The 250,637-nt window shown below is 48.8% G+C and overlaps 14 protein-coding genes across 26 annotated transcripts in view; 5 read left to right on the top strand and 9 right to left on the bottom strand.

Moving 5' to 3' along the window:
- Positions 1 to 24,909: 24,909 nt before the first annotated feature.
- SMPD4 (sphingomyelin phosphodiesterase 4) lies at positions 24,910 to 44,399 on the top strand. Of its 3 annotated transcripts, XM_033174380.1 has the most exons (20): positions 24,910 to 25,012; positions 26,545 to 26,628; positions 26,901 to 26,987; positions 27,446 to 27,588; positions 27,696 to 27,771; positions 28,158 to 28,266; positions 29,703 to 29,755; positions 30,411 to 30,565; positions 30,908 to 31,040; positions 31,703 to 31,774; positions 35,158 to 35,247; positions 37,744 to 37,889; positions 38,222 to 38,312; positions 39,004 to 39,107; positions 39,851 to 40,014; positions 40,504 to 40,712; positions 41,063 to 41,296; positions 42,291 to 42,422; positions 42,899 to 43,027; positions 43,836 to 44,399. In XM_033174380.1, exons 2-20 carry the CDS (start codon positions 26,554 to 26,556, stop codon positions 44,160 to 44,162), a joined length of 2,529 nt encoding a protein of 842 aa, XP_033030271.1. In that variant the 5' UTR covers positions 24,910 to 25,012; positions 26,545 to 26,553; the 3' UTR covers positions 44,163 to 44,399. The 3 variants fall into 3 exon arrangements, with proteins under 3 accessions (XP_033030271.1, XP_033030272.1, XP_033030273.1); XM_033174381.1 differs by lacking the exon at positions 35,158 to 35,247; XM_033174382.1 differs by lacking the exon at positions 42,899 to 43,027.
- A 3,553-nt stretch (positions 44,400 to 47,952) lies between these two features.
- On the top strand, positions 47,953 to 54,031 carry LOC117038969 (coiled-coil domain-containing protein 74B-like). Of its 2 annotated transcripts, none has more exons than XM_033135979.1 (8): positions 47,953 to 48,529; positions 48,935 to 48,979; positions 49,996 to 50,112; positions 50,233 to 50,398; positions 51,113 to 51,320; positions 51,416 to 51,498; positions 52,365 to 52,415; positions 53,422 to 54,031. In XM_033135979.1, exons 1-8 carry the CDS (start codon positions 48,223 to 48,225, stop codon positions 53,558 to 53,560), a joined length of 1,116 nt encoding a protein of 371 aa, XP_032991870.1. In that variant the 5' UTR covers positions 47,953 to 48,222; the 3' UTR covers positions 53,561 to 54,031. The 2 variants fall into 2 exon arrangements, with proteins under 2 accessions (XP_032991870.1, XP_032991869.1); XM_033135978.1 differs by having other exon boundaries at positions 48,155 to 48,529; positions 53,425 to 54,031.
- MED15 (mediator complex subunit 15) lies at positions 53,991 to 83,998 on the bottom strand. 2 transcript variants are annotated; one of them, XM_033135976.1, is made up of 18 exons: positions 83,888 to 83,996; positions 78,390 to 78,477; positions 75,998 to 76,049; positions 74,515 to 74,544; positions 73,217 to 73,423; positions 71,557 to 71,831; positions 70,359 to 70,676; positions 69,392 to 69,571; positions 65,000 to 65,119; positions 60,529 to 60,665; positions 60,291 to 60,418; positions 59,729 to 59,863; positions 58,324 to 58,387; positions 57,813 to 57,879; positions 56,412 to 56,572; positions 55,952 to 56,118; positions 55,599 to 55,697; positions 53,991 to 55,018 (listed from the first exon to the last, which is right to left on the bottom strand). In XM_033135976.1, the coding sequence occupies exons 1-18, from the start codon at positions 83,941 to 83,943 to the stop codon at positions 54,882 to 54,884; spliced, it is 2,421 nt and encodes an 806-aa protein (XP_032991867.1). In that variant the 5' UTR covers positions 83,944 to 83,996; the 3' UTR covers positions 53,991 to 54,881. The 2 variants fall into 2 exon arrangements, with proteins under 2 accessions (XP_032991867.1, XP_032991868.1); XM_033135977.1 differs by lacking the exon at positions 65,000 to 65,119 and having other exon boundaries at positions 83,888 to 83,998.
- An 822-nt stretch (positions 83,999 to 84,820) lies between these two features.
- On the top strand, positions 84,821 to 91,329 carry KLHL22 (kelch like family member 22). 2 transcript variants are annotated; one of them, XM_033174626.1, is made up of 6 exons: positions 84,821 to 85,097; positions 86,413 to 86,578; positions 87,674 to 88,392; positions 89,039 to 89,231; positions 90,257 to 90,490; positions 90,807 to 91,329. In XM_033174626.1, the coding sequence occupies exons 1-6, from the start codon at positions 84,871 to 84,873 to the stop codon at positions 91,182 to 91,184; spliced, it is 1,917 nt and encodes a 638-aa protein (XP_033030517.1). In that variant the 5' UTR covers positions 84,821 to 84,870; the 3' UTR covers positions 91,185 to 91,329. The 2 variants fall into 2 exon arrangements, with proteins under 2 accessions (XP_033030517.1, XP_033030518.1); XM_033174627.1 differs by lacking the exon at positions 86,413 to 86,578 and having other exon boundaries at positions 84,946 to 85,097.
- A 3,972-nt stretch (positions 91,330 to 95,301) lies between these two features.
- Positions 95,302 to 105,822, top strand: CRKL (CRK like proto-oncogene, adaptor protein). The gene is made up of 3 exons (XM_033174225.1): positions 95,302 to 95,807; positions 97,169 to 97,631; positions 104,280 to 105,822. The coding sequence occupies exons 1-3, from the start codon at positions 95,473 to 95,475 to the stop codon at positions 104,412 to 104,414; spliced, it is 933 nt and encodes a 310-aa protein (XP_033030116.1). The 5' UTR covers positions 95,302 to 95,472; the 3' UTR covers positions 104,415 to 105,822.
- A 2,269-nt stretch (positions 105,823 to 108,091) lies between these two features.
- LOC117061716 (T-box-containing protein TBX6L-like) lies at positions 108,092 to 120,161 on the bottom strand. Its single transcript, XM_033174658.1, has 9 exons — positions 120,120 to 120,161; positions 116,691 to 116,823; positions 115,128 to 115,230; positions 113,770 to 113,934; positions 112,542 to 112,688; positions 111,821 to 111,891; positions 111,425 to 111,510; positions 109,217 to 109,439; positions 108,092 to 108,587 (listed from the first exon to the last, which is right to left on the bottom strand). Exons 1-9 carry the CDS (start codon positions 120,133 to 120,135, stop codon positions 108,167 to 108,169), a joined length of 1,365 nt encoding a protein of 454 aa, XP_033030549.1. The 5' UTR covers positions 120,136 to 120,161; the 3' UTR covers positions 108,092 to 108,166.
- An 8,682-nt stretch (positions 120,162 to 128,843) lies between these two features.
- On the bottom strand, positions 128,844 to 188,439 carry CABIN1 (calcineurin binding protein 1). 5 transcript variants are annotated; one of them, XM_033174653.1, is made up of 37 exons: positions 188,079 to 188,439; positions 187,569 to 187,661; positions 187,365 to 187,478; positions 186,286 to 186,420; positions 185,829 to 186,009; positions 184,801 to 184,930; positions 184,263 to 184,412; positions 183,745 to 184,022; positions 183,048 to 183,216; positions 182,442 to 182,578; positions 181,978 to 182,195; positions 179,050 to 179,128; positions 178,431 to 178,621; positions 177,986 to 178,132; positions 177,323 to 177,517; positions 176,188 to 176,424; positions 174,877 to 175,042; positions 173,745 to 173,866; positions 173,381 to 173,542; positions 172,531 to 172,737; positions 171,732 to 171,877; positions 170,883 to 171,144; positions 170,516 to 170,776; positions 169,487 to 169,638; positions 169,006 to 169,184; positions 159,834 to 160,022; positions 159,041 to 159,357; positions 157,095 to 157,208; positions 150,232 to 150,395; positions 143,930 to 144,026; positions 143,178 to 143,840; positions 142,156 to 142,230; positions 136,710 to 137,007; positions 135,035 to 135,039; positions 132,785 to 132,974; positions 131,464 to 131,687; positions 128,844 to 129,832 (listed from the first exon to the last, which is right to left on the bottom strand). In XM_033174653.1, exons 1-37 carry the CDS (start codon positions 188,079 to 188,081, stop codon positions 129,689 to 129,691), a joined length of 6,594 nt encoding a protein of 2,197 aa, XP_033030544.1. In that variant the 5' UTR covers positions 188,082 to 188,439; the 3' UTR covers positions 128,844 to 129,688. The 5 variants fall into 5 exon arrangements, with proteins under 5 accessions (XP_033030544.1, XP_033030547.1, XP_033030546.1 ...); XM_033174656.1 differs by having other exon boundaries at positions 169,093 to 169,184; positions 188,079 to 188,140; XM_033174655.1 differs by having other exon boundaries at positions 173,745 to 173,863; positions 188,079 to 188,140.
- A 1,899-nt stretch (positions 188,440 to 190,338) lies between these two features.
- Positions 190,339 to 191,874, top strand: DDT (D-dopachrome tautomerase). The gene is made up of 3 exons (XM_033136067.1): positions 190,339 to 190,479; positions 190,572 to 190,747; positions 191,536 to 191,874. The coding sequence occupies exons 1-3, from the start codon at positions 190,372 to 190,374 to the stop codon at positions 191,606 to 191,608; spliced, it is 357 nt and encodes a 118-aa protein (XP_032991958.1). The 5' UTR covers positions 190,339 to 190,371; the 3' UTR covers positions 191,609 to 191,874.
- Positions 191,875 to 194,053: 2,179 nt separating this feature from the next.
- On the bottom strand, positions 194,054 to 197,271 carry LOC117039221 (glutathione S-transferase theta-1-like). Its single transcript, XM_033136308.1, has 5 exons — positions 196,919 to 197,271; positions 195,535 to 195,622; positions 194,982 to 195,132; positions 194,421 to 194,597; positions 194,054 to 194,275 (listed from the first exon to the last, which is right to left on the bottom strand). The coding sequence occupies exons 1-5, from the start codon at positions 197,028 to 197,030 to the stop codon at positions 194,075 to 194,077; spliced, it is 729 nt and encodes a 242-aa protein (XP_032992199.1). The 5' UTR covers positions 197,031 to 197,271; the 3' UTR covers positions 194,054 to 194,074.
- A 2,230-nt stretch (positions 197,272 to 199,501) lies between these two features.
- On the bottom strand, positions 199,502 to 208,471 carry LOC117038924 (glutathione S-transferase theta-1-like). Its single transcript, XM_033135910.1, has 6 exons — positions 208,181 to 208,471; positions 206,873 to 206,932; positions 204,319 to 204,391; positions 202,870 to 203,020; positions 200,508 to 200,684; positions 199,502 to 199,722 (listed from the first exon to the last, which is right to left on the bottom strand). The coding sequence occupies exons 1-6, from the start codon at positions 208,290 to 208,292 to the stop codon at positions 199,522 to 199,524; spliced, it is 774 nt and encodes a 257-aa protein (XP_032991801.1). The 5' UTR covers positions 208,293 to 208,471; the 3' UTR covers positions 199,502 to 199,521.
- Positions 208,472 to 216,279: 7,808 nt separating this feature from the next.
- LOC117038864 (glutathione S-transferase theta-1-like) lies at positions 216,280 to 222,221 on the bottom strand. Its single transcript, XM_033135818.1, has 5 exons — positions 221,983 to 222,221; positions 220,927 to 221,014; positions 219,688 to 219,838; positions 219,249 to 219,425; positions 216,280 to 216,533 (listed from the first exon to the last, which is right to left on the bottom strand). Exons 1-5 carry the CDS (start codon positions 222,092 to 222,094, stop codon positions 216,333 to 216,335), a joined length of 729 nt encoding a protein of 242 aa, XP_032991709.1. The 5' UTR covers positions 222,095 to 222,221; the 3' UTR covers positions 216,280 to 216,332.
- A 780-nt stretch (positions 222,222 to 223,001) lies between these two features.
- DDX51 (DEAD-box helicase 51) lies at positions 223,002 to 235,864 on the bottom strand. 2 transcript variants are annotated; one of them, XM_033174912.1, is made up of 16 exons: positions 235,812 to 235,864; positions 233,783 to 234,168; positions 232,539 to 232,741; positions 231,770 to 231,920; positions 230,418 to 230,554; positions 230,048 to 230,119; positions 229,157 to 229,263; positions 228,840 to 228,948; positions 227,213 to 227,361; positions 226,696 to 226,867; positions 225,778 to 225,893; positions 225,422 to 225,538; positions 224,943 to 225,044; positions 224,753 to 224,816; positions 223,603 to 223,737; positions 223,002 to 223,452 (listed from the first exon to the last, which is right to left on the bottom strand). In XM_033174912.1, the coding sequence occupies exons 1-16, from the start codon at positions 235,832 to 235,834 to the stop codon at positions 223,426 to 223,428; spliced, it is 2,070 nt and encodes a 689-aa protein (XP_033030803.1). In that variant the 5' UTR covers positions 235,835 to 235,864; the 3' UTR covers positions 223,002 to 223,425. The 2 variants fall into 2 exon arrangements, with proteins under 2 accessions (XP_033030803.1, XP_033030804.1); XM_033174913.1 differs by having other exon boundaries at positions 233,795 to 234,168.
- A 1,643-nt stretch (positions 235,865 to 237,507) lies between these two features.
- On the bottom strand, positions 237,508 to 239,866 carry MIF (macrophage migration inhibitory factor). The gene is made up of 3 exons (XM_033136032.1): positions 239,709 to 239,866; positions 239,015 to 239,187; positions 237,508 to 237,746 (listed from the first exon to the last, which is right to left on the bottom strand). The coding sequence occupies exons 1-3, from the start codon at positions 239,814 to 239,816 to the stop codon at positions 237,680 to 237,682; spliced, it is 348 nt and encodes a 115-aa protein (XP_032991923.1). The 5' UTR covers positions 239,817 to 239,866; the 3' UTR covers positions 237,508 to 237,679.
- A 4,509-nt stretch (positions 239,867 to 244,375) lies between these two features.
- The window catches only part of LOC117038966 (solute carrier family 2, facilitated glucose transporter member 11-like), a 15,651-nt gene continuing 9,389 nt past the window's right edge, over positions 244,376 to 250,637 (bottom strand). For 2 of the 3 annotated variants that reach the window (XM_033135972.1, XM_033135970.1), the window contains 7 exons: positions 250,088 to 250,236; positions 249,289 to 249,476; positions 247,969 to 248,079; positions 247,747 to 247,848; positions 246,775 to 246,850; positions 245,574 to 245,701; positions 244,376 to 245,270 (listed from right to left, as the gene is read on the bottom strand). In XM_033135972.1, the coding sequence (XP_032991863.1) occupies positions 245,064 to 245,270; positions 245,574 to 245,701; positions 246,775 to 246,850; positions 247,747 to 247,848; positions 247,969 to 248,079; positions 249,289 to 249,476; positions 250,088 to 250,236 (961 nt within the window). In that variant the 3' untranslated portion in view covers positions 244,376 to 245,063. Of the gene's footprint in view, positions 245,271 to 245,573; positions 245,722 to 246,774; positions 246,851 to 247,746; positions 247,849 to 247,968; positions 248,080 to 249,288; positions 249,477 to 250,087; positions 250,237 to 250,637 lie in introns of those variants that run through there. The other variant, XM_033135973.1, reaches the window with a different exon arrangement.

Here is a 250,637-nt window from a genome sequence, read left to right as displayed (position 1 = left end):
AAGCCCTTTCTTCCCATCCCACTAGGAGGGCATTCCTTCCACCCACAGCTGGGTGAGCTGACTTTTAGCATGGCTTTGGAACCTCTCTGCCTTTCGGCACCTACTGAAGACTTTCCTCTTAAACAAGGCTTCTAGGTGATTTTTATCCCAGACTTCTTGGATTTGAACACATATGCACACACAGAGAGAGATGGTTTGCTTTGAAATATGCAGCTTTTTATATACAGTATGCTTTTATAGTATTCTGAAGTTGCTTTGAGATGCTTCCTAGGAAGCAATTAATTAAAAACAGTAAAAATAGTAGTAGTAATAATAGACAAGCAGCTGTATAAGAACATAAGAAGAGTCTGCTGGATCAGGCCAATGGCCCATCCAGTCCAGCATGCTGTTCTCACGGTGGCCAACCAGATGCACCAATGGGAAGCCAGCCAGTGGCGTAGCGTGGGTTTCCAGTGCCCAGGACCATGCAGATGGAGGAAAACATACAGAGCATGCATGGGAAACAGTGCATCACCCAGAAGATCCAAGTTGCAGAGATAAGAAAAAAAAGAGTCGTTCCATTGTCTGGAGAGGTCACTTCCTGGTTTGCATGGAGAAGCTGTTTTCAACGGAGCACAGCGACAAAAGCACACAGCTGTATCAAGGTGGCACCGGGTATTGAAATTTTGCACTCTCTAACAATTTTGGGCCCAGGGCAGTTTTGGGCCCGGGGCAAACGCCCCTAGGCCCCCCTCATGTTAGATTCAAGCACAATAGAAACTCTCCCTGTCTGAAGTTTCCAGCAACTGGTACTTACAAGCCTGCTTCAGACTGAGCCCTTGTCATCAGATCTTTTAAGCAGCTTAAACCCAACTGCAGAAAGTTGAAAGTCACCCTGTCCTCCTCACAGGACTCTTGCCTGCTTCTTGGCTGGGCACTGTGCTCCTTCCTTCCTTCTCTCCTCATCCCGCATCCAGACGTGGTTCTCTGCTGCCAACTCTTCCTGATTCTGCTGTTTCCCACTGTGATTTATTCATCAGCATTGCTAATGCCTTCCTCACGGGACATGGCCCTCAAAGATTCCCGGAAATTCTGCTGGCCTCGCTGCCTTCTTTATGCTGCTGCTGGTGCTTCCCACCGACTCAGCCCCTCGTCATCTCCTTCCTGCCGGCTTGCCTCATTCTGGAATACCATCCCACGTAGGTTTGGGGAGGGGGCTTCAAAAGCTTCCGCCTGCCAGGCCTCTTGTGTGTCTCTCCAAAAGGGATGGAACAAGATGTGGCCAGCTGGAATCTCTGCACAGATGCTGGAGTGTTTACAAACCCAGCTCAGCACACTCAGATCCTAGCAAGAATGAATAAATGGATTTGCCACAGCTTCAGTGCATCATAAACAGACCTGAGAAGCAGGGCCGTCTTAAGTATATCTGGCGCCGTGGCACAAAGATCCCTGCGGCGCCCCTCACACTCTGGCGGGCAGAGCCAGGTGCAGCAGGCAGCCAGAGGGTGTGGTGTTGTGGGTGGGGATGCCGAACTGACGCTCCACCAGACAGGGCCAGGCATAATAGGCAGCCGGAGGGTGCGGAGGGGTGGATGGGGATGCTGCCAGCTGTGTTACACCTCCACTTGCTTGGTTGAAGCGGCAGCACGGCGCTGCCGTCCAGGGAGCCCTGGCTGCCGCGCCGACGGAAGGCTCGCCGACGGCCTCCCCGCATCTGCAGCCTGAGAAGAGGTGGGCAAGAGCGGCACTGCCGGCAGGGCTGGAGGACAGAGGTGCCCTCCAGGCCATGGCACCGTGGCACCTTGCGCCAGTAGCCTCAATGGCTAAGACGCCCCTGCTGAGAAGCCACCCAGTCCTTAGTTTTGCAACCAGGAGCTTAAAGTGCCTGTTATAAAAGGACATCTTCACTCTGTGGTAGAGCACCTGCTTGGCTTGCAGAAGGTCCTAAATTCAATCCCCAATGGCAGCATCTCCGGAGAGGGCTGGGAATGTCCCCTGCCTGGAGATCCACTGCTGCCAGTCAGTGTGAAGAGTGCTGAGCTAGAAGGCATCTTCCTATCTTCCCCGCCCATAGGATGCAGAAGGAAGGAGAAGGAGCAATGGTTTTTAATCTATTTTGCAGTTCTGCCAACAAAGCTTTTGGAGGTAGCCTGGCTGGGTGGCAGCAGTTGCTGCTGCTTCTGCTTCTATGTTGGTCTTCCTCCAGGCATATTCCGAACCATTCAGGAAACAAAACTGCCTGGATGTTCAGAGAAGGGATGGAGGGAAGGACGTCACATTCGGGTCTTGCTTGGTTGCAGGGGGGGGGGCACAGACCTGATCCTGCTTCCAGGCTCTTCTGATGCTTTTAAGGAGGGTATTGGAAGGAACCTTGGGAGACAATGGGGGAAGGATTGGGGATTTTGATGGTGTGTGGGCCAAGAGATTTAGGGTTGACATATTTTGAAGAGCAAAAAAGCTATGACACTATGACAACTCTCATTTTAAATACCCCTGCTATATGTAGGCTATAGAAGCTGTGATATATTGCTGAGGGGGGGCAGGAGAAGAGGAAAGCGAGTCTTCAACCACCAGTTCAGAAAGTATAGCCAGATACATTCTGGCAAATTTAAAACAATCTACCAGGACAGAATTTTTTGCCCCTGAAAAAGAGGATGTGTCCTGGGAAAAGAGGGCACATGGCAACCCTAGAAAGCATGCACGAGAACCTCTGACCTCTTGGTCTAATTCTGCCACCTCCCACTCTTCCTAGGCCCCTCAACTTCCCTCTACCTGTCCTGTTCTACAGGGAGCTGTGCACGCAGCCAAGAAAATATCTCCTTTTCCTTTTTAAAAATATGTCTATTTTATTTAAAATTTTCAGCAGAGTGAAAAAGGTAAATTGAAAAAACAAAAGAAGGAAAGTGTTTGTGACACAATACAATATGTGGGTATATAAAGTACAGCGGTACCTTGGTACTCAAACTCCTTGGTTCCCAAACGCTGAAAACCCAGAAGTCAGTGTTCTAGTTTTCGAATGTTTTTCGGAAGCTGAATGTCCGATGCAGCTGTCGGCTATTGTTTCCAGGGCACCTGCACCAATCAGAAGCTGCGCCTTGGTTTTCAAACATCTTCCCCACCCATAGGATGCAGAAGGAACAGACTTCCGGAACGGATTAAGTTTGACGCTTTTGTTTTTGCTATTTATTTTGCATTTTTGTTTTTGAGGCTTTTTTCGGTTAATTTGTTTTTCTGACTGTATGGAACCCAGTTCAGCTACTGATCGATTGATTGTTTTGACTGTGGAAATGGATAAAAAGACCCCCATACAAAAAATGACTACCATCAGTGCAGGTAAGAAAAAAAAATATTAATTTTTATCACCTACAATACTGTCTTATTTATTTTATAGCGATTGATTATTGCTTTCATTTTATGGATCCATGGCCTCGTTAGATCATAAAATTCATGTTAAATTGCTGTTTTAGGGGTTGTTTTTAAAATTCTGGAATGGATTAATCCGTTTTGCATTACTTTCTATGGGAAAGCGCGCCTTGGTTTTGGAACGCTTTGGTTTTGGAATGGACTTCCGGAACGGATTAAGTTTGAGAACCAAGGTACTACTATGATTATTCTAACAGGTGGAAATCATTATTAACAAGTCATTGTGCTTTTTATAAATGCATATATCAGTTTATTCATCCACTCACAATCCATGTCTAAAAGCAATCCGCTTGTATGGTGCAAGAGGTGTTATATATTGTGCCGCCCCCCCTTTCTCTGTACACACAGTGGATGTTCCAAACTGGGAAAGGTTTTGTGTGTTTGAGAATGGGAGAGAGATTCCTATTTATAGAATCATAGAATCATAGAGTTGGAAGAGACCACAAGGGCCATCCAGTCGAACCCCCTGCCAAGCAGGAAACACCATCAAAGCATTCCTGACAGATGGCTGTCAAGCCTCTGCTTAATGACCTCCAAAGAAGGAGACTCCACCACACTCCTTTGTAGCAAATTCCACTGCCAAACAGCTCTCACTGTCAGGAAGTTCTTCCTAATGTTTAGGTGGAATCTTCTTTCTTGTAGTTTGAATCCATTGCCCCGTGTCCGCTTCTCTGGAGCAGCAGAAAACAACCTTTCACCCTCCTCTATATGACATCTTTTTATATATTTGAACATGGCTATCATATCATCCCTTAACCTTCTCTTCTCCAGGCTAAACATACCCAGCTCCCTAAGCCGTTCCTCATAAGGCATTGTTTCCAGGCCTTTGACCATTTTGGTTGCCCTCATCTGGACACGTTCCAGCTTGTCAGTATCCTTCTTGAACTGTGGTGCCCAGAACTGGACACAGTATTCCAGGTGAGGTCTGACCAGAGCAGAATATAGTGGTACTATTACCTCCCTTGATCTAAACGCTATACTCCTATTGATGCAGCCCAGAATTGCATTGGCTTTTTTAGCTGCTGCATCACACTGTTGACTCATGTCAAGTTTGTGGTCTACCAAGACTCCTAGATCCTTTTCACACGTACTGCTCTCAAGCCAGGTGTCACCCATCCTGTATTTGTGCCTTTCATTTTTTTGCCCAAGTGTAGTACTTTACATTTCTCCTTGTTAAAATTCATCTTGTTTGCTTTGGCCCAGTTGTCCAATCTGTTATTTAAACCAACCCTTTATTCAGAACTGGGAGAGGCCTAGGATTAACTTTAGGGGGTAATGCAATAAATCAGCTGCTTTGCACAAAGAAATTCCTAGGTTTGATTCCAAGTGGCATCACCGGGCAGGTTGGGGAATATCCCTTGTCTGGTACCCTGGAGAGCTGCTGCCAGCCAGGGTTGGCAAAATAGACCACTGGTCTGCCTCTGTATAAAGACAGCTTCCTTTTTTATAATGATTTTTATATGGTTTTACAAATTCATTTACACTCAAAATAACAAATAATAAAAATTACACAAGATTCTTCCGAATCTCTAGACTTCCCTCCTCCCATCCGTGGGTTCTTTAATTAACCTTTTCAACTGCAATGCTCCAATTTTTTCAGTCCTCTATTGTATCCAAAGTCTGTGTAACATTACAAGAGTTATTTAAGACCTGCCAAAGAGTTCAAATGTTTACAGTGGTCTGTCGAATATAATTTAATTTTCTCCCATTCTTTGTTGAAGTTTTGATCCTCCTGGTTTCTGATTTTCCCAGTCATTCTTGCCATCTCTGCATAGTCCAATTGTTTAATCTGCCAGTCTACTCTGGTAGGGGCCTTGTCGTCTTTCCAATTCTGGGAAGCAACATCCTTGCAGCTGTTGTAGCATACATAAACAGTCTTTTTTAGTTCCTTCGGTATCTCTGCACCTACAATTCCTAACAAAAAGGCTTCTGGTTTTTAAACAAACGTTATTTTAAACATCCCCCCTCCCTATTCATTATATATCATTTCCCAGAATCCCTTTATTACTTTACAGTTCCACCACATATGGTAAAGGGTGCCTTCCTTTTCTTTACATTTCCAGCAAATATTTGAACTTGTCCTATACTTTTTTGCTAATTTACTCGGTGATGCCACTTGGAATTTCTTTGTGCAAAGCAGCTGATTTATTGCATTATCCCCTAAAGATAATCCTAGGCCTCTCCCAGTTCTGAATAAAGGGTTGGTTTAAACTCTCCCATTATTCAGAACTGGGCTGGGCTAGTTTCTGGATTTGCTCAAGGGCTGCCAGTCTTATCCCCCACCCAAGATTGCTTAAACCCAGTGCTTTTTTTCTGGAGGGACGCAGGGGGGCGTATACCCCTAAACATTTTGTGAATCTAAGTTTGGCCTCATTGAGGGGCAGTATTTCAATATGAGTAGGAAAATAAGAGTACCCCTAAACATATATTTTTAGGGGGGGAAAGCGCTGCTTAAACCATTTGTCTTAGGCTAGTGCTTGGGATGTGGGTGGCGCCGTGGTCTAAACCACAGAGCCTAGGGCTTGCCGATCAGAAGGTCAGTGGTTCGAATCCCCACAGTGGGGTGAGCTCCCGTTGCTCGTTCCCGGTTCAAAAGCACGTCAAAGTGCAAGTAGATAAATAGCTACCGCTTTGGCGGGAAGGTAAACAGCGTTTCCGTGCGCTGCTCTGGTTCGCCAGAAGCGGCTTAGTCATGCTGGCAACATGACCCGCGCAACCCCGCCTTTACCTTTGCCTTTTACTGCTTAGTCAAGGACCTCAGAGACAGAGACAGAGAGGGAGGGAGAGGGAGATACTATTCACAGGCACCCATGCAGACCCCTGCATGGGTAAGTGTGTTTGGGTTTGGTAGGAGAAGATGGGCTGAAGTTGCCCAGCAAGATACTTGAAAATGCATCTGCTTGTTTCCTCCCCCCAGCTGTGTCTGTACAGGGCTGTGGGGAGTCTAGGGGAAAGGCTTTTTGGAGAGGAGGAGACACTCTCTCCCCCGCCTCTGTGCCTGGCTAAGTAATGAAAAGCTTTGAGGTGTGTGTGGGATTCTTTACATTTCTCTCTCCCATAAAACCCTTTACCACAACCCCCTTCTAACATTAATCCCCACCTCACCCTTTCCGGCTGGGAGTTAAAACTGTGTTTTTTTGTTTCAAATCAATTCAGTCCTTCAAACTGCTTGCATACATGTAATTGGTTTTACTGCATTGTGCAATCGCTCCAACATTCTTCGAGGGAAGAGATCCACTCGTTTAGCAAACATTAATTGATGCTCTTCAGAGCAACCCTCATTTTAAAAACGGCAGTTCTTAAAAATGCAAAAACAGTTTGAGCACCATGGAGGCTGTCCTTCTCCAACCTGGTGCCCTCCAGATGTGGTAGGCTACAACTCCCATCAGCCCCGGCCAGCATGGGCACTGTAGTCCAAAAATTCAGCTCTTGCAGGGGTGGGTGGGTGGGTGGGTGGGGAGATCCACTTACTGGATGTAAGGACCCCAACCCAACCAAACATGTAGTTATAGTAATCTGCTGGTAGCAGCTGATAACTCTTTTTCCAAGAATACTTCAGTGTGGTGTGTCTCTTGGTTTACTGAATCTTATTGCATCCTGAAACTTGCTGGTGTCTAAATATGCCCCCCTGGAGCTTGTTTTTCCTCCTCGGTGCTCAGCCCCAGGCTGAGGGCCCAGGCTGAGATTGAGTAGTATTTCTGGTAGGGGGTGTTGCTTCCCCCACCCGCGACCGTCAAGGCTGTCTTGCCTCTCAGCAAACAGTGTCAAAGAGTCCAAGTATTTCCAGGACGTTTGCCAAGCCTGAAGCCTGAAGATCATCATCTTAATGTGTTGCATGTTCTCTTTCCTCTCTCCCCCCCCCCCCGTGTTCCTCCTGCCTTGAACATTGTTGTAAGTCAGCTGGCCAGATCTCTTGCTTTTCCTTTTAATTAAGGGAGAGTGGGAAAGCTGGGCTGCTCTGAAACAATGTGCCTCTGTGGCAGTGCCCCTGGAGCCAGAGACCTTTCACGGCCCTTTCACAGAGCGGGGAAGGAACAGAGGCCCGTGGTGGAAGAAAGCCAGCCGTCCCCAATGGGGTGCCCTCCAGGTGTCACCGGGGGGAAGACTGCAAGGGGGCAGAGGGGACAGAGCTCCGTGCCAGAGCAGAAAAGTCCTGGCTCCAGTCCCCCAGCACCTCCACGGAGGAGTTCGGCGAAGACCCCCGTCTAAAACCCAGGAGAGCCACCGCTGCCAATCAGGGCACATGATCCTGAGCTAAGGAGACCAATGGCACAACTCAGTAGCAGGGGGTTGGACTAGATGACCCTTAGGGTCCCTTCCAACTCTAGAATTCTCTTTTTCCAATTATATTAAGTTCCAACATTTTTAACGTTTACAATCTAATCACAATTTCATCTTTTCTCTTACTTTTATCGACTTCCCATCCCGTTTTCCATGGAGTTGTTGTTTCTCCCCTTCTGCCATACCCTATATTTTAAATCATAACCACAGTAGCCTATTATAAACTAATTAATTCTGTTGCTCATAGCTCAAATCCTGCTTGCGTGTTCAACATACTATAATATTTCTTTATATAGCCCAGAAAAGGCATCCATTCTTCCATAAAACACACATCATTAGATTCTGGTTGCAGGTGGGTAGCCGTGTTGGTCTGCCATAGTCGAAACAAAATAGGAAATTCTTTCCAGTAGCACCTTAGAGACCAACTGAGTTTGTTCTTGGTATGAGCTTTCGTGTGCATGCACACTTCTTCAGAGTGCATGCACACTTCTCTGAAAAGTGTGCATGCACACGAAAGCTCATACCAAGAACAAACTCAGTTGGTCTCTAAGGTGCTACTGGAAAGAATTTCCTATTTTGTTTCGATCATTAGATTCTGTTAATTTTGCCAGTTCTGCATAGTCCATTAATCTTACTTATTATCCATTCTTTTTTGGTCGGAACTTCTTCTTCCTTCCATTGCTGCGCATATAGAATCATAGCTGCTGTTGCTACATGCACACATAAAGTTGCATGCTACATGCAACTTTAACATTTCGAGGGAGGGGGATTTTTGCCCTTATAATTCCTCCAACTCTACAATTCCATGAAATGCCTGTGATGTATTACCTTAAAGCAGGGGTCAGCAAACTTTTTCAGCAGTGGGCCGGTCCACTGTCCCTCAGACCTTGTGGGGGGCCGGACTATATGGGGGGTGGGGGGTGGGAGTGAACAAATTCCTATGCCCCACAAATAACCCAGAGATGCATTTTAAATAAAAGCACACATTCTACTCATGTAAAAACACCAGGCAGGCCCCACAAATAACCCAGAGATGCATTTTAAATAAAAGCACACATTCTACTCATGTAAAAACACCAGGCAGGCCCCACAAATAACCCAGAGATGCATTTAAAATAAAAAGGACACATTCTACTCATGTAAAAACACACTGATTCCTGGATGGTCCGCAGGCCAGATTTAGAAGGCGAATGGGCTGGATCTGGCCCCTGGGCCTTAGTTTGCCTACCCATGCCAAAGTGTATATGTGTGTGTGTGTGTGTGTGAGAGAGAGAGAGAGAGAGAGAGAGGGCAGAGCTCCCCCACTCGCCTCAGCCCTCGTCCTGAAGGGGGGGGGGTCCTGCAGATTAACCCCCCGCCGGATGTTAAGGGGGCTGCAGTGAGATGGTGTTGACTTTGGACTCCAGAAGACTCCCAGTTGGCCTAAATCAACAATGCTTTTCATAACAGTGTTTATATTCACATCCCAAGGAACGTTATTTCAGAGGGCCAGTTCTTTCCTCCGTTTAACTAAGTTTAAGAAATGGCACGGTTCACGTGGGGATAACAACGAAGAAGCTCAGCTCTGCGAAGCTGAACTAATGTTTTCGATCAACTATTTATTTATTCTTTTTTTTAAAAAAGGTTTATTGTATTAATTTGTTGGCTGCATGTTCGCAGGTGATCTCTCCCTAGCTATAGCTCCGTTACTGTAAGATGTGAAAACCATGTGGCATGGGTTACGTTCACCTGGGTGCAAGCAGAGTCAAAGTCAGCTTTCCTGCAGCATGACCATAAAGAGCCCAGCCAGGTGAACAGCAGGTGAGCAAGAGCCCACCCACAGCCATGTCTCTATTCCTGGCATCAGACTGGGTTTATGTGCTGGTCCCAGGGGTTTGTCCGTGAAGCGAGGTCCAAGTCCAGTCCTGGGTCTAGGGGTCCAAAGGAGGTCAGTCCAGTGGGGAGCGAGGCAGGGAGCAGGTCAAGGTCCAAGGCAGGTGCAAGCACGAGGTTGCAGGTCAAGCACACGTTTGCAACTAAGTTGCTCACGCAACTTGGGCTGGGTCTGGCTGGCTTTTATCTGGCCCTATGCTTAGGGCGGCCCCGATCCTCTGGAGACTTGCCTCTCCTCTGGGCCTGGAGGCGAGCACTCCTCCTGAAAGCACTTAGCTCTCTTCGCCTCTCTGTCCTGAGCCTCTGTAGCTCAGGAGAGGCTGGTGGGTTACTGGACCCAGGGGCTTCCTCAGCTTCCTCTGAAGAGGCTGGGAGTGGAGCACCTGCAGGCAATGGGTCCTCCCTCCCATCAGGAGCCAGAGCAGACTCTGCTGATGCCTGCACCTGGGGATCCAGCACAGGTGGGGGTCCTTCAGGCTCAAGCCCTGGCCCTGGCTCAGCTGGTTCTGGAGGCGGGGAATCCTGTGCAGGCTGCGATCCCTCAGGTTCAGCATCAGAGTCTGACTCCCAGGCCATCACAGTTTAATTCTTTGCAAGGTGGGGGGTTGTGCTCACCCCAACTTCTCCCCGTTGCTTTCACACCAGCCCCTTTCTCCAGAATTGTTCGTTGTTATTATATTGTCATGAATTGCTGGGGGGGGGGGGAACCACACCCTAGAAATTAATAAATTATTTTGATTATTGGGGATCTGAAGGGAGAAACACAAGCTGCAGAGGAATTTTTGGACAAGCCTGTGCAAAAGGACCTAGCCAAGCCTGCGCCATTAAAAAAAAAAAAAAAACCAACACAGGGCCACTGAGAGCCACTGGCAGTGCAAGAGAAGTGTCCTCCCCCCCCAACCCCTTGCCCTGAGGTGTGAACAAAGACTGGAAATTTGGAAGGTATGGGGTGACAGGAAAAGAGTTTTTAGCAGGGTGTTCTGGGAAGAAAGACTGGGGTCCATCTTGGGCAGGCTGGCTGAAGGCTGGCTGCTCTGCTGTAGGAGAGAAGCCCCTCTTGAAAGGACCATGCTGTAAGAGCTGAACTCCTTCCATGCAGACTGAAGGTGTGAAAAGGTGAATAAACCCTATTGCTTAAAACTAGCAACGGTCTTCGCAGTGTCTCAATTTTCCAAAGGACCACAGACTGTGGGAGAGTGCCAGGAACCCTATGGGCAATTGCCACTGCTCAGCAGAGGGAGGGGCGGGCACACAACTCTTGTAAGACTATTGACATAAAGAACTTAAGAAGAGCCTGCTGGATCAGGCCAAAGGGGGTTCAGCCTCCTGTTCTCACAGTGGCCAAGCAGATGCCTCAATGGGAAACCCGCCAGCAGGACCTGAGTTCAAGAGCAAGTTCCATAGTTTAACTCAGTGCTGCATAAAGAAGTCCTTCCTTTAGTCTGCCCTGAATCTTCCAACGTCCAGCTTCCTTGGATGTACAAAGCGTTACTTTGCCATCAGAATCGTAGAACTGTAGTGCTGGTAGGGACCCCAAGGATCATCTGGTCTAAAAAACACACACACACACACACACACACACACACACCCCACAATGCAGCAATATGCAGTTGTCCCATATGGGGATCGAGCCTGCAACCTTGGCATTATCAGCACCACGCTCTAACCAACTGAGCTATCCAGTCAGCTAATGCTGAACTGGTCCAAAGGTGGGCTCAAGGAGAACTCCCGCTAACCCCTGCAGGATGGAGTGTGCCAGCATGTTCCTCGCACCAGAGCTGGAAACAGCCCATTGTGGAAACCGATCAGTGATCAGTTAAAGCCGCCAGGCTCCTAAAAGGCTGCTTAGTGGCAGAAGAGGAAGTTTTGCAACACTTCTGGGAAATGAGCAGAATTGCCTCTAGCCAATCTTTCTAATAGGGAAAAGATCCTTTGGAAGTGTCTGTGAAACATCACCATCACTACAAGTGCCTAGATTGCCGCTGCTGTTTTAATGGGAGGACTGAGATATCTGCAAGCCAACAAATTCTTTCTTTCATCCCAAGGGAGATTCACACTGATCTCAGGCGACCCTGTCTTCCCCGTACATCTCCTTTTACAGACACATACCCTGAATTTACAGACACGTACCCTGATGAGATGGTTGGGCAGTGTTCTCGAAGCTACTAACATGAATTTGGCCAAACTGCGAGAGGCAGTGAAGGATAGGCGTGCCTGGCGTGCTCTGGTCCATGGGGTCACGAAGAGTCGGACACGACTGAACGACTGAACAACAACAACAACCCTGAATTTGGGTATGAATGTATGGGAACTGGTGCAAGACCATTGAGAAGAAGACTTAGGCTGCGCACACATTCTTGTTCACTCTGGTTCCCACTGCTAGTTTAGAAAGCACAACCCAGAGCGGTGCTGTTGTGTCTTGTGAAATGCTACATTTTGGTGTGCTTTCCCCCCCAACGTAATTTTGATCCGAATTGAGAGTGACCTAGCTTTATTGTAAGCCAGTAATTTGAACAGAAAGAAGCCCAACTATGTGGAAAGATGCTGCGTTGACCGGGAGTGCGGGGCGAAAGAGTGAGATTCTGCGGAGCGGGGGACAAAATAGTTTCCAAATTTGACTCTAGGCCCAAATCAAAGTGTTCACATTAATGCTGAAAGCTCTAAGCAACTTGGGCTCCAAATATATAGTACTGTCTCCATTCCTGTTGAACTTCTCTGGTACTGAAAAGACCCTCCTGACAGTTCTGCTGCCCTCAGAACTGTGGAGGTTGGGGGTCTGGGAGAAGCAGCTCCTAAACTGTGGGGCTCCCTCCCCACAGAGCTGCAGCTACCACCTTCACTGTACATGTTTGCTAGAGGCTCACCTTTTCAACCTGGGCTTTTGACAGCTCAAGTATTTCTGTTTTAATGCACCCATCCCCCCACCCTTCTCCTGTGAAATGTTAAGCTCTTCTGGCTTGAACGGTTTTGCTCCTTTATACAAATGTACCCGCTTTCTCTGTTTTTACAGGCGCATACAACGTTGTTGTAACCTGCCCTGCATCCTGGTGGCAAGTGGGTGAGGCAGTAGGAAATCTTACACATCAAAGAAAAGCAGCGGAGTGCAGGGTCAGGGCTAGGAAATAACCAGTTTCTTTGCAACAAGTCAGAGCTGGACCCCTTTGAGCTCTCAGTTCAGAAGGCAAGGAAAGTGGAGCCCAGCTGAGGGCACTTGGGGCAACCTGAAGTCCCATCTCCTTCCTTGGTACCATCACTTGACCAGGTGGACCGCTTCTCAAGAAAGGGGTACCGGGTGGAAGCAGGGTGGGGCCTCCCCATTCCAAGGCAAATGCTGCCTCTTCCTGGGCTATGTTCAGCACTGCAGAGAAGATGTTTTGAAATGGAAAATTCTTTCCAGTAGCACCTTAGAGACCAACTAAGTTTGTTCTTGGTATGAGCTTTCGTGTGCTACTGGAAATAATTTTTTATTTTGTTTTGACTATGGCAGACCAACACGGCTACCCACCTGTTTTGAAATGGGACAGGGTGATGGGAAGAAGGGGGGCTTTGAAGTGTAGGTGGGTTCCCACAAGGCAAGACAGCAAGAATCTTTACTAAACTACATCACTGGGAAACAGGGGCAAAGCAACTGCTTATATACATTCTTGAAAGCCTGAGCCACTCCCACTCCTAACGTGATTGGCTGTCTAAATTTCCAAACTGCAAATCACGGCTCACGAGTTCAAGGGCCAATGGCAGAGGCCCGAATCCTGAAATGTTCTGTGATTGGACAACATGTATCAAATCAGAACACAGGAGCTCAGACTCAAGCTCAGGCAAACACAGACCACTGAATATAGAACAGGCTTCATCTCCCATTGACTTGCCTTCCTCTGTGCCTTAGTATGACTTGATTCCCTACTTCCTGGGCTTGCAGTTGAGCCGTCTGGTTGGCCACTGTAAGGACAGGATGCTGGACTAGATTGGACTTAAATATTCCTTGTGGCTTTAGAGGGCCAGACTACAGTGAACCCTGAAGCTGAGGGTGCTTCTCTTTGCTGGAGAGGAGGAGGAAGGGAGCCTCTTGAAGGGACAGCTGTGGTCAGAGACCTCCACTGCACTTTGGACAGGCCGGTGCTGTGATGTCGCCTGCAGAGATCTTGTAGTGTAACTGTGGAATGCAAGAGGCTTAGCAATGCTATCATCTGGGACCTCCCTAAAACAGGGTGAGGGGGGACTATTAGGAGGCAGTTCCGGACCAGACGGGGGTAGTGGCGCTAGTAGTGTGAGAAAGCAACCCCAGCAACCCCGAAAATCTCACACATTTCCAAAGTAAAACCACTGGGAGAAATGGAGCAAGGCTTGGCTTGCAACATCCATCTGTTCCTTGGGAACGCAAACCTCAGCATTCCAAGTTTGCAAAAAAGGGAGAAGATTCAAAGAGGGGTTTTTGCAAGAAAATCGGAGCCAAAGGTACATCTCTCTCCCCCACCCCCTCTGAATGGGGGTGGGGGTGAGGGTGGGAATTTCCAAAGAGCAGAGGAAGTTAGAAGGCAAGAACACAAAAACCACACACACACACACACACTCCTTGGGAAGATGCCAAGGACTCCTGGGATTCTTGAGACGGTTAGACTGTTTTGTGTTTTTCAGCCAGGGCTCATTAGAAGCTCAACAAGGCCAGAAAACTTTCATTAGGGGGGTTATTTTGCTGGGAATCGTGAGATGCCAGAACAGAAAATTATGGCTATGAACGATCCCCACAAGCTACATGGGGCCACTGCCGATGTATTGATGTCCACATGTACATTTCAGATCAAAGGAATGTGGAAAGATCATCAACCCACCAGTAGGGGGCAGGGTAGTCTCTCAATGTCAGAACACCTGCCTTGTGTGTAGAAGGCTCCAGGTTCGATCCCCAATGGTAGCATCTCCAGGTCTGGCTGAAAGAGGCCCCCGCCTGAAACCCTGGATAGCCACTGCCAGGCAGTGTACACCGTACTTTCTCAAGCTTGAGTCCTAGATGTTGCTGGGCTACAATTCCCATCATCCCTAGCTAGTAGGACCAGTGGTTAGGGATGATGGGAGTTGTAGTCCAACAACACCTGGAGGCCCAAGGTTGGAAAAGGTGTAGACAATACATTTAAAGCACATGGCTTAGTCTCTCAAAGAATCCTGGGTACTGGAATCTGTTAAGGGTGCTGGGAATTGTAGCTCTGTGTGGGGTAAACTACAGTTCCCAGAATTTTTTTTTTTTTGGGGGGGGTCTGAGCCACGTGCTTTAAATGTATAGTATGGATGTGGCCCTGATAATTGACTGCTGACTTTCCTATCTGGGAAGTCTGATGGCTTGAGGCAGTTTCTTCCTGGGGCTGCTTTGGGTGCCTTGTGCTCAGGAGAAAAACAAATGAAAAGGAGAACAGGATGTATATAAAACTTTAATGAAATTAAGATTCTGCTCGTCTTCAGCCAAAAATGCTTCTAAAGCAGCATTGGAAAAATAATTTTAAAACAGAAAGGGGGTGGGGGGGAATGTCCCAAATGGAAAACGATGAAGCAGATAAAACTCCAGAGGTTTTTTGTTTTTTTTAAATAATTGAATTTATTTACAACACATAAACATACACTCATCAAGCTAAACATAGAAATAATAATACAAAATCAGAAGATAAACAGACAACAATATACCACAAAACACAAACTAAAAATAACGCCAATAATACCAGTAGTACATAACAACGTATGAGAACTTATATAAGACAACCGATCAATTATTTTATACACACCCACACCTACACATACATACATTTGAATTCTTCTTTACTTCTTAACTTAAACCTAAATTATAAGCATAAAGTAAACCTTAGTTTAATACTTAAATAAACACACAACATGTAGACTTCCTGTCTTTCCTGATAAGCGTTCATTTTCTACTTGTGAAAGTACTTAACATTTTCATTTGTCCTTTATTTAATTCCAAAACCTTCTACAAACCCAAACACAGCTTCATTTTCTGACATACAATATTTTCCTCCAGGATCATTCAAAAGCCGCCACAGACTTTATACCATTTTTGATGCCTTGCAGGTACTTTCTGTATCTCTCCCATTTTTTCACAAATACCTGTCTATTGTTTCCTCTCAAACTAATAGTTAGCTGGGCCATCTCAACATAAAACTCCAGAGTTAAGCAACGTCAGAATGGATAAATCTCCAAGGCTTGTGCAGATGAAAAAGTATCCATCTACCGGTAGGAGTCTTAGTAGACGACCAGCTTAACATGAGCTTAACATGAGCCAACAATGTGATGCGCTCTATTCTGCTTTGGCCAGACCACACCTGGAATAATGTGTCTGGTTCAATCTGGGCAGCACAATTTAAGAAGGATATTAACAAGCTAGAAGGTGTGCTGAGGAGGGCAACCAAGATGACCAAGGGTCTGGAAGCCAAGCCTTATGAGGCAACTTTGAGGGAGGTGGGTATGTTTAGGCTGGGAAAGAGGAGACTGAGAGGAGATATGACAGCCGTCTTCAAAAAATCTCAAGGGCTGTCACACGGAAGATGGAGCAAGCTTGGACACCCTCAGGAGGTGGTGGACTCTCCTTCATTGGAAGTTTCGAAGCAGAGGTTGGATGGCCATCTGTCATGGATGCTTTAGTTGAGATTGCTGCATTGCAGGGGTTTGGACTAGATGACCCATGGGGTCCCTTCCAACTCCACGATTCTATGATTCCATCTGGTGTTGAACAGAACAAGTCACACTCAGCACCAGACAAGACCTTCCCCGCCGCCCTCAACCTCTGATCCAGAGTTGAGGGACTGCAACCCCGAAGACTTCCTCTCTGATCACTGCTGGTGAGAATCACAAAGTCGAAGGGCACCTCAAAGGTCATTGAGATTAACCCCTTCCTGCTGATGCAGGACCCTCCATTGCTACACCATCTCTGAGAGGTGGGCTGCCCCTCTCAGGAAGGAGAGGAACCTCTGAGGATGAACTGAGTGCTTGGACGGGTCCATCTGGGAGAAGGTAGTCTGCAAGGCCCCTAGGTTTCAGGCTAAAGCCAGCATTAAAGGACTGGGAGCTGAAGGGAGCAGCTGTTTTAAAACTGGCAAGGCAGACTCTGTCCCCTCCAAATCCCAGCCAGCAATGCCTACTGCATTTTGGAAGACCTCTTGTGCTTTGTACAGTCTTCAAAGGCAGCCCCAGGCATGACAACTGTAGTAGTGCAGACAAGATGGCACCAAATCATGGCCAGGTTCTCTCTCTCCAGGAAGGAGCTGTAGTGTGAAGAGAGCCAGTGTGGTGTAGTGGTTAAGAGCGGTAGACTCGTTATCTGGGGAACCGGGTTCGCGTCTCCACTCCTCCACATGCAGCTGCTGGGTGACCTAGGGCTAGCCATCCCCTTGATAATTCTGCTTGCCCTATTCTGAGCTCCCCTCAGTGTGGCCAGTGTGGTGTAGTGGTTGACTCGTAATCTGGGGAACCGGGTTCGTGTCTCCGCTCCTCCACATGCAGCTGCTGGGTGACCTTGGGCTAGTCACACTTCTTTGAAGTCTCTCAGCCTCACTCACCTCACAGAGTGTTTGTTGTGGGGGAGGAAGGGAAAGGAGAATGTTAGCCGCTTTGAGACTCCTTCGGGTAGTGAAAAGCGGGATATCAAATCCAAACTCTTCTTCTTCTTCTTCTTCTTCTTCTTCTTCTTCTTCTTCTTCTTCTTCTTCTTCTTCTTCTTCTTCTTCTTCTTCATCCTCAGTGTGACACAAGGCCTTGAAATAAGATACAGTGGTACCTCGGGTTACGGACACTTTAGGTTACAGATGCTTCAGGTGACAGACTCCGCTAACCCAGAAATAGTACCCCGGGTTAAGAACTTTGCTTCAGGATGAGAACAGAAATCGCGCTGTGGCAGCGGGAGGCCCCATTAGCTAAAGTGGTACCTCAGGTTAAGAACGGTTTCAGGTTAAGAACAGACCCCCAGAACGAATTAAGTTCTTAACCCGAGGTACCACTGTACCTTTAAAGATAGCTTCATGCAGGGCTGGGAAGTCTGGGTGTGTCTCTCTGTGTGTGTCCCTCCAGAAATTGTCAGACCATGGCTCCCCCCTTCTCTCCCCTTTGCTCTTTTGAAGAAGAAGGCCAGAGCTGTGTGGTATTGGGGGGACAACAAGAAAGGAGAGTCAAACGTGGCCCCACAGGTTTGCAAATGGATCAGTCATAAAACTGGAAGGAAGGAAATGGAGAAATAGAAGAGAAAGTGTTTTAAAATGAAAGCACACAAAATCAGAGAGGGGCCTCTAATTAAATCCGAAGATGGGATTAACGGAATTATGCAATGTTCTGCATGCATAAACAGCTGAGTCTTGAGGCACTTTCTGAAGAGAGGGAAAGTCAGGCATGATCTGTTAATATTTTGGAGGGGGAAGGGGGAAGGCTACGAAAGGATATGAAGAGTGGTTTGGAAATGCAACAGGACTCTGAATTCACAGACCCTTGAAAGGAGAGGGGAAAGGAAGTCTTCGTGGAAATACGAAAGGGCTCCGCAATCTGTGTGTCTCCATCCTTAAGGCTTTACGAATGACATTTTAAAGATTTATCTAATTCTTAATACTATGGACCTTTTTGCCATCTCACCCATTATGCAAGGTGAGGCAATCGCTTCAGAAGGCCGGATCAACAGGGGCAGCAGATCCTAATGTAAATCTTTATTCCCTTTCTTCTCTGGTGGGGAGGAGGGACGCCATTTTGAGGTCCACCTCAGCCAGATGCCAAAATGTCTTGGGCCGACCCTGGCATATGGACACTTTTCTATCTACTATATGTTTTGGAAAGCGGTTTGTGTGTCTGTCCGTCCATCCATCTGTTCTAGAATGGATTCAGACTCTTCTCAAGATATCGTATCCAAGCTTGTAAAACCAGGCAGGGGCAAACGTCCTCATTGGCATTCGGATGATGGGCACCATTTTGAATCAAGATGACAGACCAAAACAAGACTTTGGTATGACTTTGCCTCATTTTTGGTTGGATGGAGCCAAACTCATCAATTATGAGATCCATTTAAAAACCACAATTATTATTATTATTTTGGTTTCTGCAAATTCCTGGGCACTCCCTGCTAATCTATATACCGTGTTTCTCCTAAAATAAGACACCGTCTTATATTTTTTTTCACTCAACAAAACACAGTATGGCTTATTTTCAGGGGATGTCTTATTTTAATCGCGTCACATCGGTACGCTGCATAGCCACGCCTCTCCAGGCTGTTTTAATGGGAGGTACCACGTCACTGTGGCTTATTTTCGGGGTATGGCTTATTTTTGGGGAACGGCTTATATTTCGCAAATGCATAGAAATCCTGCTATGGCTTATTTTATGGCTATGTCTTATTTTAGGAGAAACAGGGTAGGAGAAATGTACACCTGCTACCTTAGGAAAGGGCTGCAGTGATAAGAGCAGCTGCTTTATGAGGTTCAGTCCCTGACATCATCTCTAGGTAAGGCTGAGGAAAGAGTCTCTGCCTGAAACCCTAGAGAGCTGCTGCCGATCAGTGAAGACAGTATTGAGCTAGATGGACCAGTGGTCTGACTCCATATAAGGCAGCTGCCAATATTGTTACTATCAACTACTAGTACTACTGCTGATTGTGATGACAAGAAGCTCCGCATGAATAATGGGTGACTGTAGACCCCTGGACTCAGTGGGAGCTTTGCCATGGACTTCTCGGCAGAGAAAAATCCTCTCCAAAGCCTTGCAGGCATGTCCTGGGTTAAGTCCCAGAGTTGCTTCAGCAGATAAATATTTGATTTCTATTCTCATTCAGGCTGCTTTCCTTGGTGTCGATCCAGTCTCTGGTAACAGTTAAGAGGTCCTCTTCACTCCACCCCCCTCTCCTCGAACTCAGAAATGTGAAAGAGTTCATTGATATCTGGGGAAAATACATGACACACGCTGCTGGTTTATAACTATGCATCATGGTGTGATTACTAGCAAGGCCACTGCAAGATACTATCGAGTCATTTTTTGAACCTCATTTGGTGGGGTGGTTCTCATATTTCAATGGGGCAATTGCGTGACAAGATTATTATTTTTAAAAACGTACTCTTACGAGGATTTTGAGTATTTTGACTTGGGCAGGATTATCAGTTTATGAGTTAAGTGCATATCCCCCCCCCCCCCGTTAAAAAACAACAACCTCGTTCTGCTTTCCTAACACCTCCCCCCAAAAAACAAAAGCTTCTAGCACACCAGAAGGAGCTTTGTTTTGTGTTGTTATTTTCACCTCGCTGTTTCTTTATCCATAAATTTTTACGAGGCAGTAGAATATTGAGAGAGAGAGAGAAAAAACCTCATATACTTAGAAGAGCCCTGAAGCAGAAGCAGCAGGATCAGGCCAAAGGTGGCCCATCTAGTCCAGCTTCCTCTCCACCAAATGGCCAGTCCACAGGCAGGACCTGAACACCATTATTATTATTATTATTATTATTATTATTATTATTATTATTATTGGCATCTAATTTGAATTTAACACTGAAGACTTTCAGGAGACATCAAGAAAACACATTAACAAAGATTTATTTCACCGTTTCTTTATTTGCCTCACATTGTACACACAATATCATTCTCCCTCTCAGTGAATCCTGGGAATTGTAGTTCGTTAAGGGTGCTGGTAAATGTAGTTCCACAAGGGGAAACTACCATTCCATCATTTTCTCTCTCTATATTTTGGTGTGTGCGTGTACTTTAAAAGTATAGCATACACGCAGATGTCGCCACAACTTACAGGATGTCAAAAACAGAGATTCAAAACACATGCAAACATACTCCTCCTGGCGTCCTTGAGGTGTCAACCTTGGCCTTTGGCCTTAGCCACTGGCATACATGCATGGTGTGTGCTGTGCTTTAAAAGAGAGTTAGGCAAATCTGCGGAGGAAAAGGCTATCGGTGGCTACTAGCCATGATGGCTACTCTCTGCCTCCACAGTCGGGAGGCAGTAAATACTTCTGGATTCCAGTTGCTGGAAACCACAGGAAGAGAGATTGCTCTTGTGCTTGGATCCTGCTTGCGGTTTTCTCACTGCGGCATCTTGCTGGCTACTGTGAGAAGAGGATTCTGGACTAGATGGGCAATTGGGCATCTAACAGGCTATTCTGGGCTGCATCAATAGGAGTATAGCGTCTAGATCAAGGGAAGTAATAGTACCACTATATTCTGCTCTGGTCAGACCTCACCTGGAATACTGTGTCCAGTTCTGGGCACCACAGTTCAAGAAGCATACTGACAAGCTGGAACATGTCCAGAAGAGGGCAAACAAAGTGGTCAAAGGCCTGGAAACGATGCCTTATGAGGAACGGCTTAGGGAGCTGGCTATGTTTAGCCTGGAGAAGAGAAGGTTAGGGGGTGATATGATAGCCATGTTCAAATATATCAAAGGGTGTCATATAGAGGAGGGTGAAAGGTTGTTTTCTGCTGCTCCAGAGAAGCGGACACGGGGCAATGGATTCAAACTACAAGAAAGAAGATTCCACCTAAACATTAGGAAGAACTTCCTGACAGTGAGAGCTGTTTGGCAGTGGAATTTGCTGCCAAGGAGTGTGGTGGAGTCTCCTTCTTTGGAGGTCTTTAAGTGGAGGCTTGACAGCCATCTGTCAGGAATGCTTTGATGGTGTTTCCTGCTTGGCAGGGGGTTGGACTGGATGGCCCTTGTGGTCTCTTCCAACTCTATGATTCTATGAGTAGGGCTGGGCAATATATCAGCCAAAACTGGTTTGGAGTCCATATCGGGATATCGGTTTCGTAATTTTGGACCTATCACTGTATCATGAATGATTCTTTCTCTCTGTGTGTGTGTGTCTGTGTGCTATGCAAAAAAAATCACACTGTGGGGAAAACCATGAAGCCGGCTAATGCTTCTCTTGATTCCTGCAGCCCCTATTAATTCCGCCAGCTCAGCTCCCCACTACCTCTTGTAGGGGGCAGCAAATCACAATAGCAGGAGCCAGAAAGAAAAGAAAAAAATCATGATCCGGGCAAAACCATGACACCAGCCAATGCCTTTACATAGCTCCATCCTTATTTCAGACATCACGATATATCAGTATGTCATGATGTTTTGCTGGTGATAAATCGGTGTGTTGAAATATCGCCCAGCCCTACTTCCGATGTTCTTATGCATAAAAGGTAGTAGAGGGGAGGTCAGTTGGCCCATGGAGAGTGTCGCTGTGTTTTCATGGATTTTTGTTGTTCAGTCGTTCAGTCGTGTCCGACTCTTCGTGACCCCATGGACCAGAGCACGCCAGGCACCCCTATCCTCCACTGCCTCCTGCAGTTTGGCCAAACTCATGCCAGTCTAAAAGCCTGGGTGTGATGTATCATTGGTATGGAGTGAGGTCCCAAGTCTGAATCTCTGCTCAGCCCTGAAGCGTTGGGAGAGGCATCCCATAAATCACTGGCTCCTAAGAATATGAGAGCATAAGAAGCGCTTGCTGGATCAGGCCAATGGCCCATCTAGTCCAGCATCCTGTTCCCACAGTGGTACTAGGACAACTACAACTCTCTCCCTCCTGAGGTTTCCAGCAAATGACATTTGGAAGCATTTACTGACTCTGACTGTGAAGGCAGAGCATGGCCCTCATGGCTAATAGCCGTTGATAGCCTTCCCCTCCATCAATTTGTCTAATCCTCTTTTAAAGTCTCTGTAGGTTGGTAGCCATCACTCCCCACGGCAGGCAGTTAATATATGCAGAGCTTTATTTTCACTGTCCTCCATCTTCCAACTCTTGTCTTCCAGCTCTCAGCTCAGATGGCCTCCCCTGACCTGGGCTCCTTGATGGAAGGGCAGCAAAACAACAAAGGCTAATCTTTGACTGGAGACGAGTTGGCCGCAAGTGAAGGGCTGGTCCCTGCCTGCCTGTTGGGCACAACCAAAGAGTCTTTGGCAGTGGCCCAAACCCATGGCCCTTGGAGGAACATCCCCTCACTTGTCGGCCGAAGTCATCTTCAAGCAAGTTGACTTTGCCATCATTCCACTCTGCTTTCCACACTCCAGGCAAAGAGAGGCCCGGACTGGAACCCAACCTCGTGTTTGGTTTCAGCTAAATTTTTGCAGTTTACTGGAAAAGTTATGTCATAATCAATGAGGCAGAAGGCCTTCCTGGAATCGGAGCTGCTTCCGCCTTCTTTTTGCATTTGGTGTGCTGCTGTTGGGGTTCACTTGCAAAGCAGGAGGTTTATGCAGCCTTCCCCAAGCAGGTGCCCTCCAGATGTTGTTGAACTACAACTTCCACCAGCCCCAGTGTCATGGGGATGTGCCCTGGCTGGAGCTGATGTTGTACAGTGGTACCTCGGGTTACACACGCTTCAGGTTACATACTCTGCTAACCCAGAAATAACGCTTCAGGTTAAGAACTTTGCTTCATGATAAGAACAGAAATCGTGCTCTGGCGGCGCAGCGGGAGGTCCCACTAGCTAAAGTGGTACTTCAGGTTAAGAACAGTTTCAGGTTGAGAACGGACCTCCGGATCGAATTAAGTATGTAACCAGAGGTACCACAGTAATGGGCTACAAGGGTGTCTGGAAGGCATCAGGTTGGGGGAATGTTATGTACTGAACTGATTGGCCTACAGGAGCAGCCAATCAGGATTCCAGATGAAGTGAATCAGCAACTGGATTGGCCTGCAGGAGCAGCCAATCAGGCTCCTGGATGAAGTGAATCCGCAACCTGATTGGCCTACAGGAGCAGCCCGTAATTAACCAATCAGGCGGGGCCCATTGTGTATATATAGCAGGCGTTTTGGGGAAAAGTTTCAGTCACTGTTCACTGTTCTACAAGCTGCAATAAAGAGCATGAAACCACTACAGGACTCTTGAGTATATTTCAGGGAAGCTGCTGTAACCTCTTTCGCTCCAACAACGGGTCTAATTTGCAAAGGCAAAAGCAGAGCTAATTGGTTAAATCAGGCAGCCTCCTGAGCTTAGCGCAAGGAAAGAGGGATGAGTGTTGATTGGAGGAGCCTGGAAACTCCATAGCTCAGTAGCAGAGGACCTGTGCTCTGCAGGCAGAAATCCCAGTGGCACCTTAATGAGAAACTTAGTCTCAGGGTTGTGGATTCGGGCCCCATGTTGAACAAAAAGATTCATGCATTGGAGGGGGTTGGACTAGATGACCCTTGTGGAATGGTCCCTTCCAACTCTGCAATTCTTATGTTTTTATTTCCAGGCTGGGCTGGGGGAAAACTCCCTTTCTGAAACCCTGGATAGTCACTGCCTATCAGTATATACAAAGCTAGATGGAGCAATGGCCTGACTCAGGATATAGCAGTTTCCTATGGTGTTTTTTTATGAGTCAGTCCACGATGCAGCCCCTTTGGCACCTGCGGAGCAGCAGCAATCCTACAGGATCGCTGGACCCAACTGGGAAAAAAGCCACCCGTCTTCAGGCCTGGAATCGAATATTGCGGTCAGTGCCAGCAAACAGCCCCCGAGGGGAGGAAAGCTGCCTAGGCCGGGATGGGGGAGCTTTGCCGGGACAGAGAAGGCAGGGAGCAGGTTGCTCCTGAAGCAGCTGCCGACCATCCTTTCCCTCCCCACCTGGCGGAGAAAGGCGAGAACTGCCAGGCTTTTCAAAAGTCCAGTGAACAGTCCATGCCGGAGCTGCGTCCTCTTTGGGACTGGCCTAGGGAGGTCCAGTGCGGGGCGTCCCTACCCTCCGCCCCGATCAGCCAGCAAGAGAGAAGAGACCTGATCCAAGCGCAGGAGTGCCCCGTCCTTCTCACCCCGCCTCGCGGGGGTTTCTCACGGACGTACCTTTCTCAATGCCGGTGCCAGGTTATTTTGCGCCCTGGGCAAGACTGTTTGCACAAATTGCTAACTTCCATTTTCATAAGCGAGTCTACTGTAGAAGTTTCGTGTACTGCACACAACTTGAAACTGCCAAATTTATTTTCGACTGCAAGGATAAAGTAACAGGACGATCGTTCTCAAATACAAAAGAAAATGTCGTAGCGCACAAATAATTTTGAACCATCTTGCGAATTGGGGATGTTAAAATTTTAAGTCTGATGTTAAAATTTTAAATCTCTTACAAGGTTCAGTTTCAGAATCTTTTTCTTCCTTTGCAAATGTTGCCACCTATTCCTTCAGGCTACGTGCTGATGCTTGGGCGCGTTCAATCGAACTAGTTGCCTCTTAGGCTGCCCGTGTGAAACTGATAAGAAGAGGAGAGCGAAAAGAGACGGGGCTGGGGGGCGGGAACTGTTCCGACCCGGAAACTAGGCGTTGCGCATGCCACTCTACCCTGTAAGAAGTCTAGGAGCTCGTTCCCGGCGCGCGGGTCTGTCGCGCTGCGTCACTTTAGTGCACCCGCGGCGGTAGTCCCTAAGGGGAGGGGCGTGCTGGAGCGTTGGTGACGCGTTTGACCTGCGCCCTGCCTGAGGACCGACGGAGCGGAGAGGCGGTGGGATTGAAATGCCGGAGGCGGAAGGAGGTGAGCGACGGCGGTGGGTGGCCTCGCTGGGGAGGCGGAGGAGAGGCCCGGCACGTTGTCACAAAAGCCATGCGAGGCAGGCCCTGAGCTGCCTCTTCTTCTGGTTAGGGTTACTCGGGAGAAAGTCCCGCCGTGGCCCAGAGGGGCTCAAGTCCCTTCGGTCGGCGCAGGCTGAGCAGCCACACCGCCTCCCTCCTGGCGGGCTTGGAGCCCTGGAGGCCTCTCCGCGCCTAAGGCGGCGGCTAAACGGCAGACAGTCTTTCCAAAGTGTTGTTTGTTTACTTGAGGCATTTATATGCTGCTGTTTGAATTTCTTGGCTTAAGGGCTGGGACATAAATGCCATCAGAGCAGCTTACAAAAATCAGTATTAAGAAGCTGCTTGCTGGCAATATATATCTTGTTATATATTTTAAAAAAGCGCATAGACATTCCGTTGTTGTGCCCGTAACGTAGGTTTAAGGTGCCGTTTAGCTCCTAGCTCTCATATCTCAGTTTCTAACCCTGGAGGCGGGGTGCTCTTTAGTGAAAGCAAGGCAGTCTGAAACACCACTGGTGGTGGCTGCAGTTTTTAAAACCTTGTGCTTGAGCTTCCTTCTCCCCCCTTCTCCCTCCTTTTCCTTTTCCCTTGTATCTATGTCTGGGGTGTGTGTGTGTGTGTGTGTGTGTGTGTGTATATCAGTATTAAGAAGCTGCTTGCTGTCTGGCAATACACAAACACCAGTGGTGTTTCAGGCTGTCTTGCTTTCACTAAAGAGCAGCCGCTCTTGTGAAGCACCCTGCCTCCAGGGTTAGAAGCTGAGATATGAGAGCTAGGGGCTGAACGGCACCTTAAACCTACGTTACGGGCGCAACAACGGAATGTCTAGGTGCTTTTTTAATATATAACAAGAATACAAAGCTGAAAATGAATGAACTGCAGCTGAAGTCTTATGTTCATTTTTCACATGGTCTAGTCCTCATCTGAAGACTGCAAAAAAAAAAGCCACAAAGCCATGCTTCCCCTGCCCCCACCCACCCAATATTATTAAGAGGATCTTTTCTCCAATCTTCAGAGAGTGGCTGGAAGTGGGGAGGCAGAGAAAAGTCTTCCTTTCCTTCCACTCTGCGGTTTTAATCTGAAATCATAGGTGCAGCACTGCGCCCAGACATCGGAAGCTGCTCGTGCTAATGAAATTCCATGCCACAAAACGCACCTAGAACAATGGGAGTTTTGAACGCTGCCCACCTTGTCAGATCCAGGTGCAGGTGGCAACATCCAGGGCAGTGCCTGCCACACAATTTTCCTTTCAGACAGCGTAATTTTATGGCAGTGAGAATCCTCACAGGAGAGGCTTTGATGGCATCACTGTTTGAGCCACCCTAGAGTGCTCTTCTCTCTTACACACACCCAGTTACATCCAGGAGCAGAGCTGGTGATAACATTCAGGTCAGGAGGCTGAGGCATCTCCAGCTATGCAGCATATAATAAATGGTATCAACCAACAAGACTGAGGTCCCAGTTTGAGGCCTTCCTTTTTCTCCCTCTTGGCAGCTTGCTGAAATGACACCACCATTTGGCCACATCCGAGGCTCGGAGATGACTGCCCATCACTTTCCTCAGCACAGTTACCTCTTGGTAAGTAAGGGGGGTTTCACAGCAGTTGATCTTTGTGCTGTTTTGCATGAGTTTCAGAGCTGTGTTTACATATTGGAAGGGTGGAGACCTGGAAAGGGGCTCCTCCTGCTGGTTCTTGGTAAACCCATATCAATATTGTGGGTAGACCAGGGCTTGGGTTCCTCACATCTCAATTTTGTCAGGTTGGGAATGACCTGCTCACAAGTGACTGATCAAGGGTTCTTTGCTGTGTCTGGAAGAGGTGGATTTATTTTCTCTTCTGTTTAAAACAGGATAGCTTAAAGGCTGACTGTCTGAACAAGCCTTTCGCCCAGAGGTGCCATGATCTTGTGACTGTCATTGAAGATTTTCCTGCCAAGGTAGAAGGCTCATTACTTGTTCAGGCCTATAATATTTTTGTTGTTGTTCTGCTTTGGTGTGTATTGACCTTCTCTGATAAAATATATATGTTGTCAGGGTAGGGCAGACTGCCCTGTTCACTCCTGCCTAATGTAGAGAAAACATGAAAGAACCCAGAGCAACCTCACGTGTAAATACAGACGCAACTACAAATCAAACTGACAAACTGAAATAGAGAGGAACTGACTAGAGGAATTCACCTTCATTTTGCTGATGTCTGCTTGTCAGGTTTTGTCCAGCATTTCCACTAGCTGTCAGTCTTGGGTCTCCTGGGAGTAGTAAATTTGGCACAGATTGGTTTCTAGACAGAAAATGCCTTCTGTGGTTTGGAGCACCTGGGAAGTCTTTGAGTCAAACAATGTGTATCTTTGTTTGGAGGTGACCCATAATAGCTTTTCTGTTTCTCTTCCCTTGGAAGGAACTTCATGCCATCTTTCCCTGGCTGGTGGAAAGCATCTTTGGCAGCTTAGATGGCATCATTTTAGGTTGGAACCTCCGTTGTTTACAAGGAAGGGCAAACCCTACTGAGTACAACATTGCCTTGGACTTTCTTGATGCTGGGTAAACCTCTTTATTCAGGAGGGTGGTGGGAAGAGCTCTGATGTGGTTCCAAGGGTTACCCCCTGTCCTTCTGAATGTTTTCTCTCTTGCTGCCTTTTTTTTGGTAGAGGCCCAATGATGAAGTTGGTTTACAAGCTCCAAGCTGAAGAGTACAGATACGATTTCTCTGTCTCCTACCTTCCTGTAAGTATCTGGGAAAGGAGGTGATAAGATCCACACTACCACTTTGAATCCAGGATAAAATAGGCAGTTTTAAGTTCCTAATGCTTTATGCGGAAGTCCCACTGATTTCATATGAACGTGTTGAGATTTAAATGGGAAGTTTGAAACCTTTTCTGCTCTCTGTGGCACACAGATTCTGCCTGTTCCTCAGCTCGCTGAGCAGTGGGAGCTGAAGCCTTAAGCTCTTGGACTGCAACAGAGCAGAAGGAGAAGGTTTAGGGCTCCAGAAGTGGCTGTTGGCTTTCCACACCCCAGATCTCGGGGGGGGGGGATGTTTGTACACCTTAAGGGCTGTTTCAGTCATAAGGTCTGTATTTTGTGTTTAATCATGTCAATGTTCTTTTCAGGGCCCAGTGAAAGCCTCAATACAAGAGCGGATTTTACCAGAATGTTCTTTGTACCACAACAAAGTCCAGTTTCCTCCATCTGGAGGCCTGAGCTTAAACTTGGCCCTTAGTATCCTTTGGGCAATAAGCCCAGAATCGTTTCTGTTCACATTGTGTGTATGTTTGGGGCGGGGCACAAATCATTCAGTAGTTCAGTGATGCCAAACAGTCGGTGGTGAGAGGGAGACCAGCCTGATTCTTGTAGCTTTCCAGCATGATATTTTGCCCTCCGCTTAGCAAGGCCTTGGATGGAAGTTGTGTTCCCTCTCCCAAAACACATGAGAAGGGGCCAGCGGCTGCACATTCCACTCAAACTTTTCAAAACTGCTTGCCACACAAGCTGCTCCAAGGCGATTGCATATGAGTGGCTCTTCCAGGTGAAGATAAATTGCATGGAAAGCCCATGGTTTGCCAGCTCTTAGAAGCCTGGGGAACAAGCGGGTTACACCCCACCAGTTTCCCCACCATTGTAGAGGGCAGTCATTTTGGTTCTTTGCAGGGCTGCAGCCTGCAAACTGTGATCTTTCTCAGCGTCTGTCTTGGATTTCTCACTTAGATGCTTTTCCTTCTGTTTTAGCTGCATTTTTAAGTGTCTTACCATGTTGATAAAGTGCTTAACAAGAAGGGGCACTCCCACCTTCACACCCAAATCCTGAGAATAGAATAAAACACTGAAAATAATTTGGTACTAAATACCCAAAAGACAGTAGAAATGGTAATTGATTTCAGAAGGCACTCTTCGGTTCTGCCACCACTTTCCATTCTTGGTAACATGGTTCTAGTAGTAGAGTCCTTTAAGTTCCTGGGCTCTATAATTTCTGATAACTTAAATTGGTCAAGCAACATCAATAGTATTATTAAAAAGGTCCACCAGAGGCTGTATTTCCTGCGTCAACTAAGGAAATTTAAATTGTCCCAGGAAGTGTTGACCCAATTCTACAGAGGCATCATTGAAACTGTTCTCTGTAATTCCATAACAGCTTGGTACGGTACAGCCTCCAAGAGAGACAAGAAAAGGCTCCAACGAGCTGTAAGGATTGCAGAAAGGGTAATTGGTGTTAGCTTGCCTTCAATAGAGACAATTTATGCTACCCGAGTTAGGAAGAGAGCAGAGAGAATTGTAGCAGATCCTTTACATCCCGGTCATCATCTGCTTGATTTACTTCCATCTGGACGTCGCTACAGGACTTCATATACAAAATCAGCCAGGCACAAGAATAGTTTTTTCCCTTGTGCCATTAAATTGTTAAATTCATAGTTGTATAGCTTAAGGGGAGGTAAAATATGGGTGGGGTTTCTTTGCTTCTTTGTATTGTGAGAGGAACAGTGTCTGTATGTTTACATTGCAATGTAGCCGAAACAAATTCCAAGTATGTTGGAAAATGTACTTGGCCAATAATAAATTATTCCTATTCCTATTGACACTTTGTTGGATGGTCTTGAATAGCCAAGACTTGATGCTTCTTCATGTTTTCTGTTGGACTTTATCCTTGACTCTGCTGCCAGATCCCTTTGAATATTACATGTTCTACTTTGCATTAAGCCTGATTACACCGAAGGTAAACAAAAAGGCAGCTGCTTCTTCCACTGCATGGCCTACTGTATGCTGTGCAAATGAGATGAGAAGTTGCAGCATAGTTTTGTGCCACTTGCAGATTATACATTGTTGACACACCTCTCCCTTCCCCTCCACACTTGCCATGATGTTTGGTGGTGTAAAGTCAATATTTGTGTAAATAGCTTCTTAAAGTGCTTTAAATACTCTTTGCCTGTCGGCCTTTCCCTTGGCACTAAAGTGTGCTTAACTGTTTCAGCTTGTCACCTGAATGCTTTGCACTAAGAAGAGAGTGGCAGGAGTGTAGGGTTGCTAAAGAAGTGGGGAGAGGGGGACTGAGCCCTGCAGAATTGCCGCTTCCTAGCAGGTCCTCACTGCCTCTGTTGTTGAACTCTCACTGTAGCACGTGTACCAGGCTCGTTTCTCACAAAACAGCAGAGAGGGTGGTAAAATCTGGGCATGGACCATGCCAGGCTGTTGGTGGGAGCTACTGTCGTAGAGGAATGCTCCTCCAGAGGAAAACAGAAGAGGAGCCAGGCATAGTGTGATAGAAAATTATGCTTTTGAGCAGCTTGAATTTTTTAGGCTTACCCATAAAGTTCTCTATTTGAGTTGATACCATAAGAGGAATGACTAGGGATTCTCTTTATATGTTTCAGAACATCTCCACAGCCTATCATATCAGCATGTCCAACAGTGCTTACTTTGTCCTAGTGGATCGGTACTTGAAGTGGTTCCTGCCCACAGAAGGGATTGTCCTTCCACCCCCCTCTTCTTCCGATGCAGGAGGGGCTGTCCCATCACCTGCTCCCCGGTGAGTACTTGTCCTAGTTTTCCAGATTACAGGTTCACGGTGTAGAAAGATGGTAGCAGGAGTCATCTCTGTATCCTGGCCAACAGTATAGCTCTGCTCTTGCAATGAAGCTTTCAGTAGTTGAATTCTAAATTTCCATCCAAAATGGAGACTAAACCCAATTTTTTCTTGGGGGGGGGGATAAAAAAATGCTGTTGTACACTGATGGAGGCCATAGTGCAGACTTTTCCCGGCTCCACTTTGTCCTTATGCCCAACCCTGACTACTCCCTCTACTATCCTGTTTGGGTGACCCTTTCTGGGTTTTTTTAATCTTGTGTCTTTTCTTTCTCCTCCCCTCTAGATCTCCTGCAATGTCGTTCAGCTCCTATGGGATGCACCCAACAAGCCTTCTGAAAAGACATGTTGCTCACCAGACTTCGGTGAATGCTGACCCTGCTTCCCAGGAGATCTGGAGATCGGAAACCATGCTTCAGGTGTGCCCGGGAGGGAAGGAGGCTGTGGTGCAGCGGCTGCTCTGTCTGGCTGTTGCTGCAAGTTCTTCAGGGATATTGCATTAGCTCAGCAGGGTGGGGGACAGGCAATTGTGGAATGCCAGGCCTACTTCTGGGCGGGGCCTGGGCAACTGGAGAAACACACCTTTAAGAAAAAGAAGAGTTTGCTTTGCCTGTAGGAGAGGGGGATCCTGCCTCCCTCCCAAGTGTTGCTGGGTTACAACTCCCCATCGCCATCACCTTTGGACATGTGGGCTGCTGGGAGTTAGACTCCAACAATATCTGGAAGGTTACAGAGGTGTATCTGATTAAATGTTTTTTTTCTGAGGGGTTCAAGGAACCAAAAAGTGTTTTAGGGGTAGGCCTGCCTTTTAGTGCCTTTCTCCTGTTTCCCTGCCCTTGCCCCAGAATCCCAAGCTCTGTAGATCCCTAATCTGGGGGGAAAAAACAAGTCAGCTAGCACAAATGTACCTGACCACTTGGTTTCTTGAATTTGCCACGTCCAACACTGATTGAGCTACGTCTTGAAACAGCTTCAGACCAGACCCCAGGAGCAGAAATCACTCCAAAGGCTGACTCTGGCTACTGCTGTAGTAGGTTCTTTGGTTCTATTTAGGCAGGTGAACAAGTTCTTCTCTTCCTAGGTTTTTGTTGAAATGTGGCTTCATCATTACTCCCTGGACATGTACCAGAAAATGCAATCCCCTCACATCAAGGTAAGGGGCTGAGCTTGGGCATCTCTTGCTTGCTGGCCTCCCAGTTTGAGGGGCTGCAGGGAAACACAACTGCCGCCGCCTAGCTCTGTTCTCTGCTTAATGACAAGAGCTGCACAGTGAGGAGAGGCTGTTGGCACTTAAATAAAAGCAAGTTAGGGTTGAAGTGGGTTTCTTTGATACATCAGCACTCGAGAGAGGAGTTCCAGTTAATGGAGAAAGGCTTTGCTTTATGTCAAAGCTGAGGGAAGCTCGATTCCCGCAGATGCCGGTATGCAGGCTGTGAGAAATAGTTAAAACTGCCTGAGAGGAAAGTCATGAATTTGGTAGGCAGTTTTTGGCAGGCCCTAATTATGACGCTAGGGAAAGTTCTCGGCAAACATTGCTCTCCAGTGCAACTTTTTATTGAATTTTTGTTGTTTACAAAAACATGTAGACACTGGAAAAACAGATAAGTAACAAAGAAAAAAGAGGGGGAAAGCAATACAGAGTTGCAGAATGAAATAACAACAGCAAACCAGTATACCAAATGACAATCATACTTCACTGAATATCAGATGGTATTTAAACATTGGTGGACCTCTGTGGGTGAAGGTTCTTTGCCTGCAGGCTGGGAGCTGTAAAGGGTCATCCCTAAACCTTAGCTTTTTTTGCTTGAGGGATTTATGTTGAACTTGATAATGTTTACTGTTGTTGCTGCAAGAACTCAGTACAGTGGTACCTCGGGTTGCGGATACGATCCGTTCCGGGGTACCATTCGCACCCCGAAAAGTCTGCAACCCGAGCGGCGATGTTGCGCTTCTGCGCATGTCGAAACCTGGAAGAAAACACTTCCGGGTTTGCTGCATTCGTAACCCACGCCATTCGCAACCCGCAGCGAACGCAGCACGAGGTACGGCTGTAGGTTTAGTATTACTCTAATGCTAACCTGGAGTCTCTTGCATGGAGAACCCAGGGCAGATTGGGGATTCTGCTGGTACACCACCCACCCACCTCCCTGCCTGAGTTGATAGAGACCACCTCTGATTTCGTGTTGGGATAGTTTCAACTTCCATGGTAGTTCAGGACTTCATAGCAGCCATGGGGACTACCCCAGCATATCTTCGCCCCAACATGGATATCAGCAGGACACACCCTTGATCAGGCAGAAGGATGGTAGTCTTGAGTGTAAGAGAATCAACATCTTTCCTCTTGTTGTGGTTGGATCATTTCCCATTGAGGTGTGGACATTTGGCAACCTTTCCGCTCTGCAAGTGTGGGGAGACCTGGAGGTGAATTGATTCATATTCCAGAGGCCTTAGGTAGATATTTCTGCTGGTGTGTCTGGATCTCAGGAAAGCCTGGCTGTGGGATGCTGAGCTGCTCTTCTCCCAGGTGGCCAAAATGGGGATGCAGGTGGTTATGCAAAAAGGGCCGCTATGATGGTGGCTCTTCAGTTATGGAATGCTCTCCTGGGAAAGAGATGATCACATGTCCCCTGAAATACAGTCTTGTCAGAACTAGGTGAAGAACTTTCTGTTTTCCCAGGATTTCCAGTTTCCTTTTTAAACCCAAGTTTTAGTGCTTTGTAGATACTTGGTTTCTTTATCGCAGGTTTTATTCTGGTAGTGTTTTAAAATTTGTTTCTGATTTTATATGCTGTGCTTTACATTTTCCTTTCTGTGTTTCATCCAGAGAACTTTTTCTTCCATTGGTGGTGTAAAAATGTTGCAAGTAAATAAAAACACGCTTGTATTGCCAGCGGTGGGGGGGGGGGAGGGTTGAGGGCTTGCTTTAGTTAGGATTTGAACTGAAAACGTTACACTTTCCTTTCTGAGTGCGGTGGCATCAGCTCTTTCTTAATTTTACTAGATTTCTTGATGCACACATACACACATCCTTCACCCTAAAATCTTGGGAATGTATGTGAGTAAAATCACTTAAAAAGTAAAGCCACCAGCCCCAAACAGTCATATGTTAATCAACTGCACCTGTCATCTACTGGAAGCCCATATGCTTGGCAGTTCTCAGCAAAGTATTTCTGAGTGCGCATGACATTGTATACAGTTAACTCCACTTCTTCTTTCCTCGAAAATGCCTCTTTTCTTTCCTCCCCAAGTCTCATGATCACTTGCCATCCTGTTTGTGTTTCTCCACATGCTGTTGCAGGGAGGGAGGTGTGTGGCATTACTGTTGGTTGTGTGTATTCTGTTTGCATGCCACATTTTAATATCTGTAACAGTTTCTAGTGCCAGCTGCTACTGCGCTGCGTTTCTAAATTTGAGAGTCCAGGGCCAGAGATCCAGGAAAAGCAGGGCCTGGGGATTGGCCTCCTTAGATCCAGATTTGCCAAGAGAGTGGTCTTGGGGTTGTATACATACACTTTGTTTTGGCTTTCACTCTCTTGTGGCAAAAACGGCATTCCCTCTCTCCACCCTCCCCCAACCGATCAGCTTTGGAGGCTGACTTGAATATTTTCTCTTAATATTTTCATAGGGAATCATGAGTTCCAGGCCCAAAGTTTCATATTTAGCAGTGCAAGCAGTGCAATGCAGTTTGCATTGGAGCCTTTGCTCCCAGTGGCTTGAAATCCTTGGTGTTTGTTTACCAGGCTACGTACCCTTGATTCGTTGCATCCTCACCTGCAGCTGCTTTGCTGCCTCTTTTACCTGGCCTGGTGTACACTTGGATCAGATTAGTGCACACCCAGCACAAGGTGCAGGTGCAGGACTCCTTGTGTGGCTGCTTTGCCAGGGCCCAGTGGCCCTTGATTGTGGACACACGCAGAAGGCCGCAAACACTATGCAAAAGCTGATTGGAAAAGTCCTGGTAAATCTTGAGACTCGTAACTGTGACTTGGGTTTCCTAGAATCCATTTGTTGACGTTAAATTCTGACTGTTGCTGCAAAGTCTCGAACCACCTCCACAGTTCCAGGAGCCAAAATGTGTGTAAGAACTGCCTTGCTGGGTAGAGAAAAGTCCCAGCTTCTCTCCAGTTTTGCCATTTTGTGCCAAACACTTCTGATAAGCCCACAATCCAGGAGCCCCCAGCCCTTACTGCCTAATACCTCTCTGCTGTCCCTCGCTGCCAAAACATATTGGCGTTTGGGTTCCAGAGAAGAGCTTGCAGCCTGAAAATGTTTGCGCAACATGAGAAAAGGGGGGGATAGACTTTGCTTGAGGCTGTTTTGCGCCAAGGATGTGTTGCTGCTGTTGTGTGTCCCTCTTCACATTGGTTGCATTTGTCATTCATTTGTGACTCATTCTTGGGTTTTGCTTTTTGTTTTTTTCCTTGCCCCCCCTTCTTCCTGGGCTCATTCTCACTGGTTGTTTCCCCCCATTTCTTTCCATTTTTGTGTTTGCCTCTTCTACCCCTCCTGCCCCCCCCTTTGTGTTGTGTCTCTCAGTTGGAGGTTCTCCAATACCGGCTCAGTATCTCCAGTGCCCACCGCAGTAATCCTGCCCAATCCAGCTTCCAGGCCCTCCACACATACCAAGTATTTTGAGTTTTCTTTTCTTTCTTTCTTTCTCCTTCCCCCCATTTCATTTTATTTGTCTAAAAATTAAAAAGAAAAGATCCTTCCTACAGTTTGCAGTGTGGTGTGGGCAGACATTGGGGGTGTGGAAAAGTACATTCTGTGGGGCTGCTCCTGTGGGCCTATTATTTCCCAGGGAGCACAGAAAACAATGCCAAGTCCAGGTGATGGATTTTCCCAAAGGTCGCTCATTCTCCCACTTCCTTACTCTAGGCAGCAACAACCTCCTGCGATGCTCCACCCACATAAGGAGGGGGAAATGTATCGGGCTTCTCCTTTCTATGGAGTTGCCAGAGTCTGGTGACTTTGAGTATGTCAGAAGCTGCCACAGCATTGCTAGGAAAGGAGCATGTCCAGTTAGATCAGCTTGAGCGCAAAAGCCATTTAGCTAGCAGCTTCTCCTCTCTAACTCCTGAAATGTGCCAGTGGGTGATGACTGTAGAGAAGAGATGAAGCCTTTTAAGGCCCAGCCTAGCTTAGAACAGGTGGGGAACCTGTGGAGAACCTCCAGACTACCTACCAGGTCCCATCATCCCTCACTATTGACCACATGGACTGCTGGGAATCTCGGCAATATCTGGAGGGTTACAGATGCTGCCCATCCCTGGATTAGGAAGAGCACCGGGGTCTGCTTGCAAGTCTTGATGAAAGGAGAGGTTTGGAGCACCCCTTTGCCACAGACGTTTGCTTTGCTAACTGGGCTGCGTGCCGCTTTCTCACCCTGCTCCTGTCGATGAAAGAGGAGCTTGGGGACAGCACAAGTCCTGCCTTGATTAAGTGTGTATGTGGGTGTCTTTTTAATAAAAAACACTTGCATACATAATAATCCGCTTCCAGTTAAGAGCAGCTGCACAGGGCTAAAAACCCCATAGACAGCTTGAAAAGACTCATTTGGGGGATTGCATGTTTGCAGATCGTAACGAAAATGTGCATGCACAGATCATGGCTGCTGGGATTGGTTCTCGGTTTTCCTTCATCCCTTCAATTCCTTGGTGGTGACGGGGGCCAGTCAAAAAGGCACTGTGTGTGGTGTTCAGTCATGAAGATCCTGCCTTTATATTATTTTCAAGAGCAGCTTTCTAGTCTTCATGATTTAAAAAGTGGTTACAGCATCATCTTAGATGCTGGGAATTATTAGGAGTTTGCTGTGTTAGGATCACCTCGTGAATCTCCTCCCCAAAGGTGAGATTTTTGGTGCATTAACTCCCATCCCACTGCCTCCTATAAAATGGGCCTCTTCACTGGAATTGTGGTGGGCCCCAGAAAGGAGCAACCAGAAAAAAGGGTTCTGCACCTCAGGGTTTAAGGTAATAATAATAAGGTAATAAAGACTAGGAAGGTGACCTAGGTGGTAATGCATGGCTACACCTTTTCCACAGTCATACCAAATATTTTGAGAGGGGAGAAAAATCTTGATCAGCTGGGATTCTCAGTTTAAGCATAGCAAAGCAGTTTTCCCCTCACTGCAGGAGGGGGGAAACATTTAGCCTTCGCAATATCGCTGCCCTGCAACTCCCGTCGTTTGTGACTGGGGCTGATGGCAGGGCTGTTCCAAGGCATTTTGCTGCCTAAGGTGAAGCAGCAAAGGGGAAGTGCATAGTATGTCACTGCCAGTTCAGACTTTTAGAGCTTATTGGTGGAATTGGGGTGTGGGTTTTGGGTTTTTTTTTAACCCCGATATGTGCATCACTTAATGCTGCTTACATTGAATTGCACTTGTCATCCAACTGCCCATTCACCAAGTTTGGAGATATCATTTTGGAGCTCCTCACGATTCCTTTTTGTTTTAACCACCCTGAACAATTAGGTATCGTTAACCAACCTTGCTTCCTTACTGCTTACCCCTAAACTCCATAGATGTTTTATGAACAAGTTAAAAAGTACCTGTCCTCTTTTGGGGACCCTGTTTCTTTCATTCTGCCATTGGGAGAACTGTCTTAATTCGTTCCCAGTCTCTGCTTCCTGTTCCTTAACCTTTCCTCGGTCCACAAGGGGGTCCTCTCTCTTATCCCGTGATTGCAAAGCTTCATTGGCAACATTTGGCTGGTGGGCGGATGTTGTGCTTGCGCTTTCTGCGGGGTGGGTGGTGGCAGCGGATGCCCTGAGTATGGTCAGGAAGGCAAAGTAGTTTGAGCCACTTTGTGAACATCCCTGGGCAACTTATTCAGAACTCTACTGGAATGAGTTGCTCACTCCCTTCTCAGCAGTAGGTGAAATTACCTTCCTACACTCAGGATGGAAGTGTGGGACACACTTCGCTTCTGCGATTTGGTTGGCCAGGAACTAAACTAAAGGGTCTGCGGACACCTCTTTGCTCTGCTCTGTAGCGCTTCAGCTCTCTTCGCCCTTTCTCTCCACCCCCTCCTCCCTCCTGGCCTTCCTTTCTGGCAGGGAGAGGACTTACTCCTTTTTCCTCTTCTCCTACTCCTCTTCCTCTTGCTTTTGCTTCCGATCCAGGAGTCATTTAAGCCGACGGAGGAGCACGTCTTGGTCATCCGGCTACTCGTGAAGCACCTTCATGCTTTCAGCAACAGCCTGAAGCCGGATCCAGTTTCTCCTTCTGGGCATTCCCACACTGCCAGCCCGCTGGAGGAATTCAAGAGGTAGGTTTGTTCTAGGCTTGTTCAGGTCAGCACCCTGTGCATCAGGGAGTAAATGTGCAGGAGAGGGCCAGCTCTCATGAATTTTCTGTTCCATGAATCCTATCTCTGTTCCCTGAAGAAGAGAATGGAATAAAAAATCACAGATTCCCTCTCTGGCATAAACCAAGAAACTAAGCACATTTCACAGCCTCCTTTTAAAAACACAAGCATGCATAAAGTGGACACCTCCTGTATGGTCCATTGAGCTGAAGAAGCCTCTCTGTTTCCATACCCAAATGTTATTCTTGCCTCCTGCTTTGCTTATCTTGGGGGGACCTCTCATGTGTTTGCAGGATTGTGATTCCCCGGTTTGTTCAGCAAAAACTCTACATATTTCTGCAGCACTGCTTTGGTCACTGGCCCTTGGATGCTTCATTCAGAGCTGTAAGTACCTTCGTTGAACGTTCTGTTTTGTGTGGACTGTGCTGAACAGAGGAGAGTGTTAGGGCCAATTTTGTCCAGCATGCAGATTTATATATTTTTTCCCATTCAATGTGATAATCAAACGTGTGAGTGCAGCATGATTTGCAGATTGTGACCTCTGATGCAGAGCTTATTCTTGTAAATTTTGGGAATGTGGCCTTTTTTAAAAAAGCGGGATCAAGTTGCTAGTCCTCATAAAGCAAAGGAAAAAGCATGAAAATGTCACGATCCTTTTGCCAAAGGCTTAGAAAGCAAATAGGTGTCTGGGCTAGCATCCCAGTGGATAAGCATCACCTGGAATTTGTCTGTTGTTGCTTTTATAAAAAGGCCAACCCTGGTTTTCAAAACAGTTTTGCACCTGCACCTCATCACAAGTGCTAAGGGCTGCATGGATAGCATAGGTAGGTCGGCACAGATTGACAAGGAAGCTTTTTTGTGCTAGCCGAAAGACCCGCTCACCACCACCACCACCACCACCAAGTTTCCACTTCTGACTCTGTCATTTCTCTGTGTGTTGAGTGGGTGGGAAAGCCAGTAGGACAAGGCTGCTGATCCAAATCTTCACAAAGTCCACAAGTTCAGGGGAACTAGTTGCTGAACACAACTGTTCAGTAAAACCATTTGTAATGAAAAACTAAACTTCTTGTCCCAGGTACTGGAGATGTGGCTGAGCTACTTGCAGCCTTGGAGATATGCACCTGAAAAGCCCCTTTCGAGTGCCGAGTCATCCCTGCCTCGCAGCGTGCCAGAGAAATGGTGAGTGTTAGGATGGTCTGAGTCATTGCAGATGGAGGGGAAACTCACCAGTTCCTGCAGTAAGCAGGTTGAGAGTTGTGTATGATGGTTCCAGGCCAGCCTTCCCCAATCTGGTGCCCCTCCAAATGCTTTGGAATACAAAAGGTCTGATCTGGGCAGTGACCCTTTGCCACTGGTGGCCACTTGTGTCCTTGTTTTGACTTCCGGGTGACTGCAGTGGTTGTGGGTGCCCACGTGGAGAAACTTTGCTGTATCAGACTTGTCCCCGATTCCTGCTCTGCCCGTTAGTGAAGGTCATTGTCATGGAAGTAAGAAGAGAACTTGTCACCAAAGTGAGGAGGCTGAGAGCCAGTGTGGTTTAGTGGTTAAGAGCGGTAGACTCGTAATCTGGGGAACCGGGTTCGCGTCTCCGCTCCTCCACTTGCAGCTGCTGGGTGACCTTGGGCTAGTCACACTTCTCTGAAGTCTCTCAGCCCCACCCACCTCACAGAGTGTTTGTTGGGGAGGAAGGGAAAGGAGATTGTTAACCGCTTTGAGACTCCTTCGGGTAGTGAAAAGCGGGATATCAAATCCAAAACTCTTCTTCACTCTTCTTCTTCTTAAACTCTTCCCTGCTTGGAATGCACATTCTCCCAATTTGGAGGTACTCACAGCATAATCTTGCAGGCCCACCTCACTCAGTGGCAGGGAAAGGGCAGTCCTCTTGTGGCTACATAATATGTCCCTTTGTGTTCTCTTAAAAGGGCCTCTTTTGTTCAGGAGAACTTGTTGATGTACACCAAGCTCTTTGTCAGCTTCCTGAACCGAGCTCTCCGCACCGATTTGGTCAGCCCCAAGAATGCCCTGATGGTCTTCAGGGTGGCCAAAGTTTTCGCTCAGCCCAACCTTGCTGAAATGATCCAGAAAGGTAAAACAGAGAGTATGAGAAACCTGCCCCCTTTCTGTCTGCCTCAGCAACCTGTTGGTTGCTTTTCCCTTTGGCAAATAGGAAAAGCCATCAGGGTGGACGAGGCGAGAAATCTGGCTGGCTTGGTTGCTTGTCTAAATTCCTTCTGAAAAGCTCCTGGTGTGAGAGCCACTGTCACTGACCCAGTGAGAATAGAAGCTTAGAGTCTCCCAAGCCCAAATCTTGCATTGTAACCTTCCTGGAGTGCTCTGCATAGTTTAGACTCCAGCCCCAGCGCTATACAATCGCAGTGTACAATGGGGCTGCGGAAGACTGCTTTATCGCATCATGGCGGCTGACACCTTTGCCTCCTGAGGGCAGCTGATCAGTGGTCATAACAGCCCATCCTTTGGGGCTGCCAGTTCAAGGTGCTAGCAGTAAGGCTACCTTGCAGCAGATTACATAGGGGCAATCATGTAAAAGGTGTTGCTTCCCGCCATCCCTTTGCAGGAGAGCAGCTCTTTCTGGAAACAGACCTTGCCCTTCCTCACCGCCAGCACCGCCTCTTCATTAGCCCTTCGTCTCTCGGAGGGAGCTTCCTGTCATCCCGAGCTCCGACCATCACAGATGCTTCATTTAAGGTGAAGAGCCATGTCTACGGGCTTGAAGGACAGGACTTCCAGTACAAGCAGATGTTTGGGCCAGAAGTCAGGAGCCTGGTAAGCTGCCACTTGTGGTTATTGTGACATTTGGGAGGTGTGCCTTGGTAGCCTTGGCAGGTGCCAAGTCTAACATGTTGCTTAATTGGGATGTTTGAAAGAGTGGAGATTCTTCCTGACAGGACCTCTGCAAATTGAGCCTTCCCTTACTGCACCGTAGCAACTTCCAGTGATTTGCAAACCAGAAGTCTAGAACCACCGGCACTTATTCTGAGGTGTGGTTTGTCTCAGATCTCTTAAGACTCTTTGTTTCCCACAATGCTTTCTCTGCCACTTGCTTGCTTGGTCAGGGCAAGCTTTATATTCCTGGGACTTCTGCCTTAGTTGCTTGCCTTGCTGTCTTTCATCAGGTGCTACGATTGTCCCAGCTCATCGGCCAGGCCCAGCAGACTGCCAAATCCATATCAGACCACTCTGTGGAGGCCACAACTAGCCAATCCTTTCTTTCCTGGTTACGCTTTGGTTCAGCTGACTTGAATGGCTCCTACACAGGCAATGACTTGGACGAAATGGGGCAAGACAGTATTAAAAAGACAGATGAATACTTGGAGAAGGCCCTGGAATACTTTTGTCTGATATTTCGGGTATGGCAACAAAATATATCCCAAATATGTTTATTTGCAATGCAGGGTGGTCTGATTAATTTGTGGATGGGTGACCTTTGCAGGGTCAAGGGCTGTATTCCCTCATGAGAATGGGATTGGGGGAGGGGAACCAAAGTCAAGTCTTTTCATTCTCCCTCCATTTATATTGATATATACACACAGTGCACCCTGAACCTTCAGGCTATGCCGAGGAGCAACAGGAAGTAAGTCAGCCTGGCACAATACATACATGACACAATCTTTACCATTCTGGGCATCATGTCATGGTGGCTGGGTCACATATGTGTCTGGTTGCCTAAGACCCAGTCATAGAAGGATATTAGAAGTAAGATTTCAGCACTGTGGTTTTGGGTAGCTCCCTCCTGCTGCCTCTCCCGTTTCTTAGTGAGTAGGGTTGCCCAGGAGACAGCAGATGACCTAAGGATTTCCCTTTTGTACATTTTGCTTTTTTCCTGTGTAGCAACTGCAAATTACTTGAGGGGCAAGCTTTTGAGAAAGTGAGTGATCACAGAGCAGCCCTTCTTTGAAAATGATGAAAGTATTTTTTTTGTGATGGCCTTCACTTCGAGGCATCGTCTTCATGCCTGGAGGGCTCACAGCTCTCTCTACTTCTGAGAGTTGCCTGCTTCGCTGCCCTAAGAAGTGGTTGGGGCAACCAGATAATAAAATTATTATTAAACTTCAAACGGATCAGAGAGAAAGTGAGGGGCAGAATTTGATCCCTCCCTGTGGTGCAAGTCCCCAGCCTGCCCATCTCTGCACAGCCTTATCACTGGTATGCCACTTTCTGGCCTCAAGTGTTTGAAGTGGCTTAGATGGAATAAGAGAGAAAATGGAAACAGGTTTGCGCTGTATGAAGAGATTTCAGCACTTGCTGCTGTGTGTTTGGGCTACTTAGCTGCCAAGATGTGTCAGCTTGCCTTTTTGGTGTGTAGTAATTATATAAACTCATTTTCAAATGGATGTTTTCCAGTTGAACGAAGCCCAGTTGAGCCAGCTGATGTTGAACTGGGGGGCAGCTCAGGATAAGAATGGGAAGAAGCAGCTTCCAGACTGCATTGAGAGTGAAGACGGGCTGATTCTCACACCTCTTGGCAGGTACCAGGTAAGAGGGTGGCTGGCCTGGCCAGTTTTGCTAGGTTGCAGTCGACATTAATTTTTCAGTAATCTTGTGAGTAGCTGAAGATTTGAGTCCAGATTAAGGGCCAAAACAACCTTTGTTCAACACTCATTGGAAAGGTTTTAGAGGCTTAGGCCAACCCCCAGGTAGTGTTAGAGAGTTTTTGTGTTCTTTAATAGAATTCCTCTAAGAGGTACTGTATAAATACATCTTTGATTATTAACTTCAAAAAGAAAAACTGATAAAGAGTTGGATCTAATGGGGTTGAAAAGCAGGCCAATCTCGGTCTGCTGCTGTAACCTTGCCTGAATTCTGCCTGTAGCACCTTTATGACTTAAATGAGTCTGCAATGGCCTAGCCTGTATAGCTGCTAAAACTTTGAAGAGCTGCTGCCTTGTAAAAAAGTATTGAAGCTCAAAGCCTTGTAAGGTTACAACTTAAAAGTGCAACTGTTCTCCTAGATCATCAATGGCCTACGCAGGTTTGAGGTGGAGTACCAGGGAGATCCTGAGCTTCAGCCCATCCGAAGTTACGAAAGCACCACTCTTGTGAGGCTGCTGTTTCGGCTGTCCTCAGCCATTAATGAACGAGTAAGTGCTGTGCAAAATCTCCTTGCTGCTCTTCTGAGTCCATATGTCCAAAACTCTACACTCTGGGTGTTCTTTCCACAATGCTTGCCCTGCTCCTTTCTGTTAAGAAGATTGACACCTTTCGTTTCAATCTGTTGCTTTTCAAGGCAGTTTACAAGGAACACACTGTAATCATATACCACCATAAACCCTGACACACACACCCAGCAACAGCCCTTCATCTTCTGGGTGTTGCCAGACTCTCCCTCCTTTCAGTCAAAGACCTAACAGCAATTGGAGCTGAGGCTTTTTCCTGGTAGTAAAGGAGGAAGCAAGCTGCTTTGGCCCATGAATGGGGCCAAGCTGGTCCTCTCCTTTGTGTGATCATCTTCTTGGAAGATTTAGGATGAAGCCTCCCAGTGGATCTCCTGGTCCAGTGGCAAAGGCTGGAGAATGAATTTCACCCCTTAATGGCATCGGACCCTAGATGTGCTCTGCCCCCAAAGGTATCAGTCCTACTTCAAGAAAGCCAACATTCTCTGCTTGGGGAATTGTTGGTGCTCTTGGCAGCTTTAAACATATATGACATATGTTATTCTCTACCTTTGGCTTTCCTGAACAGCTGCATTAAAGGGAGCTCCTTTTGACTGCATTCCTGAAGCTGAAAGTGGGCTTGTGTGTTGGGCAGAATAGACTGATTCAGGTCCTTTCCCAGAAGAACTCTTAACAAAACCTATCAAGAAGTTGGTCCTTAATTTCTCATCATTCAGACATAAGTTTTTACCAAACATTCCTTATTTGCATTGACTTTTTTCCCCTCCGTGCTTAGTTTGCAGACCAAATGGAGAGACTCTGTGCCAAAGAGAACTTCCTTGGCAGCTTCTGCCGCTACCATCTCACCAACCCCTCCCTTGTGGAAAAGGCCAGGCACAGCCCACTGAGCCAGCAGAGGCTGGGGCAGATTCAACAGCCGAGAGTCAGTCTTCGGTTTCTGGCAAGCTACAGGACTCTCCTTTCTTTACTGATGGTATACTTCATTGCCTCGTGGTTCTGCATCAGTCCAGTGACCTGTACCTTCCTCCTCCTCCTGGGATATCTTTTGTATGCCACAGTTATGACTCTCCTGACTGAAAAGAGAAAGCCTCATCAACACTAACATTTTACTTTCCTTCATTTATTCAGACTGCTATAGAAATCCCCTCCCCTAAGGTCAGGGGCTCAGAAAGTAGGTTTTGGCTAATTAAGCCACAGGACTTTGATTTGAGCATCTTTTCTTGGGTTTGAAAACTTTAAATATTTTTAATGAAGTGGAACAGATTTGTGAACAGAAGGCTCTACTTTTCTAAAAGCTATGTCAATCTGTAAATTGTGTTTTGATAAACTTTTTAAAAAAACAAACCACAGGCTCTATAGTGAAGGTTTTGGCGGGGGATGGGGTAATGGTACAGCAGTGGGATTTGTGAGAATGAATCTGAAACAAGCAGCTTGGCTTAGCAGAAAAAAGTCAAGTGAATGGCAGCTTTTGAGCATCTCACACAAACAAGCTGGCACACTTTTTACTCCCCATCATTGTAATGGGGCTTAGGCAGAGCATGTACACAATGGGGCTGTGCCCTTTCACTTGAAAGCATGTGCTCAGTGAGGTAGATAACCATGTGTCTACCCATTGCTTGGATTTTCATAAGTTACTTAAGAACAACCTGGTCAACAATCTCCCTTCCTGTAGTTTTGGGGCCTACAAGTCCAAATAATATTACAAAGATATTGTGCCTTGAAAGTGGATCTCTGTAGCGATGCAAATGCTTTGCCAAACATCTGGTTCCAGTTCAACCCAAACTTTACCATCAACAATTCTGCTGCAAGGTGGGTGAAGCAGCAACAAATCATGGAAAGCAGGGGGATTTCTCGAACTCACGGCATGTAAAATTTAAGGTGCTGGTATTTAGATTTCCTAGGAAGCTGAGAGCTTTGAGAGAATCTAGGCGAGTGGAGGAACTGGTGAGTGATCTGAATGTAAGAAGAGCCTGTCAACTAGATCCAACCAAGGCATTTAGTCCAGCATTGTGTTCCCACGGTGACCAACCAGAAGCCTCTGAACATAACAGCCCTATAATCCCCACCAGCTGGTCTGCAGAGTGGTAGCCTACCTCAGACCAAATGGAGACTGTGCCAAACTGGAAGCAGTACATAGCCACCATCCCTAGGAGCTGTTATCCTTCCTGAATTTGTGTAATCTCTTTTTAAAGTTGTTGCAATGTGCTGCCAGTGCTACATCTTGTGAGAGTGAGTCCCATCGTTTCTGTGCACTGTTTTGAATATATTGGTGCCATTTAGTATAATTAGATGACCCCGTTGGGTTTTAATATTAAGGGGGCGGGGGGCGGAATAACTACTCTCGTCTAGGAGCTATTGCCAGCCTTAGCCACCATGAATTTGTGGTAAAACAGTCCCTAATTCCAGAGCCAAGTCCAAAAACACTGTCCCTCCCCCAGCCTATAGAGAGTCAGTGGGTTGAAAGGTAAAAGGTTTATTCTAAGCCGCAGCATTAGAGGCATCGGCAGGATAATTTCAGATAGGAGCAAGTGTGGAACAAAGGATGCACAAAGCATTTATACAACTGTTGCAAACACATTCTACTTGGTCACAGAGCAGTTACTTCTTCACCCTTGTCTCAGGCCAGGTGTCACTGGTCTTGTAGTTGCAACTCAGCAAGCGGAAGTCTGGCATTATTGCACCTCAGGAGTTATGGCTCCCGAGTTATAGCACTCGGGTATCCTAAATACGTACTGCGTAAGCAGAGCATGGGAGGGTGTGCGAGCCTATTTGTGTGCTGTGCTGTGTTTCCCCTGTGGGTTCTTAATACCCTGCAGGGGCGTCTTTCCTATTGGGCTGAGTGGCGCCCTGCGCCACGGCGCCTGCCCAGCAGGGGTGCATCAAGGAGGCACACAGAGCCGCCCGCGCGCCCACCTCGCCTGCTTCGCTCCTTTCCCAGAAGAAGAGTTTGGATTTGATATCCCGTTTTTCACTACCCGAAGGAGTCTCAAAGCGGCTAACATTCTCCTTTCCCTTCCTCCCCCACAACAAACACTCTGTGAGATGAGTGGGGCTGAGAGACTTCAGAGAACTGTGACCAGCCCAAGGTCACCCAGCAGCTGCATGTGGAGGAGCGGAGACGCAAACCCGGTTCACCAGATTATGAGTCTACCACTCTTAACCACTACACCACACTGGCTCACCACCCTGGCTCTATCTGTCCTCTCTTTATGTCAATTTGCCTTCTGTATAATGTACTGTACAGAAAATAAATCTGAAAATGTTTCAGCATTCTCAGAACTTAACAGAGGCCACAGCAGTTGTTTGCTGTTGTCATAAACCCACTTAATTTGAAGTAAGTCCCATGGGCAAATGGTAGACAGGCAAGTGGAGAGGGTAGGCAAGTAGATGTGTCAATGTGTAAAGCAAGTGTTATTTACACAGAAGAAAACCCTACTGAATTCAAGTGGGTTTACTCTCAAATAAATGGGATTAGGTTTGCACTCTTGCTCCTGAATGAACAAAAGAACTGTTTGAAATGCTGCAATAGGCCTATACACTCAATGAGACTTACTCTTGAGTAAACCCACACAATCCTAAGCGCACATATACTTACAAGCAAAGCCTCATGGTTGACCCCAAGAAGACTTGCTCCCAACATATATTGGAAGGATCTAGGGAACATTTACTTGGGTGTAAGCACCACCATTACAGAACTGAAGCTGCTTCACTGAGTAAACCTGTTCTGACTGCACAGTTGCAGCAATGGCAGCCAGATTCATGCTATTAACCTGGGTAGGAGTGGGGAATATAAAACCCTCAAGGAGAGGGAACCATTCTGCTTCGGCTTCTTGGTCACCCTTTCCCCCAATGTGACTGCAACTCCTAGTGACTGAGTGGCAGCGCAAAGGAAGAACTGATCTGATGAACTTTACATCACACACACAAAAAGTAGGGTTGCCATACGTCCAGGATTTCCCAGACATGTCCTCTTTTGGGGGCCAGCATGCCCATCTAGGCAGATTTTTGCATTTTACATGAAGTGTCTGGGTTTGGGGTTTTTTAACCTTTTAATTTTGGGGTCCCTCCAGCCCTGCAAAACTGCCGAAACACGGGGAGTCGGGGCGCCGGAGGGATCTTTGAAGGGGGGGGGGCGCCGGAGGGATCTTTGAAGGGGGGGCGCCGGAGGGATCTTTGAACCACGGCGCCGGATATCCTTAAGACAGCCCTGACACCCTCCCTGGATCATGGCATCCAGCAAAGGTCCCAAATCATGGCACCCAGGTATCATTCCAAGTTGCTGGGCCAACTTTGGGGTCACTTGGGTCCTGCAGGATGGTCTTCAATCCAGCCCCATGCTCTGGGCAATTTGGAGACTGCAGTGCAGGGTGGGTGGGTTGGAGAGCATAGGAACCAATCAGCATAGGACCTTTGTCCCACCGCCCAATATTTAAAGCGTTTGATGGACATCGCCATTCAAATACTGTAGTGCGAGCGCGCCGTAACATGCGATTGATCATGTGGGGGCGGGGCTTCCCTTCCCCATCCCCCCATTTATTTATTTTTCTGGTGTGGATTTAGCGAGGGGGCCGCCCCCTGACCCTTTATCGTCTTTGAGGCCGAGAAGCCTCTTTTTAGTTATTGCCCCTTCATGGCTCCCCCTCCCCGCCATTCCCCTCACGGCGCCTTTTCCCTTATGACGAGTCGAGACTAACACCCGCCCCTCACCGCGCTAGATGGGCGGGGCTCCTCCTCCTCCTCCTGGGGCTTCGCGCCTCTTTCGCTCCTCCGGCCACTGTGGTGCGAGCGAGCGAGCGCCCGTCGCCATGGCGACAGAGGCGGCTGCGGGGGCGGGGAGCGGCGCGAGGCTCGTCGGAGGAGGCGGCGGGAAGGGACGCAGAGCCGCCGCCTAATTCTCCTCAGGCGGCGGCGCTTCGGCCCTTCAGGTTTCCCGCCCGGGTAGGAGGAGAAGCGAAAGGGCCAACGACCTCCCGCTCCTGAGGCGGAATGGGCAGCGCCTCCGCCTCAGAGTGAAAGCTATTCTGAAGAGGAGGCGGCGCCGGCGGCGGCAGAAATGCACCTTAGGCCCGGCCCGGCTGCTTCTCGCACCCGAGCTGGTTGAGTGTGAGGCCTCTGCGCACCCGGTTCTTCCGTCGCTTTCCTTCCCGTCTCCGGCCTCAGCCATGCAGAGCTCCGGTTTCCCTCCGCTGGGCCGTGCCCAGCAGCACAACCTCCACCTGCCTCCCTGGTCGCGCTTCGGCGGGCAGCAGCCTCCGCACCAGGAAAGGGCCGCGTCCCCGGCTCAGCCGCCGCCTTCGCACCCCGCTTCTCAACCTCACCCTCCTCGGCCCCCTCGGACTCCCAGCGCCGACGGCTGGAGGAGGGCGGCCACCGACCTGGAGCGCAGCCTCAAGTTCCTGCAGGCGCAGCACGCCGAGACCCTCCAGAAGCTCCACGAGGAGATCGATGTCCTCAAGAGGCAGAACAAGGGTGGGCAGCCGAGCCGGAAGGATACCCCACCCCACCCCACCCCCCCAACTAGGAGTCAACTCCTAGGGGACGAGGGAGATCCGGCTCCCCCGATAAAATATGCGAAGGGGTTTGGCAGCCCCAGAGTGGATTGGCATTGCCATCCAAATAGCACCGCCTCGTGGTCAATTATCTGGGGCTTGCTTACCTGCCCCCCTAATATTCAAGTTGGCACCCCTTCCTGAAAAAGAGGTGGTTGCAGCAGCAGCAGCACTCCAGAGCCAAGCGTAGAGTGACCCCGTTGGCCGCCCCCTCAAGTCTCTCCCTCTCCATCCCCAAGTAAAAGAATGGGGAGATCCCTGGATGTGAACAGTTAAAGGAGGGATGGGCTGGCCACAATAACACGGCCTTTTCTCTTTCTTGCAGATCTTCATTATAAGCTCATCATGCACCCAATACTTCAGAGGAAAGGTACAGCCTTGCACTACCTATATTTCAGAGATATAAAGTGAAACTAGTCACTTGCCCACACAAGGCTCAGGAATGGATAAGATGGTTTCTGACACAGCTGCTTCACCTAAACCAGGGCTGGGGAACCTTTTGGGCTCCATGGGCCAGATCCTGATCAGGTTCAGCAACCCACTGAATTTGACAGCTGTGTTTGAGGGTGTCATTAATGTCACCACAATTGACAGGTGGATGCCCCACCTACCTGTCCAAATCCTTTGTACAGTGGTGCCTCGCAAGACGAAATTAATTCGTTCCACAAGTGTTGTCATATACCAGAAATTTCATCTTGCGAAGCACGGTTGGAGGAAGCGCGGTCTTACAAAAAAAATTGCAAAACGTTTTTGTTTTGCGAGTCACGCCCATAGGAAAATTCATCTTGCGAGTCACCCTTTCATTAGCGAATGCCTTTCATCTAGCGCGTTTTTCATCTAGCGAGGCATTCGTCTTGCGAGGTACCACTGTACTTAGAAATCACAAAGCAAGAGAACTTGACAGCCCCATGTTTGGAAGCTCTTAGAATAGAGTTGGTAATGAGGGGATAGGTTGTTACCCAAGGGGATGAGTGAGTAAGCACATACACAGGCTGACATGGAGCGGGTGAAGGTCCAACTGAGCGCCTCCCAGCTCTTGATAGGCAAGGAGTTGATGCCAAGCCTGGGAGATCCAGGATCATGTCCCTCTTAGAATATTTCAGCTGCCAGGATGCCAAGACAGAAAAGGGTCCCTTCTGAAACTGTCCTGCTAGGCCTTCCCTATGGTTATGTACGCCGGCTCCCTCGGCCAGTAAAGCAAGATGAGCGCCGCAACCCCAGTGTCATCTGCGACTGGACCTAATGCTCAGGGGTCCCTTTACCCTTTTACTTTTACCTTTATGGTTATGCACTCTCACATGGGGACTGACGCTAGCCCTTCAAGGGAGTATGCACCTCTCTGCCAGATTATTCAACTAGTTCCTTTATTTCCTTCTGTTTTTGTAGATCATTCTTTCAGCAACTTGCCTACCAAGTCACAGCCAGCAAGCAGTGCACCAGGGAAGACAAGTGCCGGCTTAAAGGTGGTGGTGCCAACAGCAAAAGAAGAGCACAGAGAACAAGGTACACACACAGTCTAAGATGAAAAGATAGCATTAACAGTGGCCACAATGCCTCTGATGCCATGGCTGTATGGTGTTTTGAGTGTATTAGCAATGGAGCCTTTTCCTAAACATCTTGTAGGTTCTGAGGAGCTGGAAAAGAAGCCAGTAAGTGGCGAGTTCATGATGGACGAGACGAGAGCAGAAGAGGAAATTATAGAAAGGGAGGTAGACAGAGTAATGTGGAAGGAATTTGAGGACTTCAGGCCAGAGCAGGAGACTGTTCCAGAAGAGGCAGCTCATCCCAGGTTTGACAACACCCACTGAGGTAGCAGTAACTTCTAAATCGAAGCAGCAAGTTTCACATTGTTGTTATTACTGATGATTAAAAGTTCTGCTTACTATTTATCAAGGTGGTGTACACACATCCCCTCTCCATTCTATCCTCAACAGTCCTGTGAGTGAACTTGTGCTGTGAGGCTGTGACTGGCTCAAGGTAACCTGGGAGGCTTCATAGCTGAGTGGGGATTTGAACCTTGGTCTCCTAAGTCTTAGTCCAACACTCTAACCACTACACCACACTGTAGTGTGCAGAACTGCAGAATTCTCAGGCTTACTTGGGCCTTGCTAGACTAAGTGTGGTTACTCTCAGATAGGTAAATAGCTTCTTTTGTACAACAGACTGATACAGCTACTGTTCAGCAAGTGAAAGCAATTCCTTTCTGATATTAGTGACCAGCACACACTGTTAAAGCCCACCAGTGATATGACAGCTGGGAGAAACCCGTCATTGTCATATTTTTTAAAATGTAACATATAACTGCTTTGAAGCTATATAAAAAGGGAGAAAATATTCTTAAAGCCAAGAGAAATGGGAAGGAAACTAAAACTGATGGAATAGGGCAGTTGGATAGCCTGTGTGTTGGGGCTACTTGAAAAGAGTGCCAGTCAGGCCGTAGGTTGCCCACTGTACTTAACTGAAATAACTGTTCCTTGCTCACACTTTAACTGTGTTGTTACAGAGACGCAGATGTTTGTGACAGGATGACATCCCCCATCCCTTTTTCATCTGGTCAAAGCAGGGCAGGGGACATGAAAATCCCTGCTGCTTCTTCCAACCCCTTCTTGGTGACAGTGCTCCCTTCCTACATGCGGAAGCCACCAACGCTGGAGGAGTGCGAAGTGGTCATTCGGCAGTTGTGGAACATCAACCATATGCAGATGCAGGAGGTGAGGCTGCTTGCTGTCCTGGGTCCCACAAAGGCAGGAAGCTGACATTACAGGAGGAGCAGAAAAGTCACACTCTCTCCTCCTTTCTTCTTCAGCTGATGTATTTGAGATCGTGCTTGGAAGACATCCACAAGACCAAAAGAATTCCTGAGGACTACATGCTAGCTGGTCATGTCGGGTAAGGTGGTTTTTAACAGAAAGAGGAAGGGTGGCGCCTCTGAATATCTCTTTCTAGTCACAGCAGCGTCTCCAAAGTACCACAGTTGATATGATTAGGTTATCACTGGAACTAATGTGGTTCAGCCATGGCTTTTAGCTACTTCTCACAAAGCTATTTGTGAGCACATAATTTGAGATAGCTCAAATTTTTGCCAGGGAACCTTCTGTGATCTCTGCAGTTCTTTAGAGATCCCATGTATTCCTGTACCACCCTATCTCCTTGAGTGAGGAGAAAATAGCAGCTGAAAGCAACTGTCCAAATTAACTCCATAAAATGCATTGAGACTATTACTTTGTCCGCCTCCCTCTGCAGACTATTGATGCTGGCTATTGATTCCCACCTCCCAATACAGTTAGCCTGCTTGTTCACTTCATGTAGGATTAAATTTCACTCCTCCCAGCAATTTAACCTCACTGTAATTTTTCTTTGTAGCTGTGCTTAAATTTAATTGAAGCAGGAAGTGGTTATGCATGGATAGCCTACCTTTGTGGAGAGAGCATGGGAATGCTTACTGCATGCTTACTAAACTGCTGGATCTCACCCACTAGGAACTTTGATGGCAACTGCTTGAGAGCAGGTGTGTTGGGGCATTCCCATGTGAGCTGAGAAAGCAGGCTGCAGTGGTATTTTGCTACTTAAGATGCTCCTGTGAGTCTCAAAAGTGTTATTTCTATGCCCTATGGAAGGGCATAATGCATGAAAGGGCAAGAGACAAGAATTATTTTCCCAGTGCCCAATTGTTGGTGCCAGAATAAGTACTCTGTGACCTAGTATGAAGTAGCACTTACCTATAAATATATATGCTAATTAATGTTTTCCTTCAGGAACCAAGAGGTCACACGGTTGCCCAAGGTGAAAAATGGTCCTAAGAAATGGTAAGCAGGCATCTTAACACAGGCTAGAGATGACTTAAGGGGAGCACAATCGGTTAGGTCACACTGGGCGCTTAGTCTTTGGGGCACTGCAAGGACCCCACAATTATGATTTAGGCATGAGAAGGGGGGACAACTAAATCTGGGTATCACAGAAATTTAAGATCCTGAGGTACACCACAGCACAGGCCACTTACAACTTTTTATTAAAGTTTTGCAATTAAAAGTCTCCCAACAGGCTTCCCAAATTAGAAAAAGTATTTTGTGGTCAGGATCTAATTGAAATGTAAACATTTTTCAAACTGGACTTCCCCACTTTCCCAAACTTACTTTTTTATTTAAATGCCATTACATACTGCTCCTTTGGGTCCCCTCATTGGTGTCCTGATGCCAAAATGTTTTGTGGCCCTTTTAAAGCACTTCCAAAATTGGTCTGTTGTTTTTTTTAAAAAAAGTTTACTGATTGCCCTTGTGGTGATGCCAAAAGTTTATGACCCCCCTTCCCACCAAGACCTTGCAAATTTTGTTTTTTTTTTAAAAACAAATAGAATTTCATTTTTACAAATTTAATCTTGAATGATGATATAAAGGTGTTGAATCAGTTGATGGGAAAAGCCTTTTTGGAAGAAGTGCAGTTCTTGCTTCAGGCCTCCCCCCAGGGGTTGACTCTTTGTCAGTGCTGCCCTTGGGCTCACCTCTCTGCTCCAAGGTGAAAGGGGTGTTGAAGTGCAAGCAAATTCTACTGTAACGCCTGCTTACACTTGTCACTTGTGCAGGTGGAGAAATGTTCCCATTTGCTCCAGAGGACTAGTTTAGTACATACGAAACATCAACATCAGACAGTTTTTGGCTGTGAATTACCAGAGCAAGCTCTTGGCTAGAAGCCAAGACTCCAGAAAAAAATATTCTTTGGGTGTGAGGGCAGACACTAAACTTGGACACTGTCTTCCTCAAACACCCTATTATTTAAATGCAGACTTCAATTTGACAGGCCCACTTTGTTCTCCAGTAGGATCCTCACACCACTGCCTGCTGCTGAAAGGGCTGTGCTGCCAGCACTGAAGCAAACACTAGGAAATGCTTTTGCAGAGAGACAGAAGAGAACACAGGCTGTTCAGAGGAACAGGCTCCACCGGACAGCACTTTAGCAAGTATGGTTCAATTGGCCTCTTTTTGTAATGTGTCTCCTTGCCCTAAAGTGGTTTGAAAGTCAGCTAAACCATTTCCGAGCGTGTGCGCTGTATTTTCAACAAATTGTTTCTGGTGTGCACCACTTAATTTTTAAAGCTTCATAATTAATCATCCTTTTTTGTCCACATAGTTACAGAAGATCATAGTGACCTTACTTCTCCCTAGAAACTGTTCTACCTTCAGTAGTAATTAAGTTTACTTTTTTAACTACAAAATTGGGGGCTTTTAGATGCAAAATACACAGAAGCCTCCTTAGACAACCCCAGGTCAAGGGGGTATCAAAGTGACTTTGCCTTTTAGCAAACAATATTCTGTGCCCTTGTGCTCAGGCTGCGGTGGAGCCAAAGAAGTTTGGGGGGTTGCAAGAGAAAATAAGTGAGTGTTAAACACTGGAACAATACATTTATTACAATAAAACAAATGCCTTAGTTCATGTATGAAATAATTGATACTTTGTACTGCAATCAGAGCTTCTTAAGTACATTTTTAAAAATGTCCTCAAATTGACACAGCAATCACACATTTACAGATAGCACAGCAATTGGATGCCGTGTTGAAGAGTGCAAGCCAGTATTCGGCGACTGCTGCAAAGGTGACAGCAGAAGTATGTAAAAACAGCAATACTTCCACAAAGATCAAGAGAGTTGTGCATGGGAGGTAGGAGAAAGCAAAACCAGGGCTGAGTGAAGCAGCCTCAGTCTCACCCTATGCCCAAGCAGGCTCCTCCCGTGAGGCACAAGTTGATGAATGACACTTGACCCATGGCTTGCCAGAGCCACATCAGTCTAATAGCTGGCTGCCTCATAGTTGGGAAGACACAAACCGCTCACCTGTTTCAGTCAGTCTCTCTGCACACAGCTATCAAAGAACAGCTTGTGTGGTGGGTGTGCAGGCAGCCTCTTCTTGGGCTGGTATCCAACCAAGCATACATATATACATACATACTGGCACTGGACGAGGTCTGAAGGACGCTGTCCCTTTTCTTATAGTAGGGAGACTCCGTGACAGAAGTCTACACACACTCTTCTCTAAGAAGACATTTAAAAAAGTCATTAACACGTCTGCCATAAGAACCGTGAAAATCCACCCCCTGCATCAAGTTATGGGCAGGTCTACAAAGGCAGAAGAAGCACAAGCACTAAACCTAACGCCAGGCTCTTTACAAAGCCGGGCTCCTAGTAAACAAAAACAATTTAAAGCTTCTGCTTCACACGTTCCTGCCCTGCTTGGCTGTGATTTTTTTCCAGCTCAGGCCCAGCAAGAGGAGATGACGAGACATTAAGCAGCAGACAAGCAGGCCTGGCGGATGCTCTGCGCCCAGGTGTTAAGGAGTGCTGTGACAGAGTGCTTGTCAGGAAGCTGCAGCAATTTTGACATCATGTAGCGATACACTGACTGCAAGAAAGGGTTTGCTTCTGGAAAGAAAAAAGCAGAAAGAGTTTGTTATTAAAAATAAATAAATAAAGTACACCATCCAGATGGCAGCTTGTGTGTGGGCGGTTTTGTGACTCATACTGATGGGTTATCAAAGCTGGGGATTTGGAGCTGCAGAACTGAGAAAAATGAGTCATTGGCTTTTCTTTTCTTCACCTCACCATTGGAAGCAGTAGCAGTGTCTTGTTACATATCCGAAGCTTCCAAAATTCAATCTGGATACTGGAATTCTGAGCTTCCAAAGCTTAAAAGTGTGAGGGCAGTTTTCCTGTAAAAACTTAGTAAGAGTGTGTGTGTTTATAAGTAAAATGTAGTTGGTTCTCTTCTTCCCACTTGGCCTCTAGCAGTGTCCCTCAAAAAAACCGAAATCACAATCAAACTTTACCACATCTCTTCCTGCAGCACAAATAAATCCACACTCAAAAGACAGGATGGGAGTCTTAATATGAAGTGGTCAAATGGATCACAAAGGCTAAACTCACCAGTGCCAAGGCTTAATGTAGACCCTATACCCCATCACCCACCCAAATGTCATTTTCCACCCGCCTTGTTCTTTCATACCGTACTGCTGAGGGTTATCAATCCATAGGGGGCTCTGATGTGGGTAATCGGCTGGGACGCTCAGTTGCAATGGTGGGACATTTGGAAGGTTCTTGTCATCTGGAATCAGACACATTTTGCATTACTTTCTCAACCTTCTCCAAGAGACACCTAAAGTTGCTTATCAGGCAGCCTCTGTAGGAACTCAGAAACAACCTCTCTGTAGGATCCTGTTACCTTTTCTCTCTTGGGCAAGTTTTGGACCTTAACCAGGCCCAGTCAACCTCTACTGCTACTGCCGCCGCCACCACTGCAGGCTTTTGGCCTGCAAGTGTCAAGAGTATATTTGAAGCTAGAGCTGCCTTGCCACTCACCTAGCTTGCATATGAGGTGGACGGTGCCATTGTTGCTGCAATGGGAGGGATCCAGGTTCACCAAGAACTTTGGGTTTAATCTTGCAACCTCCCCTTGTAATACATTTGGTATAGTCTGCCTTTCGTCCTCTTCATATTTCCGCTTCCGAGGGGAAGTCACAGGGGTCCTATGATAGGGCAGCCAACTTCAGTTTCAATTCTCATTTCTAATTAATTTTGCATGCAAAAAGATAAGGTAGCCACCAACAACTGGTCTAACTAAAATATCAAAGCAAGATAAAATAACTTCAGAAATAGCCAGAATAATATATATGCACAAATATCTGACAAATTCCAGAAGGGTGCTCTTGCAATAGTCTTTGGACATCTTATTCCTTCCAGGCCTGGGGTCTGAGCTTTCCTAACTCTCACAATTCCTTAGCCATCTATCAGCAGATACTAGAACAATGAATATACATACGTGATGGGTGGACCATGGATGGCAGTCATTGCTGGCATAAAAGTTCGGTAGAGGGAATGATTGAAGACTGGTGAGCGGATATTGGCCAAGACAGCATCCAACAAGGGTTGGCACAAGTACTGCTGCTTTGTGGGAGGCACTGTAGGAGGTGGGGGGGTGGGCTGACATACAAGAGACACATGGATTTAGGGAAGGTGCAGTTCTGTCAGTAGGTGTTGCTGGATTCTCAGGAAACAACAGTTTTAAGAATAACTTGAGATTTCAGGCCCTCTGCTCAGATGCCAGCTTACAAATCTGTTCATTCAATCTCAGACAATTCCATGTAGAGACAAAGGACTTCATGAGACATCCACCCTCCTACCAGGTTCACCTCCCACGAGCAGCTCCAACTCACCCACTCTGCTTGGACTTGGGGCTGGCCAACTGTCAAGATGCCTTTCTTTCTTTCCTTATCCACCATCTACTGGGGGGGTTCTCAGATCCCATCAGACAATTGCTCCTTACTCAGCTTTGGACACACTGGAGTTTGCTTGTATGGTCGACTCGCAACTTACGTGCATGTAACCTGCGTGAGCTCAACTTTATGTGCCTGGCTGATTTTTTTTTTAAAAGAGGCAGTCATCAAGGGGGAGAATTGGAAGAAGACGGGGACATTGGCAATTGCGCCCACCATCACACTCACCTTGGGAGAGCATTTGGATGTGCAGTTAAGAGAGTGAAAGCGGCCTTGGGAGCATTCGGAGGTGCATGGAAGTCTTCAGTGGTTTTTACAGGACATTTTCCAGTTTTTAAAGCATTGACTATATGTGATTTTGGCTTTACGTGCTACCTCTGGAACTTAACTCTTGTGTAAGTTGCGAGTCTTTTGTTCTTGTAAAAGCAGAATAGCATTGTAGCTCTGTCAGCGCCAAGGCTCATCTAGTCTGGCATCCTGTTCTCATATTGGCTATCGGATGTCTCTGGGAAGAAGCCCAGAAGCAGGACCAGAGTGCAACAGTTGCACTCTCCCTATCTGTGATTTCTTGCAACTGCTATTCAAGGGCATGTGGCTAATAGCTGTTGACAGCTTCATCCTCCATGCATTTGTCTAATCCTCTCTTAAAACCATGCATAATTTTATACTCTGTCTCCTCTTACCTGCCTTTTCTCAAAACTTACAAAGTCCCAAATACTGTAACCTTTCCACATAGAGAATTTGATCTGGCCCCTTTTGGTTATCCCTTTTTAAATCTACAATATCCTTTTTGTGGTGTGGTGACCAGACTTTTATGCTATACTGTGGGCCAACTTCTTTGCCTAGATTTTCCTTCTTTTGTTCCTAACGTGCAGAATCATTGAAAAGAGAAAGCCCCCTGCTAATGTGGATTAGGGGGAACAGAGATACACACAGAGAGAACTTACCACAGCCATGTCATTCTTGAGCTTCTCCAGAGCAATTTCACATTTCTGCAGTGTCTTCAGAGGACAGCTAGGAATGAAGAAAGTCAGTCTCAGAACAGGCACTTTTCTACTTCAGAGAAAAGTATAATCGCCTCCTCGTTCCCCAGATGGACATTGCAAGCCACCAACAAACAGCACTCTCCCTCCCCACAACTGCTGCTACACACAGTGGCTAGGAAGAACAAAGCCACCTACTGGAACCTGGCCCTGCTGCTGTGTGGGGCTGCTTCTTGTGCCTTTCTTCCTACAGAGAAGACACTTTCTGCCTGTTACACTTGGCAAGCACAAACCAAGAACAAGGCAAGCTAGAGCACTGAGCTGCTTTTTGCTCAACTAACACAAAGCCGAATTTCGCCTGTGAACACAACTAGCTCTAATTATCTCTTGCCGCTTACAAAGACAACTCCTCTAGATGTTCAAAGGGAGGAGAGCAAGAAGAGATGATGTGTCAAAAATGAGCACACAAGTTTACCGTTTGGAAGGATCGGTCAGAATATCCAGCAGGCTTTTCATCTTACTGAGGTCCTTCTTCCTGTCTGAATTGATAAGAAAGACTCCTGAAAGAGGCAGTTATGCTAGAACTATCTTGCAGGACAGAGAGAAAGGAGACTGTTTATACTCTTCTGTGTTTTGTCCTTTATTTAGAACATTTCTATATGACTTCGTTTCCCCTAGGGAACTCTTAAGTGGTTAGCAGCATAGAAATTTGAAAATAACCAAAGCAATTAAATAAAACACAATAATAATAAAAAATCAACTTGAACAGGTAACAGTCAAAACAATCCTGCTCATCAACGGTTAAAACATCTCTTGGTTTGAACACCCTAAAAAGACTCTTTGGTGTTAGTAGGCATTCAGCAGGGCTGGCTAACCTGTGGCCCTCCAGATGTTGATCTTGCAGATGTTAAACTTGCATTGGATTGAGTCCAACAATCTGTGAACCACCCTGAGATCTTTTGATGAATGGTGGTATATAAATTTATTTGAAAAAATACAAAAAAACCTTCTGGAGGGTCACAGGCATAGAGTGGCGAGACCCAACTGACCTCCTTTTTATGGTTCACTGGCTAATCATTGCATGTTTTCAGTTTATACTTTCTTTTCCTTAGGAGCTGCAGCCTAGTTTCACAGTTGCATCAAAATACAGTATGTGGTTGTGGAGGAGGGAAGTTGGGAAAAAGAATATTAAGACAGGATTGTGGAGTGAGGGACTTGGGGGAGAGGAGAACACGGGTGAATACACAACTGCAATGATATAAATGTGGTATTAATAATAGTAGGAGACTGTATAATGAAGGAAGGTGGCATTACAACAGTGACCCTGAAGGGAAGCAGCAGCAGATCTCTTTTGACAGGTGAAGGAGGTCTGTACCTCTTCAGGTTCAAGCTTCCCTGCCAAAGACAACCACTCAGAAAGAGGTCATAGGGTGCAGCATGGCCTCTCTGTCACATCCTTGTGAGGACAGCAGCAGATGGCACAAACTGATAGTGTGTCCATCCCTTCTGCTTTTCAGAGGGTGCAAAAGCGCAACATGCCTCAGGCAGCCTTCCATATGGCCCTTGGTGTGCCATGCCCAAACATGGTTCAGCCACAGAATGTAACTCTAGGCAGAGCCAAAGAATTCATTGCCACCCAGTTTCTCTCTACTTCCTGCAGAGATAGAACATGGTTTATTCATGACTGCACATGACTAGACTATATTTACAGGTAACCCGGCAGCAAGTAGGAAGTAACATGGCTGATCTGGACTACCAAGCCCAGACCTAGGAGAAAGCCTCTTGGTATCACCTGCTGCAAGGGGAAAGGCTATCAAGGCTGGGCACCGACAACCCCAAGCACACCACAGGGAGGGGGGGGGATGATAACACACACTTACCTTCATTCTTATCTATCTTGTTGATCATCCTCCGCAGAGGCTCAATGTACTTGGAGAGCTGCTTGAGTTTTTCCAGGTACTGCTGCTCCTCAGATTGGCTGGAGCTTGCTGGGCTCATGACAGAGTTGGGATTGCCTTCCAGGCAGAAAAGAGAACAGGTTAGACCCATGGAGTAAAGGCACTGAACAGGCGGAGGGGGAGATGGCTGCACCCAGCACAGTTTGCCTTCCATCTGCTTTACTGCATGCTCCCCCTCTGCCACCATCACCAAGCTGTTCTGGGGATTCTGGGGTTCTGTGGGACATGCTGCCTTTGTCCTGTTGTTGGGCTGCCTGCAATACAACTTCTGCCAGGGAAGCAAAGGGTCACAGTCTGTATGCAAATTATGTTCACCCACCACATCACTCATAGTTAAAATTATCAAAAATCCTCTCAAATGCCAGCACTGGGTCCCCACAATTAACCCCATTTATGCAAAAAAAAAAATGCATTACAGACACAGACTTGGAAGTAAAAAGAGGGGCAACCTGGTTTTGCTCACTCAAAGCCCTGCACAAATTACCTGGAGTATTTAGTGGCCCCGGAGATGGGACACTGAAGTTCTGTGGCGTTCGTGCAGCTGCTGGACTTTGAGAAGGCTGAGGAGATGGACTGGGGAGGAAGCTGCTGGGAGATGGGGCTGGACCAGAGCTGAAAGAGGAGGAAGATATTTCCCATTGAGGTCTGGGGATGAAGCAGCTATTATTGACCCTAAAAAGTGAAACCATCTGAAGCCTGCTTACTCCTATATCCAGGCTCACCTGACATTAGAGTTGGGCTGGGAAGTTGGCTGCCCTGGCTGGGGAGAGGGCTGAGGTGGCGGAGGCATCGGTTGAGGGGTCTGGGCTTGCTGGGCTGGTGAAGGAGAAGACATCATGGTGATGCTGCTCTGGCTGACCTAGAACAAAGGAACCGTCACTGGCAAGAGGAGCGTTTCCAAAAAGCCACGGGCACCAGGACAAGAGCAGCAGCCAGGGATCCTATTGAAAGGCAGCATATTTGACCTGCTGAGGAGCCTTGGGCTTGCCACTCTCTCCTGGGCTGTAAAATGAGGATTGTAATGAACACGGCAGGAAGCTCAAAAACTCTTCAAAGTACAAGTGTGAAAAAACAAGCCCAACTCAGCAGCATTTCACTGCAAGCCTCCTGTGACTTCACCACATGCAGAATTCTTCCCTGGCTTGCTAAGGACAGAGAGAGAACTTGGAGAGTCCTCAGTTCCATCTACATTTACTAGACCAAACATCTGTCTGAAAAATGCCAGCCTCAACTAGTACCATGGGAGACTTACCTTCATTGTGGCCCAGTGCACCAAACTCCTGTTCCTTTAAGTTCTGACAATGATTTCCAAGTAATAATCCACAACAGACTGAGATGGTCCAAGGTGTTTTATGTGTGTTGCATGCATGACAGACAAAGGCTAGCTTGGCAGAAGAATGCTCCAGCCCCACAGAGAACAGAGCCAGAGTAAAACATGGAATTACTTGGAGCAGCAGCAGCAGCTCATCATACAAAACACGTGTGTGTTTTGGGAAGCAGAGGAGGTGCGTGCCACAGTCCACAAGCTGCCCAAGTTGGCAGACTGCTTCCCTCTTTTGCTCCATTTCCACTGAGCATTAGAAGATCAGACAGACAAAACTTCCCGTTCCTCTTTCGGGGGACTCTTTAGAAACTACAGCCAGCTGCATGAAATCTAGCTGAACAAACCCATCGTACCCTAGTCCCTGTCCCCTCCACCAGGGCCAATGGAGGCCTCGTATTTAGGCACTTAATAAGTTTTGCAGCTTTAAAAAAAATGCACATCAGACCAAAATATGACACCCACCCTCTCAACTTAAAGCTGCAAATTAAGCAAATGAGACCACTTTTTGAATTAACAAATATGGACTTTGTCATTTTAAAGAGTTGAAAAATTCATAAATATTGCTAAAAATATACCGTTTCTGATGACACAGGATTAGACGTTGATGAGCATGTCCTCCCCGATCTGCTGCTTATGTTGTATGAACCAACAGCTCACTCTTCAGAGTCTTATTTTGCTTTGCTCTGCCGTCATTTTTAATCTTTATTATGGCTAGGGGCCTCTCTGGCCTGTTCCCCCACCCCCTTCAAATTCCAGCTAAATGTGTGTGCAGTTTGCAGCATAATTAATTGTTCTAGGAATCTGAAGCAGAGTGAAGGCCGAGATTCCGTGTTCTCAACCTCTAATCTTCACAGCTGGCTCCCTCTAAAGGAGCAGCTTTTTTATTAAAAAAATGGACAGATACTGATCAAAGCAAAAGGCCCATAGATAAGCAACACCTGTTCTTTTGCTTACTCTAGCTGCACAGCAGGCTTGACTGCCCACAGAACGTTAAGTGAATGCCTTGGATCCAAAGCTTTATTCTTTTTAGGATTCTACCTTATTTGAACTGCTCTCAATGCAAATTGTTTTCCGAAAACATTGGTGCCACTCAACTTCAAGAGAGTCCTTCAACTGTTTTTATCTGACAGCCTGATGCTGAATTTCTACAAGGCATAATTGAGAGGGGAAAGTGTTCCGTGACTGGCAAGTGCTGCAAAGCCAGAACACCTTACCTAGAAAGCAAACTCCTATTTAAACTCAGTGTGAATCATAGGTAAGGGCCTGCCAGTGTGCAAATGGGTTGCTCATCCACTGAGAAGCCACAACAGTTCGGTGTCAAGCCTGCCATGTGGAAGGGAGGCTGGACATGGGTGCCACACGGCTCATCTGTCAAACCTGTAGGGACTAGATCAGAGATTTTGAGAAGCCTGCTAATTTAGGGGATACAGATACCGGCTTTGGTAGTAGTGCTACAACACAGATAAGGGAACAGCCAGCAAATTACTAGATCATTTTTTTGTGTCCAGCTGATGAAAAGCAGGTTAGAACAGAAGTGCTTGTGAAGCAGGGACTGAAGGATATGTTAAGTGACTGTGGATATTTCTATGCACCCAGAACTACTTGCTGTTGATAACATTTAAGGCCATTCACAGGGGTCGTCCGTGTCAATCTGCTTCCTATGAATGCAGTGCAGGGTGAGTCAGATTAGAGGTCAACGTCTGGGTTTCTTTCTCAGGTGGCGTTTGTATGAAGCAGCTTTACGAACCTTCTACCAACCAAAGCTGGTCTACAGAGGATATTGGTTCTCCTTCCCGGGACTTGTGTGGCTGCAGCTGTGACTGTATTCCACCAGGCCCAGATTCATTATGGCAGAGAAAACCTACATTCCCGCCATCAGCTAAGCTGTGCAATCTGCCAGTTGACCTTGGTCAAAGCACTCACTTTCAGCCTTGGGAAGAACAGGAAGAACTGTCTCTCAAGACATTATTGTTTCCTGGCCAGCGAGATAAGGGTTGGAAACTAGGCATGCCAAACAGACCACAGAAGGTGGGAGTCAGTGAGAGAAGCAGCTCAGTGGAACAAGCCAAGCTCACAAGAGCCTTGCTGCGGTGTGAGTCAACACAAACCCTGGGATGTAACTGCCTCACAACAAAGCAGAGCAGTGGGGCTGCCAGCAGTTCTACTCTTGGAGAGTTAATGCTGCTTGAGCCCCATGATGCACCCCAGCAATTCCTCTTCTGGGGGGAACCTAATGGTGCAACATACTGAAAAGAACAGCACACAAGGCTGGGTGGGGAGGTCATCTCAAGATCAGTGGGCCAACCGAGCAGGTGGGTATCCGTTGATGGAGTTCCTCAGCAAGGGTGCTTGGGGGGCACAAGTGGAGTATTTCACAGGTGTGGAAACAGCCAAGCAGACCTGATAAAGACTGTACAGAGCACCTTCTCCTGGAGTTTAATTGCCCTGACATGCTGTAGTCATTAACAAGCCAAATGTTGGTGCAGAAACCACCCCGGGTGCAAATCCACAAAGTCACTTTGTGTGGATCTTGGGCGGTTAGCCATTATTCCATGTGCATATGGCTTTTGTGAAGATGACAAATTGGGACTGTATAGCAGAAGGACTAGGTAAAGGTAAAGGGACCCCTGACCATTAGGTCCAGTCACGGACGACTCTGGGGTCGCGCCGTTCATCTCGCTTTACTGGCCGAGGGAGCCGACGTACTGCTTCCGGGTCATGTGGCCAGCATGACTGAGCCACTTCTGGCGAACCAGAGCAGCGCACGGAAACGCCCACATGTTGGAGGGATTCTGAATAACCTTCCCCAACATTGTGAGGATGGACCTACGTGTCTGATAGACATTTGCTATACCATCTTCATCATCATATTGAACATTATATGGCACTTTGTATTTTTGCACTTGGTAAATTGCACTTTGTACTAGCACTTTGATGATTTAAAGCATATATAGGTTTGCCTCTGATGAAATATTTATAAATGCCCTTTGCATTATGATATTGTCAGTTTAGTTTCATATTTATGCAATTTTTCCAGTGATATACACGGTTTTGTATTTTTTCTGAGGCTAGGTAGGCAGGAGCAGGGACCGAGCAACGGGAGCTCACCCCGTCACGGGGATTCGAACCACCGACCTTCTGATCGGCAAGCCCTAGGCTCTGTGGTTTAACCCATAGCGCCACCCGCATCCCTTAACAGAAGGACTACAGAAGTGATAAACAGGAGCTCCAGCAGTCTAAGCACCAGCAATCTGAAGGTGGTTTGACGTCTCTCTCCCTGCTGATTAAACAGACTGCCAGACAACCCACTTGAGTGAGATCTTGGCAGGATGGGTGGGGTGAAATCCCAGAAAGACCCACAAGGTTTCCTTCAGGGGAGCAGGAGGGAAGAATCTCTGTTCAGTTGCCTTTGACTGGGCTGCACAAATGGCTGGAAACCTCTACCAGCCTCTTAGGAGGCAAAGGAAAGAAAAAGAGCAGCAGCAGCTACAATATGTAACGGGGAGAGCACATCTACCCCTCAAGGGTCTTTGTAAGCTTGCTCCTCCCTTGGAGTGCAGGCATGGGTTCAACACATGTCTTAGCAGCTAAATCATCATTCCTGCGATCTGTTCCTATGAACTATGCCGAGCATTGTGGAGGCGAGGGAGACTTGGAGCAATGCCTCTCCTGGACTTCCCTGCTCCCAGAAGCTAATCTGCGGTCCTGTCCCCCACCATTCTATGGGCTGCCTTCATTGGGGTGCCCATGTTTGCTGTTAAGTGTGCACACCAGTAGTTGAACAGAACTCACGACAAGGGAGGTGGCCCCTTGTGCAACACCCACCCCACCAGCCCCCTGGCACAACACACATCAGCTCCAGTAAATACCTGAGGCATTTGCTGTCCACCCAAAGGAATGGTGCTTGGAGGCGTGGCAGAGACAGCGGTGGTAGGCGGGAACCGTGGTCTTATTTGCATCCCACCTCGGGCCATAGTTGCGGTGATCATCTTGGGAGGACAGAGGGACAGACAAAAGTAATCGCAACACAAGAAACGCAGCACGCCGGCAGGATGAGAAGCACATGCAGCCTCCCAAGGAGGAGGTGGAAGTGAAGCGAACTAGTCTTAGGAAGGCAACCCTGCAGCAGTCGCTGGCTTGGGAGACACAACACTTGCACTCCTGACTGGCTCTGTCAGAGAACTCTGGGGTGAGTGGGTGGATGTGGGGAGCTAGAGTCGAATTAAAAGGGGGGGGGGTTCAGCTGCACATCAGCTGTATCAAGGCCCTCGAATGGGATGCCAAACCTAGAAGAGGAAATTGACATCTCCACTGACCCCCCCTGGACACACAGCACCAGTCCGTATTAAGCTCTGATTTCAGGTCCAGGTGTGACATGGGCAGGTTTGACCAGAGTTTTATCATCTGCAGACTATATGGCTCAGCCAGAACCAGCCAAGCCAGTGGAAGAGGCTTTCGTCCCATCTCCTGCCCAATTCCTGACCCTCAGGGGAGTCCTTAAGACTAGCTCAGACCTTGGGGGATGGGGGAGAATGATGACAGGCAACTGCTTTTAGTGCTTCGTGTAAATGAACCTGCAGCAGCCACAGCAACAATGTGTCTTGGGGGAAAAAGTCATAGAGCTCAAAGTTGCTAACAAAAAAGTTAGGAACACAAACACACACATGAAACAAGGAGAAAGGAAATCACAACTCAAGAACAGCAAAACTTTGCACAGCTGTTAGTTCATGGCAGAGCAATCAAGCCCCCTTCCCCTCCCCCAGCCTGGGGCAGTGACGGATGGTCAAAGAGGCTTTTCGGAAGAGAAAGGAATGAGGGGAGGCCACACAAACCACATGCGCATGTCCAACACACACAGCATGCAAAAGCCGCCACAGCAGGGGAGGGCAAGGCCAAGCACCACACAACAGCAGAAGCAGCTTCCTAACAGAGGCGGATGCGCCACAGAGAATGGAGGGTGAGCCATGGCGGGCATGGGTGGTGGTGGTGGTGGCGACAGCAGCAGCAAGACCGGGGGTGGGCAGCTGACAAAACGTGCTCCTCCTCCAGGCATTCCTCCACATTCAGAGCCACACAGGCGCCAGCAGGCTCAACCGAGGACCACCGTGGGCCGGGGCCTCCTGCCACACCACCAAAGGGAAGACTGTTGGATCCACGGCCTCCAAAGGCTCCTCCTAAGACCCAGCAGGAGAGTCGAACTGACTGCAAAGGCAGCACCATGACTTCAGTAAGCTGAACTTGCCAAGAACTCCAGACTGTAGGACCCACGCCCCGCCCCCAAGGCAAAAGCGGTTTGTGGAGATGGGAGAGGCTGAGAAAGAGCTACTCTGGCACAGTAAAGGTGTTAGAACTATAGAGTTGGAAGAGTCCACAAGGGTCAACTAGTCCAACCTCCTGCAATGCAGGAGTCTTTTGCCCAACATGGAGGTTGTACCCACAACCCTAATATTACGAGTCTTATGCTCTACTAACTTTTTTGGGTTTTTTCCCTCTAGGATGTGCCTCTTGTATTTCAAATGAGAGAGTACACAGGCATCACCAGCGCAGAGCTCCCGAATTCCCAGGAACAACTCGTAGGGAGGATTTTCTCCCCCACCTCTTGAGGACTTCTTAAACTTATGGAAGAAGTTTAAATTGTACACAGGTTCAATTTCCTGGACAGCTAATTTGCGTATATCCCTCCTCCTACAAATTCAGTCCCCCATTCCCCCTCCCCCAGCAAAAAAATCTAGAAAATGGAAGTATCAACTGCTAACCTCTCACTCCTAGCGGGTTTTGAGACATGAAGCTATGACCAAGATGTGGATCCAGACAGCATCTTGCCCCAGCAAAAAGTGTGAGAGTGGAGTGGAATTCAGCTCCAGAAGCCGCTGGATGTGGATGACCGTCCCTGAGGTTCGATGCTCACATCCCCACCACACACTGAAAGGGCCTGAACTGGAGGGCTGGCTCCAGCAATCAAGAGGAGAAAGTCTGCGTAGAAGAGCCGCCTCATGCGATTGGCTGCCCTTCGTTCAAGGCTTCCTCCCACACAGCACCACCAGGAGGGCTCATTGAATGACGATAAGGGAAGGGTTCGGGGAAGTAGTATGGTAAATAAATCCTAACTGCATTACTAGGAGAAAGGGCAGGCAAGCAGCAGTTGCCTTCCGATCCCAAGGGGAGATGAAGCTCCACTCCAAGAAGTAAGAACCCCCCCTTGCCAGGCATCAACAAGCAACACGCTGGAGAGACTACCAGAAAAGTCAGGAAGAGATTAGATTTGAAAACCACAGAAAGACACGCATAAAGGCCAGAGAAAAGGTCCACAGCAAGGCATTTCCTTGGTTAAAGCAGGTCGCTTGTTGTATTAGAGACAAGTCTGACTGATCCAACCTCCACAAGGTCCAGATTGCCATCAGCCTCTCTCTAGGTGTCTTAATGTGCATGACATCTCCTTGGCAGGCTGGAGAAGCTAACCCTAGTTTGGGCATGGCCAACAGCCACAATAACCAATTATGCCCCCCTAAATCAGTTGTGGGGTATCTGTGGCCCTTGAGATGTTGGTGAACTACAATTCCCATAATCTCTGGCCAACGACCATGCTTGCTAGCTGGGTCAATAGTTCCCCACACCTGCCTTGGACAATGCCATTGAGGCTGGCCCCCTAGGCCTTTTCACCCTGGAGCAACTGGTAGCAGCCACCATTTGTCAGAATGGTGCGTGCCAGCCAGAAAGAGAACCCCAACTCCCACCATAGATAACCATTCCCAAAGGCATTAGCTGACCATATCCTCAGCACACAATCAAGGACTTCCTCTTAGTCTTTGCGACTGCCAGTGCCACAGTATTAACTGGCCAGAGGCCACATCAGTTGGGAAATGTTGGTTTGTTGCGTTTGGAAAGCTGCTTTGTGCAAGCCCAGTTGCTTTCACACAAGCTTAGCTCACTCCCATCCTCTAGCCCATCAATTCCCAACTAGCGAAAGATGAGGTGAGCCAGAGAGGGACTCAGGGGGGGGGGGGGCTGTCTAAGTTATGACAAATGGGTGGAAGCACATGGACCTTGTGACAGGGCAGCCAGAAAGAGGTCTATTGTGGACATGGAAGTGCATCCCAGGACTTTGCACTCTTTACCCCACCGAACCTTTGAAGAGGCAACTCTGCTTCCAGTCCATTAAAGCCCATCTGGCTTTAGGTAAGCTTCATAGATGTTCACAGCTGACACCTCCTGAGGGCCCCCCCCCCACCGCTAGTGCCTCCCACAGCCCCTCAAGCCTCCTTGGAACCCTTTCCTCTAGGCCTCTCTTGCCCTGCCCACTTGAAGTACCTGTCGATCCTACCCCAATGGAGTGTTGGTGCTTGGACAGCAACGATGGGGCTCTCCAGGACTATCAGGACAGACCCATATTGTACAACAGGGAGAGTGGTGAGCCGTTTTTGCAGTCCTATCAAGCAGAGCAGCGACAAGCAGATCCGACATTCACAAGCCTAGGAAGAGCCCTGGTCTGAAGCCTGATGGCAACATCGTGGCTGGCTCCTGGATTTCTGAGCTGGGGGTGCACAGATGCCAGGGCCCCGTCTCTATGTGTCCCCAACCTAAAACCTCATTGGTGCCTGATTGGTTTACATGGGAACTGGTTCCCGTTTCACTACTTCTGCCTCTCTGTTTGCACAGCCATCTCTGTGACTTACCTGGTGGAAAGTGAAGTGTTTCAGGAACCACAGAAGCCCCTGGAGATGGGAGAGTCCCCAAGCCCACCCTGGTCTTGAGCCCCTCTCCCAGCATGCAATCAGACTTCAGGCTTCCTGCATGCCAGAGAACAAGTTTCCATGGCCTCTCATGTGCACATGCAGCTTCCTCTGAGCCAGCTCTCATCCAAACAAGGCAGCTCCTTAAAGCTCATGTTGATAAGGACAGAAAAGAGAGAAAACGGGACTCCATCAGTGGGCCCCCAAACCAAGGCTACTCAGACTGTTAAAACGAGGGAGAGAGAAACTGAACAGATAGGAGACTCCAGGACTACTAAAGCATCAAGAGTTAGACCCACAGATATCAGGCCCCGTCACCCCGGGCAGGAGCCCCCTGACTTTGGCAGTCCAGGCATGCTCAAAAGGGGTGAAGAAATATTGCCTCCAACTCAAGACAAAGGGGTGGCAGTAGGGGAAGAGTGTTCAGAAAGCCAACTGGGGCACCACCACCCAGCTCCCACTGCTTCATGCTCCAACTCTGCAGGCAACTTGCTACTGGCTGGCTCTGGGAGGGGAAGGGGGGTGGCTTACCGGTCCTGAAGCACCCATCTGAGCAGCCTGAGCTTGAGCTGCGGCTGCCTGTTGTTGTTGTTGGTGTTGTTGTTGTTGTTGCTGCTGCTGCTGCTGTTGTTGCTGCTGCTGTTGTTGTTGTTGTTGTTGCTGCTGTTGTTGTTGCTGCTGCTGCTGCTGCTGTTGGTGCAAAGCTCTCGCCTTGGGAAACAAAACAAAGAAGGGAATTCTGCAGAGATCTGGGTTGAATCAATCACACTTAAAAGTTTATCTTAAAATTGGACACACACCCCTCTGGACACACACTTGCTCCCTTGGCTCCTACACCTCTGTGGCTTAGTGCCAGGCTTATGACCTCTGTATGGCAAATAAATAAATAAATAAGAATGATTGAATGTTTACAAATGCTGGAGGGCCAAAGGAGCTGCATTTCACTCTATAACACTCTTAGCCTGAAACGTAAGCCAGCTCTTAAAACACTGATATAAATATCCATAAATTAATTGAAGTATAATAAATTTTGCAAGAACTGAGAAAACTTATGAGGGACATTGCAATATTCTGGATCATTTCTGCACATATAAGGAGGGCTAGGAACTTTTTCTTTTTTCTAAAAAAGAAAAAGAAAAAGGAGGAAACAGAACAGATTCTCAAGGCTCTTGTAAGAATTTGCATCCTGTACCGCTGACTGAAGAGACCCCATCCAACTGCTACTGCTGTACAACTTGGCACTAAAGAACACAAGCTAAAAAGCAGCAGCACAGAAGCCAGCCGGGGGGGGGGAGCAGCATCTGCAAAGCAAGCCCTGCAACTGAACTGCACCCCTCTTGGCCAAAGGTGGGCTGGAGGGGAAGGAGCTGGTGCCAGACACCATGAGCTCCCTCCACCCAGCTTGGTCTGCTCCTCTTTGGCAGAGAGCCCTCCCCAAGATCCCCTGAGCCCACGTGAGCTGCCTCCTGTGCACCTGGCCCATTCTTGTTCTACTTACCTGCATGACTTTAATCTGCTGGGCTGTGAGCATGACCTGACCAGGGATCTGCCCTGGGATTGTCTGTGCCTGAGACACTACTGGCTGCGGCGCCTGAGCTTGTGCAGCCTGTTGCTGCTGCATCTGTTGCAGCTGCTGCTGCATGACCTGCTGCGATGGGGGTGGCTGTTGTTGTTGTTGTTGTTGTTGTTGTTGTTGTTGCTGCTGCTGCTGCTGCTGTTGTTGCTGCTGCTGCTGCTGCTGCTGCTGGGCCTGTATAGCCTGAACTTGCAACTGTTGCATTTGGGCAATCCGCTGCAGTTGCTGCTGCTGCTGCATCTAAAACCAGGAAAGGGTTGGAAGACATTTGAACCTACACAACGAAAACAGGTAAGGCTAGCCAAGAAAGGAAACAGGTGGGCTGAGTGAAAAGGCCACAGGCAGACAGCTGACGAGAATGGATGTCCATCTCTCTCTGCCTCCACCTTTGCTCTTCCTTCACACACACAGACAACAATCACGTCCAAGCAACCTCAATTCATTCAGACCCTTTGGTCTACAACAGGAATGTGGAGCCTTCCATTTTCTAGGCCTCCCCAAAGAAAACGAAGCAAACCGGCTGCACGGGACGCAGGAAGTGTTCTTGGCTGGTGGAATTTCCTTGCTGCACACAGCAAACTGAAAAGGTCTCTTTCTCAGCATGCAGCGAAGAAGCCGAGGGAGGGAAGATGCCATGTAGAAGGTGGGTGGGGTTTGGGCATATTTTCAGATATCTACCCTCCGGATAATTTGACCCTTTGTTTGTGTGGCAGGCAGAAGATCCTCCCTCCCAATCCCAGTCTACAATACCCAGCCACATTCATGGACAGACGGTGGTCAATGTCTCTCTCTTCAAAGGAGGGGTCCATTCCATTCCAACCCATGCCCTCCTCTGCCTCCTTAGTCTCAGTTAAACTCCTCTCTGGGTTCACCTGTGAAGTGGCATGTGTTAATGAGGCCTGCTCCCCACATCCCTTCCTTCCACAAAGCAAGCCCTTGGCTACATGCAGGTCCTCATAGCAATGAATGGGCTGCCAAAGCTTCGCTGCACTGTACGTATCTGCCCTGCATCCCTGGAGAAGGGTAACCACTGCAGACCACCAGGTGCCCCACAGAAAGACGCTGCAGCTCTAAAGCATCCAGCCTTCGGAAGCCACAGGCCACCTCTCTCTCTCTTTACCTGCTGCTGGTTCTGCTGGTGCAGTTTCAGCATGTGCTGCTGCTGGGCTGCCTGCATCTGCTGCTGCTGCTGTTGCTGCTGCTGTGCCACAGCTGCTGCCTGCTGCTGCTGCACCGCCTGGAATTGCTGCTGGATGGCCGTCTGCTGGGCCTGGAACTGCTGCTGCTGCAGCGCTGCCTGCTGTTGCTGCTGTGCCTGTGCCTGTGCCTGCTGCTGCTGGAACTGCTGCTGCTGTTGCTGCTGCTGCTGGGCCATCTGTTGCAGCTGGAGCTGGGCTGTGGGGCAAAGGAAGGGGAAGGGAGGAGCCATGGGTGTACGGCAGGAGGCTGGCAGGGCCCTCAGAGAGGGGGCAGTCAGCAGCTGGGGCTTTTTCTGGGCAAGGTCACCTATGAGAGTCCAAATCCAACCGTCAGGCTCAGCCTGACTTCAGATTTGCAACGTTAAGATTTGGATTTTGCAGTAACTGCAATCTGGAAAGCAGAAAACAGGATGAGAAGAAAGCCACTCTCACTCAATGTACAGGAGGCAAGAAACAAAGAAAATGGGCCTGAGCCTGTTTAGCAGATTTAGTTGAACACTTTCGCACAGCCAACAGTGACTTCTGCAGTTAACTGGCAAGGGTGGATCGATCCCTGTGGCTGCCTGAAAAGGCCCACATACATGGAGGGTACGAGTCTAATCTGCCTGTACAGGAGTTGCCAGGCAGAGCAGCCAGGAAGGACAAGAGCATGGGTGGAGAACCTCTGGCCTGCAGGCCAATCTTTTACTGCAAGCCATGCCCATCAGCTAATGGGTAGGACAGGGCTGAATCCTGCACTGGACTGTGCAGCCTAGGTGGCAGGGTTAAAGCCTTTTCCATTCTCCTTTAAGTGGGCTGTGGTGGTGCCCAACTGCCGTCACCTGTCTACTTAAAGGAGGAGAGGATGCTTCAGCCCTGTCACAATGGCACCATTGATAAGGATCTTGATAAGGACCTTGGCTGTGGAGCCAAAAGGGTTCCCCACTCCTAGGCTAAATAGACAAGGGGTGTCTCTGATGGACGATTCCTCTGCTGCAGCTAAGACCTGCGAGTCTCTACGCCAGGCTCTGTAACCCAGCAGCATGAAAGGATAGTTGTGAAACAGCACTGGCTCTGCCTGCTTTCGCCTGCCTCTCCAGCTCAGAAAGGGATAGTGGAAGCAGGTGAAGTGAACAGACGCTTCCTTAACTTGTCACATGCCACTTGGAGAAAGAAGATGAGACAGGGCTAGATGCGGAGAATCAGCCTGTCCTGGGAACAAAGCATATTTGTCCAAGCCAGAGAGCAAACTTTCTGCCATCTGCTCCTATTTTTATCCAACGGTGGCTGAAGGGATTCTTCCCAAGGGAAATCCCTCAGCATGCTTAAAGACAGGAAAATCCCCCCCCCCCACCTTGTGCGAACCTGTCAGCTTCCATTTTGGTCTTTGGGGAGGGTCCCAGTCCCAGGGCCAAACCGCTTGACACCCAGTGAAGAGCCAAGGCTCCAAACCAGGCATAGGCAAACTTGGCCCTCCAGGTGTTTTGGGACTACAACTCCCATGATCCCTAGCTAACAGGACCAGTGGTCATGGATGATGGGAATTGTAGTCCCAAAACATATGGAGGGCCAGGTTTGCCTATGCCTGCTCCAAACACTTACTTGGCTGGGAAGCTGCTGAGATGCCTGGAATGCCATGGGGGGCCATCCCAGCTGCCCCTGGTGCCGCCTGCTGCCCTGGAAGGCTCATCTGCTGCCCCATGGGGGGCCCAAGCACACCCATCCCTCCCTGGGGGCGAGATGCCATGCCCATGCCCGCTGTTCCTGCAGGTGGCCCGCCCGTCAGGGTCTGCAAGGCGTTCATGGGATCTGTGGAAAAAAGAAGGATCCCTGAGAAAGCCCCATGGAGATAGGCAGCAATGCGCCGAAGGGAACTAGCCGCTGGGCTCAGCTGTTCACAACACCACTAGTCCCAGCAGCCACACAATGACGTCAGCCCCATCCAGCAAGTTGGGCAGAGGGGGAGGAGTCAACTTTTTTTTTTGCAGAAAGCCTTGAAAAACTTTCAGGCTTACTCCCTGGTTTCAGCTTCTCTCCGTTTTCTTTTTTAACCTTTTCTTTTTTATACATATATTTTTTAAATAAAATTTTCTATTTAAAGTACTCCTTTTTGCATCCTTGAGATATCATTGATATCTTAAAGATGTAAAAATGAGTACTTTAAAACAGAAAAACTAATAAAATATATATAAAAAGAGAGATATCAATGACTTCCTTTCTTCTCTTTCCATGGTTCATTTTACATATCATAAATCCCTGCATATTTTACAAAAAAATATACCATTCGGTATTCCATTATTACATTCATCAAAACTTATTTGCACTGTCGAATTTATCTAAAAATGCTGCCAGCGTTTTCAGCTGTACACACTTATTTTCCATATATTCAATAAACTTTTTCCAATCTTCTCTAAACGTATGTTCTTTTTGTTCTCTTATTCAATGTTAAGTCTGCATATATTCTGTCAATTTAAGTTGCCAATTCTTCTTTGGTTAGGACCTTGCTTGTTTTCCATTTTGAGGCTAACAAAACACGGGCTGCAGTAGTGGCATACATAAATAACCTTTTCTGACACCTGGGAATTTTAGTCTGAATTATCCCGAACAGAAAGGACACGGTTTTGGGGGGGGGGGGCGGACGGGAAGTACTTTTAAACTTTTTTTTTTTACCTTTTCTGTCACTGCATTGATCAGATAGAACAGAACCTGGGCCTGTCTGTGTGTCACATTTGCTTGCGACTGAGCTCTGGAAGGAAATCCAGCACAACGAGGAGACATGCCCCTGACACACCCATCCACACCCACAGAACAGGAGTCAGAGTCCTCGGAAAGAGTTCTTAAGGAAGTAGTTAAGACATATTTTTTTTAAAAAAGGAAGGCGATGAAGGAGCCATTCTTACCACTGACGGAGGCCTGGGACTTCTTGTTGTCTAGGAAAGAAAACAACAACTGAAAAATTGTGCAGGCACATTTAGGCAAGAAAAATATTAGTCTAATTGGAATAAACAGCAGATTGGAGGGGGGGTTGGGGGGGAGACTCAAATGAAAGAGTTACAAACCGGACAAGTGGGTAAATAAAGCAGAGGGAGGGGTTTGGGGATAGCTTTGTTGTTGTTGCTTTACAAATACAGTGGAACCTTGCTTTACGAACTTAATCCGTTCCGAAAGTCCGTTCTTAAACTGAAACTGTTCTTAAACCGAGGTGCGCTTTCCCTAATGAGGCCTACCGCTGCCGGTGCCCTTCCACCGTTCGGATTCCATTCTTAGACCGAGGTAAAGTTATCAAACCGGGACACTATTTCCGCTTTTGTGGAGTTTGTAAACCGAATCGTTCTTAAACCGGACTGTTCTTAAACCGAGGTAAGTGTTTATCTTATAAGGGTTGTATTAACTTAAATCCTACTCAGAGCTGACACACTTGAATAAATGCACCAGTTAATTCAGTCCATTAGTTTCAGTGAATCTCCTCTGAGCATGACTAACATTATTGCCTCATTTCCCCCCCCCCCAGCTTTTTGAGGTCTTTATTATTTAAACTTATATACTGCTTGAATGTAGTAAAGTCACCAAGCAGTTTACAATAAACCCTTTTCATCCCCTCATCCTATGTAGTTTTAGAACTGTTAGTATTTTATCTGAGAAGAATAAACCAGGTTTTTTTTTTAAAAAAAACAGCAACCTTGGGGAAAAGAACTCCCCCACCCCCGAGGTGTCTGCAAACAAAGTGGTAGCGCACACAAATCAGAACGGGATTACTTTCACTTGCGTTCTACGGTAGTAGAAAGTATTTGTCTGTTATATTTAAAAGGGCTTTATCTTCGTGAACTTGAGAGTGTTTCAACATCAAACGCTTAGAAAAGCCTGATATAAAAATAATATTTGGACCAGTGTCATATTCAGGCAATCAAGAATTTCGTGATTGCAGTTCCTCAAGATGAGCCACTGAAACCAACCCCTCCATTTTGTCCTCTTTCCTTGGCTAAAGCTTTTTTTTTTAATCCCACTCTTCCTCACCCTACACAGCACGCACACACACACACTGGCCCCAAACCCCACAGGAGGCTTTGCAGCGGAGCTCAGATTTGGACCTGGCTCTCTCTTTTCTGGTGCCAACGGGGACAGCACCAGACTCTTGCTCCCAAGGTTTGTGTCCTCATTCAGGATCGTTTCTCCACCAGAAACCCAAAGGTTATAGCGGAAACAGCCCCTGTGTTTCTTCAAGGCGGGGTCTTGAGTCAACAGCTGAAGCGGCAAAATTATTTTGCCAGGGCTGACGGGCTCTGCCCTGAAGAAGACGACTTCCCTGCCCCGGCGGTCCCCCCTCATCTCAGAGATTCAAATGGCCAACAAGCACTCTCCACAAACAAGCATGAGAGTACTCACGGATATCCCGAAAGTGGATGATGAGTCTTGCCACGAGGGAAAGATACTCCTCCTAAAAGTTAAGAGAAATGAAAGTGCATTTTAGAAGCCAGGGAGGGAGAGTTGGAGGGCAGGGTGCCTCTGACTCATTTCCTCCTCCTCCTCCTCCTCCTCTCCCTCTAGAAGAGCAAGAGAGCCCTCGCGCTGGCAGAACTGAAAGGGCAGGGTGCGGCCTGCATAAAAAGGTCACTGTATTCAACTGCAGAAAGGGGATGCTTAACTGGGCAGCATGTAAACATCAAAAATAAAACAAAAATGGAATAACTGTGCCAGGCAGAAAGCCAAAATGCAGAAGGGGTAAGGCACGAATCCCTTGAAAGGACCTGGCTCGAATTTTAACATGCCATCGAGGCGGGGGTGGGGGAGGGTCCCTGGTGGGACCAACACCTATCAAGGCAAGGCTCAACTTTCCCAGCTCGCCAGACACAGAAAAGCATCACCTGGACCCATATGCCCATTGCTGCGGTAGTCATTCAACCTACACAGCAGCAAATCAGAGATGGGGCCAGGGTGTGTGTGTGCGCGCGCACGTGTTTGCAAGCAAGGTGTACACATGATGCACGTGGAGTGATGGGGGGGAGGACAGATGGACAAAGGAAGATGTGAGCAAACTTCCCACTACAGTCATACCTTGGTTTTCGAACAGCTTACCGTATTTTTCGTGCTATAGGGCGCACCGGACCATAGGGCGCACCTCGTTTTTAGAGGAGGAAACAAGGGGGGGGGGGAAATATTTTTCTGGTTTTCCTCCTCTAAAAGCCCTGTTTTTTTGAGGATCAGCTAAAAGTTTTGCAGCTTTTTTTGCAAATGGAAAAGCCCTGTTTTTCTGAGGATCATCTAAAGTTTTGCAGCTTTTTTGCAACGGGAAAAGCCCTGGTTTTTTAAAGGATCAGCTAAAAGTTTTGTAGCTTTTTTTGCAAAGGGAAAAGCCCTGGTTTTGGGGGTTTTTTTGAGGATCAGCTAAGAGTTTTGCAGCTTTTTTGCAAAGGGAGAAAAGCAAAGGTCCTTTTGCAAAGGGGGAAAAGCAAAGAGGAAAAGCCCCATTTTTATGGGGTTCAACTCACTTTCTGCAGCTTCTGAAGGAAAGGGAGCCATTTCTACAGTTTCCAGATAGATAATCTAATCAGCCAGTCACATGTCGCTGGGGAAACAAACAACCTCCCTCTGCAGCACATTCAACAATGGAGGGCGGGGCTGAAAGGGAGTCAGACTCTTATCTCTCTCCCGATCTCTTGCTGATCAGCTGCTGAGCAGGGTCCTTTCAACACCCCTTTTTCTCTTTGTAAAATAAAAAGCACTATCTGCTTTTGGCCCCTGGGCAATTCGGCTCCAGGGACCACCATTCACTACATAAGACGCACAGATATTTCCCCTTAATTTTTAGGAGGAAAAAGTGCGTCTTATGGAGCGAAAAATACGGTAGTTCTCAAACGTTTTGGCTCCCGAATGCCGCAAACCCAGACGTGACTGTTCCGGTTTGTGAGCTAGTTTTGGAAGTTGGAATGGACTTCCGGAACGGATTCCGTTCAACTTCCAAGGCACGACTGTTCCTCACTTCCCACTATCTCACTGGTGAAACACAGAGGGAATCTCTGCACCGACTCCAGAACCAGCCACAGCGAAAAAGATGCCTCTCCCCCACCAGCAAGCTGTTTTGCAGGGAACACCCTGCCCTCCAAGAAAGGTAGAAGAAAGAACGGGAAATGGCTGGAGCTCCCTTGTAGAGCATCTCCTATGCATGCAGAAGGTTGCAAGCAGGGCTGGGGAGGAACCCTGCCTGAAAACCTACACAGCTGCTGCCAGTCAGTGTAGATGATACTGAGTCAGGTGGACCAAGGCAGTTTCTGTGCTTGCCCCTGTGGGAAAGATTTGGGACTGGAAGTGGACATGGTGTCTTCCACTTGGGGAGAGCTGCAAAGCTTATGAGGAAGGGAGGGACTAACCAAGGAAACTGCGACTGTTCTTAGGTGGACAACTGGCAGAAGACAGGATGTCCACCAGGGAAGTGAAACCAGCTGCTCTGACAGTCACCTGCCCAGCCAGATTCGGGGGTTTCCCACTTTCCCTCTTTCCCCCCGCAGTGGGAAGGGCAGGAGCTCAGGGGGTTGCATGCAGCAGGTGCCAGATTCAAACCTTGGAAGCATCTCCAGGAAGGGCTGGGAAAGCGAGCTTGCCTGAAACCCCAGAGAGCAGTTGCTGCCGACCAGTGTCGTCAGTCCTGAGCTAGATGGACCAAGGGTCGGACTCCTCGGAAGAGGGCAACTGGTGCTTCAACCCCAATTGCGCTAGAGCCTGGGCCTTCTCTCTCTCTCCTGCCCGCCCTTCACTTTCACCCTTGGCTCCTTCTCCTTACCCGTGATTTGGCCTTCATGAAAACGTGGTTCTCCATGTCTTTGCTGCTCTTATTGTGAGCCACTCCAGCCTTCCTCATGGCATCTTCACTGCAAGAAGGAAAAGGCAGAGAACAGCTGAAGCACCAGAATCACAACTGCACAGAAAGGGGGCACCTTGAAAACCGGGCCCAACCCCACAGGCTATTTCTGCTCAGCCCTTCTGCACCTTTCTTTTGAAAGGCGGAGGCCCCAGCCCCATTTCAGAAGAAATCATACAAGTGCATCAACCCCACGACACCCGCTGACACACAAGAAACCCACAAACACACTTCCCCTCCTGCCCCAACAGGACTTTAGCTTTGTCACCTCCCTCTTCTGGGCACAGGTTCCCTCTTTTCCTGTAGGTAGCACGAATTAAATATTCTAATAATTTTTAGTTATTGATGATCTTTCTATGCCGCTTAATATCCAGAATCCCCAAGCAGTTACATAAAACACAACAACTGGGGGTTGTTTCCAGTGACATGGTTCCATTCCCACAAGCAAGTTTCCCCTTCTTGGGGGACCCTCTCTATCAGATTTTGCAGGCACCAAGGGAGAGGAGAGGAAATCCAGGAGGCCCCTCCCCACACAACATCATAGGCACCTCCAAAAGCCAACCTTTAAATACCTGTGTGACAAAAGGCACAGTAAAATATCAAGTAAAAGTTCTGGGAAACGAAAGCAGTGCCAGAATAGCCTTGACACCTATGCTGTCACAACAGGCATGGCACCACTGTTCTGATGAACCAAAAGCAAGAGTCTCTATCCTCACCTGCAGCGCCTACTCACAGCAAGAGAGAGGCCCAAGCTCTGCCCCAGCACCACGAACCCCTCCCCTATGTTTGGGCCCAGCCATGCCACAGGAACATCATACAGGATGGAACCTGGGGAATGCGAGACGACAGAGCAGTTGTGGGCTGGAGAGAGACAAGCAGCAGCTAGGGCTCCCCTTCCCAGAACACCTGCATCCTGGTCACCACCCACAGGCTGAACTGTTTTTTTTTCTCTTCACTTCTGTACAAGGAAGGGTGCACCGCCACCCTTCAGAATTCAAGCCCACTCCTTCCCCTAAGATGCAACAGCTCAGGCTAGGTCTGTCTTCTTGCTGGGAGCCACCAGAAAACTTCCCAGAAAAAACCCCTAACCCATTTCCACCCCCACCCCATTAAAAAAAAACTTCTCAACCCTCCACCTAACCACTCAGGACACAGCTGTTTGCATAAAGAGGAGCCATGCATAGGGGCAGAGATTATTTAATATTATTGTTCTGTATAAAAGGGGGGGAAAGAGGAGCCACACCTGAGCGGTGCCCACAACTAATCAAGTACTGTGACTGCTGACTCTCTAAATACAGACCCTTGAAAACAGCAGCAGTGAGCACTTTGCCCTTGTGGAGAGCTCCCAAAAGCAGGCAACTTTCACTGAACCCCTGTACTCCAGGTACCCTTCCTTCCCTTCTTTGAAAGTCCATTAGATACAGATAACCTGTCTTTTACTCCCCAATAAACATTCTGAAGTTACCTCTCTTTTGTGGGCTAACTGGTCAGAGAAGACTGGTTGGGGGAGAAAAGGTGTGAGGGGAACCCTCTCTTGTGAGACACAGGGTCTCAGCCAGCAAGCTTTAAGGCAATGGCTTGGAATAAAAGCAAAGCCTTGATCAGGAGAAGAGTGACATCCTTATTCTATGCATAAGGAAAATCCAATAATGATCCAATACTAAATCAAGTTTACTTGAAAAGCAGCCTAAGGAAAACAAGCTCAAATGAAATATACAATAAGGTGAAATATGCATAAAGGGGATATAATTAATGTAGAATAAATAATGTGCTCTATTAAGAAAAGTTTTATCAACTAATTATTAGAAGACATTTACATCTGTTTTATGTGGTTCTTTAGGAAAGGGGTGATGGGGACTTATGGATTCCATCGTTCTTGACCATTGACCAAGCAACATTTGGTGGTCCACAGGTCAGCCTCCCCACTCATATAATGAGAAGATTTTCACATCAATATTTGCAAGAAGGCTAAATGGATTTTTTTCCATTTACAGTGGTACCTTGGTTTGCAACCGTTTTGGATTACAACCGTTTTGGATTACAACCACGTCAAACCTGGAAGTGTGTGTCCCCTTTTTTGGATTACAGCCTTTCCCCCCCCCCCCATTACAACCCCCCTCCCTTTTTAGGAGGCCCCATTGGCGAAAGCACGCCTTGGGTTACAGCTTGTTTTGGTTTACAACCAGACCTCCGGAATGGATTATGGCTGTAAACCAAGATACCACTGTATATACCACTTCTTTTCGAGGTTCTAAAGACATTTAACATTGGAAATAATTTTCATTCCTGTGCTTTTGTACAATGAGTTAAACCAATGAGTTAAAGGTATAATGCATCACTCTAAAGCAGAGCTTTCCAAACTTTTCATGTTGGCGACACACTTTTTAGACATGCATCATTTCATGACACAGTAATTCTATTTTACTAGCAAACCTGAGGTTAAATCCTTTTCAGCCCCGGAAGGAGCATGGGGAGCATATGCGCGGCACACATACACACCTCAGCCGACACACTAACATGTTGTGGCGCGACACAGTTGGGAAAGCTCTGCTCTAAAGGCATGAAAGGCAAGGGCTCCCTCTCAGCCTGTCTCCCTGGAATAGCCTAATATGGAGCCCAAGGATACTCCAGAACATCTCTTCTGCAAGAAGCTTCGCACTTGCTCTGCAGCCAAGACTTTGTCCAGAAAAAGAACATATGGCCAGCTAAGATATACTGACTTTTTTTTTGTTTTGTTGTACAGTGGTACCTCAGGTTACGTACTTAATTGGTTCCGGGGTGCCGTTCGTAACCCGAAAAGTATGTAAGCCAAATGGCGACAGCGTGCTTTGCACATGCGCAGAACGCACGCATGGCAGAAAACACTTCCGGGTTACAGGAGTACGTAACCCGAAGTACGACTGTAAATCTGTTTGACTGACTGTTGCTTCATTTTCCCTTTTGAATACTTAGACGTTTGGCTTCGCTGGCTTAAAAAGATACTTCTTGCTAAAAACACCTTATCACTATGTGTTTAACAGGAACTTTCCACCTCATGCAAAAGTGGAACAAAAGGCACCCAACACAACTTGCCCCAGACTGAATATTTCTTCTATTGTCGTGAAAAATAAATGATAAAATAGCCTTCCCAAGATGACTTCCACCCTGTCTACATCACACCAGAGTGTTGGATATGGTGAAAACTGGTACCCCAATCAGAGCACACCAATAGTGTGTTAATGCCAATCTGATGACAGTGCAGGACATAGAGCTTCCTCTCTGTCCTCAGGTTCCATATACTCAGAGCTCACACAGAAGATATCTGCTGATGAAAACTATAGCAGAGAAACACACATGGGGTTGCGGCGCTCATCTCATTTTTAGGCTGAGGGAGACAGAGTTTGTCCACAAACAGCTTTCCGGGTCATGTGGCCAGCATGACTAAACCGCTTCTGGCGCAATGGGGCTCAGTGACGAGTGCCAGAGTGCACGGAAACGCCGTTTACCTTCCTGCCGCAGTGGTACCTATTTGCACTAGTATGCTTTCAGACCTCTAGGTTGGCAGAAGCTGGAACATAGCAACAGGAGCTCACCCCATCATGCGGATTCAAACCACCGACCTTCTGAACAGCAAGCCCAAGAGCTTAGTGGTTTAGACGACAGCGCGGCCCACATCCCTTTACCTTTATAGCTAGCATGCCTCTTCTAAGAGCCTCACGTGCACCTCATATCCAGACAAAAACATCCAATCCCCTACCCCAGGCCAGAATGGGGTCAGGAAGGCAGACCACCCCAGACAAGCAGCTAAGAGGGAGGGTCAACCATGCCACAATACCTAAGAAGTGATGCAAATCTCTCTCTAGCCCCTTTGCAATTTGTGAATAATGGGGCTTTCTGTTTTGTTCTTTCACTCTTCCCCCCCAAAAGTGGGGTGTGCTGATCCCACATAGGAAAACACTCCCTCCAACACGTAGGCAAGTTCTCTCTTCACAAAGGCCAGGAAAACACATGGAAGCTTGTGCCTTGCAGGCCCCCAGCCTGGATGCAAGGAGCAGAAGTAGGTGTCCCTGCTCAGAGTGCCATCGCCATTTCTGGGGAGAAGGGGAGAGGACAATCAATCACAGCAGCCTCCCTTTTCCGCATGATGGCAGGGCGACTGAAGCAGAGCACTTGAAGCAGAGCACTTGTGGCAACCCAAACACTTTCAACGCCTCCAGGCTCAGGGACCCTGTGCTCCTGCTGCTGAGCATGGCTTCCCTCAGGTTCTCTAGATTGGCAAGCAACCAGGCCAGTTTCTGCCGCCACCTGAGATTTTGAAGCAGCTATTTGGGAGAAGCGCAGATGACAAACCTTCCAGCAGGGTTTGCCTACCAAGCGAACTAGCAAGCGAGATTTCTAACATGGATTGCTAGCGGGAGGAAGAAAGAGGCAGACTAGCACCCACAGGCACTGGGCTAATTGACCCACCCATCTTTTGGGGGGGGGCTGTCCCTTGGATGTCAGGACGCACACACCCTGATTGTTCTGGTGACCATCTGCTTTATGGAGGGTGCTGGAGACGTGGTTGCCATCTTGGGATTTCTTTTCTCCCTCCCTTCTTTGGTCGAGAAGGGCAAGGCACAGCGACCTACTGCAGGACCCAAACCAGAAAAAAAAACCAACTATGTCTAAAATAGCAGGCTTTCCAAAGGAAAAGATCCCACCCGTAGAGCCTCCACCTGCCAAGGCATCAGAACACACACTTCCTCGGGATCTCTTCCCTTCCAGGCAACTCTCTCCTTCGTGGGTCAGTGTGGCGCCTGGAATGCCTGCCCAACGCATACCATGCTGCGGCTGCGGAGGGCGCCTGGCCCCCCCTGCACAACGCGCCCTTCCTCAGGGAGGACGGAACGTGATGGGGGCCAAAGTCTGGCGGACTACGGGCGATGGTAGGCAGGGCAATTAACCTTGCAGGTGGGCCACCACTCAGCCAACTGAAACGGGGCCATGGAGCCAAAATCCCTGTCCCTCCAACGGGCCCTTTTCGAAGAAGACTGCGTCCAGAAATTGGCGAAGGGGGCGAGCGGGGAGGACGGGACGCCGCCGCTTCCTTCCCCCACCCCAACCCCGGCGAGGTTCGTTTCAGCATCCCTCCTCACACCCTCGCTCTCGTAACATCAGGCGGGGAAGTCTCGAGTTGCGCCATCCCGGGACCCGATTTAGGGCTTCTGCGCGCCACTCACAGCCTCCAGGAGGGCCTCGAAACGGGCAGAACCGGATCCATCACCCGGCCCGTATCGCCGGCCAAACGAGGCCAGAGGCTTCCTGCTGCTGCTTCCGCTGCCGCCGCTACTGATACCGGGGCTGCCCGTGAGGCGCGCGAGCCGAGGAGCCGGCCGGAGCTGGTTCCCTGGGCCGCCCCGGGCCTCCCCTTCCCTTTCCCCCTCCCTCCGCGGACTCACATTTGGCTGACGAGCTTCTGCCTGAAGTTGGCGCTGCGCCAGTCGTTCTCCTCCATTCCGAGGCCGCCCGCCGCCTCCGCCACCGATCCGAGGGCCGAGCAAGCTGAGGAGCGACTGACTTAAGTGAGCGGCGGGCGCAGCGACGCTTCTTCCGGCCACCGGAAGTCGCTCGACGAAGCGCGCCACCCCCGGAGCACGACGGGATAGGTAGTTCGCGGGCGCTCAAAGCGCGTTTCCGAGGCAGCGGGGGCTTCTGGGAAGCAGGCGGCTCTGAGGCGGAGGGCTTCCGGGCGTAGGACATTTCCTTGCCCCCCGAGGCTGATTTGCGCGTGCCCAGCCACGCCCCTTAAGAGGCAGGTCCTCCTGTGCGCGGGGAGGGCGGCGGCGGCGGCGGATGTGGGAAGGAACCGACGTTCTGGCCGAGCCGCCCGTTTCTATGGTTCCCGGCAGTTGAAACCGGAAGGAGGTGGAGACGCGCTCAGGTCAGGGGAGGAGGGCGGTGGCAGCGGCCTCAGAGGGGTCTGCGCCTTCCCGCTTGGCTCCGTCTGCGGGCGTCTCTTGAGCATGTGCAGAGCACAAGTTGACCCCGAGCTCAGGCCGTGGAGGAGCCCGAGGCAGGGCTTCTCCGCAGTCTTCGTACTCAGAGAGATCCTTGTTTTGCTTCCGCGTCAGACTTGGCCTCCTCACCCTCTTGCCCTCCTGACCTCAGAGTCCAGCTCCTCGCCCGGTTCCTCGGAGAGTCCTTTATCTCTCTCTCCCTCCCTCTCGGATGTCTTCACTCATACCCCTCTCTGAGCCAATTTTATTTTTATTTTTTTGATGTGGACTCCCCTATATATATAACATATTGGACTCAGAGGGAAGGAGGGTGGGATGATTAATAAATAAGGTTTCGAGTCAGAAAAACCAACATTTTTCTCTGCAAATTGCAATACAGGAAACCCCCAAGCTGCTTTCCTTGTTTCCCTGGAGTCTGGCCTGGAATGGCAGAAGATCAGGAGCTGGCCAAGCCAGCCAAGACTTTCCCGGAGCCCTTGGCCAAGGGGGGCTCCGGCAACACCTACCGTAGTGCGCAACACTCCCAGGCTTTACTGAATGGCTTGGTGGCTCTCCGGGACAGCGGCATCCTCTTTGACGTTACCCTGCGTGTGGAGGGGAAGCCGATTGAGGCTCATCGGATCCTCCTGGCTGCATCATGCGATTACTTCAGGTCTGTCTGGAATAGAACCGAAACGGTATTATGCATGAACTGGAAATGTTTACGTTTAGTTCTGAAATTTATGCACAAATTGGTTGTGGAGTAAATCTTAGCACATTGTGGAGGCTGAACATCTGTGCCTCACAGTGGTCACCCAGATGCCCTAGGGAAGCCCACAAACAGGGTGTGAATGTCACAGCAACACTCTCCCCTCCTGTGGTTTCCAGCTACTGATATTAAGAAGCATGACTGCTTCCAACTGATGAGATTTAATGGGAAATCGGTGCAGAGTAGAAATAAAATAAACGTCAACATTAGGGTGGTGCAGAGTAGAAAGCTAGGCAATAACCTGTGGAAAGAAGGGCCAATAGAGCAAGACCAAAAATTGCTCCCACATCAACTGAGTCATGGCATTGCTCATAGAATTATAGAGTTGGAAGGAACCCAAAGGTCATCTAGTCCAACCCCCTGCAATGCAGGAGTCTCAGCTAAGATGCCCTCATTCCCTAGTTAGGATCTCTCCTCATATAGTTGCACCCCAACTCCCATAGGCTCCTGCCTCATTGCCAGTGGCTGGGGAAGATGAGTGTTGTAGTCCAAAATGCTTAGAGGGCACCGAGTTGCAGAAGGCTGGCATATATATCGGTCTTCAGTAATGGTGGTGATATGGAACCCACAAACATTTCCCTTATGCAGCTGAAGTGAACCTCCATGAACAGAAGAGCAGGTCCCACGCATTCACAGCTGTCCCAGCAGCTCTTGCCTAACAAATCTGTGCCTATACCAGTCCACTTTTAAACCAGCCAGCTAGTGGGATGAGTAAGGCTGAAATGTACCAAGCGGGTCTGATGACCCACAGTCCATACAGCGACACAGGCACCCAGTGGGCCTCCTCCAGAGGGGCACATGACCATTTTGCCCCAAGCCTCAGTACATAGGAAGCTGCCTTCTATGAGCCAGACCATTTGTCTGGGTGGCAGAGGTCAGGGTTTCAAGCAGGGGATCTCCCCTAGTCCTGCCTGGAGATGCTGCTCGGGGTTGAACCTGGGACCTTCTGCATGCAGAACAGATGCTCCAACACTGAGCCACGGCTGTTCCCCAGTCATTGACATTGGTCCAGCCACCGGGAGCTGATCCCTGCCAGCCTCTTAGCCTGACCTGCTTCTTGTGTGGCTGCTATGAAGTCTAAGTGGAGTATCTCTGTACAAGGTGCAGGAAGGAGTACAGCATAGAAATGGGATCGGTAATTGCCCCCATATGCAGCCTGGAAGCCCTGAGCAGGTTCCTTTCTGGAAGCATGACTGAAAGCAGCTCTTTCCTTTAATAGGGGGATGTTTGCTGGCGGACTAAGAGAAATGGAACAGGAAGAGGTCCACATTCAGGGTGTGTCTTATAACGCCATGTGTCAAATCCTGAACTTCATATATACTTCGGAACTGGAGCTTGGCCTCAGCAATGTGCAGGAAATACTGACTGCCGCCTGCCAGCTTCAGGTGAGAGAGTTGGCAGCTCTGAAAGGCTTGTCGGGGAAGGAACATGGCAAAGCCCAGGTGCCTACTTGATGGGCAGCCACTTTATGCCACAGTCCAAAGTTCCTTTATGTGGGTGACGGTGGTGGATTGGTCAGAAGTGCCTCTCCACCCAGCTCTTTGGGCCTCTGCTGGTGGCAGCCCATGCAAAACCCCACAACAGCACATGCCGGGAATGGGGGAAGGCTGAACTGGTACTACTGCCCTCACTGGAGCATCACAGGGCCTAATCTGGGTCTGGCTGCTGCACCTGCTTTAAGCTACCACAGCCTTTTACCTTCCATCTTGGCTAGTATGAGCAGTAGGGCTGCAGATCGGTCCTGGCTCTGCTGCTCTGTTAAGCACCACCACTGCCCAGATGGGGATTGGACTGGAGCCCAGCCCTTTGAACTTATTAATTAGTAGGAGCATTGGTACCCCACTCTTCATCCAAAAGGGCTCTCAAGAGTGTCTTACATACAGTCAAAACCCCCTAAAGAAACACAGAACACAAGGGGGAAAGGACAGGGAGGGAAGAGGAGAATAAAAACAAAAACTCAGGCACCAATTTATAAGCAGTTCTTCCTATATTGACCACTGGCACAGTTCAGGGGCAGGATGTGCCTGGTGGAGGTGGGCCTCCAGCAAATCTGATGAAATGAGCCCTGTTTCCAGTGGAGTGAGCTCTGCTTCCCAGTTTTCCCACTTCTGCTCTTGCAGCCAGCAGTGCCACAGAGGCTCCCAGCTATGAGGGTTTGCTTGACCCTGTTGCTATAGCTGCCCTTTGATCTAAAGATTGGTTTGCTCTCCTTTTCCTACACGGATGTGCCATGACTCTGGCTCAGCCTCCATCACCTTGGAATTTAAAAAATGTTTCCACTCGCAGTGCCATTTACCAGTTCAGTAGATTTTGACCTGATTTCTGTGCTTCATTAGCAAAATATGAACACGGGATTTGGACTTGGTTTGTATGATGCAAAATTTTGCATGCTGTGGGTGGCTTTCAATCCTGTTGGGGGGTAGGGTTGGAGACCCTCACAGCTCCATATCAGAGGGGCTCTTTTGCTTTCTCCTTTGCAGATCCCGGAGGTTATCAAGTTCTGCTGCGACTTCCTCATGTCCTGGGTGGACGAGGAGAACGTCTTGGATGTGTACAAGCTGGCTGACCTTTTCCACCTGAGCCACCTGAGCGAGCAGCTGGACTCCTACGTCCTGAAAAACTTTGTCACTCTCTCCAGGACAGAAATGTACCGCCAGCTTCCCCTGGAAAAGGTCTACGCCCTCCTCAGCAGCAACACCTTGGAGGTCAGCTCTGAGAATGAGGTTTACGAGGGGGCCCTGCTCTACCATTACACTCCAGAGCAAGTGGAAACGGATCAGGTCTCCTTGATGGAACCCCCAAAGCTGCTGGAGACGGTCCGCTTCCCCTTGATGGACTTTCCTGTCCTGCAGAGGCTTCATGACAAGCTCAGCCCGTGTCCTTTGAAGGAGACAGTGGCGAGTGCTCTGATGTACCACAAGAACGAGTGCCTGCAGCCCATGATGCAGAGCCCCCACACTCAGCTGAGGTCTGAGTTTTGCTGTGTGGTGGGCTTTGGGGGGATCCACTCCACCCCTTCCACAGTCGTCAGCGACCAGGCCAGGTATCTGAACCCGCTGCTGGGAGAGTGGAGGCACTTCACAGCAGCCTTGTCCCCCAGGATGTCAAACCAGGGAATTGCAGTCCTCAACAATTTTGTCTACTTGGTTGGGGGAGATAACAACATTCATGGTTTTCGAGCAGAAAACAGGTGTTGGAGGTAAGAGCAGCTATTTGTGATGCTACCTTTCTAAGCGACTGGCAAGTGGTGTCGTCCAGTTAGATTTCAGTCCTCAACACCCTTAAGCATTGAACACGGTGAGACGTGCATCAGATTGCCCTGTTAATCAGGAAGCTGCTTTCTTGGCATCCTCAGAGAAGGGGAACAACCCAAGCAACTTCCTGGTCCCTCATATAGGGCAGTGTTTTTCAACCTTTTTTGGGCAAAGGCACACTTGTTTCATGAAAAAAATCACGAGGCACACCACCATTAGAAAGTGTTAAAAAAAAATAACTCTGTGCCTATATTGACTATATATAAAGTAATTTTTCAATTTTTCCCACGGCACACCAGGCAACATCTCGCGGCACACTAGTTGAAAAACACTGATATAGGGCATTGACAAAGAATAAAACCACACCTGGCTGGGTGTGAAGGGAGGTGTTTTTATTTATCTCCTCTTCTGACGCTATCCAAGAATGTCCCCTCAATGTTTTCTGAGCTCTGTAAACAAGGCGCTTCATGCCTTACTGTGATTTATTGTTGCCTGAGGCAGGAACAGCAGTTAGAGCCTATGGGCACCATCCATCCCTGGCACTTGTGCTAGGAGAGCTGTGCAGGTTGGCCATCCTCTTTCCTTTGCAAGGTACGACCCACGCCACAACCGGTGGTTCCAGATCCAGTCTCTCCAGCGAGAGCATGCGGACCTCTGCGTCTGTGTGGTGGGAGAGTACGTCTACGCTGTGGGAGGACGGGACTACCACGAAGAACTGCGGGAAGTGGAAAGATACGACCCCAAAACCAACACCTGGGAATACGTGGCCCCTCTCAGGAAGGAGGTAAGGAGAGGAGAAGGCAGGAGTTGGGCAAGTGGCCAGGGAAAGCAGGAGCTTTTCCAACATCACAGGGGCACCTGGGAGATCCGAAGCATGGCGCCAGCTAGGCTGAACCCTTGAGTGGGCCAGCAACCACCAGTGAGGTTTGGGCCAGGGTGTTTTCCATAAATTTTGCTAATGCCATAACTGGGGGTGCAGGGGGCACTGCTTGTGGGCTTTCCCATTAGGGCATCTCATTGGCCACAGTGAGAACAGGATGGGCCATTGGCCTGATCCAGCCGAACTGTTCTTGTGATCAGCATTCACTTTCCTAAACTTCATACTTTGAGGAGGTGGGTGTAGCGTCTGGCCCTTGGGGTTGCAGAAATGTGGAAATAAGTGATAGTTGAGGTACAGAGCAAAGTTGGGGTTGATGCGGAATTTCGTAGAATAAGGAAGGCTACGCAGTTATTAATGGCACAGAAATTTGACAGCAGAATTTAGTGCAGAATTTATGGGATGTCACAAGTGTTGGGGCAGGCGGTGGACAAGGTGTCATGAAGGTTTCTGCATCACCTGGCAAATGAAAAGGGTTATGATATGTCCTCAAAGCGACTTCCTGGGAGCGGTGCCCAAATTTCTGTTTGGTGTTTGATCCAAGGCAGACATAAAAGAGGAACGGTCCCCTATTGCCCTCACCCACCGGCCCAAAGGTGGGCTCATGGGAGTGATTTGGCACAGGGATATCAAAGGAGTATGTCAAAAATGCCAGAGTGATCAATTCTAGTGCATTATTATAAGAAAGAGCATGCTCCTTTGGAGAGGGAGGTGTATAAATTGGGAGAGGGGTGAGGAGAGGGGTGATTTACACCAGAAAGCCAGGCTCGAGCTATCAATCATTTGGAGGGCAAGCTCTGAGAATTGCCTCCAATTCCAGTCCTGGGAATTTCGGCTAAATATCTCCGCGTGGCCTCATTTGCTGAGAGAGGAGGTGGGTGGGTAAGCTTTGCTGGCAGCACCTGACTCCTCCCTCTCTTCTGTTGACGCAGGTTTACGCACACGCCGGAGCCGAGTTGGACGGGCGGATGTACGTCACTTGCGGGAGGCGAGGCGAGGACTACCTGAAGGAGCTGCACTGCTATGACCCTGTAGACAATCGGTGGGACAGCCTGGCCGACGGCCCTGTCCGGAGAGCCTGGCATGGGATGGCAGCCCTGCTGGGCAGACTGTACGTGATTGGAGGGAGTAACAATGACTCTGGCTACAGGCGGGACGTTCACCAGGTGAGGAGGCAGCTGCGCTCTGCCCAGGGGCTGTATCCAATGCAGAGTAGGCCCACGGCAATCTAGAGACTGGATTCAGTGGGCCTCCTCTGAGTATGATTTAGCTGGCGACAAGCCATGAACACCCAGGGCTGGTTTTGTTCTGTCTGCCTGACTGTTAACTTAAAACACCAGAAGGTTTGGCAGCCTCTCCTCCAACTTCTGTGGGGCAGCTGCAGGGGGAGAGGAGCCGCAAGCCCTTGCTCGGACTCCCTGGTGGGGGGACTTGTTCTCCATCATGACCAGAGACCTCCTGTTGCTTTTGCCTCCCTCCCAGGTGGCCTGCTATTCCCCCAGCACTGCTCAGTGGACCACTGTGTGCCCTTTGCCTGCAGGGCACGGCGAACCCGGCATTGCTGTCCTGGATCACATGATCTACGTTTTAGGGGGCAGATCCCACAACCGGGGGATTCGCATGCATTACGTCCACGTTTATGATGCTGACAGAGACTGCTGGGAGAGAGGCCCTCGGCTAGAGGACAACATCTCTGGGATGGCCGCCTGCGTCCTCACCCTGCCCAGGGCCGTTATCACGAATGCCGAGAGGTGGACCCCTGAAAGGCAGCAAAACAGGCTCCAGAGCCACCGAGACATTTCTTCAGAGGTCATGAGCATGTTAGATTGGGAGGAATTTGACCATCTGAGTGACAACTGAGCAGCAGTTTGAAGTTCCAGCTGCTCGGCTTCGCCATTGTGCTCTTTGACTTGCAAGCGGTGGCTCAGCTTGTTGGTCAGCTCGTCATTGGCCATCACAGACGAGAAGCAAGCAGGAGATGAGCTGATCCAGCCAAAGCACGCCTCCTCCAGCTTGCTCCCCGCCGGCTCTGCCCCAGACCCACTGACTGGGCACACCATGGCGCAGATGGGCGGCCACCCGACGATGGCTGCGCATTTCTTTTCTTTTCTTTCTTTCTTTCTTTCTTTCTTTCTTTCTTTCTTTCTTTCTTTCTTGTGTCCCCATATTCATTGAAATAAATCTGGTAACCTTATTCTAAGAGGCCTTCAACGAGTTTTCCAGCAGAGCAAATGCAACCAACAGTTTCATTCTAGTAGCTGCAAAAGCCAAATAACTCCGCAAAGAAGCCGAGGTCTCCCCCACCACGCCATTGCTTCTCTGCTTGTGGGGGTTGCTGCCAGTCCTGCCAGCTGTATTTCCCACTGGTTTCCATTACTGCAGAGGGAAGTAGCTAGTTGTAATAGGTGGAAAGAGGTCTCCGGTATTCTGTTAGCGTTTTTGGTACATTTATTCAAAAAGGTTTGTGCCTGTCTGGGGTTCAAGCATCAAGCTGGAGTGCCTGTCCACAAGTGGATTATCGTTTTGCTTTCCCCCTGGCAAATTCTCTGTCGCTAAACATAGAGCAGATCAGGGATGACAATACAAAAAACCTCAGGGGCAGAAGACAATGAAATGAAACCAGCCATAGAAGCACATGGGCAGGCGTGCCCGCATAGCTGGTGGATGGGTTGAAAGCTGTCTTCGGGCAGGACGTTTTGCAACAGCTTAAAAATAGCTGTGACTGAACTGAATGAGGCTCCCTGCCAGGAGTCAGTTATGTAAAAATTCTTAGCTGTTTTGTGTGTGTATATATATATGTATTTATGTATGTATACATATAAAACCCAGAAGTTCCCAATAACATTGTCATGTTTAATTGCTTGGCTGTTTTCCTGCTATTTACTGCACAGTTTCCCCAGAGGATACAGATTCTGTTGGGCAGAACATTTACAGCTAACTGACTTGTTTTCCATTCAGGAGCAGCCTGGCAGCTGCCCCAGGAGGGAAGAGCTGCAGGTCAGGGAGAGAGGGGGCCTCAACTTCAGTCCATGGCATCTGCAAATACGAGTGGAGAGACTCCTGCTCAAAATCACTCCCCATTGGGTTACATGATACTGAGCTGGGTGAGCCAAAGGCTTGGCTTGGTACATGGAAGTTTTCTGCCTTCCTTATTGTTTGTACCAGAAAGGGTGGGAGGTGGGAAGAGAGGCAGAGATGAACCCCTTGATGCAGCTGTCCAGATGGGCACTTAGGTAGGTGACTGTGAGGAAGCAGCCTTCAACAAGCAACAGAGTGGGAGGAGATTTGATCTGATCTACAGGGCATAACCCACCCTAGAACAGAGGTTTTCAATCTTTTTCAGTCCATGGCTCCCTTAACCAACTACATTCTTTCTGCGACACCCCTGTGGGGCTCAGGAGCAGAGTTATGTCACTTCTTGCCTGCAGAACTGGCAGCCTCTAACCCTTTTTCAAACACCCTCCCTTGTGGAGTGTTCCCTCAGCTTCCTCTCCTTGGGAGTCCTCCGGGCAGCTGCTGCCGCCATTCCTGGTCTCTGAGCTGCCCTCTCCACCCCTCCAGAGGCACAATTCACCTATGCAGTTTATAGTCAGGCCTGCTGCAAGCCTTTGGAAGGCAGAGACATGAGGACATCAGAGAGGGAGAGAAGTAAAGAGGGGCAGAGGCCAGTGTTGCCTGTGGCACCCGTGACCATCACTCAAGGCACCCTGGTTGAAAACCACTGCCCTAGAAAATGAAATGTTTATTTCAATGGCAGGGGATGATGGGAGTTTTCTACCCCTATTCCTGAGCTATGTGGACCAATGACCTTGCCTGAGACAAGGCAGCTTTTTGAAGTTACTGAAGCAGAGCTCAAATGATATGACCTTCCTTGGGGTATCATTGAGCTCTTTCAGTGTCCTATTCTAAAATGGAGTGAGACTTTAAAGTTTGCCTAAAGAACCGCTGAGGTGCTGCAAAGGTTCTAGAGCAGGGGGGGGCATAATTTTTTCTCTTGGAGGGTGGAACCAACCAGTGATAAAAGGGTTAATGAAAGAGTTAATGAATCCAGATTAAAAACTGGCCTGCTTCAATTTTCACTAGGTCAGAATTTCCAATCTTAAGCATGTCTACTAAAAAGCTTCACTGGGTGTGATGAGGTCAGTGCTTTTTCTGGGGGGGATGCAGGGGTACGCATACTCGTAAACATTTTGTGAAACTTTGTACTTTTGTAAATTTACTGTATTTAATTTTCCCGGTTTGACCTATAAAATGGTGGTTTTCTTGAGTCAAAATGAGAGTACCCCTAAACATTTTTTAAAGAAAAAAAGCACTGGATGAGGTTACTCTCAAGTAGGCATATGGAGGATTTTGCACTGTGTGTGTAGACATACATCCCAACACACCCACACCCACATATATATATGGGGGTGTAAAAAATAAACACACAGCCTGGAAAAAAAGATTTTTTTAAAAACCACACAAATTATTTCTTAATGAATTAAAGTGATGCCACTCTCATTTGTTCTGAAACTACGCTGAAAAAGTGGGAAACACTTTTAAGAAGCCAGATAAAATAAGCAGGAAGTAAGGAACTCTGATGGAAGAACGGGGCAGTTTCAGGTTGCGTGGTTGGGGCTGGGGCTGTGCACTTAAAACAGGGTGGGTGCATGTGTCACCCACTGTGTACCAGAGGGGAGAAAGGGATAGGAGGTTTAACAGCAGAAGCCTCTTAAACCAGCTGTCACCGCAACATGATGGCAGCCAAGGCAGACAACTTTAAAAGGCAGTTAGATAAATTCTAACTGGAGATAAATGGAGGATGAAACTATTGTGATGGCTCGGCTCTGGGCTCTAAAGAACAGCCACTGGGAAAGGCCCCCTCATTATGGACTTCCTGGGAACATCAGGAATTGCTGCAGGAGATTGTCTAATCAAAACATTAATATTATACAATCCCATGCGGGTGTGGGTGTAAACCTCTGAGTTTTGCATGAATCAAGCATTAGCATGAGACCTCCAGGTATAGGGCGGCATATAAATTCAAAAAATAAATAAAAATGACTGTGAACAGTGGAAAGATCTCCCAGGGAAAGAAGTGGAGTTTTAAAAGCAGCATAGAATTTATTCATAGCACCCATGGTATTAAATAGGAAGGGGAGGAAGGAAGTCAGAAATAAAAGTGTGTCAGTTGCATAACAGCGCAAGCTTCTTACAAACTTGGCCACTACTGCACTTGGCGGCAGAAAACAAGCCATTAAAAATTAGAACTGATTTTTAATTTAAAGTGTATGTGTGCGTGTCAGCACAGCATGATGCTCGTCGGGACCAGCCTTTGCTTCCCCAACAACTCGCACGCCTCCCAGCTGTTTTCGACTACAACTCCCATCAGACCCCTCGGCAGCATGAGGACGGGGGGGCCGATGGGAGTTGTAGTCCAAAACAGCTGGAAGGCGCGCGAGTTGTGGCGGAAGCAAAGAAGAGCCTAACCCCAACGGCCCGACCCTAAAAGGCTTCCAGTGGGCGACATGCGGCTGGGCTGGGCTCCGGTCTCTCACAGATCATCCGTCCACAGTATGTTTGCGTGCGGTATGGAGGAGAAGGATTTGAGCGGGGTCGCCTGCTCTGGAATGACAAGGTTTTTGCATCTCACGAGAAGCTTTCGGGCCTCGGGACGGACGTCGCTAGGAAACGGCCGGAAGCTGCCGCTCTAGGAGTTACCTTTTCCCCATACTCGCTATCTCTGGGAGGAGGAGCGGCGGGGCTCTCTCCGCGCCTGCGCAACGACCAAATGCGGCAGGTGGGTAAAAATAAAAAATTTGAAGCTCGGGAGCCCAGCCCCTTTTGACGCCCGGCGTCTCCCTCGCGCCCTTCCTTCCCTTCCGCGCCTGCGCGTCGGGCGTGGCTTCGGGCGCCCCTTTCCCTCCCGCTCCGGCCTGGGCGGCCATTTTGGCGCTGCGCTCTGGCGGACGGAGGATCCGAGAGCGGCTGAGGCGAGCTTGGCGGGCAGGGCCTTGAAAGAGCCGGCCGCTCCTCCCGAGGGGCGAAGGGCGAGCGGGATGCGCCGCCTGAGCTGAGCAGGAGGAGCAGGAGGCCCGCCGCAGCCTCGCCCCTCTGCCAGCCTTCGCTTCCCCCGGCCCCGCGGCCTTCCTTCCTTCCCTCCCTCGCCATGTCTTCGTCGTCCTCGTCGGTGGCGTCGGCAGCGCGCTTCGACCCGTCGGACCGCTCGTCGTGGTACGCGGGCCCGCTGTCACGGCAGGAGGCCCAGGGGCGCCTGCAGGGGCAGCGCCACGGGACCTTCCTGGTGCGGGACTCGGCCACCTGCCCCGGCGACTACGTCCTGTCCGTCTCGGAGAACTCGCGCGTCTCTCACTACATCATCAACTCGCTGCCCGGGAGGCGCTTCAAGATCGGCGACCAGGAGTTCGAGCACCTGCCGGCTCTCCTCGACTTCTACAAGATCCACTACCTGGACACCACCACCCTCATCGAGCCCGCGCCCAGGTCAGGAAGGAGGCACGGAGGCTCCTCGCATGCATACACCCCCCACAGCCAGCCACTGGCATCCCGAGGCAGCAGCAGGAGCTCTCCTGAAGCCCCGCCAGGTGCCACGACTAAGTGGCCCATGATGGCCTTTGGGGTGCTTGCTCTCCTCCTTGTGCCACAGTACAGGGCTAGCTCAGGGCTACTGCAGCTCCTGCGTCTGTAGGAGGTCACAGGGTGGCCATGGGGAATCTGTATATGTGTGCATGCAAAAAGGCCCATGGAGCCACCTCTGATAGGCGCATATGTCTTCATCTTCTCATGCTGCTGAGATGCGGCAGGTGTTTCCCCAGATGTTCCTACTCCATGTGAGGGCTGTTGTATCCCTTAATCTCATACTGGATGTGGGCATCCCAAATTGATGGGTATGGCTGTCAACTTGCTTTTCTCTCTACTTGTGAGAAGAGGAAACATGTGCGGTTGCCTTGTGCACGTGTCACAATTTACACTTGGATGTTCTGAAAAACAAGTTAAACAACCTTGAAGTTATAAGTAAATAAATAATATTTTTTCACCCTGCCTTGTCATCAAACCTGCCCCCCCCCCATATCATTGCCCATTGCTTTCCTTGCCCACCATTGCCCTGGTCACATCAGGAAGTGCAGCTGCGGGGTGCTACTCCTGTCTTCAGTCATGCTGCATTTCACAGCTTCCCCTCACTTTAACTAGGTTGTAGCTAGCCATGCCCCTCTTCACAATCTGTGAACTATTCTGGTTGCTGGAAACCTTAAGCATTTGGAATCTGTTTCCTGATTTGGGTAACGGCACCTCATCATAACGTATGAAATTTCTTCTCGCTTCTGCTTGTCTCTCCAAATAGGGAGATGACAAGTTCTCATAAAATGTTACATGAGGTGGCTTAGTGGTCAGGTAAGGAAGAAGCCAACCAGCAGGATAGGACATCTTCTGGATTTGGCAAGACAATTGGTTGAATGACGTAGACATGGGTGCTTCAAAACCAAACAGCCTGTATTTTATGAAAGTAGCTGTTCCCTAAAGCTGTGTTACACTTCTAAATAGCTGTTCTGTTGGTAGAAAGGGGCATAGCTGTGCACTGCCCTGTCACTTCTGAGATTATTGTTTCCATCCGTACCCCCCCCCCCCCCCGCAAAAAAACGGACACTGAGCTCTAGCCTCTCCTGCTTCAGTAGTAGTTGCTGCTGTGTTCAACAGGGCCAATGAATATGATTCACGTATGTTTTCCCCCCAGGGAGACTTCTATTGAGTATGACTTGTACACTAGCCACAAAGAATTCCCTCAAACATTTCAACCCTAATTTAAGAGATCAGATATCTGCTACTAACCCTCCTGTCTTCTTTAGGTATCCAGCTGCACTGATGGGATCTGGATCAGCCCCCATCATGACTGCTGCGGAAGATAACGTGGAATACGTCCGGACTCTTTATGACTTTGCTGGAAACGATGCAGAGGATCTGCCATTTAAAAAGGGGGAGATCCTGGTCATTGTAGAGAAGCCTGAAGAACAGTGGTGGAGTGCCAGAAACAAAGATGGCCGTGTTGGGATGATTCCTGTTCCTTATGTCGAGAAGCTTGTCAGATCTTCCCCACACGGAAACAGGAACAGGAATTCCAACAGCTACGGGATTCCTGAGCCTGCCCATGCTTATGCTCAGCCTCAGACGGCCAGCCCTCTTCCCAACATAGCCAATACGCCTGGGGCAGTCATCACTCCCCTTCCATCCACACAGAATGGACCAGTCTTTGCCAAAGCGATTCAAAAGAGAGTTCCATGTGCTTACGACAAGACTGCCTTGGCGCTAGAGGTAAGCTTTTCAGTTGGCTGGACGTGAGGCTTGGCTATCCTATCTAAAGGGAGTGTCTGCAGTCTTTCCATTATGGGGGTTTTATGCTATTTTTGCATTCGCGTATAGTTGCATATGGGCCTGTGACCAGGAGGGTGCCTGCTTTCCATGTTGACTCTGGCATCTCCAGAATTCAGCTTCAGGAATCTTGGCTAGCAGGTGCCAGGGAGGGTTCACAGGGCTGCAACCCTAGGTCAAACATTGGATTGGCAGTGGGGAGAAAGCAGCCTCACACGTCATTATCGCATCATCATTATTTTTATATCCTGCCCATCTGGCTGGGTATCCCCAGCAACACTGAACAGCTCTCAACAGAATATTGAAAACACGATAAAACATCAAACATTAAAAACTTCCCTAAACAGGGCTGCCTTCAGATGTCTTCTAAAAGTCAGATAGTTGTTTATTTCCTTGACATCTGATCAGAGGGCATTCCACAGGTGGGCACCACCACCGAGAAGGCCCTCTGCCTGGTTCCCTGTAACTTCGCTTCTCACAGGGAGGGAACCGCCAGAAGGCCCTCGGAGCTGGACCTCCATGTCCAGGCTGAATGATGGGGATGGAGACACACCTTCAGGTATACAGGGCTGAGGCCATTTAGGGCTTTAAAGGTCAGCAAACACTTTGAATTGTGCTCAGAAACCTACTAGGAGCCAGTGAAGATCCTTTAGGACCGGTGTTATATGGTCCCAGCAGCCACTTCTAGTCACCAGTCTAGCAGCCACATTCTGGATTAGTTGTAGTTTCCAAGTCTGGTGTAGTGTCCTGGTTAAGTTCACTCCCTACAAATCCTGGCCTAAAACAGAGCCAGCCACTTTGGTCACTTGAGTGAAATGCAGTAGGAAACAAGTCGTGGCTGCTCATGAGTCTGGGTTGTTGCTGGTACTGTAGTTTGTTGCAGAAATCAGCCTTGGCTGCAGGTCTGCCCACCTCATCTGCTGCTCAGTTTTGGTCAGTGAAATTCATGTGTGTGTATTCACAGGTGGGGTGTCCTAAAGGACCTTGTCTAGTCTAGCTCTCTGTTCCATACAGGAAATTCAGAACACATGGTTGCCCAGCCTCTGCTCAAAGCCTCCCCATCAGGTAGAGCTCAGCATCACCACTCCTCTCTGTCATTGACTGCATTACTGAATTACTCTCACTGTTAAGAAGTTCCTCCTCATGTTCAACTAAAATCCAGCTTTCTGTGACTTAAAGTCCATTAGATCTCGTCCTTCCCTACAGCCTCACCAAGCTCAGGTTTCAGCAGTCCCTTCAGCCTTTCCTCATAGGACTTGCCCGGCATCCCCCTGACTATCTTTACTGACCTTCTGAATCTCTTCCAGTTTCTCTTGGCAGCCGCCTTACACTGCAGCAGCCACAGTTTGAGGATGAGTTCTGACTAGTCCAGAATCAAAGGAGAACTGCTATTAACCAGCCCATAGTAATAAACCTTACTGCACGTAGCCTTTGCAAACTTCCCATCAGTTCATACCACAGACTAATAGTTAAAATAATAAAATGTACATTGATACCGTACATTAAAATATGTCGTCAATAAAATCCATATCCACCATATTTACTGCACATAAAACTTGGTTCAGTTCTTTAACAAAGTTCATTTAAAAAGTGTGCATGTAATTTCTCGGCATCTAGGGCAAATAACAGTGCAATATATAAGTAACAGGAAATTGGTCTATAATGGCATTTCTTGAAGGGTTGTACTCAGATACAGTAAAATAATAAATAGTGAGATATATCTTCTGTAGACTTAAACTGTTTCTGAATTTGTATTTTTAAGTTCCTCTAACTCAGTGTTTTTCAACCTTTTTTGGGCAAAGGCACACTTGTTTCATGAAAAAAATCACGAGGCACACCACCATTAGAAAATGTTAAAAAATTTAACTCTGTGCCTATATTGACTATATATAAAGTAATTCTCTTGAATTTTTCAATTTTTCCCACGGCACACCGGGCAACATCTCGCGGCACACTAGTGTGCCGCGGAACAGTGGTTGAAAAACACTGCTCTAACTTGCCCTGGACAGTGAAGGACAGATAAGAAATCAAAAGAATAAGAATAGTTTAATGTATTGGTCACTTTCCTCAAAGAGTCCCAAACTGACTGACAGAAATAAGTAGGTTGCTGAGATGTTTGCTTAATGCTTTTGCGAAGACAGTAAAGATGGTCAGCAGTTTTATCTTAAGCACACATCTCGGAAGATGAAGCTGTTGCCCATCTTTACTGTCAGTGCAAAATGTGAGCACATCAAATGGTCAGTGGCAGATTTCAACTACGTATATAAGATTTTTGCAGTGAAGCAATACAACCTTTCACTTTAGTTATAGCAGTGGCTTCTAAAGCTTCTCCTGGCCTTACTGCAATTATATTGTGGGGAAAACAATGAAACTTGTAATCCTTTTAAGTAGAGCAAAATATGCCTAGATTGCAGCACCTCCAAGGAGTTCTTGACTTCTCTCTGATCTCAGAGTCACTTAATGACTGTTTCCTGCCTGCCTTGTGGAGGAAACTGAGCCTGGACCTTTTGCAAGAGACTCATTACTAGGTTTTGAAATAGTTTATTTTATTTTCATTTCAAACTTGCTAGCTAAGTGTTCAGAATTGGCTCCGTTTTCTGTCCATTTCATTGATTGTGCAGGTGCCCTTTTCTTCCTCCCTTGGTTTTCCCCTCCAGTGCTTTCCTTCTCTCCCTCGTTTCCCTTCTTCTCCCCCCTCAAAAAAAATGTTTTACAAATAATGGAAATATGATATTTTAAATTATGGTAGGGGGAACTATAGTGAACCCACCCACCCACCCCACCCAGTGAGGCTGGACTAAAACTCATCATCCTTACCCTTTGCCATGTTAAGTGGGGTGGGGGCTGATGGGAGTTGGAGTCCGACAGCAGCTGGAGGCTACCCACAGATGCTGGCCAGCACTGTTAAACTCAACTTCTTTGGCACATTTTCATTTCATGTCATCCTTATCTGTGAGTTCTTCAGAAAGTGTGTTGTTCCTCTTTAGCTGTGGCCATTGTGGCCATGGACTGTTAACATCCAAGTGTTTAAGTGGGTTGCTTAACTTAAATGTGGAAATACTTTGCTGCGGCTGATAGCTGCTAAGTGATGACTTCAGCCTTGTAAGGATTTGGGGCTGGTATTTCCTTGTTGGTGGTTTCCATCTGCTTGTTGCTAATTTCCGGGGTAAAACCTGCGAGGACAAAGGAGGATTAAGTGACTTGGGGCAGAATCCAGCCAGACCTTCTTGGCAAGGTCCACTGGAATGAATGGGGCATAAGCATTAGTTGTGGGGCTTGTGCTGACTGACACTTGTGGCTTGAACAGTATTGGAACTTAGCTGCAGGCTTAGCAGTGAGTCAGAGGAAATTATGCGCCTGAGGTGCCTCTTTTCCTTTTTTATCCCTGTGTCTCTCAGCTCAAAGGAGGAGCATGGCAGGCGTGAGTAAGCTTGTAGTGACTTGCCCGTTCCAAAGTCTCTATAGTCTACATGGTCTGGGGCACGTGATACAAGATTTCCCTAAAATACATCCAGGCTTCCTCATTTGGAGGGGCCAACCCGCTTCCCAAATGCCGGTGTCCACCCCAGTTTCTGTCTTCCAAATAGAAGTGAAGTGACAACCTGTTTTCTTGACATTGAAATAATTCATTATGACTCTCTTTCCCAAACCTCACGGGACCCACCTTATTTAAATATCTGAAAGGTCACTCAGGCAGTTCCAATTAAAGGAAATTATTAGTCTTTCAGCACAAACACATCTGACCATAATGCCAACACAGTGCTCAGCAGAGAAGCAGAGTTGTAATAATGCCAGTTTTGTTTAGGAGGAGGATGCCCGGTGGCCACTTGGCCATAGCTGGCCTTCTGCTGGCTCTGAGGTTCTCAACCTGTGAGGAGGAATCTTTCTGATACGGCTTTGGGCTTGCCACTCTGTTTTCCCCTTTGGGAGGAGGTGGACAGAAAGGAAGCATCACATGAGAGCTCTGATGTCTCACAAATGCAGCAGAGCTTCTCCTCGTGGCTCACTTTTGACATCCATGTTCTCAAGGGGGCTTTGTCAGCTGCCTCAAGAAGCCCAAGGTCGGTCTGTCTTTTGACTTGGTTGTGTTGCTCACTACCTAGGACCAGGTACATTTCTTTACATAAGGGAGCAAGTAAAAATGTGGACCTTCTGCCATCTCATTCTTTTGTGCATGCCTTGAGACCATTCCTGCTGCATCCTGATAGTCACTGTTTATTTATTTAAAATATTTATAGCTCAGCCCTCATCTTCTAGCAAGCAGTGGCAAACCTTTAAGCAAGAGCAATGCATGCAGTGTTGGTTATTGCTGCTGCTGCTGTTGCGGCCACAACCTTTGAGCAGCTCTTGGGTGCTTGGTTGAGCCTTCTCTGTGGCAGCATCCAAGCCAGGGGTAGGCAACCTAAGGCCCATGGGCCACAAGCAGCCCACAGGGGTTGTTTAACCGGCTCATGAGCTGCCCCCGAATTGAGCCTCCCGCTCTCTCGGCGAGTCCACGCGCAGATGCCGGAAATTGCGGGTGCACGCGCGATCCAGCCCACGGAGGGATCTCCGCTGGAGTGAACTGCCTTGCCGACCCCTGATCTAAGCTGTGGAATTGCCTCCCTGCTGATATGCCTCTACTTCTTTATCCTAGCCTTTGATACAGGAAATACCCACCTATTCTTCTGATTGTAAACTGTTTTAACTGATTTTAATACTGCATTTTTGCTTTGTTGTAACCCGCCCTGGGACCTGATGGCAAAGAGGTCCAATTAATAAGAACAAGGTGTAATAATAAGTGGTGGTAGTAATTATCAATGTAGTCATTTGTACACCTTTCCTACTGAAGTCTGCCCATTGCTGCTTGTCATGGAAATTATTAAACATATATTTAGCCTACACTTTAAGGCGTCTGCCTTCCTATCCCAAGGCAGATTGCAATGTGTCAGTTATTCTACAATATTAAAATTCCAACATTTAAAAATAAACTGATCAAAAATAAACTGATCAATAAAGAAACATTGTTAAAAAAATAAAAATAAAAATAAACTGATCAGTGATAAAACCACCCGAATGTAGATCAGAATAACAAATTCTTCAGGGCTTTCCTGAAGGCTAATGGAGGGGGGCACTACATATTTCCTTGAGGTGTGTGTTCCAGAAATATGGGGTGGTGGGAACCTGTGAACTGGTGAGCCAGGTCTTGGTTGCTGATTTCTACCTGAGTACAGGCTGTTCTGTATCCTGCCCCTCTGTTGAAATTGAATTCCCAAGCACTGCCAAACTTTATGGTGTCTATAATTATGGCTTTGTGATCCAAGTTGAAAGTTTGCAGAAGATGCCATCCAGGCAGAGGCTGCCCCGTCCTTTCCTGCCTCCTGCCTAGTTCAGCTTCCCCCCTCCTGCACATCACGGATTTCTGCTTTCTGCTCTGGGATCGAGTTTTATTTTGTCTTAAGAAGTTCCTAGTATTATTATGTGTCCTACTTTTGTCTGATCTTTTTTAATTATTGCAAGCTACTCTGGGTGTGTAAAAAGTTATAAAATGAAGTAGCTCAGAGACTCCCAAGAGGGGCTTCTTTTCTTTCAGTTTTGGCCTTAAATTAACTATGTTAATGACCAAAATCAAAACCTTGTTATACTAACCACTCAATATTCTCAGTGGAGAGGGTACATTAAGTAGTATGTTTAAACGTTGAATGTGTAAGTTTTATGTGTAGGGTCAGTGGATAAAACAAACAGCATTCCATGTACTGCTGGATAAGTGTTAAATAGCTCTTGTATTTGTTTAAAAAAACAATTTAAAATTGTTAAAATTAAAATAAAGTGCAAACATTCTGAAATGGCATCTAATGCTCCTGCCAGCCATTATAACCCTTCGACCCACTAATACTTTTAGGTCATCCAGAAGAACAAGCACTCCTCTCAACTTATAATTGCCCCAATCTTCATAACAGAGTAAAAGAAAGAACTGGCATTATAGGAAACCTACACAGATTTTCTTGGGATTGCAGCTGGGCCTGTTTAAACTCCTTACTCAGCTTCACTTGGCAATTTGAGGGCAGCCACTGCAGGAAACAGGTGGGCTCTTGTTTTGGTCCAGCGTAGCTTTTCTCACTTGGTTGCTGTGGGAAGAAGGTGCTGCTTCTTAGTTGCTGTTAGTTTAAGAGTTGTAGGTTTTCACCTCTATGAAATGCCTCCTCATGTCTTGTGCTATTTTACCTTATGTTAATTTTACCCTTTCAATGGTTTCTGGACCTTCCTTCCCCAAAGAAGAAACAGAACTGGGGCTTTTAGTGTCATTCATATCTCATTTTCTCAAATGACATTGGGGTGCTTTTTTCCAAGCCTGGGGGCTGGACTGGACTGGAGGGGGGGGGGAACAGGCCAGTTTCCACGGGCTGCTCTTCCCAGGGTGGCTTTTGTGACCACCAGCCACTGCCACCTTGTAGCAGGCCATGAATGATACTTCCTGTGGTTAAGCTTCATTTTTCTCAGAACCAAGAAACCTCAGAAATGTTCTCTGAGGTATAGTACCTGTACATTGAAATAATTTGACTGTTTCCAGCCATGTCCTAAGGTGTTCCCCTCCCCCTTTCAACTTTGCAGGTTGGTGACATCGTGAAGGTCACAAGGATGAATATCAATGGTCAATGGGAAGGAGAAGTTCATGGTAGAAAAGGGCTCTTTCCTTTCACACACGTCAAAATAATTGACCCTCAGAATCCTGATGAAAACGAATGATTCCTGTTGGCCCATTTCTCTGTTGCTGCTTCATTTTCCTGGCTATCATGAGCATCATCGGAAGTGCAATGATGACTGTTAATGGCGCCTTGTAAGCATTGTCCATTTTTTCCAGCTTGCTGCAATTTGACAGCCCTGTAGTATCTGTTTGGAATGCATACAGCTGAAGTTGCTTGTGGGCCCTCGTGCAGCAATGACGTCATCCAAAACTTAAAAGTATCACCTGGAAGGATCTTGGACCTTAAGCTCCAGAAGATTGGTGATGTCACCCAGGCAGAAGAACAGGGGGTGGAACTTCAGCTGACCTGGCCAAGGTTTCTGTCCATGGGCAACATTCTACTCAGGAGGAGAATTCTAAGCAACTTTGTCCAGAACCTAATTTTATTTTTCCTTCCAGGGCAGGGAACACTTGATTTGAGAGGAAATAATCTGTTTAAGCAGTTAGAATAATAGTGTCTTTAGGCTATAATTGATGCTTGTGTATTATTAGCAAGACAGTTCTGTGAGTTTGTCGTTGACCTAGAAACAAGTTTTGGGATGGCAGCAAAATGTCATTTTAAGGAATTGCATTGAGCAGGTTCTTCTATTTATAACCGTGACACATAACTGGTCTGTTTTGCCATACACTTGTCTAAAATTTTGCTGTTTTGTTTGCAGAACCATGGCAGTTGTTTTTTTTTAAGCTGAATCTGACAGTCACTAGACGCAAGATTTTAAAAGATAGTCTTTCACAAGCTTGGTTGAAATTGGCACTTTCTGCCTCTTTTAAAAAGCAAAACCACCAACCATTGATAATCTCCAACGGGAATATAGACGTAATGAAAAGTTTTTGCCATTTAAACCTTTTAACTCTCCTGTGCCCTTCTGTACAAATGTCTCTGTTAGATTCTAACTATCATAACGAGGAATGGTAAACGCAGAAACTTGAATGTGGGTTTTGTCTTGAAGAACTGACTCCCTAGATTATTATTTTTAAAAGTTTAGTTGGCACGTGTTGTCTCTTGAGGATTTTGGACTTCTGAGGAGCCTCATGTTCAAGTCAGTATTAAAGTGCCTTAATTTGGGATGAAAGTTGCTGAGGGGGATGCCATTTCAGCTTTGAGGTCTGCAGAGAAGCAGTTCAGTTCACTGATCCTTAAAACCCTGTAGTGACTGTTGATGGTCTGAAGCAGCACGATTTTACTGCCAAACATACTGTGAATTAGGCTAGCCTTGATACTCCCAGAATGCATTTTCCCACCTTAGGTGCTAAGACCCTCCGTGATGGACGGCAGCACAGCTGTCCTAGAGAATAGCCAGGCAGGTGCCCCTCTTGATCTGTCTTGAGTTACGGTGGAGTAGTACTACTGAGCTTTGTGTTTAGGAATATTTAAGCTGCAATAAATGTCAGTCTGCCATAATAAGATAATCCTACTACATAGAGGCCCTCACTCTCCTGAGCTGTCCTTAAATGACAGCTTATAGATATAGACTGTGTGCAACTTCTGCCTTGAAAAGCTGCAGAAGCAGCACTGTGTGTGTGTGTGTGTGTGTGTGCATGATGGGATGCTTTTTATTTACCCTGCTCTCAGCAGGTGTCTGATGTTGGAGCCAAGGAGCTGTTGCTTCCTTGACTCGATCTTCAGACTCTATGCTGCCTGGTAAACTAATGTTAGGATTGCAAATAAGAATCTCTGTACATGAGTGTCTGTTTTTAACCAGGACCACAAGCAAGACTAGCTGCTGGCTTCTGAGGCAGGTGAGAGCTTTTCAGTCCACCTGAAGCCAAAGAGTGGCTTCTGTCATGGCTAACGAGTGCAGCTCAAGTGTAGCACACTAAGTTGATTTTGATGGTAAAACTTGCATCAGAATGTTTGCTATTTTGATAAAAATATTTTCGTACTTAAAAACCCCCTCCCAACCAATCATGTTTAATCTGTCTGTAAATGTCACCAGTTTTTCCTCTTGGCTTCTGGCTGGGCTGTGTCTCGGAGAAGCTGCTGTCCCTTCCTGGGGCTAGTTTCTGGTTAATTGCAAGACCTCATCAATCTATGCATTACGATGTAAGGTGCCAAAAAGCCTTGCAGTGCATTCCTTGGCATGTTTACTCAGAAGTAAGTCCCATTTATCTCAGTAAGACTTGCTCCCTCAGTGAGTGTGCATAGGGTTGGGTTTCAGATTAGTAATTGGTTGAAATGTCTGCTGTCAAAACCATCTTGGGAAGGTTTTCCCTTATCCTGCTGTACAGATGAATGGATCCCTGATCGAGGGGGGGGGGACTGGCAAAAGTGCCGATAGAAATCATGATTGTTTACAAATCAGGCAGGAATGCATCAAAGGGAATCTCCTGTTTGGTTGGGCCTCTTGGGGGGCCCCCGACCATTATTTTTTGTAAAGGGACAGAAAGCATTCGCTGTGCCATTTCATGTGCCTGCAATAACTTTTTGTATTGTATAATGAACATTCTGGAATTGGGTTGGCTGTCCTGTGTGTGTACTGATTTACTCTGATGTCTCCAGCAGAACGCGACACTTGACTGCTCGCTTCCCTTGTGGGACCAGTAGAAGCGTTCTGGGGAGCTGTAAATGTTCCTCTTGACCTAGTTTGGGTGGTTATAAATGCAAACATATCCAGACCCATTTTTTTGCAGAGGGTGGAAAAAGGTGGCCTTGTACTTAAAAGACAGTCTTCACTGTGCATACATTTTTACATAATTGAAGTATCATTTGAATTTCAGGCAATAATGTGTTATGCTTTAAGCCTTATTGTGGGATCATCATAGCTTGTTTTTATTTTATTTTGTGCTACAGAATTAACAGTATTAAATATATTCTTAGAACACACAGAGTGTCTTTTGTTAAAATTAATGCCTTTTTTGTTTTCTTAGTTTACTTCACTGGAGGTCCCACACCCAGTCATTGCCCAGTTTGCGTACTCTCAATAAAACATGCATCCAACTTGCAGCAATAGTTGTCATCTATGCCTTGAATGTTCGCTGGCTGCCAACATCAGGCTTTCCTGCGATAGCAGAAGATACTCTGTGCAAGAGGATCTCATTCCCTTCCCCAGTGCTCTTGTGGCTGCAAGAGAACGGGTATCTTACCCTGCATGTCACTGGTTCCTAGCATTTAGAAAAGAACACTCTCTGAATATGCTTAAAGCAACATTTCCTTTATCGCTCCTGGAACTGAGAAACTTGCAGTTTCTTCTGAGAAGTGGTAGGGAGTATGCACAGCTCTAGCAGTGATCCACGCCCTAACAGTTGTCCCATCCTAGGATTTGGGGCAAGGCACAAGAGAGAAAGGGGGCACTGTTACTGTTTTACCTGCAGCAAATGGATGGATTAGAGGCCTTTCGGCTGATTAATACTTTTCCATAAGGCCTCCTTTCTCTTGCTGGAGATTTGTGCCTTTGTAGGTAGTTCTGTGTCTCCTTGTCAGGTGGAAAAAGAGAGAGAAGAGATCTGCCCAGAGCACTGTGTGTGTGTGTGTGTGTGTGTGTGTGTGTGTGTGTGTGTGTGTGTGAATGGGCTTCAAAAACCAATGAAATATTCTGCCATTTTATTAAAGGAGATTGGGGTGGCAGGAGTGGGTGTGGTATGGTATTTCCAAGCCAGCGTCTTGGCACATGCTCCAAACAAGCTTTCCAGGGTTTAGAATGGCTGCTGTTTAGTGGAGAAATGCATAGGGGACGGGTAAGAAGCCTTTCTTTGCAAGAAGTGTAAGGCAGATCTCACCAAGTCTCCCCTACCCTCAAGTCTTCCTCCTAGCCCTCTACCAGCAGGCATAGGGGAACAAGGAATATTGGCTCCAGTCTGCCATGGCGCCTGGGGGGTGGCCTGAGGGCCCCTGCGTACTGTAGTCTGTAGGAAACCCAGAGTAGCTCATAGGGCGGTAGGGTGTCGGTGGAGGAACCACCCACTGGCTGAAGCTTTGGTCAGGGGTGTAGGGGCTGTACATGGGCCTCCGGGATCCTGCTTTCCCTGCAGGGTCAACAGCCATGGCCACCATCCCAGAGTAGTCCTGTGTAGGGAGAGTAGCAGGAAGTGGGGGGAGATTGGTGGCGAAGCCGCCATCTGCTAGTTTGGGGTCTTGCTCAGCAAAGTCCAGCTGTGGGGGTCTGGCTCGGAATTCACTGAGAGATACTCTGTCGCGGAGGGCCCCCGAAAAGGAGCCTTCGCCAGCCTCGTGAAACCTAAAAGAGAAGCCAAGAAGAAGATGGAAACAAGGCAGAGCCCACCTCAAGAAGCAGGACCTTTCAGGGCTCCTGCTGGGTAAATGGCTAGCAGCCTCCACAGGTGGGCATCTTCTGAGAAAGCGTAAAAATGCAATCTGGGGCTTTGGTCCCTTGTCATGCCACCCAAGAAAACCTCTTAACTCCACAAGGGCAGCACCCCATTTGTCCATCTAACCACCCACTGTGCATTGTCTGCCACCTTTCCACGTGGAAACCAGCCAAATCGGCAATTAAAAGCTTTTAAATTTGGAATTGCTTGCTCATTCATTCACTGCTAATGGAAATGAACACCAGCGGAGGGGGGTCGCATGGGAAAGTGTTTGCCTCTTGACCCGACTGTGTTTCTGAGTGTGTGTGTGTGTATATATATAAATATATCTCTGCTGCCTTTTGGCTCTCACCGCCCCAGCAAGGTGGCTTACAAATTCTATTCTTACGATGCATAAAAATGGTTTCAGGTATGTTTGGAGCGCAGAGAAGAAAATCAAAGCTGCTCAGTGGAATGGTATAAAGAGCCCTTGCCTGAGCTTCTGGGACCCAGTAAGAGCCACCCCTTGGAGCAGAGACAATCCCCAGCCGACTCTTACCTGTATGCTTGTAAGGAGGAAGAGGGAGGCGGGGGAGGTGTTGGCACTTGCTCTTCTTGGGTGGTCCTTGCACTCTCCTCCACCCCTTGAGGCAGAGCCTCTGCAGGGGCAGAGGAGGACGGGTGGCTGTTTTGCTCCGAGACCCAGATGGGGTAGCTGCTGTTGCCGACTGGAATGGCATAGCTCTCCTCCTTCACCTCCATGTTTTCATGCCTCGTAAGATCTGACACACAGGAGAGAGAAAATCAACAGTCGAGAGCTTCCTCTACCATGTCCATCTCCCAGCAGAAAAGCCTGCAAGCCGCCTCATCTACCTGGTCTGGTGCCTACACCTGAACACAGCATCTGTGTGGAGGCTGCTTGAAGAGTCATGGGCTCACCTGAGGAGGCCTCGGAGCCTAAGGACAGGTGGGTGGTGCCCATCATGCCATTAGCTAGGGGGATAAATCTTTTATAGCAGACCCCAGAGCTCCGCTCCCGCCCCTCACTTTTGGCTTTGCTTGCATAGAGCTGTTGAGGCAGAAACATGCAGCCCACCCATTGCTCAGCTGCATCTGCATAAAAATTAGCTTTTGCAAATATTTGGGGAATGTGTGTCTTGGGCCATTAAGTACTTGGCAACTGCATGACTTGACATGCGGTGTGCAGGGGGTGACTGAAACTCAAACTCTGGCATGGAGTTGGGGGATTTAAGTCTTCACTGTGTGGCCTAATCCAGATGTTGCAGGGGTGTGTGTGCTCACCTGCCGTTTGCTGTGGGGGAGAAGTTCCCCTTTGCTCCATTGGGAGCTTTGCTTTCCAATGCCAGTTCAAGGACCCCAATCTGGACTGGAATGCCTGCAGGGGGCAAAGAATTGAAGCCCCCCCAGCCCCCATCTAGATCAGGTCCCCAGACTTTCTTTTTTTAAGCCAATCACACCAAAGTGGCTAATGGGATGCTTGAGGGCCAAACGAGATGACTTGTGCTGACTGGGTGGCAGCTCTTCCTAATTTAACACACTCAGAAGGAATGACAAAATAAGAGGGTAAATAAATACTGGCATAATTTATACAAGCTGTGTACTTTTTTTTTAGGGGTGGGGAAGAGCAGAGTGTGGGTGGGTCTGCCACTGGATTATTTCTACCTGTAGCTACTAGAAAGCAGAACCAGTTTGGTTTTTGAAAAGGATGTCCTGTTAAGCCACTAGTGTGGTTCCTTTCTGCCCGGACTCTGGCTGGGCCCCACTTTGCCTCTCCTTTCCACTGCCACCCATTCCTCCATCTCCAGCCTCCAGCATACCTGTAGCATGCTTTGGAAATGGGGAGCCAGATATAGAATGGACATTGCAGGGGATTCTGAGAAGCCTTTTGGTTCCCCCATCTGCATGATCAGCTGTACAGTGGTACCTTGGTTCTCAAACTTAATCTGTTCTGGGAGTCCGTTCGACTCCCAAAACCGTTCGAAAACCAAGGCGCAGCTTCCGATTGGCTGCAGGAGCTTCCTGCACTCAAGCAAACCGGAACACTTACTTCCGGGTTTGTGGCGTTTGGGAGCCAAGCCATTCAAGTATCTAGGTACCACTGTAATTTTTTTCCCAAATGCAAATACATTTGTTGTTGAAATAAATTGTCTGTAGTAGCAAATGCACCAGCTCACACTTCTGCTGAGATCACATTTGAGAAGGGAAAACATCGCATCTCTACACCTCACTGTGGCCCATAAACACCTGCCGAGCTCTCGGTGAAGTCAGCCAAATGCCAGGCACCCTGGTTTTTTGTTTTTTTTAGGGGGGGATCAAGGCAGGTGAGGGACCCAGGTGGCGCTGTGGGTTAAACCACTGAGCCTAGGGCTTGCTGATCAGAAGGTCGGCGGTTCGAATCCCTGCGACGGGGTGAGCTCCCGTTGCTTGGTCCCAGCTCCTGCCCACCTAGCAGTTCGAAAGCACGTCATAGTGCAAGTAGATAAATAGGAACCGCTCCAGCGGGAAGGTAAACGGCGTTTCCGTGCGCTGCTCTGGTTCGCCAGAAGCGGCTTTGTCATGCTGGCCACATGACCCGGAAGCTGTCTGCGGACAAACGCTGGCTCCCTCGGCCTATAGAGCGAGATGAGCGCCGCAACCCCAGAGTCGGACACGACTGGACCTGATGGTCAGGGGTCCCTTTACCCTTTACCTTTACCAAGGCAGGTGATGCATCTACCCAATACCTGGCAGGGTTGTTGCTTGTTACCTGGTTCCTCCACGCCAAGTGTGGGTCCTTCCATCAATGTCCTCTTCTGACCTTTGGCTGAAGTGTTTTTCTGAACTTTTCCCTCTCTGAGGAAAGAGCAGTCAATGGTAGGCATTTTGCAGCTCTCTGGATTGGACCTTCCAAACCCCTGCTAGATGAGGAGCAGCGTAGGGCCCTGGGCTTGCCACAGATGCCTTAATATGGCATAAGATCTTCTTTGTCATGCAGGAACAGTCAAAACTGTGGCTTTTAAAGGGCAGGTCCCAAAAGATGGCGTTTCAACAGGTCTCCCAAAACCCCCACCCACACATGCAGGATACGACCCACTAGGCCATTCTCCACTGGTGATGGCTGTTGTCACCTGGAAGGCACCACCCAAACCAGCCCTTGACCCACCTGCGGGTGTTCTTCCCATGTTCCCGGAAGCCTTTAGCAAATGGATTGTTGTAGATCTTGAGTTTTGTGATCTGGGAAGAGACAAGAGTCTAGTGTTAGCACCAAACATGCATCTCTGATCGCCCTGCCCTGCCCCACGTTTGGGATCCTGCCTTTCCAACTTGGTTGAGGACCAGAGAGCTGCCCCTTCTTCTCCCCAACCTGCCTTTGCAGAGAAATTTCAGGAAAGTCCCAAGAGACATGCAGAACCCAGCCCTTAGTTTGCCCCTCTTTGCAGGCCGGAGTGCCCCCCACCTTTCCAACGTGTGTGGGGTGCCTGTCCTTCAGCAGCTTGGCTCAGAGTGTGTCTGAGCCACAGGTTTTGCCACTGGACCCCTGGAAGGGGCCACCTGCAGCAACGTATGGGCAAGAGGATCCTGCGGGTAGCTGTCACAGTATTTACGGCCACTAGGCCCTGGGTCTACAGAGATTTTAAGGCAGCTGCTCTGTGCAAAATGTGTTGTGGGGACATGGGCTGCCAGGAAGGGCTGCGTAAGACCGGGGCTGGCTGGTGTCCTGCGGAACATGCTCCAGACTCAATACTCCCCTCCGTTTTGAATATAGGCCCCCTATATTTGGGGAGCCCTGCTGTGTCCACGAGCAGCAACAGCCACAGCACTCCACAGCCTTTGTAGCAGAGGCTCAGGGAGGGAGAGGGCCCAGTCGACCCTTTGCTGCGCACCTTCTCGTTCTGGTATGCCGTGACGGAGGTGAAGGCTGTCTCTGGGAAGCTGAAGGTTTGGAAGGCACTCCAGTGGGTGCTGAAGAGGTGGTCTGCCTGCATGACGTGAAAGCGAGGCTTATAGCGATGCATGGAGTGCAGAATGACCTGGAGGGAGGGAGACACAGAGGAAGTGATTCAGTCAAGAAGCCTCCTTCAGTGGGACCTACTACTGTCAGGAACAAAAGGAGGGAGCACCTCAGCCAGTGTTTGAAGCTGAACGTCAAGGGGTGCTTGCCATCGTGCAGTTGTGGGGGGAGGCCTTGTCCAGAGACAGAGAGAACGAGAGAGCACTTTTGTGCAGGGGGAGCCAGGATGTTTTGCTTAAGCAAAATCAAATCCTTCTCCAGACTGATTTTAGATGCCATTAAAGACTCAGCTGTACAGCGGCAAATAATTTTTTTTTAGTGTGTTGTGAAGTGCAATATACAAATGCGACACTAGATAGCGACAGTGAGCTATGCCAAATTCAATGTATTTTTCAAAAAAAAAATAAGGCATTTTTTAATATGTCTGTAGATTCCACCTAAGAGCAGCAGACATGCCCTACTATTTAAATGTATTTTTTATTAAATGTTCTGTTTTACAATTTAAAGTACTCATTTTTACATCCTTAAGATATCAATGACTTCCCTTCTCTTTCCATGGTTCATTTTACATATCATAAATCCCTGCATATTTTACATAAACTATACCATTCAGTATTCCATTATTACATCCATCAAAACTTATTTACACTGTTGAATCTATCTTAATGCTGCCAGCGTTTTCAGCTGTACACAGTTACCGTATTTCCCATATATTCAACAAACATTTTCCAGTCTTTTCTAAACGTATGTTCCTCTTGCTCTCTTCTGCAAGTTGTGCATATTCTGTCAACTTAAGTTGCCATGCTTCTTTAAATGGGACCTCGCTCATTTTCCATTTTGGGGTTAGCAAAACACGGTCTGCAGTAGTGGCATACATAAATAACCTTTTTTTGACACCTGGAAATGTCAGTCTCAATTATCCCCGGACATGCCCTACTGTCTTGCAGCCCCAATGAGGGCCATGCAAGAGGGCGCTGCAGTGGATTGGGCCCTTCTTTCACCTGCCTCAGGCCTCCCCTCTCCTGACCCTCCCCTCCAATTTTGCCTAATGTCTCGCTGCACAAACCCCCTCCCTTCTCCCCGGCCCTCGCTTGACATACATGGCCATGCTGGTCCAGGGTGTTGTTGGTCAGCTTGAGCTTCTGAAAGGAGATGGGCTCTTTCATCCAGTGGCTGCCCAGGGCAGGGGAGTCCGGGTGGACGTACGTCCGGCAAGGAGGCTGCGGCTCCGCCTTCCCAGCAACTTCCCACTGGTCCTTGTTCCACTGGGGGGATGAGGAAGAGAAAAGATGAAAGACTCCCCCCTGCATTTCCCACCACATTCACTTCCCAGGTCACTGCTTGAACTGTGGGATCACTCCTGAAGTGATCCCACAATCATCCTGCAGAGCTTGGGGGCAGGGGGGTGGGGTTTGCCGGCCATGGAGGACCCCCCTCCCGTGGAGGGAAAAGAGAGGTTGAGCTGAACAAGCAGCTGAGGTCCAGGTTCCCGGTGCTGCAGGTGCTGCTGCTTCAACCTTTCCGGACCTGAGCCCTCAAGAGTCCCCCAAGTGCCCCGAAAATAGATCCATAGAATTGCGGAGTTTGAAGGGACCCCCATGGGTCATCTGGTCCAACCCCCTGCAATGCAGGAATCTCACCTAAAGCATCCATGGCAGACGGCCATCCTGCTGAATGGTTTATTTAAATATTAAGGTTCATTGTTGATCTCTTTAAAGGCCAGAGTAAATGTCATGACCTAGTTTTACAGCTGTGAAGCTGTATAGCAGGTGCTGTTACCGGTACTTGGTGTTGATTAAGCTGTGTCAGCAATTGGGTAAAGTATATAAAAAGCAGTGTGTACTTCTCTCGGTACCCTGGTGAATGGGTCATAATTATAGAGTTATGATCAGAGGAGTTTTTGTTTTTGTAATTAAAGCCAAGCAAAATATATTTTTGCATTTCTTCATTGTTTCCTGAACGTGTGGCCTCCCCAGCACGCTTTCTGCAGCGCAATTAACCTGCTAAATACGCAACACATCCAACCTCTGCTTAAAAACCAGAAAGTTCTTAAAAATTTCAGAAAGTTCTTTAGCCGGAATCTCCTTTCTAGTAATTTGAAGCCAGATGGAGGTTTCCTTCTCACAACCTATTTTTATCGACGTGTTTCCATTTGACTGCTGCTTCCCCTACCCCAACAGACGTGCCTAAAATGCTCCACAAAACATGTCCAGTCAGACAACGGCCTTCATCAACCTGGAGACCTCCAGACATTTTGGACTTACAGCTCCCACCAGCCCTTGCTTGCCTGCACAGTCACCCAAAACAACTGGGGGACACTTAGGCTGGCAAAGGAGGAATACACACCAGAGCACTTTTCTCAGAAGGATTCTGCCTACCGGTAATTGCTGGGCCCTTAATCTGTTAAACCAGTTAGAAGGAGCCTGGATCACACCCAGACACCGGAGAAAGCCTTTACCTTGTACCTGAAGCTGTCCATCGGCACAAAGTCCACCAGCATGAGATACTTTGCATAGGGGATCAAGCCCGTAACTTTGATCTTGCACTGGGGAAACATCCGCCTGTGGAGAGGAGGAAAGATGGCCCTGTTTATGCAGGTCTCTCCAGGGTGAAGCTTTTCAGAGGGCACCGAGAAAGACCATGAACTTCCTCTGTGCCCTCAGGCCAATCTCAGCATTGACCAGAAAAAAACTTGGCTTCAAAGTTGGGCTGATGGCTTGTGCAGCCGCAGGGGGAATAAGGTCACAGTTTCTTTTAGATAGAGGTTCTAGGCCTCATCATTGTTTTTAAAGTGCTGAGAAACTAAGGAGGACCTGAAAGAGGGATATTGGGGGACCTCTCCTGTCCTGAAGCCCAGGAACCCCTGCAGGAGCTCCTCCTTAAATCTGCTTAGACTCAACGGGGCCTTGTTGGGCATTTCTCTAGGATCCATCTCAGGTTTATAATGTTTGAATTGCCTTCTTGCCGTTGACTTTGGATGTGAAGCCGACCAGATTTATTTAATGGAATGGCAGAAGTGCTGCAGGAAGGGTGGCTATGCTGGTGGGTCTCCTCTACAGTAAGCCCCTGCCCTCAACTACCAGAACCAAGCTGCAGCTGGGAGGTTTTTCCTCTTACCCCTGGCAAGGAAGAAAGGGGGCCCAGAGCCCAGCAGGACCAAACAAGATGCCCAGAGGCCTATCTGCGGACAGTGGGGAGGGCTGCTCCCAAAAAAGGAGCCCTTCCCAGGGAAAGGGTGATGAACAAACTGCATCCTTTGGGGTTTGTGGCACTGGAGTTTTGCAGGATCTGACCTACAGTCCTACTAAGTATAAATAGGCATCTGTTCCATCTTGCCAAAATAATTTTGAAAAGAATGAACTGAAACGGAGGCTGGGATTCTGAAATCAGGAACCGAAGAAGCTGTTTTGATTGATTGACTGATAATTACATTCATATTCCGGCCTTTTCTCTGCAGGTCTCAGGGTGGTTGAAAAGACAGAATCACCATATTAAATATATGAAATACATAATAAAAACAAAAACAACCCAATAATTCCCTCCCCCCGCTCCCTAACACATTTTTAAAGGCCGTTGGATGTCAATCAGCCAAAGGCCTGGTTAAAGAGGAATGTTTTTATTTGAGCAATTGGCAGCCGCTGTCTGGAGTTTCAGGCAATCAACATCCCTGGCCCTGCCTGAAATTGCTGCGATAATCGACATGTAAAGGGTGCCTGCCATCTCTTCACTGAGCTACTACTTTCATTCAAATTCATAAGGAAATGACAATACGAAGAAACTTCTAGGAAACCAGGGAAGGACAATGAACTTTGAAGTCTGCCTTCCATAGCCTGGTGCCCTCCAGATGTTTTGGGCAATTCCTATCAGCTCCAGCTGTATGATCGCGAGGCTGGAGAGAGTCGTAGCCCCCAAACATCTGGAGGTTGGGAAAGTGGGGGTTAAAGGAGGATTTGCCGCCACATCCCATTTAAGCCTCAAAGAAACAGAAGTTCAAAAGGGCACAGAACAGGGTTCAGCTCACCGGCCAGATTTGGTGATGATCATCTCTGTTCCCACTTGGTGGAACTTCATCCAGAGGTCCACATCCTCGAGGGTGACCGCAATGGAGCTGTGAGGAGACGAGGCCTCCAAAGATTCGGGAAGAGTTTTGGCATCTTAGATGGAAAGAAAAGACAGAATCGGGACTTTGAGCGGGGGGGGGGGGGACCACAAAGAAATTTTGGACAGCTTCAGCTGCCGTGGACCAGCCCGTGACAATGTCGGCCACCATAAATGTGTTAAAGAGTTTAGGGTGCTGGAAGACTCCTGGTTGCTTTTGTTGCAAGAAGCAAAGCCGGCTGCAATCACCCTAGACTTTGAGAAAAGCTTCCAACATTATCAAAGGAGGGCAACCCCCTCCAGCACCCCCAAATGCTGTGCCTTCCAGCGGAAGGAAGTCTTCCTCCAAGCTCTGCCTGACCCCTGAAGGTTGACTCTGCTGTCCTTCCAGCTTTTAATACTTAGTGGATAATTTTTTTTTGCTTAAACTGCTAATTTCCCCTGTGGCTTGGTACCCAGAGAGGGCCATGGGCATTGCCAGCAAGAACACTGAACACATTTCTTTACGGTTTTCATATAATCATAGAGTTGGAAGGGAATCTGAGGATCATCTAGTAGTCCAACTCATTTCAATGCAGGAATATGCAACTGTCCCATATCGAGATTGAACCTGCAACCTTGGTGTTATCCAGCACCACAATCTAACCAATTGAGCTATCCAAGCTGTTCAAAGGAGAAATCGCCTGTCCCCAACCCGTCTTTTGAAAAAGTGTGGTTTTTTGTTGTTGTTTGGGGAGCATGGGGAAAGATAGAAAACTTCAACTCCCATCATAATTTACAACTGTCTCTGCTTTCTGCGCGGCTGATGGGAGCTGGAGCCCAAGAACAAAACCCATTATACATATATATACACACACACACACACACACACACACACACACACACACACATATATATATATATATATATATATATATCGGTCAAGAACCAGTAGAGAAGGGAGGGAGGGAGGAAACAGAGCACATAAAAAAACCAGTTACAGGTAGGTAGCCGTGTAGGTCTGCCATAGTCAAAACAAAATAAAAAATCCTTCCAGTAGCACCTTAGAGACCAACTAAGTTTGTTCTTGGTATGAGCTTTTGTGTGCATGCACACTTCTTCAGATAAAAAACAGTATAATGCATTAAGTACAGTATTAAATGTAGAATTAAAACCAATGGAAAATGTTTTTTTTTAAAAAAACTGGGAAATATAAAATAATTATTGGTACATTAAAATGATTTTTTAAAAACCAAAACAATTTAAGACAGATAGATAGCAATCCTGAAGCCGCCAGCTGAACTAAGTAGGGGAAATAATTTTAAGATCAACAACAACAACAACAACATTTTAAGGATCGGGATTCTTTGCTTATTTAGCTTCCCTGTCAACCAGAGAGGGGGTGCAGAAGTGCTTAGTTTGTCTCAGTGAACCTCTTAATGACAAACAGCAAAACCAACTTCCTCCTGCTTTGATTCAGCATTAATGCACTCCTGCAGAAGTGACACCTTGCCAGACTAGGCTCCATCTCCTTCAGCAGGGACTTGAAAGGAGCCAAGAAAACTTTTGAGCAAAGGAGGGTGCTTGCCCCCCCCAATGGTCTCAAACTGCTTCTCCTTAAAGAGAGGAAGGGAGGTGGGTTTCACAGTAGCAGAGAGGGGAATCGTGAGGCAGAGCCCAGGGCTCCAAAAAGAGAGAAGACTTCTGTGCAAGGCAACTGCAGCACATTCTGTGGGAAATTAAGAGCTGCTTCTTTTCAAATACCTGGGACATTTAAGAGGCTGGCGCCCTGGCATTTGCTCAACCATGCTGAGTGGTGGCACTTGTTTGTTTGTTTGTTTGTTTGCAAAAGATGGGGGCGATTTTGCCTGGCAGGAAGCAAGTTTCAGAGTTTGACAGAAGGTTATTTGGGCTGGCATGAAGCACTGCCCATTGATCAACAAGAAGCAAGTTCTCAAATACTTTCTTAATCTAGAGGAGCAAACGATTTCATCAAATTGTCACAACGAAAACGCTTAAATTTCAAGGGATTGTTCTGGTGTAGGAGGCGTGTGTGTGTTATTTGCTTGGCGCATATGCCAATCTCTCGTCAACTTGGGGCTAGATTGTAGCTCAGTGTGGTGTAAAATGAAAGAATTGTGGAATAAATCACAGAAAGCATGCCTTTGGCTGATATATTAGTTGTTGATACAAAACAGATTTTAAAATGGGAGGAAGATCCCCAAAGGTTTCAGCTGAACCTCCTATAAGTCCCTGCTTCTGCCTCCCTCCCAATTCCCCATTAAGAGGCATCTGCCATCCCCTGATAGACAAGCAAAGCACTCCAGGGACCTGGGTTTGTTCTCTCTCTCTCTCTCTCACTCACTCACTCACACACACACAATTTCCCCAGGTTGAACCACAAAGAAGCAAACAGCCCCCAACCAACAGATTCCCCCAAACAAGCAAAGCCTTCAGCCCAAATGGCAGGGCAGCCTGACCATTTGGGATCACCGGGGGACAATGTCCTTCATCCCTAGCAGATGTCTCCTTACATCGGCGGAGCATTTGCTCTGGAGCAGAATAAAAACAAAAACAAAATTTATTATTTACCTGTATATGCCACCTGTCTGACTGGGTGGCTCTGAACAAAAAGTAGTAGAAACACAACAGAACATCGCACACTAAAAACTTCCCTGAACAGGGCTGCCTTCAGCATGGTCACGGAGTTACAGCATGAAGCATTTCACCAGTCACAGCCTGCTGGTGGAACAGATTCAGTTACCACTGAAGGCCCCAGGAGAAGTTTCTGACCCTCTGCTAAGCAAACCAGCGGAGGAGGAGCAAGCGCATCTGAGCTCCAGAACAGAAATAAAAGTTCAGGAGGCCTTTCTGACCACCTGTGAGACCCACAAAAAGGCAGAATGAAACCCACTTGTTGGATGGGGGTGCAGAAGAAGAGAAGTCGTTTAGACTGGGGTGGGGTATAACAACAACAACAACAACACATGCCGCCCATCTGACTGGGTTTCCCTGCCACTCTGGGCAGCTTCCAACAAATTAAAACGGAATACGACATCAAACATTAACAACTTCAGAAAGTCAGATGGTTGATATTTCCTTGAAATCAGGTTTTCCTCAATACAGTCCTGCCCCACAGTCTGTGTGGGGCGCATGGAGACAGCAGGCTGTCCACGCTTCGCGAGATAAAACACATTCGGGTCCCAATCCAGGAGAGGCGATCAATACAAGAGCGCAGCCTGGCTCTGTTGGGGCTTTGGTCTGTGCCTACTGTCCAGAAAGACACCACTACTAGCCTAGCAAGCCCAGGAGGGCACAGTTTCCCTCCCTTCCCCTCTGGGGCTTAAGAAATCCAGGAACGGTCATCACCTACCTGGTCCAGCTTGCATCTTCCCAGGTGCTGGAAGGAGCCAGAGAGATGCGTGAGGATAAGGAGTCCAGATCCAAACACACAACAGAGAGGCCAAAGGAGGAAAGACTCAGCTCAGCTTCAAGCCAAGGTGAGTTCCTGGCTTATGAAGGTTTAACAAGTGGGGAGGAGCCAGCCCCGTCTCTCTCTCTCTCCCCCCCCCAACCTTTGATGTCCAGCAGGAACAAAGAGAGGAAATATCTGCTGCAACCCTGCAATGGCTGGAGAGTGGAGAGTGGAGAAGCCCAGTGAATTAACATGGCTTTGAGATACAGGAAACCCCACCAGGAGAAGGAAAGGCCCCTCCCTGGACGGCTAATGCCCACTCAGACCAGCCAAGCAGCAGGAGGTGCCAGGGGGGCAGCCACACCAAGGGACCCCCCCCCTTCCTTACACCAGGGCCAGGGTTCATAACCCAGAGGCAAATGGGCTCCCTCTTGGCGCACTGACACAGAGCTTCACCTTGAGAGTGGCTGGCCGGCCCAGGGCTTCCCGTCTCACTGAAGCCCAGTGGCCAAGCGGGGTCAGAAGCCAGAAGCTCCCCCCCTTCTTCTCATGCGTCCTCATCCACTTCTGTTTTCCAAAGCGCAAGCACCTCGGGATGTTGTTTTTGTTGTTGCCGTTGCTGAGCCAAGCTCCTCCCCAGAACTGGCTGCATTTTCAAGTACCGGTTCATAGAATGGTAGAATCTAACCCCCCTGCAACGCAGGTCTCTTGCCCCCCAGAACCATCCGTGGTTGGGCTCCAAACACCAACCTTCTGCTTAACCGCCAGGCTCACTGGCTGCACATCATTGTGGACCAGCCCAATAGCCCCTCTAGTCTGCACCCAGTGGGTGCCACAACCACAGCCCGGTGCTATCCTTGGGAATGCTGCCTTTTCATCTGGTCCCCCCACCCCCACCCGGCCGCTGCCAAACTGGTTTTGATCCAAATGGAGAAAAGAACAACTAGCTGTGTTTTTAAGACAGCAACGTGCCCACAGCCCAAGTATGCTGCTCCAAGGCAGAATCCAGCCCACTCCCCCGTTTGTTATGGGTCTTGCAGAAGACAGATCTAAACAGGGGAGTACTGTTATTGTGATTGATTTGGTATTATGCTGCCTGTTACACTTTTTTTATCAGGTTTCGATTATTGATGCTCTGTAAAATGTGTTCTTAATGTGGTACACTGCCCTGGGATCTTTGGAGAAAGGGCAGAATATAAATCGAATTAATAAATTACAACTGGGAGGTAAGGAAGGAGGAGGATGGAGGTGTGTGTGTGTGGGGGGGGGGTCCTATCCAGAATCTGGAGGGGTAGGGAGTGGGCTGCTCAAAAGGACTCCTATTCTTGCAAAACAAGAGGGAGACTTATTTTTCTCCACCTCAAACCCCCACTCCTTCCTGGTTAGTTAGCAGCATGGAAGGAAGATGCGAAATGCTTCACAGCCACTTGACATCCCCGGGAGAAGAAAATGCAAAGCCAAGTGCTCTTTCAAAGAGCTCCACAGGCAGCTGCAGCGCCTCCTTTCATCGCTGCCCAGGCCATGCTCTTCCTCTGACTAGAACCTGACTGCGATCCGACGCATGTTTACTTGTAAGTAAGCCTAACGGAAACCAGCGGGTTGTATGCAACCAAGTTCTGCCCAGAGTACACCCTTGCTAATCACGGCTATTATTCTTCATTGGTCTCCTCTGTGTAGAACACTGGGGGGAACTTAGGTAAAGGCAATGGGACCCCTGACCATTAGGTCCAGTTGTGTCCGACTCTGGGATTGTGGCGCTCATCTCGCTTTACTGGCCGAGGGAGCCGGCGTACAGCTTCCGGGTCATGTGGCCAGTATGACTAAGCCGCTTCTGGCGAACCAGAGCAGCGCATGGAAACGGCATTTACCTTCCCTCCAGAGTGGTACCTATTTATCTACTTGCACTGTGACGTGCTTTTGAACTGCTAGGTTGGCAGGAGCAGGGACTGAGCAAAGGGCGCTCACCCCATCGCGGGGATTCGAACCGCCGACCTTCTGATCAGCAAGCCCTAGGCTCTGTGGTTTAACTCACAGAGCAACTCGGAAGTAGATGCACCCAGGATCCCTGCGCTCTTTAACTGCGTACCTTTCATTTAGCTCAAACTTGGGTCTCCAGCTGTTGTTAGACTACAACTCCCATCATCCCTGGCTAGCAGGGTCGGTGATTGGGGTGATGGGGACTGTAGTTCAAAAACAGCTGGAGGCCTAAGTTTGGGAAACCCTGGTTTAGCTTCTGGGCTGGGGGCAGTGGGAGAGAAAGAGAGAAATAAAGCAGAGCAAAAATGCAGCTGGGCTCAGCACCCACTTCTTGATACAATAAAGAAGTGTTCAGCAGACTTGACCCTCCAGAAGCTCCTCAGATGTTTTGGGCATAAGCCTTAGGAACAAGAGGAAGAAAGTCAAGTCTGCCTTGCCACCCTCACTACCCCCTCCCCAGTGCGAGGGGACAGGAGAAAAAGCCCATCAGGCAGAACCCCCACAGCCCCCCCTCCGCGCGCGCCAAAGCTGCAGGACTAGATAGCTGTACCTCTGTCTTTTCTGGCCCAGTTGGGCCCTTTTCCTCTTTGAGCAGTTCCAGCTCCCTTGACCGCTCTGGGGAGGGATCCATGGCAGGCACATCAACCCCCCCCCCACTACACCCCCTTCCCAGGTGTGACGCCATGGGCTGTGGCCAAATCCTCGCATTTCACACACACACCACTTCCTCCACAGAACAAACTCTGCTTTCCTTCTCGTCCCCCCCCCCACTCCGGCCCGCAAGCCTTTTGGTTCTTGGCAATCGTTATGGGGCCCAGGCCGCACCCCCAACTTTGCAGCCAAGGGGCGGGGGGATTCGAACCAGGATCTCAGCAGGCAAAGTCCAGCATCCAGCTGAGGTGGCCCCTTTGCCCACAGAGTGAACACACACACACCCCACTCTGGGGATGTCCAGCCCTACACAAGAGCTGCACAGTGGCCAAAATGGGGTGGGGGGGGGGAAGGAAGAGAGAAAATATATATCTGAGAGAGCTTAAAGTTCTGAGTGGTGAGGGGGGACACCCACAGCAGCATTCAGAAGAGCAGCCATCCCATTAGTGGCAACTAAAGATTGGGGGTGGGGAGAGAATGGGACAGCAATTTTACTTTCACACCAAAGAGTTTATTGGCATCTCTCAAAGAGCTTCTGAATAGTTCTCAAGGGAGAAGAGGAAAGTGTTGATAGCTCTGGAGGAGGGATTGAGGGGGCAGGAGGGGCCGCTCCAGGCAGGTCCCATGGGGGCCTGAGCTGAAGGATGGGCTGGGAGGAGCAGAGAAGGCCTTCTGGACATTTGCTTCATTCCCCAGTGGATGCAGAGGCAGTAAACAGGCCCTGCTACAGGCAGGCAGAGAGGCAGGATCAGGGCCAGCCCCCCAAGCCCACCTTGAGAAGCGAAGGCTGGGTTAGACGGGGCCCCCTTTGGCCTGATCCTGCAGGCTCTGCAATGTGGCTGCTGCTTCAGGACCTTCTTGTGAGCCACAGGCAGGCGCAGGTTGGCAGGGGGAAACCACATGTGGCTGCTGGATCAGGCCACCAAGTCCAGGATCATGTTTTCAGAGGGACCAGCCAGGGGCCGATCAATGGAAGGCGCCGAGCTCAGGTCTAAATGGACTTCAACCTGCGGCCACCTTGAGCAGCCAAATCCCCCACTATGGGAAAAGGTGGTACCCCAACAACAGACCCCAAAGTGCCCCCCTCTGGTGCAAAATTGGCAGTGTAGCTCGTCTGGGACAGAGGCAAGAATAGCTCAGTTGGTTAGAGCATGGTGCTGATAATGCCAAGGTTGCAAGTTCGATCCCCGTATGGGACAGCTGTGTATCTTGTGTACCCCATAAGGTAATAAGGGCAGATTTTAGTTTATTACAGCTGCATATTCCTGCATTGCAGGGGGTTGGACTAGATGATTCTCAGGGTCCCTTCCTGATTCTATGAATATCATCCAGCCAACATGCAGGTACTTTGAGGCCATGGATGTTGATCTGGGCTCGCACCACAACATCCTCCTCAGCTTCAGAGGAAGGCAGCACTCAAGCCACCCCCAGAGGAAGTGGGGTGCCCCCTCATCTTCTGCGTGACAATCACCCAGGCCACGTCCTAGCGCATCTCTCGTGCCTCAGACCAAACAGACTCTGCCAGGAGCGGAAGGGAGGTGGAAAAGCAGGCCAAAATGAGGGAAGGGAAACCCCTGACTTACCTCAGCCCTTGGCCTGCCGTCGCTGTGAGCTTCTGACGGGAATGGCAGGGCTTGAGAGCTAGGCCATGCTGTGGTGGTGGGGAGTTCCGCTGGTGCAGCAATGTCTTCACCGATGGGGTGGCACTTCCAGTGCCTACGATCAGCTCCAGGGCTGCCCATTGAGTGATGTTTTGGTCACATCAGAGCCAATTCCTGACCTAGAGACCAGGAGAACCTCCTGGGTATGGCAGCAAACACAGCTCCTGATGAGGACAGGGGCTGCCCCCAATGCTCTCAATCAACTGTTCTTGGTGTGAAATTATGCTAGGAGAGGGAGTCATCGCCCCCAAGGTCCCCTCCCTCCTTAAAAAAAACACCTTTCTCCCCTTTGCACCTGTTTGCTGTTATCTGCTGACCTCTCTCTCAGCTGCCAGGGCTTTCCTGTCCTCTGCTTTGGTCAGCCAAAAATAGGAAGTGGATCTGGGGAGGACAGGCGGGTGGATCCTGCAGGGGTGGCCACTAACTCATATGGGTTTTTTTTTAACGAAGGAACAGGCCTATCTGTGCATATGAGCCAGATTGAGCCTCCATGTAGAGTGGTACTCTATCTGACACTGCTGGGCCAAAGATGTGAGGCCATGGAATGACCTCAGGAAACTACTTGGCACTTGGGAGGAGGGGAACATTTGGGTCCTGCCTGTCATTGTGGCCGGCAACTTTGTTGTCATGGATGTGGACGCCAGTCTTTGGGGAGAAAACCACTTACGAGCCTCCAATTAAAGCCCAAATGGGCTGGTTCCCTTTGAATTTATTACCCCATTAAGTAGTGGAAATGCAAAGAGGTGGTGGCAGAAACATGGACCGTTTACTCTCTTCTCTTTCCTTAGTTTTACAATCACTTTTGGCTTCTTCCTTTAAAACACACACAAGCCAATAAGTGTGCAGCTGAGGGCCGTTCACACTACACAACTCTGCCCCTGAGCAGCCTTGATTCTCTTTTTGGGCAAAAGGAGATATGAAGTAGCAGACAGACTGAGCACCTGCTAACCACACACACACACACAAACACATTTGAGGGGGGGGGAAAGCAGATTTGCATCTCACCAGGAGGCAGGGAAAGAATCAAACTGGCTAGGAGGTGCCACCTCTGACCCATTTGTAATGCTTCAGGATTTCTTTTTGGAGATCCTTTAAAAAAAGAAGGAGCCTAAGAAGACTCCTACAGCAGCTGGATCTGGCCATCTAGTCCAGCATCCTGTTCTCACAGTGGCCACCCAGGTGCCCCAAATGGACTCCACCCAAGCAGTCCAGAGAAGATCCAGTTTGAGCTTCGTAGTTTTTGCTCCCAAGCTCTAGGATATCTCTGTGAGATGGTCACAACCAGAGAGACAAATACCTCCACTTCCAATGTTTGAGCGATTGAATAGGGTGTGTGTGTGTGTGTGTGTGTGTGTCAGATTTCAGTCTGTCAAGATCCCCCTTGTTTTCCCAAGAACCCCCAATATTGCCAGCCAAATCCCGGTGCAAAATACACAAGCTTATGCCTAAATAATTGTGCTCTCCATCCCTTCTCACAAAACCTTTTTCCTGTTTTCCAGAAAACAGAACAAGAAAATAGAAGACGTTCAGGGAACAACAATTACAGTCAACAAAAAGGATACAACAAAAAGGATAAGAGGGAAGAGGTTCTTCTGTCCTCTTAAATTATGCCATTTGGTATTTATCCCCAAACATCCCTCCCTAAATGCCAGTGGGCGGTGGCAGGGGCAATTTGCCATCTGCAACACTAACACATGCCAGGAAATCACTCTGTCTTTCATATAGAAGTCTTATCTGTCTTAATTACCAGAAACAGCTCTCAGGGGCCTGGTCAGTTTTTCTAATAAGGCTTAAGTGTGGCCCCATTGCTCAACTGGAGTCTCATCCTTTGCCCATGATATTTTGGCAATTATTAGAGATAAGCAGCTTCCAGGAAGAAACTTGCAAGCTGCTTGTTAAGAAAGTTAGCTGATCTGTTTTATTTCTACATTTATATCCCGCTTTCCCCCACAATGAGATCAAGGCAGCATAAATGGTCTAGAATTTCCCCTCTCCTTTTCACCCTCGCCTACAATCCTGTGGATGCGGGTGGCGCTGTGGTCTACACAACTGAGCCTAGGGCTTGCCGATCGCAAGGTCGACGGTTCAAATCCCTGCGATGGGGTGAGCTCCCGTTGCCCAGTCCCAGCTCCTGCCCCCCCCCCCAGCAGTTTGAAAGCACGTCAAAGTGCAAGTAGATAAATAGGTACCACTCCGGCGAGAAGGTAAATGGTGTTTCTGTGCACTGCTCTGGTTCACCAGAAGCGGCTCAGTCATGCTCAGTCACACTGGCTCCCTTGGCCTATAGAGCGAGATGAGCGTGCAACCCCCGAGTCATCCACAACTGGACCTAATGGTCAGGGGTACCTTTACCTTTACAATCCTGCAAGGTAGGGAGGGCTGAGAGGCAGCCCAGGGGAAAAGGTGGGGTTACTACAAGTGGGGTGTGTAAAAGGGGAGACTGAGAGAAGGGCCACAACCCCTTTTCCACTTACAGCCATTTCCTGCCAGAATGTGACTTCCCAACTTGGGCTTTTATTAAACGTTAACACTAAATCAAGCAGCCAAGTACTAGGAGGAGAACGGCTTTTAATTTGTTCAATACTTATTGACGCAGCAGAGGCTGATGGCCTGGCTTCCCTTTAATGGGAGTTTTCTTAAGAGGTGCTTGTAAAGAGATCCCTCCCCTGACCGCCTAATTGAGACCTTTCAGACTCCAGCCTCTAATTGCCCATATAAATCCTTGGGAGCAAGCAGAGGCAGCCTTTATCTCACAAGTGGAAGAATTAAAACAAGTCACCTTTAATCTCCCCGTGACAGCAGGAAAACAGAAGATGCTTTCTTAGTGCTGGTCATCCATCCCTATAATCTCGTAATCTGCAACTAATACGTGGAACACGCCCACCCCCACCCCCCAAAAAAAATTGCTTTGAAAATCAGGACCGCGTGTTGCAAAATAAAAAAAGCCCTACAGCAGCCTCAGCTGCAATGACAGAATCAGATTCTAGATGGACAAGCAAGACAGTGACCGCAGAGGGTTGAGTAAATGCCCTGATGGTTCAGGTATGTGCAGCGGAGGAGCAAGCGGATGGGGCGCCTGGGGCGGGGCCCAGGGGTGGGGCTAACCGCCCCCACGGTCACGGCCAGCCAGGGCAGGACACTCTGCAGGGCCTCCGAGGAGTCTGGTCTGCCTGCCTTCTCCCACCTAGCCACCCTACAGCTGAGGGGAAGGCAGCAGGCGGACTGTTTGAGCAGTGCGGAGCCTTTGCGCGCCAAAGCCACCGCGTCTCTCCCAGGAGAGACATGTGGCTCGGGCGCACTGCAGGCCCCACGGTGAGTACCACCCTGCATTTTGTCACTCCCCTCAGTGGTGACACCCAGGGCGACCCGCCCTTGCTCCGCCGCTGGGTATGTGACCTGAGATCCAGGGACAATGGAGGGTTGCTTGCATGTGGAAGCCCACTCCACAAATGTGTGTCCTGAAATATAGTGCTGCATGACCAGGTAGAAGTTCAGCAGGTTCAGCTCTCCTAAGTCACTTCCTATACATACAGCCAATGATCTTACTTGGTGATTAGGAATAACATGAAGGCTGGTGCAAGAGGTGATTCAGAGCACTTGGCTTTTCAGAAGCTGGAAATTGATACTGGGCTTACTGAAGCCGCCTCAATGGACCCCCCCCCAAATGTAGCAGTTCCCTGACCCCACAGCTACTGGTGGGGAATCAGGCCAACTGGGTCCCTCTTACTCTGCACCCACTGCACTCCCAACACTTGTTTGTGTAGTCGCTTACATATGGTGTCAGCCACAAGCCACCTCTATCCTCTTCAGTTTCTTGAGAAATAATGCACCTGGGTGCATCTTCCCTAAAACCAGCATCTATCTGATTTGAAAACGGAAGAAGACACCCAACGACCCCGCTCCGCCCACTGGGTAGGACAGTAGGCAACTTGGAGACACATCCAGCCATCCTGATGTAGACGATGTGTCAATGGAAATGGAAATGGTGGAGGAGGAGGAGGTGGTGGTAGAGAAACACCAACCTGCTGTGTGTACAGAACCAGAGAATCTTCCTAGCTGGGAAGCAAACAGCCCTGACAGGAGAGGAGGAAAGGAGGCTGCTCTTGTGCTCCAAGTCTGCCACTTGGCTCACGTGGCTGGATGAATAGTGTTCTGGCCCCAGTAGAGACTGAGGTAACCCAGCCCACTTCAGCATGCTCAAGGAGGAAGGGGAAGAGGCCTTCTCTACCCCACAATCCCTTGCATCAGCTGCAACTCAGCTCTCTCACTGCTTGCCCTGAGGCGGGGGCCGCTCTCCCCTGAAAATTCAGATTTCTTTGCCTCTTCTAGAGACCTGGGAGGAGGGAGAGGAAAGCGGATGAAAGGGTGAAAGAGCATTCCAGGCACAGCAGAGAAGAGGCTTGGGAGAAACGTGTTCTCACTTTATTTAAAAAATGTATATTTATTATTACAAAGCTTTGCACTGCACCATTTATTTAACCCTTGTCTTCTCCCACCTCCCCCCCCCCGAAACTGAAATCCCACCTGGCAAGCTCTGTGACACATGCTGTGGGCACAACACAGCCCACTATTGAAGTGCAGGGTTTGTATTCCTTATATTACAATGTTAACCTTCAGTAGAAAAAAATGCCGGGCTTCCTTTATGTTCCCCATATAAATGTGAGCAATCCCTCCACATATATTTATATATATATACTTAAAAAACAAACATATACCCTTCTTTGTGTCATTCTGTAAAAAGCAGACATTACCAAAATGGTACTGAAATCCGTTTCCTGATAAGACCAAAGGTGCCCTGCGAACTCTTGGCTTTCACCGCTTGTCCAATGGTCCCCAAAGAGGCACGGTCCTAGTGAGGTTGCCAGCTGTCTCTCCTGCCTGGTCCTTTTAAGACAACACCGAGATAAAATAAGCCACGGTTTTGCTTAAAGTAACAAAGGAGGCAAGACCATTGCGGTGGTCGGTCCAGTCTCTCCTGCTTAGCCAGCCAGCCAAATGCTGCTGCTGCCTCCTGTAAAAGCCGTCCATTTAAAGAGGGGGAAATGAGTGAGGAGGTGCCGAAGGATTTAAGTGCAGATTTGGCTTGGGGGTGACAGTGGTGAGCTTTCGGCTGCCAGGTAAGTTAAAGGCAACAGCAGAGGCAGCAGTACTGAAGGTGGTAACAGCTGGTGGCTGTGATGCTGGAAAGAGAAGCCGAAGGGAGGGGAGGGGAGGGCGGAGCCACCTGCCCAGCACTCCTCAGACATCCATGTAGTCATCCTCTTCATCAGAGTCACTCTCCAGCGAAGACTCTTGGCTTGAGGTTTCTACAATCTCCAGCGCTGGTTGGCAAAGGGTCTCTTTCTTCACATTTGCCGCAGACTGGGCTGAAAGGATAGCAGACTGGCCCAGACAAAGGGAAGAGGGTTTTTTATTTTTTTTAATTCTGAAGGTCTACTACCCACCACAGCATTTCCATCCACTCCACCTGAGCTTGCTTTAATCATCTTGAAAGCCTGCAGTGCTTCCAATACAAGTGATGGGTGGGTGGAAGACTGCGGAGATTTCTTAACCAGGTGTGGTAGTTATCCTAGATTAACATGGCAACACTCCAGGCCGAAGGAGGGAGAGAGGGGAGTCTTTCTGCCCCCGCCCAGTCCTTCCACCAAGACTGTTTGCAAAAGGGTATCGCAGGTGCCACCCCCCCAACTCTGCCTGCCTGTTCAGCCAGACAGTTTGCTCCTTATTCCCGCTGTGATCAGAGGATGGACCTTGCTTTGGCTGGGGAACAGAAAGAGCCCCTCCCCCCCATGTCAAGAAGTCAGGACTCAGCAAGCCTGGATGAGGCCCTCCTTGTGGTGTTGGAATTGCTAAAGTCCTGCTTCCTTGGGGGCAGCTGGCTGGCCTCTAGAAGAACAGGGGGCTGGACTAAGTGGGCCCGCTTTGACCTAAAGACTCTTCTTATGATTTACAAACCCCAAACAGAATATGGTCCCGTAAGCCCACCTGAGAACCTAAGGGAGGGAGCGGATAATAATAATAATAATAATAATAATAATAATAATAATAATAATAATAAATTTATACCCTGCCCATCTGGCTGGGCCTCCCCAGCCACTCTGGGCGGCTTCCAAAACAGTATTAAAATACAATAATTCATCAGATATTAAAAGTCTGGTAGTTGTTGTTCTCTTTGACATCTGGTGGGAGGGCATTCCACAGGGCGGGTGCCACCACCGAGAAGGCCCTCTGTCTGGTTCCCTGTAGCCTGGCTTCTCGTATCGAGGGAACTGTCAGGAGGCCCTCGGCGCTGGACCTCAGTGTCCGGGTAGATCGATGGGGGTGGAGACGCTCCTTCAGATATACTGGACCGAGGCCGTTTAGGGCTTTAAAGGTCAGCACCAGCACTTTGAATTGTGCTCGGAAACGTACTGGGAGCCAATGTAGATCTTTCAAGACCGGTGTTATGTGGTCTCGGCGGCCGCTCCCAGTCACCAGTCTAGCTGCCACATTCTGGATTAGTTGTAGTTTCCGGGTCACCTTCAAAGGTAGCCCCACGTAGAGCGCATTGCAGTAGTCCAAGCGGGAGATAACCAGAGCATGCACCACTCTGGTGAGACAGTCCGCAGGCAGGTAGGGTCTCAGCCTGCGTACCAGATGGAGCTGGTAGACAGCTGCCCTGGACACAGAATTGACCTGCGCCTCCATGGACAGCTGCGAGTCCAAAATGACTCCCAGGCTGCGCACCTGGTCCTTCAGGGGCACAGTTACCCCATTCAGGACCAGGGAGTCCTCCACACCTGCCCGCCTCCTGTCCCCCCAAAACAGTACTTCTGTCTTGTCAGGATTCAACCTCAATCTGTTATCTGCCATCCATCCTCCAACTGCAAAGAGGGCACAGAGGACTCTTGTCTGCAGCGCCTGGATGGCCTCCTCCACTGACACCCCAGTCGGCGCACACAAATTCTGTCTGCCAAATTCAAAGCATGACTGGAGCCCCAATGACACCCCCTGCCCCGAACCCTGGGAAGTACCTTTAGCTTCTGCTTGGTTTCTTCTGAAATGCTGCCCTTGGGGGAGAGGAGGGTGGGGGTTGGGGGGGTGACGGTGATCTCGGGTGGGAACTTGGTGACGGACGAGGGGATGAAGAGCTTGGGCATGCTGGGAAACACGCGGGTCTTGATGCGGCTGGCGTCGGCCTTGCTCCCCGCGGAGGGCTGTGGCGTTTCAGAGCAGAGGTGAGCCTTGGAGCTGGAGGCTGAGAGGAGGAAATGTCAACTCGGAAGAGGATCTTTGAGCAAACAAGCATCTATATATATAAAATGCAAGTGTCTCTGCGTGCAGTCCGTGTGTCTCTGGGTTTGCGCTACTGCGCATGTGCCCCAGGGACACAGGGATTGGACGGAGAGACATCGGGCCGGGAGCAGCGGCGGCAGTTGAAGCGGGGCCGTTGAAATGGAATGTCGGCTCTCCAGAAGATTGGGGAGGCCGAGGAGGAAGGCCACGCTGCTGCTGCCGCCGCTGCACCTTCCCGCGCTCGGCTCCACCACCAGCCGGGCTTCCCGCCCCCGCCCCCCTGCCAAAGCCTGCTTTAGCGGGAGGTCGGGGGTGGTGGAGAGGCAAGAAGCGGTTTCTCCGCTTTCGCGGAGAAGCCGCTTCTTGCCCGCCCCGCCCCCCCCCCCCGCCCCCTGCCAAAGCCTGCTTTAGCGGGAGGTCGGGGTGGTGGTGGTGGTGGACATATGTTCTAGCGCCCGTTATTTTAACGGGCTGAAACCACTAGTGCCATAATAAAAGAACGTCTGCTCCAGAGCAGAACCAGCAACAGGCTGGGCTTGAGCCCTGGGCTCTTTGCTCTGTAAGTGAATGGGAAGAAAAAGAGCTTCCTGATTTCCCCCAGGAGGGGGTCACCCACTGTACCATGAATGGGCTCCTGCTTGAAGAAGAGCCACCACTGCTGCCTGTCCTGCCAGCACTCCAGTCTCCTGTCTGGGGCAATACCTTCAGATTTAGCGACCACCATCCTATGCTTCTCTGTGGCAATGGAGGACACCCCAGAGAGGAACTCATTGAAAACTACAGATTGCCAAAAGTTCACCCTACACTTGAGTAACATGGGAAGCTGCCTCTGGTCCACATGGCTCAGTATCGCCTTGCCTGGAGATGCCGCCAAGGGCTTCTGCATGCTCCTCTGCCACTGAGCTCCTAGGAATTTGCCCTCCTACCTGCCAAAATGCTATCTGTTCTCAGAGAGGCTTTCCTCCCTGCTTGCCCACGCATATTTTCATACTGTACTTCTCTGTTCTATCCAAGCCACCTTCTCCAAGTTCCCCAAAGGCTTCATTGGGCATCCCTTACCTCGGCCACAGACCTGCCCTCCTCCAACGCTGGTGCTGGTCACGGGCTCCAGCTCCACTTGCCAGGGCATCAAATTGGACGAGGGGGCCACTGTCGCCATCTTCATCTGCTGGCAGAGGTGGGATTCTTGCTGCTGCAAGTCTGCTCCTTCCAGAGGCCGGTCTAGCTTGCCTTCTTCTTCTTCCTCCTCCTCTGCATAAACAAGATGAGCAAAGATGACTCAAGGGATATCCCTCTCTCCGCTACCAACCATAGAGATGAGAACCATGGAGAATGCCACAATGTTCATGCCATGTGGACCTCATGGGGCTTCATTGCGAGGACTTCATGCAGAATGCTTAAAAGTGGGCATTTGCTTAACTCCAGGTGTGGTGTACAGTAACATGTGATTAACATGCAACCCAAAACCGGTCCACTCAAAAGAAAGTCCCACTGAGTTCAGTAAGGGTTATATGATTACCGGTTTAATGCAGCAAAGACACAAGGACCTGGCTTTTCAGGCAGCTGCAAGAGACGCTTTCCTGGCAAAGGGCAGCCCAACGGAGAGAAGGTGGCTGCGTTGCTGGTGTGTGCTCAGAGTAGGGAACCAGACCCATTTATGATCACTGTCACCTCCATCTTGCACTCAGCACAGTGAGAATACAAAAGGGCATAGCAAGAGCATGGCTGCAGCAGCTGGTTCAGGCCAAAGGGGGCCCAGCATCCAACTAGATGCTCCAATGGAGGGAAGAAACCCACAAGCAATTCCCAGCAATTGGCACAGCAAAGACCCAGGAAGTTTCCACATGGAGGGCAGCTTTTGCCAGGGTCCAACACGTCAATCTTGTAAGACCTGGGGACGATGTTGAATAAGTAACGGAAGTGACTGGTGGAGTCTTCTGCACCAGAAACCTTCTGGGTTAGCCAGGCCCCCAGCAAAGGTCTGCCCACCCACAGCTTCCCAGATTGTAGGATATGTAGACAGGACATCAACAGGAGGTCCCCTTTGGCCAGGCAGATGTGAGGTCACTAGTGGCTCCCCTTCTCCCTTCTGAAAGATGTAGAGCCAGCTCTGTTGCCTAATGGCAGCTGGCTGTGGGGGGCTTATCTCGCTAAATATTTACTGAGCTGGACTGGAATGCCTGCCACTCAGCCAGATCTGTCCAGCTTCAACTGAGTCACAGGCCCTGCCCGAATGCAGCTGCCTTCACAGTGAAACACAGGCTCTCCTTTCTGATCAATGGGGAAGAAAAGGGAAGCACATCAAGTGGGCTGGCTGGCGGCCTCCTCTGTTGCATCAAGTGACAAGGTCCTATGTCAATTGCCACTTCCTCTTTGGCAGACACTTGCTAATGGCCGTCTGTGGAGAGAGGTTTGGGGGCTCCCCTGTGGCTGAAGAGGGTAAAGATGATATAATACACACACTGCCTCTGCTTTTAAGCCACGTGTTCATTTTCTTAACGTTCCACATTCTCTCCAATGAGAGGACACAACAGCTGCTTCTGACTTGGCTTTGGTTTACTTCTGCTAGTCCTAAGTATCTATCGACACATATCTGCATCTGAAAGCAGAGGCAGTTGGGAGCCCAGCTCTTTAGGACTTAGGCAGGACTTGAGGCCCTTCTCACCTTGAAGGGCAGCTGGCCAGCTTCAGGCCCAGCCTTCTGACTGCCTCAGGAAGAGGGGCCACAACCCAGATTAGCTCTCCTTCCACCAGGTGGGTCCTTGATAGTCCAACTCAGGGCTGGCCCTCCCAGAGCAAACTGTGCCCTTAATTTCAGTGCGCCATTTATGGGGTGTGTGTAGACCGCAGTCCCAAGTCCACTCACCTCCAGCCACCATGACCCCAACTGAAATTAGCTCATTTAGAGAGGAATGAGAGGCACATGACAGCCGCCTTCATTTCAGTGAAGATGTGCCGTCTGGCCCTTTGTTCGCACTGTAAGGGAGATGCTGGTGCTGTGCATCCCCAACTGCCCAGAGAACAGAACTGGCCTTCTTCATAGGGAGAACCATGTACCAGATGAGAACTGTTATGAGAACTCCTTGAGATTTAGCTAGCAGAGTCTGCACAGCTGAAAGGGGAAGGGTGCTTTCTTTCATGAGGTGCAGCAACATCCTTTCAACCTTTTATTTAACTGGACTGCGCTAGTAGGAAACATCTGGCCCTATGTGTTGCTGAACTACAACTCCCATCAGCCCCAGTAAGCATGGCCAGGGATGATGGGAGCTGTAGGTCAGCAACATCTGGAGGCACAAAGGATCTCTGCACCTCCTCTTGAGTAAGAGCGCTGCTCTGTTAAGTATCCAATTCAGGTAAAAACATGCAGGCCAGAATGCGGAGTCAACTCAAGGGCTGCCTTGCCTGAAACATTTCTGGGGGGAGGGGGTCCCCACTCCCACTGTTGGAACCTGGGCTTTGAGATGCTGGGCTCTGCTAAGACTATCTAAACACAAAACACACACTTCCTTCTCCTTCGGAGGTATAGTCGAGGTCCCAGGCGTCTGAATCGGCAGAGGGAATGGGGGCGCGCTCTAGAGGAGATCAGAAGCTCATTTTCTGCTGTTGTACATTTCAATGCCATTTTTGCAAAACCCCTGGGGGAAAATGATTCAAGTGCAGGGGTATCCATAACCTCCACAGCAAAAGAGACAACAGGGCAGAGATGTACATCATCTTCAAATGCCTAGCACTTCAACTCAAGTACTGCTCTCGAAAAGAAAACCAGAGTTGTAACTACCGAGTGCATACAAACACACAGAGGTAGCTTTTGAGATTTCAGGGATGGACCCCCAAAGCCCTCTGAGACTCAGCCTGAAGCAGCCCCCTTCGGCACAGCTGTGTGAGAGGGACAAGGCAGGCCAGGTCTTCCTCCTTCTCCTGGCTTTTACCAAAGAAGAAACAGGCTGAAGAGAGAATCTCGGAGGTGCCAACAGCCCCCTCCACCTCTCCTTCCCAATCTGTTGCCAGGGAAACCCATCAGCACCCGCGGATGCTGAGAGCTGGTGCTTTGGGGTTCACGACTTCATTAGTTGGCGGTTCCTATTCTCACCAGCTCATCTTGCGCTTCACACGTAACGCCCACAAACAGGGGAGATCATTTCAGCGAGCCCCTTCTCTCAAAAACAAATCCGCTGCAGGGTGGCGGCAGCAGTAGCTCTTTGCTACCTTCGGGAAGGCAAGACTTTAGCAATTGCAAAGCTCTCCCCACCCCCAAAAGGCTTCATGCTTTCAGATCTCTGCCTGAAGGACACAAGGATCCAAATGCTCCCATTTCAGCCACTCATGGTTCATCACAGCCACGTGGCTACTACCAACTTGTCTGTCCCTTCTGGGGTTTTTGTTGCAGAGACTAAATTTCCAACCAAGCTCAACCATGTAAGGAGCAACCGCACCCAGAATGTGGCTCAGGCAGGCAGGGCAGTGCACCACATCAAACAGGGGTCTGACCTGCCCCCCGCCCCACCAAAATAATGAGAAATCCTCAACTCCCCAAACCCTGCACACGAGGATCTGCAGCTGATGTATGCAGAAGAGAAATGGGCTGGGATGCTGCACTGCCTCATCGTCCCTCCTGGAGCTGGACCCAAAACATTCTAAATGGGTCCAGCTGCCATCTCTGCATCCTTTGAACAATAGTGCACAGACACTGGGTGGAATTCAGGTTTTAAATTTCTTTTTGCTTTTAACTTTTTTGATTTTACTGCCAGCTTTGTGTTTTTATATTGTTGCAAACCACTGCGATCCATCTTTACGGTTAGTATTTTTATAAATATAAAACAAGCAAATTCTGGTTCCATGCAAAGAGCCACGCGGGAGCAAGGAAGGTGAGCTGTAGTTTGAGGAGCAGAGTCAAAAATAGACATGTTTCACAGACAGAATGGCGCTGGGGTGCACAGATGCTTTGGGCAACTCTATAAAGCTTCTCTACAAAGATGTAGCTCACCACAGGCCAGGCTGGAGACAACAGGGGCCTCTTCAACACACTCTGCCCCAGTTTGCTCCTGGGGTGGCAGCAGTAGCAGCACGCTGGCAGAGGAGGAGGAGGAGGAAGACGAAGAGGAGGATGGGGGAGAAGCTGTCTTGGGCTTGGCCTGCAGGTCAGCTGCTGCTCTCAAGAGGGCCTCTGAAGCCAGGGAGTAGGCAGTCCCGGCAGGAGGCGTCAGAGAGGCGGGGGCAGCTGGGAAGCAGATCTCTTTGCTGTCCTTCGGGTGCTTTGGAGTGGTCGGTGCTTCCCCTGTAGCCTGGAGGAGGAGACAAGCAAAGGCCGTAAGGAAGGAGAGGGGGAAAGGCTGCTGCGGCAGACAGCTCAGTGCAAAAGGAAAAACCTTCTCCACCCGGGAGCTCCAAATACCAAGAGGCTCTGGGGAAAGAGGCATCAATAGGGTCAAGGAATTAAAAATAAACTGTATCCTGATTTTCTAGTTTTACTGATTTTAGCTGTACAGTGGTACCTCGGGTTGCGCACACAATTGGTTCCGGGGTGCCGTTCGCACCCCAAACAGTGCACAACCCAGGCGGCGCTTTCATGCATGAGTGGAAGCGCGATATCGCGCTTCTGCGCATGTGCGGACCACGTGGACATGCGCAGAAGCGTCCGCGCTCCGTGTTACACTTCCGGGTTTGCGGAATATGCAACCTGAACATACGTAACACGGAGCGTTCGCAACCCGAGGTATGACTGTATTGTATTGAGTTAGTTGTACACCACAGAGAGTCAACTCTAATTAAGTGGCATATAAATTGGTATTTTTTTTCAATAAAGCACAAATTTCAAAGGGATATATTGCCTAGGAGCCGAACATCAGCATCACTTCCACAACGCTAAGATTAACCAAGAAAAAAAGTCATACACACACTTTTCTCACACATTCTCCCACCAACAAGCCCTAAGGGGTCAAAAACTGGTCAATACTGCTAAATCTGGATTAGTCAAAGTTCCCAAGGTCAAGACAAAATGGATTATATTTTTCTTCAAAAGAGATACTTTTGTTTTTTTGGGGGGGGGAATGGTATTTGATACACCTCAGAAACAGAGGAAGAAGAGAAGGGCAGCTGGCTGAGGCAGGAGAACATGGACTGCTGGTCCACATCTGGGTCAGTGAACTGGTGGCGGGAGGTTCCAAGTGCCTGCTGAAATGGGTCCGGAGGGCCAAATCTCCGTGGAGGTGTGGCACGGCTTCTTCTTCCAGCTGATGGCCAGAGACTCTTCCCTGGTCCATGCTGCTTTCCTCCCCATCCCACCCCGTGCAGATAAAAACACCCCTCTTCTAGACAATAGAAATGAAGCAAAACACAAGAGGAGGAGAAATGTCGGGTACCTACAGCTCCTCCAAGCATGCTAAGAACATGCAGCCTCAGCTCCGAGGGAGTCTCTCAGAAAGGCAAATCCCAGCGAGGAAAGACAGGGCCTGCAATTAGCAGAGGAGCCCTCCCACCCGCTGCTAACGGGCATCTCCCAAGGCACAAGCGCATTGCAGGGAGTGGGGGTCAGACACTGCAAAGCTGGAGCAGAGGCAGGCAAGGCTGCATGAGGAAAACACCCTTTGCAGAGGCGGCATTATGGGACACAGGCAGTCAAAACCTCAATTCCTCCCCCCTGCATCTGCACAAACCCAAGCACCTTCTTGTTTGCTTATTTGTTTAAATTGCCATTTGAACACCTCACAAGCCAACTTACAATGGCAAGGAAAGAGGTTGGGAGAAATATGGAGGAGGCATCCCTCTGTGGCCCCAACTCACAAAGGCCACTGTGGAGCAAGTCCCATCCGTATTGCCCCCACCCTAATGGCTGCTGGTGGTGGTCCAGAGAGGGCAGGGGAGCCTCAGGCACCGATCCCGATGCTCAGACAGGGGCAGAGGGACCTTTAGAGAAGGCTGACTCTCTCCCAGGCAAGGGGGAAGAGGGGATTTCAGTCCAAGCACAGTTTCCCTCTTCCCCCTTGATGACATCATTACTACGGGCGGTTCACAGGATAAAACACAAGATAAAAACACAAGTAAAATAATCAAAACAAAACAACGAACCCTTCTTCCCACAGACCCATTTAAAAGGCTGTAGAATATTAATAAGCCAAAGGCCTGGTTGAAGAGAAACGTTTTCGCCTGGTACCTAAAATATATATAGTGAAGGTGCCAGTCGAACCTCCCTCGGGAGGGCATTCCACAAATGGGGAGCCACTACAGAAAAGGCCTATTTTTGTGTTGACACCCTCTGGACCTTAAGTGAAGGAGACACAGACACACGAAGAAGGGTGTTAAACAGGTTTCACCTCAGGAAGGGAGGAAGCAGACCCTGACCCATCTAACTTGGTGTCATCTCTACACTGACTGGCAGCAATGGCTCACCAAGGTTTCAGGCAGGGCATCTTTGCCAGGCCTACCCAGAGATGCTGCTGGGGGTCTGAGGGGAGACCTTCTGCATGCAAAGCAGGTGTTCTGGCCCTGAGCTAGGGCTGGTTGTCACCAGCTGCCTTCAGGGCTGTCAGAACCTACAAAGCCCAGCAGCACCAACAAGCCTGAAATGACCTACTGGGACATCTTTAGATGGGGAACCAAATAATTGCATTAACGTAACAAGCAGCATCCCCAGTTGGTGGGGCTGCAGGGAGGAGTGTTTTCCCCTTGAGAGAATCACCAGCTTGCTCGTCCAGGGACATGAATGGCTTGTGAAAGGACGAGGGGGTTAAATAATCAAGCCAATTCGCTTTAGCGGGCTGCTTCACACACTGACTGCTAACTTCCTCGATGCACGCTAGCAATTAACAACTGCGGTGGTGTTATTTTTCAAACACAGCAGCCCCAAGAGGCACAGAGAACAAGGGGGCTAATTAGTGGGTTATGCTGGAACATTGGTACTTCAGGGCCTTTTGATTTTCTAATCAAGGAGATGGTATTCCACACAGATGGAACAATTAAAGAAAAACAAAAGGAACCACGGAGGAAAGCTTTTTGGAAGTAAGGTCCCAAGAATTTATGCCCAACACCGCCCCCCTCTCCCAGCTTTGGAGAGAAGGGAAGGCAAAATCTCCCCAAGTCAGGAGCCTGTCTGAAGCCTCCTTCTAAGGAGCAAGTCAGAGCTGAGAAAAGCCAAACTAAAGTGAAGAAAAACATCTCAACAAGCCTCACTAAACTTTACTGTTTACTAAGCAGGTAGCGAAACAAAAAACAAAATATGCAATAATTTTAACACATTTCATGGAATGAGTATGCTTATTTCAAGACAAGAGAATGAGAAATCTAGCCATGTGCCAAATGAGAAGAATCCCAGTAGCCAGATGAATTCAGCCTGGTGGACTTTGCTCTCATAAGGGTTACAAAGTTAGAGGTCACCTTAGAGGCCACCCCCGATCCTGGCAGGGATTGTCCCGCTGCAACATCCCAGGTGGGTGACCAAACAAGCTTTGATTGAAACAGATATCGCCAGGATATTAACATGAACAAAATAATGCATTTCAAATACAGTGGGACCTCTGGTAAAGAATGCTTCTGGTTACGAGCTCCGCTAACCCAGAAGTAGCTGCTCCTGGTTGCCAACTTTGCCCTAGGATGTGAACGGAAATCGCGCACCATAGGTGCGCGCACCGCGGGGCACGCCTCAGGATAAGAATGGTTTCAGGATAAGAATGATATCTGGGACAAATTAAAGTTCGTAACCAGAGGTACCACTGTACCTGTATACAAATCTTACTTGCAATACACATCACCATCATGGAAAATCCTCCACATCAATTCCAGACGGATGTGTATTTTATAATTACAATTTCCAACTGCAAGGTCAAGGTTTTTCAAACTGCAATGTCAAGTTTATCAAAAGAAAGATATGGCAACTTATGGTATATTATTGATACACACACACACACACACACACACACACATATATATATAATAAAAAGAGTGACAAAAACACAGCCTGGGCCACTGTATTTTTACACAGGAGGGAGCTGCAAGTAAGATTTGTATATAAAGTAGCTGAAACACAATAAAATAATTGCAATTGGAATTTTCCATATATTGTTACTTTTATATTGCTGTTATTAGTTTTACCTTTATATCCCACCTTTCCCCCCTATGGAACTCAAGGCAGTGTGTGCACCTGTGACTCCTTTCCCATTTTACCCTATGAGGCAGCTTACGCCGAGATCTCCCAGTGAAAGTTTCGTGGCGGAGAGGGGACTTGAACCCTGCCCTCTCAGGTGGTAGATCCACACTCCAATCCCTACGCTAAGATGGCTCTCTAAATTTAATCATTCACTGTCTTGAAATAACTACATTCATTTTCTGTAAATTGTGCGTTGAAATAATTGCATTTAAAATTTTTTAAGCTGCAGCCGCTTATACGATATGAGAATAAATCCCACCAAATGCAGGGTGGGATTTGTTTCAGGGTAAACGTGTAGAGAATTGTATGTTTAGTTTGGTTTTAAAACACTTGATGTTTTACACGCGACAGTAAAGTCAAGCAAAGCATTTTGCAGAGCTTTGTTTTCTCTTGTCTTCCAGGCCTCTTTGGGCAGTGGTGATTTGCCTCAGTTGCTCTTCTGGCAAGTCAGAACTGGACACTTGAAGAGAGGGACATAGGCAGCTGCGTGGGGGTCAGGAGGGAAGGTGGTGGTGGTCCCAGGCAGCATTTTGAAGGCAGCCTGGCAGAGAGCAGCCCTGGCAGAGCAAGGCAGCCCAAAGGTCAATTCCAGAGACCACTCACTGATCATAGACAGATAGAGATGGGGGCGGGGGGAGAGCACCTTCAGTGCTATAAGAAACACTAACCTGGCAACAAACCAGGTTAATAAAAGCAGCTATTGTAAGACAGAAGAGGCATGATGGGGCCCTGACTGGCTCCAACTTCAAGAGATGAGGCTGCTGAAGAGGCTGTGAGTCCTGGAAGACCTGCTCCCTGCCTTGCAGGCCTTTTCTACCTGACCTGCGAAGGCAGGGCCTGGAATGACTCCAGCTACAAAAGCTGAGGCTGCTGAACAAGCTTGGGTGTTGTTTTTAGGGGTTTTTGTTGGAGTGGGGGCTGTTGCCATTACTGATATTTTGTGTTTATTTTAGACCTCATTACAGATTTATGTGGAAAAGTTTGATTTGGTTGTGTACTTTTTGGTGTTTTATTTATGGTTTACAACTACTTTTGTTATGCTTGCAGGTTGTAACTATGTACTTTTTCATGTTGTAAGCCACCTGGAGCATGGTTTGAACTATGGAGAGGTGGAATATAAATAAATAAATAAATAAATAAATAAATAAATAAATAAATATGCTGTATGTATGATGAAAAGGAGAGCAAATGGCCACAAAGCTGGAGGGGGACCTTCTGCTTCCTTCTCTCGCAAGCCTGAGGACGCCACACACCTGGTGGTGCTCAAGAGCCTAGCAAGCTCAGAACTTACTTGCTTCTGTGCAGAGGCCCCCACATGCACCTGGCAGAACTTGACAGCTTGTTCCAAGGCTGCTTCTTCATCCACCTGCAGAAACAAACCCACACCATGAGCAGAAGCAAGTCCACAAATGCCCACAGGAAAGGCAGCCTCCGGAGCCAAAAGGCAACATATCCTCACTTGAAATTTGCTACAATGCAACTTGCAATCGAAGTCTTGGCGAGTGAATTCATTTTGCAAAATTTCAATCGGGACTTCATGTTGTGCCCCTCCTGGGCGGCTGCTTTAATGACCCCCATTGGCCTGACCAGTGGGACAACGTCAAGGAGTGGCGCTACAGGCCCAGCCCCCTGGCAGAGGTGCTGCTGCCACAGACTGGGATGGTGTGTGAGTGGAACAGACGGGTGTGGCCTGGGATAGTTCTGAATGGACCTGCACCACCCAACCTTCCCTGCTGGCCTGGCCTGCCTCTGCATCATTGCAAGAGACAAGTCATGCTGCTGCTACTGCTAGGAGGTTTTGTCTGCAGTACTGTCCCTCTCTGATAAAAAATTATGCCGGAAAATAAATGGGCAACGTGGAAACTGACCAGAGCTCCAACTGGTGCAGTGCTGATCCTGCCCCACGGGGCTTAGCGTAAACAGATAGGTCAGGCAAGGAAGAGGGTGTTGCCTCAGTTCCCTGGATTTTCTAAGAACGAGACCATTTGGGGACTGATCACCACCCATGAAGTCCTCAGAAGGCAGCCCTGTTTAGGGAAGTTTTTAATCTGTGATATTCTAATGTATTTTAATATTTGTTGGAAGCCGCCCAGAGTGGCCGGGAGACCTAGCCAGATGGGCAGGGAACAAATAATAAATTATTATTATTATTATTATTCTCCTGAGAGCCCACACCAAGCCGCCATAGTGACAGCCACCAGCATTCTTCCTTGGTCACCGTGGAACAAATAAGACAACACAGACAATAATACAAGACCCTGTTGGCTTCTCGCCAACATGACAGCAAAGGCACATTTCAACCCTGCTTCTTACTTGCTTAATGAGCATGTACGTGTCAGACATGATCTTCTCGATCTTGGCCAGGTCGTAAGTCATGACCTTCTGACCCTGCTGCCACACACGATAAGCATCCAGGAGGAGGGTCTTCCCCGACTCTGTGTCATCGATCAGTTTCCTTTTCCGGCTTGGCCTCTGGCTGACCTCCTCCATCGGAGCTGCCTGGACACGGACTTTGGCCACCTCCAACTGCTGGTGCTTAGAGCTGATGCTTAGGTCCTCCAAGGACAGTTCAGCTGTCCGGCTGCTCTCTAAGCTTTTGTCCTTAGGAATCCGTCCAGGCAACCCTCGGGTCGAATCAGGGCATCCATAGGAAGAGCCCATTTTTTCAGGATCCTCAGAATATCCTTCCGAGTCCATGAGCTCTGTTGAGCCCGGCTGGGGAGCCTCTTTTGCTTCTCCCTCAGGGGTTGCCTCCCGTAGCTCTGCTGTGTCCATGGGGGTGGGGGGCTGCTGCACCCCCTGGGCTGCTTCTTTCACCCCATTCTCTGCACCATAAGCTGCCACCCCGCCTTCAGACAAGGCTGCCTTTTGCGGGAGGGCTTCCTGTCCTTCTTCCGCATTTGCTATGTTAGAGACATCGGTCGTCATCCTGGACGCAAAAAAGCTGCAGCACTTGGAGTCTGGATCTTCGGAGACCTTTAAAAGAGACACAGAATTTATCCCCTTGAATTAGGAGGGGAGCCCCCCCCCCCACCAAGAAGCATGCAGGGGTTTTAGGGCCTTACCTCGGTGAGCTCATTCAGCATGTCCTCCAGCACAGTCACTGTGAGGACGAAGGCACGCTGGGCAAGGACCTGGCGGTCTGCATCCCGCAAGTACTTCCTGCAGCACAGGAAAAAAAGAGGACAGGAAGGCATTTGATTATAGGACATGCAGATGCATTTGAAATCGAGGAGAAAGCATTTGCAAATGCTCTGGATCCTGCTGGATTTATCTGTCTCCAAGAACCACCTAGATGAAGCAACTGCTGGCCACCACACACCCCTTTGAAATCACAAAACTAAGAATCCAGAGTTCACTTGGCTCAATCTGGCCAGAGTTTCCTTTCCCACCACTGGTGCTTTGCTCAGGTCCAAGGCTACGGCATCATTTGCTACTCCAGTTCATTCCTGACATACAGAAGGCCTCCCCTGAAATATATTCATTTTGGGCTGGTGGAAAAGATGTCTCCCACCTAACCATGTGAACTCCAACGATGCTAAGTGGGTAGCTTGGCTGATGATGAGTATTTACGAGCCTATAGCCCTTAAACCAAAAAGCTCACGAATTTCCAGAAGCATCTTTTAACTGCACAAACAAGACGTGAGCTGAGCCAGAATACAAACAAAACCATGGTACTCTGTGCTAAAAGAAAGGGAGACCGTCTTGCCCACCCAGTTTCTGACAAACCAGCCTTCAAATGAGGGTTAATCTTAACCAGAGCTCACCACTGTGACTGATAATACCTTCAGAAGACCACCAGATCCCTCTGAATACCAGTTTCTTGGGAATCACAAGTGGAGAGAAAGCCACTTGCACTCAGGTCCTGCTTGCGGACATCCAAGAAGTACCTGGCTGGCCACTGTTGAGACCAGGAATAGATGGCCCCTGTGGCCCAATCCAGTTAAAGGACTCTTCAGATGTCCCCAAGATATCATTTTGTTCAAAATGCACCAAAGACTACAATGGTATTTCTTTAACCTGAGGCAAGTGTGTCTCTTTTTCTTTCATACACATACACAATAAAGAAGTTTCACTCCAGTCTAGTGAGCTTGCTCAAAGAAAACAAACTTCCTTCGACCGCTCTCGCACAAAGCCAGAAGCAAAGGCCCAACAATACTTCCATTTTGCGATTTTATCCAGCGGCAGCTTCAGTCTTAAGAGCCACAAATGATTATGTGCTGGCATGGACTATGTTTAAATCCTTTGGCTATGCTGAGAATCTAAGCAGGCCAGCACAAGAATGTTGCGTATCCCCCAGTAACTCACTGGGAACCGCCTCTAGACCTTAGGCGGCTGTTTCCAAAGATACGCCCCTCACTGTGTGGCTCTATTCTGAGGCCTACCAAGTCCTCCAAGGCTCCTGCACCAAGAGGGGAATTGATGCAAGGAAGCAACAGGGGCAGTGGCTCCTTTCCTCATCCCAGCAATATTTTTGTGAGAGGGGAATAGAGAGATATAGTGTGTGCCGGGCCTTCCTTCTCCATCATCAGAGTGTATGGCTACTAGCTGAGGATTCCCTAGAGGTACCAGCAGCGCCTAACACTCCTGGCCTTGAGCAAGGCCTTTCCTTCCTCCTCCATTAACCTCCAACAGTATTTGCATAACATTCGTGCAAACACTGCCCTGGTCTTTCTCATGGCTTCCTACACAGGCTGGAAGGCCTCTCCTTAGCTACTCTCTGCACCATCATGTCTTTACCCCTTGCTTAGGTAGAGTCCCCTTCAGTGGACGTCCCTTGAGTTTTCAACCGTATGTGGTTGTCAGGAGATCCATGTGTTACTCGTATGTAGGGCACCCACATAGGGACTCAGGAGTGGGGTCATGATGCTGCCCACTCCCCCACTGGTACTGAGTGTTGCAGCTGCTCATGAGGAGGAGTTCCTTCCATATTCAACCCACAACCATTTGGGGCAAGGCTAGCCCAGGGACAGGGCAATGAGGGTGACCACATTCCTGCTTCACCGTGTGCATGTCCTTGCCCACAACAGCAAAGCCTGACTTGCTTTGCTCTTAAAAGCCCATAGCCTTCTATTTAAAGAGGAACAATGAACATAGAAAAAGACACTCCTCCCACATTTGCTTCCACCGCCGGGTACCCACGCAGAAGCTCTCAAACAAATATTTAAATCCTTTTAGAAATCATGCTTAATATCAACGTGTTTGGCTTCTAACTGGGTTTGTTGACATCCGCTGGGAGTCACCAGGGCTTCTTAGCCTGTCCTGAACTCCAGAACACCTTCCTGTTGCAACAGCATGCAAAAAGGCTGTTTGTCTTTTCCATGCACCAACTCAGGAAATCTACTCAAATCCATACACAGAGCATCACCAGATCCGCTTCACTTGCACAGAGATGAAAACTGAAATTATGATGATTCCATTTCCCCTCACTTGCAGCTGCCGACAGCCCCCGATTAGACCCTGATGGAGTAAATTACTCCACTGCTAAATGAACATGCCAGCCAGTCTCCAGAAGGCCAAACACAGTGAAGAACATCTCAAACAAGGCACTGAAGGGGCAGGGAAGGGAGCCAGCATGGCGTAGTGGTTAAGAGCAATAGACTCGTAATCTGGTGAACCGGGTTCGCTTCCCCGCTCGTCCACATGCAGCTGCTGGGTGACCTTGGGCTAGTCACAATTCTCTGAAGTCTCTCAGCCTCCCTCACCTCATAGAGTGTTTGTTGTTGGGGAGGAAGGGAAAGGAGATTGTTAGCCACTTTGAGACTCCTTAAGGGGAGTGAAAGGCGGGATATCAAGTCCAAACTCTTCTTTGTACTCACAAGATTTCCTGGGCAATGGACTGGCTGGAATTGGCCGTATCAGATACTTGGCACTGAATGAGGCCCACAATTAGAGATGCATTGCCTAGCATCATGAAAAAGGGAGTAACCAGGCAACTTATTCTTAATGCATAGCAATCAAGTTGACCTCCTAGGGCCGCTATCAATTCTCTCAGATAATTTTTTTATTATTTTAAGCTTAAATAATGACCCTCCATCACCAGAGGAAATCGAGAGGCATCCAGGTTAAGAAAGACTTTGACTTTCTAACTGCTTCCTCTTTGCCAAACAACACTGCAAAATTAAGTTCCTAGTTTATTAAAAGTTAGCTTTTATGAGCAATTCTTCAGCCAGAAATTATGGAGGGATGAAGAGCCTCAGCCATGGCGCTCCCTCTGTGACACGCAGGTAGCGAAAGCTCCTCTTTTTGCCAAAGAGGTATTCTTAGCTAAGGGGAATCCTCAGAAGCTAATCAGCTGAACAGCAGGGTGCTGCTGCTGCTAACATACAAGTGGAAATGAAGGTGAAGCTGTGATTTGATGTGACAGTCAATGCTGGGAACCTCAATAACCTCAATAATTCACTTGTCACCAAACCAGGTGGCTCTCCAATAGGCAGAGAAAGGGAGGAGGAAAAGGTATGGCGGTTTAAATTCTCCAGGGTACCCCTGCCGTTTGTTCCCCGAAAAGGGGCCTACAATCCTATTGAGAGTACTGGATACCATCCCAACCAAGGAAGAGTGGCAAGCAAAGTTCATGGAGTACGCAGAAATGGCAAAACGTATGGGAACAATAAGAAATCAAGAAGTGTTTTTATTAAAGAATGGGGATGTTATGTAGATTATTTAAAGAATCCTTGTAAACAACTAAATACATTAGCAGGATTAACATAAAATCAAGCATTTAAAATGTGATCTTGGGGGGAAATTAATTAGAATTTTTTAAAAAAGATGTTAAGGGAGATGTGCAGTTTAATTAAACAAATTCACTATGTAACCAGAGGAGTGGGGGGAAGTCAAAATGAGGGATACAAATGTAAAGAAGGATTATTGTTGTTAAATTGAAAACTGAAAATATTTTTAATAGAGTACTGGATAGAGGAGAGAACTGCAATGCAGCAGCACTCCATGCAGGGGCGGGGGGGGGGGGGGTCACAAAGCAGCCCTCCATGATGGAGGCTGTGCATGAGCAAAAGCTCTAAGGAGAAACTTAGGAGAAACTGGCAGCCATGGAGGCAAAGAGACAGCCTAGAGAGGAGGGTGAAAACTTAGCCCGTTTCTGCCTGCTGGCAGTGACTGGCAAGTGAAAATCACACACGGACAGTCACACATGTTCTGGATGTTTTTCGCCAGTTAGCTAGTTAGTTGTTCAAAACTTTTTTTAATATTGTGTTTTAATGTTGTAACCCATGCTGGGATCTTAGGGTGAAGAGAGGGTAACAAATGATGACGATGACAACAACAGCAGCAGCCGTAGTAGGGGCAGTAGTACTGTAGTTGTAATAATACTACTAATAATATATGTTTTATTGTATTTGCAGATACTGCTGTGCACTGTATTTACAATTTATGCGAGTGGGCAGTATGTTTTTATAAAACAATTAAGTTAGATTGGCTTTCCTAAATGTCAGCCATTGCTATAGCTTTGTTCATTGGTTTAAAAACCCGAAAGGGAGGAACTGGCAAGGTCCTCACCAAACAACTAGGCGAACAATTTGCCTCTCACATTGGGCCCTATGACTGCCACTCTGAGGTTCTTCGCAATCAAGAGGCATTTTCAATTTATGAAAAACAAAAACAAGGGTTAGACTTGCTTGCTTGTTTAAAAAATTGAATCTGGGAATTTGGGGGTTCTGGCTTATCCGGTGCAGGAGGTATGGAACTGATGAACAGTTTTTCCTGCCCGCCCTCCTTTTCCCCCTATACCATAGCACTGCTCTACCACGCTGGCTCCCTGAACCACTTTCCACCCAAAGAACTGGCAGCAGCTAGTAGCCAGCAGCGATGTGGGTGGAAGATTTCTTCCTTTTAGAAATGCATTGTTTCATAAAATTGATTATTAGCACAATGTATGCACACAATGCATGCCAAACTGGGCAACTGGAAGAGATGCAATATCAGTCAAATCTAACATAAAGCGGTTATTAACTTTTTCCAAGGGGCCATCCCTAGGAAGCAGATATATTTATGGGCACAGCTGTTAACCCACGCTAAATTTAGTATGCTGGCACTCTTCGGAGCCTTCATGTGTTTTTCTTGAAATCTAATCAATTTTCAAGCAGTCCAGAAAACATTGATTCTGCAGCAAAGCTTGAATTGAATATGCTTGAATGTAACGTTTAAATCACACTTCGTTGATTCCACCCCCTCCCCCAAATGAAATATTTCAGTTCACCTGCTTTTGGCCACTGGAAAAGCCTTTCAGGTATTTGTTCAAAACATAACATTAAAACACAATAGCGCTTGGTGGGAAGGTGCTCAGCCTGCCTCTTGACTGAGGGATGCACAGGGGATTGAGACCCTTACCATTGTGGGGAAAGGGCCAGAGTGCAGGGGGAAGGGGCCTGCTTTGCCTGGAGAAGGTCGCAGGTTCAATCCTCATTGACATCTCCAGTCAGTGTAGGCGATATTGAGCCCATCTATCTCAGTATGAGGCAGTGTCCTTATGCTGAGAACTTTAAATGTGAAAGTTGCTCTATTGAAAGGAATCAGGACTGTGAGTCTTGCATTTAGCTCTGCTAAAAGACCTTGAAATAATTAAAGCCAGCAAAGGATCTACACCGTCAGTTTATGGGGGAAAGGAAAGAGATCCCCCCCCCCCCCCGCGCACGATGCCATCCGATGTACAAAACGAGAAAAAGCAAAAGGGATGTAAAAATGGAACTGTTAAACTGCTGTTGTTACTGTCAAAGAAAGATCTGAGGGAGCCTATCTGCTATTTTGATCTGTGACACACACCCCCCCCCCACATGCTTCTCCAAAATGATCATATTCCCACCTTAAGAGCTCAACTGCTTTGAGCAGTCAAAGATGGAAGAGTGGTTTCTGAGCTGTTGGAAATGCAGTTGATGTTATTTGCTGAACTCTTGTGGTGGGAATAGCTTCCAAAAGGCCTCCAAGGGTACAAAAGGCATGAACCAGTTCCCCGCTCCTCTGTAATCTCTATTCCCCCACCCTCACCTGTATCCTCTTCCTATCTTTTTGCTCCTCTCCTTTCCTGGAAAGGATTTTTTGTACAGTATCTATTTTCAACACTGAGAGCAGCTGAAGGGGGCCTACAAATGACAAGAGATTTGCAGGGTATACAGTGGGGAGGAAAGTGCCCGGATTTGGCCTCTGATGAACTGCTCTGCATTAAAGCCAAGATACAGCTTGTTCAGTCTAGACAGCAAGGCTTCAAGGCCGAAAACAAACACTTTTGCAAGCCAACCATTGTTATTCTCTAACTAAATATATATCTGTAAGAGCTAAGAACGGTTTCGGCCACACGGGGGAGGGGTCAGCATCTTAGCATTTCAAGCCAGAAATGAGAAACCTGAGCCATCCTCACTTTCCCTGGTCGGGGGTCCTCTGCAGCATAGATGAGACTTTCAGCAGGGTGTTGTAATCCTTGAGCTGCGACAAGACGTTGAGCAGAAGGACGATGGAGCGGTTCATATGAGAGGCAAAGCTACCAGGGCGATCAATTTCATCCACGGGGATGCGCCAGATTCCCTGCACAGGGGAAGAAACCATCAACGGTGGGAAGCAGGTATTGCGAGTGACAGGAGGGTTGTTTGGCACAGGGCAACAACCTCAAAGGGGGCCTCACATTTAGACATTTGTTCAATTTTTGGCATTCGGGGAGTTTTTATGCACACTTGACCCAAATGTGGCACACGCTCACAGCTAAAACAGCATTCGTGAATATACCTCACTTTATTTTTGATGCCTTGTTTTTGGATTGCCACTTTGATTTTTATTCTATCTAGGGGGCCTCAAAAGCAGAAAGTTGCCAGGGCCTCTCTGGGTCTCTGAGAAGGCCTAGTGACAGCTTTGGACAGAAGTTTCTTCCCCACCTGCAGTTTCAATATATGAAATGCAACTGGAATGAATTCATTCAGGATTTCCAAGCTGAAACTGAAAGGCTTCATCGGGCACAGAGAATATGTAAACAAACAAACCATGACATTCCACTGCAGGGCAGACATTCTTGATCTTAACTTTGTTATCCAAGACATCACGCAAAGGGCAAGTATAAGAATTTTTCTAGGCCTGAATAGAGATATTTGCAGACCTAGCAAAGCAAACTCCCCATGTAAAGTGAGAATTAAAAAACCCAGAGAAGATGCCCATTGAGGAGGTAATGTACACAGGACTCAAAGGGCTAAACAAACAGAAGTACTGCAGGCCTGTTTTTTTGTAAAAGGCTACACAAGTAACTCAGTTCCCAAGAGGCAACTGAATTCCCAGCCTTCGAGCATTTTTCTTTTAACAAACAAGAGTCCACAAAATGATGGAAGATTTAAAAAAGGAAGGTGAAGAGTGTGTGCTGTGTGCCATTAAGACACCACCCAATGGATACCCCGTGGCACTTTTGCAACCACATTCTCACATGGTCCAAAGCTTCTCCTTGACTAATGTTCCATACTAACCATACATTCAAGGCACATTTGAGTGTGCCCCCAAAGAATCATGGAACCTCTAGTTTACCCCTCCCAAAGCTACAATTCACAGTGCCCTGAATAAACTTAGTTCTCGGATTCTTTCGGAGGGGGCGGGAAATGTGCTTTCAACAGACAGCTGCTGGCCAGCAGTTGTCTCCCCCTGCCCTCCTCCCTGTATGCCTCCCTCCCTTTCTTTCCACCCTCCACCTCGGTTGGACCAATTGGGAAGGCTCTTTGGGGCACAGACCACAAACACTGGAGCAGCCACCAGCAGCGCACCTCCGATCGGACTCAGGGGATTCACAGCATCCCAAGAGCTTGGAGACAATGATTGTTGTTTCCAGCGGACCCACGGCACCGCCAGGGAGGTTTCAGAGAAGGAACCTCTCTCTGGGGCTCCACGCCTGGCCAGCGCTCCGTCGTTTCCTCACCTACACCTCCCTGCAAACCCCAGCCAGCTCCGCTTCCAGGGCCGGAAAGAGCCACGCATTTCTTCTCCTGGTAAGTCAGAGCAGCAGAGCTGCGCTCGACGCCCCATCGGAGAGGTGACGGCGACTCGTCTTCCTCGTCAGCCGCGGAGCGGCGGGCCAAGCTATCGGGCTCCCCGGCAGGTGGCGGGCGCAGGGAAGGCTCCATCGGCACCTACGCAACCTAAACCAAGGCGATGGTAGCCGAGGAAAGAGAGCCGCGTCGCTGCTAACTGGAAAGCCGCGCGATTTGCAGGCAGAGGCGGGCGCTCCGCTAGGCAGGCCTCCTCCCACGCAATCGGGCCGCCCCCGCCCGCCTCCCGGGGCTTCCCCCGCAGTCCCCCGTCCAAACAAGGCCAGGCGCTGCGCAGCCGAGCCCCAAGCCCCGCGGCTGCCTCGAGGCGGGGGCTTCCCCTTCGCTCGCTCTCACCATGCTGGGCGTAGGGCGGCTCCCGGCAGCTGCGCGCCCTGGTGGTGCTGCTGGGGCTGGCCGCCCGCAAGGCCGCCTCCTGCCGCGCCCCGGAGAAGGCTCCCCCGCGGCGGCGCGAAGGCGAAGCGGCAGGCCCCGCGGAGGCGGAGGCCGGCGAGGCGGCAGCGGGAGCCGCCGCGCTGCCCATCGCTGGCGCTGCCGTCGGGGGCTCTTCCCCGAGACGGCGCCCGTCACGTGGCTCTCCGCCCCCGAGAAGCCCCGCCAGGAAGGCAGCCAGCCAGCGAGAGAGAGGAGAGGCGGAGCTCCCCGACACCCCCGCGCCGGAGGGAAGCCAGAGCGCAAAGCCAAGCGGCGTCGCCAGCTTCTGCCTCGGCCGGGCTGCGCAAACTTCGCTCTCCCTCTCCTCTAGGGCACCCCACCAAAGTCACCGCGAAGGACCCGCTGTAGCACCGGGGCCGCCGCCCGGCTACCCCCATTAGGCACCTGCTCCCCCGAGCGAAGTGGCCGCGCAGCTGCTTCCGAAGCCAGGAAAACACGCGTCGCCTCTCCGGGGCACTTTCAGGCTCCAGCATTGCCTGTATCAAAGCAGCAGCGGTAGCTCTGCCCGGCCTTTGAAGGCTTCCAAGAATTTCTGGCCCGTTTCACCCTTCGCTCAGCCAAAAAATCCCCACCTCCGCGTGGAACCAGGCACGGAGGACAAAAAAAACTTCACCCCAGGTCGCTTTTTGGGGAGAGTCACCTGTTGTTTCTAGAGCTAACTCTCTCCAACTCCCACTGAAAGGCTTTGCTCAAGGCCCCAATAGGAGAACCCAGGTGATTTGTTTGTTTTTTGGGGTGTTGTTTTTTTTTAAACCAGCAAAATCTCCTGCCTGACCTGCACCCGGCACAACACCAACACTATCTGCAGCAGCCAACTTGGTGGCAACAGTCTTCAGAAACTTGATTGGGTCTTGAACACAGCTGATTTCAAAAACATGACTCGCAGTTAGAGCCCAGATCCCGTTTTTCTTTTTAAAACCTCCCATCAATTTTCAGTTTCTCCTTGTCCATTTCTGTATAACACATTTATACAATACTATTATTAGAGGGAGACTTTCAGGAGCCTTGTCTATACATTGCATGAAAAGAGCAGTGCCATTAAGCCGGATTCTGGAAGAACAAGCTTCCCCAGCCAAGGCTATTGCAACCTGCTCTAGGAAATAAGATGGGCTGCAGAAGCCTTCAACCACCTAAGATGGGAATCCTAAATCACCTGGCGATTAGGAGGATGCTGACGATGAAAGCAGAATCCCAACTACCTGAACCTCCTTAGAGAAGTACCAATTCTCTGCACCTTTTTATCCCATGAATATTTTGTGTGGGGAGAAAACACTTAGTGCCACAGTGGCTGACATTGTGTTGACAATCCAGAAGTGGAGGTAATGGGCAGCTCCTAAACCCAATCCTGACAGTAGTTCTTCTAAAAAGAGGGCATGTTATTTAGCTGCTGTTCGGGAGGGAAAGGTTGGCCCAGCACACACACCATAGCTGTCAACCTTTCCCTTTTTTATAGCATTGGGAAACAGCAGGGAGGGTTGACATCTATGCACTAGACACAAGTCAGGGCTCATATCTGCATAACTGAACTTGACGACACAATTGCACTGATCCGCAGATCCTATCCCAAGTGCACTTCATGGGGGATCTTTGCCTTGTTCCTGTTTTCTGACAAGAAATCATAATATGACCTCAACTCAATTGTCTACTGAACAAGTCAACAAGAGGGGGGGATATGGTTCTTATCCATAGATGATAAAATTTACGTTCTAAACAAACCTGAAATGTCTGCTAGGAGGAAGCCCCTAGCACTAATGCAACAGACGCAACAAAAAGCCTGAAGAATGATATTGACCCAGCAATGGTAGCAACAGAACAAGATCAGACGATGAGGAGAGAGTATAGCAGACACAAACTTCTCCACCCAGCCCTCAAACTACCTGTCAGGGAACTGTCCCCGATGCAGTGCATGGTGGGACTGGGGCTCTCTGGATGCCAGTCCCACCTTGCCAGCAGCTCCTCCTCTGGTAGCGAAAGGAGAGGCGAGACGTCCAGCGAGAAGGGGGAGAGTTCACAGGGGAAAGGGAGTAGAGGCTCTGGGGATGCAAGAGAGACCCAGCACTCCCACAGTCCCGAGGGCGATACAGGGGGAACGCAATTTCCGCCGCCCCAAAGACGTCATGGGGTGAAAAGAAAGGATGGAAGGCGGGGTTTTTGCATACCGAAACTCTCGTTGGGGTCAGAACCAGAAGGGGCCATTCCCGGATTCTGACACCGCTTGATACAGACATGAACCTTTTAGCTCTGCACTGTACATAGTTTGCACAATAAAATCTTTAAAGGAAACAGCGGAGTCCTGGCTGCTTACTCATGAGCAACTAACTGAGAACCTTACACTACCCTTGACTAAAATCCCTGTGAGCCAGGACAGGAGCATCCTTCCTTTGGAGCTGAGAATCAGGGTGAAGCCGGATACCCTCCACAGACCAACCATAAGAAACATCCTGGTAGGTCCCCATGTTCCTTTCTCTGCTGGTAGAGAAGTGTCTCCACTCCATGGCAGGAGGAAGTAAATAAGCAGCCCCAGAATCCCAGAGCAGGCAGACCCCTACCTACACAGCACAGGACTGCCAGCAGCACCTTCTGGCCAAAGGTCACACCGGCAAAGGGGAACCTGTCTGATGCCCAGTGAATGGTGATATGTTGAAGTCCAGGTAACCCCCCTGTAGATTTTCTTGAGGGGAGGCTGATATGTGAATCCTGCCGATGGGCATGATCATCACCCCTAGTAGAGTGGTCTGTGATCCCCCTCTGCTGGCTATGGAATATGAGACTTGTAGTCCAACAACATCTGGGAGCCCAAGGCTGGGCTAGACAGAGACTTGTTGACTTTGGAACTCTTCCTACCTCCCATGGTGCATGAGTGAAGATAAACGATGGGCTGTCAGGGACTGGGAAAGCGGCTGTATGTTGGATGCACTTTCAAATGGCCTTGCATATTTGAGACTTCTTGGGATGGAAAAACACTGCACTGCGAGCTGTGGGAGCCAGAGCTGACTCCAGGCTGCAACACCCCATTTCTCATGGCACATGCAGAGGTGAGTGTGGATTGCAGAAGAATCAAACCCTGACCCTTTTCTGCCAGAAATAGCTGCAAGGAGGAAGGAGTGTTTGAAAGATGACAACTGGCTCAGGGACACTGAACCGGGGGGGCAAGGCGATATCCTGGCTCCTAGAGGCGGCAGAGAAAGGAGGGGAATTGGCTGGTTTCCCTCCAGGCTCTCCCACACAGTGAAGCAATTCCAACCCCAACCCTTTAAGGGGTTGGGGGCGGAAGGCTGCTGAAAAGGCTCAGCTCCCGTGCGGAGGAGGAAAAGGGATTCTGGCGGCAATAGCAGCCACACATTTCACACATCCCTCCCTGGCAGACCTAGAAAATTCTCCTGTTGATGAAGAGGTACAAGATGAAGGGAAGGTTTGAAGATGTTGAAGAATAAGAAGGGGGAATGGGTTCTTCCTCCAGCTTGTCTTCCAGGGGCGAAAGTGAAGAGCACCCCAGCGTGACACAAAACCGGGGAGAATACCAGACCCCATGGATTTAGCCCTGCAGCAGAAGGAGCAGGCAGCAGTGTGGATCTATTTCTTTTTTACACAGTGCTCTCATAAATGTTTTATAGAATATGGCACCAGGCATAATATACATGATCTAGCACACAGCAGACGGAGGAACCCTTTGGCCAATCCTCTCTTGCTCTGCTTGGTTGTTGTCAATGTAAAGTGAAATAAAAGGTTAACTTGTTAACCTTTCATAGGCTAGCAAGTTAAGCACCCTTCTAGCATTCTTCTCTCAGAGGAAGAAAAAAGGAGGGTGCAAGTCATGGACTGTATGGAAGAAGTTGATATGACAAGGCAAGGAACTAAAATTCTAGGATCACCCCCCCCCCCAAAAAAAAAACAATTTAAAAGAAAAGATGTTGACAACTTGACTCAGGCACCAAAAGGCATGGAAATTTTATGTTAAGGACTTCCATGCCTTGGAAACAGAGGAGAAAGTTGGGGCGGATTTTCCCATGTGGTCAAAGCAGAACCTTTAAGAGCAGCAGCTGGGAACATAGGACTTTCCCAGTCACCATGGCCTCATTTTTTTCTTTAATCTTATGTGTGTGTGTTAATTTTCTTTTTGTGGAGTACTGCTGTCAAGCAGAAAGGCAGGGGAGAAGCATTTTACTTAAAGAGAAGAGCCTGCAAGACCCCACCACAACCTTCCTCAGGCAGAGCCTCTTCTCCCTTCCAGGGGCCAACTAACCAGTCATTCATTCATTCATTCATTCATTCATTCATTCAATAAGCTATTTGGGCTAGCAAAAGGCCATAACAGCTACTAACCAGTCAACAAGACCTCTCTGCTGCAGACAGCTTCATTCACAAGTCCACCCCTTACACATGTGGGAGAGCAACAGAGGTTTGCTAACAGGGTTCAAGCAGCTTCCTTAGTCTGGCCAGAAACTCTTGGGAGCTCAAGATGTGTGCTAGCCACTGAATGGGAAGGATGTCAAGACCCTTTGCCCTCCCCTTGGATCTTTCCATGCAGGAGAAAGCAGTTGTGCCTCTGTTAAGCATTGCTCCTCCCTGGTGTATAGGGAACACATTTTGCTTTGCTGCAAATTCTTCTCTGCTTTGAAGGTTGCCTCCTAACAGACTTACCTGAGGAAAAGGAGATGTAAAATGAGAAGGGGGGGGGAATTAGCTGCTCAGAGGGCACTCTTAATTGGGCGGTATACAAAAGATGTAAACACAAACCAACAGCCACAAGTTTCAGGTGCAGGCAACTTACATTGAAGAAATTGGTCTTGTTCCTCTCGCAGAAGAGACCCTGTGCTGGCATGTGCTTCAGCTGCTGCCATGGGAGACTGCTGCCTAGCAACACATCGCGAGCCCACTGAAGATTCTATATAGGACAGCGCAGGGGAAGCAGGAGTTGGAGGGAGAGAGGTGGAGGGGATGTTTGGTTATTGCAACTGAAGCCTCCTCTTTCCACCCTTCCTTTCCTCTCCCACTGCTCAACCGGCACATCTGCCACAGCCTCCCCCTGCCCCTTAGGACCCCAGGCCTGCCTGCCTTCCTCCCCTCCTCACAGTTGAGAATGTTTGTGAACATCCCAAGACAACGCAGCAGCTCCCTCAATGGCACCAGAGGGGAGGGTGCTCTGTGCAACAACCAGTGTTTAGTCTCATATTTGTTTCAATGAGGTGATGGAGAACATGGATATAGCCATGCAGAGAAGCCCCTCCCCAACCTCAGGAGAAAAGGGTTGGGGGCCTCCTCGTCCAGCAAAGGACCAGCCTCATTTTGAGACTGTGCACCCAGTCCCTGGACCACTGCCTGGGAACAAGCAGGGGATATACCCAGTGCCCCTCCATGCTGAACAACCACAGAATTTGGCTCCCCGGTAATGCCAGGCTTTTGTAGTACAGCTGAAATACATAGTCTCAAATTGCCAGCACCTCCCATAACTCCAATTTCTCACAGCCCTCCCCATCCTGGTGCTCTCCAATGTTTTGGACCCACTCCTGCCAGCCCCCACCATTGTACACTGTGCTGGCTGGGGCTGATGGGAGCTGTCTGGAAGCCCTCTGGAAGGCCCCAGGTGGGGGAAGGAAGCCCTGATTGGTTGCTCACCTCAACTGAGCATTCTTATTGCTCCTGTTACTTTGAATGCTTAGAGAGGCACAAACCTCCACATCAAATTCCATGAACACCGAGAGTACAAGAAGACTCCCAAGGCAAGCTTGGAAGCCTTGAAAGCAAACAGAAAGTCAGGCAATTTTGGGGAATTGTGTGCATACAAAACATCAGCTGAGCTGTGCACCTGGAATCCAAGCACAGAGCACAGTGCAGGATTCAGCTGCCTGGTACCTTTCCCTCTTCCCTGAGCCTGTTTCTTTGTAAACCAAGTGCTTATTGGCTCCCGAGACACAGGCCTGCTTGTACGAGAGAGGCTGATGCCTGGCAAAATCTCAGAAGCTGGGGAGAGGGCATGAGATGTTTCATAACTAGGAATGGGAGCTTCCAGTGCCTAACAGCTCCTCACCCTACCACCACCAGCCAAACCAGAAGCAGTAAGTGAGGCAAAGGCGAAGTTTGCTGAATTCATACAATTTCCCACAGGCTGCAGGGTTTAGCTGTTCTGAACACACAAATGGGAAGTCATTGCACAGAATTAGTTATTTAGGTGCAGAACTGCCAGGAGGTCAGAGGCAGCAAACGGCTGCAGTGGGTATCCCTCCTCTTCTTACCGGCCACATCATAGCCAATACAATGGCCAGCACAGCTACACTAGAAGTGCACGCTCAGCAGGCAGTCACTACAGGGACTGTGCTAACATTGCTCTGTCATATGGAAACTGCAAAGTCAGCTTCTCCCTGTGGAGGTTGAAGGTGGGGAGCAAAGGAGCAACCCCTGCTCATTCCAGGTTCTAACTCACAGGATCATGCAGGGGCAGCTGGTTCTTGCTTTTGGGTAAGGCCGAAATGGAGTGTTGCTGCTGTAGCAAACAGCAGAGGGGATTTTGATTTCATCACAGAAGATCTGGAGAGCTCCTGGTTGCTGATGCTGCTCCGCCCAGTCCCAGAGCAGAGGCTTTCCTTGCCACAAGGCATTGCTGCTACTGCTGCTTATGGGAATGCCACCTGTCCACCACCCACGGGGGCTTTAGGCCTGGACAGTGAGAAGAGCAATGTCACATAGGCTGAGCCCTACTCTCCCGCCACCACCGCTTACCTTATGGGTTGTGCTGTAGGCATAGAGGTAAGCCAGCCTGTACAGACTCTTGTAGTGCTGAGGGAAGCGGCTGAGGCAGAGGCGGAAGGAGGTGATGCAGTGCTCCGTCAGGAACTTACGCTGCTCCTCCAGGTCCACAGGGAGGCTCTGGGGAAACTGCTCCCCACTGGGCACAGCCCGCCGCTTGGTATCCCACTGGGAAAGCGAGGGGGCAGGGGCTTTGGGGGGGACCCCGGGCGGCAGGGCCTGATGGTCCAGCTTCTGCTCAGCCACGTGGCAGGACTCTGAGCTCTCCAAGGGCTGCTCCTCCGACTTCCCTGGAGTTGTCAAAACAGACAGGGGAGCATCAGCATCTCCTTCGGATCCAACTCACACAGAAGCCACCAGCTTTCTTCCTCCGTTGAAGGATGTTACAAACCGTTTTTTAAAAAAACTTTGAAGATAAGGAAAACCCCATGTGCACAAAGACGTGAAATGCACAGCCAGGAGAAGACATTCCCTTGGCTTATTCTTACTCCCGTCAGAGTAGCTCAGGAGAGGAAGGAGGTGCTCAGGACCCATCGGGAACAGCCTTGTTCCTCTCTCCTAGGAGGAAGCTGCTCACCCACCCGCCCTCAGTCCACTATTAACCACTCCTTTCCCTCTGGCAGCAACAACCACTTGCTACTGCAGGAAGAAAAGTGTGCACTTGCTCCAGCTGCTCCAAGTAATGCTTTCTCTCTCTCTCTCGCTCTCTCTCTCTCTCTCTCACACACACACACGGAAGGATCCTCACACACCAGGAATGACCTACCCCTTTCCTCTGCAGTTCCTGGGGCCTCTTTGCCAGCAGTGGTGGCAACAGCTTCTGAAGGAGACACAAAAGGCCTCCTCTCTGGAAAAGGCTTCTTTGCACTGTCTTGAGAGCTGGCCACCTCAGTGAACATGTCTTGAGTGGAGTTGGAATCAGAGAGCACCACCGCTGTGCTATCCTGACTCCGGTCTAAAGGAGGGAAAGGAGGGAAAGCATGAGGGGACTCCCAGGGCTGTCTCTCCACACAAACTTCCACCCACCTTGTACATCAAGGACTCGGCGCCTCCTCCTCTCCTCCTCCTGCTCTTAGCCTTATCAAGGCTGTGCCTGCAATCCTCACTGCCCTTCCTCCATTTCCAGCCAAGGCAGCCCATTCACCTTTCCTACCCTCAGCCTCACCTTGCTGTTTTTGCAGATTCTGTCTAGGAGAATTCAGCAGTTTCCACAAAGAGCATCCCCCTTCAGGAGCAACGCTCCATTTGAGATACAGCGCTGGGCAGCTTTTTTCTCTGGAAGCAAATGGATGGCATAATCCAAAATCTGGTCTGGCTCCACCAGGACTCATTTGCCAGAGGCAGATTTTGACTGTCAATATTTCCAAATGCTGCGACAGTTGCAAGATTAGTTGGGAAAGATCCGAAGTGGACTTTTCTGTGTAACACTGCTGCTGCTAGATCCTTGACACAGGAACACTGCAGCAACCTGCCTGGACCTGACCGATAAATGAACAGAAACCAGGAACAGGTGCTGCAGGAGGCATTTCTAATCAAGATTCCCGATTTCACCTGAAACCAGAGCTTTCCAAACTGTGTGTCACAACACATTAGTGTGTTGACTGCAGTGTGTAGGTGTGTCACACGAACCTCCCCACACTCCTTCTGTGGCTGGAAAGGGGTAAGATTAACCTCTGGTTTGCTAGTAAAACTGAATTACTGTGTTGTGAAATGATGCATGTCTAAAAAGTGTGCCACCAACATGAAAAGTTTGGAAAGTTCTGCCCCAAACCCTTTTATAAATGCATAGATACAATTGGACCTTACTGTTGTCTTGGGATGTTCACTAAAGTGTGTGTGGGGTGTTTCTCTATTTACTCTTTTGAACTCATAATTTCAAAAACCTCTATTGTAGGGTAGCCAGTTGGAAACTTTTGCCACTTCTGATGATGTATAGAAGTTTCAATATGTGAGGAAGGGCTCTCTTGGCTAACCTGTCACACAAGACCAGTGAAATCCAAGCATTTTGTGCCCTCCTGAGACATGCAGCAGAAATCCTTGTGTGGCTGGAAGCCAGTTTGGAAAAGAAGATGCCTTAGAAGTGGGCAGATGGTGGCTAATGCAGCTTCTAATAACCCACCCACCTGCAGGAGTCTGCCAAGCACTGAGATGCCCCTTTCAAACCTGATGGGAAGGGGGAGGGAAAAGACCAGTTTTCTTATCAGGCTGAGTGCAGAGACATGAAGAAAAATGCAGGTGCAGCAAACTTGCAGAAGTTACATAATTAGAAGCAACTGCAAGACAAGGCAATGGAAGAATTGTCTGCCTAAATAGGAGAGCTGTATTATCAAGATGGTGAAATTCCACAGATAAAAAAATGAAAAATGAAGAAAAATGAAGAAATGCCACCAATTGTGGCAACACAAAAAATGGAAGATCCTGCAGAAGCTGCAGAGCTGTAGGCAGCATCCAAACAGTTCTCAAAGAGAGTGTCAGGCAAAAATATACAGAGACAAGGAAAAGCTCTCAAAAGCAATTACAAGCTTCCTCTGCTAGTGAATCTTCCTGCAGATAGAACACTAAGGGTGGTCACTCGGAAAGCGGCTTCACCTACTAGAAGTTAAGATTCAAGAACTGAAATCCAGTCAGCAGGAAACAACCAGCCCTCTGTCCAACATCTGGTCTCTTTCTTTATGTCATCTTTGAGCAAGTGCTCCACCAAAGTGTCAGTAGATGAGTAGGAGCCACAGAGGCACATAAGAGAGCTTCACCTGCAACTGATCAATAGCACCAAGAAGGGGTGGAGGAGCGGGGTGGGAAGGACAATTTTAATGCAGGCCCCAAACACCAAAAGGCTAAAGCCGATGTGCAGCCTAAGAGTAGACCTGCCTCCATCTTGCAGAAACTAGCTTTGTACTGCTTGTTAAGAGGCAGTGCCTGTTCAGCAGAGCCAGCAGGTCTGTGAAAGACACCAATGAGGATTCATGGAATTGTAGAGTTGGAAGGGACCCCAGGGGTCATCTAGTCTAACCCCATTCTTCTTCTTCTTCTTCTTCTGGCACTTCATTCTCACCATGGCTGCTGTAGAAGCATCTGGGTGGTGTCTAGGATGTTGCAGAAAAGGCATTACATATCTATCAACGAAATATTCAAGAGGCTATGGAGAGATTCGGCAACAGCACTGCCATCCTACATATCAAACCACACCAGACTACCATGTCGGAAAGTCTTCAGAGAGAACTATCCCCTACTTGATGATTTGGGAGGAGAGCTCTCAGATCATACCACACAAGCCAGGACAGCTGTGGGCAGAATATGCAGCACAGAAGAACCTGGCTCAGTTGATCCCGAATGGCATCGCTAGTTTTAAAAACAAGAAAATCAGAAGTGTTGCCATAGGCAGACGATGCTCTTCATTTTCACCAGCCACTATATCTGGGGAAATGTCCAGATGAGGACTTCCAACACCAAGAAATGTGGGCTGGAAGCACTGCAGATCAGGCCTGACGTGTGCTCTCATGTCTGAATCCCATCCCAGCTGCAGGTTACAAAGTCATCTCAAGGGCAAGTGTATCACTCTGAGATTATGGTGTACATCAGGATGCTGCAGTGGACATACCGCCATCAAGACGACCTACATGAAGACCACCCACCTCAGAATACCTCTCACATGGTCACATGACATAAGGAACGTCACGGGAATGTCATGGGGATGAGTGCGCATTTCAAGCATTATTAGCGGTATCTGCACTTTTTCAACTGTATTCTAATTATGTATATTAGTATTGTTTAACATTATCCCCCCCCCCCCCGCCGCCTTTTTCTGGTTATAGTTAGATTATAAATTCTGCAATTAATTTTTGGAAATTTGGAAACTAACAAACAAACAAAAGCATATAGACAGTGTGTGTAAGGCATATACAGAATTTAAAACAAAGGATCATAGTGGCTTTAATTTGTGCTATTTGAAAGTCAAAGACCCAACCATGGGAACCAGCATTTTCAGAATCCGTGCACACCAAATTTATGTTTGGCTAGTTAAAACCCGCCCCCCTGCCCAGCCACCAATGATCCTTTGTACATCTTCTAAGAGCCCTTTTCCAGAAGTACAAGGACTAGGCTATGAGTGTTAATGAAAGACACAACATTTGCAAAAAGCAGGGTTTGGCATGGTCAGAGAGTAGGGGATGATGGGAGTTGCAGTCACCCTCATCCAGGAGGGGACACAGGCTGCCCATCTCTGGCGCAAAGAACAGAACAGGATGGAGGCAGAGCATGTGTTAAGGCGGGGGGAGAATCCAAGTGTTGCAACTCATCTTGAGGAAGCTTTTTTCCAGAAACTGGATCTCTACATTACCACAGTGAACAGATTCCTCATCCCCCAAAGCGGTTATGCTGCAGTTCTGGCCTATTGTTCAAGCAAGCCGTGATGGATAAAAAAGCAGGGAGAGAATATCTATGAACAGAGTTTTTAAAAGGGTTAAGGCAGCACGGGCAATATTGGTTACAAAAGCACAACAAACACACAAAAGACAGCACGGAAAAAACGACGACGACAACAAGAAAAGCAACATTTAGTTGTACAAAGAGCACCAAATGACAAGAATGGATGCTTTCTGCTCTACTGAATGGATGAATGACACGGGCCTCTCCATGCATTTACCGCAGAACAAGTTAGAACACTCTGCTACACAGCAAACACACTTAAGACAAATGTGACACCAAAACCAGACAAATCTTGGAAAGGAAGTCTGTCAAGTCTCTTGCCTGGGACAACTGGTCTTCATTTTAATAACTTCCCATTTCTATTTGCAACTTCTGGACTGGACTTGGGAGTTTTTGGCTACTTAACCATTACTAACGTTCCTCATCCAACCAGCTGCACCTTACTCTACCTCAGTCACTGAGAATCCTAGGATATGGCAAAATCAAGCTCTTTCTGTCAAAAGGATTCCGTTTAAGAGTCCCTAAACCACAAAGAGGCTGGGCTTATATGGCAGCCCCAACGCCGCTGGAAGCCAACTCTTGTGGACATGCTCACAGGGAGCAAATAAAATGAGCAGTAATTGCTGTTTACGTTTTATTCAGAAGACGTGAGCTCTATGCCAGAAAGACTGAAAAATCGGCACCAGCTGAGCCTCCCTAGGGAGGGGATGCCAGAGTTGAGGCTCCATGCCATGTATAATACAGTATGTCAACCCTACCAAGATTACTGCAGCCAGCCTATCTCTGCCCAAGAACGGCACCCACTAGCAAGCCAGCTTGTAAAAGGTACTCTGTGCCCCCAAGAGACAATGAGGGATCAATGAGCTTCCACCCGCAAGCTGTGGATCTCCTTTCAGAAGCAGGGCACCTCCATCCAGAACAGATTTTGCACCCGTTTCCCAGGCCTGACAATCACCTCTACACACAGTGCCTCTGTCTTGTCAGGATCCAGCACTCCGTTTACTGGCCCTCATCCAGCCCATTATCAAATCCAGACAACGATTCAGCAGGTATGCTTACAACTGGACATAGGTGGGACCATTAAACTGTGCTCCAGACAGGTAAGAGTTTTTTTGTGGGTTGATTCAGTTAACAAAAATCACAAAACAAATGAAAAGATAATACACCATTAACTCCAAAAAGCAGCATAAAAACATTTCAGAATGGCAATAAAAAGACTAAAAGGACCAGCAACCATTATAAATTAAACAAGATGCCGGTATGCTTCAGTTATCAAGCTCTCTTGTGACTTAAGAGGCAGTACGTTTCCGAGCACAATTCAAAGTGTTGGTGTTGACCTTTAAAGCCCTAAACGGCCTTGGCCCAGTATACCTCAAGGATTTGTCCACCCCCATCGTTCTGCCCGGACACTGAGATCCAGCGCTGAGTGCCTTCTGGCAGTTCCCTCACTGCAAGAAGCCACGTTACAGGGAACCAGGCAGAGGGTCTTCTTGGTAGTGGCGCCCGCCCTGTGGAACGCTCTCCCATCAGATGTCAAAGAGATAAACAACTACCTGATGTTTAGAAGACATCTGAAGGCAGCCCTGTTTAGGGAAGTTTTTAATGACTGATGTTTTAATGTATTTTTAATCTCTGTTGGAAGCCGCCCAGAGTGGCTGGGGAAACCCAGCCAGATGGGCAGAGTACAAATAATAAATTATTATAATATTATTATTATTATAAATGCATCTGAATAAGACCAGTTGTTAGGAATCCCAAGTGGGGAGAGTTACTCAGGGCTTGTTTGCTGATGGGCTTCACTTGGGGCATCTGATCGGCCACTGTGAGAAGAGAAGGTTGGACTAGGCCGGTGCTTGATCCAGCAGGACTCCCATGTTCTTAAGAAAGAAGACAGGTGTACGGCAAGATAGAGATATGGAATTTATTTTGGGGGATGGGGTAAGAAACCTAGAATGGTTATAACCATGTTGTGAAATCTCTGGGTGCAGTGGGTGTCCCAAAAATCTTCAGAGTTTTATGATACATGCAGCATAACCAACACAAGGGAATATGAGCAGAGTGGTAGTTTTCTGTCTATTTGTCTGGTATAATAGAGTAAATCTCGAAAGAGCAAGACAAAAACTGTGTCCCAAAGCTGAACGTAGCATATGGGCAAAGGAAGAATGAGGCCAAACACAGTCCAAGGTCTTTCTCCCCCTATTTCCTGTTGTTACTACAAATTAATTAATTAAGAAATACTGGGGGATATATTTGACTGGAACATAAATGGCCTATATGCAACAAGTCAGTTTCTTATTATAACTTTGGAAGAAACAAAATGTATCCATGTATTCCTAGAAGGGATCAATATTTTCAAATCAGACACTCTTTAAACCTGTTCGGAATTGGAAGTAGAAAGTGGGTAAAAGGGCCACTTAATTACATTCATTAAGCCTTTTCTGTATCCTGCTATCAAGAATTGCAGCCATTTCAAAAGAAGCGGTGTTGCAATTTAGCTAACATATAAAGTATGGCCTTGGTTGCAGGAGAATGAGAAGCTTATGAATTTGCTATGAATTTGAAAGAGGACTTTTAAAAAACATTGCATCGGTAATGTCATATGTGATCCCCACATAAGTTAATATTGTTTTATAAGCTGACTCGGAATAATTGTTGGCATTGTGGATAAACATGTGCTGATTATATTCATATTTTTAAACTGCTCTCCAAAAATAATTAATTGGCAATTGATATTATACTATGTTAAGCAGCCAGAAGAAATTATTACTAATTAGTATTATATCTCACCTGCCCTCCAAGAAAGTAAAGATGGAGTACATGGTTCTCCTTCTTCCCCATTTTATCCTCTCAACAACCCTGTAAGGTATGTTAGGTTGAGGGACTGTGACAGGCCCAAGGTAACCAACCAGTGAGCTTCACATGGTTGAGTGGGGATTTGAACTCTGGTCTCCCAGGTTCTAGCCTGACACTCTAACCAGTCCAACACCATTGGCTCTGAAGCTCTTCAAGTCTTACAAAAGTATCTGGGAGGATCTATTAAAAGGGAGATTTAATAGTGGCAGCAGAAACAGCAATAGCTCACTTCTGGGGAAATGTTTACAGCACCACCGATTCAGACTTGGCTTCATAGGATACTGAATGTTGCTATAATGATATCGTGAACATATGCTTATCCATGCATGGGAGAAGCCAATATAGGAAGATCAGTTTACTGAGTAATGGATTTTATGGATTGGTTTTTGGAACAAAAAAGTTAGTGATGATACCTGCCCTTAATCATTGTTTGGGAACACTTTTTCCTTTCTCTTGTACTTGGGATTCATTTCTGATATAAAGTTGTACACCGGAAGTTGAACAGAATCCGTTCCAGAAGTCCATTTGGCTTCTGAAACATTCAGAAACCAAGGCACAGCTTCTGATTGGTTTCCGATTGTGCAGGCACATCAGAAACAACAGCAGAAGCTGCGCCAGACGTTTGGCTTCCAAAAAAAGGTTCGAAAACCGGAACACTCACTTCTGGTTTTTGATCGGAAGCCAGAACTTTTGACTCCCAAGGTGTTCAGGAGCTGAGGTACGACTGTATACTGAATACTTTTGACTGCTATTTATAGATTTGTGTACATAGATATATGTAGGGTGTAAGGGGTTTATAGCTAACTGTGTCCTTTCAGATATTTCCTTGGTCTCAAAGTCTGGCCTACTGGACTGCTTTAGTCTCTCTCTCTCTCATATATACACACACACCATTTCCACTCTTGGGTCTTTGCCCCGATTCCTTCTGGCTCCTGGATTACCTTGAGAAGCTCTCCAGAGAACAAAGCATGGCTGGAGTGGAAGTCCTGGCTCTGGATACCCACATTATAAACTGCCATTACACCTGGGAAGAGCAACGTGTGGCCTTTGTGGCACATCAAGTGGAGTCTGCTTATTTTATTTTGATTTAACCAACATGAGAGATACCCCAAACCAAACCAGCCCAGCACTCCTAAAGAGACAGCTTCCAATTCAATGCTGGCTTTCCTTCCCAAGCAGCTTTGTGGGATGGCTGTGAGCCCAGAAGCAAAGAATTTCCAAAGCACCATTTCAAAATAGACATGCTTTGGGGGGGTTTTTGGACAGAAATGCAAACATCCAACTTTTGTTGAGATGTCAGCTGCATACCCCTTCCAAAGCCCAAAGGGAAATAATGCCAATATGATGAACCCACTTCCCGGGCGATGCAGAGCAGGCAATTCTATATTAAGCTGCTGCTTCTCTGCCTGGGACGTGGGCTGCCGGGCCTGAGCCAAATCACTTTCAGCTCCTCTGTGCCAACGACGTTGTAAGATGCGACCAACTGTGCAAGGCTTTGCAGTTCCTTTTGGAAAAATCCTATTGTTGCCTGGCTTTGGCCAAAGGGCATTCACACTTGGCACCTTCCACTGCGGTGGCAGCAGTAACTAGATACCTGGACAGAAGCAGCAACCCCGGGAACAAGGGCCAGCTAAGGGGAAGGAGGTGAGGAGGAGGCGGCTCTTCAAACTGTCCTTCGGGTTTTGTCAAAGGCAGGCAACTCATGCTCCCAAATCATTCAGAAATACATTTGACTTTCAACATGCACAACCTACAGAACGCGTGAAACTGCCTTATGAAGCCAGGTCAAGTGATTTCTTCTTGTATCCTGACATTCTCCCCTCCAACAAGAAGCAGGGCAGTGGGGCTGCTGTTCCCATCACCTGCCACTACCCAGTCCTGCTGCCAGGGCCTAAAATCTTCTGAATACAACAAAGCAGGTCTCTCTAGTGCTATCCATGGAGGGTCTGTGCTCATGGAAACAGAGACAGAATTCAACCAAACCATGCCAATTAAGGCACTGAATAATCTACAGGCCTTAACCCTCCAGCCCAAATTTGTTTTGGAATGCAGATATACTGCTAAAAGGAAACAAAAATTAGCACAAAAGGAATACTAAAAAGGAGAGGGGCTAGTATTATTATGACACACTCATCACAAATGTTCTCTACCCCAGTCTGAGATTGACAGCATTCTGCCACTAAGACTACTGGGTTATAATGTGCATCAGCGATGGAGATGAGCCAGCCAGTTTAGAAACTTCTGAGGTGGGGGAAAGGAGGGGAGAAGATGTAATAATAAGAGGAAGAGGAAAAGTTGTCAGCAGAAGCCTCTCCACTTCATACTGCAAACATGACACTCACACAGTTGCCACCTGCCTCCCATTGCCCAAATGGCAGAGGTCTGGATTTCAGAACTGCGCCCAGCACAATTTGCCTATGAATCCCACAGCATTCAACCGAGCCTTGAAATACCCTTGAATACAGATCATCCAACTGTCTTGCCCATTTAGGCTGGATGGGAGGTGGCGACCTTTATGAGGTTAATAATGAGTTGCAATATTGCCCGTGTTACCGCAGCCCCATCGCCCTCCTTGAAGCAAGCAAATCTGCCGAAATGAGCCCCCCCACCATGATTACAGAGCCTCTCTGTGCCGGCAGTATTGAGAACAGGGACTGTACCATCCGGTGTTGCCTGCTGACGGTTTTTTTTACATTTGACGTAATCGTGGTCAACTGGAGTAGCTGTGTAGGGTGGGGAAGTCAGACCTGGACCGGATGAGGAGGGGAGGGAAGTCCCTGGGCCCGGCACAGTCCCGGCAGAGGAGTGGGAGTCGTCATCCACCAGGCAGAGCTTTTCTCTGGAAGAGAAAGAAGGGAGGGAGACTGTACTGACACACGGTAGCACCTATTACAGGGGGTGAGGGCTGCCACTCAAATCCCTCTAAGGAGGTCTCTTGTCAGTGTCTGGCAGTTGCACTTTGGCTCTGCCTGGAGAGCCTCCCTGGCCCAACCAGACATGGCAGGCAACAGCTGTGACTGCCCCACAACTTTAGCAACTCCTTGCGACACGAGCGTTCACTTTAAGCCATTTTGGCGCTGGCAATGGAGCCTCCCATTTAACTGAAGCTCTCCCATTGTCCCTGAGAAAGTCAGCACTCACTTTTCAGTGATTTTGGGGGTGTTCTTTTCATCCCCCCTGGCGAAAGGCCCCTCGGCAGCTTCCTTCATAAACGTGACCAGCATCTCTGCATCCACCCCAGAGTTGGGCTTCCCCACAAGCTTCAGAATGGAGGCATGAAGCCGAAAATAGACCTAAGGGAAAGAAACAAAGGCAGGGCAACAACATCCTGACATATTATAAATGAATCCCAAAAAAATTAGCTAGCCATTTACCACTTTATTATCCATAGCAAATAATTAAATGTAAAGATGCTTGCTTGCTATTGGCCGTGTAAGACAAAGAGGGCTGCTTTCTGTAGGATTGTGAGAAAGAAGCTGCTTGCCTGGAAAATATGACAGGTGAGAAAAGCTCTCACCACCTGCTGGAAAGGGGGCAGTTCTTGGAAGTTGCCACAAGTGATGGAGCAATAAAGAGGAGGGAAGAAAGAGCAATGGCTTGACCTTTGGACTGTGTTTTTGAAAAACAAACACTTTAAAGCTGCAGTTCTAAGACTTGGCCGATGGGGGGTGGGGGTCACTGCCCAGCTCTCACCAGCAGAGCAGAAGGGAGGAGGAAGGGCATTCCTGTGCTTCTCTGCATTTTTACCAGTTTATTTTTTTTAAAAAAATTCCTTTCCATTACTCCCAATAGAAATCAGTCACATGAAACCACATCAGCGCTTGAGCTGGCGCAATTTCCTCCCTGGTGTAGGGGCATGTCAGGGGGCCAGAAAGGCTACAGATCCTTTGGATTCCTTCCTTCCACCCCCCCAACCCCCCCCAGCAAGTTGCCTTTCCAGCCCTGCCAAAGTCAGGAGGGCAAAGGCTGCAGATGCTTTGATGCTGACTCCCACACCAGCTCTCCCTCTCTGAGCTCCTTACCCACCCTTCCTAGAGGGGGATCAGATGCAAAGTGGCTGCTATAGAGAATTCCTGCCCAGAACGTGCCAGTGGACCTTTCCCTCAAGAGCTCTGAGGGTTTTGTTCTGCTTCAAGTCCACATCTGGCTGGCTGGCTTCATTGCTTTTACCTCCAGGGCCTCCATTGCAAGCTCCGGTGGGTTATGATAGTGGATCTTCTTGGGGTACCTGGCCGCTTCCTCGTGCAGGAAATGACCTGCCTGCTTGTAGTGACGGAGGTAGACCACAGGCGGCTGCTTCTGCTTCTCTGCAATCTTCCCCAGCATGTAGTGGATCAGCCACTCCTCCTCATCTCCGTCGCCCTCACAGTGAGACGCCGAAGTGAAGCAGTGCTTAGCCGTCTCCAGCATGCCATCACGCCGCTCTGCCATCTGAAACATGGGGAGGGAGCTTCAAGCCTTGCAGCAGCAGCAAGAGCTGCTCGGGGTTCTTGCCTTTTTGGGATGGCGAGCCTGCAAGCTCCAACTCAGCCCTCACCTGCTGCACGACCTCAGCTGGCAGCTCCAACTTCCACTGCTTCAGCTGCCTGGAGGCGAAGGAGTGCAAGGCATAGGACATGGTGCCGTACTCTATCCACAGGGAGAGGTTGGAGCCATCAATCTCCAAGGCTCGCTTGAAGCAGCTCAGAACAGGGGTGGCGTGCTTCCAGATGAGGCCGTCGCTCTTCAGCTCGTTGGAGTTCAGCTTGTCTTGGATCCGGCTGGCTCGAGCCAGCGCCATGCCAGCCCAAGAGTCAAACCTGGGAGAAGAACAGCACACAAAAACCCTCCACACCTTGAGAAGTTCAGTCCTGATCTCTCCCCCATCTCACTTTGCTATACCACAACAGCTTTTTTTGTGTTTCTTATAAAGGTGTTTATTATACCCCATCGTCAGTCACCTTTGCAGCCCTGAACAGTTTGTGATCAGGATATTTAAAAAAAGACCACCTCCCTCCACCGGCTCTTGCGTTCCTTCTATGGCTACTGCTGGGAGCTTTTCAGCTCAGGTGCCAAGATTTTAGAAAGCTTATCTGGACACACACACAAGTTAGCACTTCCATGACAGTCATTATCCTGTGGCAGGGATTCAATCGCATACCAGCAAATTTAGGTTCGTGCAATTAAAAAGGGTTCATGTGTTCTGGTGCAACAACACCCACTGGGGGGGGGGCACTGGTTGTGCGTACCTCTTCAAAGCAGCAGATGCCAACGCAACTGCAACGCGCCAATACTCAGGGCACAGGGAAAATTCAAGGGGCCCTTACATGACAAACACACACCATCCAGGGACCAACAATGGAATGACCAGGCATCCCATCTGGTCTCGGGGGTTCACTAAGCTGACCTGTTAGGGCAGATGCAGATGTCATGCATGTAGAACTTGATGGCCTTAGACTGCTCCTTGTTCTTGAAGTGGTAATCTGCGAGGAGGTAGTACAGCTCTGTCACCACTGGAGGAGAGTAGTCGGCACCCTCAGGGAGAGCTGGCACCTGGCAAGGAAGGGAAGAATAAGGATGCCTGGGCTTGTCATGGGCACCAGCTGCAACCACTTGAATGTGCCTGTGGAAGGAGACTCCTCACAGCCTTGGGGTTCCGTGGAAGGAAAAAAGCTGTTGAGAAAATTGCAATTGGCTTAGCAGGGAATGCCATCCTCAGGCCTCACATTATTCTAATATAGGTGTGGGGAATTTGTGACTTTCCACATGTAATTGGACTCCAGCTCCCATCAGCTTTAGCAGCCAGCATGGCTCAGGGATGAAGGGAGTTCATAGAAACACAGAATCATAGAATTGTAGAGCCAAGGGTCATCAAGTCCAGTCTCCTGCAATGCAGGAGTCTCAGTTGTAGTGCAACAGCTTCTAGAGAGCCAAAACAGGTTCTAAAGGAAGCAATACACGAGAATAAGACTTTGAGAGAACTTAAACAAAAGAGAAGACATCACAAAAAGATGGAATTCAATTACTGGATGCCCACAAGGCAGTGAAGTCACTTCTCTGTTACAAATAGCCTGTATCTGAATGCACCAGCAAACCAGGCTCATTGTTGACAAATGCACCCCCCACCCCTGGGAGAAGGAAGGCAGGAGCCCCAGCAGCACCCCCTCCCCCTCAATCACCCCCCAAAAGGTGCAAGAGGCTTGTACCTTGCTCTGAGTCCCTTCAATGTAGCTAGACACCTCCTCTATCCTCAGCATAGGCTTGTCTGTCCGAGGGACAATGGTGGCCATCTTCTTCAGAAGGTTGGCCAGGTCAGCAGACACTGTACTGGTTTTGTAGCTGTCAAATTCAGGAAGGGTCTTGGGCTTGAAATATTCAAACATGAACAAGGCGTCTTCCCACATCAGATCCACCTTGGAGAGAAGGCAAGAGATGCATCAGGCCTTGCCAGGAACAAGAGGAGCTTCTTTGTACTAAGTCAGATTTCGAGTGTACATCTCAGTCCAGTGCTGCTTAGCAACACAGAAAGATGCCTTATGCAGCTGAGTGGCAAAGGACATGCTGGTAGAGCATGAGGCTCTTAATCTCAGGGTCAAGGGTTCAAGCCCCAAGTTGGGCAAAAGGATTCCTGGACTAGATGACCATTGTGGTTCTTTCTAGCTCTACAAATATTTGATTGTATGAGTCAGGCCACTAGTTCATCAAAGCCTGGAATGCCTACACTGACTGGCAGCAGCTCCTCCAGGATTTCCAGGCAGGGTTCTCTCCAAGCCCTGTCTGAGGATGCTGCTGAACTGAACCTGGGACCTTCTGTGTGCAGTGCAGATGCTCTGCCACAGAGCTGCAATGGCCCTTCCCCACACCTGGGAGGAGAAGGAAGACAAGGTCTACTCCAGCATTCCCCCATGCAGGTAACCAAGATGTCCCTGGGGAGTAGCCAAGGGCTGCTGCCTTCCATGTCCAGCTTGTGGGATTCCAATCTCTGGAAGCAGAGAGACCTGCCTGTCATTGAACATCCTTCCTTTTCTCTCCGAAAGAGACCTGAGACAGTCTCACCTGCTGCGTGGAATGTTCTTCCAGGTACCGAGCCTTGCTCTTTTTGCTGGGGAAGCTATACAGGCAATAAAAGCATTGCTCCAGAGCCGTCTCCAGCTCCTCCTTATAGGGATGGGTGTCCTCGGAGGTAGAGGCCAAAAGCTCTTTTTGCAGCACCCGCACCTGGAATGACAAAATTCACTGAGGTCAAGGCTACCACCTGGGTAGGGGACAGCTGAAGAAGCCTTGGAGTAAGTGTGCTGCTCGGTGGGTGAGAACATGAAGGAACATTCCTCTCTCCACATGAGTCTGAGTTCCACAGATCTCTCAATGAGTGGTGAGAGGAAGAGGGTTAATCTGGGCTATTTCAAACATGGCTACTCACATAGAATTTAAGAAGGGCTCCGTCTGAGTTACAACACCACGATCTCCTCCCAAGGTATTCGTGAGCCGTGTTCAGAAGCATCAGGGAAGAGGGCAGCATAGGAGTGTCCAGAGTCTGAGCTGCTGATGACAAAATGAATGTCAAGTAATTGTTGGACAAACAAAAAGCCACAGATCTGGTATGGGAGGTGCATGAGTCAAATGGGCAAGAAGCAGCTGGCCTAGCCATACCTGACGGCCCCTGGACTAGACCCCAAATTGGTTCCTAGCCGAAAATTCTCTTATACAGGGAAAGACCCAGTTGTTTTACTATGTTCACCAAAAATGCTTGATGTCTGCTGAGAACGAGGAAGTCCTACAATAAACATTTTTCTCTGCAGGAACCTCCACCCCGAAAACTACTGGTTCACCCAATTTTGTTAGGGTGGGGAGAGGAATATATTGGTCTCTCCAAATGGGAGGGGAAATTTGGGGGTGGTGGTGGAAGCATCTGGTATGGCAGCAGTTAACAGTTTCTACTTCCCCACCACCACTACCCTTTACTAAACAGCTTAGGAGCTGGTGGTTTTGGAAATGGCAACAGGAGAAGAGTTCTGGCTGCCATCACACTTCCTCTCCGCCCCCCAACCCCCGGAGTGCCTCTGGAACGATGCTGGTGTGGACATGTGAACATCATTCCATGGGCTCTCTGAAGCATATCAACGGTGGCTGGAGTAATTCCACCTGTTTATTAAAAAAGAAGGGGTAAGGGCCATCTGCCCTGGAAAATATTTTGAAGGCCCCAAAATGACACCCCAAAGTAATCACTGGCTAGCCAGTTCCAGCAGCCCTTTCACTTGTTCCAGGCAACCTCCAGCCTGAGAAGGGAGAACCTGGAGGGCTCTTGCACACGGGCAATGTTTTGCTACAGTGAGCCACTTCTAACAACATGTTTGTCTTCCGTGTGCAAGAATCCAGTGACAAGACTGACAAGGAAGGCTACAAGGGACTTTGCCATTGATCTGCATGCATTCTGGTGCTCTGTCCTTTTGCCCTGTTTTGGCAGGCACAGATTTCCTGAATGCCCAACTCAACCCCTCATGGCAGAACACAGCCGCTTCCCACCCACTGCAGAGGGCACAGCTGTTCCCCACCTTCCTCATTTTGGCTCTGCAGCTGCTGCTCCTCCTGTTGACAGCAGAGGGAGCGGAAGGTGTCCTCTTCATGCTGAATGATCCTGTGAAGAATAACCCAGGGAAGCACCGAAGACACAGAGGGCTCTTTGGGCTCCTCCTGGACAGCCATGCTGCAGTCGATGATCTGGGGTGGAGGGGTTTCAAGGAACAGACGTGGGGCAAGTTAAACCCACAGAGGGGACAACACTCAGCTCTTCCAACAGGAACAACATACTAATGACAGGCATTCAAGTCATCACCCAAGTGGCCCCCAGAATGACCGAGCTGTTTCAGGCTCATAAAACAACAGGGGATGTTCTTCACTTACACACGCTGGCCCCGCTCCAAATTCACCAGGGGCTGAATCTGGCTGCACAACAGAGCAGTAAGACAACTGCTTAGCCACACAGCGACACTAAACCACATTTCCAAATGGATACTGACAGCGCCATGCGCTGAGTAAGACTAACCCTCCCCCGAGCCAACCCTCTCCTCCCCTGAGAAACCCACGGCGGCAGCCAGGGCAGAAAGGAGTGGTCAACAGGGGCAGCCAAAGTGTGTGAGGGTGGAAGGCTCTTTAAACACACACACTGCCAAGGCTGCATAGAGCCTTCAGTTGCCACCCAAGTTAAGGATGGAAGCTGGAGACTTGGGAAGAGGCTAAGGAGAGACAGACAGAGAAAGAAAGAGAGACCCCCAAAGCAGAGGGTGGAGCTGAGCTCTAACCTAGAAGACAACTAGTATTCTTGCTCTTCTTCCCCCTCTGCCACTACCCATTACAAAAAGTCTGGCTTTGTATTTCTCCTTCTTGCCTCTCTTCTAGCGGACACTGTTGAGGGCAGGAACCCCAAGTGCTCTTACAGCCAAAGAAAGGGGTTTTGGATTTAGCTTTTGCTTTGGATTATGCAGTACCTTCCTTTCCCCACCTCTGCCGGGAACCAGGACCACTACTCAACGCCAGCTTTGTTTGCTTCCATTGTGCTGTGTGATTAAGTGTTGGGCAACACCAGTTTAAGGGCCAAAACAAGGCTATGAGTTGCCACTGAGAGCTGGAAGACCTCCAAAGCTGGCCCCCCTCCTAAGACCTGGCAGGCTCCCATTCCTATGGTCTGTACTCAGAGCCCCTGGGGAATGACCCTCCTCCCCTGGCTGCTTCTGATATATTAAAATGACATTTCCACCAGCAACTGCAGAACAGACCCTCATGTCACCAATGGCTTAGAGAAAGGCTGCCAGCAGGTCTCCTGCTCTCCAGGAGCAATGTGGGTCCTCAGGCAAAGAGTAGGATACCTGGACGAGGTTGCTGGTCAGTCGGACCAGGCTCTGCAAGGCTGGCGGCTCCTCCAGGCTGCTGCTGTCCGAGGAGAGGGAGCAGTCGATCCCCGCGAGCAGCTGCGTGACAGTGGCCACCCACTCCTCCTTGGCAGATGCCTCTGTCATGTTGATCATCTGCTGAAAGGCTTCGTTCAGGGCAACTTCCGAGCACTCAAAGCACTGCCGGTAGTCCTGCAGCTTGAGCAGGGAATCCTGAGGAGCATTAAAGGACAAGAGACGCCTTGGAGGAAAATGTGCAAGAGCATTTGCAAGACAGCTGCTGGGAACCTTTCCTAGATCTGCACATGGAAGAGCAGCGAGAGGCACACCCATGTAGGCTCCCTATGGAGAGGGCACAGGTGCTTGTGGCAAAGAGCACTTGGGCCTGAAAGGCTGAAAGGTGCAGACAACAGGTGCCTGTACGCCCTCCGTTTCTCTGCATTTGTGTGACGTGACCAGGATAAACACGCAACACTGCTTAAAAGCCATCAAGAAAACACCAGAGGACTCCTCAAGAACCTACAAAGAGCCCTGCTGAATCAAGCCAATGGCCCATCTAATCTAACAATGGCCAACCAGCTACCCACAAGCAGGACTTGAGCACCAGGGCACAATCCCTTGCCTTCTATAACCCCATAGTTTCCAACAACTAGGGTATTCATTTCCTTGAAAACAGCTTCGAACAGCAGCACACGCAGAGCGCTTTCCCCTCCGCACAGCGAAAGGAGCTAGTACCGTAACGCCAGAGTCAGCCTAGTGCAGTATTTTTCAACCACTGTTCCGCGGCACACTAGTGTGCCGTGAGATGTTGCCTGGTGTTCCGTGGGAAAAATTGAAAAATTCGAAAGATTTTTTAAAAAATGTCAATGTTACTTTATATATAGTCAATATAGGCACAGAGTTAATTTTTTTAACATTTTCTAATGGTGGTGTGCCTCGTGATTTTTTTTCATGAAACAAGTGTGCCTTTGCCCAAAAAAGGTTGAAAAACACTGGCCTAGTGAACCTGCTGATTGTTTTTGCTGGCTGCTGTTTCCTGGCAGCCTCTGCTGTAACTATCAAGGCTGGCTATGCTGGTTTGGCCTTCCCTGCTGCCCTCAGACAACCCCACCTGGAGCAGAAGCAGCTGAGCTGGCCTCTCCGGGATGGAGATGACAAATTCCAGGTGCTTCGTCCGGCCGTATCCGCTGAAACACAAGGTGGGCCGCAGCAGACGCACCACTGCTTTGTAGTCGCCGGCCTCATACAAGCGCTGGATCTCCTCCAGGGACTGGCATCTCTCCAGGGACTTGAGGTTCTTCTCAATCTGCAAGAGTCACACACTGCATGTTGCAAGCGGCAGTCCTCTCCCACGTGTTCCACAAGCAACAGAATTAGCTACTCTGAAGGCAGCAACTGACCAAGGTGACAGTAAGGCAGGAACCCAACTGAAGGACACTGACTGCTTCATTTCAGTTTTCAAACCAGAACCAGAACCACAAATCACAGGTATTTTAGTCAAGCATTTATCCAGACTCAAACATACAAAGCTTTCTGAGACAAAGTTGAACCAGTGGCCCACTTAGCTCAGCGGTGTCCACTCTGAGAGGCAGAGGGTATTTCCTTGAGGGGCTGAACCTTGGACCTTCAACACACAAAGCACACACACTTTGGTAATAGGGTCATGGCTGGTTCCATGTTTGCATTCCCAGCATATCTGCTGTCCTCACGAGGAAGGCAAGTGCAGCCAGCCTCTTGCAGTGACCCAAATGTTCCCACGTCCAGCTGGTGTTACCTCTTCCAATGAGACCACAGAGTCCACATGGAGATTTGGCAACCGGATCACCACGCCCTTGTCACCAGCTTTGGCCTGCACTGCAGCAGAGCTCTGGAGCATCTCTGTGCAGACGTCATAGTTCTCCAAGGCCTGTTCCATGTCCCCCTGGGAAAGCAAGCGACATCCTCAACTGCAGCCTGCCAGCTAAGCTCCTTCCCCCAGCCAGCCCCTCCCAGGAACTCCATACCCCAAGCTGCCTTTTGCTAGGCCTTTTGCTCAAGGCTTTTTTAACTCACTCTGCCTTTGTACCCAGATTTCCACTATAGCCTCACAGAAGAGCTGTGTGCCCAGTGTCTGACTGCCCAGATCTAAAGCCAGTAGTGCTTAATTAGGTACTCTGCTGCAAACACCACAGAAGCTGTGCAGCACCAGGAGCTTCCCCCCACAAAACCGAAATACAAACCTGCAGGGCCAGGAAGCGAGCCTTCAGCCAATACACTCGAACCACGAACTCCAGCCAGCCCTCCTCAAAGAGGTCTCGCTGAGAAGAGGCAAAGGAGAGCTGTAGCAGATCCCCCAGGAAGTGGCTGCCAGGGAAATCAGGGCCAAACTTTCCATTTACAGAGCTGCCTGCAGGGCCGCTCCTTGGAGACACTGAAACAGTTTATTTCACATTTCAGCACAAGGTTCTAGGCTGAGAGCTCAGATTCTTCACAGCTCAAAGTCTAAACAACAGCATTGGGAGCAGAGAACCCCAAGATCTGCACCTGAGAGAAGCCGACTGAGGAAACATAACAGAGGCAAGGCTTTGGGTTTGCTTATGAAACAGTGAACCCCAGAAGCTGCCCTGTCCTCTCCAGGTCCATCTCACCCAAGTGACTGGGGACTCTCCAGTCTCCTCCAACCCGACTTCAATGCCAAAAGGTCAACTTAGGAATGTATTTGTGCCAACCTCAAGATCGACTACCAGGCCCAGCTTCTAAGCTCAGGCACGTTTCCTGTGGGGACTTGTATCTCACCGGAGGGAGTTTGCAGGGCCTTTCCTCAGAAGAAGCACTTGCTAACACCCAGTGCTCACTCACCCATTGAGGTCTTCCCTTTGGTCAGCAGCCACTGGTCAAGCTGCAGCTCCATACAGGACAGACTCATCAGCATCATATCCTAGAGCAGATACAAAAGTGGGGGGGGGGGTGGAGAGAGGAGGATTAGGAAGGCATCAGGGGATTGGAGGGGCAATCATTTGCAATTTGCACCTCCAGCGGAAAAACCCTTCTTATGAGAATAAGCAGTGTTGACTACAGTATTTGTGAAAGATCAGAAACAGCAGCAGAAAGACATTTTGCTGCAGAGAGAAGAAGCATCAGGAGGGAACTGGCCCCCTGCCTTGCTCTTCGAACCTTTATCTCACAACACCTAAGAAAAGCTTGAGCCTAAAAATAAAGGGAGCAGAGGGCAGGCAGTGAGCATCTTGCCAGCTAAGTTTGTCCTGATGGGAAAAGTTTGCGGAGGGATTTACTCCCAACCGTCAATCAAGATACAAACCTGGAGCCAGTGGAGGTCCCAGGAGACTTTTCCCATGGGAAGGGTGTGCAGGTGGCCTAAGTATCAACTTCTGGGACTTCCGGCGGCGACGCCATTGCGGGTGGTCGTGGGCTGCTTCGGCTGCGAGGCGCCCAGTCCATCCTGGGGGTTTGGAGCCCCGCTACCGCAAAGCGGGGCTCCGGTGGGGTGCGGGAAGAGCGTCCCGCACCCTGGGCTCCCCGGCTGTGCCCGTTGTGGCTCCGAACCCTTCCCTCGCTCCCCCTGTAAAGGGGGAGTGGGGGTGAAGGGACGACGGAGCCGGGCTATAGGGGACATGCCCCAACCGGGATGTAAATGCGGCGACAAATCCTGTGATGAGCGTCTAAGTTCTACCTTTGATGCATGGATTTAAAGAAACCCGGTGGTCGTGAGTACTTGATTGGACTAGATATTATGTTTTTTGGACGATTCGGGGGAAGGAGAAAGGCAGCCTGCCTCCCTCCCTTCGAGTGTAAGACGTTAGCCAATTTGAGTGACTGCTGCTACAGAACTGGTTACAAAATACTTGAACTTTGATACATGAGACTGTTAAAATTTTCTTTTGGGGAGTAAATTCGCGGAAAATATCTCCGTTTAAAGTTGCGGTCTTTGCGCTCCGGCTTAGGAAAAATGGCGACGGAAAGCTTAAACTGAGGTGAAAAACAACTCTTACAAAAGGAAGAACATAGAGACAGAAACTGTAATTTGACACTCACTCCCACCCCCTCTACCATCATGTTGGGCTTTGTCTTCGAACTTGTTTTGAACTCTGGACTAACGGAAGAACAAAGGCTCAATGCTTTGAGGCTGGAACTGCTTTATCGGAAAGTGAAAGTCTTGTGTGGGGATTTGAAAAGAAATCTACTTCCCACAGAGGAGGCTCTCAAAAACTTTGACACTTTGGAAGAAAACCTTGGCAAGGAGCTGAGAGGGTTGCTGGAAGGATGGAGAGAAATGACAGGGTGACTCCGGGAAAAAGATTCGTTCTTGGGGGGTGGCAGCCCCAGGACGACGATAAGATTTGTTATATCCAGACCCCGAGGTGTGAGCTCGGGGGCAAGGGACAAAGAATTAAGATATTTACAAGAAGAAGAAGAATGGTATAAAGAAACGGAGCAGCTGAAAGAAGATGAGATGGATACCCTGAGGCTCGTTGCAAGGAGTGTTCTGAACTGTGCCTGGATCTGTGGACATTTGCAAAAAGAAGGCAACTGGAAGTTTGGTTCTGGCGTCACTAGGAGAAGGATAATGGATAGAGGGGGAGTGGGGTGAAGTATTAAGTAAAATCTAAAACGGTCTGTTATGGCATTCTGAAATCGGAGGGTGAAGACTGTTAGCTATATGTAGTTTTTCTTAATAAGAAAGGAGATATTTGAAGTTTTTATGTTATTAGCAGCAGATTAAAGAACAGAGGAGATAGTGTAGATTTGATAAGAACGACTTGTGAAGATCTATGATGATGTATTGCTAGTAAATCTAGTATAAGATGATTAAGTTTATAGACTAAGATGATTAAGATGATTGTCTAATTCTATATATATAATTGTGTTTAATTTTTAGAAGAAGAGGTTAAAAAGCAGATTAGGGGTATAAAACCGAAGGTGAAAAGGTAGGGGAAGTCAACCGTCAAGATTCAGAAATAGAATTTTTTTTTTTTTACGAGATGCTTAAATAAGAAGAAGAATCCTGGCAATGTTTGTATTTGGTTTATAATTGTATTTGTTTTGTATGTGTATAAATGTAGGTGTGGATATGGGTGTATGTTGTTATAAGGAAAAAATGCCAATAAATTCTTATTAAAAAAAAAAAATAAGTATCAACTTCTGGGTAGGTCCCAACCAGTGAAAAGGGGTGCCAAGCATTATCCTCCTGCCTCCAATCACTCAATCATAGAACACTCTCTAATGCTACACCTCCAGTATTGTTGCACCTCCAGTTAAACACCATCTCGGGTACCAGGGCCAGGAAACTGATTTTTCTCCAACTCTCCATTCCATCAGGCTGTGGCTTAGGAAGAAGTGGGAAGCAGGGCGATGCCCAGGTTCCCCTCTCCCAGAATTATATCCATCCCAGCCAGTCACTGTAAGAACTACTATGTAGCTTTAAGAACTGATGCCTGGGTTTGTCTTCTTCCTCCTCCCTTTCCATTCCTTTTTCCTTTTGTGTTGTGTCTCTTAAGATTGCAAGACTGCGAGGAGAGACTTGCTTTTTTTGACAGTATGCAAGTCACCCTGAGAGCCATTTCAGCTGAAGAGTAGGACAAAAACAACAGCAAAGAAGCAAAGACATGCACGCGGATCGTAGCCCATGCCCGGCACCATGTCTCTGGCTACCAGACACAGCTCTGTGTTCCTGCTATACAGGAACTAAGTCTCTCTCACACATGAACCCTTTAGAGGTGGTGCTTGGGTGGCAACAGAGTGAGGTCACCTCCAGAAGTATTTCCTTACCCTGATGTGCTGGTTGCGGCAGTCCCTCAGCAGCGGATTGGGGAGGCTGCTGCTGTGCTTCCTCCAGCTGTTGTAGATGTTCAGCACAACCTCAGCCAAGCCCGGCGGCCATTTCACAAGGAACTTCAGGCTGATCACTTTCAGGTACCTCATCATCAACTCAAGGATGCCCCCGTTGTTCAAGTTAGCCAAGAGGAAGTTATGAACATCCTGCTTCTCTGGAAGAAAAAAGTTAACACACTGTGCATGGAAAGAAGCAACCACTTCTCCCCTCCCCAGCCTCCCTACAGTGAGGTATGAAGAAAACATTCTGTGACATCAGAGCAGCTCACCCAATCTGTCAAAAACTTCACCACAAAATTATACTACAGCTTCCAAATATTGGATCAAATTAATGAATTCAAGTGTAATCCTTTTTGGGGGAGTCCGTCAGCTGAAACACAGAAGCCAGGGAAAGTCCCTACCGTACTCCATGCACGTTGTTGGGTCACACGGCATCCTGTGGGTGCCCACGTGCTGGAAATTTTCCTCCTTGGCCTCAGACTGGACCTCGTAGCTGCTGAAAGGACCCTCGTCTTCTTCTGGGTCAGGTTTCCTCAGACTAACAGGAAAAGCAAAACAAAGAGGAAAAAGCAAAGCTTCAATGCTCTGGACCTTGCCAGCCCCTCACAAGGCAGACATCGAAACACACTCCTGTTACAGCAACTTTGCAAGCGACATGCAATTCCCAGAAGCTAGATTTATTTTCACACCACACCATCAAAGTGGAGAGAAACACCAGTTCCTTGTAACTGCCTACAACCCCAAATCAATACAGCACTGCAGGAAGCCCACTGAGATGGTGGGCCTGCACCAAAGCTGCGCTGGAGGTTTTTTTTGCCCTAGGTGAAGCCTCCAGAGGGGTGCCATTGAAGCTCCAAGTCTGTGTGCATGTGGCGTGTGTGTACCAAACTGAGTCTTTGACCTGGGTGAAATAAAGCCTAGTTTCACCCCTGGGTGGGTGGGGTGCAGAGCTCAGCAGCTTCTCTGCTATTTTCTCAGAAGCACAACCACCAATCTTCCTTCCGCACCGTGAAGGAAGGAATTTCATCAGCAGCTCCTGGAAGTCCACCTTCTCCTCCTTTTTGCACTTGGTGTTCCGCACCCGAGCTGATCGCCTCTTGGCTGTCTCGCCGCTGTCTTCGGGGATTCGCTTCCGCTTCACCCCTTTCTTTGATCTGTCGCCCACAGAGGCATCCCCTAAGAAGAGCCAGAGAACGCACAGGTATCAAACTCCTGGCCCCAACAAGGACACACTTGATCAGGACAGCTTCCCCTGAACTCTGATTTACAGAAGGCAGAATTCTTGTTGCCACAGAAGCCAAGTAGGGGGAGCCAGAGGAGCAGTGGCAGCCCAAAAGACACCTGGCCCCACTCCCCAAAAAGGTGGCTGCTGCACCAACAGCCACTCCATAGCAGCAGCAACATCATGACCACACAGAATCTCTCCTCCTCATTCTCCAGGCAAATGTCCTCCAAAAGCCCCTGGAAGAAAAGCTTGGCTCGTCCACCTGGGAGCTGGCTAGCAGTTGCCACTTCTGCCTCCCAGACTCTTTTTGCACCATGGACAGCACAAGCCAACCTATCATAAGCATCCTACCATTTCTCCCCACAGAAGACCAGCTCTACTTCCATTTTATTAATTGGTCCATGAAGAACAGAGCACAATGATTCAGAAAACCCTTCAACATCCACCCAGAGAACATATTCATGTAATGCATCCCTCACCTGCAGGACTGACTGATTCCAGAACATTTGGACTGGGAAAGACGGGCGTCACTGGTGTGTATGTTAGGAGTGGCTCCGTCACAGGCATCTGGGGATTGGTGCTGACGGGGTTGGGCTGTATAACACTGATGGGAGCGGAAGTTGCCGCGACATCAGAGTGCTGGTCTAGATCTTGGTACTCCAAGAGGTCAATTCTCTTGCCCAGGCTGGGCCGAGGCGGCTCACAAGTGGTCAGGTGTTGATACATGGCCAGTAAGCTCTCCCCAAGACACTTCCACCTGCAGGACAGCACATGACAACCAAACTCAAGCTCAGCTCTCACCCAGGGGCCACGGTAGGCAATGCTCCCATCTCCTTGCCTTTAAGCCACATGAAGAAATAAGGAGAACGTTTGGGAGCAAGGCAGCCGTTTTCCACATGGGACCAAGAGCCAATTGTTCACAGGAATCATTAAGGAAATGTTGCTTTAAGTTCACTCTACAGTTGTCAGAGTAAGTTCACACCCAGTTAAGACCTACGTGAAAAGGGGGATGGGCTGGACAAGCTTCAGGTCTGGGTCCCTTTTTCGCACCAAGAGTGCCTGCCTCTTCCTGCGCAACTCCAGAGCTTCCTCGATGATCGTTCTGGTCTCAGACGGACTCACGTTGACATTGTGGACTGACAAGTCACTGGAAAAACAAAAGAAGAAGCAAAGCAGCTGTTTAGATGCTTCCGTGTCATTTCATAGCCAGGCAAATTCCTTTAAATTTAGCAAAATTTAAATTACCCTGCTGAGAGTAAAATAGCTTAATTACTTGGACACCCATTCAACAGCAACTCTGGAAGCTGCATGTCAACAGCATAATGCCTACAAAACGGTGGGTTCGTTGTGGCACTCTCTGCCTTTGCAATATGGGAGAAGCAGCTTTAGGTCACAACAGGGGACAGAACAAATCTCTGGGAACTGGCAAAGAGGCTGCATGTCCTCACTTTGAAATGGAAGCTTCTGCCACTATTCCTTCTGATGCGAGACAGGAGCATCAACATTCTTTACCTTCAATTTTGGAAGAAACTCACCCTTTGAGGAACATCCTCAAGGAGTCCTTCCTGAGGCATGGCTGCTCCTCAAAGATCTTCTCTTTGATGACCAGCCCTTTGCTGTACAGGCAATCCCTCTCCAGAGCTTTGCAGATGAAATACAAGCAGGCTGAGGGGAGGAACAAAAGCCACATATCAAATTCATCCTAAACTCTTTTTTTCCATTTCGGAAAGTCACGTGCATCCCAAAGGAACATTCTGATAGTATACAGTGATGTTGCCTTCTTGGGGCAGGTGGGGTATGCTAAGATCCAATTTGGAATGTCTGACTTGCATTCTGTAAACAGAACTAAGGAATGTATCATTTCATTTCACATGCTGTATAAATACCTCAAAGGTTTTTCCAGTAGCCCAAAGTGTTGAACTAAAAATATTTGATGGGGGGGGGCACATGAAACAGTAAAGCACACCAAGTATGGTGACTTGGTTTATATTCAAACACACTGCCAAGTTTTTATTTGAAAATTATTTTTTCCTTAAGATGTAAAAACGGGCCGAGGTTGAGGAAGCCTGCTTTAGAGGGCTTCTCACCTTATGGTGTTGATGCCATTCCCTGTATCACCAACATGCAAGGAATCATTTTCCCTTATTGGTTAAATGTTATTCTTTTGGCTTGCTATGTTAACACTGTTACTGTCTAACTATTGTTCTAAGAACTGTTGTTTGATCTTGTGTTCACATCTTTTTATATAGTGCATGTTTTGATTTGCAAACTGATTTACTGTATAGTCTTCTTTTTTAAAAGAGATTATAGGTTTTTTTAAAATAAAAAATATAAACAGTAATGAACAATATCCACCCTCTAGCCCTCAATAGGAAATGACTAAACTACCAACAGCTTATCTCAAAACAACAGTTTGCTATCATGCTATTTTCACCCTCCCAACACCCCCAAAAGTGAGCAACACCAACCCAAGCACTCTAAATCAGCAACTCCAGCACCTGCCTGTACCAATAGATGTAATGAGCTTTATTTGGAAAAATAAAACAAAATGAATACAACTTACTTGTGTAGTCACTGAGTGTGTAGAGAACTGTAATAAGGTTATCTAAACAAGGCCAGTGGTCTGGATTACAGGTGAGTCCTTCTTCAAAGGCATGGCGTGCCAGAGGCAGGCGCATCAGTCTGAGTGCTACATGCCCAATCTTATACCACAGGTTGACATCTGTCGAGTCTAGCATTACAGCCTGGAAAACACAGTATATAACAATACACTTTCACATACAAACACAAGTGTAAATTGTACCCACAATGGAACCTGAAGTTGCAATAACAGCTTAGGGTTACAAGGCTCTAGTGTAAGAGTGGTGAATCCTGAATCCGGCCAGCCAAGCCTCGGCCTTCCTCGTGGCTGAGTATTGCGGCTTAGCCCCCCCCCCCCCAGGATCCTCTCTGCTACAGCATTAAATGCATGTGAAGCAGAAACTCTGTCCCCGGTGAGTGTGAAGGAGAGATGCCTGTACCTCCAAGTAGAACTCCATGGCCGTCTCAAAGTCATCGCGCTGTGCTGCGAGCTGAGCCAAGTTTTTGTAAGTAGAATACTTTAGCATCAAGCCCGGGTGCTTTAAGCCCTCCCTCTCATCACCAGATGGAATTGCCTGAAAATTGTAGATGAGAGACGCAGTTTGAGATAAAACTTTCATTAATAACACAGAATGATTACAAACCCACCAGGTGCCAGCACGTGTCATTCCAGAGCACCCGAGGGACTTCAAAAAAGCAAAGCAGACACTGTTATAAAATACAACCAGTATCAAATGGCCCACAGACCCACTACAACAAATACTACGAAGGGCAGGTTTCTTTCTCTTTCTTTCTTTCTCTCCTCCACCCCCTCTGCTTATTAAGAAACTCCAGAGGGTTGAAGGCCCAGCGAGCTGCTTAACCACCTCTAGAAATGGATATCTATTATCCAACCGCTCAAAGCTCCTGATTGGGCAAGTGACGATCCTTCCAGGTTCAGACACAGGGACATGGGTCATGCAGAAGAGCAGGTGCTCTGCACGCAGAAGACACAAGGCACCATCTCCAGTGAAACAGGGATCTCAGGTTGCAGCTAACAGGGAAAGACCCTGGAGAGCCCCCAACAATCAGTGGAGATTGTTGAAAACAAGCAGCTTTTTAGTGAAACTGCATCTAAAGTCTAAATTCTTACAAAAAAGAAGGTTTGGAAGAGCGGATCGTAACACTACTGTCCTATGATGAGTATTCAAATGCTCATCAAGTTATTGAATAATCATGATGCCTACTGAGCTTAAAAATGCTGGCAGTGTGTATTTCACAGAGAGATACTCTGACATTTGCCCCCACTCAGGAGCTTCCTCCCATTGGTATGTTATTGGTGGCTCACAACCTGGCAACTTGGGGCCATCAAACTCCCTGAGCCTCAGTTCAACAAGAGACCTTCTCATGGTTGAGCCTGAGATTGCTGTAGGTCTCCACAAGGTGAGTGCTTGTAACAGAGAGAGTGGACCACACACCCCACACCCCACACCACCTAGTAGGAGGAAAGCTTTACCCACATTGATCCCATTTCACTGACCTCTCGCAGGAGGCGAGTTTCAAGTAGTTCATGGTAAGCTTTGGCAGATTCTTCGAAGAGGTCATGTTTCTGAAGGTCCAAAGCTTTATGATACAAGGCAAATGCTTCAGCTTCCTAGAGATCAAAATTGACATTCTAATTAACTGACTTGGCCCAGAGCAGAAGAAAACACCAGCTCAGGGCTTACAGAAGAACTTTGCTTACTTGTGCCTCCTTTGTCTGTGTTTTGTGGCTTTTAAAGGTCCCTTCATGGTCATCTTCAACAGTGGAACTGGCATTCAATGCTGCAATCCTGATCTAGAAGTGGGACAAAAAAGCAGTAGTGTGTGCTGCTGATAAATGCGTTGCAATGGGTTGTCTCTCAGCAGTTTCTCCCTCAAAACACGCATTAACAAATAGTGGGGGCAAAATATGGGACACCAGTAACCCTTGCTGAAGGAAGAGAGCCAGAGAGAAGATATAGCCACCTTGCCAAGGAATAGTGAAGCCATTTGGATTACAGTTATTAACTTCTCTATGAAGAGTTAACGCAGAACTGCAACAAACTAAAAGCATGCACCAACACCAGATTAGAATACAAAGGGAAAAGAGAAGCTAAGTTCCCACATAAATAGAAGAGCAAGCCAGAAGTATCTATGGGGAAGCAGTATCCAGCTTTCACTGAGACCTGCCACCACAACTTTTTCTAAATAAAGGAGTCAATGGCTACTTTACCATCTTTGAAGAGACTCAGTGTTGCCATTCACCACCTCTGTTGATTCAGTTCACTCATGAATCTAAGGAACAAAACCCACATAATTTATTGATCAAACTAGAATCATCTGCCCTGCAATAGAGCACATTGCCACAGAAGGGCACATGCTCACTGAAACAGTGAAATATTACTTCCAGTTGGATTTAAAAGAAACCGTGAGACATCCCAAACTAATAGATGTCTATTAGTTGAGAAATGCAAGAGATTTCTCAAGCTCCTGTTATGGGAAGTAAACGACATGAGGAAACCCAGAGCGAGCTTGTGAAGCCAGAAGAGATGGCACCAAGCTGGTGCATCTACAGATACTCCCAAAACAAACTGAGCTCCCTTCCCATCTCGAAAATTGATTTAGGAAGTGTCCACTTACGCAGGGGAAGCACAATCTTTTGGGTGTCATACGTATATGAACAAAAGGCCCAAACCACTACTTTTATATACCACCATCAATATAAAGTCACCCAAGCAAACAAGAAGACAACAGAGGCTGTCCCATTACAGCAAATAAGAGAACCATGTCCACCTAGCACAGCACTGACGGGGCAGCTGCTCTCCAGGATTTGAAGCAGGGAATCTCTCCCACCCCCACCTAGGGATACCAAAATACTGAGCGCCAGGCCCTTCTGTGTGCAAGGCCCTGTGCAAGCCTTTCGTCCATGCTGCCTGGGGCTGTGGAACATGGGTCAGGCCAGTAGGCCTTTGCAGCAGAACTAGAGTTCAACAGCAAGGGCAGCAGCACCGGCAGGAACCCAGAAAGATACAAGCCTCTTTGCCCATCCGCTGGCTGTTCTGATTGGCAACGGCTGTCCAGGCTTGCAGAGAAGGCTGGGCACCAGCACCTGCAGGCTTGAGGTGCTGACCACTGCAAAGCCAAGTGCTCTGCCGCTGAGAAGCTTACCAATGAAATATCGACGGGAAGAGTGGGGGGGGCGCTTCATGGCCTTTTAAGACAGGAAGCGGGAGAAGGGGAAGGCTTACTGAGCCTTCGGCTGACACAACGCCCTGGCGGTGTCTGCCACCTCGCTCCAGCGTACCCCGCCCCCCCACTTCCGGGGCGGGTGCGAGGCCTGACTGACAGCCAAGCGGTGCGGCTCAGCACCTGAGGGACGGAAGAAGGGCCAGGAGGGGAAGGGCCCGTATTGCCGCCCACCGCTGCCGCCAACGCGAGCTAGAAGACAGGCGGAAACCCAGCAGGTGCGGCGGGCCGGACGCGTCACGTCAGCGCAGGCTGCACTAGCTGGACTCCCGCCTGTCAGAGCGCCAAGCAGAGCCGGGAGGAGCCGCCGCCGCCGCCGCAAGCAAAGCGTCTCCTTATTGGTCCGTGGCGGCCGCCCAATAAGAAATCGGGATGCTGTGTGGGGGTGGGGAAGGTGGGGTGGCCTCGAGGGAGGGTGGCGAAAAGAGGGCGTGGCCTCCACCGAGGCTGCGCTGTGTATTTTCCCGCCAAAAATGCCGCCCTAGACCTAAGAATAAATGAGAGGTGCCATTACGCCGTGAGACGACGAGGCTCGTGGCAGCGGAGGATCTCAGGATGAAGATGTTGCCAGCCCTCCTTGGAGATGCTCCGCCTTGTGCATTTCCAGAAAGGGGCTCCTTGCAGGTTCGATTCCCGTTTGGGACACCTGCATATCCCTGAGCCCCCAAAGGAGATTTGGGGCGCTGCCCCGTTTGCAGCTGTTCACCAAGCCGGGCGGTGAGCCCCGCAGCCAGGCTGGGCGAAGGCGGCCTCGGGACAGCCTCCCACGGCTGATAGCCGGGGTGTGCAAAGCCATCTCCGCAGCCTAGCCGGAGCAAGGCCCGGCTGCTGCTGCTGCTTCCCTGCCCGAGAAGTGCCGGATCCCAGCGAGGGACCGCGGCCACGACTTCTCCCGCCTCGGATCTGCCCTCTGCTGAGGCCAAGAGCGGGATCGGAGCACGGGAATCATACTCCGGGGCTCCACCAGGCTCCGTACTGCCTGCACGGACTGGCAGCATCGCCAGACTCGCCGACAGGGCTGCTGCCTGCCAGCCCTTAAGGGAACCGTCTCCGGGGAGGGGAGGAGAAAACGGGACTCTGCCCGCCGTGTCCCGCAGCCGGCTCGGCCCCTCCCAGCTCCGGGAGCCGAGACCCCGCCCCGAAGTGGGCCAGTCTGGAGGGGGCGAGTCTCCCGGCGCAGCCAATGCCGAAGTCCGGCGCAGCAGGAGGAGGAGGTAGCGGCGGCCGCGCAAAGGGACCCGGTACCCGGTACCCGTGCCGCCGCCGCCTCTCGAGCCGCGATGCCTTTCGTGGAGCTGGAGACGAGCCTTCCCGCGGCGCAGCTGCCCCGCGATCTGCCGACCAAGCTGTGCGCCGCCGTGGCCACCATCCTGGACAAGCCCCAAGAGGTGAGGGGGCGCTGCTGGCCACCCCGGGGGCACAGGGGTCGGGCTCCCGGGTCCCGAGACTCACTGTCTTTTTCCCTCCCTCTGGGTCTCAGCGGGTGAACGTGACGGTGCGCGGCGGAGCGGCGATGGTGCTGTCGGGGTCTGCGGCTCCATGCGCCCAGCTGGTCGTCTCCTCCATCGGCGTGGTGGGCACGGCCGAGCAGAACAAGGTCCACAGCGCCCGCCTTTTCGACTTCCTCACCAAGGAGCTGGGCCTCGGCCCCGACAGGCGAGTCTGAGCCGGGGGAGGGAGGGTGGATCGAGGGGCCGGGCAGGCAAGGAGGCCTGGAAGGAGAGGGAGCTCCTCGCAATCCTGGGCGCCGCCAGTGCGCTCTCCTTAGGTGACCTTCAGTTTCCAGAGCGCGCCCACTTCTCCTCCCTCCTCGCTGCCTTTCCTCTATCGCGGCAGGAAGGTTACAGTCGGCTAGAAGAAGCTGCTCCCAACCCCGCCTCAGCACCTTTTGACAAGCTGTGACTTCCGCTGCCCCCTCCCATAGGAGGAAACTCCTAGGGGCAGGGGGGGGGTCCATGGGTGTAGTCCGGGGGGGGCAGTTCCCCCCACCGCGATCAAGTAAAACAATGGGAATACTTAACTAACGGATCAATCATGTCGGTTCTGCTCCCCTAACAAAGTTCTGCCCCCCAAAGAAAATTCTGCCCCCCCAAAAAAATCCTTGCTATGCCCTTGGAATAGGTTTGGGCCCTCCAATAAAATATTTGAGGGGGCTTCCCCCCCAAATGGATGGGCATTGCCATTCAAATGTGATCAGTTATGCAGTGCTTAACTGCCCCCCCCCCCGGTATTTTATTCAAGTTGGTACCTGCTGTTCCCCAAGCATTCAGGAAGAAAACCAGCCCCAGTGGTGCCCTTTTCGTGGGCAACGGGTACAGAGTACAAGGCAGGGAAAGGATTGGATGACACCTTCTGTGGCAAGGGCTGCCACTGCCGTACACAACCTTGGGTTCCTTTCTTCACCACCTGACATGACTTTCCTTATCCTCTCCCACCCCCCACAGGATCAACATCCGTTTTTACCCACTGGAACCTTGGCAGATTGGCAAGAATGGGACGGTCATGACTTTCTTGTGAGTTGGCCAAAGACCCCCGAAGACCAGTGCCAACATCCCCACCAGCTCTTGGGACCCCTCTCTTGGGGGAAGGGGAGTTACTCATTTTCTCTTCTGACCCACTTCTCAAAAAGGACGCAAGGGAATGGTCTCTTGCTGCCCCCACCACCCTTCATTTTGCCTGAGCTCTCTCTGCCGCAGTGGGGGTTCTCTTTTACGTGTCTTTGTTTTCTCGAAAAGCCATTGAGTCACATCCCATGAACAATTAAAAAACACATGTGTTCACTTCCAGTGCTTGTTTCTTGAAGATGAGACTCTGCCTTCTGCTCAGCCATGACTGCAGGGAATATAAGGCTTTCGGCCACCCAGTGTTATTATCGTGAGGGTCAGAAGGGCTGTAAAGCACTTTGCTGGCAGGTAGGTGCCAGAGGCAGGAATCATAATTGGAGAGAAGCCAAAACAGTTGCTGCAGCTTTGCCTCTGATCCAGGGTTTCCTCCCCCCCCCTTCCAAAAGGGCAATGAAACCTCAAGGTTATTTTTATGCTCACCTTTTAACTGCTTACCTACTCTCTAAAAAGTAAACTGTCCACTTGGTAGAGCTGGCCAAGGTCTCTCCTGTCCGTAGCATGTTACACTAATCCCCCATCCCTGCAAAGTGTTTGGCTGCTTTATCAAGGTTTAAAAAAGAAAAGAGCCTGAATGTAGCTGGGAGAACACAGCTTTTAATTCTCTAAAACCTCCTTACCTACGTCAGGAATCTGTAGAATGACCCACAACGTTCCCAATCTGACCATAGCTGGAGCAGAGGCAGATTTAGGGGAGCGCAACTGGTTTGCCCGCGATGGGTGCCGAGCCAGTAAGGCACTGTTGCAACAATGACAATGGAAAGTGAGAGGCGTGTGTGCACCAAATTTTGGCATTGCACATGGCTGAAATGTCCACCACTGGCTGGAAGGTGTGATTCTGCGCTTCAGAGCAAGCTGAGGTTTTGAAATAGTCGGTTTGTGGGATGGAACATAGTAAAGTATGACCATGTAGCTCAGTATTGTCCGCACTGACTGGCAGCCGTGGTTCTCTAGGGAACATTTCCACCCTACCTGGAGATGCCATGGGGGGGATTGAATCTGGGACCTTCTGCATGCAAAGCAGCCGCCCTACCACTGAGCTGCACTGTTCTGTTGACAGATCAGGAAGCAGGGGAAGGGACCCACAGCTCTAGGGGTCTGCGTGTGCTGGCAAAGAGCCCCTCGCTCGCTCGTTCTTTGAGCTGCTTCACACAGGCAGAGATAGATGTGTGGGAAATGGCTCTGGGGACAACCAGCCAATCTGAGAGGGGTCATCTAGAATTCTTCCCCAAAGGGGTCATCTAGAAGCATTAGTTGCCGTTGAGCAAATTTCCAGGTATCAGCCAAGCACCAGGAACCAAAAAGCAGTCGTCCCCGTCCCCCCACCTGCCCTTCTTGGTTTTCTGTTTGAAACAGCATTGACGAAAGAAAAGGGCAAACTCCATTGGGGGCTTACGTGGGGATCATTTTATCCAAGGAGGTCACTTTATGTTGGCTTCAGTTCCCCTGTAAAATGAGGATGAGCAGGGAGGATGCTTTAGGTAAAGGCAAAAAAGCCCTCAATGCTACAGTGAGAAGCACCGAGCCCAGGGGACATGGCAAAGGCACCCTGCACCAGGGCCCAGCCCATAGCAATCTGCCACACCCTCTTCTCACATTCCTGCTCCCCTCTTGCCTATCTAACAGATGCTCACAATGGTACCCTGAAGGCAGCCCTGTTTAGGGAAGTTTTTAAACTGTGATATTTTAAATGTATTTTAATGTTTGATGGAAGCCGCCCAGAGTGGCTGGGGAGACCCAGCCAGATGGGCGGGGTACAAATAATAAATTATTATTATTATTATTACCCAGCCAAGAAAGAGCCAAATATTTGCAGGCAGTTCCATGTGATTATAAAAGCCTTTCTGCAAACTCTACAATTGTGACGTGATAGATCTTCCTCCAGAGGTCCTTGTTGCATAGAACCAACACACACACACACACACACACACAGTGATCCATCGAGGACTGATGAGCAGAAACTTTAAATTACATCAAAAGACTTTTGTGGTTGTTTTACATCTGATGTCCTTCATTGCAAGCTATGTCCCCTAAAAGCATAATGAGATCACTGAGGCCTCTTTCCTTCCTTGCCCTCGTCAAAATCTCCCCAAATTCCACAATTTGTAACTTGGAATTCACTGCTTGCAAAATCGCTTGATTTATTATTCTAGGATTATTATTATCGTTGCAGCATTTCAGGTTATTTCTTCTTCTACATTTAATTTGCAAAAGGTTTCGGTGAGTTCTTTTGCATGGGCATAACAACCAGTAACCCCGTGGAAGAAAAGGTGGACCCCTCCCTGACAGGGCAAAGTGGAAAAATCCAGGAGTTGAGAAATACCAGAGCAGAAAGTGGAGGGAGGAGCTTGTAGTGCCCATTTTATTTCATCATCTTCAAGAGAAAGGGCTTCAGTTGAACTTTCAGCGATGGGTCAATGGTCATGTTCCTCATCTCTTGATTGTTCAGGATCCGTGCGTGCGCTTCCGCAAATAGCTCCTTGCCTATGGTCACCTCAACCCTTTTGCGCCACTCCTGAAGCTTGGGTCGGCCCTCAAAGGTTTCCCAGCCGGCTCCCGTGCACTGGAGAGTGAGAGAGGGGCAGATGCAGTCATCAGGCCTCCACTGTTCCTCCTGATCTCCACCCCAAAGACCTCCAGGCAGGTCCCCTTTCAAGGAAGCCCTCAAGCAGAAGACTCCTTTTTCTTTTGACTTCCCCAGGGCTGACCTGCATGAGCTCCACGATGGCCACCAGGTCCGCCAGGGAGATCTCGGTACCAATCAGGAAGGGTTGGTCCTTCAGGAACTTCTCCTCCAGCTTCTGCAAGTTACTGTTTAGGTCCTCTGTGACATCGTGGAGCTTCTCAGGAGGCAGTTGCTGGTTTATGAAGATGGGGATCACTACCTGCCCCACAGGGAAAAGGCACCAAAGCTCAAAATCCAGAAATAGAGCCATTGTGGGGGTGGGGACAAACCACAAGAGAATAACATTAGGAGGCCCCAACAGCTTATTGTCACGGGGGCATATCTGCCCTCCAAAATGGTTTCGTTTAGGTCAGGCAAATGTCAGAGACTCGTTCACAGCCCAACCAGGTGCTCTCCTACAGTTTGAGCAGTTGGGTCTTGCCCCTTAGATGCTTGTTGGTGTCACAAAATTTGTAAACTGCCCTGAGAGCTGCGGGTGTAGGGCAGTATATAAATCCAGTCAATCAAATAAACAAGGGCCACTGCACTGGGTGCCAACCTCCATGGAGCCAAGCCTTGCACAGGGACCGAGCCACAAGCTCACCTTGAGCCAGAACATCTTGGAGCAGCTGACATGGATGGTGCTTTGCTGCCAGGCCAGGAACTCATCGACGCGGCCTCGCTTCTTCATGTCCGGCGGGTACCAGTGGCCGGGTGTGTTGTACTTCCGGGTCAGGTACAGGAGGATGGCGGTGCTGTGGGGCCAAAAGGCAGAGTTGGAGAAGGAGCATCCTTGCCAGGGGCACCTTTCCTTATTACCTGAGCCAGGCAGGTGTAAATTGCCCCACAGAGATTGGGGGAGGAAGCAGCAGGTGGTCCAGATTCTTTATTCATTTTCCTATCTCTATGTATCTTGTTTTTGTCGGGTTGGTGTTGGTTAAATTTTTAGTTGGGATTGGCGGTTATTTTAATTTGGGCATAACTAAACTATTATTGTTATTATTATTGGTTTCTGTTGATTTAGGATATATTTTTTTAAACGTTTGATGTATGCTGTAGGCCGCCCAGAGTGTCTGGGGAAACCCAGCCAGATTGAAGGGATATAATTTTATACACACATACACACGCATATATACATACACACATTGAGTTATCACCTCTCTTCTAAAGTAAAGTCTCCATCTTTCAGAACTGGTACTTTCCTTAAGATGTTCACCTTGTTAAAATCTTCACTAAACTGTTGTCCTGAAAGGGATAAAACAGAAGCACAAACATTACTCAATGAGGCCCTGCAGAAATCTGCACCCTCTCCCCCCCCCCCATGCAGGTTGGCTTCCAAAGCTGTGTGCAATTAAAATCCATGCAGATACACCATCTAGTGAGAGATCCATGGAGGTGTTTAAGCTACAGAGCAGCTCCCCCTCTGGGAATGGATTTGTTTACATCCTCTGGCAGTTGGTGGCACAGTTCAGATTCCAAGTTCTTCCTTGGGAGAGGGGGAGACTTGTGGCCAGCTGCTGGAAAAAGATACCCCTACTTTACAAGAGCAGTGCTTCTGTCAATTTGCCAAGGATTTTGCACTTTGCTTCCTCCTCCTCTCCAGCCTTACATCTTTTGGCTGATTAACTCTGTTGCTTGGTCTGATGGGTTATGTTCAAAAGGAGCACGTTGGTGCCTGAAGCCAGGGGACACCTGCCGTGGCTGAGGGCTTAATCGGAGACCATCACAACCCCTTACAAAATTTGACAAGGCTTTGCACTCAAGAGGGTTGAGTGGGGAAATAGAAGAAATAACAAAACAAAAAGAGTCCTGCTGGATGGGACACCCCCCTTTACATCCCTTCGGGAAGCTCATAAGCAGGTCATGAAGACAGCCCACCCACCCCCTCTGCTGTTTCCTCCTAGCAACCAATGGCTCAAAGGTAGACTTCTTCTGCACAGGGAGGCTTGTGGCAGAGCATGAGCTTTTTGCCTCCTCCATAAAGGTAAAGGGACCCCTGACCATTAGGTCCAGTCATGGATGACTCTGGGGTTGCAGCACTCATCTCGCTTTACTGGCTGAGGGAGCCGGCGTACAGCTTCTGGGTTATGTGACCAGCATGACTAAGCCGCTACTGGTGAAACCAGAGCAGTGCACGGAAATGCCGTTTACCTTCCCACCGGAGTGGTACTTATTTATCTACTTGCACTTTGACGTGCTCGGGGATTCGAACCGCCAACCTTCTGATCGGCAAGCCCTAGGCTCTGTGGTTTAACCCACAGCGCCACTCGCATCCCTGCCAGAGACCAATTGTGTCCCTTGTGATTTTGAATGTGTGTGTGCTGAATCCTTTCTGCCCTCTGGTACCCCACAGCTGCGAACTGGGGGTGGGGAGGCCTTTCTCTCCCCACACACTGTGCTTCCAAGGTGGGTCTAGAAGGAAGGTGAGGGGAAAGGCGAAATTCCAGAAAAACCTTTGGGGGGGGTGTTACTGGGTCATGGTTGGGGGAGGAAAAAGTGGGAGGGACATCAGGAATCCCCCTCCCCAAAAATCCCAGTTACCTTTAAGCATCTCGATGTTCTTCATCATAAAAGCGATGTTGTTTTTCTTGGCGAAGATGTAGACTGCCCGGCACGGCTGGGAGAGCATATCTAGGTACAGCTCTAGCACCATGGTGAGGTTATGTCAGTGGTGGGTGGGCCGGCCGGTGACTTTATGGGAGATTCCAGCTGTGTTTGAGGGACCCTCAAGCCCCACCCCTAACAGAAACATCTTCCTAAGCCTCCAATTGGCCTGCAGAGTAAACAACCTGTTCTAGGGAAGGTATATAGCCAGCCAATCACGAGAGGCCCAGGTGTTCTGCTACCTGGGCTCAGGTGGGCCACTCTTTGACCTAGCTCCAACCTGCTATTGGTTCTGCTTTGCGGGGGGTGGGGCAGAGAGAAGGGCATTTAGGTGCTGGGTCCCTCTTTTCTGCCCCGGGGTGGGGGTCGGGGGTAGGCATTGGTGAAGGAAATTTGGCAGGTGCCAGGACTCTGGTCCTGTTTTTAAAGGACTGGCCTTCAGCTGGCAGACTGGGATCCTAAGGGAAGGTGGGTCACAGCAGCGGCACAAACTGGTGTTGAAAAATGAAGAAATGCCACAGTACCTTTGGGTTGTTAAGTAATAGCTATTATATTGCAGTACTGTAAAAAGAAAAGAAAGAATTGGGTCCCCAAACACATGTTTAGGTTAAAGGTGGGTCCCAGGTATGAAAAGTTTTGGTGAAGGTCACCTGGGCAGGAAAGGGGAGGCAAGAGGTGGGGTGCTGGCAGTGCCCAGACTTTGAGTTGCTCCTTCTTGGTAATCATGCCTGCCCTGTGGAACACCCTCCCATCAGGTGTCAAGGAATTAACTATTTTAATTTTAGAAGGGTAGCACATGTTTGGTGTTTTACTATGTTTAATTTGTTGGAAGCTGCCCAGAGTGGCTGGGTCATCCCAGACTGGTGGCATATAAACAATAAAATTTACTATCATCATCATCATCATCATCATCATCATTATTATTATTATTTTCCAAAAGCGGGAATCTCCTCTGTCAGAATCATACAGAAAATGAGAAATAGCCTCGGAAAAGTGGCCTGTGAGCTCCCAGGGGCCATTTCTGCTTGTCCGCTCCTTCCATTCCTTCTTGATTAAAAAAAACTGTTTTATTTGCAGTATCTACCAGGAGGAGCGGGTGACATCTTCCCCCCATGTAAAACTCAACACGCTTGGCTGTCTTTTAGACCTCTGCGACTGCAAAGACTTAACTCGCTTCTCTTTCCCTGTTTCTCTGGGATCAAGATGGCCGCCGCCAACCCCGTGAGGTGAGAAAAGTGGTTGGCGGCTATTTTTGTCACGTCCACAGCATCGCCTCCCTCACAGAACCCATTGGCTCCTTCGCACAATATCCAAGAGATAGCAACCTCTGCAGTGTGTGGCTGGCCGATGATGCTCTCACATGGGAAGACTTGCCATCGAAGACCTGTTGACTTCTGTGTCTCCAAAGTGAGCCAGTGTGGGCTGGTGTCTCTAAAGCCCATTTGCTCTGACTGCCATAGGTGGCTGGGCAGAATGGGGGGACGAAAGTGTTGGTCACAAGACCACAAGAAGAGCCTTCATGACCAATCAGAGTTCATCATCCTGTCCTCAATGTGAAACCCCCAAGCAGGATTTGATCCCATACAGGGATCGAACCTGCAACCTTGCTGCCTCCGAGCATGGATGCTAAGCATAGCCATCAGGCCTAGTAACCATCAATAGCCCTCCCCTCTGTGACCCCCTCTCCACCTCGAACAGCAGCTTGGGCACCCAACTCCAATCAGGGCCTGGCAAGATCACTTGAACCAGCAGCAGAGGCGCTGGATACTGCCCTGGCCCCCAAGGACCCCTCAATTGGGGCCTCCAGAGTCAGCACCCTGTGAGTCTGCTCCCCTCCCTTCCGAAAAAGGGACCCTGCTGCACATTCCCTGCCATGCTGGCTTCACCCCATACGCCATGAGCCCGGAGGAATTTGGGGTGCTCAGCTACAGGCTAGAAAACTGATCCTCGAAGGCCTCCCATTCCTCGGGGAAGGGGGCAGAGTCTGACTGGCGAGATGTGTGTTGACAGATCTGGCCCCAGATGCTTAATACTAGGGTCTTCAGCCCCAGTTTCCAGCCTCCCCTCCTGGCCCTCCCACCCTGCCCTATGGCCTGTCTTTGCCCCCTCCCCCCCATTTATTTCCTTTTGCTGCCGTTGCTGATGGAGAGGGACCATGGGGCCGTGGGGCCAAGCAGCTAACAATCTCCTTTCCCTTCCTCCCCCACAACAAACACTCTGTGAGGTGAGTGGGGCTGAGAGACTTCAGAGAATTGTGACTAGCCCAAGGTCACCCAGCAACTGCATGTGGAGGAGCGGGGACGCGAACCTGGTTCACCAGATTACAAGTCTACCGCTCTTAACCACCACACCACATAGGGCCTGCCCCGTAGTTCCGTAGGTCATGCAGACTCACACTGGGAGGGGCTGAAGAGCAAATGCTTAGGAGAGAGCAGCTGCTGCCCGTCGGCAGGAGATCAGGGAGCATACCAGGGCCTGTGGCAGCATCCCTCAACTTAGAAAGGAGAGGCAGAGACAGTGGCCAGCTGGGTGGCTTTTATTCACTTGAGGATCTTCAGTAGCACCGGCCCCAGCTGCTCCTTCAGCCGGGGATCGATCTGGATGGTGCTCAGCTGTTTGATGTTCAGGATCAGCTGGTGCGCTTGCAGGAAGAGCTCCTTCCCGACAGCTTCCTCCACTCGGTCGCGCCACTTGGCCAGCCTCGGCCTCCCCTCAAATATGTTGCACCCAACACCAACTGGCTGTGGAAAGTGGACGGGATGGGGGTAGGGAGTAAGTCATTGGGGTTTGTGGGTGTCAGGGGCTGGACTGAACAGGAATGGTGGGAACCGCTCCCCCTCTCTTCCTGCACCTTCCCGAGAGCAGGAGGACAGTATAGATTTAGAACAGTGGTTTGGAGAAGGTCATAGTTCAGAGGCTGCAGAGGAAAGGAGCTGGGAAATATTGGGAGAGCAGCAGGAAGAAACAGGGGAGAGACAGCTAACAGACTCAGTGTCTCTTGAAAGCATTCCTGACCCACCCTCTCCCAGAACCCGGCGGGCATTGAGAGTAATAGAACAGAAAACTCAGAGGCAGAAAGCACAGATCAGCCAGTGCAGGGGTGATGTAGAATAGGAGGGACTGAGTGGGTGGGACTTTACTTGGAGCAACGGCATTATCTAAGAGAGATAGCATTCCTTCATCTCTCTCTGTGAATATTGAATAAACTACATGGTAAGAACTCTTCTTGTTTTGATGCTTCTTTGCATCCCGCCGTGAGAGAGATAGGATTCCCTGAAGCCTTGACAGTGGGGAAGATTGCCCTGCACCCTGTTCTCTTTTGGGGCTCCTTGTGGTCTGGCTTGGCAGCTGGATCACCCACTTAGGCCGCACAAAACAGCCGCTGATCACCCTTGGGCCATTTGCTCATCCCACAATGTGCCCTCAGTCAGGTTTTGAGGGAAGGCAGGCTGCTCCCCTGCTCTCCCCAGACTGGCCAGGAGGCAGTTCAGAAAGGAAACTGGTGACCCCCAGGCTCAATCCTCACCTGCATGAGCTCCACAATGGCCATTAGGTCTGCCAGTGAGACCTCACTGCCCACCAAGAAGGGCTTGTCCTGCAGGAAAAGCTCCTCCAGTTGAGTCAAGCAGGCGCCCAGCCCCTCCATCACCTCCTGCAGCTTCTCCGGGGGCAGCGACTGGCCTGTGAAGAGTGGGATTAGCACCTGCAGAGAGAGATCACATCCACACCGCACCATCAAAGCCTGGGAACTGTAGTTTACCCTTCACAGAGCTACACTTTCTCAGGGAAAGCTTGAGAAGTCTGGCTAGAGTACCAGTCAGGGGAGGCTGGTCATAGGGGGACAACAATGACCTTGGATGGTTTGAACTCAATTGTTTTAAAGTCTCAGCGATGCACTGGGCAATAGATATAGGACACAACATAGATTTCAACCTTTGGGAGAAACTTTGGGAAAGCGACTTGAAATTTACAGCATGTTTTTTCTTTGAAAGAGAACTATTTGAAAATGATTCATAGGTGGTGTTTTAACTCTGAGCAGGCTTGCTAAGATCTACAAGACAGAATCAGATAAGTGTAAAGAGGTGGAGGGAACATTCTTTCACATGTGGTGGACATGTAAAAAGGTAAAATTGCTTTGGAAAATGATTTATAATGAATTGGGGGGGGGGAATACTTTCCCAAAAAACCCAGAGTCCTTTCTGCTGGAGATAACTCAGACTGAAATTCCCAGGAGTCAAAAAAAGGTTATTTATGTATGCAACAACTGCAGCCCGTGTTTTGTTAGCCCCAAAATGGAAAGTGAGTGAGGTCCCAACTAAATAAGATTCACAACCTAAATTGACAGAATATTCACAACTTGCAGATTTAACATATAATATAAGAGAGCAAGAAAAACATAGGTTTACAGAAGATTGGAAAACGTTTATTGAGCATATGCAAAATAACTGTGTAAAGCTGAAAATGCTGGCAGCACTAAGAAAAATTCAGATATGCTGATGACACAACCTTGATGGCAGAAAGTGAGGAGGAATTGAAGAACCTTTTAATGAGGGTGAAAGAGGAAAGCGCAAAATATGGTCTGAAGCTCAACATAAAAAAAAACTAAGATCATGGCCACTGGTCCCATCACCTCCTGGCAAATAGAAGGGGAAGAAATGGAGGCAGTGTGGTGTAGTGGTTAAGAGCGGTAGACTCGTTATCTGGGGAACCGGGTTCGTGTCTCCACTCCTCCACATGCAGCTGCTGGGTGACCTTGGGCTAGTCACACTTCTTTGAAGTCTCTCAGCCCCACTCACCTCACAGAGTGTTTGTTGTGGGGGAGGAAGGGAAAGGAGAATGTTAGCCGCTTTGAGACTCCTTTGGGTAGTGAAAAGCGGGATATCAAATCCAAACTCTTCTTCTTCAGTGAGAGATTTCACTTTCTTGGGTTCCATGATCACTGCAGATGGTGACAGCAGTCACGAAATTAGAAGACGCCTGCTTCTTGGGAGAAAAGCAATGACAAACCAAGACAGCATCTTAAAAAGCAGAGACATCACCTTGCCGACAAAGGTCCGTATAGTTAAAGTTATGGTTTTCCCAGTAGTAATGTACAGAAGTGAGAGCTGGACCATAAAAAAGGCTGATCGCCGAAGAATTGATGCTTTTGACTTATGGTGCTGGAGGAGACTCTTGAGAGTTCCATGGACTGCAAGATCATCAAACCTATCCATTCGCAAGGAAATCGGCCCTGAGTGCTCACTAGAAGGACAGATCCTGAAGTTGAGGCTCCAGTACTTTGGCCACCTCATGAGAAGAGAAGACTCCCTGGAAAAGACCCTGATGTTGGGAAAGATGGAGGGCACAAGGAGAAGGGGACGACAGAGGATGAGATGGTTGGACAGTGTTCTCGAAGCTACTAACATGAGTTTGGCCAAACTGCGAGAGGCAGTGAAGGATAGGCATGCCTGGCGTGCTCTGGTCCATGGGGTCATGAAGAGTCGGACATGACTGAACGACAGAACAAGAACAAGAACAACAAAATAAATTTTGATGGATGTGATAGTGGAAAACCGATCAGGATAGTTATTGAAAAATATGCAGGGATGTAAGATACGCAAAATGAACCATGGAAAGAGAAGAAAGGAAGTCATTGGATATTTAAAAGTGTGGCAATACTTTGAGTTGGACAGGAGGCAGTAGCATGAATGGGCAATTTCCATTCCTGGTTACCCCCGGGAGAGAAGGCAACCCCAGGCTATTACTGTTAATGGCATTAAGCCAGAGGAATTTGGGCAGAGGTTCTGAGATACGCCTTCCGGAACCTCATCTGTGACACTGAGCCAAGCAGGTAACCCCCAAAAGCTGGACAGGCTAGCCAAAGCCCACCCACATCTCTGTTCCCTCACCTTGATCCACATGGCCTTGGGAGCGTTGGCCCGGATATTGGCCTGGTGCCAGGACAGGTATTCATCTACCTTGGCTCGCTTTTGGACATCCGACGGGTACCAGTGGTCCGGGGTGTTGTACTTGCGGCTCAGGTACAGGAGGATGGCTGTGCTGTGCCCAGAGAAGAGAGGGTGACAGGAATCAGTGGGAGCAAATGGAGCAGGGAAGCCCGTCTCAGGGCTAGCAGGCTGAGGGCAGACCAAAGCTGTGATGGAGCCCCATATACACAAGGACCTGTCTCTGCCCCATGGCAGCACCCAACCCCTCGCCAAACAGCTTATTGAGTCACGTGCTATGAAGCCGCAGAGAGAGGCCTTCCTGGGTGTGTCTCCTCCACTGTGATACACCCCCACCACAACAAATTTACTTCAAGCTCAGGACTGGATCGCTCTCCATCTGGTGTCAGCTGAGACAGAGTTCAAAGGCATTTCCCAACACCTGCGTTTTTTTGTCTCTTGGCCCCAAACCCCGGACTCCTTTAAGCCTTTGAGCTGTGCTCAACAGCATCCAACCGTCTTGTGCCCTCGCGACATACAGATGGAGCTAGAAATTGGGAGGAAGGTAATAAAAGCATTCAGGGAAATTATATATAATGAATTGGGGGGGGGTGCTTAAAATACCAGTAACATTTACAAAAAACAACAACAGAGGCTTTCTTATTAGGAATTGTAGGTGCTGAAATTCCAAAGGAGCAGAAAAGACTCTTCATGTATGTGATGACAGCTGCACGGATGTTGCTAGCCCAGAGATGAAGTCCCTACCAGAGGGGAATGGCAAATCAAGTTGATGGACTATACCGAAATGGCAAAACTGACCGGAAGACTCAGGAACCAGGAAGACCAAAACTTTCATAAAGAATGGAGGGCGGGGAATATAATTTACTTTGAAGGCCACTGAGAGAGCCATGAAATTAAGGGCTGCCAGCTGAATAACAGTGCCCCCTCATAATTACCGGTAAGATCTCATTTATTCTTGCTTTAATTGTGCCGAATCCCGATTCAGCTCATTTTATTGGTTATATATGGTTTTTATCAGTATCTGTAATATGTGTCTTTTTAATGCAATGGCCTTAGGCTATGCAAATAAATAAAGTTTGTTGTTCTCTCAAGGCAAGGCCACTGTAAGCTGTTTGAAAACGTTAGCAGGATTGCAATAACACTTGTAAAGTAACGAGAACTATTGACCCAATGGAGTTATAAAAATTTGGATTATTAAAATAAAGATGCAGCAGAAGGTTTTAACAACAGAACTCATCGAGGAGAAGGTGGGCAGTCCAGAGGTTTGTAGGAATCTTGTAACTTTGAATGTGTTGTGGTATGATTGAAAACTCATATATATATATATATACTGTATTTTGAGATAGAAATTTGGAGGGGAAGGAAGCCATGGCTGTCTGCCTGCCTTCTTACCCTTCAGACAAAACGAAGGCCTCATCCCTCAAGACGGGAACTTTCTTCACCGCAGTCGCCTTGGGCAGCGGCCCTAAAACCAGGTGGGTTGGAGGGAAGCGACACAGCACAGAGTTAGACCTGACAGGAAGGTTGGTAGGAGATGCCCAGCACATCCCCAGGAGTCCAGAATCGGAGCTTGCCATCCCCTCCTTTCTGGACAATCTCTTCCGAGTGACAGCTGGAGAATTGGTGAGCATATGTCTGTGTACCAAACACAAACAATAACTCTGGGTTCTGCAGAGCAAATTGGTGGCCAATTTACATTTTGACCCAATGCAGAATATCCCAATAAATAAGGGGTCAGCTGTGAATCTAGTGCCATATTTTTTCTACTCAGAGTGGGCTGCTGGGGGCTCCCAACGTCTGGAGACTGGCGAGGAGGAGAGAAAGTGAGATGTTTGCTCCACTTTGGTTGTCCTGGTTCATAGCCACAGACAGACCCAAGGAAGCTCTCCACTCCAGGCTAATCTTGTCCCCCCCCCCCAATAATAACCACACCTTGTCTGAAAATACTGGGGGGAAACTGAAAATACTTGTCGTTGTCATCCCCCCCCCCCTGCATCTCTGGCCTGGCTTTCAAAGCTGCATGAGAGAAGTTCAAACTATGTTCCGAAGTGGAGTTTGGAAAGAGCCCCGAGCTCAAAGTACAATGTGTGTTTATCTCTAGCCTTGCATGCAGAAGGGGGCAGGGCAGAGGGCATCCAGTCCTGATCTGGCACCAAAGATCTCTTCCCAAGGGAACGAACCTCTGGCTCCGTGAGTTTGCTTGGAAAGGGTCGCTGTATTTCGGCAGGAGCCTAATGGCAACAGCACAGCATCAACTGCTCTTGAAATCCTTACGGCAATATTTACATTGCAAAGAGAACTTCACTCTACAACAGCAGGGGAGTCCCGTTTACTAAAACCGGGGGACTTCCCTTAAACCAGGGGTAGGCAACCTAAGGCCCGTGGGCCGGGTGCGGCCCAATCGCCTTCTCAATCTGGCCTGCGGATGGTCTGGGAATCAGCATGTTTTTACATGAGTAGAATGTGTCCTTTTATTTAAAATGCAACTCTGGGTTATTTGTGGGGCCTGCCTGGTGTTTTTACATGAGTAGAATGTGTGCTTTTATTTAAAATGCATCTCTGGGTTATTTGTGGGGCATAGGAATTCGTACATATTTTTTTTTTCAAAATATAGTCAGGCCCACCACATGGTCTGAGGGACGGTGGACCGGCCCATGGCTGAAAAAGGTTGCTGACCCCTGCCTTAAACCATATTTTTAGCACCTCTGTCCTGTCTTTCAGCAACAAGGCACCCCATGAGTTCTGGCTGAATGCTGCTGGCATAAACTGACTCCTGGAGCAGTTAAAGTGTGATCGGAGCTTCCTTCTGAAACAGACGTTCTTGGGAAGGGGGGGGGTCAAGCTCAGGAGCTGCTAGGTGAGGAGAGGTGCCACTCAGGCGAGGCAACAACTGTGTCAGCCAAAGATCTGCCCACATGCCACCTTCAGCTGGCAGCCAGATTCCTGCCCCCCCAAACATGGGCTTTGCAAGTGTGGTGTCAATCCGTCCTTGCATGTTCGCCCAAAACAGTTCAGGGCCAGGATTGATGACACAGAGCAGGCATTGTCCTGTGACAATCATTTCTTCTATCGCTGCTTCTAAGGTTAAAATAACAAGCAGTCCCCTTTCGAAAAACTTGCCAGCATTGTTCATCGGCCCTGTATTTACAATACTCCCAAGCCTGCCTTGCAACCACCTTGACACACATTCATTGGTTTGGCCCATTTCCTGATGACCCTGAACAGCCTGGTGACAGTCACTGTGCTATTTCGTCACACCTGGGACAGACCATGAGCCTGGGGGACTCTTTGTGGGAGAGCCAGATGGGTGGCAGAACAGGCAGGAGAACCAACAGCTCCCTCCACAACACTTCCTGGAGCAAAGCAGCTTGGAATTTGACTTGAAGGAAGCCCTGGAAAGCAGCCATCCTCTCAATTTGACCACCTGTACAAATCAACTGCCCAAGAATTCCTCTGGAAGCCTGTTCCGGGGAGAAGTTTCAACCTGAGCCAGAATCTAGCAGGCAAACATGTTCACATGCAGCAGGAACAAACAAGCGCCATATTCCGGAAACGAAAATAACGAATGGGGGTGTGTGTGTGAGAATACTTAGGGCGGCCACCCGATCTGTCAGCTGGTGGTCAATACCTCCTGCTTGCTCATAAACATCTTTTGAAAGAGGCCGCAAGAACTTGAAGGGGAATTGAACCCAGGTTCAAGTCCAGCCTTCTGACCTTTGGACCCACAGAACTGGGGGCTGGGGGCATCTCCATGCAAACAGTGGGGGAGCCCCAGAACCAGAATTGCTTGCTGTGTTTGTGTGTGTGTGTTTGTGTTTGTGTACGTACTCCCAGGCTCTTGCTGCTTCCAACCCTTTGAACCACGCCAACCTGAGCAGCTGGTTCTGTGGACCACTCTGATTTTTCTGTATTATACAAAAGTATCACCCAGCCTCTCAGCTCTTACCTGACGGCGTGGCTTCCTCTGGGTTGCTTGCGTCGTGCATTTTCGTCCCCAGGATGGAATCTGGTGGCAGAGAGACAAAAGCATCAGCAAAGGGGGGGGGGAAGCAGAAACATCCATCTCAGATGGGAGAACTGCCCTCTCTTGCCCAGTCAAAGACCCCCCCTCCCCAAACTCAGGCAGCTTCTCTGTCAGGGTTTCTCTTCAGTCATGTCAAAGCAGAGAGCCACCTGCAATATTCTGCTGGCCGTGATGACTTCCAGAGAAGGCCAGTCCCCAGAATGGAGAATCAGGTAAAGGGAGAGACTTGTCCCCCCCCCCCCAGTTCCTTACACCAGAGTGGGCTGTCCCAGCAGGACCGACCCCTACCAAGTGATCCTTCTAACCAGGCCCATTGCACAGAGGAGAGCTGAGGCCAACTTCCAGGCAAGTCCCCCAGAGTTATTTTTTCCTGGGAAAATTAATCCCAGATTGTTACAACTCTTCTTCCTCCCGATCTCAGGGTCACTAACATATGTCAGAACTTGGCACATGAACATTTGGAGGAGAAAGAAGGAATTCCTTTAAAAATATATATATAAATTTATTTATTTGGTTTTTTAGATTAAAGTTTTGCAACCACATACCCAACATACAACATAAAAACAAGATTCCAAAGAATCTCCTGGACTTCCCTCCTCTCCTTTGTGGTTCCTATTAGTCATTTCCTCTTGCATCTTTTATAGTAGGCTAATCCGAATCTTTTACATCTCCATTATGTCCAAAAATCGCCATTAAACTACAAGTGTGATTCCAACCCTGCTAACGATTTTAGCTGCTTACAATGGTTTTTTTTTAAGATAAATTATAAATTTCCCCCCATTCTTCCTGATTTCCAATTCTTCCGGTCATTTTTGCCATTTCGGCATAATCCATCAAACTTAATCTGCCATTATTCTCCGGTAGGGACTCTTATCTTCTTTCCATTCACTGAGTCTAAAGCATGGCGAGAAAGAAGGAATTCTTGCCATGCTTTAAACTCAGTGAATGTCTCCTGCTAGGGAGAAAAGGGGGGGGGAGAGGTGCATTTAAAACCAGGTCTTCTGAAAGCAGGCAGCGAAATGAGGAAGAAGCCCACTTTTGGAGCACCCTGCAGCATCGTGGCTTCTCCAAGTCATTAAGAGACAGGGGTCTCCCCTCTCCCCCGTGCAACATCTCTCCACTTTCTTTTTCTTTGGGAGATAAATCGACCTGCCCTGACCTCAGCGCCCCCACTCCTCCTTCGCTGCCAGCACAGAGGCGCCGGAACGCAAGTGCTTGTGTTTAGCTCACCTTTGAACAGCTCCACAGCTCTGAATTCAAAGGGGATGTTGTTCCGCTTGGCAAAGAGGTAGACGGCTCGGCAGGGCTGGGAGAGGAGGTCCAGGTAAAGTTCCAGCACCATGGTGGTCCCTGGGCACGGAGAGGCCGAGCAGCAGAGAGCAGAGATTGTCCTCTGTGTGGTCTGCTTTTGGCAGAACGCTCTCCCAGGAAGAACAGGAACTGAAGCAGGGCAGAGAGCGAGGGAGTTGCAGAACGCGGGAGCCTGCCAGCCAGCCAGATGTTCTCCCCGAGGGGCGGGGTATTCACTCCAGCAGGCAGGGACTTTTGCTTTCTTTTCACCCGGAAAAGTACAAGAAGCGAAGCGCATGTGACTGGCAGAGCCTGCGGTGGCAGTCAAGGTGTAGGGCGGAAGACCCAAAGGCCCAGGAGAGACCCTTTGACCCGAGAGCCTGCTCACTTCTGGTCCTGAAATATTAACTTTGCAAAGTGGCAGCGAAACGCTGGCTGGTTTCCCAGGTGCTTCGTACATCTCTCTAGCGCACCAATAGTTATTGCGCACATTCCGACCTGCGGAGATTTCCACGCCCACCATTTGCAGGTGTCTGACAGGCAGGCAGGCAGAAAGTGTGGCAGGTGGCTTGGCCAAGTGGAGAGAGACACTTATTGCATCATTGCTCCTGAAGGAGCGTCTCCACCCCTAACATTCAGCCCAGACACTGAGGTCCTGCTCCGAGGGCTTTCTGGCGGTTCCCTCACTGTGGGAAGTGAGGCTACAGGGAACCAGGCAGAGGGCCTTCTCGGTGGTGGCGCCCGCCCGCCCTGTGGAACGCCCTCCCATCAGATGTCAAGGAAGTAAAGGACTATCTGGCTTTTAGAAGACATCTGAAGGCAGCCCTGTTTTATGTTCTACTGCAGTTTTATAATTTGTTGGAAGCTGCCCAGAGTGGCTGGGGCAACTCAGTAAGATGGGTGGCATATACATAATAAATTGTTGTTGTTATTCCATCCCTGATTGCTGCTCACCCAAGAAACAAGCCACAGCCTGCAAGGGCACAGTTGGGCTAACTGTACCAACATCCACCAAAGATGAAACTTCTGGGAGAGAAAGGCTTATCAGAAGGGGAGGTTTGCCCTGAAGGAGCTGACACCAAGGGACACAGCATCCTTTTGAGAGTTGACATAAGGATGAGGACATTTATTTATTTTTTGGTCCAGTTTTGTTGGGCATGGGACACCTGTTCCAGGGATGGAGCTTGGATGATCTCACAACGGTTGCATACTTTCTGCTCTTAGTTTGTTCCTGAATGACTGCCTGACCGCTTTCTAAGTGGGCTGTCCAGTGCTTACAAGTGTCACATGGTGGCAGCATGTCTTGGAAATAAGGTCCTTTAGGATCTGCGGGGAGCAAGGAGCGCCCCATTATAACAATAGATATAGGATCCGGCTTCCCACCGTGGTTGACCATATGCTTTCGGCAAAACCCCAAAGCAGGGGAGCTCAACGTGACCATCATGATTAATAGCAGCGACTTCTCCTCCACCTCGGCTATTAATTTGTCTAATTGCCTTTTTAAGGCTGCTAAGCTAGTGGCCTTGGCCAGCTCATGTGGGTATGAAACCCATACAACATCAGACCATTATTTGCCTTGGAACTTCCGCCAATCCGTTTCACTGAATGAGAGAACAACATTTTCTCCATCTCACGTACAATTTCCTAAGCCTCCATCCCATTTCCCATTCGCTGCCAGCCATATTTTCTTCTAAATAAAGAAGCCCTAACAGTCGTGATCATTCCTCACAGGGGACTTCCTCCGCACCCCTGGGTCATCTTGGCTGTTCTTATTTGTAACCTTTCCTAACTCTGCAATACAGTGGTACCTCGGGTTAAGAACTTAATTCATTCTGGAGGTCCGTTCTTAACCTGAAACTGTTCTTAACCTGAGGTATCACTTTAGCTAATGGGGCCTCCCACTGCCGCCGCGCCGCCACCATCCGATTTCTGTTCTCATTCATCCTGAAGCAAAGTTCTTAACCCGAGGTACTATTTCTGGGTTAGCGGGGTCTGTAACCTGAAGCGTCTGTAACCTGAAGCATCTGTAACCCGAGGTACCACTGTACCCTTTTGGAAGTGGGGAGACCAGGGCTGTACATGGGATTCTAAACGTGGTTGCATCACAGAACTGAATAGACAATGCAGTACTGACAGCTTGATTTTCCATCACTTGTCTGGAATTCACCTCCCCCCCCCCCCGAGTTGCTGCACACTTGGCTCAACATTTTTGCTGAGCCCAAGGCCTCTTCCCCCAGGTACTTGGCAATATCACTGGAGAGGAATGAAGTGGGGATGTTTCTGCCCCAACATGTATCACTTGAGACTTCAGTCGACCCTCATCAGCCGTTTTGCTGCCCACTGATGCAGCTTGGATGAATCTTCTGCGATATCTTTGCTGTCTCGCTTGGGTTCCCCCCCCCCCCATCCTGAATCATTGGTGTCATTCCCAGACACGGTTGCCTCACTGCTTGCTCCCGACTCCCAATCATTTAGGATCAAATGCCCTGTTCCTGATACAGACCCATCTCTTCCTCCCAGTAACAGTTGTATTTACATACTTCTCAACATTATGGAGAAGCCCGCCACCCCCTGGCAAGACTATGACCTTGCCCACCCAGAGCAACTGGAGGCACCAAATTAACCCCCTCTCTTTATTGGATCAGGCCCCTGAAAGAGATGGATGAGCAGCACCAAGATCCTGCCCCTCTTTGCCCCACTCCAACCCGCTGCATGTAGATAAAGCAAACAGCTGTTGGGTTTGGGCCTTGCAGAAGGATCATTGGGTAGTGGCTAGCAGCTTTAGCTGCATGGTAGTTGAGGCTGTTCCTTAGGTGGGGGGCCAAGGCAAGTTCTGTCCCACCCCACCCCCCTTGCACAGGTCTACGAAAAAGGATCCAAGGGCAAAAGACACAAAAAGAACCCGAAAAGAGTGAATGACTGCATGGTGATACTCCAGGACAGGTCCCAGAGAGATCAGATTTTGGATCTTCATTACAAGAATAACCTCGTGGTACACCATAAGAAGGTGATCATTTATAAGGATATCCCAAGGTACTTTTTAAATTTGAGGCTTAATTACAACGATTTGTCAACAGCGTTAAGATCAAAGAACATACCTTTCAGCTGGGAATTCCCACAGGGATTGACATTCAAATACAGAGATAGAAGAATAAGAATCAAATCCTTTGAGGACAAGAAGAAATTCTTGGACCGATACGCAGAAGACTTCAAAGCCTTTCCTGGTAACCCTGTGAGTGAAATCCCAGCGAAACCAGAAGAGAAGGAATCAGAAGAAGAAGACGCAACCGCATCGGAATCAGAAGAAGAGTTACAAGGGGCGACAGGTGGAACTGACGAGTAAGATGGCGATGAAGGTGTTAACGTGGAATGTCCACGGTTTGAACCAGAGGCAGAAAAGACACAGAGTTTTCCATGCATTAGAGAAGAAGAAATTGGACATAATTTGTTTACAAGAGACTCATGTAGTTCGGCATCACAGAAGGATTTTACAGAATAAAAAGCTAGGCCAAGAATTTGTATCATCAGATAAAGTCAAGAAGAGAGGTGTGGTAATGTACGCAGGAGAGAAATACAACCCAAGGCAACTATTTAAGGATGAGGAAGGAAGATACATTGCAATTGAAATTAAAGCACAAGGCGACAAGTTTTTGATTCTGGGACTGTACGCACCAAATGATGGGAAGTCAACTTTTTATAAAAAGATACATGATATATTGCTGGACTATTTGGACTATAAGATTATTTGTCTTGGAGATTTTAATGGGGCAGTTTCCACCTTAATGGACAGATCACAAAGGTCCAAAATTACAAATGAGGGGAAACTGCCCAAGACCTTCTTCGAAATGGTTGATAATTTGGATTTGATAGATTCTTGGAGAGTAAGGAACCCAACGGAGACCGAGGCAACATATTTCTCAGAATCGCAACAGTCGTGGTCCCGTTTGGATTATATATGGATATCGAGAGAGTTGACCCCCAAAATACAGAAGGCGGAAATATGGGCCAAGACTTGCTCAGATCATAATGCGGTACAATTGGACTTGAAATTATATTCAAAGGATTCTTTTAGGTGGAGGTTGGATGATGGCTTGTTGAGAGATATTAAAGTAGTGGAAGAGGCTACAAAAACAATCAAAGAATATTTTCAAATAAATTTGAGTACTCAAGTTGAAAGGAGAATTGTATGGGATGCAAGTAAAGCGGTGATGCGGGGTGTCCTCATAAGAGAAAAAGTTTTGAAGAAAAGAAAACAGGATCAAGAAAAAGTAAAACTATTGACTCAAATCAAGGAAAAGGAGAAAAAATTGAGAGGCCATCCCAAAAATAAACAAATACAAAAGGAAATAAAGTTACTTCAGACCCAGTATGCTAAAGTATTGAATCAGGAAATTGAGTGGAAGATTAAAATGATGAAACAAAAAACCTTTGAATCAGCGAACAAATGTGGGAAGATGTTAGCTTGGCAATTAAAGAAAAGGCAGAAAATGAATACCATCACCAATTTAAAGGTTAAAGAGAAAGAAGTGGGAAATCCAGAGGAAATCAGAAAATGTTTTCAGAAATTTTACAAGCAATTGTATAAAGAGGAGAAAATTAAAGAAGAAAGTATTGATCAATTCTTGGAAAAAAATGGCATGCGTGCAGTCCCAGAGGATAAAGTTAGTATGCTCAACCACCCTATTACAACGCAAGAGATAACAGATGCTATAAATAAATTGCAACTTGGAAAGGCCCCAGGACCGGACGGATTAACAGCAAAGTATTATAAGACTTTGAAGGACTGGTTAATTCAACCATTGAAAGAGGTTTGCAACAGAATGTTGGAGGGAGGTAGGGCACCAGACTCATGGAAAGAGGCGTATATCACATTGATTTTGAAACCAGATTCGGACAAAACTCAAATGAAGAACTATCGACCTATATCATTGTTGAACGTAGATTACAAAATTTTTGCTAATGTCATGGCCACGAGACTAAAGAGAGTGCTGAAAGAATATATTCACAAAGATCAAGCGGGATTCTTACCCGGAAGACATATAAAAAGTAACACAAGGAATATTGTGGATATATTAGAGAGATTAGAGAAAAAGATAAACACGGAAGCAGCATTGATGTTTATAGATGCGGAGAAGGCCTTTGACAACATATCTTGGACTTTTATGAAAAAGAATTTGGAAAAGATGAAAGTTGGAGATAGATTTATGAATGGCATTAACGCTATTTATAAAGAACAGAAAGCTAAAATTATTGTAAATAATGTGATGTGCGAAGAAATCAGAATTGAAAAAGGTACGAGGCAAGGGTGCCCTATCTCCCCGCTACTATTCATCACGGTCCTGGAGGTACTCTTAAGTAGGATCAGAGCAGAGAAGCAAATAAAAGGAATTAGGGTAGGAGAGAAGGAATATAAATTGAGGGCCTTTGCGGATGATTTAGTATTATCCTTACAAGATCCTGAAACCAGTGTGCCTAAAGCTTTAGAGACAATTGAACTGTTTGGACAAGTAGCAGGATTCAAACTAAACAAAACAAAAACGAAGGTTCTGACAAAAAATATGACATCTATGCAGGTGCAAAAACTACAAGAAAAGACTGGATTAAGTTTTGTTAAAAAGGTAAAATATTTAGGAGTGAATTTGACGCCGAGAAATCTGAACTTGTTTAAGGACAATTATGAGAAATTGTGGAATGAGATTAAAAGAGACTTGGAGAGCTGGACAAGATTAAAATTGTCTTTGATGGGAAGGATAGCAGCCATAAAGATGAATGTCCTACCCAAGATGTTGTTCTTATTTCAAACACTTCCGATTATAGATAAGGTGGATTGCTTTAAAAAGTGGCAGAAAGATTTATCAAAATTTATTTGGCAGGGGAAAAAACCCAGAATTAAATATAAGATTCTAACGGATTCCAAAGAAAGAGGGGGATTCTCCCTGCCAGACTTAAGGATTTATTTTGAGGCTGCTGCATTTTGTTGGTTGAAAGATTGGATTAAGTTAGAGGATACAGACGTCTTGGACTTGGAAGGACATGACAATGTATTCGGTTGGCATGCTTACCTTTGGTATGATAAAGTTAAAGCGCATAAAGCGTTCAAAAACCATATAATAAGAAACTCTCTGTATCAGGTTTGGATGCGGAATAAAGATGTATTGGAGAGAAAGACTCCGAGATGGCTGTCTCCAGTGGAAGCTAAAGCTTACAAAAGACCTAACATGTCTGCAAGGTGGCTGAAATATTCCGATATTTTGGAACAAGAAGGTCAGAACTTTAAGTTGAAAAGCTATGAGCAGTTGAAGGAAGGTGTTACTGACTGGTTACAGTACTATCAGATAAATGAGGTTTTTAAATTGGACAAAAAACAAGGTTTTCAAACTGAGAAATCTAAGTTGGAAACTGAACTAATTGAACCAAATACAAAGAATCTTTCTAGAATGTACAAACTGTTATTGGAGTGGCATACAAAAGATGAAATGGTTAAGTCAGTGATGATTGATTGGGCCAAAGATGTGGGTCATAATATAATGTTGGAAGATTGGGAAAAACTGTGGCGGGAAGGTACCAATTTTACTGCATGTAATGTATTGAGAGAGAATATAATGAAAATGATCTATAGATGGTATTTAACACCAGTTAAATTAGCTAAGATGTATCATAATGTGAGCAATTAATGTTGGAAATGTAAACAGATTGAAGGTACCTTCTATCACATGTGGTGGACATGCCCAAAGGTAAGGGACTTCTGGGAGACAATTTATAACGAGATTAAAAGAGTGTTAAAACACACCTTCTCTAAGAAACCAGAAGCCTTTCTGCTGGGCATGACCAATCATGAGATACCCAGTAAGGATAGAACTTTCTTTATGTATGCCACAACAGCAGCTAGAATCCTGATTGCAAAAAATTGGAAAACTGAAGAATTACCAACGGTTGAAGATTGGCAGATAAAGATGATTGAATATATGGATCTCGCAGAACTGACAGCGAAACTCCGTGACCAGAGGGAGGAAAAGGTGCAAGACGAATGGAAGAAATTCAAGGACTATTTAAAGAAACGTGAAAAGATAGAGATTTGATGGAATCAAAGGACAATCGAGGCGATAGCAATAATAGGTTAAGTTAAAATAGGAGTTTTAGGGTAGATGTAAGAATTAAGGTTTTTGTATTGTTAAAATAAGTTTAGAGATTTAGAGATTGATAATGAGGTAGATAAGTTTTTAAAGAAGATTTAAAGGGGTTATAAAGTTACTAAAGTATATTTGAAATGAACACTGAAGAGAGGGCTTGGGGAAGTCCATTAAGTAAGATTTGAATAAGTTTAGAGTATTTTGGAATTGGTTTTTATTTTTGTGTAATTAGATGTATTTTCTATGTTGTATTTTTTCTGTTTTGTAGTGGTTTGTAGTTATAAGTTGTAGGTTTTTAATGTTTATGTTTTTTTTCTTTTTTCTTTTTGTCTTTTATGTCTTTAATTTGAAAATTTTAATAAATTCTTAATAAAAAAAAAAAAAAAAGACACAAAAGGTGAAGCAGCACACAGAGGACTTCCTCTATCCTAAGGCTCCTTGCCCCATCACTGTGGGGAAATGAGAGTGAAGGAAGTGAAGTCCTCTTTGACCTTCTCCCTAGTCCTCCTACCTAAAGGTCTTCTTCACACAGATGGAAAGACACACCAAGAGGGACAGGATGGATCCTCCCACCCCTCAATTGGCCACTCCCAGTTAGGATTTTGGAATGGATGCAGTGCTTTGATTTGGGAAGAACCACAACTCTCTCTGGAAATGGAAGAATGGGCAGAATTTCCAGAGGCGTGGCTCCTTTTGGCCCAGAAGTCATCCAGAAAAGGAGCCGAGTCACAAGGCTTTCCGAGATGAGACCGAAAGGTTCTTGTACCCCCCCTGGCCCCTCTGCTTCACGGCCTGAATTCTTCTCCTGGTGACCAGCCCTGAGTCCCAGAGATGACAATAAGGAGAAGTGGCACGGGGGGGGGGGGGAAGCGTTGCTGCTCCAATTATATCTGAAGAGACCAAAACGCGTTGGTTGGTTCTGGAGCTTTATTGAGAGGGGGCTCTGCTCCCCCCAATGGGGTTCACTTCACATACTTCAGCAAGTGCTGCTTGATTTCTTCCCTCATTTCAGGAGGGAGTTGATCCTCCGTCACATCCTTGGCTTTGAAGAGCTCCTTGTGGGCCTCGGCAAACAGGTCCTTCCCCACGGCTTCCTCCACTCTGGAGCGCCAGGAGGCCAGCTTGGGTCTACCTTCAAAGACATCGTAGCCAGCGCTTACAGGCTGCAAAGAGAAGGAGAGTGAGCGGGTGCCGATTTGGCGCGGATGCAGCCCCATCCCCTGCTCAAGAGGGCTGCCACCGTTCAATGCGTGGAGTCTAAAGAGCGATAGAGGGGCAGAAAGAATGATCAAGTGGAAGAATTATCAAGGATTTGCTTGTACGCATGGAAATAAAATACCGTCAGTCACTCAATGCTCTGGATTCCTCAAGGACTGCCTCTTTCCATATGACCCTACCCGGACTCTGAGATCTTCTGAGGCCCTCCTTCGTGTGCTGCCCCCTTGAGGTCCGGAGGGTGGCAACATGAGAACAGGGCCTTCTCTGCAGTGGCTCCCCATCTGTGGAATGCTCTCCCCAGGGAAGTTCGCTTGGCGCCTTCACTATACACCTTTAGGTGCCAGGCAAAAACGTTCCTTTGTAACCAGGCGTTTGGTCGACCTGATTAACATCCTATGCCCTTTTCAAAAAAAAAAATGGAGGGGGGGCTATTGGGTTGTTTTTATTTTTATTATGTATTTTGTGGTTTTATATCTTGATTGTATTCTGTGAACCACCATGAGACCCCCGGGCATAGTGTGGTATATAAATTCAATAAATAATAAGTCATGACTGAAGTCTTCACAGCCTGTGAGGAGCCCGGCTCCCCAGATTTTTATCCTTAGAGCAGAATGCCTAGAGGAACTTTCAGTGGAAAATGCAATTTTATCTGTACGGTTCATTTTTACAAACACCACTTATAAAAGATAATGAGTACGTGCTATACAATCGAATACAAACAATAGTTATTTTGGAAAGCCTGCCTGGCTAGTATTATTAACAACTGGATTGCTAATTGATTTCTACTTCCTACTATATGCCTTTGAAGTAAAGTGGGATGTTGACACTTCTACTTTTAAAAAGAAAAGACAAGACTTGGGATTCAGGATTAAAAGGCTGAAAATAATTCCTGGGAACCCTGAGTTGCTTAGCTGGGAAGAAAAAAATCTGGGAGAAGAACGAACTTGCAAACGTGCTACGCTGTTTCTTTTTAAGCAAGGCCAGAAGAAATGTTCCCAAGCTTTCATTTGTTTGGCAAGAAGAGGCACACTGGCTTCGTTGTTTTTCTGTCGGGGGTAGGTGGGAGGGAATCAGGTGTCTGAGCTCACTCTGCGTGCATTTTGAGAAAAGCTGTATTTGCCAAATGCGCAAGGAAATCTGCCCCACAGTTATCATCGCCATACCCATTAACCGTCCCGATTTGAGTGGGACATCCCGGCTTCTGATTAGAGATCTTGGAATGTCCCGTTTTTTTGTCTTGTGCTGTGGCGCAAATCCGAAGAGCGCCTGACCAAAATACGATTGCTTTTTGCTCTCGTGCTAGTCATTTGGCACGTGCAAGAGCACCAGACAAAACTCTTGCATGAGTCGGCTGGTTCCAGCGAGAGCTCAGCACCAAAAAAAAATGAGCGTCCCAGTTTTGATCAGCGAGATGCTGAAGGATATACGTCATGAGTGGGGTAGCACATCTGTGGCACCCAGCCCCTGCTTCTGGCTGGCCACTGTGGGAAAACGACACTTGATTAGACATGCTTTTGGCATGACCCAACAGCCATGCTCTCCTTACCTCCCAAGGACCCCAGTTCTAGTGTTCCAAAAGAGAGAAAATCTTCCGCTTCCCTCTTCCCACACTTCCTGTTCTGGAGTGTGACTGGATTGGTGGTGGGATTGATTGGAGGAGGGAAGGTGGGAGTGAGAGGGAGGGGAGGGTCTACTGGGATGTTGGGGAAGGAGCAGGTGGGTTTTGGGCCATCCAGGTAGAGTCTCAATTGAGGTTCCTGAGGTCAGGAAACAAGAGACCTCGTATTTCAAGGTTTCTGAGCGAAGCAGTCCATGCACTGAATTCACCAAGACGTTGGTTGTTCAGTGTCTCAAGAATAAATGTTAAATCCCTCTCTCCTCTCTCTCTCTCAGTTTATATTTTGAGGGTCTAAACCATGGGTAGGCAAACTAAGGCCTGGAGGCTGGATCCGGCCCAATCGCCTTCTAAATCCGGCCCGCAGACGGTCCGGGAATCAGCGTGTTTTTACATGAGTAGAATGTGTCCTTCTATCAAAAATGCACCTCTGGGTTATTTGTGGGGCCTGCCTGGTGTTTTTACATGAGTAGAATGTGTGCTTTTATTTAAAATGCATCTCTGGGTTATTTGTGGGGGCATAGGAATGCGTTCATTCTCCCCCCCCCCCAAAAAAAAAATATAGTCCGGCCCCCCACAAGGGCAGTGGACCAGCCCCCTGCTGAAAAAGTTTGATGACCCCTGTGGTCTAAACGCCTGCCACAAAGAAAAATATTCACAGCAAGGCTGTGTCAACAGACCTAATTTTGTACACTTCCGTCCCAACTGGCATCGCCTTGTTCCTAAACTAAAAAGCTCCAGGGGTGTGGGTGTGTGGGTGTGTGTAAGAGAAAGAGAGAGAGAGAGAGAGAGAGAGAGAGACAGACAGACAGACAGACAGACAGACAGCAGGGGGTGGGGGAGGAGAGAGAGAAAGAAGGAAGGAGAAATATGCTTCAGCTGCCTGGTCACCTGGGTTTCCACTTTGCAGCTCTGATCTTTTTGAGATGTGGTGATCCCACCTGGCTCTGTCTCGTAGGAAGTGATGAGGTGCCTCAGCCTCACCAGAAACCAAAGGCCATTTCCTCCCAGAGGCCCCTAGACCTCATCATCTCCCAGCACTCACCTGCATGATTTCTACAATAGCCACCAAGTCTGCCAAGGAGATTTCCGTGCCAGCGATGAAGGGCCTGTCCTGGAGGAACTTCTCCTCAAACAGCTTCAGGGTCTCTTTCAGACTCTCGAGGGCTTCTTCAAGCTTTTCGGGAGGGGCGGGATGTCCCAGGAAGAGAGGCAGCAAAGCCTATGCAGAGAAGGGGGCAAGAGGGAATTGACACCTGAGGCGTTCTAGGTATGGCTCTTCACCTCTCATCACTGTGTGAGAGGCGAGAGGAAGGAAGGAAAAACGATGGCAGCTGCCAGCATTTCATCTCTCGTGGGCGGGCAGGGTCTCTCTAACAGATATACATTCACAGGCCACCAAACTAAGCCCAGCCCCTGTCCCCTTGTTGCAGCAGAGACTCCGTAAATTGTCAGCCGGGCCAAGAGGCAGCTCCGGCCCTTACCTTTGCCAGGTACACTTTGGTGCCATACATTCGGGTGGCCATGTGTTGCCAAGACAGATATTCGTCCACGCGGGCTCGCTTCTGCAGGTCCGAGGGGTACCAGTGGTCAGGGGTCTTGAACTTCCTTGCTAGGTACAAGAGGATGGCAATGCTGTTTGGGTAGAAGAAAAAAAGAGAGAAGAGTAACAGGCAACAACAGTGAATAATAACGGATGCAGTCTGATGCAAACAAGTTGGGGCATTTTTCTTCTTCTAATTACACATAGATGCTAATAGGACTGGCAGTGACTGACCAAGAACGAGGCCTTCTGGTCATAGGGAAGAGCTTGATGAAGACGAGCTCCGTAGTGGCGCCTGCCCTGTGGAACGCCCTCCCGTGAGATGTCAAACAGATAAACAACTACTTGACTTAGTCTTAGAAGACATCTGAAGGCAGCCCTTCTGGGAAGTTTTTTATTGTATCTAGGAAGTTGAAAAGAATCCGTTCCGGAAGTCCATTTGACTTCCCAAACGTTCGGAAACCAAGGTGTGGCTTCCTATCGGTTTCCGATTGCGCAGGTGCGCTGGAAACAATAGCGGAAGCCACGCTGGACGTTCGGCTTCCAAAAAAAGTTTGAAAACCAGAACATTCACTTTTGGTTTTTGATTGTTCGGGAGCTGGAACGTTCGACTCCCTGGGCGTTTGGGGGCCGAGGTACGACCGTAATGGTTTATTGTGTTTTAATATTTTGTTGGGACCTGAATAGCTGGGGCAACCCAGTCAGATGGGCAGCATATAAGTAACAACAACAACAACAACAATATAGACACTGTCCCAATGTGCAGCAGCTGTGAGAAAAGGAAAGTCCACACTAGCAATTGTTAGGAAAGGAATTGAGAATAAACCTGCCAGTATTATAACACTGATATACAAATCCGTGGTGTGACCGCTTCTGGAATATTGTGAATAGTTCTGGTTACCCAACCTCAAAAAGGGTATTGTAGAATTACAAAAAGTCCAGAAAAAAGGCAACCAAAATTATCAAGGGGGGGTGGAGTGAATTCCCTATGAGGAAAGGTTGCAACACAAACTTAGTTAAGTCCTTGAAAATGAAAACTCAAAACCCCAAAGGGAGGAAAGCGGAGATTTATGGGTTTCCAGCAGGATCTGGTACACAGTGACGTTGCAGGGGGCCTGTGTGGCGACTCCCCAACACAAACACAATCACACCAAGCAACGGCGCTGTGGATCCTTCTTACCTCTCTGCCAAGGTGAAGTCGCCATCCTTCAAGGCAGGCACTTTCCCCAGCAGATTCACCTTGCCAAATTCCTCCGTCCTGTTTTGCCCTGGAGAGATGGACAAAAGGAATCAAGAGGCAGCTATTCACTCACAAGAACCATGACGCAGTACCCTGCCTTGACCCACCCTGGGTGGGGGGTGCTGGTCACCCCCACCTGACCCCCCCCATTCATGCTTCCTCTTACCTCTTTGCTGGATTGCTTCGGTTGGGAGGTGGGGGGCAGCTGGGCAGGGGCTGTGTGCTTGCCAGGCATTCTCCTAAGTCAGCTCTTAGGTAATAAATCTTTTTCAGGCCCACAAAATAAGTAGAATCAGAAGAGTGCAGATAACAAGCCAATTGCTCGGGAATGGATGGAAGCCGATGGGCATCTGCCCCAAGCACGCCCGGAGTGTGGGAATGCACAGCAGGCACTAATACACAAGTCTGCCTTGCATCAATACCAAAGGCCAGCAAAGAGCGAATTCTTCTGCGTCTGGGCAGCTCAGGCTTTGCACCGATTGGGCAAAAGGGAGGGGGAAATGAGCCGTGCCCTGGCAGACACTGGCACAAGCCAGGGGTCTTTTTGCAAAGCTCGTTCCACCTCCTCGCAATCCAGTTAATCATTCCACAACAGTCACCCTTCTTTTCCGGTTGCCACAAATATGAAATTCACGGCTGCTTTTATTCGGAAACGTATCAATTCTTACCCGCCCTTTACCGATTAGAAACAGCGAAAGCCTATTTTAAATGTTAGGAAATGAGACCTCTTTGAGTTGCGAGGGAACCCAGAGCTCCAAATGAGATCCCTTAACCCTTCCAAGGTCTGCACAGCCATTCAGACAGCCTGCGTCAAGAAGAGTCAACAGGCAACTTGAGAGTGTCCCTCTTTCAAACCATCCTTGTCCGAGTCAAACAGGGAGTTCAAGCCAGCCCCCCCCCCAAAATCAAATAAGCCCCCCGCCCAGCCCCTGCGACTCAAGACTCTGCACCCTGGATCTTGTGACTAACTCTCCCTGCCCCATCCACCAGTCTCACCTTGGATGAGAGCCACATGCTTGAACTCAAAGGGGATGTTGTTTTTCTTAGCAAAGATAAAGACAGAACGGCAGGGTTGGGAGAGGAGGTCGAGGTAAAGCTCCACCACCATCCTGGCAGCAGCAGCAGCAGCAGCAGTGACAACCAGAGCAGGGAATCGGCTGGCAAGAGGAGGAGAGAGCAAACAGTGCTTTCCTGCTCCTGGGAGATCTGGGCTCGGCTGCTGGGCCTCTTGTACCTTGGCCAGACCAACCCGTCAGCAGCTGCTGCTCCTCGGAGCCAATTGGAAGAGGCCTTGATCCTTGGCCTACTTCCTTCCCACCCACGCCCAAGCAGCGAGGATCGCCAAGGGCTATGTCAAGCCTGTTTTGCCAGAGAGAAGAAAGGAGGGAAAGTTCACAGGAGGGACCCAGAAGGGGACTGGATAGCAGCCAAACAAGATTTGAGAGAGAGAAAAGCGCCACCTTCAAGGCACATAGCCTCAAGTGAAGAAACACGACCTCGTAGGAGCTGCCCTTACCCCAGGGCAGGATTAGGGCCACTTGGACCCTGTCCCCCAACCCACCTCCTCGCAAGAGCCCAACCTTCTTTGGGCTTGAGCCTCCACCCAGAAGCCCCAAGTTTTTCTGCCATTGAAATGAGGTTCCGTTGCCCCTGCAAAGGACTTGGTCCTGAAACTGCTCTGCTCAGGAGCCTTAAAATCCATAGACTAAAATCGAAAGGCTACCCCCCGCCCCAACTCCTTAAGGCAACCTTTACAACAGTGGAACTGCACGGGGGCTGGTTTTAGCTTTCTTGCTTTCCGAAAGGAGATCTCCTGCAGCAGGGAAAAGGTACACCAGCACCCCAAGGGTCAGGGCAAATTCCTGAAGTCCAGCCTTAGCACACAGACAGAGTCCTGGGACTTCGCCAGCATGGCCAGCAAGGGATGATGGGAGCTGTAGTTCAACAGCCTCTGGAGGAAGGCACTTTTCTTTTAAAAACAGCAAAGCAAACACACACAAACACACCAAGAGGGAGACATCTTGCCTGCCCCAGAAGGCACAGGTTGATTTCTTTATTTAAAACTTCTTCCTGAGATGGAGCCCTCGCTCTTAAAGCCCAGTTGGGCTCAGCAACCTTTGATCCCCTCTTTTGGCCATGAGGGAGTAGCAATTCGATAGGCAAGGCTGGTGAGCCTTTATTTACAAGCTAAGGCATGCTCCGCTGGTCTTTGATGGAGCAAGAGGTGGCCTTGACGACAGCAGGCTGGCAGTTGGCTCTCCTTCAGCCGTGCGATGGACACTCCTTCCGTATCTTGATACTTCCAGGAGCTCTTAAGCCTTAGTGTTTGCTTCTGAATGCCATTGTGTACTCAAGACATTAGAATCCAAAGCACAAAGTAAGAGTTCCAGCCCCCTGATTATTCTCAGAAGGACATCTCTGGCTTGCCTGGACTTGCTCTCAAGATCTCTTCTCAGCTCGCTCCTCCTGTTGAGGGAAAGAGGAGGAGGGGAGGTGATTAGGCCCTTCTTAGACACCCTAGAGACCAGAAGCAGCATTTTGGAATCTAAGGAAGCACAAATGCAAGCTCAACAGCCTTGGCTATCAGTGCAAATTCCTGCGTGGAGCGATGGATACCTTCATTATCTTCTGGAGGTCTGCCAAGGCTTCCTCATACTGTGGGAGGAGTGGCTGGAGGGACGTGTTCTTCACCAGCTGCTGCTCCAACTCAGGAAGACCGGCTTCCCTCAGCATCTTCAGAAACTTCCTCTCCTGGACAGCAAAGAAGGACGTGAACAGAAAGCTGTGAAAGGGTCCTACTGACCAATCACCTAAATTCAGTGGAAGAGGCCCTGGGTGTGGACCGATGGGCAGGCTGAGATGGGCAGCTGAGATGGGCAGCTGAGATGGGCATCCAGCAGCCAGGCAGTGTCCCTGAAGCCCACTCCCTGCCCGCCTCCGTGCTGTTCTCTGAGCCATTTTCTAGCCCAGTTGTTGCCACAGAAGTAATTGAAGCAGAGCCTGTCTGAGCCACAGGAGACCTCACTACGAGGACCTCCGTCTGTGCAAAGGCACCCGGAATGCAGCATCTGGGTTACTCTGGAGAGGAATGGGAACGTGTGGCAGCCTCTCAGCCTCCCTGCCCCACACAATAGTTCAGCCCAGACACTGAGGTCCTTCTGGTGGTTCCCTCTTTACAAGAAGTGAGGTTACAGGGAACCAGACAGAGAGCTCTCTTGGTAGTTGTGCCCACCCTGTGGAACACCCTCCATTCAGATGTCAAGGAAATAAACACCTATCTGACTTTTAGAAGGCATCTGAAGGCAGATTTTTAATGTATGAGTTTTTACTGTGGTTTTATAATTTGTCAGGGGACGCGGGTGGCACTGTGGTGTAAACCACTGAGGCTTGGGCTTGGGTGAGCTCCCGTTGTTCGGTCCCAGCTCCTGCCCACCTAGCAGTTCGAAAGCACGTGAAAGTGCAAGTAGATAAATAGGTACCACTCCGGCGGGAAAGTAAACGGCGTTTCTGCGTGCTGCTCTGATTTCGCCAGAAGCGGCTTAGTCATGCTGGCCACATGACCCGGAAAAACTGTCTGCGGACAAACGCCGGCTCCCTCGGCCAGTAATGCGAGATGAGTGCCGCAACCCCAGAGTCGTTTGTGACTGGACTTAACTGTCAGGGGTCCTTTACCTTTTATAATTTGTCAGAAGCTGCCCAGAGTGGCTGGGGAGACCCAGTCTGATGGGCGGCAAACAAACAAACAAACAAACAAACAAATAATTACCTGCTGTTTCAGCACCATGGTGAAGGCGAGTCCCGCTTTCCCTGCACGAGCCGTTCTGCCCACTCTGAAAACAGAGAGAGGAAGGTTGGCCTTTTCCAGGAGGTGCCACTTCTGGGCCCCCACCCCCAAGCTGCCTGTAGAAAAAGAAACTCGTCCACGTTATTTGAAAGCCTCCCTCTGAAGGAATTACCGGTGAATGTAGGTCCTGATGAACTGAGGAGCATCGTAGCTGATGACGCATTTCACTCCGCCAATGTCGATTCCTCGGGCTGTGGCGTCTGTGCTGATTAACCTGAGTGTTGAGGAGAGAAATCGCTGTCACCCCAGCAGATTTGAGCGCAGCCACTAAAGAGACGCTTGGTCCACAAAGAAAGGACTGGGGGGGGGGTTGTGGTGTGGTGGGTTGGGTTGGGGAAGTCACCCTCCTGTCGTGTAGACAGGAGCAGGCTGCTGCTGTAAAGAGGCCCGGCTCATACAGTTTCTTCTGGTGTCATGAAGAAGAGAGACATCTCACAAAAAGCATGTCCTCTTCTGGCTCAACTCAGCTCCCAACTGTGCCAGAAACTTCCCTCCATCACTGCACATCTGGAGATCAAGGGGCAGCCAGTGTGCGATGTGCAACTGAGACATGAGGATGTGGCCAGCCCCCCTTGCCCTGGAGATACTCACAGCTGGATCTTCCCCTGTTCAAATTCCTTCAGTGTCAACTTCCTTTGCCTTGGATTCAGCCTGGAAGAGAACTCGGCTACGTTCACGCCGCCAAAGGACCGAAGCAGTAGAAAGAGCCTGGGGTGGTGGAGAGAGAGAACAAAGGATGAGGGGGGGGGGGCACAGACCAGCGGCAGAGGAAGGGGATCCCAGGATCAAGGGCCAGCCCCTCCCAGGAGGGCTGCTGAGACTCCAAAGGATCCTCTGTCTCAGAAGACGGGACCAGTGCTCTGTTGGCTTCCTATGAAAGTTCAAGCCTAGCCCGCAAAGATGGGAGGCAGTCCAGCCCAACTTCTCCCTCTGCTGCACGGCCTCACCTGTGTGACGTGTCCCTGCTGTTGGTGAAGCAGAGGACGCGGGAGAACTTCAGCCGCAGCAGGAAATGCAAGAGGAAGAGGGGCTTCCAGCGCAGGCTGCAGGGCACGTAGTATTGCTGTGGTGGGAGGAGGAAAGAAGAGCCATTTGTGCACCGCCCCCCGGGAGTGGTTCTTGCAAAATCCCTTTGGGAAGATGAGGAGAGTCGCTTTGGGCCAAGGAACAGGACAGGCTCAAGGGCCGACACTCCTGACTCTCAGCTGATAAGAGACTGTCTCTCCAGTGAACAAATCAAAACTAGGTCAGTGTGTTTCTCGCAAAACACCCATTTCATTTCAGAATTGACAACTTCCACTATGTTTCTAGAGCATCAGTTTTCATACATTTATTTATTTATTTATTTATTTACATACCGCCCTATACCTGGAGATCTCAGGTATAGATCAACCTAAAAACCACATTATATATAATCAAAATAAAAATAACTCAGCAACACCCCCCACAAAAGGGGGGGAATCCATTATGGAGTTCCCAATTTAGAAGCAGCGACTCTTCTGCATTTGCCTCTCTGATATTCAAGCCACAAAATCACCCCCTCCCCGACAAACCACCAGGGCTGAGTCCCTAAACCAGTGACCAGCCAGCTTGCTGCCTTCTTTCTAAGTCTTCTATTATTATTTCCCCCGAGCCCTACATAGAACTGCCTGGGTCTTGAGGCACCTGCTGCCGCTGGCAAGGAATGGGGCCTTCTGCCTCCCCCAACCCAATTTGCCCTCCAGTCTGGAGGGAAGGGCTGGTGCTGTCCCAAAAGGGCACCTTCTCACCATTCACGCCCCCACCCCCTCGCCAAACACGCCTTCCCGGCTCTGCCAGAACCAGAGCGGCAGGTGGGCGGGCTGCCTACAAGTCCCGTCTCTTACCGAGAGCCCCTCTGGGAGGGCGTACTTCTTCGTGGTCTCCGTCGCCTTCTCCAAGGAGATGGGTGTGAAGAGGCGAGGCCGGTAGAGGCCCAGCGGCTGCAGCTTTTCCGGGTTCCGCGTCAGGGTGGCTGAGAAGAGGAGTTTCTGCAGGGGGACATGGGGGCAGCCAGCTCTGGAAAACAAAAGGCACTGGGTGGGACAGGCCTCCTGACCCAAACACAAGCAAATGAGGGGCTTTTCCAGTGCCCCTCTGCTCCCCACCCCCTGCATCCACACACACCCTTCTCAGGCCAGCTCCATGATATTCAGGGGTTTGGCATCCACAAGGTGGCCTTTGGAGTCACATTCCCAGAAAAGGGACCCTCCACAACACAGTGGGCAGTTTCTGCTCAAGGCCTGACTCCTAGGAGGAACTGGCTGTGCTTCCAGGAGCCAGAAGGGGCCCTCTGCTGATCCATCCCACCACTCCCCGCCCTGCCCTCTCTGCCCGTTCTCCTCTCCGATGCGGGCAACGTACCTGGCTGCCGTGAGGGGCCCCTGCTCTGCCCTCCTGAACAGCTGCAGGGTGCCAGAGCCCTCTTCTGCCGCCGAGTGAGCTGCCGCCACCACCTGCCGCAGCCAGTCCTGGTGCATGTTGTCAATCATGCGATCGGCTTCGTCAATTATCTGTGCTCACGGGCAAAAGAGAGGCAGTCAGGGGAGGCTCACAACCTCTGGCACTGCAAAGAGCTTCACAGCCGTAGCTGACATTGTTAGAGTTTTCAAATTGCCTACGTGCAGGAATTCAGCTGTCTCTCTTCTTCAAGCAATTACCAGTTGGCAGAAAGCCCAGATCTGCTCTCTCTCTAGACCCTTAGCAACGACCTGTGATTGGTCAATGAGTTCCTAAAGAGTGAGCTCTGTGTGGGAGCTTGTGTTGGTTGGTGGTTAGTGTGTGTGGTTGGTGTAGAGAAAGTGGTCAGTGTAGAGAGAGAGACAGTGAGGAAAGATTTTATGTTTTGTTTCTTTTATTTTGTAAAGTCTGTACATAGTAACTTATGGATACTAGTTGCTTCAATAAATACTGTATATAGTTATCCAGTGAGTTGCTGAGTTCCTGCGTTGTGCTGTCCAGTTAATTACACAACAGCCAGAAGCTTCCAGAAAAGTCTGCGGTTAACTCTGCTGTGTCCAGGAATACATTATACTCCTGACACTAAATCTTAAGAGACATTGCCTTGCCAACGTCTGCTGGGAGGGGGAAGAGTGTTTTGAGGGGGGGGTTCCCTTGGCCTGAGGAGTCCCGTTGCCTTTACACTCGTGGTGGAGCTGCATGTGACCGGGAGTCCAGCCTGCAGGGGGGAGAGCCTCAAAGCAGGGCCAGCGAGAGAGGCGCTTTCATCCAGGAAGCAGCTGGCTGAATCTTGCATTAAGAATGGACATTTGCGGGAGAAGGAAGCAATGCAAGTTATGAGGCTATTATAGGTCACATTTTATGTAAAAAGGACACCGTGTCACAGTCCACCACCCCAACCCCTTATATTAGTGGCTCCCTAACTTTCCCCACCCACCATCCCCCTTGGTTCCATAAACTCATCTGTGTCCCCTACCCTTTAAAAAGCATTCAGAATACAGTGCGACCTCAGTTCTCAAATGTCTCCGTTGTCAAACGTTTTGGAACCCGAATGCCGGAAACCAGGAAGTAAATGCTTCCATTTTCGAACGTGCCTCGGAAGTTGAACAGCTTTCGCTGCATGTTTTTTCCATTTTCTCAATTGCATTTGCAGCCAGCCTTTTACACCTTGGTTTTTGAACATTTTGGAAATTGAACGGTCTTCCGGAATGGATTACGTTCGAGAACCGAGGTACCACTTTAGCAGTTTGCATGGCCCTCTATGGAAGGTAATAGCACAATAAAATTCAAAACAGCAACATTTAATTGCACATTTATTCAAAATCCAGTTAAAACGATTTAGTTTAATTGATTAAAAAAAAACTGATGAACCTGACCCACTGATGCCAGCTTTTTAAAAGTAATTTACCCCTGCCCCCAGGGGGTAGTCATGCCCACTTTGGAAGCCATTGCCTTATAAGGGCCTTTCCAGCCTAAACATTACATCTGATGTGATCCCCAAACATGAGGGGGGAAGAGGGATTCCTCTCACCAGGAAGCGAAGTTCTTTCAGGCTGAACTGGGGGCTCTGCTGAAGATGATCCACGAGGCGCCCAGGAGTGGCCACGACAATGTCTGCCAGGCTGCGAAATCCCATCAGCCTGGAAAAAGAAGCACCAGAGGCAGTGAAGAGGAGTGTGATTTACGGAGAAGCAGCACCACCAGACAACCTCCCACTTGCACCCATTCCTAAGGAAGAAGATGGAGGCCTCTGCTGCTGCTGCGCCACCTGTGGGCTCAGCTTCCTGGGCCAAGACGCAAGGAGGAGGTTGGCGTGCAAAGCCAAACGAGAAGAGAAGGTGAACTTACGTCTCCTCGGCGAGCGACTCCTGCTCCTTTGCAAACGACTTCTGCCCGGTGAGCTGGACCACTTTCAGCCCTGTCCCGTCAGTGTAAATGTTGAATACTTTATTCACCTGTGGAGAGGAGAGAATCAGAGGCCTAGAGGGAACAGGGCTGCCTTTCAGGAGCAGAAAGGCACAAAACACACCTTCAGGGCCAAACTGAGGCAAGAAGAGCAAAGGCAAAAATCCGGCTCCTGCCAGCTCCCAAAATGCCTGGTCCTTTGTACTTCTGACACATGTCAACGGTTTCAGCAGGACCCTTCTCTTGTGTTGTAGCTTCTACTTACAGAGCCTAACAGATGCTTCTGCAACAGCACCGCCCCCCGCCCAAGGCAGGAAGATAATGGGCCTTCCCTGACTGGTATTCTGAGGTAGACTGCTTCTGAACCGAGAGGTTCTATTTAGCCATCCTGCCTAATACCCGGAGACAGGTCTCGGCTGCTCTGTGAATTCCCTCTCATCTGAGCCAGTGACTAGTGAGGGTCACAGCTTCTGGGGGGGAGTACTGTGCACTGTGAGAGTTAAAAAATTATACCTATCTATATTTGCCTGTTTTGAATTTACCGCTGATCCCTTAAACCGGGGGAATCTTGATTTCTAGCATTATGAGGGAGGGAGAGAAGGGTACAAAGGCTAAACTTATGCAGTGAGTATTTGTAGGGGGGGGGGCGACGGTATAAAATCTGAAGGAAAAGACTTGCAGTACTGTTACGGCAGTCTAATCGCTTCTAAACTAGTTAACACATTCCCGGGGCTGACCACACATCCTACACATTGGAGAATCCAACTGGGATGAACTCACAGCTGGAGTCAAAAGCCCCCCACCCCACCACCAAATCTCTCCCCAGTAACGCACCTGCTGGGCCAGTTCCTTGGTGGGCAGGACAGCCAGAGCTCGCACTCGGCAGACGACTCGGTCTAACAGAGCCTGAAAATACAAAGGCCAGCGATCAGGAAGAGATGGGTGTCTTCTGCTGCTCAGTCTACACAAATAGGTGTGGGGAAAGCAACCAAGAGAGCTAAATGGACACAGCCCATTAAGTCACATCCCCATGTGCCCCATTGCTGGGGGATCCTTTGAGACAGCACTTTCCAAATTCACCAGCCTGATAGTACTCCTTGTACACAAGAGTCTTAAAGCAGCCCACACTGGGTTTCACAACTGGAGGCTACTTTGGCACAGAACACACACCAGCCAGCAGCTCTCTGCTTCGCCCAAAACTCACCTGCACCACCGGAATGACAAAGGCCAGGGTCTTGCCACTGCCGGTAGGGGCTGAGACGCAGATATCACTGGGCTGGTAGCCACCTCTCCCGGCCAAAAACCCGCTTTCCAAGATGGCTGGAATCACCTCGGCCTGAACTGAAGAAGAAGAGCAGGCAGGATCAGCACACCCCCCAATAACATTCCCCCCACCGCTTGAAGGGTAAGGAAGAGGGCAAGGGGGATGGGAGATGTTTCAAGGCGGCTTTGGAATTTGTATACTACTTTCTCTCCTGCCAAGGACTTGGTGGCCACCAGCAAGAAAACCAAGCCATCTTTCTCTTTTGCCTACACTTTTTCACCTTCCAAATGTTTATACCAGGGGTCCCCAAACTAAGGCTCACGGGCCAATTATCCGACCCCCACCACCCGCTCTTACCGGCGCGGCTGCCCATCTCCGGGTCAGCATGACGCCGGGAATAGCTTGTGTGCATGTGTCATTTCTGGCGCACTTCCGGGTCTGCAGAGGCCCGTGCGCATGCGCACAAGCTATTTCTGGCGCCGCACCAGAAGTGTGCCGGAAAAAGCACATGTGCGCGTGTATGGGCGTGCGCTCCCCCACCCTCTGCACGATCAGTGCCGGAGGAACCGGCCCGAGGCCGGGTAAGTTTGCCGACCCCTGGTTTATACGCTTCACATTCCATCAATAAATCCACTTTTAAGTCTTCTCTCCAGCCCTGTCAAGTCCAGCCTAGCCTCACCGTACAAAAGAGAGAGCTTGGAATTGCCATGAGAAGTGGAGGGGGAGTGGCCCTGTGGAAAGTATTTGTGGGCACTCAGGTGTCTTGGGGAATCACCCTTGATCTCTTTATAGAGAGATTCCTGGAGCACCCAGAACAAAGGTGCAGGGGCAGCAGCTGGCTCATTTATTTCTGGGCAGAATTTGTTTAACAAGGTGTCGTGAAGGATACCTACAGCCCTCTGGCTCCTTTGCATCAGAGTTCTGAGAAAGGTGGGATTGCTTCTCTCTCATTACATGCGAATGGATCCACACACTTGAGGTGGAACTTGCTGTGGGATGAGAGATGCAGGTCCACGTTTACATCCAGGTATTTCATTGACATTCTAGCCTAGCTAAATAATTTGCTGTGGATAAAACTGTGCTTCCTCAGTTTGGCACCACATCAAACACTGCAGAGAGGTTACAACTGAAGCACCGATGGGAGCGACTCCCACCAATGTTCATTTGAAGAGCAGAGGTCCCTTTCTGCTGGGCACAAACCATTGGCATCCATCCATCTCCCAAACTCTGGCCATCTTCTAAATACAGGTTTAAAAGCATGGAAGAGGAAATTTTCCCCACTATGATGATACCTGGAAACAAAGACTCTATTCCATTTGCTTGCAGTTTCTTCCTCAGTTTTGGATGGATTACTGGAACATCTTGGAGTGGGACAACATTCTCTTTGATCCGCCTCTGGACCAGCTTAGGTTCAGCCAGCCAGCGTGGCAGATGAGGCTCCACCTGGAAATGACAGGCACACATGTGATGCTGGAACTGTGGACTCAAGAGAACTGCAAGTACACACACCTCTGACACCACAAGGAACATTGCAACTCCAGCCTGAGGGCAAATCAGGCCCAATGTCCCAGCTGAAAGGTTTTGCTTCCATGGCATCTCCCTCTATTGAGCTTCAACAAGGTTTGGTCCTCGTTGTCGAAAAAGAGAGGAAACTAATGGGGCAAAGGAATTAAAAGGGTGCTATGCTCAGGCACCAAACCCAGGCTTTGATGGCTCTGTGCTATGAAGCAAGCTATACATTTGTTTATTATTAATATTAACATTAGCGGTGGGGGGGGGGTATCTGCAGCCCTCCAGCTGTTGTTGCGATTCCAGCCGCCATGAGTAATGTTCAGGGATGATGGGAGTTGTAGTTCAGCATCATCTAGGGAGCACCACAGGTTTCCGATCCCTGCATTGAACAGACAGCCAAACCCAGACGTCACCATGACCCTCCAAGTGTTGCTTCAGTAAGGAAGCATCACTGACCTCACCGCAGAGCAGTGTGGTCGAGCCTTTGACAAAGACTGGGAGCAAAGCATGTTGATAACAGACTATCGGCTCAAGACTTAAGTGAGCTACCTTCTTCTTCTGCGCTGCCTTCCAACCCCAGTCACCAAGAACAATTGTGTTGGGAGGTGGGGGGGTTTCCTTTGGATCCCGCGGCGACTTCAGCGTCTGCTCCTCTTCACCCTGGCTCTCGTTTGCTCTGGCTTCCGAGCCATCCTCCCCCTCTCCTGCTGAGCCGTCATTTTCTAGATGGCTTGCTAACTTAATTTCACTTCCTGGTAAAAGCAACATGAGCAAGACAAATGATTTGAGTTTAAGAAAAAGATGTCCTTATGGCATTGTCTAAAAGAGAGATGAAAAGGTGAGCTGGGGTGGGGGGAATGGTTGGGCCCAAGGTGGGAAAGGGCCCCAAAAGTGCACAGAAAGGAGTCTGTCCCATTTCCCACCCACTCACCCCACCCCTCCTAGTGCCAATCAATAGAGCCAAGGAAGCAGGCACCTGCTCACTTTATAGCAAGTGGGAGTCTCAAGGAGAGAAGTGAGGGCTAATCCACACCAGCAGCAGCTCACACAAGAGGCAAGAGAAGCTGGGAGAAAATGACTCATGAGAGACACAACAGGAGTTCTGCTGAACACACCACACTGGGGGAGCAGAAATCACTACTGATGGCTTCTCTTGGACAGAAGTGGTGTTCTTATTGAATACGGTAAGCCACTCTGGGAGTCTTTCTCAGATGAAGAGTAGGCCAAAAATACTTTTAATAAAAAACAAACTCTTCCTGTATTATGATGCTCATTACGAAACTGCCTTAGACTGAGTCAGACCACAAGGGTCTACCTAGCTCAGTTTTGTCTACAATGAGTGTGAGGAACCTTTGGTCCTCCAGATGTTGCTGAACTACAACTCCCATCATCCCTGACCATTGACCATACTACCTTGGGCTGTTGGGGGTTTGTATTTGTAGTTTGGCAACATCTGGAAGGTCAGAAGTTCCCCACTCCTAGTTTACACTGACTGGCAGAGGCTCTCCAGACAGAGGACAGCCCCAGTCCTACCAGGATATTCCAGACTGAACCTGGGACCTTCTGCATGCAAAGCAGGTGCTCTACTGCTGAACCAAAGCCCTTCCATTCATTCTGGAACTCAGAGCCAATTGTTATGGTACACATTTACTCTTAGACTGTGCCTTCCTATCTCTAAAAGGCGAGCATCACTGGCCTGATTTGGGGTGTGTGTGTGTGTGGCCTGTGATTTTGTTGACTGAGCACTGCCCAGAAATGACAGAGACTGAATGTAGCTCCCAGTTTCCACTCACGATTTGTTTTACCTTCCCCTCCATCAGTGCTTCCTTGTGGCGTTTTAGATTCCTTTCCACTGGTTTTACTTCTTCTTGGACTAAGATCACAGTCTTTCTCTTCCACACCTTCACCCCCTTCAGTGGATAATTTCTTCTTTCTCTTTCTATGGCCTTCTGTAAAAGGGGATTCCTCACTTTGCTTCCTCTTTTTGGACTTCTGCTTTGCTTCCTTCTCCAAGTCCAAGTCAGGCATTTCATTATTTGGTCCACTTTCTGCAGGCATGTGATCATCCTGCTGCTGCTGCTGCTGCTTTTGCTGTTGTCGAGCTCTTACCCGTTCCTTCAGCCGTCGCAGGAGCACTTGCGAGTGGTCTTCGGGGTCATTGTCTTCATCACCAAGGTATCTGTGGATTTCACAATGGTTTCAGTACAGTAATACCTCTGGTTATGTACCATACTCCTTGCGAAAGTTTTGGGTAACGAGTTCTGCTAACCCGGAGGTAGGTGCTCCTGGAAGCGAACTTTGCCCCGGGATGCAAGCAGAAGTTGCGTGCCAGAGGCGTGCGTGCAGCAGGAAGCCCCATTAGCAAAAGCGCGCCTCAGGTTAAGAACGGTTTCATGTTAAGAACGGACCTCCGGAACGAATTAAGTTCGTAACCGGAGGTACCACTGTACTCCACTAACAAGTGTTTTCTTTGGTGGCAGCACTGCAACAGTGGAACTCTCCCCTCAAAAAAGAAGTTAAAATTGTGCACCTTCATTTTTGATTTTTAGGTGGGTGGTTAAGAAATATTCATTTGCTGTATTTTAATTTTTGTCTGTTCACTCTTATCCAGCTGAAAACCACAGTAGTGGTTTGGACCAGGGGAAGTTTTTGGAACACTCTGGGAGATTGCCAGAGCAAGGATAATACATGGGGTGTGTGATTGACCACAGTCCTGCAAAGTAGACCAGTGGTGTAATAATCATAGTACTGCATGAGGGCAGGAAAGAAGCTGAGATAAATTAGCTATAACAACACTGGGCTGGTCTCCTGCCACATTAGTTTATTAATTTTTTTTTTAAAGAAACAATTGGAGGAGTGCCTGAAGATGACTGTAGCTAGAGAACAGGAAGAGGTGATTAAATGCCTTCATAATTTATGGTGGTGGGAATTCTTGTGCGTAATTCTGATAACAAAAACAGCCTGAAATGAGTTAATCACTTCTCTCCCAGTGCCACTGCTGACACCGATTTAACAGTGTCCTGCTGTTCCATATACCACCATACCTTAAGGACCAAGGAGGGGGTTATGCATTTATTGGGTTGTTGTTGTTTTTATTTTGATTCATGTATTTGTGGTTTTATACTCTGATTTCATTCTGTGAACTGCCCTGAGACCTGTGGGTATAGGGCAGTATATAAATTCAATAAAAATAATAAAAAATTCCCCCATATGAACTGCACTGGACCCTGCAATCATCCTCTGAGACCCTTCTCCATGAGAAGTCCAGAGGGTGGCAACACAAGAATGGGCCTTTTCTGCAGTGGCTCCCCACTTGTGGAATGCTCTTCCTGGGAGGCTCACCTGATGCCTTCATTACATATCTTTAAGCGCCAGGCAAAAGCGCTCCTCCATAACGAGGACTTGGGCTGATTAAATAGGTTTATGGCCTTTTAAATGTATTGGGGGGTAGGGCTATTGGTTGGTTCTTTGTGTTCCCCTTTTTGTATGATTGCACTGTGAACCACCCTGCAATGTTCGGATGGAGTGGGTAAATAATAGTAATGATGATGTACCTCCAAGTCCTTAAAAAGTGCTTTGAGGGGCTGCAGTGGAAATCATCCTTGCCGCCACCGCTGTCATCTGACCACGAAGCCTCTTTCCTACTCACAGCTGGGCTCGAATTTCAAGCCAAACATCCACATTCTCACGCAGCCCAAGCGGCAGCGACGCCCCCTCGGCCTCCTCCCTCGCTTTCCCACCCGGTGCTCGTTCGCGGAAGCCTCAGCGCCGCCTGGACCCGAACCAGGCAGCCGGGGGCCGCATAATCGGCCCCCTTCTCACCTGTGAACGACGAAGAGTGCCATGCCTGCTCTTTTCCTCCGCCGGCGCCTAGCGATGAACGGCGACGTCGTCGCTTAACGATTACGACATCGGCAGCTTGAGGAAGGCGGCCAATCAGGGCCGAGGTATGCAGATGAGGCGCGCCGCCTCGTGGCCGGCCAGAACTCGGCTCCTGTCGCCGCCGAATGACGCAATGCCGGCATGGAGAGAGGCGCGCTGGAAAGGGGCGCCCGTGGGAACCTGCTCGCGCCAGGAGAGCCGCCCACCGCCTGGATGCACGTCCAAAGGGAACTGGGGCGGATTCGGGGAGGGGAGGTCTCCCCTTTGAGCCTTCCTGGGGTGGGGCGTGGGGGTGGGGTGGAGGGGTTGCCAGTGTGACTAACGGTGTTGGACTGGTCGTGTTGTGCAGATTCCTGATAATCGTCTTCCAAAGCAACTGCTCTATTCCGAACTTTAAAATGGAAAGAGTAATGCTGGTGGTCAACAAGAGGTTTAAAGACGCAAGGCAAATCTAAAAAAAATGTATAAACAACGACAATTGGGAAACACTTGACTGCGAGTGCTGCAATTGGAGAACAGCCTTTACCAAAGGTTTCATGGGCTTTGAAGACACTTGAACTCAGATCGAAAGGGAGAAACGTGCTAAGAGGAAGGCATGTTTGGCAAATCCTCACCGTGATCAACTCCCACCCAGAAACCTATGTCTCCACTATGGAAGGATGTGTGGATCCAGAATTGATCTCCACAGTCACTTACGGACTCACTGTTAAAACCGTATTTATGGAAGACAATCTTTCTTCAGGTATCTGAAGAAGTGTGCATGCACACAAAAGCTCATACCAAGAACTAACTCAGTTGGTCTCTAAGGTGCTACTGGAAAGAATTTCCTATTTTGTTTCAATCTTTCTTGGCTACAAGTGATCATCAAAGCAGCAGCAGCATGTTTAGCCAGTGTGAGAACAGGAATGCAGGACCTTTTGTGTTTGCTTTGGAAGGTCAGCTAAGCATTGCAGGAGTCGAGACACTTATCACATCCCTGAAAGAGAAATTTGCAGGCAGGCCTTGGGAGTTTTGTGCATTACTAGGTGGAGCTCCCCCCTCCTTCCAAAAGGGGTGGCAAAAGATTGGGACCCCATTTTTCTGTATACCAGAGAGATAACCCATCAACCAACAGCATCACCCCTCACACTCCACAGGAGCTGCTTAACTCTTCGCAGGTGTATTCAGCACAGATACACAAGCAGATCTAGGGGACCCATGGCCCTCTGGAGATCAGTGGATGCAAGATACAGTCCTCCAGGTGTTGTTGGAGTACAAGATCCCTAGTCCAGAGCATGGGAGTGGCTGGAGTAGGCCCCAACTGCCCATTTCAAGCCCCTGGTGGTAATTTAGGCTGTGTGCACACCATACATTTAAAGCACATGACTCCCCCCCAAGAATCTTGGGAACTATAGTTTACTCCTCACAGAACTACAATTCCCAAACCCTTAAAGTGCAACTTTCTTTTTAAGGGGGGAGGGAGATCATGTGCTTTAAATGTCTAATTGCCAATAGTGTTAGTACCTCTACTGAACTAGCCGCAACAGTGAGACCCAGCAATCTGCCATCTCAAAGGCCCCTGCAAAATAGAACTCCTCTTCCTTGATCTTGTTAGGGCCATCCCCAGCCCCTATCACAGAAACACTTTGCAATTGCACAGCTTCCGCCAGAGCTTTTATTTGCATTTCAGCAACTGGATACATGCAACAGGCTCTGCTAAAAAGAACCATCGAGAGGAGCGGGGGAAGAGAAAGGAAAAGGTGGTAGTGATTGCCAGCAAACACAAGGGGGCAGCAGGTCCACCAGGTGGCTGTGCAGGAAGGAGCAGACTAGGCAAAGGTGGAGCCATTCCAACCCACGTTAGCGGCGTTCATGTCGCAGTAATTGATGTAGACTCTACAAAGGAAGCAAAACAGCAAAAATCAGCCCAAAAGAGCACCAGCGTTACACGTGGCTCCCACACCTGCCCAGGTAAGGCAGGGATGGGAAACCTGTACCTCTTCGAGATTGTAATAAGCTAGGACTCAAGTGTGGTCATGAAGCAGGAGTAATGGGAGCTGGAGTTAAGCGACACATGTTCCCCCATCTTTGCTGGAGGAGAAGCCTAAGACTGCAAGAAATGCCTTAGTTCCCGACAGTCTTGCTTCTATAATAATAATAATAATAATAATTTATTATTTATACCCTGCCCATCTGGCCGGGTCTCCCCAGCCACTCTGGGCGGCCTCCAACAAATACCAAAATACAATACAAAGTCACAAATTAAAAACCTCCCTAAACAGGGCTGCCTTCAAGTATTTTCTAAATGACAGGTAAGTTTATTTCTCTGACCCCTGATGGGAGGGCGTTCCACAGGGCGGGCGCCACTACCGAGAAGGCCCTCTGTCTGGTTCCCTGTAGCTTTGCTTCTCGCAGTGAGGGAACCGCCAGAAGGCCCTCGGTGCTGGATCTCAGTGTCCGGGCTGAATGATTGGGGTGGAGACGCTCCTTCAGGTATACAGGACCGAGGCTCTTTCATCATGGGACCTCTGCACTGCTTTTGATGAACATAGGAAGCTGCTCAACGAGTCTGACCATTGGGTCCAGCTAGCTTATTGGTTTGGTGGGCAAGCAATGGCTCTCCTGGGTTTCAGCAAGGAGTCTCTTTCAGCCTAACTTGGAGATGCTCCTGCATGCAAATGTTCTCCAGCTAAGCTGCAGTCCACCTCCCTGTGGTATTTTACTGCTGTGGAGAACCTAATATGGTTGGATGGTACACCTCTTTCTGGAAACTCCTGGAGCCAAGCTGGTGCCAAACATATTGTTCTGCTTCCCTTTGGACCATATCAGCAAGGTCTTGTTGTCTGGGCAGCCCAGGACTTCCATACACACTGCCCAGGCTTGTTCCCCAGGGAAGTCACTTCAGTGCTGCTGACAGTGGTTTGACTATTCCTGGAGGCACACTCCATTGTCTCTCAAGACAGATGGATGCCAATTGTTTATACCTTTCTGCTCTTTTATGAGATGCAAGTGCTTTTTAGAAATGTGGTTCCCAGACATGTGTTCACTCCAGCAGTGACCGGCCCCTGGGCTGCTTGGCTTTTTAGCCTTCAGACAATAACACCCTGCAATTCAACAAAAGTGCTCCCTTCCCAACCAACACTGCCTCTCAGCTTGCAGCTCACCTGTCTGCAGGTATGTGCAGGTGCTTGGTCAGCAGCTCACACAGCAGCTTCGTGTAGGCCTTGTTCTGCTGCCCGCCAATCTTGCCGATGCTGTGGAGGCTGCAGAGGGCACAGGGATCAGAGGAGCCTCCGAAGGACATCAGCTGGTCAGCCACGATGTGGATGGCGATGTACTGCGGAGGGAGGCAGCAAACAAAATACTTTTATGGCTGCGTCTGGCGGTTGAGGTTCTGGAGCAGGAACTGTTTATACAAATCTTTAAAAGTTTTTTGTTTTTTTTAAGTGGCACCTAGAGGTGCAGCAATAAAACTGCTAACACGTTTGCAAAGCTAAAGCAGTTTACGGTATTGAGATGCCTGCATCCAAGGGGGTTGGGCTGGATCTGTTCCAAATCTACAATTGTCTGAGTCTACATGTGCTTGCGCGCGCCCACCCTTTCTGCAAACTCGCTTCTCCCGCTACTGGGACTTCCTCCGCCCGGAAATCTCTGCAAAGGTTAGTGGCCCTCCCCTGGCCCAGATTCCGGCGCCCAACCCCGGCTTCCCAGCCGCCTCGTTGCTGCCACCGGCAGATGGGAGAGCTGGTTGATTGAAAAGGAACGCCGGCGGGCAGGCGGGAGTCTCCCGGTTTGGAGATCGGATGTGGAAAGAAGCCCCTGAGCGCGTGCAGAGTGCCACTCCTCCCCCCCCCTCACCTGGGCTGGCTTGCCGGTCGCCTTGGCTAGCTGCTGGGTGAGCTCGCCGAGGAGGCTCTCGGGCACGGCGTCCCGGCTCACGTTGGTGTTGACCACGAACATAGGCATCTTGGCTGGCTATGTGTCCGTCTGGCTGCAAACTGCGTGCAAAATGGGAGCTGCCTCCCCGCTTTGTAGGGCTGCGCCCGGGAGCGCGCCGGGGACTCCTCCCTCCCCCGCTCTCTTAAAGGGGCCGCAGCTGCAGCAGGCCGAGGGGGCAGCAGCTGAAGCCCTGAGCGAGTCCCGGGGGGGGGGAAGGGGCTGCCTAATGGGGCCGTGCTTGGCTGGGGCTCCGTTTCTGGAGCTGTTGCCGCTGCTGGGAAGGGCAGGGCGCGGGGATGCGGCAGGCGGACTGTGGGGCAGGATGGTTGGGGGGGGGGCGCCTGTGCCAGGCTGCACGTACCCAATGCCCGCCCGGGCGAGCCACGTGCTCGGTGCCCTCCAGGCGGGCTGGGCTGGGCGAGGCGGAGGGAGGCCCGGCGCTGCTTTCAGAGAGAAGCAATGGATGCTGATCTGCTCTCTCCTTCACCTCGCTCGCTGGGTTTCCCGGTGATGCGCAATATGAAATCGACGTCAGAAGGCACTCCCCTTGCAATAGTGTGCCTGCACGTGGGATCTGCCACAGCCGTGTCCTTTCATAGAATAGTAGAGTTGGAAGGGATCCTGTGGATTATAGTCCAACCCCCCTCAATGCAGGAATATGCTGTTGTCCCATATGGGAGTCGAACCTGCAAACTTGGTGTTGTTATCAGCCCCAAACTCTAGCCATAAAGCTCAGAGAACAAGCGGTGTTATCGCTATGAACAGAACCCTAAATGGCAATTTTTAGGCAATATTTTAAATGCCCCGACTCTAATCTATATATTTTAAATGCTGCTGTATACGTGTATATACGTGTATGGTATTTGTTGTGCAAATTTTAATGTATTACTTTTGTATTGTTGATTTAGTGAGCTGGTCTGTGACCGTAAAAATAAATTCATTCATTCAACTGAGCTTTCTAGCATACATTGATCCTTGCCCTGTTTTGGGACACTTCATTCTTTCTGTCCCCCTCCTGCCCTGTTTTCCCTTTCCAGCAGTCAGTCTGCATTTCTGGGCTGCTGAGCCTCCTGAGACCACATTTATTGGGGGATGGGTTTTGTTTGTTTGTTTTGTGTGGGGGCTGTACTTCTGTAAACGTTGGAGTGCCCCTAGGCCTGCTGGTTACCCTCCCTCTGGTGCACAAATGCTGGGGGAGAGGAGGAATCGTAAACCATGCTGAAATCCAAAAAGGATGAAGGGTAGGGTTAAAAAAATGAAAGAGAATGACTCTGTGATTGGCAAATCATACGATACTGTATTCTAAACAGAAACCTGGAAATGGGCATCAGTTTTGCCAGACTTGTTTGTAGTACAGGAGACCGACTTTAAACTGAAACACGTTTCCATATGAGAATGCTGCATCATGGAGTCATAGAGTTGGGGTCCCAAGGGTCATCTAGTCCAGCCCCCTGCAATGTAGTAATCTTTTGCCCAACATGGGGCTCAAACCCACGGCCCTGAGATTAAGATGCTCATGCTCTCCCGACTGAGCTATCCCAGCTGTATGGAGAACATCGCTCCCTCTTTCCCCACTCTCAATATTTATTGAATGAGCCAACAGCCTGTTTAGGTAGGGGAGACCCCCCCCTTCCCCCAGCCAACTGCAAATAACAGAAGAAGAAGAAGAAGAGTTTGGATTTGATATCCCGCTTTTGACTACCCGAAGGAGTCTCAAAACGGCTAACATTCTCCTTTCCCTTCCTCCCCCACAACAAACACTCTGTGAGGTGAGTGAGGCTGAGAGACTTCAGAGAAGTGTGACTAGCCCAAGGTCACCCAGCAGCTGCATGTGGAGGAGTGGAGACGCGAACCCGGTTCCCCAGATTACGAGTCTACCACTCTTAACCACTACACCACACTGGAATACAAGATGCCAAAAATCCCTGAAGGAATGCGGTGCTTCATCAGGATAGTTAAAAATCAGCCCACCCCATGCAAGTACTGTGCTACAAAAACAGTAGCCAAGGAAGCAGCCTATGTTGGGTACTTAGTCTCCTGCTCTCGCTTATGAAGAAGGCCCCAGAGGTTTGGAGGAGGGAGTGGGGTTCCAGGCATATTTTTATGTATCTCACTGGCTTCTGCTTTTGGATGAGGCAGATTGAAGATGACACTCCGCATTCCGGTTTAAAAATAATAATGGCACAGGGTAATCCTGATTTTGTGCATGAGAGAGCAAAACCCAAAGGAGAATCTGATGTCAAAACCAACAAGCGCCAAATCCACCAGGCATTGTGTTGTCTGGGTGAAGAATCTGCCACCCAACACCCACACTCTGTTCTCTCTGTTGTATCCTGATGGAATTCAATTTCAGTTGAGAAATGTGACCAGCTGATAAATAAAGCAACAACTTGCAATCGAATGGGTATGATTCAAAAGGAGACCCAAATTGCAGGTTGCTATGCTGGCTCATTGGGAGGGGTGGGGGGAATCCAAAAAGAAACTGTAGGACTGAGGTACCTTTGTCAACTAAAAGCGCACAAATACAGATGAAACTCGAAAAATTAGAATATCGTGGAAAGGTTCATTTCTTTCAGTAATTCAACTTAAAAGGTGAAACTAATATATAAGATAGACTCATGACATGCAAAGCGAGATATGTCAAGCCTTTATTTGTTATAATTGTGATGATTATGGCGTACAGCTGGTGAGAATCCCAAATTAACAATTGCAAACTTTGGGGTTTTCATCAGCTGTACGCCATAATCACCACAATTATAACAAACAAAGGCTTGACATATCTCGCTTTGCATGTCGTGAGTCTATCTCATATATTAAACTCCAGTAGCTAATGAAAACAGTTGCTTACATAAATGGGCTTTTCCACAATATTCTAATTTTTCGAGTTACACCTGTAAGTGAGCAAGCTTTCAGCCTCCCCAGAGGTCTTCTGAAGGTGGGATGTTCCTGGGATTGCAAGACCCCAGCCTGCACTTTGAAGGAAGAGTCATTTTGCAGACAGGGAGAGAGATTCTATAGCTATTTAGTATGTGAATAAATAAATAGACTAATGTAAAAGGAGAAATGGATGGGGAGGGAAAAGGAAAAAAATAACTCAGCCATCAGCTCTTACGTCATGTAAAATATCTGACTGGCTTTGTGAACTGAGAGATCAGTTCCTTGGAGGAAGAGAGAAAAACTTTGGGGATGTATAATTAGTCCGTATAGCTACAGAGAATGAGATTCTATGGGAGTGAGCAAGAAAGGCTGTGGTCAACGGTGCTGTTTACTTTTTACAAAGGAGCGATAGTGAGAGATTGAGTTTATCTCCAACTGGATTTCCACCCACCTCTGGTTATCACCTTCCCAGATGCCCCTCCTACATTGCACAGGACTAAATCTGGCATCAGTTTCTGGCTGAATAAAGAGCCTAAATACACAGGAGTCCAGGTGGAAAGGAGGGTGACCCTGCTGGGTGTGTGTCTGGGGTGGTCATTGAGCGGCTGATGGTTAGGTTCCGTGAGCTTCCTTACTGGGAACAAGAGGGACGCGGGTGGCGCTGTGGTCTAAACCACTGAGCCTCTTGGGCTTGCCGATCAAAAGGTCGGTGGTTTAAATTCCCTAGATGGGGTGAGCTCCCATTGCTCTGTCTTAGCTCCTGCCAACCTAGCAGTTTGAAAGCATGCCAGTGCAAGTAGATAAATAGGTACCGCTGCGGTGGGAAGGTAAACGGCTTTTCTGTGCACTCTGGTTTCCGTCCCAGTGTTCAGTTGTGCCAGAAGCGGTTTAGTCCTGCTGACCACATGACCTAGAAAGCTGTCTGCGGACAAACGCCAGCTCCCTCGGCCTGAAAGCAAGATGAGCCCCACAACCCCACAGTCGCCTTTGACTGGACTTAACCGTCCAGGGGTCTTTTACCTTTACTGTCACCTTTTACTGGGAACAACCTTGTTGCCAAGGTCCTTCTGACCGATCTCGGGTATTACCAGGGACTCTTATGCAGGAATGTCAGATAGGCATAGGGAACCATGCATGCCTGATTTGCCTAATAATAATAATAATAATAATAATAATAATAATAATAATTTATTATTTGTACCCTGCCCATCTGACTGGGTTGCCCCAGCCACTCTGGGTGGCTTCCAGCACATATAAAGACATAGTAAAACATGAAATCTGCCTTCAGATGCCTCCTAAAAGATATATAATTACTGTACTCATCTCCTTGACATCTGGTGGGAGGGCATTCCACAGGATGAGTGCCACTACCAAGAAGGGCCTCTGCCTGGTGCAGACAGGAAAGACACAACTGTGAAGGAACACTTAGGAGTCATAATTCCCCTCCATTTGTTCCTGGGCATGCAATGCTTGCATTCAGCACCTCTTAAATTTGGTGCCAACACACTGAAGGCCCCGCTGGGATCGGACGTGTTCTGGAGTCCAGCTGAAAGCGGAGCTCGGAGTCATCACCACTTAACAGCTACGTCGCAAGGTATGGTGAGCAATAGCATGATGGCATTTATTTATTTTTGCCCCCAGCCTCTGGTGCTACAGAGAGAGTTCTAAGAAGCCTTTGCAGAAATGATAATTGTTTATTTCATTTATACCCCACTTTCTGCATTCAAAGCAACCTACAGCAAAAGTAAACATTACAAAACCCAGAATCGAATATAGCCACAACTGTGGGGGCACCAGATGACACTGGATGAAATAGGCCTGGTTCACAGAGAGTGCAAGGAGTGAGGAATCTATGCCTCTCCAGCCATAGTTGGACTCCAGATCCCAGCCAGCGTGTCCAGCGAGCAGGAATGACTACAGCAACGCCTGGAGGGCTACAGTTTCCTCCCCGCTACACTAAACCATGGCTTGTTTAAGAAACCATGGGTTAACAAGTCATCCCACAGAAAATCAAACAAGCTGTGTTCCTTCTTCTCCAATAATTGACTTGTCTTTCAGTTGCTTTTGCATTTTTGGTTTGGTGAGTTGTTTTGTATTGGGGGTTCAAGCAAACCATGGTTAAAGACACGTTAGACGTAACACCAAACCAAGGTTCATAAGCCAACAACAAACCATGGCTCCAGATTGCAATTTGTTGGGAGTAAACAAACCATAGATAACCTGTCTCTCATGGGAAACAGGATGTAAACTGGCAACAGGATGTAAACTGGTGAAATGTCCCATCTTGGCTGAAAGCCATGGGCAGGCTGTTGTTTTCTTTGCATCAAGGGCAGAGCTGGTGACTCTTCCCCCTCCTCTCTCCCCTCCCCCAGAGCTGGAGGTTCAGCAAATGGGGTGTTAGAGCCTGGTGCAGAAGATGGTTTCCTGAGGAACTTTATTTTCAGCAGGAAAAACTTGTTTCTTTCCATAATTCAGCTTATTAAACTCTGCTGTAATTTCCATGATAGATTTCCCTTTTGTTTCCGGGAGGAACAAGAAGATGAAAATGCCAGAGGCTGCAAGGATGCCCATGAAGATCAGGAAGCAGAAGGGGCCGAGATATTCCTGGAAAGATAAGGGAAGGGAAAGGTTAAGGAAGCTCGCGTTGCATTCTCAAAACCCTCCTTGCAAACACTTGGCCAGTGCAGAGATTCATACAGAGCAGGATCTCGTCCACCAAGCAGGTTCTCCGGCCCATACAGGACACCCGTAATTTTTTGGGGGAAGTGAACACCCTGTTTTTCACTTTCAAACAGCTGCGTGCAAAATCATCCATGTCCTCATCATGGCCTTAAGTGCCTGATGCCTCTTTGCAAAGTTGATTGTGTGGGACTCAGCGGGTTGCCTGTGGCCCGTGCGCTGCCTCACCACAATGAACGGAAAGATCATCCCGAGCAGGAAGAGACCCATCCAGTTGATGAACCCCACGATCACAAAGGCCGACGGGCGGAAGGTCTGGTTGAAGATCTCAACCATCACGGCAATGGTGGCTCCAGCTGGGGAAGGCAGAGAAAAGCTAAAAAACAAACAAACGTGCAGCGGGCCCAATTCTTTGCAGCTGGTCTGCTTCAGATGTTATGTGGGGAGAAAAATAATAGAATCATAGAACTAGTCTAGTCCAACCTTTTGCAGCGCATGAATATTTTCCCCAATGTGGGGCTCTAACCCAAGACCCTGAGATTAAGAGCCTCATGCTCTACCAACTGAGATGTCCGCTTCGAGACCTCGGTGTGCCTGCAACCTCACCCATCCCAACCAGGCCTTCTGGGGGTGAATGGGTGGCTGCTTTGCTGGAGGCCAGTGTGGGCTGGGTGTCTGCACCACCCACCCAGCACCCACATGTGTCAGGATTGGCAGAGACCTGACCAGATGCCTGGACATGCCTCGCCCCAACCTCTCAACAGCAGGTGCTGAGTTGGCAGGATTTGGCCCGGTGGGAGCTCGACGTCCCCACACCTGCCTTTGGATCTGGGCCTGGTTGGACATGCCCCAGTAAGGAAAAAAAGGTACGTCCACTATGGGGTGCAGCGCTCCGCTCCCCTTTCAGGTCAAGGGAGCCGGCTTTTGTCCACAGACAGCTTTCCGGCTCATGTGGCCAGCAGGGCTAAACCGCTTCTGGTGCAATGGAGCACCATGACGGAAACCAGAGCGCACAGAAACACCATTTACCTTCCCGCCAGAGCAGTATCTATCTACTTGCACTGGTGTGCTTTCAAACTGCTAGGTTGGCAGGAGCTGGGACAGAGCAACGGGAGCTCACTCTGTAGCGGGGATTCGAACCGCCGACCTTCCGATCGGCAAGCCCAAGAGGCTCAGTGGTTTAGACCACAGCCCCACCCGCTGTCCCACAAACACCCAGTGCACACCGCAGTACAGAAGTGGAAGGCCATGCATGTGCACCATGCCTTTGCGAGCTTTGCTCTCTTCCCTCCTTGCCTGGTTTAGTGGCCAGCTGGCCCAGGCTCCCCCAGGCTCCATCCATCGCCCTCCTAGCAGGCTGCTTGCGTTCCTTCCTGGACAGGGGCGGCCAGGGGCCTCTTCCCCACCCTCGCCCCCTGGACGTACTCACAAGGCCCGATCCCATAGAAGAGCACAAAGAGGAAGATGAGGACCACACTGAAGTGGTGCATCCAGAAGAAACGGTGCTGGGAAGAGAAGAAAAGGGCCCTCTAAGTGGGAGTGGAAGGATCCAATGCTTCCTGTTGCAAAGGCAAGCAGAGGAGAATTGGGGGTGCCCAAGTGGGCTCCTGGGGGTGCCAGTCCCTTGAGGGCCAGGGGCAGAGAAGGCTTCTGAGCTGTGTCCTTTATTCATTCATTCATTCATTCATTCATTCATTCATTCATTCATTCATTCACCTACCTACCTACCTATACCTGGGGGCTCTCTGGGTGGTTCACAGAATAAAAGCAAGATATAAAACCACAAAATACATAATAAAAAAAATTAAAACAACCCAATAGCCCCCTCCCCCCACCAAAAAAAGCCAACACATTTTAAAAGGGCATAGGATGTCAATCAGACCAAGCAAGGCCTGGTTAAAAAGAAACGTTTTTGCCTGGCCCCTAAAGGTGTATGATGAAGATGCCAGGCGAACTTCCCTGGGGAGAGCATTCCACAGATGGGGAGCCACTGCAGAGAAGGCCCTGTTCTTGTGTTGCCAGCCTCCGGACCTCTTGAGGAGGAGGCACACGAAGAAGGGCCTCAGAAGATGATCTCAGGGTCCAGGTAGGGTCATAAGGAAGGAGGTGGTCCTTGAGGTATTGTGGTCTTGAACCATTTAAGGCTTTATATGTCAAAACCAGCCCTTTGAATTGGGCCCGGAAACTAGTTGGTAGTGTAGTTGGACCAAGATCGGTGTAATATGCTCAAAATGTCTTACTCCTGTGAGCAACCTGGCTGCTGAATTCTGCACCAGCTGAAGTTTCCAAACCATCTACAGAGGCAGCCCTATGTATAACGCATGGCAGTAATCTAACCCGACTGCTCTTCCCTTTCACTCCACTGCTGCCCCACATCTTAGAGGACCCCCAACCGCCTTACCTGGAGCGAGAGGGTCAGGGTGAGCAGAGCCAGGACCAGGACCATCGCGGCGTAGCCCCCCCAGAGCAGAAGCTTCCGTCCAAAGCGCTCAATGAGGGAACTCTGGAAGGCAGCAAAAGGAGGGGGACCTCAGGCAGCCTGCCAGGGGGACAGGGGCTGGGGAAGTACATGAGGGGCTCTCCCCACTTTGGGAGCACCGGCTGTGCCCCCCCTTGAACTTACGCACAGGATGGATGAGAGGCACTCACACATCCCCACGCCCAGAGCGATGTACGGAACGATTTCCTCTTCAAACCTGGCTGTGCGGAAGACTTCAAAGGAGTAGAAATAGATCTGGAAAAGGCAGGAGGGAGCTGAGGAGACGTGGGGCTAGTTTGCAGGAGACGCTTTTGCCTGCAGAGCTCTGCGTGTTCAGGGGCTCCCTGCCTGTCCCCGTTCCCTTCTGTTAGAAGGCAGGTGCTCTGCAGTACACACAGCAGGGACACCTCCCTGACTACCATAAAGGTGAAGAGACGACTCTGGGGTTGCGGTGCTCATCTCGCTTTATTGGCCGAGGGAGCCGGCGTGCAGCTTCCGGGTCATGTGTCCAGCATGACTAAGCCGCTTCTGGCAAAACCAGAGCAGCGCATGGAAACACCGTTTACCTTCCCGCCGGAGTGGTACCTATTTATCTACTTGCACTTTGACATGCTTTCGAACTGCTAGGTTGGCAGGAGCTGGGACCGAGTAACGGGAGCTCACCCCCGTCGCGGGGATTCGAACCGCCGACCTTCTGATCGGCGAGTTGGGAAGCAGCCAAAGGCTCATCTAGTCCAACCCCCTGCAATACAGGGATCACACACCCCTCCCTCCAGAGCACTGGCGTGGGGCTTTGGGTATTGCCTTGTTTTTGTGGTTTTCTTCAAGCAACAGCTACCCCAGATTTGTCTCCACTTATAGAATCATAGACTCCTAGAATTGGAAGCGACAACCAGAGTCATCTAGTCCAGCCTCCTGCCAATGCAGGAATCTTTTGCCCAACGTGGGGCTTGAACCCATGACCCTGAGATTAAGAGTCTCGCGCTCCACTGACTGAGCTATCAAGGAAGCCTCCAGGAAGAAATGTGACAGCAGAGGGTACTGCAGAGCTACTAACTATCTTAAACCAGGTGGACCTTTTGGAAACGAAACTGCCATTTTAGAACAGTATTTCTAATATTGTTCTAATTACATTTTACAGGAGAGTGTAGATCCAGCCACAGACTGGCCATGGCTGGGCCGGGCCGCAGCAACCCTTCTGCTTTCCACCAGGGAGCAAGTAGACTCTCCTTTGCTGGTGCCTGTGGTTCTCCAGATGTCCCTGGACTACAAGTCCCATCATCCTTGTCCTGCTGGGTGCAGAGGCTGATGGGAGTTGGAGTCCAGCAGCACCTGGAGAAGAGCCACCATAGCTGTTTCCTGTCGTAAAGTTTGCTTGATCCAAAAGGCCGTGTGACTCCCTGCTCCCACTGCAATGGAGGACCCCTGGAAGCCTCCGCATCCCCCAGGAAGCAAAGACTCAACTGCGTTGATGCCACAGAGCTGCAAAGTGGTCATGACTGTGATCATCACGTAGAGCTGCCAGCGGAAGGAGCGGGCCTTCATCAGCTCCAGGATGCGTAGGCTCTTGGTGCTGGCCACGGCAGACTTCTCCTTCTTGAGGTCCTCAATCTCCGCTTGGTGGTCACCTTCGCCCCAGAGCTGCTTGATGGCTGCGGCGCAGAAGGAAGGAAGCAAGGATAGGCCTGGCTCCACCCAAAGTGACTCTTGGATCAGCTCAAGGGGCATACAGCTTCCAGGTCAGGTGGCCAGCATGACTAAGCCGCTTCTGGCGAAACCAGAGCAGCATACGGAAACGCAGTTTACCTTCCCGCTGGAGTGGTACCTATTTATCTACTTGCACTTTGATGTGCTTTCGAACTGCTAGGTTGGCAGGAGAAGGGACAGGGCAACGGGAGCTTATTTCTACAGGGGGAGAGGACACTGCAGGTGCCAAGGAAGGCCTTTGTGGGTGCTGCATTTGCAGCGGTGAACTCTGGTCTTTCAGATTTCAGCAGTGCCCTGTGCAGGGCCAACATTTTTCATCCATCCTCCACCCCATCTCTTGCCTTCTGTTCTGCTCAGTTCACTATGTCACAATTGCTGTGCCCTGCAGCGTCCCTTAGACTAGATGCCCGGTGCGCCAGAACCAGTCGTGCTGCTCTAAATCCACCTCTGGCATTTGCGAGCCCTTCTCAAAGTCATTGGCAACCCTGAAGCCAGCCTGTCTCAGCCCTGCTGGTGCCAGCCAGCTTGATCTGTCCAGATGGCATGGGGCTCCTACCTTTCATGAAGGCTTCTTCATTGCCCTTCTGGATCAGAAGGTAGGATGGGGAGTCGGGGAAGCAAGGGAGGGCCAGCAGCTGGACCACTGCGGTGAGCCCACTGGAAGCTAGTAGCAAAGGCCACAAGAAGTCACTGCCCAACATTTCTCTGCAGAGAAGAGAAGGAGGGAGAAGAAAAGGAGGAAGTCAGGGGGCAATGGCGTACAGCGAATTTTTTCAGCTCTCTATATTGGACAAACAGGCCAAACCCTATGCCAAAGGATAAATGGACATAAATCTGATATCAGGAATCACAAGACAGAGAAACCAGTAGGAGAACACTTCAATCTCCCAGGACATTCTATACAAGATCTCAAAGTAGCTGTCTTACTACAAAGGAATTTCAGAAATAGACTGGAAGGAGAAGTTGCTGAATTGCAACTCATTACCAAACTTAAAACCATGGAGAGACCTGGTCTGAACAAGGACATTGGATTCTTAACTCATTATACACGACAAAGCTATCTTTAGCCATCTCACCCATTGCTTTTTCCTTTAGACAAATTGCAG

Source organism: Lacerta agilis, chromosome 17 (genome assembly GCF_009819535.1).
Source record: "Lacerta agilis isolate rLacAgi1 chromosome 17, rLacAgi1.pri, whole genome shotgun sequence".
NCBI lineage: Eukaryota > Metazoa > Chordata > Lepidosauria > Squamata > Lacertidae > Lacerta > Lacerta agilis.
Note: the sequence above shows the minus strand (reverse complement) of the source record. Positions and strands in the feature narration are given on the sequence as shown.

What these genes read in the sequence shown, in the direction of transcription:
- DDT (XM_033136067.1), top strand. Translation starts at nt 190,372, where the DNA reads ATGCCTTTCGTGGAGCTGGAGACGAGCCTTCCCGCGGCGCAGCTGCCC. An exon ending in TCCTGGACAAGCCCCAAGAG is followed by an intron (nt 190,480 to 190,571) that starts GTGAGGGGGCGC and finishes TCTGGGTCTCAG; the next exon opens with CGGGTGAACGTGACGGTGCG. An exon ending in CTGGGCCTCGGCCCCGACAG is followed by an intron (nt 190,748 to 191,535) that starts GCGAGTCTGAGC and finishes CACCCCCCACAG; the next exon opens with GATCAACATCCGTTTTTACC.
- LOC117038864 (XM_033135818.1), bottom strand. Translation starts at nt 222,094, where the DNA reads ATGGTGGTGGAGCTTTACCTCGACCTCCTCTCCCAACCCTGCCGTTCT. An exon ending in GCATGTGGCTCTCATCCAAG is followed by an intron (nt 221,015 to 221,982) that starts GTGAGACTGGTG and finishes CCATCTCTCCAG; the next exon opens with GGCAAAACAGGACGGAGGAA. An exon ending in CCAAAGTGTACCTGGCAAAG is followed by an intron (nt 219,426 to 219,687) that starts GTAAGGGCCGGA and finishes TTCTCTGCATAG; the next exon opens with GCTTTGCTGCCTCTCTTCCT.
- CABIN1 (XM_033174653.1), bottom strand. An exon ending in CACACTCAGTGACTACACAA is followed by an intron (nt 184,931 to 185,828) that starts GTAAGTTGTATT and finishes TCCTCCCCTCAG; the next exon opens with CCTGCTTGTATTTCATCTGC. An exon ending in AGGACCCCCGACCAGGGAAA is followed by an intron (nt 144,027 to 150,231) that starts GTGAGGATGGCT and finishes CCTGTGCTGCAG; the next exon opens with GAAGTACTTGCGGGATGCAG.
- CRKL (XM_033174225.1), top strand. Translation starts at nt 95,473, where the DNA reads ATGTCTTCGTCGTCCTCGTCGGTGGCGTCGGCAGCGCGCTTCGACCCG. An exon ending in CTCATCGAGCCCGCGCCCAG is followed by an intron (nt 95,808 to 97,168) that starts GTCAGGAAGGAG and finishes TGTCTTCTTTAG; the next exon opens with GTATCCAGCTGCACTGATGG. An exon ending in AGACTGCCTTGGCGCTAGAG is followed by an intron (nt 97,632 to 104,279) that starts GTAAGCTTTTCA and finishes TCAACTTTGCAG; the next exon opens with GTTGGTGACATCGTGAAGGT.
- KLHL22 (XM_033174626.1), top strand. Translation starts at nt 84,871, where the DNA reads ATGGCAGAAGATCAGGAGCTGGCCAAGCCAGCCAAGACTTTCCCGGAG. An exon ending in CTGCCGCCTGCCAGCTTCAG is followed by an intron (nt 86,579 to 87,673) that starts GTGAGAGAGTTG and finishes TCTCCTTTGCAG; the next exon opens with ATCCCGGAGGTTATCAAGTT. An exon ending in TGGCCCCTCTCAGGAAGGAG is followed by an intron (nt 89,232 to 90,256) that starts GTAAGGAGAGGA and finishes CTGTTGACGCAG; the next exon opens with GTTTACGCACACGCCGGAGC.
- LOC117038969 (XM_033135979.1), top strand. Translation starts at nt 48,223, where the DNA reads ATGCAGAGCTCCGGTTTCCCTCCGCTGGGCCGTGCCCAGCAGCACAAC. An exon ending in CCTCAAGAGGCAGAACAAGG is followed by an intron (nt 48,530 to 48,934) that starts GTGGGCAGCCGA and finishes TCTTTCTTGCAG; the next exon opens with ATCTTCATTATAAGCTCATC. An exon ending in AAAAATGGTCCTAAGAAATG is followed by an intron (nt 52,416 to 53,421) that starts GTAAGCAGGCAT and finishes TTTGTTCTCCAG; the next exon opens with TAGGATCCTCACACCACTGC.
- MIF (XM_033136032.1), bottom strand. Translation starts at nt 239,816, where the DNA reads ATGCCTATGTTCGTGGTCAACACCAACGTGAGCCGGGACGCCGTGCCC. An exon ending in CGACCGGCAAGCCAGCCCAG is followed by an intron (nt 239,188 to 239,708) that starts GTGAGGGGGGGG and finishes CTCCCTCCGCAG; the next exon opens with TACATCGCCATCCACATCGT. An exon ending in CTGCACATACCTGCAGACAG is followed by an intron (nt 237,747 to 239,014) that starts GTGAGCTGCAAG and finishes CTTCCTTTGTAG; the next exon opens with AGTCTACATCAATTACTGCG.
- DDX51 (XM_033174912.1), bottom strand. Translation starts at nt 235,834, where the DNA reads ATGGCACTCTTCGTCGTTCACAG. An exon ending in TTGTCATTCCGGTGGTGCAG is followed by an intron (nt 230,120 to 230,417) that starts GTGAGTTTTGGG and finishes TTGTATTTTCAG; the next exon opens with GCTCTGTTAGACCGAGTCGT. An exon ending in CCATGGTGCTGAAACAGCAG is followed by an intron (nt 223,738 to 224,752) that starts GTAATTATTTGT and finishes TTTGCTGTCCAG; the next exon opens with GAGAGGAAGTTTCTGAAGAT.
- MED15 (XM_033135976.1), bottom strand. Translation starts at nt 83,943, where the DNA reads ATGGAGGAGAACGACTGGCGCAGCGCCAACTTCAGGCAGAAGCTCGTC. An exon ending in GTCCCAGGCCTCCGTCAGTG is followed by an intron (nt 73,424 to 74,514) that starts GTAAGAATGGCT and finishes TTTTTTCCACAG; the next exon opens with ATCCCATGAACGCCTTGCAG. An exon ending in GGGGCCACTAAATACTCCAG is followed by an intron (nt 59,864 to 60,290) that starts GTAATTTGTGCA and finishes TCTGCCTGGAAG; the next exon opens with GCAATCCCAACTCTGTCATG.
- LOC117061716 (XM_033174658.1), bottom strand. An exon ending in ACTTGGCGTGGAGGAACCAG is followed by an intron (nt 109,440 to 111,424) that starts GTAACAAGCAAC and finishes CCTGTGTGTCAG; the next exon opens with ATCTTACGAGGCATGAAAAC. An exon ending in TCCTCCTTACAAGCATACAG is followed by an intron (nt 108,588 to 109,216) that starts GTAAGAGTCGGC and finishes CTTCTCTTTTAG; the next exon opens with GTTTCACGAGGCTGGCGAAG.
- SMPD4 (XM_033174380.1), top strand. Translation starts at nt 26,554, where the DNA reads ATGACACCACCATTTGGCCACATCCGAGGCTCGGAGATGACTGCCCAT. An exon ending in GATCGGAAACCATGCTTCAG is followed by an intron (nt 31,041 to 31,702) that starts GTGTGCCCGGGA and finishes TTCTCTTCCTAG; the next exon opens with GTTTTTGTTGAAATGTGGCT. An exon ending in TGGATGCTTCATTCAGAGCT is followed by an intron (nt 38,313 to 39,003) that starts GTAAGTACCTTC and finishes TTCTTGTCCCAG; the next exon opens with GTACTGGAGATGTGGCTGAG.
- LOC117038924 (XM_033135910.1), bottom strand. Translation starts at nt 208,292, where the DNA reads ATGGTGCTGGAACTTTACCTGGACCTCCTCTCCCAGCCCTGCCGAGCC. An exon ending in AGAGGAAGCCACGCCGTCAG is followed by an intron (nt 204,392 to 206,872) that starts GTAAGAGCTGAG and finishes ACCTGGTTTTAG; the next exon opens with GGCCGCTGCCCAAGGCGACT. An exon ending in GCCTTCGTTTTGTCTGAAGG is followed by an intron (nt 203,021 to 204,318) that starts GTAAGAAGGCAG and finishes CTCTGGGCACAG; the next exon opens with CACAGCCATCCTCCTGTACC.
- LOC117039221 (XM_033136308.1), bottom strand. Translation starts at nt 197,030, where the DNA reads ATGGTGCTAGAGCTGTACCTAGATATGCTCTCCCAGCCGTGCCGGGCA. An exon ending in GAACATCGAGATGCTTAAAG is followed by an intron (nt 195,623 to 196,918) that starts GTAACTGGGATT and finishes TATCCCTTTCAG; the next exon opens with GACAACAGTTTAGTGAAGAT. An exon ending in CCATCGTGGAGCTCATGCAG is followed by an intron (nt 194,276 to 194,420) that starts GTCAGCCCTGGG and finishes CTCACTCTCCAG; the next exon opens with TGCACGGGAGCCGGCTGGGA.